Raw genomic sequence first — 270,147 nt, forward strand, 5'->3', positions numbered from 1 at the left:
TGGGTTTGTTAGTTACACAGATGGCATGCGCTTTAAAATGTTTTTCTGCTTTTTTAAGCCTCTAATTTCTTGACCAGTGGTGCTCTGTGTGTTGACGACACTCTGCCATCACAGAAGGACCAGCTTTCATCAGGAGAGAAACACTCCAAAAGACACGACATTGTTTGTTACACTCAAAGGGCAGGTTCCTTATGTTAGATTCATTTTTAATTTTTTTTATATCATCCTGTGGCTTCTCAGTGGTTTTCCTGATGTTTTCAAATCTGAACATTTTGGTCAAAGTATACGTTTTAGCATCGAAATGCTATTTTCCGAAGCCATTCTTAAAAGCTTTTCCCACATGATCTGACTGAGGTTTTGCATGATGATGTTGCTACATTTTCAGTATATACATCCGTTAATTAACCACAGTGACTTAGATGGTGGTTGGCATGCTCCCAATCAGCAGTACCGGCACAGAAGCTAAGCAATGTACGGCTGTATCCAGGTTTTGATCCCAAAGTCACAAAATAACACAACAAACTAACCGATGGAGGCAGCTGCAGACCAGCAACTCCTGTGTTCTGTGAGGCCAAAATGACTGTTTATGTTAATGGAGTCTGTCGGCTTTGAAGAAAGTTCCAGGTTAAAAGGGCATTTCTGATTGAAAGTTAAAGCTTCGCTCCCGTCCGCTTTACCTCGCCGCCATGACAATTCTTTCTGACCGGGAACTGAAGCTGCTATATTGCTTTTTTGAAAGCTACCAGACTCTATTCATAAAAACAGTAATTTTACCTTGTAGAACAGAGGAATCTACACACAAAACCCCAATTCAAATAATAGGAAATAAGCTTTTCAGTTTCACCTTTTCAAACTTAGCATTGACTCAGCTAGTGTTACCTTTCGCATTAAAGATTAGCTGACTTGTATTTGGCGTTTGAAAACCTCCAACGACCCGTCGTTTATAACAACCTATGTTCACGTTTTCCTCGCAAAGCAACGTCTGGTGATGTTGACTATAATTCCTCCAAAGTAAAACAAATATTTCAAGAAATCAGTAGCCACTGAAAGTGTAGGCTAACTAACAACCTTAATTTGCATGTTACGATCAAAAACTTACAACCAAACCAAGAGACAGCACTAAAGGTTTGTGCAATAATAGTAATCCCACCCCTAATACAGCAACCCTGCAACAAATAACACCTTTGTAAAGGTCAGCTTTCGTTGGAACTGTGACATTCAGGTGTTGATTCAACTCTGTGTTTATTTTTAAAGCTACAGGTTGTATAGCCATTATTTAGGACACCTTAACAACATACTTGGCACAGAACAAAACTATGACAAAATTGGCTCTGTCTCATCCCTAGACCATACATCTTCGCAAAGGTAGCATTTGGTGCATGGCTGTTGTAAAGCATGACATTGTACAGGATGCGTTATTGTGTCCGCCCCCTCGCAGTTTCTGGCAGAAGATGTGCATCTTCTTTCGAAATAGCCTTCTCCTCAGGCTCCAAGTGGTGTCAGGACGGAGGGTCAGAGCACACTACCGGCTGCCCCACCGCGCCGCTCTGTAATTTAGCCTCCTCTGCTTCCCCATCCCTGCAGAGCTCCCATCCGTTCGTTTCCTCAGAGATGAAATGACTCTTCCAATTCTCCCAGTCTGCTCTGGGGAGGAGGGGCGGCGGCGGCAATTACTGCCCTCCCTTTCAGCACGCACGCACACACACGCACACGCACGCACACACACACACACACACACACACACACACACACACACACACACACACACACACACACACACTCTGACAAAGCTGCCAGGGAGCTGGAACAAAATTGTCTCTCCCCTCTCTCTCACCTGGCATTAACAGGCAGCCCTGGCCTTTCACACAAGCTATTACTGCGTGTGACAGGAGCCATTCAAGCCTGAGAGTTAGTTGGCCTGCCTGAGATGCATTATTTTCTGTAAGAATATATGGAATGCCACTGGCAGAGTGGAAAGAAAAGGCACTGATCAGTTAACGTGTTCTGCAACCGGTGAATACATTGTGATTATTATGTTGCATTTCGCAGCATGCAAAGAGTCTACTCCCCTAAAGCATACCTGGTCACATTTTTATATAACGGCATTAAAAAAACTGTTTTCCTGTGAAGGGATCTGCAGCAGGCTTTCTCCGGATGTGATGGAAAAGCCACATGAAATAAATAGATGAGGATAGCATCTGCGAGATGGAAATCGGAAGATAGATTGCAGGCTGATATTCGCCATTTCATACGCCTGTTTCATCATATCCACTTCCTGGGAGCAATTATCACACACGCACACAGATCAGACAATGTTTTCCACATTGATTGCGAACAGAAAAGCCCAGAAGCTTTTGTCTCCTGCATTAAATTTGACCCCATCTCATCGGCCCCCCGCTGAGAGGTAAGCTAATATTCTGTTATTACTTTAGCGGCGTTTGGTGCAAAATAGCCCATTAAATTTCAGAACAGAGCTGTTGTGTCCTGCAAAATTGAGAAAGGGAAAGTAATTACACCATGAATATACACAGCCAGCTCATTTGTAGTATTGAAAATGGATCTAATAAAGAAAGATTACACTCACAGCAGAGATGGTCTCATTTTAAATGGCAGACGGCAGTAAATGGTGAGATACTGACGCTAGATATTGAAGTGGTTTGTTGAAAGAATAGAACCTTTACATTGAACCAGCCCCAACTTTAATGTGACACGAGTGGAATTTATGAAAGCATATCTCGTCTTTACTTACATTTCTTTAAGCCACAGACTTCTACTGCTATGTCAAATATTCTCTTTGTTGCTTTGGTCTTGCAGTAATTCTGGTTTAATATTCAAGGTAAAATATTTTTCCTTTTTTATGTGCTCCTGCATTAAGCACTGTGAAGGTTGTGTGTAAGGTCGATAATACTTGAGCTCAATCTTTTGTAAATTGCTCTTAATTAGATCAGCTAGTTTAGTATTTCTCATTTACAGGTATGCACAACTGTGTTAAGCCAAAATGAAAGAAGCAAAAACAGGTTTGGTCCCTGATTTTCTTATTCCAGTCCATAGATAGATAGATGGATGGATGGATGGATGATGGATGGATGGATAGATGGAGGATGGAGGATCTGACACGGTAAACAGAGCTCAAAGAAAAGCTGGAACATCTCAGCCCTAAATGCAGTTGGCATGTCTGAATCTAAACCCCATAAACAAAACTACAAGACTGTTCACCACGCAGCTAGTAGCTTAATGGACAGGATTTGGCTGCTTGAGGAAGACGGATATCCAGCATTTACTGATAGCACATGTGGTGCTGATTGTTCCCAACATCATATATGTGAGATCTGGCTCTCTTTCATCCCTATTTCAATTTCCTCCAACCTAATATTAAATCGGAAATTGTTCAAACCAATAAGCATCTGTGTACATGTAAGCTATGCATGTTGCATTGGGGGTTGGGTGGCTCAGGGTGCCCCAGAAGGCAACCTCAGGTTCTAAAATGTGAAGCCAATGTGAAAGTATCTTAAACCTTCATTCTCTCTAATGTCCATCAGGGGGCGACTCCTCTGGTTGTATAGAAGTCTATGAAAAAATGACTCTACTTCTCTCTTGATTTATTACCTCAGTAAACATTGTAAACATGAGTTTATGGTCTCAATCTCTAGTTTCAAGTCTTCTTCAATACAACATGATGTTCATTTAGTAAATTATGGTCCATTTAGAGTCAAATAGATCATAAAGTAGGGTATGATTTAGGGCGGGGCTACTGTGATTGACAGGTCGCATGTAGAAATGCTGTGCCCGGTCTGGGAGTAAATCTCTCTTACTTACGATCGTTGTGCTTAGCTCCATCCTCTCATGTCACTTTTGGTTCCAAAGAAACAATTTGGAATCGGCCCAAAAAACTAAATGGGGACGGCCAAAATGTAAAGCTTGAAGCTTCAAAACCATAGTCCACAAACCAATGGATGATGAGGATTATTTACAGTCTAACGGGTGCCATGACAGATGAAATCCTTCTCAAATAGAAATTTGTGATGTTTGTATCAAAATAGTTATTACTTGCTTGGTATCCATATACTATTGAAGTAAAAGTGAATAAGTTTCTGTTGTTGGAGCCCATGTTGAGCCGTGCATCCGTTCACATAAAGCTGACTTACGGTAGAGGCTTTCTGTGCCTTCAGCAAACAGGAAAACATGTTTCTCATGGTCTGGCTTAGGAACCATCCACCGACAAATGTAAGCATTCAGTTATGGGTAGACTTGATACAGCTACACTGTTCTGAAGAGAGACAATTTTGATACCTAATTAGCTGGAATCAAACCTGTGAAACCTTGAGCTACGGGCAAATGTTGAAAACCAAGCCTACTGAAGATCCTCTACTGCTCTATGTGGATAAGCCCTAAAGGTCCCCCAAGGAGCTTTCTCTTTTTACACGGAGCTCCATTCCATGCCTCTCGGCGCTCTCCTTCATAACACCCTCCCTCTGTCTGGCGAGTACATGTAAAGAGTCCAGTGAAAAGTGGCACTGCCTTTCCTCCTCGACCCTCTTCGTAAACTGTCAGGGTTAAGCCTCACTACCTCGAGGGGGAAAACGAGAGATGATGGGTGAGAGCCGAGGCCAAACACTGTCAGAGGTCGCGGAGAAGGGCGCAAAACATTCCACAGGGCTTAGTTACCTCTAAGAGAGAGAGGGAGATACCTGGGGCTGGAGGGACAGTGATCAGTGTCAGCGTGAGAGAGGGAGAACTGAGTAAAACTACCTTGACAGTCTTGGTAAACAGTAAGAATAGGGGGATCATTTATCAACCAGGAATGATTTGAGCCTGTATCAGGTGGTTGGACTGAGTGCTGCAGGAATGATGTATTTATGTAGTTCAACCAGGAAGTTAGCACCATACTGGTTCCTTCAACAAAAAGCCAATGGGATTCTTCCATTGGATTTTGGATTATTGCAGAAAATAATCTCTGTGACAAACAAACGTTAATGATACTTACAGATTTGTTTCAGCAAGATAATCTTAACAACTGAACACCACTTTTGTAATTGTTGAAGCATAAATACATAACGCCAGAGGTAAATTTAGGCTATTATAAATAAAAGACATCACGGTCACATGACTTCACGTCACCACCACTAAGCTAAAGGAGGATTAGTTTTCTAGTGATGACGTTTACACATCTCATTTAGACACCAATTTTAATACACGTAAAAGCTTAAAAATGTACCTGAGGGATATTAACTAACCTATTTTATATCGTAGAACCAACATTTAATTCTCTTCAGCTTCAGCCACAGACTTTACTTTATTTTATGCATCTCACCAAAAATATATTTAAAAAAACATTGACTTCAGACGAGTGAAACGACTGCATTTCTGGGTTTTAGGACTCATTCCTGCAGCACTCTATTGATGTGGAACTGTAAGTGATTATAGATTCTGCATTTGTTTGAATCTTCCTTTACTTTTGATATAATTATTATTAGTCACATTACTATCCCTATTTTCATGGCTATAATTCTACTGTAATAATTGCTGCTGTTATTATAAGTAGTCTTATTATATGAATCATTTATGTCATATACATTGAATGTGTTGTATCTCTGTTATGCTGCTCATTCTGTACACATGACATCTATTGCATTCTGTCCATCCTGGGAGAAGGATCCCTCCTCTGTCGTTCTCCCAGAGGTTTCTTCCTTTTTTCTCCCTGTTAAAGGGTTTTTTTTAGGGGAGTTTTTCCTGTGCCGATGTGAGGGAAGGACAGAGGATGTAACATGTGTACAGATTGTAAAGCCCTCTGAGGCAAATTTGTAATTTGTGATTCTGGGCTATACAAAATAAACTGAATTGAATTGAATATAATAACAAATAAGTAATGACTGATAAGGTCAGGGATCATTACATTTTTTGGGATGCTTTTACTCCTGTAAAGACATTTGTTGTTGTGAATGTGGTTGGTATAAAAATGTCAGTACAGTGAGTCACAAAAAGGCCAAAGACACAAAGGTACAACTATTCACACACACACACACTCAAACTGACACACACACACACACACACACACACACACACACACACACACACACACACACACACACACACACACACACACACACACACACAGTCTTATCCCTTTCATCAGGGCCTCACTTCAGCCTTTTCCCTCTCCATCAGCAATTCTCCCCCCCTCCCACCTCCCAAACCATTGTCAGAGATGGCTTTATCCCTGTGAATGCAAGGACATTGCTTGGCTGTAGGCTAGGCAGCGCTGCACCAAAAGAAAGCCCTGCCTAGATGATTTTTGGCTTTCTCCCTCCTGGCAGGGTAGAAATCAAAATCCCTTGTCCTCTAAAATTATTGCTGGATTACCTTTGTCTCCCAGCGGCAGTGCTGTCAGAGCTAAACCTAGCCAATCTGGATTAATGACCTGTGCGAGTGAGGCAGAAAAGCACAAGAGATGTATTTGTGTTTGCTGTTTTCATTATATACGTCCATCTACGAGTATGTATCCTAGCCCCCCACCCCTCTCCCTTCATTCCATGCCTCATCATCATCTCTTCCTGCCTTTGTCTCCCACGCTCCCTAATGATGACAGGAATGGCCGAGGCTCCCAGAGAGCCAGGTTCCCACTTTAATGTCTCCTTGCCTTACTCCATGCTCTCGGCTCAGGTTTCTCCCCACCCCTTCTCTCTGATTTACAACGTCCCCGGTGGCTGAGAAGGGGAGAGAGACAAGGCTGGAAGCAGGGGAGAAAAAGAGGGGGATTCATTGTTCTCCTTCTCTCTCCACTGTCTCTTTTTTATTTATGGCACCTCCAGCCGGACCGGGGACGTGGGGTGACCCCAGGGAGAGCGTGCAGCGTGCAAGTACACTGGTGACGGTGACTCCTGAGGCAAGACCCAGCTCTCTGGCTGATTACAAGACAATAGCCCCCCTGCCCATCACTCTGAGGGAGTCAGCTGGGTTGAAGTTTGGTTGAATGAGAGCTATCACCGGATTGCACGCAAGGTCAGACCATGAGGGGTGAATAATGGATATATCTGGGAGTGAAAGGGGGGAGTGGGAGGTTTGACGCTTTAAAGTGTAACAATGACCGTTGCCGGTGTCATCTGACATCGCCCCTCAGGGAGGTGTCACATGTTTTGTATTGTTGTCTAATGTTGTTGATGGAAAACAGCAACCTGGATGCTTGGACCGGACAAATTGAAGGACAGAGAAGGGATCACTGTGACATTTTCTCTTTACCATCTGTTTGGTATTTATGGAATCTATTAGGCTACTCATGTACAGGCCAGTATGGTCAAATTGGGTTTCACTTGACTCACTTAGACTTAATTCAAAACTATGTTCTGACTGAGCAGTAGTGACGCATGTTGCTGTCCCGTCAATGACAGAAGTGAAACCTTTGAACATTGTTGGAAAAACAACAAAGTTTTTCCAATTCCCCTTCTTTTTACAAATGATTGGAATCTTAAGATGTTACATGGTTCTGGTCAATTTATTGTTGGGTTATGCAAGAATCTGGATTTGACCAGGGCTAGCCGATGCTTAGTTCCAACTATATGACTTTAGCCCTGATTTTCGACTTGAAAATGACTTGGTGACTTGGATCTGTGAGCGAAAAATGGCTCTTGAGCGCTACATGTGAACTGTTTAATCACGCGAACCGTTGCATCACACACACATTCCAGATACCTAGCATGCTAAATATCTGGACATGTCAGCGAATCAGGAAGCTACAGCCAGTGGGAGCTCAAGACTCGGGTTGAGGGCGGTGTGGACCGCTGTACCCGTGCAGGCTATGTTTTACATGTTGCATCACAGACCAAAGTTGTTTTTTAGGGGAATATAGTTTTAAAGTAAAGACAATTGGAAAGAAGCTATTTTGTGAACATGTGTGGCAACCACAACATCAACAAGCAGGACCATGCACATAGTATTACGTCATACGTCCCCCTTTCACCAGTCAGTCATGTAGCGTAAAAACCACAACAACGTCATGACTCCCGATTACAAGACAGCAATTTGTGTAATGTGAACACTACAGAGATCTGATGACTTTACAAGCTGTGCATTCTGACCCTGGCTAAAGGTCCAACTAGCAGCTCTATGAGACTGTACTTTGAGTTAAATGCTGACATCATCATGCTAAATTGCTTACATTGAAAATCCAAACATGCCAATGTTAAGCAGTTATACTGTAGCATACTTACCATGTTTACTATCTTAGTTTAGTTTCTGTGCATTCTAACATTTGCTAATTAGCACCAAACGTAAAGCACAGCGGAGGTTGATGACATTAGTTTTGCAGGTATTTGGTCATAAATCAAAGTATTGGACAAATTAGAATTTTGACCTGATTATGGTTAAATGACAAGTCAGAGGATCATCACAATTGCTCCTAAAGAGGTCATGCATGTGTGAACGAAATTTCATCACAATCCATCCAAAAATTGTCAGGACATTTAGCTCAAACCACAATTATGAACCTTCTGGTGGGACTTTAGGAAAAGTCATTAGGATAGATCATCATGTGGACTGTGCATGTCTGTACAGAATGTCAATCCCTATAGCCATGAATATATCAAAAACACTTGTCTTGAACAACTGCCGTTGGAAGGTATGCCTACACAGCACAGCAGCTCTGACTCAGCAACTCATGTCAAGACACAAGCCCACAAAGAGCTAATGCAGGTAATGACCTACTTGCAGTTGTTAAACAGACTGTGTAATAGGCTGTCAGAGCACGAACACCTGTTTGACTGAGTTTTAGAGCAGGTGGGACAGGCCAAAGAGCAAAGAAAGGCCTGAGTCTGTCAGGAAGCAGTTTGCAGAGGTGAACCGTGTGCCACATAGGAAGTAGCTGAGAATAGCATCCTCAATAAACACAACACCTGATACGAATCAACCCTACAGCTGTTCAGGCAACTGTTGTTGCGCATTACCTACAGTCCATTACCCTTCCTGACTCCTGTGGCTGCGGTCAAAGCAGTGTTTACACATTCAGTCTGTGTTCCAGAGGGCGAACAGGGTTCATCATTGCAGCAGAAAGACATTCTGCTACAATATTCCACATAAATATTTAAAGCGATTTTATGATTCAAAGCATAATTTAGTCGCTGTTTATTGTAAATCGTTCTCTGTGCTCTAAACCACCGGGTGTAAAGGGCTTCCAGTAAGACAGGGCATGCGCCCGTCTATACATTTAGTTCCCTCATCGAGTCTGGTTAACATTTATGAGGCGGAACGCACGCTGAGTTAGAAAACCTGCACGCTGGATCCTGTAAATTGAACTTGCAAGGGAGTGAAAACATACCACGCAGGTCGTTTAGGAAACAAAATGAATGTAGATAAGGATGGACATACATCGAGATAAGAATTTTGATGCGAACCTTCCAATTAAAACTCATCTCATTCTGATGCATGCCCTCAAACTGGTTCAAAATGAGGATGTTTTTTTTTTTTTTTTTTTAAATGAGAGTGATTACAAGATGAGCTCAAGATAGAAAATGGTTTCAGTTCATCTTCAACAATAAATCCACACATAAGCTTCAATCAACATTTCTCATTACTTCTTGAATTGTATCCACTTGAACTGCATTGTGGGCCTGGTCACACATCTCATGTCCATTAGGAGACTTAAAAGCGAATAAAAACAGAATGTAAACAAGGCTGGTATTATTGTCTAACTGTTTGTTAGACAATAATGGAAGGACAAGAAGCCGTCGGTGTGCATCACCTCTGCTGGCAGTGAACACAACAACAGTATAAACAGTACATCTGCAGAGAAAGGAATGCACACAAAGAGAAAAGGAGAAGCGATAAATACTTTAAGTTAGAGGAGGGTTTTGAATGCCAGCGTGCATCAACAGCGATTCCCATCCTTTATTGTTCCCACATAACACCATGGCAGGATGGAATAAAAATGGCAGGGCGAACTGTGAACAAGTCACAAGAGCATTAGTTGCACCGAGGCCAAGTTGCGTGGGCGCAGAGAAGTGCAAATGAACCTCCGACGTCTGTTTGCTTCATTGGACGGTCTCCGCTGAGAGGAGATGCATCTTGAGAGACTTGTTTTCACTCTGGCATTGAAAAGGAGCAGAGCAGTGGGAGTTTAAAAGGCTGACCTGGTGTGGGGTGAAAAACACGGATAGATCAGAAAGTATTCTGTTGCTCTGCGTGTTTTGCTCTTCAAACCTCCAACCATGTCTGCAGTACTTGTATTCCAAACATTTTCTTGCACACTGCTTTAAAACAGGATTTCAGTGAATACTCCAGTGTGCACTAACATTCAGCTGGCTGATCTCTTTGACCCCGTGTCATTCATGCTGAAGCCTTGTGTCCACTACACAGCACCAGCTGCCCAGTGCCCATCACTTCCCCGTTTCATACCTGCATTTACGCTGCCTATTCACACCGTTGGCATTGAAGAACAGCTGTGAAACATTCTGCAGAGGTACCCTTGTATGGCAGTTACCTAGAGAGTGAAAACTCATGTGGTGTCTAAAGATCAAAACAGTCTCTTTTGTTGTTTCGTTGGTAAGGACCACCTAACATTATCTAGGTTAAGGCAACAAAACTGCATTGTTAGGTTAAGGAAAAGTTTTGGTTTGGGTTGAAATACAGCAAATATGTTGGTTATGTAACTCAAGTTAAGTACATAAGTTAAGTATGTTGAGTATGTGACAAAAGTTAACTTACATACATATCTTATAATGAGTCAATGTTGAGATTTGTTTTCACACAGGACACGAACATCGGTCTGCTTGGTGAAAGTCTTACGTTTACATAGAGAATGGAAGGCCGTTGCCGTTTCTTTGCTCGTCCAATAAGGACGTCGATGGGTTAACATTGTAGTTAGTTGAAAGCTTAGTGGGTTTCATAGAGACGCTAAAAATCGTATGGTGGATTGGTTTCAGACACATCAAAGAGTTGATATTTGACCGCCTGGGATTGAGAGCAGGATGGTTTGATTGATTTATGTAAGAGCCACCACTCATTTGAAACTCATTACTGTCAGTCCCTAGATACTTACTGCAACAGATCCTCACTCACAGCTTCAAAGCTGCCAAAGTACTCATAAAACTGTCACCAGAGATCTTTTTTAAAAACAAACATACTTAAAAAAAACATTTTGGGAATTTTTTTCCCCAATGCATTTAGTCAAGAATAGTTAAAAGTGAAACCTTGTCTCACTGCTCATATTATGTATGTATTTAAAAGCTATGAGACTGACAAACAGAATTTCTTGACTAACCCCAGGTGACTCGTGATGAAATCAAAACAGCTCCTGTCGAACACTGTCAAAGCTCCCACTGCTAAAACGTCATTACCCTCTGTCTTTTTCATCGGAAATGACCCACAATATTGTGATGGTCAGCTTGTTAACTCACAGTCTCAAGCCAGAGAAAACATCCCAGCTATGAAATTGGCCAATTATCTGCTAGTGTTTTCTTTCTGGACAGGCAGAGCAGGGCTGGCCTGTGAACAACTACTGGCTGTGTCTCCCGAGCTCGGATCCAACATGTCCAAAGAGAGGCCGAGTGAGAAAAAGACTCAAAGCATAGTAGAACATGGACTCTCAGATTGCAAACAATGGGAACCCATAAAGTAACTGGAATTCAATACTTGTGAATGAGCCAAGAGGTCCCCAACGTTGGTTGGAGTTCATCCAGGGGTCATGAGATAAATCTGAAGGGTCATTAAATGATCGACAAAGAAAAATAAAATCCTTTCAACAACATTCCTTTTTTGTGAAATCCTGGGTAGTTGTATCTCTTCAGGACTCAGGAATAAAACAAAGTGAGTTGGAGAATTGCTTACAGCTCACAGACATGTGCAACCTGTGGGTCTCAAGGAATCCATTCTCACTCCAAACTCGCCAAATACAGTCGTGGTCAGTTCCCCTCGGCGTCTGATACCAATGCACCGAGGCAGCCCTTAGCGTCTGTATGAGACACACTCAACTACCTCCAATGTAAACCCATCCGCCTCAGAGCAACAGACATAGTATAAAGAGCGAGACCGTCCGCTTACCGGACTCAACGGAGCTTTGTTGCAGCTTTCAGCTCAAGCTGGACTGTTTTGGTTCACTCTCATCACTATCAATAAGCCATTTTCAGCGTTTTTCCAGATACCTCCCACACCAAAGGGCAGTCAGTATTAAAGTAAAGTATTTTCTTTAAAGATGAATCTGACAATTTCTGTTTTCATAGATTATTTGTTACGTCTTTAGAACTTGGAAAAAATGGTCTGAAATGTCACCAGGGTTCCTTAAAGTCTAAGGTGACGTCTTCAAAAGACCCTTTGTTTAACCAACAGTTTAAAAAACCCAAATAAATCCATTTTACATTGATATAAATCAATGAAAGCAGCTAATCTTCACACTGGTTAGAATGATTTGAGTTTATGATTAATAAATGGTTATCAAAAATGTTAATTGACTAGATTTTTCACTTCCAATGTCCCCCCCCCCCCCCACACACACAAAAAAAAAAATGGGGAATAAATAATTCACTTGGAAAGATTTCTCATGAGTGTTGAGTTATTTGGGTTGTTTAGATATTGCCGGCATGCTCCTGACTTTAGAAGCTTTATAATAATAATTTCCCCTGTGTTCCAGCCAGGACACAGTGAGAATACAGAATGAGACCAGGGGCTCTAAAATGTCTAAATTAACTGGGATACTGGTATTTATTCATTCATTGGTATTGATTCAAGACACCCATGTATCGAAGGTAAGGCCTTGTGCACGAGCCTTTGTTTAATAGAGACATGAAAAACGACTCATTGTACGGCGTCCAAATGAAAATGAGCTGCAGAGGGGAGAGATCTGGCTCCATGTGTGACAGTCAGCCGGTCCTCGTGAACCGTCGCATCACGCATCTGCATACTGAAGTAAATTCCATTAATTGCAGCATCACCTTCCACACAGCCTGCAGTGCTGACTGAGGGAGCGCTGTGCTTAAGCCAACAGGAGCACGCCGCCGGCGAAGCCTCGCCGCTCTCAGCCCAATTATGTGAAGCTCATAAATAACATAAACAATGGAGTACTCCCTTCAGGCATTGCAGTAATCAGCCTAAAGACGCCAGGGCACCGAGGCAACAGCACAAACACACACACACACACACACACACACACACACACACACACACACACACACACACACACACACACACACACACACACACACACACACACAAAACACAGGTAGAGTACACAAGTGATTCATGTGAGGATAAATATGACCGATTATTGCTGAACACATGCATGTATGTGTGTGATTATCACTGTATACAGTGGTGCAATACACATGCATGATATCGATCATGATATTCTAAATGCAAAATATCTATATTTACAACTAAATAATGATCAGACCCTCCTCACTAATTGAGCTGAATGTTCTATTCCCAGAATAGCTAATGAGTGGTTTGGGACTGAAGTTCTCTGGAGCCTGTGTACGGTGGGGAACGGTTCCTGTAGCTCTCCGTCTCCCCAACGCTGTGCATAGCTAATGCTTACTCACAGCCGAGGCCCGACGCACGTCGCATATCGAAACTGTGCACTCTTGCGAGGCTCCCTAGATACATTTGGTTGAAGCTTGTGCATACGGATTGCAGTTTTTTTAATTGGCTGTTGTTTTCCAACAAGATTATGAGGGACTTCTATGAAAATAGACGCGAGAGGAACACACACGCAAAAACATGCACACATTCTTTGACAGCAGCAAAGACAATTTGCCCGTGGCCTCAGTGCTCTGTGTAATTGTCAAACTCTGAGGCCCCGATGGCCCTCCGCGGCCTTGGGCCCTCAGCTCTCACATCGACGGCACGTAAACACGCATTCTCGTCATTCACTCCCGACTCATTACTGTAGATACAAGCCTCCCTTTTATGATTTTCCTTGGCTGCTTAATTCCCCGCACTGCTCACTTTAAATCTGTATATGACTGCCATTAAATTTTAATACACTGCCTCTGCTGTGACCTTGAGGCAGAGTCTGTCCCTCGTCAGCTTTAAAAAGGGAAATTAGCAAAAGTGTATTGTTAATTATGGATAAAGAGAAAGTGGTAGGCTTTGTTTGGCTGACGTTATAACAAGAATTTACTGGAAGCTTTATGATCATGACTACCTGCCTACCTGCCTACCTAAAGACAAAAATTAAATGTAAAATGTATTCGTAGAATTCAGTTGCCAGTTTCATTTCTCTCCAGAATTTATCGGAGCCAGCATAAAGCACATTGGCAGGTTCACAAGAGCGCTGGCGGGTAAACAAAGGATGGATCATGCAGCCAAATATGAATCATGACACTTAAGCATCACAGCGTCATCATTTTTACTCCCTCCATTGTTCTATGGAGTTCAATGAGCATATAAAAACCTCGGGGTCTGACAAGTGAAGCTGACGCCAAACTGCCTTAATCCTGTATTCTCTCTAATGTCCATCAGGGGGCGACTTCTCTGGTTGTATAGAAGTCTATGAGAAAATGACTCTACTTCTCTCTTGATTTATTACCTCAGTAAACATTGTAAACATGAGTTTATGGTCTCAATCTCTAGTTTCAAGTCTTCTTCAATACAGCATGATGTTCATTTAGTAAATGATGGTCCATTTAGAGTCAAATAGACCATAAAGCAGGGGATGCTTTAGGGCGGGGGTAGGTAATCTTTAGCTTAACCAATGGCACACCGGCAATAAGTGTGTACATAAGTTTTTTGTAAATGTTGAAGTGCCCTCTCATTCCAAATCTTCAAAGCCAACAGCAGTTGTGCTGTCTTTTCTCTACAATAGTTTTTCCCAACCAGCATACCGCAAAGACCCGCCCTTTTCCGACTCTGATTGGCTAATACTTGTCGCCTTCTTGAGAAGAAGTTTAATGCTGAGGATTGGTGGAAGGTTGGAAGGTTAATGATCTCAACTCACTGTGGATGTTTTCATAAGGATGGCAGCCTTCTTGTTTATAATGGAAATGGCCTAATAATGGGAGAATAATGTTTTTCAAATGCTGTGAACGTTGCCTATACCAATGGAATAAGATTCCAGATATTTGGTTGGTTTATATTTTTGATTTAGTGTCATATTAAACTTAATTTTAAGTTTGGTGTTGATAAAGCTGCTGATTAACAAAATAATTTAACAAAAAAATGTCTTATTCAGCTTTAGTTGTACTTAAAACTAAGATGATGATGTCCAAAACGCAGTTATGGAGCTTCAAAACTTTAGTCCACAAACCAATGTATGACGTCACAGTGACTACGTCTACTACTTATATAAAGTCTGGGGTATCAGCTTGCAGCTTGAGTCAATTTGCCATTGGTGGTAACAGTTATGGACGACCAAAAGTATATATATATATTGCATGTCAATGGCTGGTGTAGACATGATTTGAAGTCGCAGTAATCTGATGGGTCATGAATAAAGTTGTGTTTGGAGTTAAAAGCAGGATATTTGCCAAGAACAAAGGTGTGTGTGTGCACGCATACAGTATCTGCCGTTAAACTGGTTGTACACATAACCCTTTGACACCCCACTCTGCAAGCATGTGCACACATGGAGACACACACACATACACACACACGTGTCGTCAAACTGGGCTGCTGCCTCTCATGCTCCCGTGAGGAGGGTCTATTGATCAGGGATGAATCTCGCTAATTAGGCCTGAACTGGAGGAAGGGAGGAAAGAGAGTAAGGCTATGGGGGAGGAAAACACACCGGGTAGGGAGAAAGGAAAAGATTAGAAAAAAACGGAGAAAGGAATCTGAAGAGGCAGTTTGACGTGCTGCTCGCCGATGGATTGGGACATGACAACGCAGACGAGTAAACAACAAAGGGAGGCGCACACACACACACACATTGGAGAAAAGAGTGGTGAACAAACGGATGAACTGAGGAAGACCACAATTGAGAGGGAAAAGTGGAGCGACAGCAATACGTTGGGGGGGATATGAATCTACTACACAAGCTCTTAGATGATCATATCCAAGAATGCTTTGCTCTAGTTTATGGAAGAGGGGAGAAACAAAGGCTGAGGTTGGTTTGGATTCCAATCACCCTTGGAGCATTTCAATGCTCCAGGGATTCAATTAAAAGATGCAATTGTCTATTTCCCCAACACACCCATCCTTCCCTTTGTTCTCCCCCTACAACTGTACCTCCAACGCTGATTTGACTAGCTGGAGGTTTGATGTGCAGTTACCCTGTGTCGTCTCAGCGTGAAGCATGAACATAATATATGCTGAGGGGAGGATGCTTCCATCCAAAGCACAGGACATCAATATATTTCCAATACGGGCACAGTTTAGAATAGTCGCACCTGTGGTTCTCAATAAGGGAACCAAACGGATTTTCAAGTGGCAGAAAAACACAACACTGAAGCATCCTCTCTGTCTAGGGACTGAACATGTTTGCCTATAATCCTTTTCACTCATGGAAGATTTGAGGTTTGAAAGCAATTTATGTGATTTGAATCCATCCAATCTATATCCGTAGTTTTTTTAAGTGGGAAGGTCATTATTTTTATCATATAAGAAATATCACATTGCAGTATTTCAATTCCTGAGCTCGGAAAATCAGCAGACGAAAACAGGATAAATGTGTCATATTAGGAGACCCAAAACACTACAGGGCTTGACAGTGAGGGTTGCCAGGTTGCCATTGGCAACCATTTTGAGAAGTTGGCAACCAATTCTTGGACTTTAAGCAACCAGGTTTTTAACAAAAATAGGGACAGCAAACAGCAAAACATGCACCCCAGTCTATCAGCTGGGATTCAGCTGTCTAAGTAGAATCAAGACAGAGTGGTGGTCATTTTCTAAAGTAGCGATGATGAAAGGGAGAGAGCAAATGAACAAGCAACTAGTGACTTACTGAATGCATCTGTGAGGGATATGTGGAGAACATCTGCACTACTGCTATATAGTAGACCATCAATTGAGGGTGGACAAGTTACCGATAATACTCAAGATTCATTTTTTGTAAAGTATCAGATAAAACACTAACAACAAAGAATTCTGTTTGGTTACTTTTATACAGCTTTTATTCTTCTATGTCACATCTTCATTATTAAGCTGAAATATAACAGCACAGTATTAATTACTCACAATATAAGGTGACCAAAAATGCCAACCATACTTTCAAAAGCTGATGCCTGTTTGACAGCCTGGCAATCCCTATTAAAAGTAACTGTTGAACCCTGATTATTAATATAACAGCGCTGCATTGTAAGAAAATAAAAGACAAGGGATTGAGATGAATTAAGATGCCAAAGAAAGAAAACATCCTGCAACATCAAAGCAGCATGATTTAGATAGGAGGCAGTTAAAGGGAACGTGCCTGGGATGGAGATGTATCAGAGAATATTATAGTAAGTCATGTTAGCAAAGACCTCTCACAAAGACCACGAGGCAGCTGTTTCTTAGCAACTATGTACTGTATAAATTGCCAAAATATGCCAATAACTCAACAAAAAAGGGCCCCATTGTATTTGCATTCTATGTGCTAGATCCCATATATGAGAGTAGCCTCTGCTGATCTGTGCAAACAAACAAAATGTCTATTTATAATTAAACTCTAGGACATTATTTAACACAAAACACGTCACTTAAAGTCGTATAGGGAACTTTGATTTTGTGTTGGGTAAGTAGCAGTGTGGTGTTGGATCCCAGCGGGGAATGGTATAGTGGAGAGAGGAGAAGCTGCTCTCCAGTTCCTGCTGGATCTCCGACTGTGGGTCAAAGGCAGCAGAGCAGCCGGATCTGGGTCTGTCTGCGTTGGGCTGTTTCTACCGGTGGCCCTCGAGTTGAAGGACTTACTGGTGAACATGCATGATGTCGGGTGGCATCCAACCCTGTGGCACTCATGCCATGCATTATGAATAACTATATAGAAATAGCAAATCTTCTCGGTGACTTTAACTTATGGAGGCCATATAGGGGCATTAATATTACACTGAGACTGTTTAAAAGTTATAATTTATGTCTTTATGGTAAGCAATATTGCAATGGTTACAAATCGATCTGAACACCTTTCGCAGTAGGAAATCAGCCTCTTATCAGTAATGTTTTACTGCTGTGCTGATCATAAATCAGGAGACAGACAGTATTGGGGATAAACAGGGCGGTCTAGTGGTTAAAGAGTTATCTTTCTACCTGATAACCTGGACTCAACCCTTGTGACAGCCAACATTTACCCTGCTGAAGTGACCTTGAGCTAACTAGCTGCTGTTCAGTAGGAGGCCCGGTCTTTATGAGAATAAAGAGATGTGAAATGGATGAATAGCTCAGTTTAATAAGCATCATTTCAATTGTGTGGGCCTTAAAATTTGCTTCTCAACCACAACCTTTAAATTCTAGCATTCACACAAGTGAGCCAGCTCTCTTTTGGGGAACGCTTTCCTAAACATCCTTGTTGTCTCAAACTCAAATCCCCAGCCTTGGATTGTACCCAAATGAAAGCACACCCTCTAAAAGGAGTCTTTATGAATGCAACGTCAAAAGCTTTTTCTGTTTTGTCTGTGCACATGGAAGAAATTCAAAAGTCTTGTGATCCCATTAGGCAACACCTCAGTCAGCCCACTGTGGACTCTGCTCATGCTGTCATATTTAACAACAAGGGATTGTGTATTCTAATTTCTGTTTCTGTCACCAACAGAATTCACTCCAATTGTTCAGAACGTTAAAAGGAAAAAAAAGACGAGATAATTAACAAGATCTAATAAAATAAACGTCCGACAAAACAAAAAATGTCAAGTACAGTGTGTGCGTGGGATGATTGTTGAGGCGGGATGGGGATGCTTGTTGGTGGAGGCGGCACCGACATTGAGCTCATCAAGCGGCCCATTTTCACACACTCCTACTAAATCTAATAAAGCTCTGCAAAAATGCTCTGCAGTACATCAGAGAGCCGTCTCTCAAAGCTTTTCTCCCCCTTCACCGCCTCCGCTCGTGGCCGTCTAAAATTGCATGGGCATATCGCCTGAAGTGGTTTTGGAACGTTGCATGCTAAAGCAGTGAAAATGTGTTAATTAGGTGGCAGTGAGTGGAAGTGAGCTTTGGAGTATCGTTCGTCTGGGAATGTGGGAAAACTGAAGAGCTGCAGTGGAGTGTAAGGCCACGGATGTGATTTGTAGGCGACCCATTGATGCTCGGAGATTAGATTTTTTTCTCCTGCTTGTCTTCAAATGACTCACTTTGACAAATGAACTCAATCTGCACTTCAATTAATGCATGCAGAAACATATTATAGCAATTCTGGGACGCACAGCAGTGTGGCACTCAAGACATCGTATTTAGAGACGCCATGAGGGAAGCTATTGATTCTTTTATCAGGTCAAAACATGATGTTTCTTCACGTGCCAAATGCAATGTAACTCAAACTGTGCCGTGCTTTTTTTCAAGACCGAGACCTCTCTTTTGTGTTTTGATCAAAACGGAGGTCGAGGTCAGTATGTGCTCGACTCGCGAGTTATGAAAGCTTACGAGCAAAGGTGCCCTGTCATATTTTATATTCAGAGTTAATTCTGTTTTCCAACCTTTAGTGGAAACCCACTTTGAGACGAGTGTGTGCTCGCTGTGTTTTGACAGGTCCGTCTCCTCGCATCAGCCCCTGCTGTTTACAGCCCATCTCCATGCTGGCGGCTGTTGTTATTGTCTTGTGTTTACGTCTCAGCTCCACTATGCACACAGTTCAGACGTGCATCACTTTAGATTATTCAGTCAAACAAAACGCTTCCAGAGTGTTAAAGAAAAAAGACTCACCAGTGTGAACTTAACTGTTGGCAGTTTCTGTTTGCTGGAGTGTGGAAAGTCTGAAATATATCCCCTGTCCCATCTTCCAGAAGGAAGCAAGAATGCTCACTCCTTAGCTACTTCCCTCATCAGCTCCAGTAAATACGATGTGTTTGATTGAGAATGTTATAAGAATAACTCCTATTAACACTATTAACTGTTAACGCTGCAATTAATGTCAGGCATGGCCATTTCGGCTCAGCCACTTCCATGATCGCTTGTCTGAGGTGAGAGCCATGTGACTCTGAATTGAATTTATAACTCCTTTAAACTTCACTGTTGATGGGGGAAAAGTAATTACAGAATGACTCTAAAGTATTTTGTTCATGCTACACATGAAGAGAGGCTGTCTAACTGCTGTCCAAAGCCTACTGCCACAGCTAAGCCACACCAACACTCTTCTCCACAAATGTTATATAATATAGTATAGAACTAAACTATTGAAGGAAACCTGTTGATGGTTCGATCCCCGGCTTCTCCTATCTGCATGTCCAAGTGTCCTCGAATGAGACACTGAACCCCAGGTTCACTGGTGATAAAACTAATGATGGATTTAACATAAAGGTCTGATTGAATGTATGTACCTGTATATGACGATTGTAATAAAGTCGAAGTTGAAGCCGTCAAATATACAAACATTGAACCAAAAAGGAGGGAAAAATGTCTGTTTTGGTACAACAGACCACAACGCTACCCAGAAGCCCACTAGCAATGTGAAGAGAAGGGATACGCTAGATGGAAACAGTTCACAGCATATCTGCAAATACAAAATGTTGTTTTCTCTCTCAAAACATTTCCTGAATCTGTTCTTCATCTTCAATGACTTTTGGCAGAAATGAAATTCAATCGCGCTGTCCAGAACGGTAGCAGCCATTTGCCTGCTTGTTAGCTAATCCTGTCTTCCTCCGTGGCGCACAGAGACCAGCAGAACACCGGGGCTGCGTTCCCTCCGTCGGGTTATCTCTCTGTATGCACACAGGTATCCAAGATTAAAGGCATCATGGGAGAGGAATGAAAAGGACGTGTTCTGTACTTAGCTATGAAGGCAAACACAAGCGTCCTCACAAAGAGCAAAGAACAGCCGCCCGTTGGCACAGACGCCACTGGCTGAGTTGCTATGAACCCTGGGATACTTTACTGTAAGTGTGTGTGTGTGTGTGTGTGTGTGTGTGTGTGTGTGTGTGTGTGTGTGTGTGTGTGTGTGTGTGTGTGTGTGTGTGCGTTTTGTAGCACAGCAGACAAAAATACCTCAGGAACTGTCCTCCCTCCAGCCTTCATGCAACATTGATTGCTGCTATTGATTGTGTCTGTCCTTCAGCACTAGGGAGAGATGGCTCACATAAAACACACAGACCACCTCCCTCTCACACACACACACACACACACACACACACACACACACACACACACACACACACACACACACACACACACCACACACACACACACACACACACACACATACACATAACACAACACCCTCGTATGTCAGCCATGTCACAGACACACTGGAGCAAATAAATGAAAGTAACGCTCTTGTTTGTCTCCCAAGCAAATCTCTCCCTCCCTGCGTCCGTCCCCTCCCCTCCCCTCCCTCCTCCCTCCATTCCTGCAGGTAACAATGTGCACCGAGGTCACGCGACAAAGAGTCATGGCTTCCTTGGTTTAATTTGTGCAAGGGCAAGGTGGAAATCACCTCAGCTTCAATTGCCTCTGCCCGTCGGGCCGCTTTTCTGCCGATGAAAAGCGAGCAGATGACCTTGTAAGGCCAGCAGCCAAGTGAGAAGGCATTCATGTTTCATTCTTCTACTGTCTCCTGTCTTTCTGTCTGTCTGTCTGTCTGACTGTCTGACTGTCTGTCCTACAGTGGGCTGAATAGTGACTGAGTATAGTGACTCTGTATTAGAGCTGGGCGATAAATGGATTTAATCAAGTCATTTGATTTCTTGCTTTAGGACAATGTTTAAATACGAAAAACGATTTTTCACTTTAACTTTGGTAGCTAAGGTACGGAAACTGCCATCGCATCCCTGAGCTCCAAACTATTTGTTGTAAAGTTTATCTAAAGTCTGCATCAACTTAAAGCAACAGCACAAATTATTTATTCCAGCTGTGACGACCCTCCCACTGTCCTGAAGGCTGTCCAACCTAAGCAGCCACTTGGCTGACAAGAGACGGCCCTCAGCCTGATGAAGCTCACCTGGGCCTTCCAGGCTATGAAAGCCTGTCCACATGCTACAACTGACATCTACTCTGCATCATCTGGTTCTACACCTTCAACACCTCCACAGCAAACATGCCGCACATGCATGCACTGCTTCTATCACTTACTTTGCTGAGCTGCACACTCCATTGTTGTTTTGGTTAACCTTTGTGTAGTAAATGATGTTTGTTTTTTTAAGTATAACCTTGTATGGACTCCCTCCTTCACATTCCCTGATCCATCTTGTGACACACCATCTCAAGAGGAGTTGCAGAAGACAGCTGCAATCCTAAAACATTGGTTAAAAGCAGCTCACTTAAGTGGAATTATTATATAAGAATCCCTTTTGTATACCTAGTTTGTTTGATAGAAAAAAAATATTTATTGAAGTTGTAAATCGGATTTGATGTGAAAAAATCAAAGATTTTGTTTTCAGTCACTCAATATATATTTGTATATGCAGTATCTGTCCTGTGCCTGGAATTAACATTTATCTATTTCCATGTAAATTATAAGACCAAAATGAACATGTGCACAATAAAAAGGAAATATCACAGCACATTTGCAAATACGCACAGCAGCTTAACTTCAACCTGAGCAGCTCTAATAATTCATCTTGATGTATAGAAGCTGATATTTCCTGATGATATATGCAAATTATTTATTTCTTGTCATAGTGCCTGTCGTCATGCATGTCAGCAGATGCAACGAAGGCATAACGCACACAAAGCTGCCATATGTGAGCCTGTACGCTGACAGAACTGCCGTTTTTGTTATTCAATTAACAAAAACAGGTTGTAATTGTATTTAATTGAAATTTAGCCAATAAAAAGACCAAAGCTTTGCCAAATTACTTTCCACAAAGATGTCCTCGGGGGAGGGGACCTGTACGGTAACACTCCACCGGTATGTCAAGAAATGACCTTTTGGAATGAATTAGCGGCAAACCGGTTAGAAATTAGCATATCCAGATGTAGCCGCCTTGATTTGATTTCATTGCCTTAATTGGATTTAATGCGCGGTGTGCAGCAATAGCCATAAAACCAGAAGCCTGGACTTTCACAGCGGCTGCATGTGGATCGCCACCTCAGCTCTGGGATGATATTAAACCAACACGAGCTAGGAATGTTAATGAGGAGAACAGTTGTCACACGAGGCCCGCCGGTATGCCCGCCAATTACGGAGCATCATGGCAAGTGTGTGGAATAGTAATTTCTTTATTTAGACACTCGAGGGCTGGCAACCGATTGTGAGGAAACTTTAAGTGGCGGGTCTGTGTGTGTTTTTTTGTTTTTTTTCCATCTCATTTATAAGACATTCCATCATCTGATTCACAACTTGCTCGTGGACTCATACCTGCGTATCACAGGCTTGTTAAGGCTGTAGCTCTCACACAGCGATCAAAATCAAAATGTCAGAACGCATGTATAGGTCAAATGGTGAATGTTTGCAATTATGTTCTGCCATATGTTGTGCACTGTGGTTGTGTATGGAAATGAGGGTTGAATGGCTGGATGATCTACACGTCTATTCCCGAGATACTGCCTATAACTACCACTGGAGAACAGTGGCCCTCAAAGTGATAACACAATGAGAGAAGGTTTAACACATGAAGTCATTCACTTTTTACACTCTTGGTTTTGTTCTAGATGTTGTTGTTTTTCTAAAGGATCTCTTAAGACACTCAGTCATTAAAATAGCAGCTATTTGCTAGATAACGAAGTGAACAAAGTCACTGTGACGTCACCCTTTGGTTTGTGGACTGCCGTTTTGAAGCAATGAGTTTGGCATTTAGGCCATGGCCATCTCGGTTTTTGGTCGACCAAAATGTTCCAATTAACTTTCATGAAGTGAAAACACACTGTGAAGGGTTAAAGTTCTAAGATGAAAAAACAGACAACCCCCAGAGCGGACAACGCCGTAGTAGCGACCTGTATATCACAAGGTAGCCTCCACCCTCTGCTTCCCCCTCAGGTAAACCCTGTTAGCTCTGTCAGAACTGTTGCTGTTGTTTCCACTGTTAGCTTAGTTAGCACCATAAGCTGCTAGCCGCAGGCTCATCCATCACTGTGTTGCGAGCTGTGTAGAGGCAACAGAAATGCCCTGAATTTCAAATTTAGCACATTTAAATCTAGAGACAGGAGGAATGTTTACGGCTAATAACTGCTTAAATGTACATACGTATGTGAATTTTGTACTGAAATAGACTCGAAAAATGTTTCTATATTGTCAACTTACCAAACAAAGTACCTTTCTTTAAAAGTAACTACATAAAGAGGATATTTTCTCCCTCTCACACACACACATATGCATGCACAGCAGCTATAGATCTCCCAGCGGAACCTCATGTACACCATTCTTCACTTCAAGGCCCAGCAGGTCGCTTTTCATTTGCTTCTCCCCCGACAGCGACTAAAAACCAGTGGTCAGCTGCCTGTGGAGCCCCTCTCCAGCCATTACCATGTTAATATCTGCAAAATACTCTTTTGTAGACAGCGGGACGTGCAGCAGAGGTCTTCTTTAAACCCACAGCAAAAAAGGGGGTAAAATTGGTCTCGGAGAAAGAGCTGTGAGGTTGACCCAGTGAGCGCTGCTGCCTTTAATTCCAGATGATTTCCTCCAGTTTCACCCGACCAGGCCAGAGGCTCGTGATGGAGATACTAACCCCTGCTAGCCTCATTAGCCCTCTCCAGCTGCTTTTGTGACATTTTGCACTTCATCCAAACCCCCATCGTCCCTACCAAACCACCCTCGCTGTAAGCACTTCAAACACACAAACAGTAATTGAGTCCAATCTTAAAACCCTTCTGAAGCATAATGGAGGCCTTCTTCCAGCACAGACATCAATAAAATTGCAGTGCGAGTCTCTGTCACGTACATTTGTTTTCTTTAGTTTTTCACCTCCTACACTTTCCCACCACCATCCCCTCCACCAGGTCCAACATGGCCGCTGTGAACAAAGAGATGGACTTCCATTAGCGTAATTGGGCAATTTAGCTGCTGCTGCAGCATGAGGGCGGCTTTATACAAGTGGCTTTTCATGAATAACAAATTAGCCGTTACCTGGGCACTGCAGGTCCAACAAGTGGGTCCGACTACTGCGGGAAGATAATAGCACTTATCAACGATTTCATTTGAATAGAAATTTGCTGTTTAACTCTGCCAATATGTGCATGGATGAGTACTTATGTAGCATGTGTGCTGTACATTTTGCAAGTTTATGCAAAGCCTTCCTGATGATACACAGTATCCTTTATCTTTATGGGAAGCTTTTGGATATTTGTGAATTTAATGACAAAGTTAAAAATAAGTCAACTGTTAAAAATGAAGGAATTCTATAGCAGGGAACATTTTTGAACACATTCATTTTGCTTCAGTCTGCTGTTGGCGTACTTCATGTTTGTGTGTGACATGTGTGTGTGTATTCCTGCAGGGCCAGCTGATGGGATTCCTCCAAAAAAAAGCTATGACCTTTCCCCACCTCTCTTTTGGCCATCCTGTGCAAAAGGCATTCACCCCTCAGGCTCCTTCAAACAAGCCCCAATCAAAGCCTGTGGGGAGTCCTGTGTCTGTATTTATGGCTGTGGCACTGTGGTTCATTTCAATTCAATGCAGCTCTGATAAGCAACTTTGTGATAGCCAGGCAACAGCCCATTCCAAGCTATTTTTCTCCAAGCTGCAGACTATCAGTCGGGCAGATAACAGGAATAACAGAATGGGACCTCTAACTGTCTTCACTCCAACAAAAGAATTACAATGAATGTGTGGAATGATTGTGCTCTTAAAAGGAAGACATGAACAATGAATTTGTTCAGTGTGATGTATTAAATTCGGCATCTCCCCTTCTTTCCACTATTTCACATTTATTGCAGGTGACAAAATGTTTTCTTTTTTTTTAAAGCTGCGTTAATTCTTTCTTCATTATTTAAAGTTTAAAGGCGCGATGTGTAACCTGTAGCCACCTGTTCCAAAGAAATAGGGGGCAGTCTTTAACTTCTTCTACAGGGTTCATCATCTGCTAACTGACAGCTGGGCAAGAAAACATCAAATTCAACCAAACTGCTGAAACTCCAAGAGACGGTCAAAATAACACTGCTATCTTATAATAACGTGTGGCATTGGCCTAGCTTACATTAGCCATCTGTGTGTTTACTGTGACAATAAATGGGGCTGTGTACATTTCTATTTTTCATTTAATAAATTAAAACAAAGTGTCAGAAACGTGAAAATAACCAGCACCCTTGTCACGTCCTCTCCGTGGCCAGGAGATCTTCCTGCCAGGAGCTCCTAGAGACGGACGCCAAATCAGCATCCACATCAACTATATATTCAGCCAGCACAACCCCCAGGATCAGACCCCAGGTACTGGGGTTTGCACTGTGTAACGGGTGGTGTGTGTGGACCCAAGTGCAGTACGACCAGGAGACAGGGTAATGTTCAGGAGCTTTATTCAAAGCGGAACAAACAATGCGGAGAACGATCTGGCAGTGAGTGTGTGTGAGACTGGGGTATTTATACTGAGGTGAGTAGTGCAGCAGAGTGAGCAGGTGAGAGTGATTGTGCTGACGAGGTGGGTGTGGCAGACAGGTGCACTGCATGAGGCTGATTAGGTGGGTGAGGGAGAGTGTGGTAAGAGAGCGGGGGCTGGGCTGTGAGCTGAGAGAAATAGTGCAGGAAGAGTGAACAGGCGTGACTGTGACACACTGGCTGAATTTGAAGGAAGGGTTACGTGAGGCTGTGAGTCATTTTCTCGTTTCCACCTCTTTTTAATCCAGTAACAAACCATCAAACATACACGGACCGTGGATGTGTCATTGACAATCCCTCGGGCAGCTCTACTTCTTCGTCTTCTCATGTTGGACTGAGGACAGACTGGACACCACAGTGACTCACTATCGCCATCCAACCTGTCAACGACTGTCACCGATAGAGATAGATCCATCTTCTGCCGTTCTTCTGTCTTCTCTCATTCATCTTATTCCACCCTATCGTTAGTATTTTTTGTACACAAACCCCAATGGTACCACTGGTACTGCTCCATGGTCACATGGCACTGTTGAGCCTATAGACAGTCTTATCTGCCAATCAGAAGTAATGTATAACATGAGAATCGATCCGGGCTCAGCTGGCTCAATCCACGATGGCAAAGCGCCAGAGAAAAATAAGTCAATCATGAAATGCTATTATTATTTAATAAAGACAGTGGAATATAAAAGCCCAGACAGGAGGAAATCTCTCATTTTGCTGTCATTAACTAATTTCCATTTCCCTGCTGCTCCCCTCCTCTAAACACATAAATCAGGATTGCTGTTTGTCCTTGACTACACAGCAGCCTTACATTCGTGCTTGGAGAAAACCTGGCACACGGTTGGCTAATAGGCTGCATAGATGAGAAAACAAGTTACACACTTTGCATGCACCAGCCATCCAACATTTAATTTCCATACTACGAGATAGAAAGGGTTAGAGGATGAGGTGGGGGGGACAAAAGGGGAGAATATAAGAGAGACTTTGATTGATTGCCGCAAAGAGAGATCGATCTCAGTGATTAGTTCCTGCATAATGCTGGAATGCAGAAGAATCAAGCTGCTGAAAACAGGTGATCCAAGTCAGCATCGAGCAATTATACTTCCCATTCACTGATTTAAATGTCATTTGGTATGGATATGTAATTGCTGATGTGTGCCCATATTTCTTGCAGGAGGATGTTTGCATATCTGATTTAATATTTCAGCTGAACTCTCAGTAAATGGTGGGATGAAATCATTTTTCAGTTCCTGCCACCAAAGTCAAAACAGGCAAGTTCCAAGTCAAGTCTTAGACATCATAGTCCTTCAGGGGATACAGTAACATTAAAAGGGAACTCTGCGGATTTTTACTCATCAAAGTGTGTCTACAGATTTTGGGGAGGACAACAGTCTGATAAATTGCCTCAAATTATATAACTTGAGGCATTTGTAGCGACTATCTGGAGGTATGACGCGATTTTGAACCTAAAACTGTCCACTGTGAGTCCCACAATGCGTTTGTCAATTTGAGTCTGAAGATCTCAGATTTGAGTCTGACTCAAGCTAAAGTCAAACAGAAGAACTCTACGTCTACACCTCGGGTTCACATCCCATTAAAGGTAAGTTTGCATTAAAACGAGGTTTTGTGCCCTGACAAGAAAACATGTTGATATCCTATATTCTTGGCTCCCAGCGAAGCGTAGCTCTGCTTCTGCGGCAGCGAAGAGAAGATTTTACTGGAATCTGACCCAATGACACTGATACATGCATTGATAATAACTATATAGAAATTGTCAATGATGGTATTGTTTACTTGTGCAGGTCATATATAGGCATCTGTTAAATTCACACTGTTTTATAACCAGTTAAATGTTCCTCAAAGTAAGAGTCCTGAAAGCCACGTACACAAATCTTTAACCTCTTGTGATAATGATAATCGTGTCACTGTCTCAACAATAAGCTTTTCTTGCACGGGCTGTTGACTGTTCAAGCTATTTTTATTTTCATTATATAACTTTGTTATTGCACATCATACTAATAGATTCATATTGATAAAAGCATATTTTAAAGTGTGTTTCTTATTTGACCTGCACACTGCTGATTAAACAATCAAGGAGACACAGTCCTCTCTGTGGCTTTATTAAATTCTTATCTAATCTCACCATATCTGCAGCACCAAAATACAACCCCTCCCTTTGCTCAAATACACTGTTACTGGGATTTTAGCAAGGAACACAAGCCAGTGGGACCACCTAGAACGTTGATCAATAAACAGTGCAATTAAAATTCTTCTCAAATTCTGCGTTGGCGTAAGATTTATATATTGAGGAAACCCCTCATCGAGACTCTTAAATTACATTAAATTACATGAAATCCCTTCTCAATGTCCTCCACCAAAACTTTGTACACTGAATTTATTTACTCTCTTATTCAGTCATAATGTGTAGTTTACAGCTGAGACAAAATGGATTGAGAAAACTACACCTCTGTCCAGACCTTCAAGAAACCAAAACCTGATTTCCGTAACAAATGGTTTTCTTTACGCACAACGGAAATAATCTCACCCCATTGGCCAATTTCTCACCTGATTTGTGGAAAATATAGACTCTGTACAGCATGAATTGACTTGTTAAGATGGATATGTAGACCCAATGGAATTACAATTCATTTCCTTATGTGAATGGAAATGAAAGCAAAGTGGCCCCTGCCGAGCCATAACTGGGACCCAGACAGCATTGAAGAAAAGAGATGAGAGAGAGTGAAAGGGAGTGAGTGGTTTAGAGGGGGGAGGGGGGACATAGGGTGACCCCTGTTTGCACTGGCCCGTATTGTATATAATGCATGTCCTGCCTTGTCAGACGAGGCCTATCATTTGATTTAAAGAAGTCAAAGCATGGCGCTGCTCGGCCAGATGGCCCAACACATGGCCTGAGCATTGTCATTCAGATGCAGCGTGTGCCGCGTCACTCTTAATAAAGCATAAGTGCATAAACTCAAAAGCTTTAAAGGGCCAATATGGAAATTTGGATCATCTGCTACTGCGTGATTTGGGATTTGAACATGTGTTGGTTGAACTTCATACCCTGTTTTCCAAAAGAGTGTCAGGTTATTTTACCTTACTTTTAGACAAATAATGAAGTATATTATAGCTAAAAACATATTCAAGACTGTATCCAGAAAATGTTGTATTGCCAAGTTTTTTGTTTTTTGTTTTTTTCAGTGAAGGAAGAGCTTCTTATTTGACCTAAACTAACGTGATAATGTGGTCGGGGTGGATGGTGCTGTTCATACAAAACGTGCATTTTGAGCATCTGAACTTCTGAAAAGTGAAGCCAATGCTTATGTGCCCACGTTCTTTCTAATGACTATCAGGGGGCGACTGAAAAAGTTTGATTGTAAGTCTATGAGAAAATGACTCTACTCCTCTCTTGATTCTCAGTAAACATTGTAAACATGAGTTTATGGTCTCAATCTCTAGTTTCAAGTCAATACAGCATGATGTTCATTTAGTAAATTATGGTCCATTTAGAGTCAAATAGACCATAAAGCAGAGTATGCTTTATGTGTGATTGACAGGTCCCTACCATGACTTTGGCTGTGTATTATTCAGTTGTAGGTTGTACTTAGCTTCACCCGCTCATGTCACTTCTGGTTGCAAAAAAACAAGATGGCAACAGCCAACAACCAAGATGGCGACAGACAAAATGCCGATGATAAGGCTTCAAAACGGCAGTCCAAAGACCAATCGGTGATGTCAGGGTGACTACGTGATCTTTTTATATACAGTCTCTGGTCTCTACCAACTCCTGAAGGAAATATCTGGCTCTTTAGCTGCTAAATGCTACACTATGTTTACCAGCTCTCGTCTAACTCTGTCAACTGTTTACATCTGAACAGGTAGAGTACAGTAGGTTGTTAGAGGGTTTGCTTTCATGGTACACATTATTTAATACCTAGAGAATAACTTTTGTCTATTACAAAATTGTGGTTTAGGAAAAAAATGAGGGAAAACAACAATTTGCCTGACTTTCACTTTCTCTGAATCGTTATCAAACTGCCCTCTGGCAGTATGCGCACGCACGCACGCACGCACGCACGCACACACACACACACGCACACACACACACACACACACACACACACACACACACACACACAGACACAAGCAACTGGACCTAGTGCTGGTACCTGTATCTCTCTTTGATCTCCTATTCAATGTGCTCCACTGTAGCAAATATAAAAGCTGGAGAGCTGGCCAGTAGAACCACAATGACCATTTCAAATAAGTGGGATTCAAAGTCACAGACACACATTTGATGTGTGTCCATGATGAAGAATAAATTATACATACTGGTTGGTTGATGCTCTATATTGCCAGTTTAATTTTCAATCTTTATCTGACTAGCAGTATTAAGGTCAGCATTTTACTTATAATACAGTGGGGCAAAAAAGTATTTAGTCAGCCACCAATTGTGCAAGTTCTCCCACTTAAAAAGATGAGAGACGCCTGTTCATCATAGGTACACTTCAACTATGAGAGACAGAATGGGGGGAAAGAATCCAGGAAATCACATTGTAGGATTTTTAATGAATTAATTGGTAAATTCCTCGGTAAAATAAGTATTTGGTCACCTACAAACAAGCAAGATTTCTGGCTCTCACAGACCTGTAACTTCTTCTTTAAGAGGCTCCTCTGTCCTCCACTCGTTACCTGTATTAATGGCACCTGTTTGAACTTGTTATCAGTATAAAAGACACCTGTCCACAACCTCAAACAGTCACACTCCAAACTCCACTATGGCCAAGACCAAAGAGCTGTCAAAGGACACCAGAAACAAAATTGTAGACCTGCACCAGGCTGGGAAGACTGAATCTGCAATAGGTAAGCAGCTTGGTGTGAAGAAATCAACTGTGGGAGCAATTATTAGAAAATGGAAGACATACAAGACCACTGATAATCTCCCTCGATCTGGGGCTCCACGCAAGATCTCACCCTGTGGGGCCAAAATGATCACAAGAACGGTGAACAAAAATCCCAGAACCACACGGGGGACCTAGTGAATGACCTGCAGAGAGCTGGGACCAAAGTAACAAAGGCTACCATCAGTAACACACTACGCCGCCAGGGACTCAAATCCTGCAGTGCCAGACGTGTCCCCCTGCTTAAGCCAGTACATGTCCAGGCCCGTCTGAAGTTTGCTAGAGAGCATTTGGATGATCCAGAAGAGGATTGGGAGAATGTCATATGGTCAGATGAAACCAAAATAGAACTTTTTGGTAAAAACTCAACTCGTCGTGTTTGGAGGAGAAAGAATGCCGAGTTGCATCCAAAGAACACCATACCTACTGTGAAGCATGGGGGTGGAAACATCATGCTTTGGGGCTGTTTTTCTGCATGGGGACCAGGACGACTGATCCGTGTAAAGGAAAGAATGAATGGGGCCATGTATCGTGAGATTTTGAGTGAAAACCTCCTTCCATCAGCAAGGGCATTGAAGATGAAACGTGGCTGGGTCTTTCAGCATGACAATGATCCCAAACACACCGCCCGGGCAACGAAGGAGTGGCTTCGTAAGAAGCATTTCAAGGTCCTGGAGTGGCCTAGCCAGTCTCCAGATCTCAACCCCATAGAAAATCTGTGGAGGGAGTTGAAAGTCCGTTTTGCCCAGCGACAGCCCCAAAACATCACTGCTCTAGAGGAGATCTGCATGGAGGAATGGGCCAAAATACCAGCAACAGTGTGTGAAAAGCTTGTGAAGACTTACAGAAAACGTTTGACCTCTGTCATTGCCAACAAAGGGTATATAACAAAGTATTGAGATGAACTTTTGTTATTGACCAAATACTTATTTTCCACCATAATTTGCAAATATATTCTTTAAAAATCAGACAATGTGATTTTCAGGAATTTGTTTTCTCATTTTGTCTCTCATAGTTTAGGTATACCTATGATGAAAATTACAGGCCTCTCTCATCTTTTTAAGTGGGAGAACTTGCACAATTGGTGGCTGACTAAATACTTTTTTGCCCCACTGTATTTAATAACAAGCCCCTTTTTTAATGACATGTCGAATGAGGTGTATGCAGATCGATGACATGATTGTGGCTGATTCTGTATTAATTCAAACGGAAAGCTTTCGGAATCATAGAGACAACCAACAATATGGATATTTTATTCACAGCACATTAACTAAAACAAAATGGTTTATGTTGATCTGTTGCCTCTGACAAATAACTACCTTGCCTGTGAGTTTTAAAGTTGTGTGTATGGACTGGGTAAGCTGCAAATGAATTGCTCTTCTTAGGATCAATAAAGTTGTCTGAATGGGAATCCGACACTTGGAGTGTGCAGCCACGATAACAGCAGCCTCTCATCTCTACCACAGTGTTTCATCCTGTCAGGAGTACGGTTATTGTTACCAGCTGCGACAGGTACGCTGGCTTTTGTTTTCACCTTGTGAGTCTGTGTGAGTCATCAGAGGCAACTGTCGATGTAGAGACACCGAAACTTTGCAGTTGTGTAGTTGATATTAAAATTAAGGTTGAGTTCTAAGATGGGTGTGGTCCCAGTAAGGAAGCTTGAAGTAGAGGGTTAGGAAATGGGGACAGGGCCCTTTGCTCCCCCGCTTGATGCCCCTCGCCGCAACTTTATAAATTATTATTATAGTCATTATTATGGACGGCGGTGAAGTGGCTAGCACTCACAGAAAGTAGGGACAGGTTTGCTCTGGGGCTGGAGGGTTTTAATGTTCTGCCCGTGTCAGCGGGGGGTTTCTCCGGGTTCTCTGGCTTCCTCCCACAGTCCGAAGACATGCAGCAATGTGAGTGTGAAGCAGTTTGTGGTATTTTTGGCCATCACCTCACAGGCAAAATATGAATGTCCTTTTATTCAGATATGTAAATATCAATTGAAAAAACATTTTTTTGGGTTAGTGTGTTTCTGTTTGATCTTATTCCTGGCCTTGGTTGGCCTGCAAAATCCGTGCACTACAAAATAACAGAAACGTTCTCACACAAAAAATTCTGTTTCAAAATCAACCAAAAAGCTTTTATAGTGTGCAGTGATCATGTTTCAGTTTGCCTCAAGCCATTAACATTCACTCTGTTTCTTGAGAATAAAATGTAGAAAAGGAAACTGGTTAATATCCAGAAACAGACAATGCTCTCATACTGGATCGTTGTTCAACAACAGTTAGACCTCGGCTGGTATAGAAGAGCTTCTGCCAAAGACTAAACAGAAATCATAAGTATAATAATCGGTCTCAAAGTATTTTTTTTAGTGTGATCAACTGCTGTACAATACTTTTCCTACACATAATAAAACACCACTAAAATGGAGAGTTATTTTCCCTCTGTCACGGAGTGTGGTGTGGACCCAAAAGCAGAACGACCGGAAGACGGATAAGGTTCTGGAGCTTTATTTAAAGCGGAGAACTCAGCATACAGACAGGCAGGATAAGACTCACAGAGGGAAACAGGCAGGGGATCAGGCAGACGGAAATCAGAGGAAGCGGAGGTTAAACTCGGGGTCGGGGACAGAAGGCTGAGTCGTTGACCGGGGCACAGGCAAGGCAGGTAAGTCCAGACAGGCAGGCAGGGTCGGCAACGGGAAATCAGTCCGGGGAATAACGCTGGAAGGTCTGGCATAATGCGGAGAACGATCTGGCAGTGAGTGTGTGTGAGACTGGTGTTTAAATACTGCAGGGTGTAGGTGCAGCAGAGTGAGCAGGTGAGAGGGATTGTGCTGATGAGGTGATTAGGTGAGTGTGGTGAGAGAGTGGGGGCTGGGGAGAGTGAGAGGGGTGACACACCCACCTCACAGACACACACACAGAGATAAACAAACAAGGGAAAAACACATGAAACACAAGGAATAACCAGAGACATGGCCATGACACCCTCTCCTGCCATTGAATTGTGCAACAACTATGTTCCTCATTAACAGATTTCCTGTAATTAAGCATTGAAAATCATCTTTTCTTTTGGTAAGTGTAAGGGTCTCAAAATATACGAAGTAACTCAGTGAGCACCAACCAAGATTTTCAACATTGATTTTCCAGTTGAAAACTGAGTGATATTCAGTCTGAATGTCTAAGACCTATTCAAATACAGTTACAACTTCAATGTGTCACAAAACACCAATTTGTTTGAAAATGTTGATGATTTGTTCAGTTGTAGGTTGAAAGAATGATGAAATTGGTTACTGTGAATGTATTCTTCCAAAGTCATATTACACTGGTCGCTGAAATTTGGTCTGTGCAAAAAACGATGTTACTATGACTACGTTTGTGTTGATGCATTTTACTGCGAGCAATTTTAAATCTAAAAGGCGTTTAATATAAAGTTATGGTTAAAAGATGTTCAAAAGTGGATTAAAAGTGAACGTTTTGAAGTAATTGATGAAACGTTCATGTTTAGACCATATTTCAACGGGATTTGCGGTATTGGCTTTCAACTGACAAATGTGGATGTGGTTTCTTAGTAAACCCTGGTGAAAAATTGTCTAAATTAACATTCAATCAATGTCATCAAATAGTCCAATTTTGAACAGCTTGTCACTGGTGATCATAGTTGTCTTTTAAACGTCTTTTCAGTTTAAAAATGCTCACTGGGAAATGTTGGTGTATCTCTGACTCTTTGGAACACAGGATTTCCATCGTTAATACACATCTGTACATAAATGTCCTTAGGGGCAACAGGTCATTTGTAGTAAGTTGGGCAAAGTCCCACCGGCAGGAGACAGGACAAAGTGTGGTCTTAGTGGCACTTATCAATTTAGAAAGGATCATAATTGGGGATTAATGCATTCATTCTAAGTAGTTGTTGCCCCACCATTTTTCCCGCCTGTGTGTATCTTTATAATGTATGTTAATACTATATGTCAAAGTAGCTAAATGTTGATGTTCATATTATTACACAGAAAAAGTAATGATGTAGTGATGATGGATGAGGTAAGATACCTGAATCCACCAACACTCGACAATATAAACAGAAGTATAGTAGGGAGGCTTGTAACGACGTGGGGATCTATAAATCCTACCACGTTAAACCGGTGCCCGCGTCCATGTGCAGGCATGCATTCACTGAAGGAGAAAATGGATTTCAGGAGACGATCACAAATCCTGCTGTACTGTAGCGCGAGCATCATATGGGTGTAAATCCAAGGCGATGAGCTTTCCCCCTGACCTCAGCAACAATGGCACCCTACAATCACCCTCCTGTGAATGAGGCCACAGCCGCTCCCATCTTCATCTCCCAGTCGCTCTCCTTCACCATCACATTCCATCTCTCCGTTCAATCTAACTTTACAAGACCGACTCTGGCATTCAGGTGCTCTCAGAAGAGCTGCGTCTGCACTACCTGTGGCTGGGGATTTCCAAAGTCATTATCAGGACTGTTGGAGGGGGGCTGGCTGGGTTGAAGAGACTAGAAGAGGATGGCATGTCTCTGTGTGGAGGAGGGAGCTGAAATGATGCAGCATCAGGTGACATGCGCCGAGACTCTGTGGACCCAGAGACTGTCTTACTGAAATTCATGCTCAAAGCCTTAAAGTATACTTCCAGTGTGATGTAAGTGATTCCTAATACTACATTTCCATTTTTAAGAAGTTACAGTCATTGTCATTATTCAAGTGGCATCAAGGAAGACTTGAAACCAAACAACTTTTACTTGTACTTCTCTGATTTTCCACCGTAATAAAATGCACCAGTTACAGTAGGATTAAGAATCTCTCAGTCACAATCCATTTAAGCCGACAACAAATCAAAGCAAAATTAGCCTTTTGAATAAAATGGAACATAAAAACAGTAGTCGGACAATGACAGCATTGAATTTGAGCCCTTTCACTGTAAGTATCATATTTAGACATTTTTTGTTAATTTCCCAAACAATGCTTTTGGTATATCCAGAATTCCTACAAACACTGGAAAACTCACTGGGTGCCGGAAGAAATGCACAAAGCTCTTCTGAATGATAATAATAATAATAATACTAAAATAGATGTTTCAATACCATGTTTTCCTTCTAGATACCGATTCTGATATCTGAACTTATGTATCATTACTTTAAGAAGAAAAAAGAGAGAGCAAAAAAATTCCTTCTCTAATATATATTTCACATTGCAGTGAAAACATCTCCTTCACATAATTGTATTTATTCTAGTTTCTCACCAAAAACTACATTTCACATTATTACATTTGAACACATCATGATAACGTTATGATTTTACTAAAAAGAGCTTAAATGTTTCATAGTGTAACTCCATACACCCACCGTTAACGTTAGCTGTTAGCTCCGCCAATGTTATCTAGCCAGGCAGGATTGTGCTGCACATCGGCTAATGTTAACTAGCTCTCCTCTTGCTGATTTCAACACAGATTTGTTGTTCACAATGTGGCATTATCAGGAAAAATAAGGGTGCATGAGAGTGTTTAACCAACAGGTGTATAGAACTAGTTTGCACGTGTACAGTACAGATCGGCAGGATGTACAGATCTCGTAGTGAATGACACATGTTGTTGTTGTTGTTCCTGTGTAGCGTAAATGAGCTGACACATCAGATCAGTGCGTAGACTCCAGGCTTCAACCTCCGGTTCTGAAGCAAACGTGGAAGTATTTTAAACTTGCATTCTCTATAATGTCAATCAGGGTCTCCTCTGGTTGTATAGAAGTCTATGAGAAAATGACTCTACTTCTCTCTTGATTTATTGCCTCAGTAAACATTGTAAACATGAGTTTATGGTCTCAATCTCTAGTTTCAAGTCTTCTTCAATACAGCATGATGTTCATTTCGTAAATGATGGTCCATTTAGAGTCAAATAGACCATAAAGCAGAGTATGCTTTAGGGCGGGGCTACTGTGATTGACAGGTCGCTACCAGAGATGTGTCCAGCGTCTCTAAGTCACTCTTTGGACTTAATGCCAAACTTGAGGCTGAACTAATGGGTGACATAACGACGTCCATGTCCACTTCTGATATACAGTTTATGGTAGATTACAGTTGACTCAGTGATACCATATCCAGCATTGTAGGTTGTATTGGAGGCATCTCTGATACTTATATCAGTATGGGAACAACCCTTCTCTTTCCTTTAAAAGGTCCGTAGCCCTGTCACAGAGATTTAGGTCTAAGAATTTATTCTGATTGCCTTTGAAACTTTTTAAAAACCTGTTTTATCTAGTTTGATGCAACTCAGGGACACGCTGAGCTGCAGAGTAAAAAAGAAAGGGGGAGAACAAGAAAGACTGTGAAGGAAAGAAAAGGATAGTCAGAAACAGCAGATGCAAAAAAAAGAAAGTTGTTGGCATTGTGAGAAATTTGGTAGAACTTTTAATTATAAAGGTACATATGGGCAAAAAGTGTGTTAGGAAGTGTGTCTTCTCTTCCATCCAGGGAATGGAGAAAGAATTACTTGAGCAAATGTAGCCCATTTGGAAGTCTGCGTTCTCGCAGCCGCTGATCGATACCAACGGCTTCTCAATTTTGCCACGCAATGAGTTCTCAATAAAAACGGGTGAACGGGCATTACGCCCCCTCCCTCCTGTTACTGAATCCAATTCTGCAGACAACTCCAGCCTTGCCCGTAATGGATTCTCCATTTCATAGGCTTTGGCTTGTGTTCCGATGGCGCTTGGTTAATATTTCAGCCCACTGTCTCTCTGCCCTAGACAGCCCACTTTGTTGTATTGATTTATTTGTGCAACCCCCCCCCACACACACACACACACACATACCACCTCTGTGGTGGGAAGACGATCTGTTATGGAATTTCATACCTCTCAAAGAGCTCATTTTATTCTTTTTATTTGGCTTTTTTCTATAAAATGATGGGGGGATACAGTTCGTTCCAGGCTGAATGGGAGTGGTCATTTATCCAGCGTTATCCTGAAACCAACAAACAGGAAGTGTCTCGTTTGGCTGTTTCTTATCTGTGAAAAGCATCCTTCGAACCATATATAGATAAGAGCTGCTATAGAATGAGTTGAATTAGCGGTAGAACGGACGCAGACAATGGCAGAAAGGGAGGACTTCCGTTTACGTGAGGATGTTGAAGAAGGATGCGAGGTGAGCAGATGTGGAGGAGGAAGCCTGAAGCCGGGATGCACGACTGCTGTCCTTCCTGCATCCTGCATCCTACACCCAACACCTGGTCCGTTCATTAGAATGAACTGTTTCCCTCACGTGGGAATTCTCAAAGCTGTGTAAACACTGCAGACTGAAGATGAGGGGATGGGATTTGAAATGCAGAGTCCAGTTGAAATCAGTGGGAAGACCATCTGCGAATAAACGTCTGGAAAAGCTTTTACACCAGTGTGAGTGCTCTTCAGGTCCTGCTGGTGTCTGTTCTGTATACTAGAGTTAGAGCAACAAGCTAACGAACTGATGGAGAGACACAGACAAACGACTAATAAAAGGAAGAGTCTGGAGAAATGTGTGAAGAAGCACACGGAATGCAGATGTTTCCCTACAGGTGTATTGATTCAGTAACACAGGTCACATTGTGTCACGCGCTGTGTCATGCTGTGTTTTTATATATATATATCTTATTATAAGCTATTGGTAACACTTATATATGACACCCATATATAATGCATTACTAACATACTTATAATGTTTTATGATATGCTTATAGCCCCCTATAATTATAGTTATAAGCATTGATAAATATTCCTAATGCTATTAAGCTTTTTATATTGCCCAATAAGGACAACTGTCATATTACTTCTATGTTTGCTGGTCACTCACTTTTTCTGCACGGTTCTTAGTGCATCATAATTCCCATAGTTATTTGTGCAGTTGTATAACTGAATCATTTTTTTTGAAGCATTATAATTACTGATATAAAGCATTGTAATGTCATTATGAGTTACTCTAAATGGTCAGTGTTTTAGTAAAGTGGAAAAAAATCTATGCAAGAACAACATTCAAAAGGCTGTGAAATTTCACATAAACAAATGTCAGTGAGAAACCAGCAATTATGAAGTATTTTGACACTGGACCTTATGAATCGTTATAAAATGTTTTATTATGTGTTATCATTATTGTTATACATAATTATGAATAATTATTAGTGCTATGATTATACAATGCTAAAGGCAGATTATAATGCATTATAACTATGTTTATAATTCATAATAGATATCCACGTCATAGAAAGTGTTATCTAATATTCATTGATGACGTCTATTTTATTACAAAAACGAGTTTAGAAACAACCTTTGAAAACAATAAGCATGACTAAATGTATTAGTTTCGGTGGGTTTGAAGGAAAAAAAGTAAATTGATTGTGGAGAAACCAAAATTCAACAAAAAATCAGGCTGTGTATCTGGATTGAGTGTCAATGTCACCGTCAGTCAGCTGTCCTCATGTTACGTTTGTGCAGGACTGATGCATGCTGGGAGGAGCTAGATGATGAGCACAACAACAATGTTACTCTGTGAATGCTATCCAACATTCTAGCTGCTCATCTCTAGTTCAGTGGAGACACAGAGCAGTATTTTATCTAGAGAACAGGTGAGAGAATGATCAGGTAGCTCTGCAGTGGAGAGATCAGGTAGCTGCAATAATGCCCAGTGTCAGTGACTACTAGTGTGGAGAGTGAGTCTGATGTACAGTATTACAAGCTAACCTTAGGGCCTTTGAGCAGGGCGAACATTAAAGATGTTGACAGCTCTGAGCCTGAAACTAGACTAAAACTTCTCTGACTAAATTAGATTAGAGTTTCTTTAATCAAATGCCTAAAATGTGACTCAAACTAATGGACATTTTTGCCAAAATATTCAAAGTAAATAAAAAGCAACAGAGTACATAGACTGTATATAAGAAGTGGACGTAGTCACCGTGATGTCATCCATTGGTTTATGGACTGCCTCTTTGATGCCTCATGTTCTACATTTTGGTTCGTCACCATCTTGTTTTTTGCAAACAGAAGTGATACGAGAGGGTGGAAATAAATACAGACATTTTTAAGGCAACCAAAATGTTACAATTAACTTTCATCAATTGAAGACACACTTTGATGTTCTAGGATGAAAAACACTGGCAACTCAGGGTAGCCCCACCCTAAATCATACCCTGCTTTATGGTCTATTTGACTCTAAATGGACCCTAATTTACTAAATGAACAACATGCTGTATTAAAAAACACATGAAACTAGAGATTTGGTCAATTTGCCTCAATATAAACATTCTCTGGGTGATCAGCTTTATGATAAAACATGTCCACCCTGATGGGAGTGGTCTCCTTGAAAATTAGTTTTGGAAAGTGAATAGAAATGGCCTTAACAGTCATCCCATCTCAACCCAACTGAACACCGTTTTGAGATTTTGGAACAAAGACCTCTTTAATCCATATTACAGGGAGCCACTGAAGCTCATGGTGGGACTACACCTTGCAAGACTCTGTTCTCAGCTCTGGGTCCGTCAAAGGATTCCCTCCTTGTTTGACGGATTGCAATAATTTAATTACCCAAAAGGAAAGTCCAATTTGTCTCAATTATTGCTAAAACACAAATCAAATTATAGAGAAAACAGGCTTTCTTGAAAACCCAACTGAAGAGACAATGACAAATAGATTTGCAATTAGGACAACTCAATTGTAGAATTATAGAGCGTGTGATGATTCTCCTCGTCTCGACATTATGCTTGATGATGGTTGTACGTGATAATTGTGTTCTGCAAATTACACTCCTTGTAAATTAGCTTACAATAGATTGTTTAAGGGCGTGCTGTATGGATTTTTGGGCAAACTGTTAGTAATCAGATTGTGCAACACAAATAGGAGGATTTTAAGTTAACTGCACTTCTAATTGCAAATTCAAGCAGGGAACAAATAAGTTATCTCATAAAACATGAATACGGAAAACTTCAGTACTCTGTACACAGATCTTATTTGAAACATACTGTATCATTAAAGACATTTTAAGAGCAATGTCGAGCCAATCATTTCACTCAGTGCTTTTACAGACCTGCTGAGCAGAATGAATAGGTCTGCTTTATTTAACTGGCAGCCATTAGTGAGCCATTAGGGCTTGCAGGTCAGTGTGGGACCGCTTCATGGTACACACTTATCACTGAAAAGGTAATTACACACAGTCATTGACTTTCAATTTAGCTCCGCTGTAAAAGTTTAATGAACAAAAAGGAAGAAAAGCTAGTAAAAACAAAATCACAGAACTTCCATTTCATTTAGTTAGATCTATTGTGCCGTTTTATTAATGTTCATATTTGACCTTAGTTTGTCTTGCTTTTGTTGGTCCTCACTGTTTGTCTGTCTGTTGTTATGTTGCCCTGGCTTTGAGTGCTTTGTCTGTAAAAGCACCTTGTAAACTCTGCTTTAAAGGTGCTATGTATGTTCATATAAGTTATTATAATTACTATGAGACTGACACCAGGCAGCAACACATCAACTCAGACTCCAAAACCTTACAGCAGCCTCATGACTGAGTTGCTGTGTATTGAACAGAGAGGAACATGAGGCCTGATGTTTGCTGCTCTGCTGACTGTGCTGAGACACCGTGAGGAGTATTGGAAAGAGGAAACGTTGTGCATTAATTATGAACCTCCTCCACTGAATCCTGCCTACCTCTACACTAGTATACCTCACAAAAACATCTAATCGCTCCACTGTTGTGAGGACGTTTGGCCATAGTATAAGTGCGTGCAGAACATCCACGGCACAGCGGACATAAATCACGCCCCATTGGCAGCAGCATACATCAGAACTATATTGCCTAGGCATCGATCGCTTCTCGGACAAGATTGTGATGAGGATTGTGGGAAGGGAAAAAAATGTCAATCCTCGATATCCCGACTAGCCAGGCAGTGAGGGGGAGTTCTCCCCGACTCTCCCATGCTGCGTTATTATTTCATTCATGTAGCCTGACCTGCAGAGCGTGTTGTTGAAGTGATTGTGGTACCTGTATGAATTCAACCTGTGCTCCAGAGATATGCATCTCTATCCAGGCTTTCTTCTCTATATGAAGACTAGAGTGGAATAATTTCATATCCTGGTGAACGGGCAAAGACAGAAATGACAAATATCATAATTAAAACAGGAGGACATATGGGGTTTGACTGTGAGATAAGAGGCGTTTGGGCTCCAGCAGCTCCTTTCATGTGTTAAGCAAAGGAGCCAGTGAGTGTGGAGAGGTTTGCATTTAAAACACTCGCTTGGATTCAAAGCGACATCCCGCTAAAATAAGAACCTTCTAAAGACTCTCTCTGGGTTTATATTTAGGAATCCTAGCTCGAGAGCAGAACCAAAGGGACGCGAGGACGGCCCAAAAGCACAAAATCCATTTACTAAACTGAAACGCACACACTAAATCGGAGATATACTCTGATACACAAGCCCACACAATCACACAAACACACACACACACACACACACACACACACACACACACACACACACACACACACACACACACACACACACACACACACACACACATACACACAGGATTTCAGATCAATGCCAGAGGAGAATCAATGCATGGTGGGGGTCGGGAAGGGCTAAAGCGCTCAGGGCAAAGATATATTTAGAGAGGTAAAAGACCTGCAAGTGGGATGGCTGCGGAGGAGAGAGAGAGAGAGAGGGAGAGAAAAAGGAGGAACAGTGGAAACTCAGTGAAGCTAATTGATTAAGTGAGGTTGAAGACCCAGCTCCCCCCCCTTCCGAGCTTCTCATCGTTGCCAGATGTAGCTCACCTATGGCAAATCACCTGCACATCTGATATTAGCGCCCCAACAAAAACAAGTCAACCAGATGCCACTTCCTTCACTTCCTGTCACCAGGACGTCTATTTAAGAGACGCGTATAGAGCATCTGTGCGGAGACAGAGTTTACATGGAGACATGACTGAGACTGCACGCTCATTAAAACACCCAGCTGTTGGTTTTCTCCTCTAATTCCATAGAATGTTTTTTGAGTGTGTTTTTCTGCAGGGGATTCATTTGAGTCTACACCATGTGGTGTATGACCATGTGGTGTGTTTATCTGCTGTCCATCTTCATAGGTTTTTTTTTTTAGCTTTAGGTTGCACCTGGACAAGAAGTTAGTGAATCCAAACCCCTCCACCAGCATACATAGCAGAATAACTTGATTTCATTTTTTAAATGGATACCTGCAAACAGCCTTGAGAAGTTCAGGAAATGTGTAAAATGTTTTTCTCGGCCCTGTGATAACTGGAACTGGAACGTCTAAATTCTAAACTCTCTTTCTGTACTTCTCTTTTAATCACATCCATACTCCCTGAATGAATGCACATCTTTATAAATCAGTGAGAGGGACTCAAAGAAATGCAAAGAAGATGGGATTCTCACATTCAAGGCCGCACTCGAGCTGCTGCCATTATGCCTTGTTCTTCGTTTAACTTAAACTTTGCATAAAACATTAGCGTAGTGTTGAGGGGCGCATATATTTACACTATGGATCCCCAGAAGGAAAGCACAGTGGGCCCCGCCCACACTAACACACATATCCATGAGAGATGGAGGTTGGGCGTGTCAGCGTGCCAGGGAGAATGATGGATGAAGGTATGTCTGAGGACGGGCGGACTGATGGGGGGGTTCAGATGAGCGACGCCCCCCCAACAAAACCCACCAAACCACAGATTAATGAGGAATCAAACCTTAAAATTACTAAAACCTTTGAAAGATGTCGGCCAACATCTGGAGTAGTGAACTCTGAGCCATAAACCTTTTTCCCAGACTCTTCACACTATATTGATAATAACTCCAGTAAAGATCTCTGTCACTCTCTGGTGGTTAAACATGAACACAGCACTCATTTAAACACCACACAATTTGTAATTTGTTAGTAATAATTAATTATCTCCTCTACCATATGGATGCAGGAGATTTTTTTGTATTTAGAAATTACTAGACATATGCATCCAAAATGTAAAAGGAAACTAGGTGATGAATTTTCCTTGATGAAAAGGAAATGTCAATCAACTGTTGATAAATCTGTGTGATTATGACACACTGTGAGATTCAAGTAGGAACAGTTTTTGCACATTCATACTCTAAAATATAGCTAAAATATAAAGCCATGGATGTTTATTACTTGTTCTACTCACTCTTTAGGGAGTGTGTTCTGCAGAGGAGAAAATCTAATTGATCTAATTTTGTACTAATTCTGTAGGGTACATGACTTTTATTCAGATGATGATAATTTTGGAGTGAAACTGCATCATGACTTTATCTGATCCTTCATCTCTAAGAGTCCCAGTAGACCCTGTCAGCAGCAGCATCCCTGCTGGTGATGGAGCGGCACGCTGCGATGTGTTGCTGACATCTGGTGTGTAAAGCAGGCATTACAGTGACAGGATGGTCCGGCTGGGCGTTATCCCCAAGGGAATTCTCAACTGACTTTTTCCCCTCTGCTGACTCTGTATTCATGAATAAGACCAGCTGCTGTCAGAAAGCTCCTCGCCAGTCTCATATCAACAGAGGAATATTCAAACCATTAAATAGTCAAATAGCTAAGAAGCTGAAAAGGGCAGGGATGAAGACTTTTGAGCCTAGCAGCAGCAGTTCATTTACAAAAACAGAAAAAAGACCATTCTTCAAACAAATACGCCATCTCCAGTTTGATTGACCACAACCTGGTGCACCTCCGGCCTGTGTACAAACCTCTTGTGCACAGGCAGCCAGCTGTGACCCGCACAGTCAAACGATGGTCCGATGAAGCCGAGGAGGCTCTTAAGGACTGTTTTGACTCGACTGTGTGGGAAGTGTTCAGTGATGCCCATGGGGAGGACATCGACGGTCTTACAGACACCATAACGGAATACATTAACTTTTGTGTGGAGAACACCGTACCCACCAGGACTGTACAGTGTTTTTCCAACAGCAAACCATGGATAACTCCTGATATAAAGACCCTCCTCAAGAAGAAGAGGGTTTTTAGATTAGGAAACAAGGAGGAGCTGAGGACTGTGCAGAGGGAGCTGAGGAGGAAGATCAGGGAAGGGAAAAATGTCTACAGGACGAAGATGGAGGATCAGCTGCAGCAGAACAACATCAGCGGAGTCTGGAAGAGCCTCAAGGCCATGTCTGGCCACAAGGGGCCCAACCAACAGCCTGTGGGGGACCAAAAGTGGGTGAATGATCTGAACTTATTCTTTAACAGATTTGATCAGCCACCCACCCCACCCAGACCTCCCTGCTGCAGCAACACCCATCGTCTGCACCCCCTGTAGATTGGTCCCCCTCTTCCTCCTCCTCCACCCCCTTTTCCACAAACTCCTCAAACACTGCACTCCACCAGCACCCCACCCCCACTCCAACAACCTACAGCACACAGCCCCCTTCCCCCAACTTGTCCCTCACAAATAACCAGGTGAGAAAAGAACTGAAGAGAATAAAGGTGAGAAAAGCCACGGGTCCGGACGGCATCAGCTCAAGGCTCCTCAGATCCTGCGCAGACCAGCTGTGCAGGATAGTGGAGCACATCTTTAACTTGAGCTTGAAGCTGGGGAGGGTACCACAGCTATGGAAGATGTCCTGCGTGGTACCAGTCCCAAAGACCCTGGGGGCCAAGGACTTCAGCAGCTTCAGGCCGGTGGCTTTAACATCCCACCTGATGAAGACCCTGGAGAGGCTGGTCCTTGTGCACCTCCGCCCCCTGGTGAGCTCATCTTTGGACCCACTTCAGTTCGCCTACCAATCTGGCATCGGGGTGGATGACGCTGTCATCTACCTGCTACAAAGATGCCTTTCTCACCTGGAAAAGGCTGGAAGCACTGTGAGAGTCATGTTCTTCGACTTCTCCAGTGCCTTCAACACCATCCAGCCTTTGCTTCTGAGGGACAAGCTGGAGCAGACCGGGGTGGACCACCACCTCACTGCGTGGATCCTGGACTACCTCACCAACCGTCCACAGTATGTGAGGATACAGGAGTGTGAGTCAGATCTGGTGTCCTGCAGCACGGGGGCCCCACAAGGAACCGTTCTGGCTCCACTCCTCTTCTCCATATACACATCAGACTTCAAATACAACTCTGCAAACTGCCACCTGCAAAAGTTCTCTGATGACTCTGCAATAGTCGGCCTCATCTCCGCCGGTGACGACAGGGAATACAGGGAACTGAACCAGGACTTCATAGGATGGTGCCGGCGGAACCACCTCCAGATCAACTCAGGTAAAACCAAAGAGCTGGTGGTGGACTTCCGCCGGGGTAAACACTGTCCTCCGGAACCAGTGAACATCCTTGGACAGGACATTGAGATTGTGAAATCTTACAAGTACCTGGGTGTTCACTTGAACAATAAACTGGACTGGACTAATCACACTAACGCACTTTACAAAAAGGGTCAGAGCAGACTGTATCTGCTGAGGAGACTGAGGTCCTTTGGAGTGCAGGGAGCACTCCTGAGGACCTTCTTTGAGTCTGTGGTGACATCAGCCATTTTTTATGCAGTGGTCTGCTGGAGCAGCAGCATCTCGACGGCCGACAGGAAGACAATAAATAAGCTCAAGAAAGCCAGCAGTGTGCTGGGGTGTCCACTGGATACGTTGGAGGTGGTGGGAGACAGGAGGATGATCATCAGCTGTCATCCCTGATGGACAACACCTCCCACCCCAATGCGGGACACCCTGGCAGCTCTGTGCAGCTCCTTCAGCCACCAGCTGCTTCACCCCCGGTGGTGAAGGAGAGGTACCGCAAGTCCTTCCTTCCTGCTGCTGTCAGGCTGCACAACCAGCTCTGCTCCCAGCAGACCACATGACACTAATACACTAATACACTAATACACTGTGCAATACAATATTTATAATAGTTTCTGTCTGTATATATAATATTACTGTGGATTCTCTACTGTTCTTTACTGTTTTTACTGTTTTTTATTGCTCATTTGCTTATTTATAATACTTATTTGATCTTGTGTTTTTTTTTATTTACTATGTCTTGCATTATCCTCTTTGCTGCTGTAATCCTGTAAATTTCCCCACTGCGGGACTAATAAAGGATTATCTTATCTTATCTTATCTTATCTTATCTTATCTTATCTTATTGATGTTTCTTTAAGTGTACAAAAAAACATGAATAATGTAAATGAAATAAAAAAAAACGTCAGTTCTTTAGCTTACTTATATCAAGGAAAATCATATGTTTAGCTGCCGCTCTGATGAGGATGAAGATAAGGATGAGGATGAGCCTTTCCTCTGAGGCCACTAGAGGGAACCATATATCTATGAGTCATGTTGTGGATTTACAGACACAGTATGTGACTTTCTGTGAGGCAAAAGATATATGACAATAATGCTTTTAAAGTCTGTATGTCAACTAATAGGTTGTTCTGCTGTCTTGTTTGCCTTGTCTAATGCTGTTAGTCATGAAGGACAAATTGTATTTATCTTCATTAGGGAGGAGCGCTCACTTTGAGGGTGTAATGTCAGATCGAGACCAAATCTCAAAGCTCATTTTGTGCCTCACAGTGCCACTGTTCAACGTGTGAGTCTGTGTGAGAGTCATCATGGCTAAATGTGATCCTGGAGCAGAGGTGGTAAAAAGGTATCAGAACCAAGGAAAAGTACTGTTAGATAAAACAAAAAAACTAAAAGTTTACTTAAGTTAAACTAAAATAGTTAGGCTAAAATGTACTATTTAGGGTTAGGCAGCAGGGTTATATTATACCACTGTTAGCCCTATTCTCCAAATGGATTAGTTGTCTCTCACAATCAGACGAGTCCTCTTCCTCTGATGAAGCTCCGGCAGAGACAACCTCTGCCCCCTGACATTTGCTTTCATGTGCGTTGGCTTTTTTTGACTGCCAGAGTTCTTTCAAATGCAAAGCTCCAGATAGAAAGGAGGGCATGAAAGGGCAGAGAGAGGGATGGGGGGGGGTCACACACCCCGTCCCCTGTCGCCTCCCTAACACTCCCTCCGTCGATGGGCTTGCTCACCAGGTAAGGAAGGCGGCTGCTCATTGGCGGGGTAAATGCTGAGGCACGCATCCTGATGGTGCTCCCCCTGGAGGAGACACACCAGAGAGACGGCAACGTGACTCCATCCTCCTCTCCTCTCTTCACTCCTCATTCATTACCTTCTCTCCTTTCCCTCTCTGTTTTCTCAAATTACCACAACGTACTCCATAATGCAAAGCTCTCTGTCTCTCTCTCAACAAGTTTAATCTAGCACTATACCATATCTTTATTTTATCTTTATCACAAAGGAGAAACAAATGAACCCTGCTCTGTCCCTCTCTCAACAAGATAATCTAGCACTATATCAGATCTTTATTTAATCATTATCACAAAGGAGAAACAAATGAACTTCGTTCAAGTGAAATGACCTTGACAGCTGCATGAGGATCTTTCTTATTAAATAATATGATCACTTGCTTAATAGAAACTTTTGGCCCACTCCCTACATTTGCACACACGATGTGGAGAAAAGCGAACGAACAAATGAATGAATTAAATGTACAATTGATACGAAAAGTGTATTTTCAAAAGAAAACAGGACATAGTATATCGACTCTGCATGCAAAGATCAAAACATTTTGCTTTCTCTCTTTTGTGTTTTGCCTATTTTGCAATTCTGTTTCATGTTTTGAATTGATTTGATTCCAAATCACACACGAGCATCTCTTTGTACGTGCTACAATAAAGCTGGCGCGTAGCCTACTTTGTAGCAGGTAGCTGCTTCTGTTTTTTTTTATCTGTTTGATTAAAATCCTCCCTAAAAATGACACCATAAAATCTACCAGTAAGTGATTTACCTTCATGCTAGAAATCGAGTCAAAGCAGACATCCTTGAATTCTCAAACTCAGATAATCTTTAAATCTGGAACGCAATGCTGTGAACAAAGCAGGAGGCCAGACATCGATTGTGTTTATGTTGATTAGAGGTGACTTCATGCTGCACTGACTCACATCTTGTGCAGCTTTACAAAGCGGCTCGTCCCTTTTGTGTCAAGGTGACCACAGCTGCAGTACAAGGTCGGTTGAAGTGATATCAGACTATGACGTCACTCCTGTCAGGACTTCAGGAGGGTGAGGTCAGCCTCACCCAGCCTCACCCAGCTGTTTGTCTCATTCTGCTACCCTCACCTGTTTTATTCCTCCGCCCAGGAGGTCAGGATTTCTGTTCCCTTTGTTTCCATTTAACTTTATTGAAGGGTGTAACATTAAGTGAGAATCCATTACATTTTGGAGCAGATCTGAATCACGGGGAGAATACACAATATGTTTTTCACTTGGTGAAGGCCTTTTAGTTTGAATAAGATCATAGTTGATAATATTTATAAAGACATATGCTCCAAGCGGTCCCTGTTAAATGTTAACAGATTATGTACAGTCTTGCAAATTTCCCTGCTATGGGACTAATAACGGATTATCTTATCTAATCGTATCTTATCTTATCTTATCTTATCTTATCTTATCTTAAAGCAATTTACAGCCTTTCCTTGCATTTTAAAAGTATAATCTCACACCAACATGTGAGTAACTCACAGCTGTGTGTCTGTTTTAGTCACTGGTATTGATACTATAAGTAGGTCTCATCGTATGCCGGAATGAAGTCCATGTATTTAATGTTTTTAACCCATGCATATTTAATAAAGGGATTCTATTTTTAAATGTATATATATATATATATATATATATATATATATATATATATTGTATATATCCAACTTCTATGAAACCTGCACACCCAATATGAACTCGTCAGCTGTCTCTGGACCAACAGGGACGGACAAACTGGACTGCACATTATGACCCTTTGTGCAACATGGCTGTTTAATTATGATGCAGCTTTTAATCTGGTAGCAAAGAAAGAGCAGACAATTAGCATGCATGTGCACATTCACGACAGAAGCCCTGTATTTGTAGGGATTATGGTGCAACAGTACATCAACGATATATTGGAAAGTAATATCACTCTAATGAGAGCTTCTAATGACCTGCCGCTGAACATATATGAACATATATATATATATATAAATATATATATATATATATATATATATATATGTGTGCTCATGAGTCACATGCCCACCTGACCTTGAACGCTACGAGCTGATTTAATGTACTAAAGTGAAAAAAATGAACCATCTATTTGAAACTCTATTCCTATAGGCTGCTTCATAAATGAATGAACGGCATGTTCACGGCCCTGGAGGGAATGTATCTAGCAGAAATTAGGGGAATAAAGAGCATGCAGCGAGTGCACAGTGTAACATATGGTTAGAAAATATAGACTGCAGTATTTGGAGGCTTCCTGTGGTTTTTCAGCCCTCTCAATCTGCGGCCGTATGTACACTTTTGCTCAGCAACAACCTATTTACACTCCATGCCACTGCATACAGCAACCTGGTGGATTATAATAGCTCCACTGCAAGGAATGGCTGACACACAAACCCCCCCCCACACACACACACACACTTACCATTGTGCTCTCTCTTGCCTCGGCATTATGTGAGCAGTATTTAGAGCAGCGTGGACAAGCCCGCACTCAACGAGGTGTCAGTGCCCCCGCTGTGGGCAGCAGCGAGACCCTGATTAGTGCTAATGAAGACTTGCAGCAAGTGTTCATGCGTTCAAGGGGTGTACATAGATTACAGTTGCGTTTGTGTGCAATCTAAGCTGCCGTAATGAGACTAATTGCATGTGAAATTTCTGCACGTACACGGTTTTGTGAGCTCCACCTGTCGCATCTTATTTAACTTCCATAAACCGCCATGAATCTGCTTTTATTCTGGAGAGTCACGGCAGTGATTTGGCAGTCTGCACAGTGGAACTGATAATCTGACCTCTAACCCCGTGTTCCATTTCCCCCTCCACCTGTAAATGGACGTCCGCTATTCCCAACCACCCCCTGCTTCTCTCCCGCTCTGTTTCCATGGCGACTTGCCCTTAACCCCCCCCCCCCGCCCTTCCACCACTCTCCCCGGTGTCTGTTGCTCTCAGCCTGGGAAATCAGCCTAATAAATAGCTTTATGGTAATCAGGCTGGCGAGCGGCGAGCAGAGCTGCCAATCTCAATATACTTATTAAAGTGCCCAAAAAATGTCAGTCTCTCTTGTTGCCCTGTTGGCCCTTCGCCACACCCTCTCCTCTTTTTTCACTCCCCGTGCTGGTAGTGGCTCTGTTCCACTGTCACGATCCTTATCCTACCTCTGTTCATCTCCCTTTCAGTCCAGGTCGTCTGTGATGATACGTGTACTCTGTCAGGATGTTAGGCCAGAGGTCCTTTAAAGTCTGGGTTATTGGATGCATTCAAAGGTTCCATGATGGGGCTGTGTGCTGGATAGAATCTGGAGATACGATACGTATCATGATACAAGGGGTTAAGATATATCGCGATATATTGCGTTACTGTAAGCAAGGCCATTTTTAAAATCCAATTCTAGGGAAACTGTGATAGTATAAAGAACACACCACCATATGCATTTAAAAAAAAAGGTTTTAAAAAAGCATACTTTTGTATGCAATCAGAAAGGTGGGATGTGCATTTATCACAGTCCATGTATCATCCAGCATCTTGGCACATCTTTTAGAGAGCACATACTCTTACATGGGGCATCTCTTTGCAAATGAATTAAAGTATTGACTGATTTAATCTTTGCATGTAAACTATTAATTGAAAATCATTACAGTGGTTTTGAGAATCGATTCAGTACCACAAAACATAATATGGGGATACTCGTTTTTTTATATATTTCCTATACCCAAGTATAGTATGAGGATTTTTTTGTGCTTTGATTTTATTAATAACTTTTCATAACTTGCATGACCAGGCACCAGGTTAAATTTCAGGTAAGGTTGTCTCTTCTGATCCACAGAACAGCCTGCCTGTTACAACTACACCTGGTCCTGCCAGGAGTGAACGGGCCCTTATGGGCCGGGCCCCTCACCTTCGAATTAGCTTCCTGATCATTTCAGGAAGGTGCCTCTGATGAAATCAAAGGCACCTTTCATAATAAACCCTTTTACTCGGTTGTTTTAAAAAAGAGCAACATGAATAAGGTTGATTGCGATTCATATTCAGAATTTATTGTAACGTGGCATTTTGATGACATTCCACAAACGTCTGCGCTTTGATTAATTTATGGTTTTTTATACTAATGATTTTCTTCATCATCATCCTGAGATTTAAAGGATATGTGATTTTTTATGAATACTGAAAATTAGGTTAAAAAAAATCTAATTTCCTCTACTTGTTATGCCGATAGCATTGTAAATCGAAACAAAGGACAAATAATTGCTGACAAAACTAGCAGAACAGTCAAAGGTTTTCTTTCTTAAAACAGATTTTAAAGCTGAGTATCAAAATAAAATATTTCCATTGACAGCTTCATGCGTCTCTGCCTCTACTGAAACTGCTCTGGCTCCTTAATAAAGCCATAGAACGATTCCTTGAGAACTGTGTGTTTGGTTTTCCTTTTACAGATCCCCGCACCTTCCTCTGAGGAGTAATCTCGCTGTTTGAAATTGGAGTCATCGTGCCTTCCGCTCCTTCAGAGAATTGGCTACGTGGCTCCAATCAACAATCGGACCTGATGCAGCAGCTGGTCCCCCTCTGCTCTTATATGATGCTGTGTTCACTGACCCCCTCTGTAAAATACAACCTGGCGTCATTGTTCAAGAAAATCCCTCTCTGTCGTCATCTGGTTTTATCTTTTCATGTTTAACATACTCTTAAATGTGTGCTCCCACTATCAGCCTCAGCCATCCATCAGTCAAAATAGTCTTTGAAACTTTGAAGCCATTTGTCAAGCTTCCTATCAGCGGTCTATGAGAACTCTTTCCATTGACACCTTATAGTGGGGTCACTGTGGCAGCATTGCCAGCAGCAATTTGGTATAGAATACCAAATTGGTTAAAGGAAGTTTTTGGACATTTTTGAGGGATGAGCTCCAGACCTTCTTTGGTGCTGACACAGTGGAGGTAGGTCTGTCTATGCTGGACTGATGTCTTTCTAATAGATAATTGACTGCTTACACTCGACTAACTTGATCCAGTGTGTAAGCATGACCCTTTGCTAGTAAAAAGTTGCTATGACCGGTAGATATATAAATTATAAAAAATATTATTTAAGGGTCAGCTGAATTACAAAATTACACATTTTCTCAGTTTCTTCCAATATAATCTAAATTTTGAGAATCCAGTCCCTGAGATTTCTGTCAACATCACAATACAATTGACATCCATGGAATTCCATTTGTCGTGCTCATGGCGTTGAAGACAATGACATTTAAAAATATCATAGAAATGTATAAAATAAGATACACCCATATTATACAAGAATATATGAATAAAATATTTTCTTCTGGATACTCCTCAGAATTAAGAATTCCTCAGTCTTTTTTTCATAACCACTATACAGTATTTCTGAGAGATATAGAAGATGTTGATTTGCATGTTCTTATCACTTTACAGGAATACAAATTTGTTTGTCCGATAACCCTTCTGTAAAGTTCCATAGTTTTCATTTTGAGTGACAACACTCTGAAGCTGATAGCAGACGGCTGTGACTGGATGGCTGCTGCTTTGAGTCACCTGATTACTTCGGGGAAGAAGCAGGGTGGGGAGAGGGAATGAGTGGTCATACCAGTGTCATACTGGGATGCTCAGATGTGACTATATGTGTGTGAATCACTGCTCACATTACGAGGGTGGGGCTGACATTCAGAGTTGCGTGCTTAAGTGTGTTGCTTTTTACAAAGGCAGCAACTTCCGAGTTACATTTAAGAAACCTGCATTCAGAAAGAATGCAGGTTTCATCAGAGGGCAACTTCTCTGGTCGCACAAAGAAGTTTAGATGGAAGTCTATGAAAAACCCAACTTCGCCTCTGTGATTGGAAGGCCGCTACTACGCCGTTGTCAGGTCTGAGAGATACCCTCCGGTTCAGTTTGCAGTTCATGAGAGGTAATCGTAACATTTCTGTCAACTAAAATCTTTTATTCAGCGTATGATTGTACTTAGCTCCACCCTCTCGTGCCACTTCTGGTTGCAAAAAAAACAAGGTGGCGACGGCCAAAAAGCAAGATAGCGGCAAACAGAAACCAAGATGGGGACGGCAGAAATGCTGAACACGAGGCTTCAAATCTTTTGTCATAGACAACCAATGGGTGAAGTCATGGTGACTACTTCCACTACTTATATACAGTCTATGGTTGTACAATGATTAATAATATATCTTATTGAAAAGGATTTCTTACCAAAGAAAGCCATAAAGACTACAATGACATCTTCTTATGTGTTTGGATTTGGTTGTAGTCAAATCCAAATCAAATGTAATCAAAGTGGCATTTATTCTACAGTCATTTTAATTTGCCCAAAGTCAGTCCTTCACATTTGATTGACTGAATGTGGCATCGGCCTATGCGGGCAACATTATCATAAATGTCAAAATTAGAATATCCTGCAAACATTACTTGTATAATAATTACATTTTTATACAACGGTAATTAAAAGTGAACTTCAGTCACGATCACTCTGTGTTAGTCATTCAGAGACAGATGGAGGAGACGAAACGGACAGAGAGGAGAATATCTACTCACGTCAATTCACTTACAGGGCTTTTGTTTGCCTTGTGTGTGTGTGTGTGTGTGTGTGTGTGTGTGTGTGTGTGTGTGTGTGTGTGTGTGTGTGTGTGTGTGTGTGTGTGTGTGTGTGTGTGTGTGCTCATGTGCATTAGAATGGATGGAGGGATGTCAGGGAAGGTCACATACTGACTGTATTGATTAATTAGTGTTTATTCAGTAATTGCTTGGTGATTGTTTCAGCTACAGCCCATGGGTAGTATCCTCTTGACACACACACAAACAAACACACACACACACACACACACACACACACACACACACACACACACACACACACACACACACACACACACACACACACACACACACACACACACACACACACACACACACACACACACACGTACAGTCTCAGCAAATGAATCATTATTGGCATGTTGCATGACAGATACACTGAGGCCTAAATTGAGATCAAATAATAATGAACATGGGTTTATTGCTGCGGCATGCTGGGTATAATTTATGTATTCATCTGGTATGGAGTGAGTCCATTTATGGATCTTTTTCAACAATACTATTAGAAGAGCAGTCGTTTTTTCAGCGGGTAATTTAGAATTTATTTATTCAGCATAGTCCCACTGAAATCAATGGTCTCATTTCCAATGGAGATTTAGCCAAGACATCTACAATAGATGCAAAGAGGAAATAACAAGTGGAACAAAGGGAAATGGAAAGCCTGAAAAAAAAGTGCATTAATGAAACAATTTGTTTTCCATGGTGTCATCTGTTCTGACCTTACAAATAGAAACAAAAATCCCTGCAGAGGGCCATGCCTTCATGTCTCGCTCTGTCAGACCCAGACTACACTGAGGTCAGTTCAAATGTAAACCATAAATAGAAGTTAAAAAACGGTCTCTCAAAGAATATGTCTAACAGTAAGAGGATGAAACTAAAGAATTACATTTTTATTTTTATTTTACCAAAAAACAGTTCCTGAAACATTTGTTGAAAGTCTGCACACAAAAACCAAAAACATAAACACAACATTTTTACTTTGTGGTATCTCTTGCAAAAGCAAACACTTCAAAACGATATAAACTCTTCTGAATATGATATTTTTGCATCAAAACTTTAAACACCAAATAAACAGCTCTCTCCACATGCAGATTGCACACTGATGTGCTGAATATAAAACACTGTTAACATTTTCATATATAGCATCCTGTAAATATAGACTATGAACACAAATGCAATGTGTTTTTTCTCAATGCTCATCTACTCATAGCAGTATCAGACACAATCACTTTATTTGAAGATGACATGAACCTATTACAGTATAGTACTGTAAACTAAATACAGTTTATTGTAATTACAGTCCTCTAACTCTCTCTACATTGTTGTTCACACCAAAGAGCAAACCTGAAGCCTTTTCATGGAGTTCAAACTCTGATCTCTAAGTCATCTAATTGGTTACAGGTGTTTTCACAGGTGCACTCTGGGTACAGGTGATTGATAATGAAGGTTGATATTTCAATGTGTTTATCAAACTGTTTTGAATCATGCATCTAATGTAGATAATTGTGGGAATTTATTTGCAGAAAGTGTGTTTTAGAATTTAAAACTTAGTATCAAACAGACAAAGTGCCTGTGGTTCAGCAAAGCTGGTCTATAGATAGGCTACATGAGATAGTGCTTTCTTTGACAATTGCAACAAACTGTGTAACTGTATTATTTTGATCGTGACTGAAATACTTCTGCATAACACTCACGTCAGTGCATGATCAGCCAGCCATACATTAATATGCAGAGAACATTCTATTTCAAGTGAGTGAGAGGGAGAACATATGGTATAGTATAAGGCACAAAGCCTCCATGGTCTGCACTTACCACACTGCTTTTATATCTTAGTATTCATAGGCATGCATGGCCAATCGTGTTGACACTGCAGGGTTGTCATTGCATGTTTCTTTCCCACCAATGGATTCAGAAGATAATTGGCAGCGGGATTTTGATGTGAAATGGATTTTGGAGACAGCTGTATTACTGTGTGTGTGTGTGTGTTACTGTGTGTGTGTGTGTGTGTGTGTGTGTGTGTGTGTGTGTGTGTGTGTGTGTGTGTGTGTGTGTGTGTGTGTGTGTGTGTGTGCTTGTCAGAAAAAGAAAAACAGAGAGGGAGAGATTTGTCATGCTTACACGGATGGCTTTTGTGATTTCACCTGTGTGCGTGTTCTACATTGATATTGGTGGTGGTGTGTGTGTGTGTGTGTGTGTGTGTGTGTGTGTGTGTGTGTGTGTGTGTGTGTGTGTGTGTGTGTGTGTGTGTGTGTGTGTGTGTGTTGTTTTGTTTATTGAGAAGAATATAACCAAGTCAGTTCACTCAAATACAATGTTTACTGCACCAACAGAACAAGCAACAGAACAGCCGGCTTCAGATTCTAAAATCAATTTACATAATGAAAAAGGAAAACACTTCACACCTTCCCTCCACTCCGCTGTAATTTAAAGCATCCGCCAGTCTGTTTTTAATTCCATTTGTTTCAGCAAAACCTGATAACTTGGAGGAGAAAATTCGCTACGCATATGAATTTTGATACGAGTCCTTAATTGTGATGCAACATCTGACCTCAGGCAAGCAATGCTTTAGTAATAACACAAGTATTTTATGTCAAGCACATCGATGCTTTCCTCCAACGTTAGAATCCGACTGAAGCTGACACCTCCTCATAACTAATCACACCGATTGGAATAACAATGGAGCAGGGCAGATGTGATGAACAAAGGACTGTGTCATCACACTCAATGTACTCATTGAACATGTTTCAAGGACTACGGGGGGGTTGTAGCTGGTTCAAGGGTCACGACCTCTTTTGGTGACCCGCGAGTCATCAGCACACTTAACCCCTCGTTTGGACTGACCTGCTCCCTGTGCGTGAGCAGCCGGCCTCGTTAATAGACTGAAGCTGGAGTTGTTGAGAAGAGAAGGTGCGGATGATTTATGGGAGGCGCTGATTGAGGGGAAACGCTTGTGTGTTTGCATTGTGCAAGCATGCGTTGCGTGATCCCATTGATGGGATTGATTTAAACGTTATGCATGTTAAAGTCTTTAACGCAATAGGACATTAATTGGTGTAAACAAAAAAATCCTCTTTGTGAAACAGAAAAAGCTGGATTTATGGGGATTGAAACAACTATTTTTAATCGTTTATAACATACAATATGTAGTGTTTCAATGATCATAGGTAAAGTCTATCCAAAGTCACAGGATTCTCCCCTTTTAGCATTAGATAATGGAGCGGACAAGGCATTCATTTCCCCAGGGATGTGTTATTTCAATAGAATATTCATTTTGCACATTTTAATAAACATTTTATGTTACTATGGCAACACCTTTTGTCTTATACTGTGCATGATAGAGATGCATCCTAAGACACAGGCTAACCTTCACTATAGACCGGAGAGATATATCTATGAATGTACTTCTGGCCTTAGACCTGCTCAGTGCAGTGAAGAAGACTCTGATGGAGGAAGGGTTGAGGACTGAGCCATGTGTCCTGCGATGATGTGACTGTTGTAAGTGGTCATTAAAAGTTGAACTTGACACAAATATTTGTTTTACCAAAATGCATTTTCTTCTGTTTGATTTACAGTTCAGCTGGCAGAGGCACCACAAACGCAATGTAAATAAATGTGCTTTTAACTGTAGCTAACAAGTTAAAGACAGAAAGTGTTACGTCAGCAGCAGTGCTAAAGAACTGTGGCTTTCACGGTTTGAAGTAGCAACTAAACTGACTGATGTGGAAATGTCTAGGTCACTTACTGCTTTGTGGAAATCCCTTTAAAATGAAATGATTTGATTGGCTATTGAATCTATCTGTCTAAGCAGACAAGGAAATACTGTATATACATATTCAGTATATATATTATATATTTATATGCACATACAGAAGACATTTTAAATCTTTTTCACGCTTTAGGAACTTTTTTAAAATCTCAATAGAGATCCTGACAGGTCATTTAGAGAACAGACCTGTCTGCTGTAGCAGGGAATAAAAACATGTTCCAGAATAATGAGAAAAAAAAGTGTTGATTTTCCAACATTTGTGAAATGGCCATTAAGTCCAAAATGAGATGAAGACGAAGACGCCCCGTCAGCTTCCCTGTGTACTATCTCTTATTCTCATTCAGACTAGTAGCTGTGCCCATCTCAGGAACAAAGCTGCATTATCATACTCTCATCTCCGCGGCTTATCACAACTCTTCCTCCCACAAACAGTCGGGAAATTGGACGAGCCGCTCTGACAATTATAATTCCAGGGAGCTGTCCTCCCTGATCCACGCTTCTTTTTTTTTTTGCAAATCCATGACACTAATCCCTGCCCCCATACTGCACCTTATGAGTAAATCTAACCGCCATCTTACATCTTCATCACCATCCAATCTGCCTGTGCTCACCACCCGGAAAAAAAATACCCTTGTCGTGATGGAGGAAGTAGCCCAATCCGCTATTAGCATATGCAGAACTGTCTCCTACTTTCAAAGTAGCATCTCATGTCCGTCTCTCTCCCTCCTCCTTCCCCTCCAGTGCTCGTCTCCACCACAGATGCTGCCTAATTTCCATCTCTGCTCGGTTATGTACATAATTCTTCATATTAGTTGTGGTGGGGTGACAAGCGAGGAACGCGCTGCAAAAAAAAGATCTCAACAGGTCTGAAAGCAAAATAAAAAAAGGTGTTTTTTGTTGCTTGGAACAAAATCTGAATAAAGTTTGGCTCTAATGCTGACTCTTTATTTTCACGATACAGTGCTTTTTGGCAGTGAAATATAGTAGGGAAATATCCAAGTTAATTCAACCTGCATTAACTTTTACAATCTCAACAAACAGAGCTGGAACTTATATTTGGATAGCAAAATCTCAATTGGTCCTTTGAAGTTAGTCAGATGGGAGACAATGGTACAACAGAAGACCCCATGCTGAAGCTACAAATTGGGGCTTCAGAGTGAAATAGTGGATGATAAACTCATGAGGGATGCCCGATGGAAACAGTGATGGGGAGGCTCCAGCTGATAGCAGCTACGTGGAGATGATCCGAGGATAATTGGGACTGGACCGCTGTCCTTGCTGTGCCGCTCGAGGACCGCCTAATGTTATTCATCCTCTACTGGAAGAGACCGAGGAGGCTCCTTAAAAGGGGAGGAGATGGGCGGCACAGATGGAGGGATGAGGTGAAGGAGCACAGAACGGGTGGAGAAGGACAGGAGGGTGAATGTGCAGCGACTCAGATCCTTCATTAATGAGACGTTGACAACACAAATGCACACAAGCAGATTTCTGTTTCCTTTTGGTTTTGCAGTCACACAATGTGGCAATGCTGTTTATGCAACAGCCTTAGAGCTGGTAAATCAAGGGGAGGCTGCAAATATAGAGGGAGATTGAGGGAGGAAAGCAGAATATGAATAAAACAGGTATGGAATTGGTGAAGAGGAGAGGAGAAAGACAGAAAGTGTTCAATTAGAACAGCATGATGTAATCTCTGTTTGAGAATATGAGGAAGAGTTTACTTTACTTATCTTCATTTTTGCTTCAAAGTAGTTTTTCACTGTTGGCTGGGTGACTCATGGGGAGACGCTTCGGGTGAATAGGGTAAAATAAGTATTCATTTAGGAGAAATCTACAAACACAAATAGAAAAAGTACTAAAATAAAACCCCATATGTGTATTTTGGATGATTTCTTTCCACATATCTGACAGAAAACATGTTATGAAAGAAAAAACGACCCAAAATCTCAGAATTTTTCAGTTTCAAGTTAGTTTTTTCTGGTAATTCTGGGTAATTCTCCCCCTTAAGATGAATTCAGCCCTCCTTTGACTTACCACATCACTGTATCTGTCACTTTTATTTATTCGACAAAATGGCTTTTGCTGTGAAGAGCAACAAGTCAGATTGTAGACTTTATTTTGGTAAAGGACATAGAGGCCTACAGGGGCGAGAGGTGAAACGCAACTCAGGAAGCTGTTGTCATCTAGACAGCTTCATTTTCTGTGTACAATGCATTTTACTTCCATTTCATTTGTGTATTTGTTACTCACCGAATTTTGAAAATAACATAATATTTTAACCTTGAATAATGACAATAAATAAATTCTAAGGTTTAAAGTGATTCAAAATGTTATTAAAAAAAAATAGAGTGCATGAGGAAATGTGTGTCTGCTGCATTTGTGTGTGTCTCCTTCAGAATCACTGATAATATGTGATGCTTTAAATTAGGACCCATGGCAGACATGGGATTTATCTGTTCTGTTTCATCTATTTAAACTACATAGGCTGCAAGTGGATGCTTTGGACTGGGGTCCCACAGGACCCCAATACATTAGTGTTTAAAATGATCCACAGGACCCCAATACATTGGGGTTTTGAAATGATTATTAATTAAAACAATGATAAGAAGTCATCAGGAACAAATTGATTGACATTGAAGAATTGGAAAGATAGAATAAAGCACCTGTGAGATACAGAAAGTCTAGGAAGTTGAGCTTTGTCCTGCACAACACATCTGGTGAACAAGTTCTGAGGATGAGCATCGCTGAGCATCTCATTACTGAACTTAAAGTGCACCTCCATGTTTTTAACCGCTTTACTGTAATGGATTATCATTAAGGAAAAAAAAAAAAAATGTCTTACTACAAACGATCCACAATAACAGATGAAGTTCCATGAAGTTTTTATATTCACATTGTCAACACATCTTTGATAAATGTCATAATTGTGAGCTGCTCGGTGATCCACCATTGACTAACATTGAATTAATCGGCAATGAAGAAATTGCAACAATAACAGGAGCGTCACAGACAACAGCAGTGCCAGGCTAGAGTGTGAAAAGTCCTGATCCTCCCCTACCAGAGAGAGAGTAACGGCTTTGTTTTGGCTGGATGCCATCAGAGTGTGTGTGTGTGTGTGTGTGTGTGTGTGTGTGTGTGTGTGTGTGTGTGTGTGTGTGTGTGTGTGTGTGTGTGTGTGTGTGTGTGTGTGTGTGTGTGTGTGGTGGTGCTCTCCACTACAGTTTGTCTGGCCAGCCGCCGCGTAGCCCTCCCCGGTCATTTGACATTCTCTTTCTAGCCGACTACAAAGTCCGGGCCGTGGCGCCAGCATCAGCACCAGAACGCTGAGAAAGGTCACATCTAATGATCCAGACGTCACGCCGTGTCGAGGTCACGCTTTGACATGAAGCCTTAGTGTGCATCTCGCTGCATTTGTGCCTCCACCGCCTGATGCAACGCCAGTCACCGACTAGGCCAGGACCACGGCCGGGATATAGTGACTGACTTTTGGCTATGGAGGAGTCAGGGCTGGGGTGAGGACGAGAGGAAAACAACTGGTGGTTCCCCCAGCTCTTGGCTCGGGCCATGAATAAAGATGTTGGGTTTCCAAAATGCTCACTGAAAATCCACATTAATAATGCATCTCTGCCAGCCGGCAATTCCCAGTGAATAAAGGAGGAGTACAGCAGCAGGGGTGTTGTGGATCTAGTGGGACGCATTCTAAACTGTAGTAACCATTATCGTTCCGTCTCTAGCTCTAGTTACCTACTTCTCTGTCTTTACATTTTTGCTTTCTGTAGGTACTAGCTGGATCCGCACAGCTCCAGATTGACAGTCAGCACCAAACAGCCTCCACGGGGGAGGATAAGGGAAGTTGAACCCTCCTCTCAGAGCTCCTGGTGGGCATCGGGGCACCATGGTGGTTGCCTTCCCTCTGTAGTTCCAAGAGGCTCTTTTAGAATTCAGTGTGCAAACGGAGCAGGCTTGATTACGAGAAAAGGCTGATTTGCACTGATAAAGATTCTGCAGGCAGCTCTGCTTCTCTTCTACCAAATAAAATCCATCAAGGGAGGGGGTATAGGCTACTTTTATGGGATTTGCATATTGAAATATTTAGAAATAATTAGCTGAGAAATATGTACACACACACACACACACACATAGATACACACGCTGACAGCATTAATGACTCCCTGGTAAATGTATGGTGTAGAGAGCAAAGGGGAGCCTACTTGACCTCTATGACGGGACAAATGGCTGCATTAGCACACATAAATTACAATACATACACACATACAATTACACAGCAAGGCCGCACACATCTTCAGCTGCCTCAATGCAATGTGCATGCCTATATGGATGTTCACACACACACACACACACACACACACACACACACACACACACACACACACACACACACACACACACACACACACACACACACACACACATCACAACTTGGGCTTTTATAATCAAAACCTCAAAGTTTATCTGAAAATCACCCCACACACACTTTAAATAGAAGACTATGAAATTAAATGATAAAAGGATCATAAAGACTTGACCTGGAATTATATTGATCACACAGTAGCCACACAGGGCTTTTACATAGCAGAAAGAAAAGAAACGTGCTCAATGCTTCTCTTTGTGGCATGACTCCTGTGTGCTCCAATTAAAATGTTTGATATCTATTGGCGAGCCAAATATCTCTGTTCCAGGCAAGTGCACCTGTTCCCCGAGGGGCCTGTATTGATAGACTGCAGTCTCTTGGGGATTGTCTCCACAGTCAGATGTCCCATCCAGGGCAGGATGTGTGTGTGAGAGGATGATGTGTGCGTAAGGAGCTAAATGAGTTGTCATTTCTGTTAAAAACATTTTAAAATCACACAACAGAAATTTAAGTTTGAAGAAATTCACTTAAAAGGACCACATGGAACTTGTAATTGTTTCAATTTAATACTGAGGCCTCTATATGATCTTCATACATACACAAGACCATCAACGAGAAGATTGACTGTTTCTATATAGTTATTTTTACTGCCTGTCATTGGGTTTGATTCCCTTTGAAATCAGACAAAGCAATTCACAGAATGCAGGAAACTATGACTTCTTCAGCTGGGAGTCCAGCAGAGACCAGTCCAGAGAGGACAGACCCAGATCTGGCTTCACTGCAGCCTTCGACCTGCAGTCGGAGCTCCGGAGGGAGGAGGAGAGCTCAGCTCCTGGCAGCAGCAGTGTCTCCTCCTCTTCCTCCTCCTCCTCCTCCTCCTCTTCCTCCTCCAGGAGCAGAGCTTCTCCTCTCTGCCCCTATAGTCCCCGCTGGGAGCCAACAAGGACACAACGCTGAAGCAGACCGTATTGCTGGGCTAGACTGAAGGGAGGCACGGAAGAACCAGGACTAAGCGGGGCAGACTGTCAGACCCTGCTGCAGTAAAATGAGAGGTTTTGTAAAGGGACTCTGATGCTCAAAAACACTACCACTTTATCAACACAATGTTAAAGTTCCTCACAGTAGCTTTAATAAATGAAAACTTCTTCCGAAAATATTCCCCTCTCATGTTGCTCTGATGTTTTTTGTTTTTTGGGGGAAGTAATGACTCACAGTCAGTGTCTATAACTGGGGAAGTTAAAAGTGTAAAGAAGTTCCGACCATAGACAGCAATTATATAATGTGTGAACCGCAATACATACTTCATAAAGTATCATATTTCTTTTAATTTGAAGCATTTTAAAAACATAAAAAAGGGAATATTGGTAAAACATTCTCTTCCCATAGATTCAGGCCAACGTTATTCAACCTTAATTTGTGACTAACGTGACTGTTATAAACAGGTAATAGTCTGTACCCATCCTTCAGTCACAGCACACTTATCCCTAAATAAAACATAGAAAACAGAGAGGGTGGGATTCAAGAAAAGAGAATGTGTAAAAGAACTAATAGATAAACTTGCCGGCCCCAGCAGTCCACTATAGTGCTGCTTTCGAGTGAATTGTCCATTATTTCACAAATTGGTTATCGGGCCGCATTGATTTCCCCATCCAGCCTCCCTGTGAGCTCCAGGTCGACCCACACAAGCTGTCCGCCCACTGCCTCGCTATTGAGCTTCTCGCCTGGATACCCACGGTTTGACCGGCAGCCCCCCCCCTCCACACACACACACACACACTGGTGAATCAGCACATAATGGTCAGCGAAATACATCTCTATTATGACAAAATAAAAAAATGTGTGGTATCAATTTAAATCAAAGGAGAGAAGACAAAGGATGTGAAATAGCCAAATAGACTTTTTGTCAAGAAACACTGCTATCGATTTCTGCAGCACATGGAAAGTTAGATATCAGTGTGTGCCTTTCATTCTCTCCAACCGTCGATCCATTTCCTTCACACCGGTTTACAACGGATACTTTATCTCATTGATCTCTGATTAGTAGAACTATTACATCCACCCCGTCTTCATTCATACTCCCCGAATGTGTCGATGCCACCTAAAGATTGTAGAGAGGAGAGTTTGAGGGGAGCTCTGGAGAGATCTCCCAGAATATGAAGCCAGATATATTCATTGTTCCCCCTCTCCTCTCGTGTTTACTTTCTCATCAGACCGCTATAGATCCTCACAGTCCTCACTGCACTCAATCTACACTCCATTAGAGCTTGTGGATGAGAGGAGGGATGCAAAGAGAGAACAAAATACAAGTGTGAGGGCAATGAAAGAGAAGCTATAAACTCAGCTTCATTGATGCAGACAGCATCACGTTCTGCTGGAGGCTGCTTATCAGCACAGGGAGGGAAGGAGGGAGCTCATCTACCCTTCACACCCGTGTCCACTCATCAAAAGGCTAACCTCACTCCCCCTCTGTGACCAAATGCGCACCGAAACTCTACATACATACACACACAAACACACACACACACACACACACACACACACACACACACACACACACAATGACCATGCCACTGGCTCCGACCGTCAGTCGATGCACACAAGCTGGGAAGCAGCTGGATGTTTTAGAAACCAGCTCGGAATTGAAAATGGAAAAGAAAGACAGGATAAAACGGAAGGTAGAAAGAAAGGTGGAAGGGAGGTGGGAAACGAGGGAGGATAGGAAGGGGAGGAAGGAAGGGAGGGAGACATATACATAAAAAGAATGCAGGAAGGAAAACAAAGAAAGAAGGAGGGAAGGGAGAATCAAACAAATAAAGAGAGGGAGAGGGAGGGAAGGGGAGAAGGAAGGAAGGAAGAAAGAAAGTAAGCAGAGAGGAGGAAGGGAAGAAAGATAGGAAAGATGGGAGAAAGAAAGCGAGAGAGAGGAAGGAAGAAAGAAAGTAAGCAGAGAGGAGGAAGGGAAGAAAGATAGGAAAGATGGGAGAAAGAAAGCGAGAGAGAGGAAGGAAGAAATGAAAGCGAGGAAGGGAGGAAGGAAGAAAGTAAGAAATAAATAAATGAAGTAACTAGAATGAAAGAATTAAAGAAAGAAAGAGAGAGAGAGAAAGGAAGGAACGAAAGAGAGGAAGGAAGGAAGGATGAAAGAAAGAAAGAAAGAAAGAAAGAAAGAAAGAAAGAAAGAAAGAAAGAAAGAAAGAAAGAAAGGAAGAAAAAGAGACAAAGAGACAAAGAGAAAGAAAGAAATTAGTTAGGAAGAAAGAATGAAAATAAGAAAGAAAGAAAGAAAGAGAGAGAGAAAGAAGAAAGAAAGAATTAGATGCAGTTCAAAGCAAGTAACATATATAGTGAATATGTTGGATACACCTGACAATGGTGTGTGTGTGTGTGTGTGTGTGTGTGTGTGTGTGTGTGTGTGTGTGTGTGTGTGTGTGTGTGTGTGTGTGTGTGTGTGTGTGTGTGTGTGTGTGTGTGTGTGTGTGTGTGCGTGTGGCTGAATGCAGCTTTCATTGCTATGCACTGACATGGAGACAAAGCTTGGGTGCTCATTATAGCAGACATCAAGGTGATGTGTTGACTTAACTCTATCCTCTACTACACGTGCACACACACACACACACACACACACACACACACACACATACAGACACTACATGTACATCCGTATATACATATACAGCCCTGCCATTAGAGCAGAGCACAGCAGGGACAGCTCGTTACAGCGTGTTAATAAGCCTGTGCAGACACACAGTAAAAAAACACCATAAAAAAACACAAGACTTTTATGAATTCCTCGTGGAGCCGAGCGGAGACGAGCTCCATCGCTGACGGAGAGAGCCCGGTGGCAAAAGTTAAGGAGATGTGTCAGCTCTGGTCCGTCGTGCCTGACAGCAGACGGCTTCATTTAGCAGCAGAGTGAGCGGGTAAAACAGAGCGTGTTATTGGCTAACACTGTCTCTGTCACATTTTACTCACAGCCCGCAAAACACTCTGACAAGCGTGTGATCCCAGCGTGCTGCTTTCATCCATTGAACCTCTTTTTTTGGGGGGGGACTATTTTTTGACAGAAAGACATAGACTGAGGCGAGTATTGATTCTGCTTGCTCAAGGACACGAGTCCTGGCTGTAGATGGACATGAGAAGTGTATCCACTCGCTGGATCACCATGTCCAATTTAATGGAGTCTAATTCATTTAACACTTCAAATATCCTCAGTGTGAAATCAGGAAGCATGGTTGGTACCCCTTAAACACTGGAGCTTTATCCCATAATCAGCTTTTAGTAATGAAACTCTATGATTATCAGCTGTAATCATGAGTTCTTACACACTCATTATGCATGTTAGATCTGGTCTGAGAGCAGCAGATCTTAGCATCACCTCATCTGATTTTCAAACTGCCATTCATCTCCAATCGCCCCACATGGCAGCTCTAGCTATTCAACATCACATCACCATCACAAAAGACAGCCCACTTGTCAGTGTTTTCTGTCTTTGATCAAGAAACCCAGCGAGTCCTCTGCGTCGGGTAAGAGAGAGCAGAACCAAAGGGGGGTTAAAGTGGGCTGGGAGGAGAGAGTACGAGAGCAGATTCCCTGCGCTTACCGTTGAAGCCGGTGAAGTTTCCCCAGTCGAGCAGGGAGCCATTGAAGGATGGCAGGGAGCCATTGAAGAACGGGTCGGTGCCGTTGGACGGGTTCCGGACGGTGTCGGTGAACAGGTTCATCTGCAGCAGGGTCTTGATCAGGTAGCGCAGCATCTTGCCACGCAGAGGGACCCGTGCACTCCCCCCCTGGGTCTCACCGTCTCTATCTGTCTGTCCTTTTAAAGGCGGGAGTCTGTCCACCTCTTATAATCTCCTCACTTGGTGCTAGGAAGAGTCAAAGAGATGTCCTCTTGATCCCAAGTTGATTCAAATATTTCAAAAAAATGAAGAAAAAAAGAGTTAATAATCATAAAAAGTAGATAAAAGGAAGTCAAGTTTAGCTGATTGGCTGGCTTCAGATGTCAGATTGGGTTCTGGGGGGCCCCCTCGCTGTGATTCCCTCCTCTTCCCTCCCAGCATCGGATTGTTCCTTCCTTCTTGTTCCTTTTGTTCTTGGATCACATAACTTCACACGCCGCTACGCCACTAAACAACAGCCTCTCGCCGGTGTGAAAGAATCCAGCGATGTGACGGTGACCCCTTCAGATTTGCTGCTCTCCACTCTCCAACCCCTCCCTCTGGCTCCTCCTGTGTCCCTCCCTCCCTCCCTCCCTCTCCTGCTCTCCCTCTCTGTGATGGGGTCCCCGGGGGGTCCAGAGAAGAGGGAGAGAGAGAGAGAGAGAGAGAGAGAGAGAGAGAGAGAGAGAGAGAGAGCAGGTGCTGTTGGCAATAAATGTTTAATTATTACATTAATAATCATCCCAGGAGGCTCTGAATCAGGGCGCTGGAGAGAAAGACTTACTGTCACTGTCTTACCCATAAAGCACACACACACACACACACACAGTCTCATATACATAAAGGCATACAGTACGTGTTAGGTAAACAAACACGGGGCGAGCCAAACCCCCAAGGCTGTGTTTGTTCTCCTACTGTTAAACATTCTGAAAAACTCACTAAATGGATCTTCAAATTCTCCTTTTTCAGCCTCGCAAAGTGGACTTTGCATCAAAAAGGGATCAGAGTCCATTCGTCTTTGGGAAAAGCTGCATGTACTATTCAGTGAGTGCAAGTTTCAGCTGAATAATGCTGAATACTGCAAATAAATAACAACATTTCACTCCATGCTTTCAAAGCAAAAACAACTTTGGGCAGTAGACTAAGCATTGCCAAATAAATGTATTTAGAATAAATTTTAAAGTCCAAGAAAAAGCCTGAAACATCATGGAATGGTGTAAAAGAATGTCAAGAATGGTTGCTCTTTAAAGCCATTATATCAATGTGTAAAATAGCAGAATCACAGTGTAGAGCAGCAGCTCTACATTAACTATCAAACCGCTGGAGCTCACCATAACCAGCTTAACTTAACTGCCATGACCGCTGTGTTGTAACGTGTTTGTGAGTTTTAGGAGGAGAGTGAGTGTGCATACGGATGAAACAAATCCACCCGCATACCTTCAATCATGCTAAAGCATGCTACGGCCCTAATGCATAGTCTACATATCATCATTGACGTGCACGTGCTATCGTAGCAGCATGGTCGCATGTGGTGCCCCGGACGCCCCGCTGACAGCCTCAGTGTGACTCCTATTAACGATGCCCGTCCCCCATCAGGACCCTGTCCTCCCGCTTCATCACTGGGACAATGGGACCCACCCCGCCGACAAAGTTGCCGTGACCACCCCCTTTCGTGCCTTGTTCCTGGAACCCCCCATTCAACGGCTCATTTCAGATGGCCTTCCATTCATGGGGCATCTGTGCCAGCTACATCCACACATGAGGCGCTAATGGCCGTACATGGGCATGGATGGGTATCGATGGGTATAGAAGGAGGGTGAGCTGTGTAAGATCGATAGCTGTGAGGGAGTCATCTCGTCTGATTCAGATGTTTCACATTGATGTGCTTTAAGTGTTTCAGGAATGTCAGAAGACATGAAGGTGGAGCGTGTCCCACATAGATGTTTTGTTCCACCCAGTTAAAGGGAGAAACCCCAGGTGAAACGAGTAGATATCACCATCAGTTTACCACCTACATTAAGACATTTACTTTTTGTATTACAAGTTTTCAGAATAGAAATCTGAACGTTGGATAAAGTCTGTTTCAAAATTGTTGTTTCATTTGTTGCCATAAAAAAAAGTTTTTTACTGAAGGCATTTTGGATATCTCTTTTTATCACTCCATTAATCATAAAAAACTGTAAACAGACATAAAAAAATCTATTTTCACTATGTTTTTAGTAATAACATTTTGTATAAATCAGGCTATAAATGCTATATGAACAAACCCCTCTGTAGAAAACTTCAGAATATAGATAGGAATGAAACCAGAAAGTTTGGTGTGTGTAAGTGCTGCTGAAATGGAGATTTCTGAAAAAAAAAGCAAATAATTAGCAAAATCCATACATTTGAAGGAACTACTGGTGAATAGGGTAAAAATATTTTAATTCTTAAGACAATATTTTTTGTATTACAGGTTTTCCGAAATGTTGTTTAAATATGCAAATGAGGCATTGTCTAATGGTAACTTTTGGTAATTTTCGAGAAATCCAATAGTATTTATATTTATTCTGCATGATTTCTTTCCAATATTCTGAAATAAGTCATGTTATGGTAGCTAGTCCAACATCTTCAAATTGAACTGTGCATTAAAATCAGTGTTTTACCTGGGGGTTCCCTCCTCAAAGTCCAGTTACATTAGGTGGGAAGAGTTTAGTTGATACAGGCTGGACACAAGAAAGTAAATATAAACAACCTTTATTTTCAGTTTTTCAGCAAACAACTGAAACTGCTGAGAGAGGCTAATGAATATTCACAGCACAATATGTTGGGAAAAACACAGGAGACAATGAATCATGACTTGCACCTGATGATTATGTTATTGCAATTATCTCCAACACCAAATTGTCTTTTTTTTCACTCATAAACTAGCTGGAATGAGGCTGCTCTGAAGTGCCACTACAAAGATGTGTGTATGATTGCACGCTCCCCAGTTCCTCTCCTCAGACACTCATAACTCTCAGTGAAGACTCTCCTCGGCCATCACCAGCGTCTTCTCAAAATAGATGAACACATTTTGGTCCAGGCTTTATGGCTTCTGTTTTCTCTGGTCTGTCATGTGTTGTTTTATCCATGTGCACAGGTGTAACATTATACAACAATCATCATTGGTAGGTTGCAATATATTAGTGACACTAATAATGGTACTAACAATATTAGTTCATAAAATTACACTTGTTTTCAATCTTTAATTTTAGGTCATTTCATTTAATAAGCGGTGATTGTGTGACCACGGTTTAGAACCGCAGGAAGCTGCATGGTGACCTTTTTGTGTGGTCTGTGGTGCTTTTGTCAGTGACATGAGGAACTCTGGTTAAAGCATGAAACCAAATTTCATGCCGATCCATCTAACAGAGGGATGAATTGGTGGCTCCCTGAGAGCGTTCGGCCCTTTCATACAAATGTTAATGCAGGGATGGATACAGATGGGTCATTAATGTCAACATCCTGTTGGACGGATGTCTTTGTCTTGCTATGACAATCAATACGATTTTCAAACCTTTTCAACATTCCCACACAGCTCTAATGAAAGAAAATTAAAATACTGACATTTGTCTATTTCAGTGTGATTCCTTGAACCACTACCTATTGTTTGATTCAGTTACAATTGGATGAATTCAAAATAAGACCGTCACTCTTGTGTTGGAGTGACGGTCTTATTTCGTATTCATCCAATTCAAAAGGCAGGCATTATGAATAATCATACTCACTAGTTATTACTTTATTATTCTTATTTTTTATCTTATCATTGTAATCACTTAGCATTGCTTCCCAGGAAGAGCGCCAGGCTTTGAAGCAAATTTGACAGAGTGGACAAACAAAAAAAAAACTTCTTAGTGCATCACCATATAAAAGACGTTTCCCAATATACTTATATTGGGAAAGAATCTGTAATTCAGCGGATCATTGTTTTGAGGTGAATCTCCTCCCCAGTGCAAACACATAAATAGCCCTTATTGATATCGTTAGGTCCTAAAGTTTGTAAAATAACCTAATATCATATTCATGTGAATGAGCCCAAAAAAAGAGGCTGCATCGAGGGACGGGAGGCGAGTTTAATAACACGCTTGTCAGTTTGAACTATACTCCCATGGATGCAAAATATGTGGGTTATATTATACTCAGAGGTCAAACCTTTTTTGATTCAAGCGCCATTGAGTGACTTTTATGAAATTCAACAGGGCATCGCCTCTGGTGCTGTATCCAGTTTGCTTTATACATCCATGGGATCTACATACACCACAATGGTAAAGAAGCATAGACTGCAAATAAGAAGTGGACGTAGTCATCATACCATCATCCATTGGTTTGTGGACTACATTACATTACATTACAGTCATTTAGCAGACGCTTTTATCCAAAGCGAACAATCAGTAGTATATTACATATCATTCACCCATTCACACACTGATGACAGGCTACCATGCAAGGTGCCACCATCAGACTCTAACTAACATTCATACAACATCCAGTCCACACCGATGGCAAGCCTTCAGGAGCAACTTGGGGTTAAGTGTCTTGCCCAAGGACACATCGACTGCCGAAGCCGGGTTCGAACCACCGACCCTCTGATTGGAGAACTACCTTGCTCTCCACTACGCCACAGCCGACTTTTGAAGCCTCGAGTTCAGCATTTTGGCTGTCTCCATTTTGGATTTTTGCAACCAGTGAGCGAAAAGGATCATAATGGACTGTGGACGAGTGACGTAGAGATACAGTATACAGTTCTGGTAGTGGTAGGGACCTGTTAATCACAAGGCAGCCCCACTCTAAAGCATACTCTGCTTTATGGTCTATTTGACTCTAGTGGACCATAATTTACTAAATGAACATCATGCTGTATTGAAGAAGACTTGAAACTAGAGATTGAGACCATAAACTCATTTTTACAATGTTTACTGAGGTAATAAATCAAAGAGAGAAGTAGAGTCATTTTCTCATAGACTTCTATACAATCTGAGTTATTTTTGAAGCCAGAGGATTTAATAGTCTACATGCTCTGGTGAAGCTGTACGTATGCACGGCAGCGCTTTTGGCTGTATGCACAAACTTCAACATGCTAAGATGCTCACAATAACAACACTACCATGCAGATGTTAAGCAGGTATAATGTTTACCATGTTCACCATCTGAGCCTGTACTTATTGGCACTAAACACAAAGTAGTTCCACTAGCTTTGCAGGTCATTAACCAAAGTTCAGGACAAACGAACATTTTGACCTGACGATGATGCTGGAGGAGAAGTCAGGCTGCCTTGATTTGTTCTGACCCACCACCACCCAGACTACAAGTTCAGGCTGTTCTCATACACTGTTCCTAGCTAGACCTACATAAAATAATGCACTATAATTTATATACAACCCAGGTAATTGTGGCCATGACAGGTGAGTTAGGGTAAGGAACTCTACATAAGGGAGGTCAGGGTGGATGGATAAACACTGGACTTTCAACCAGGAGACCATTGATCACGGCCTTTGTGAAACCTGAAGTCAATGCTGATTTAAGTGTGACATTATTTACATACTTTCTTCAGTGGCGCCATATGTGTAGTTATTTAAACTCAAACTACGACCTTTTCCTCAGCATAAATAAAGTAGTTGTGCTGCCTTAACACTGCAGAGGCTTGTTTAGGTGCACTGAATGATATTGATGCAGTAATAGAAGGTACAAACAGTTGATCAGAAACAACAGAAAGGTACTGACCCACCTTTTGGTCAATACATTACAACATCCTGAGCTGGGAAATAGAACACACCATACAAGGTGGACAGGAGGCCAGCTGTTTCTCATAGGTGAGAAACAGTTTTGAGAACATCGTCACATTGAACTCTCATCATCCACTCTTCTTTCCCACAACCAAAATCTATCGACAGAACCTTGCATGATGAAAAGCTGCCGGACAAGAGTATTAAATAGATTATCTTTTGCTGAAGAGTTCAGTGAAGCACCACAGCTTACAGAGATAGATTTGCTCTACAACAACGAGAGAGCTGAGCAGCCTCAGCTATCCTCTTTAAGTCTGCAGCGGTCTCATGCATTTTTCTACAACTTCTTTTCATGCCTACTTTAACTGTAGATTTCTGTTAACAACTGGACATTTGTGCAGTTTCAAGGATAACTACATTGCTCAGAGGACCAAATTGCTAATAAAGGGAGACACATTTGATTATCAACTTTTGGAAAACATATTAAATGTGGTAATCGCATTAATATTGCAGAGATAAAACTGCTTCAGTGTTTGAAACTTTAATGAAAGAGCAGTATCATATTATGCTAAGGCTATGACCGTTTTAGATTCATTAAACTTGGATTAGAACCAATTCCCCAGCTCATCTATGTTTCATGAACCACACTTGTGTTTTTTGTTTTTGCACATTTCATCAAGCAGGTTTTCTTTCTAAAAACTAGTAACATGTTGATGCTTCAGGCCTGAGGAGCTTTACCTCTTGTGGCATTAGCAGGTAATTGTGCTGCTGATTCTGAATGTAACGTCCAAAGAAAAAGACTCTGGCCTCATCACAGCAGCTCACTGTCATGTCAGCCGCTTCTTCTGTCAGAGCGATGACAGGGTGCGGGGTCCTATTCCCCTGGATGAGTGTCAGCAGGGATGAAGTGCAGTTAAAGTCTGACTTGTCCTGAACAGCGAGACGTGATTACTGCCAGCACCTGCAGTCAGACGGGCATCAGAACGGTAGGCGCCACGCTGCATCAGGGTGGAACATCTGTGCCCGGGTCTGGTCGCGTGCAATTCTGGGGTCTGCTGCTGCAGTTTGCCCCCTTGGGAACCTGAGCTGGGGTAAAGACAGCCGGATAAGTCCCCCACCCCTTCTCTCCCAGCTGGATAGTGGAGGGCTAAAAGCAGGCAGGCAGCCAGATCCAGGCTGCAGGTGTAGGAACTCCCCCCTCGGCCTTTGCCTCCTGCACTGATACATCTGATACACTGATACACAACTGCCATCAGCAAAGGAGGTGGCAGTAATTGGAGGGTGTTGTTGTTTTTCTGGCAATAAACATCATGTGTCACCAACCTGGAGTAGTTCCATCCAACAGAGCTGGGGACTCACCACTGCCCATATGCCAAAGTGCCATAATTAGTGCCTCTGTCCTATATAGTCAAGCTTATTTATATAGCACATTTCAGCAAACAAGACTATTTCATGTGCTCTACATCAAACATAAAAAAAAGACAAAGTGTCAAAGAAACACACTATAAAAGGACATTTAAATAGAATTGTAAAACAGTCATAACAATCTAAGAAAATAGAAACTAGTTGAAATAGAATAAGACTAATAAAAAATAAAAGTTACCATGTAAGAAAATATTTAAGAAAAGTCTTCAGCCTTGATTTAAAAGAAGTGAGAGTTGCAGCTGACCTGCAGTTTGTTCCAGATATAAGGAGCATAAAAATTGGACGCTGCTTCTGCATTTTTAGTTTTAACAGAGAGCAGACCTGTCCCAGATGACCTTAGAGGTCCGGGTGGTTTATAATGTAGCAGAAGATCAGAAATTAACCATTCAGTCCTTTCGAAAATCAATTCTTTGACCAACAGGATGCTGGACTAAGACCTCAGAACTGGAGTGATATGATCCACTTTATTGGTCTCAGTGAGGACTCAAGCAGCAGTGTCCACTCTTCAGTGTGACCCGTGAGGACAGCAGTACCGAGTCATCTGAAGATAAATGCATGGACAAGTTTTTCCAAATCCTGCTGAGATATATGTCTTAAAATCATTGATTTATTCTTAAGTTTATAGTAGGCTGACATGTAATTGTCTTAATGTGGATGTTGAGATTCAAGTCTGAGTCTATGAGTACACCTAGATTCCTGGTCTGTGGTTTTTAACCCATTAAAGCGGCTTTCTCAATTTTGTCTTTGTTTAAGTGAAGAGAATTCTGCAGGCCAGAAGGACAGGCCCCCTGAGCAATAGTCCTCTGTCTCTGTCCAATAAGGCCTCTCACAAACTGGCTCTCCGGGAAACCCTGCGGACAGTTTCCTCCAATTACCTCATAACTTCAAAGGCGACTTCAAAGCGTTTCAGACTGCCCACTAACACGGCTGGAACCTAGACAGCCGTGCCTCTTTAAGAGCAATCTCTGTGTCATCTACATCTTTTTCTTCTCATCGACAGTCTCATCGCAGGAAGCGTAACTGGGAGTGACAGAGCCAATATGCTTTAGTCAGGGGATTATCCCTAAGTATCATGGGGGGCCATGAGGGGAGGAAGTCAAACAAAGCAGGAGCCACAGCCCCACAGCTAGACTATCTAAACCCTGAGCAAACTCTGGGTAATTGCACAACAAAAGCACAATTAGCCGCGACCCCGCGGATATTAAGTAGGAAAAGATGGATTTACCATTTATCCCATCAAACATTTACATCTCATGAATTCCCCTCCACACACCTTTACATATCAATTTTTATTCTATTCTTATTTTCATACTATTTTATTTTCAGATGAATGCAGATAAATGCAAAGTAGTCATTTACATATGCATTAGTATTATGACCGGCCCCACCTCCCCAAATCGAAGGCGGTAATTTTAGGGAGCCCCAGACCCTTTCTGCTCCCCGGGGTTGGACACCCCCCACGGTCCCGTCTTCAAGTGCTTCCTGGAGACTGACCCTGTGCACCGCGATGCAGCGAGGCTCTTGCCTGGTTAAGGACCACGCTCTGTTTAACGAGATTGTTTCATAATCACACAATCAGTATGTGTGTGTGTGTTGACCTACGAAACACTGGAGCTCATTCCAATCAGAGTTGGAGGGAGAGAGAAGATGTGGCGTAAAAGTGAAGACGTGTGCTTCATATTGATTGGAGCAGAAAAAAAAGAGGAGTTATTTGTCAGCCTCAGAATTTGAAGGAGGAGAAAACTTTTGAGCTTGATTGCTTTCCCACAGTGCTGTGAGCAGCGGACAGCCAACTTCAAACAGGCCGCGCAGTCCAGGGGAAAATCAATGGCAAGCCCCAGTCACAGCTACATAAGTGCTTTAAGTGCGGGACTCACCTGTGGAGATTTAGTCTCCTTTGATGTCATTCTCTACAACATGTTATCCGACAAATCTGAAATCTCACAGCAATTTCATTCCCTCTGTTAGAAACCATTGGAAATGGTATAATACTCATATAATCTCTTGTGTGCACTTTACTCTACGCTGTTGTAAGTCTGCAAATTTCCCCGCTGCGGGACTAATAAAGGATTATCTTATTTTATCTTATCTTAATCTGAATGAATGCTACTCTGTCAAGCTGTCACTGCACTCCCTGAATAAATGATATCACGTTTTTGCAAATAACAAACAAGTGATTTAAAAGGAAAGCAGACAAAAGGGTTTAAAATGTGTCTCTGAACGATAAATTCAGGATGTGAAACTGAAAATAAGTTAAAAAGATAGAGATAGAAGCTGAAGCTAGAGATCACAGTGTAAAAGTGAACCACCACATCACCTGGAGATCCAGACAGAAGGAACAATTTAAGGAACAACAACACTGGGAAGGTCTTTATTCACTGTAACAATCAGTAGAAAGCTAAAGCAGCATGGGTAGACATTCAGTATACCTTCAGTTGCTAGCTTAGCATAGAAGTGCTAAAGTAGTTAATGATGTGCTAACGAGCTCCGCTAATGTTAGCTCCAAAGGTTTTTATGTAGAACTACAACATTTTTGAAACGTATATCTCCTTCCAACTTCTTCTGGTGACGAGTATCACTAATACACAACGTTTAACCAGGACTAGCTCCAAATCCACTAAACCAGACTGGAAATGAAGAAAATCGGAAACCATTTCATGAGAGTCTATTGAGCAGAGCCGGACAGTTGTCGGACCCTGGTCGGAGGTTGCTGATACTTTGGGTGGTTTGCTAGTCTGCATTTGAGGACGGGGCTACGCGAAGGGTCAATTTTCTCTTACTGACCAATTATTTTGTAAAAAAAAAAAACTGAAGCTTTAGTAGATTTGTGAGTGCTGTGGTGGCAAATAACATTGGATGGATATCGTTTTTTATGGTTTCTTGCATGCAGCATTCCTCAGAGGGGATAAAGTGCATTTAAGCAACTTGAACAAACACGTGTGCAAACTAGAGATTGAAAAGCCATGCACTTTTAAATGCATACCTACTGAGGTGTGTCTTGCCTAAAATGCCCTGAGGGCTGCTAAAACAACTGCACCATGCACCAGTGGCTACCATCCCCGCCTCTTCTCTAAGTGCCAGTGCAGGCCGGCCAGCTGGGCCCCCCCCGTCACCGGCCTGCCTCTCCCTCTCTGTGAGGCTGATGAGCCAGGCGCTGTAACAGGTAGACTCCCCAGGTGCTGGGACGTCCTCCCAGCTCGCTAAGCTATTGCGCCCCGGCTCGACAAAGCTGAGCTTAATTAGCCAAGGGGGTGGGCTACTACTGGCCAATAATGAGCCATGGTGAGGGTAATGTCATAGCATGAAAGGATGTGGAAGTGTTTTTTTTTTGGGTGGGGGGTGGGGGTGGGTCGGTGAATTATGGATTTCAACCATCTGGTCGTGCAGGAGGGGTGGGGAGAGGAAAATGATATGCCTGACGGACGACTTTAACAAAGATGTGGCAAGAGAGAGGGGCGTGTCCGGGATCACAAGCTGAGTTATAGCAAGCGTGACTGGGCTATTGTTCGGTGTGATGGGTTGGTTATTCACAGCTGGGGCAGCCCAAATTGTTCTTTTATATTCTTTTATGCTCCTTTATTGAAGCCAGAGGGGTTCGGGAAAATGATTAACAGACAGCACAACACAGGCAGAGACACTGTCAACCATTCCCCTCTCAATTTAGTCCCCATCCATTTATGTTCACCACTGTGATGCAAATGTGCGGGCTTGCTTGGTTAACCGCACTGTGGCCGGTCGAGCCCCAGAACATCAGTTGGAATAACACAGCGGGTGCAGCGGGTGTGCCAAAATCAAGGTTTGTTTTTGCCTCCGTTTCCATATAAAACTTTGCAATGTCGATTAAAAGAAGAGTTTTCATGGAACTTTACAAACGTTTCTCAGCAGAAAGGTTTTGACAACGGAGACTTCTTCACATCCGCAGTCATAATAACACATTGACATATGCCCGTACAACTCAGAACATCAAGGCTCACGCAGCCAGCCAAGTCCCCCACCATGCTCCATGCTCAACCTCCTGCTCCGCTTCTCTGTTATGTTTGTTCCATCTGGTGTCCGTTTTGCACATTTTCTGGTCCTTGTAGGGGAGAGAGAGAGAAAACAGGGCCAGCTTAACAAAACCCCTCTAAATTCACCAATCCCTCCCGTTCACTCCCTAAATCCCAACTTTTTACTCCAATTAGGGTGGGGGATGAGTGGCTCTCTTCCAGGCACCCACTGGTACCACTCGCTGGTACCAGAGATCTCACATCTTCCACACTGAAGCCATTAGCGCGGCTGGCCCGCCGGCAGGGACTAATTGTTGGCCTCTCAGGAAGTGACGGTGGCTCTAATGGTCATGCCGTCATTTAGAGCCTCCTGAGATCAGAGACAGCTGGTTTACAATGACTGGAGGTGCTGACGCGGTGTTTTTTTTTACTGGACCAAGCTCAGATGCCATCATTGGACATTTGTGCCACTACACTTGCAAAGCACTTTGATCTTTCCTTAAAGTGTTTAAAGGTACAAATTCAGGAGTTTCGTTAAAATTGAACATCTACATTTACAGGTTGTTTCAACAAACTCATTTTATTTAGAGTTTTTGTGGTTTATGAAAGATGGAAGACTTTGTGAGCGTGTGTGACTGCGGACAGTGTCGGTCTGATTGCTCAGTTGGATAAAGGGTGCGTACTCGCTGCACTTCCTTAGTAACACCTGAGTTTGAACGGCATTGTCCTCTCATGAACAGACTTTATTCAAGACATCAAAGACACTAAGTTCTCTGGGTCAATGAAAGATACAAATCTTTACAAATACGAAATACAAAGAAATATAGATACTGTATATTTTCATGCATATTCCAGAATTATGTTAATAGTGGACAAAAAAAATATTTGTACATTTAAGACATTGGACAATATTATTCATATATTCTTCATTCGTACTTTTGATGGATAACCTTATCCATAGCATTGCTTGTTTTGTAAAAGGGGGACATGACAGGTGAAACTAGACAGGACGGAACTTAAAACATTGGGCATCACGACAGGATTAACACAAACAGGAAACAAGTTGGCTTTTATGGTGTGTGTATGACCAAAGGAGCGAGGTATAATGTTGTGTAGGGTTTCTAGGACTGTTTATGTGAGTGTAGGGGAGCCATAAAAAAGAGAGAAGGAAGAATAAATAAAGTTTCCTGGCAGGGTCGGCTAATGATATTGTTGTCCCCCTAACCCCTAACCCCTAACACCTAACACCTAATCCTAACCCCTAACCCCTAACCCCTAACACCTAATCCTAACCCCTAACCCCTAACCCCTAATCCTAACTCCTAATCCTAACGCCTAACCGTGACCTAACATTCAATGTATTATGATATTCTACTAATGTTTCACCCTGTAGCAGTATAGACATGCATAGCCACCCACTAGGTCACATACAGACGTCAGACCTGTGTGTAAAAATGCAGTCTGCACATTCATTTCAATGACGCTCGCCCTGCAGCCCAGAGCGGACACAGAGAGCACTGATAGAAATAAAAGACAGGAAGAAAAGTTGAAATCTGGCTCATCAGATATTATACTCAAACCATACTTGTTGGATCCTCTCACTAACACCCTAAGGAGTGAATAGGGCTCTGGAATAAGGATGGAAATGTCATCATCACAGTGGCCTCTGAGTAGGGTTTATCATTTATTAAAGAAAGTATAGGGCTCTGTAAGAAGCTTTTTTCACTGAAGATGTACGATTAGACAGATGACAAAAGTGCTAAAACAAAATATGTAACCCCCAACCCCACACACACACACACACACATCCTCATCCCCTCTGCACACTGCACACACATTTACACACAGGCCAAGTCTCACTGGCACAATGCACAGCACATCATCTAATTAAGTCACTGAGCATTTCATTGAGATCATTAGGAGAGTCTTGTTAAGATTTGATGCTCCATCAGCCACAAAGCTGCAGCCTGGTGGTGTCAGCCTCCCTGCAAACAGATACAGTATGGTAAATATGTTTCAGTATGTTGGTGGCATTGCACAGCAGGTCTTTACATAAGCATGTGTTTTGGGTAAAAAAATACCGAATGCCGAATTCTGGTGTAAGACTTTTGGTTGACCATGACTCTAGGTCCTTTCTCATTCATTACAACACTGAAATGATCTAGACGACGCCTGGAGGAAGTGTATGTGAGGACAGTTGGACTGGATACTTAAAACAGACTTTTCCCTGGCAGCTCCTCAGTACAAAGTCTGTGTAATGTCAGACTGAGCCCACGTGTGATTAGAGCCTGAGAAGTCACATAGAACAAGTAGGCTTGTTGATGACGTTTCTTTAATGCCGCATGGTGCAAAACCCAAATAACACAAACATCCAAGGAATGAGAGTCGTTTCTACGATGGCGCCAATAAGAATGTCTAAAAGGAGAGACGACAAGATCTAGGAACTTCTGTTGGAAGGGGGACACCAAAATCACCAGACCGATTTGAGGAACACCCAGAGACTCGGATGATTATGACCAGGCGGCAACCACTGGTTCTGCCGAGTGAAGCCGATACGGAAGTGTCTTAAAACCTGCATTCTCTCTACAGACCAGCAGAGGGCGACTCCTCTGGTTGTATAGAAGTCTATGAGAAAATGACTCTACTTCTCTCTTGATTTATTATGTTCCAAGATGATGACTGCAAGAAACCTCAAACTTGAAGCTTCAAAAGGGCCACAAACCAATAGGTGACGTCACGATGACTACGTACACTTCTTATATACAATTTATGTTTACGACCAATATACAAACCACATCATTGTTCTGCCTCCTGCACGCACTACCCAGTCGCATGTCTCGCCTACACCAAAGGGAGTACTTCCTGTACGTGAAAACGTGTCTGACACTGACAGTCTCCTTATGTGTGCTCCATGTGTAAAAGGGAAACTTCAGACAATGTCCAGACCTGATTCTACAGACATTGAGAAATTCTCATTTGAGAAAACGGTTGTAGTCTAAATTTTGTACTAAATTCCAAGGCACACCTGGGCTTTAAGATCAAACATATTATGGTGAATTACTCATTGATGGCAAAGTCAATGCCCCTTTTTTTAATTCCATTGTTCATTCTTTTCAACATCCAAACAGCAGCACAATGACAGCAACAACACAAACATCTCTGGAAGAGCGAAGCCTATTTAATTCATCCAATCACAGCTGGTCTGACCCAGACAGACAAAAACTACATATTAATTCAGGATGACTCATCAGTGAGACTCACACATTAGAATGGAGAGTTAGTTTTCCAGAGGAAATGAACAGATTATTTGCATTGTTACCTGTTGTTATAATGATGTTAGCGGTATGGTCATTGAACATGATCCCAAGGCATTTAAGTGCTGACATGATTGTGAAAAGCAATGTATTTATCATATTGTTTTTTTATTTCATTTAAATAATTTAAATAATAATTTCATTATTTTACAAATCACTATGGTCTTGAAATAAACAAACACTACACAAACGCCTTCATTCACATGAATTATGTTGTTTGGGAACCAATTTTAGAGATGGAACCATTTTCACTTCATCAGTTCTCTGGATGCAGCGTTCACTGAACGAGTAATAGCATCCCATACCTCTCTTTATTTTATTCACACTACTAAATATGACTTCAGATAATAATATTAATTCCTGCAGAAGTAGAACAAGCCATTCTTGGATTAAGTGTCTCAACTTTTCTTTTAAATCTCTGTGTGTGCACACAGCCCTGCAGTCTCATGTCCTTTTATGGGGATTGGCGGGACATTACCTGCTAATGAGGATCAACTGGCACACGCCTTCAATTTACGAGGACAATGGACTTCATTATAAGAACACAGATGCGATTCTGCGGTTCAAGAACACAGCATAAATCTGACAGAGACTTTTCTTAGGACCTTTCTCACAAACAAATTTAAGAAAAAATATAGGTGAATAAAGTAAAGTATATCCTGACATTCAAATCTAGCCTGCTGTCAGGTTTGAGTGTAAAACTTTTATTATATTATTATTATTATTAACTTTTATTATATTATTATATATATATTATATTATATTATATTATATTATATTATTATATTTTACCCAAAACATAACAGACTGTCAAAATCAAAGAATGATAACCAGTTCTAATAAAATAAACTGCATAATAAATATTTCAACTTGAAACATGTCAAAATGACCCGAAAAACTAAAGGATGTTTAACTGTGTTAGATGTCAAAAATCCCACTCCAAGCCACTTCTCTTTATCTGCTTACTCCTCTTTGTGATTACATGTGATAGGTGAAACCAGTAAAGGATAATGGCTTCAACTTGAATTCACATAATCAGGGTACTTCATCAAGGAACTTTTTCATAACAAAAGAAAGTGTTGACCTAATACCAGTGTGTGTGTGTTTGTTATCTCTTTATGCTCTCATCTCCTGTTTATTCGTCCACACAAAGCTCATGTGTTTGTCTACCCTGAGCCGTGAGTGATTACTGTTCATTGGAAGGGGCAGCCCTTTAATTAGTCGGGGGGTCTCCTGGGAGCCATTACCACGGGGGAATCTTGCCCCTCTTTATTAGCCCATTTTAATATTGACTATAAGGAAAGAGATACACAGGGGGGTGGGGGGAAATTTGGTTTCCTCATACGAGACACCAGCTCCTGTGAATATGCATGCTGGGATGTGGGCTGTGGAGTAGTTGGTTGGAGGGGGTGTAGGGACGCGTGACAGGGCTGACGGATGACCCTGGTCGGGCATCATCTGGGGTCCCTCACACCATAACAAAAGGGATGCAAGTTCCGTTGGACTTAATGAAGAGACTGTGGAAATGTAACACCGGAAACCTAAAAAAAATTCTGATGAAAGGTCAATTAGATAAGGAAGATGTGCGCAAAACATCTGGATCTTGAGGCTCAAAGTGAGGTAGAAGAGTTGCACTGGACCTCATAGAGATGCTGTGTCCTCAAGCAGCCCTGTCTAAGAATAACTATAGAATGAAACTGCATTGAGAATTAGGTTTCAAAGAATTGTGGATTACAGGCTTTTGACGTATCACAAATCCTTTTCAAATTGAGGTGGTCTTCCATCCAGGAGACTACCCTTCATGTCCTCTTTGAAACAAGTACATTGTTAACTACACCTAATAAAGTAGTTTTCTTGCATTTTTTGTTTCAATTTCTTAGTAATTTTAAACCCCAAAATGTTTTGTTTTTTTACCAAACCTAGCAAAGTTTTTTGTATTTTTTTCTGTTTTGTTTCAATATACAACAATAAACACATGTTCTTAACAGCATAAAACAGCGACCGTAATTCAGGAGAAAATATGTTTCCTCGAAACGTAATTAGGAGTGCAGTTAGGTTACATGGGAACGTCATTTTGTAGGAGACAGGGTTGGCCCAAGGGCACCTAGGTAGGCTGCGTACCTGAATCAGGGCCCTGTAGTTAAGGGAAGATCTCAGCCCTCAGCTCCACTCACTGACGCAAAATGACCTTAAAAAACAAACTCTGAACTGTAGAATTACAAACCAATGACTGCATCAGAGTAAACTGTTAAAGTCGTAGCCATTTCTTTCAAAAATGAAGTACTTCCTGTCAAAGTCACCCTTTTCTTTTGTACCAAAGCTACAGAAGGGTGAACCCATCACAGTGCAGACACTAATTCCTGCCAAGGACAGACTTGATCTCCTCCAATTCCATCCCTACACCTCATTGGAAGCTACTTTAATTAAAAGTCAGAATGGAAAAATGAACATGTTTCCCTCCACACATCTTCCTTTCTCTTACTTTCTCTCTCTCCATGAGTACATTTTTTCTCACGTCTGCCATTGTTCCTCAGCTGCTCATTTCAAATCAAGTCAAATCAAGAGGGGCATCAGAGGGGCTGACTAATTACCAGCGCTGATGCATGTATTTTAGCCATCTTGTTTGGGAATAGAGAGATTAAGGAATTGAGAGACATATGTTGTCAAGTTCCGACCTTGGAGAGACCTGAGTGTCTTCAGTGGTATATCAAGCCTCTCAGAAACCTCCTGCATGCAATTACAGCAGGGGATTATGTCCCTTACTCCACACTAGGATAAACTCAAATTGGCCACAGTGTGTGTGTTTAAGTGTATGTTTTTTTGTGCATGTGGAAGTGGAAGGGCTTGTTATTGGCAGCTGATCCCCCCCCCTCAAGGCCCTCTGTTTCATGATGTAGGCCTGGCATCCTGTTTGGGCTGGAGCAGCCGGGTAAACACTACAGAGACATTCATATTCTGATTTGTGTGACAGTCAGGGCGTATCTCCGGGCATAACATGTTCCAAACAGTTTTTCTGCTGCTAGTATTCTTTTAAAGAAAACATTTGGAATAGTTAATTGTAAACTAGCAATACAGGTTGATCTTTTCGGCTTAAATATGAAACAATGATTTGGGGTTAAATTATACACATCATTTGGAGACAGTAGAGATTAATCCTGTGTGCTCTATACAAAACAATATGTGACGTTGTAATCTGTCAGATGCAAAACTTTAATTTGCTGCCTTTGGTGTGCTGTCTTTTATGTACATGAGCTTAGATTCAGTGAGTCCTGTCTTATAGAGTCAAAATAGACCATAAAGTAGGGTATGCTTTAGGGCGGGCTTACTGTGATTGACAGGTCTCTACGGCTACCAGAGCTATACGGAGTCTCTACGTCACTCCTCTGAAGATACGTTTCTACTGTTCAGTGCTACTTACACTAAGCGGCAACCTCTGGTGTTGGGACATTAAGCCAACACGGAAGAGCAAAAACTGCAGTCCCTATAGACCTCCATGTTAAAATGCCAACATTTACAGCACTATTAAACATGCTGGTACAATGTTGGTCTTTATCGATAATATCCCCGTTCATGAGACTGTACTCGGGTAAATTTTACATAACTCACAAGTTTAAATTATATTAGAGATACTTAAGGAAGTACTTAAAGTTTGGCATACTTGAGGATGTGGCTGCTTTGAGTGACAGGTGGGGGCCTTATCAGGTCATTTGGCGCTAGCTGTCTCCTCTGCTGCGTCACCTGGTCCGCCTCAGTTCCACCAACGATCAACCTCTTTGTCCATTTTTAGAGTAAGACTGTGTCGTCCCAGCTACTGAGATTGAGCTTCAAAACGTCCCTTCAGAAACCAATAGGTGACGTCACGGAAACGACCTTCATATTTTATATAGTCAGTGGTTGACACTGAATGTTATATGATGGAGACCACTCCAAGTGACCACATGACCGCGCCCTCAACTCCTCTGTCCTGAATTTTACCCATTCTTATCAGATCATCCTACTTGAAGTAGATTATCTGACTTTCTCTTTGAGACAAAAAAGAGCTGTGTAGGTAGAAAGTTCAGTTTTTCACGTGGTCCGTAAAGTGGCCAAAGGCTCGGTGTGTCAATCACAAACAATGAGGCAAATTTACATCTCATTTTTAGGAGAAGAAAAAAAGAACGAAACTGAGTTACGGTCAGTCAGTTGGCTGGGTTTTGATTTAATGAAATGTGGCAGCAGAGGGAAAATATGAACATTTCTCGCCCCAGAGTTACCAATTACAACATCTTTAAACTAACCAGGTCAATTTTTGTCAAATTTCATCTCAACTCCAGAAACATTTAAACGAAACAGGACTTTTCCATCCCTGAGCTGCCACAATAAAGGCGCTCCCCATCGATCTCCTCTCGTCCTCTCAGCCACCGAGGGGGTCACATGTGCGGCAGAGATTGAGGGGCATTAGTGCTCCGCGGTAATCAAAGGCAGGGGATAGAGAGGGAGGGAAGCGGGGATATAAAGGGACTCGGTTGGGCGCCAAAGCAGCCCCTCTGCACCCAGCGCCTTTTAATTAGGCTCACAGCAGGGACGCCACACAAGACACACACACACACACACACACACCGCTCATCACTCACACACAGATGCGTGCACGTAGTCATATAAACTGACAGTCACATACCTTTTCCTGCCTTATTATTCCACAGTCATCTCCATTTTCTAGTAAATTGGGCGGTTGCTGTGACCCTTTTCTTTCAGGTAATCCTGCTGTGTCATGGGCTTTTTGTCCTCACAAAGGGATTAAAGGTCAATTTATAACCTCTAAAGTATTACAAAGTCTCTGTCTCTGCAGATTTATGTCTAAAAGATAATGCTGTTTTGTGTTGTATCTAAATGTATTTATAATTTTATCTTTGTTATATAAATGTTTTATGCTGGTTTAATAATTGATCATCAAACAGATTGCGGATCAAATTGTAACTCACTTCAGCAATAATCTCAACATAACAACTGAAGTTTAAATTCTACATCTGTAATACTGGAGGGAATTAACTGATAAATTCTCCTCCAGCTGCATAGTTTCCAGCATAAAAAGATGTATTGACAAGATCAATATTTTTTCGAAAGCAGAGGCACTGAAACACAGTCGGCCATCTGCCTGTACTCCTCTGTTTGCTGACATTTGGTCAGCGACCTTTAACCTTGCAGGAAAATGTCAGGACACCAAAAGTCTCAGACCCTTAAAAATATATTTAATGGGTAGAACCATTCAAACTCATCTTCACATCCTTCCTCTGAGAAAACATCCTCCCATGACCAAAAATGGGTTTTTTGTCTGACTGTAATGAGTTAGGGGGTGCTGTGATTTTTGCACGCCAGGTGCACACTTCATATGAGTTCATGTCAGTTGAGGAGTGCTGACAGTGAAGTACTGTGCAGGAGGCGGAGGGAGGAGGGTCTCTGAGAGATGAAGGTCAAAATGTATACACTCTTATCCATTTTATTTCAGTCACATTAAAGAGAGGATCAGTATGAACAATCAGGATATCATCACAACTCCCTTTACCCGGCGCTATGTCTGAAATTAATCCTCGGGGGGAATATGAATTTTGAAAGTGGATAACAATATTGGCTCATCTGTGCAATTATTCAGCAAAGGACAATTCAAAGCTGTGTCAGTTACTCAGATTGCAAACGTATAGCCAGTGGGTGGTGCACAGCTACTGTAGTCTCTGAGCTGGTGAAGCCGGCTAATAGTTTGACTTTGACACTTACTTAACCAATCACAGGTTTTCTTGTTCTACCTCTTTACTTTGAAAGCTTTAAACAAAAGCTCAAAGAAAGGATACACAACTACTATTGTTAGACTGTATGCCTAACTGTAGACATGCTTCACATGTTTCACATGTTCAGCTGACCTCCTGTGTGCTGACTTAAGGACTCTTGTTTATGCAAGCAATTAATTGGCGTTACTAAATCTGAAGAGCACCATTTTAACTATATTCCCCTTTAACGGAGTGTTGTAGGAATGAGTCATAGAATCAGGAAATGAGTCAGCATTTCACACTTCCGGCCCCCTGGTCACAAAGTCAATGGGTTTTTGATGGCTTTTTGGTAAGATGCTTGAAAAAAGGTCTGTGGTTAAAAGAAGCTGATAAGATTTTAATGTTTTTGTTCTACGACAGAGAAAATGTCATTAAATATTTGTCTCAACATTTCTGAAGCTTTTATTCGTCTTAAAAAAAGTCTGAGACGACTAAACGTGATCACTAGAACACAGGTCCTCCTTTAGCTTAGTGGTGACATAGAGTCATGAGACAGTGATGTAGTTAACGTTAAAAACAAACAATAAACGTTAACATTTTACTTCTGCTGATTGCTTCAAAAATCATAAAAGCGGTGTTCATTTCATGAAAATGATCTTGCCAAACCAAACTTGTAAGTATCATAATTGTGTATTTACCTGCAATATTCCAAAATTCTATTGACTTTTTGTTGAGTGAACCAGGATGCTAAGTTCCCGTTGGCCTACAAAAAAAATGTATCCCTTCAACATGAAATTATATATTTTCTTTCCAAAAAGCTTCATGAAAATGATTAGTAAATCATTCATTTATAGACTCCTAAAATAAAGTGTTACCCATCAATACAACTGATGCACTGCTCCATCGTTAAACTCTCCATGGGCACCAATTATTGCGTCCTTCAGTGTGGACAGTAGACAGTGAGGTGGCCACACTGGTCAGGTCAGCTGCAAAGGGCTAATGCTGTATTGAGCTGTGGACAGGCCGCGGGTCAAGAGGCCTATAGGGGGTTCAGCTGCTCCACACCTGGGGTTCAGCCGGGAGGAGGTGGGTGGGAGGGTGGATGATCACAGCACTCCTCTCCACCATGAAGAGGTATCCATCATCCCTCATCAAGTCCATCCCTCCAACACCTCATGAATCACTCCCCCCTCCAAACAGCCCTCTCTGAGGGGACAGCGGACCAACAGACAGCGTTGACCATTAGCAGTCCTTCATTCAATTCTGTCAACTGTTTTCCTTTGTCTTTTCACTGATGCCTGACATTTGGGGGATTGCAAACCAAACCCAGACCATCAATACTGACTGCACGAACACCTAATGGAAGATTTGGCAGTGTGCATAACCAAAGCTCTTTCTGAAATCAGGTACATCTGTTTGCCATGTTCTCAACTCTCTCATAAAATATCACAATGTGCAGCCTTGCAATTAAAAAGGTATAATCACTTAAACAAAAGTACCGCATTTAGATTGTGATTTATGAATATCATCTGTGATGACACTGCAAACTATATCATCACCACAGCAATTATTTGCCTCTCGTTTTAACATTCATGAGATGTTAATGAGCTGAGAAATGCCCCTAATTCAGAAAGCTGTCTGAGATATTTAGATTTAATTGGGTAATGGCGCCCAGCTGCTGGCCATTTTGGGTGGCGAACTTTTCAGATGCACCGGTTACAACATAGTTTCCTTTTTTCCCCTCCCACCATGTACATTTGCTTCACAAACAAGGCGGCATCTGCAGAGAAAGCTGATTTTGAAAGAGGTGGTTCACATTTGTTTTGCTACTCTTTGATTAACGCAAATTCAAGATCCTTTAATTGTGCAGTGACTCACAAACCCAGATCTCATAAGACCAACCAAACAAAGTATGGATGGATTAGCTCTGATGCATCCAGAAGACAAAGGGCAGCTCTCCATTCAAGTACTCTGCATTGTCACTCCCCATTCTCTTCATAAGTGCTTGAACTTGGATTCCCTCACTCCGTCTCCCCCCTCCTCTTCCCGCTTCCTTCAGAGGCAGGGAGGCGTGACATGACTTTGGCCCTGACCCCAGGCCCTACCTGGATGTTTTGTTTGGAGCGGGTGGAGATCAGATGTTTTTGGTCATTACACCTCCTCTCATTAGGTCTCCCGTCTCTTCCAGATAAACCTAATGAGACAGTGTTTAATGTCCAGAGTCCCTCCCTGCCCCCTGATGTACTGATGGTGTGTGTGTTGGGGTGCGCCGAGCCAAATTACCCAGACGTCTCGTTCAGTGATGGCACCTGGGCCCCCTTGTCGCTCAGGGGAGGTTAGCTCAGGGTAGGGGAATCCACTGGGGGGGCAAGGACCCAGCTGGAGGAAGTTAAAGAGCTAAATGCTGATTGGGCTGACTTGGATAAGAGAGGTGTTTGAGATTTAGCATCAAGAAAATCAGCAGGAGACTCATGGGGGTTCTTTTGTTTGAGGACATGTTGGAGAATCCGACCAAACTGTCCTGTGGAAAATTCCAGAGTTGAAGTGAACGCATTCATTCAGTGTTTTAGAGATAGATCACCGGACACGTCAAATATGTTAGTGATGTATAAGTACACAAGAATAAAATAAAAACCCACGTTGTAAATGTCTGGTGGACTCGCATTAAGGCTCAAACTGGTCAGCACCTTGGTGTGTGATTGCACTCAAAACTGTAGTAATGTGTAAGTACACACATGTGCTGCTCACATCCTACATGTTGGGTCTGTGCACATATGTTATAGATAACAGTACTGAAAATAGAAACTATAGCATTTGGATAGTCTATTCATACTTTGATTTAAATGCCATGCAATGAAGACCTATTAGTGTTACAGGATGTTACTTTGGTACACCCAGGTCCAGACTTACAGACTACATATCAAGCTATAGAGTTTTGTTGTTTTCTCGAGTACTGCTGGTTTCTTTAAGGCCTCAACAGTGCAGGGCACACTAACAGGATGTGAGGGTATTGCATGGAGGAGCAATTTTTGCCTCATTACCTTGCCTCCAAATATCAAGCTGTAGGTTACATGAAGCTGATGAACTTATGCAATCAATTATTACTTACTGTGATAATTGTGTCTGTGCTTTGTGTGTATTATTACAGTATATAATCTAAACTCTCCCAACTTGTATGTATGTTGTATCATGACAGTTGCAGAAATAGGAAATGACCTGAAGAAAAAAACGTTTTTAAAACAAAATGCAAACAATTATTAACTCAAACAGCCACTAAAACTATCAATCAAACTACAGCAGTGAGTCTCTCCAAACTCCCCGACAGCTGTAATAGTATCAGGATAACAAACACTGAGTCTGCTCTCTGACTCTGGTACATGAGTGAACCCAGCGAGGCCAGAAGCTCTCTGCAGTATTCTTTGGCATACAGGCAGCAGATCACCATGTAAAAGAAGAAGTCTGGAGAGCAGCGAGTCCGTTCAGTGCCGCTGTCAGCAGCAGCCGAGTCATTCAGTAAAGGTTTGTACTGAACGGTGTCAGCAGCGAGCTTTCTGAGGGGAAAACATGATTTTTCATTTTCTGGCAGTGAGGTAATATATTAACGCCCTGTCTTGGGAGAGGGCACACTAATGTGCAGGCATACGGCTATTTCCTAAAGCCAGTACGTACCGGTGCAGACCAGGCATGAATCAAACTGAAAAAAATTGAATGAGAACATAAAAGATTTTTATATTCATTTTTTTTGCCAACGGTTTAGTGCATTAAACCTCAAGGCCACCAGGGTGCACCGATTAAGTGAAACAAAATATGTGCTTATCATAGTCTTTATGAAGTATGTCTGAAGTAACATGTTACAGCAAAAGAGGATAGTTCAAGAACACAAAGTACTCAACTGCTTTCTTTCTTTCTTTTCTTTTGGATAGACTTTTCAGTTCATCCAGAAATATCTGGGTGATTTCCTGGTCTGCTGCTGCTAAAAATGCAGGGGGCAGAGACGTGATTTCCACCAGGACTGCTCTTCTTCAGCCTGGTGTGCTTAAGACGACATGTCTCCTGCAATCAGTATCAAGGAAGCAGCCCGCGTCACGGTCATTTCACACCTATCTGGTAATGATCCAGGAGCAGCACTGTGATGATGGGAATGAGATGGAACTGAAATTGATGGAAGATGTGAAAAGCCTTGTCTGAACCTGACGGCTCATTCTCAAAGACTTAGGGGGAAAGGTCTAAATGACTGAATATGGATTAGCAATTATGTTCCTTTACTGCATTATCATTTATTTTTTACTGCTTTTTGCACCATTTCAATGCTGGATGACTATTTAATGTGATGGTACAAGAGCAAGCTGGGCTGCAAGGCCAAGGGAGCTTAAAGATGATGTTTGGGAAGTGTAGTTAAATGGATCAATCAATTGATCAATTAATCAATAAATCAAAGTGCGCAGCCGATCAACTTTACTAACAATTAAGTAAGTCGTTTCTAAAACACATTGCATTCCAGGAACAGGATCCATCATGGAATCAGTGTGTGTGACACAACAGTTAGAACAAAGTAGACCCAGTCTGAGAACTGTTAATAATGTAGTCATACATGCTCAGTATCTCATGGTTCCTCATTCTCTGAGTGTGTGTGAGAATAGCCTGCTGCATCAAATGTTATTTTAATGTCTGTCTCATGACTTCTACCACTTTGAGCTAAACAAAAAAAAAGACCTGCAGGTGCTTACTTAATCACCTGATCCAAATGTAAGCTGACAGGCCGCGCTTTAACTTCATAATCATCGTGTCACTTCAACCATGTAAAGTAATGAGTTTGGAGCCATAATAAGTAGGACTTCACTCAGATACGCTTAAATGAAAACACTCGGGGCCATTCCTGGCACTGTCATTAATACTGAGGCTCATGGGTAACAGATGTGGCCCGATCAAAGATGAGCATGGAGACAGAAATATATCCATCAACCGACTGACAGGGGAAATTAATCTTGCATCCTTCAGCAACACAAAGGTTGATTTTGAGAGCTCCTCTCACAGAAACCTTCAGATTCATACTTATGAATAAGGACATTTTCGCGATTTGTTTAATCTGCAGGCCAATGGCAAAGTTATTTTATGACCATTGAAGCCAGCTCTCCCAGATCAATGGCGTGGCAATTTCAAAGTGCTGTTGCAGACAATGAAAAACATCCTTCAGATTTCACAACATGGCCCTGTCCACACATATATGGATATTTTTGAAAACAGATATTCTCTCCCTCTGTTTTTACAAAATACCTCTCAGTTCGCACTAAAGCGCAAACACGACTTGATAAAGGTGATAAAGGCTACGTCAACGATAAGTCAAATACCAGAGAAGAAGAATCTGAGCGTGAGATTGTTTTGATCCAAAACAGTTGTTTCTGGCGGAGTAACGGCGGACACAGAGGTGGTCAAAAAGACATTGGACGCAGCAGACCCCTCCGTTAGTCCCTGAAATAGTTCAGCAATACTAAGTTAAGTTTATTCACCAGACTTAGCAATATTCACAAAATGGAAACAAACCGGTAGGCCGTCATTGGTGTTCTTGCTTCTGAAACATACTCAATACAGAGAGCAAAAATAGTTAAAGCGATGCGGTCATTGTTTCCCAAACGCTTTAAAAAGAGTTTTTGAACATCCTCACCTTCAGAAGTTATTTTCAAAAATCTCAGTTTTAGAGACTTTAAGCTTTTCTACCTAAAACGTAGGGAAAAACCTCAACATTATAGGTAGAGGAGCAACACAAAAACTATTAAGTATATAAACTAAAATTTTACATTTTTTGGTATTTGCACCAATATCCTCCCTCCATCTCTGTTTTAGTATTAAATCACAGTTTGGAAAAAGCAGTCCATCCCTCTGATGATAAGCCCAGGATCACAATCACCCTCTAATTACCAAAAAAACTTCAAATTCATGAGGCGCCACTAAAGCTGCTGGTACTAAAAGGTGAAGCTAGTGTCCTGAACATGTGCAAATAAAGTCCCATCTCATTAACTTTAAGTTATGTCCATACATGTCCACAGAATGTACTGGCCGTCTCTTGATGGCACATAGATTAACAGATCCTCACTATTTTGTTCGGCTGTGCTTTCAGGAATATTAAAACACAAATGAGGCCACAGAAGACTCAACCTTACTGATTTGGAATGTGCCAGTGGCAAATCCAGGCAAGGGCCACTTTTCTAACATGCTCAGCGTTTCTCAGTGAGATCTCATTTCATAGGAGCATAAGGTAATGTCAGAGCAATAATCCATATGAAAGTGCACACACAGTTGTATAATGCAATGGACAATTTTGGTATTTAAGCTGCAGTCACTTTCAGTTTCAATGTTAAAAATATTATTTATATTATTTTGTATTAATAATGCAATTTTACTCATATATCTACAAACTATGTGCATGAATTTAGAGAGTAACAAATATATTGTGTTATTGTTGCATGTAATAACATCTGTACATCCGTAGATATAGATATTTCAATCTGAATCAAGGTGATGGGCCGAGGACCATGCAGACAACATTTTCATCAATATAACCATACAGCTAGTGTGTAAATTAAAATGAAACAGCTGAACATTGTAGTTTTTAACCAACATTACTTAGTTAGCTCTAAGTAGCACATTTGTAGGGGACTATGCGCTGGTGAGTATTTGGGGCAGCTGGACAGTGTATGTGGGATTGACTGAGAATAAACTAGTGTGTGTGTTCATGAAGGGACATGTCAAACAGTGCAACAGTGTGGTTTATTGACATTGGAGCTCTTTTGCACAGAGGAAGAAAATATATTTGAATACACACACAATACATACATTCATCATCTGGTTTTGGTCTTTTCATGGGACTTTGACATTTAGAATAAGAAAAATACAGAATGTTCCTAGAATTATTATTTAATTATTATCCTAACATGCGCCACACTTCCAGAAGGCTTATTAACTCCAATAGCAATCAGTCATTAATGGGAAGAGATACTTCAGGCACAAGTAATCTCCTCCTGACAGCAGACATGACAACTCATTGACAGCTGCAGCTTTGACATGTAAAGGTTAGACTGTCCACTGTTTCCTGCCTTTGACCTGTATTGGACAGCTAGTGTGTAGACCTCACCCAAGAAGGATTCTACTGTCCCTTTGGCCAGGTCAGGACCGCACTGACCACACACACACACACACACACACACACACACACACACACACACACACACACACACACACACACACACACACACACACACACACACACACACAAGCCAAACACTGGACAGATGGCAGAGCAGGCTGGAATGACTTGTATTCCCAGAGGGGAGCCGATCACACATTGTCAAGGAAAAGATGAAGTAAACAATGACACAATCCATCAATTGGGCCATCGAATGACCAATTATAGACTCAAAATCCAATAAAAGCTCTCATTCAGTGTGCAGGGATGGCAGGGACTTGTTGGACAACACATCACTGTGGGTGTTACAGATTCTACTCGACAAAGATCCCAAATTGTCCAATGTGGACAGTAAATATATCATGAATATACTGTATGTTTCCTAAAGCTGAATCATTATCATTTAAAGAAGCTGTGAAATTATAATCACAATGTCTATTTAAATATGTTAATATGAACTTCTTTGTTGTCTTCTGTTTTGTTCAACCTGCAAAACTAATGTGATTCCCATCATCCTAATAAATGGTAAATGATTGGACATGAGCATTAGCATGCTAATCATTCATTCATGCTAAACTAAGATGCAAGGTGACCTGCATAATAAATATCACTTTGTCAGCACTGTCATTGTGGGAGTGTTACCGTAGCATGCTGACGTTAGCGTTTACTGCTCACTAAAGGTATATAAGGCCTATACTGCCATGGCTTACTTAATGTTATTAATAACACACAGTGGTGGAAGAAGTACACAAATATTATCAGAAAAAAACACATCCTTTCATTCTATTATGAATAACACATATTATAACATAGGTTTACACTTAGTGTGTAGCAATGAAAGGTACACTACAGTTAAGGCCTGGTCAAACATGTGTGGATGTAGGCATGGAGGCGGCTGTGGCGTAGTGGAGAGCAAGGTAGTTCTCCATTCAGAGGATCGGTGGTTCGATACCCGGCTTCGGCAGTCGATGTGTCCTTTGGCAAGACACTTAACCCCAAGTTGCTCCCGAAGGCTTGCCATCGGTGTGGACTGGATGTTGCATGAATGTTAGTTAGAGTCTGATGGTGGCACCTTGCATGGTAGCCTGTCATCAGTGTGTGAATGGGTGAATGATATGTAATACACTACTGACTGTAAGTCGCTTTGGATAAAATGACTGTAATGTAATGTAATGGAACCATCACCTTCTGAGGCGATATTTGTGCTGAAGTTGAACATCATGCAAATGCAAAGATGCTAGTTTGTTTAGCCACCTCTTAGAATAGAATGTAAGTGAATGTAAATGTTGTGTATGTCTGACGGTGCATTTTTGTTTAATAGTGTTGAGTGGAAAACAAGAGAAAGGCGCTTAAACAGAGTGCGCATCATGTTATATAGACTTTTATGAGTTGAATATGATAGGTCCCTAAAAAAGGAAGGCGGCTCTTGGTTTAGACTTTCTGAGGGCCTTATCAGTTAGTGAAACTGGGTTTCTGTGATCTGGTTTCTCTGCAGCATGAGCTCATCCTTCTTTATGTGTCTCTGTTCCTTTTCCATCGTACGGCCAGGCACTAGAACGCCCTGACCGGAGTATTTGACCTTCAAAGAGAACTCATAACATTTACCGCAATGTGCACAGTGATAGTGTGATGTGAAAGCATGAACAAAATATACTGTGCTCGATATTTGTATGTGTCCATTTATACATATGAATGTAATATTTACATGACAATAGCAAAGCACTGCAGCAAATTTGATGAACTACTATATGTTTTGCATGCACTGAAGTACAGTAGATGACTGTAGCTAAATGTAGGGTACTTAGACATGTTAACCACTACACCTGTGCGTTTTTCTAATACGATAACTCCAAATGTCTGCTGTGAAAGGGGACTGTTGTACGATTAAGACCTATGAGAGGTACACCTTTTTTAAATAATAAAATTCAATAAAAAAAAAGCAATAAAAAGTATATTATGATTAACGGATGATTAACAAAAGAATCATCACCTCTGGGGTACATACGTCGAGATAGGTGACGTCTGTTGTTTGTTTGTTTGTTTGTTTGTTTGTTTGGACTGTCATCGTGCCACCTGCTGAGGCCCTGCTGACACCCACTACCTTATTTTACGCTTAAATAATAAAATTCAATAAAAAAATTAGCAATAAAAAGTTATACGGATGATAAACAAAATAATCATCACCTCTGCAGTGACGTTACTTTCTACTATTTTAGGCGCTCATATCTGTAGCAGGCCTTTATTTCATTATGATTATTTCATATTTTATTTCATTTTTTTTAAAAGGAGGCGGAGGAGATGTAGTTTCAGATAACCACGCCCCCTGTTCCTGTGACATGTTTGATTCTGGGCTTGTTTGTTTGAATTTGTTTGTTTGTTAACCTGCACCTCAAACTTTTCCAGGATCCATCTTTGCCACTCCCCGTAGGATCCAGCCCGTGTTTTCCTCCATGCCTCCCAGCGTACAGCCCCGGACGTCACCCTCTCTCCCCCCTCCCCTTAGCAACAGAGGCAACATGGCGGCGTCCAGTACAGCTGAGCATTCTCCGGAGATATCGACGCCGTTAAAGATACCGAAAACCGAGGTGCCATCCCCTGAGTCTGAGGATTTGAGTGACAGTAATCAATACCACTCCAACCCCTCGACGCCGAACCGCTTCTCGCCTCTGAACGTGGGCTCCGGGACCGCGGGCCGGACGGCGGCCTCGTCCTCCTCCAACAGCTTCACGGCGTGCCGGGGGATGTCGTGGACCCCGTCCGAGACGAACGCCCTCATCGCGGTGTGGGGCAACGAGAGGCTGACGGAGGCGCGGATGCAGCAGCTGGAGGTGGCGGGCACCGTGTTCTCCGGCAAGGCCCCCGGGCCCGCCATGTACGAGCGGGTGTCCAGAGCCCTGTCGGAGCTGGGATACGAGCGGACCCCGTCCCAGTGCAGGGAGAGGATGAAGGTAAATGAGGCTGCGATGTCCATCCTCCATCCTCCATCCTCTGACAGGACCACTAATGACAGTCACAGGTTGTTGACCTGACATCATCTCATCTTTAATACATTCCTTTTTTTTTTTTTTTTTTTTTTTTAGTACATAGACTACTATCTAGAGCCCATCATGTCAATTAATGCGACATGACATCTCTATGTTTATTTAGTTCAATTATTTCCTCATTTAAATTATTTCCATTTCATTTTTTTTATTTTTGTATTATTCAATTCAATTCAATTCAGTTTATTTTGTATAGCCCAGAATCACAAATTACAAATTTGCCTCAGAGGGCTTTACAATCTGTGCACATGACAAAAAAAATCGAGAATACAAGATAGATGTAAAACAAACTAGGGCTGAACAACTGTGGGAAAGAAAATCTAATTGTGATTATTTTGATCATTTAATTGTGATATGATTTGAGATATAAGAGGGAATAATCATTCTTCATCATTATTCTCATGTTCACTGATAAACATATGGTGTGATGGGATCTGTACCAAACAAAGTCCCAACATTAATTTAAAATGGTGTTTAGACCCACATTACACCTTTTTAACAGATATTGCTCCTCCTGCATTTTGAAAATTGCAGCATACCATAATGGGATTTTGATAAAATTTGGATGAAGTGTGCAGCCCTAAAACAAACAAACAAACAAACAAAAAAACAAATTAATAACCAGCAGGCTGTTCCAAAGATATTGTAAAATATATTCAATTCAATTCAGTTTATTTTGTATAGCCCAGAATCACAAATTACAAATTTGCCTCAGAGGGCTTTACAATCTGTACACATGTTACATCCTCTGTCCTTCCCTCACATCGGCACAGGAAAAACTCCCCTAAAAACCCCTTTAACAGGGAGAAAAAAGGAAGAAACCTCTGGGAGAACGACAGAGGAGGGATCCTTCTCCCAGGATGGACAGAATGCAATAGATGTCATGTGTACAGAATGAACAGCATAACAGAGATACAACACATTCAATGTATATGACATAAATGATTCATATAATAAGACTACTTATAATAACAATAATTATTCTGTCAGGGTAGAGTCAACACTTAGCTAAAGCTTTAATTTATTCATTCATTCAAAGTGTCACCTTCCCTGCATGTTACAGACAAATCAGAAACATCTGTTCATCAGATAGGACAGCCATATGTTGTATGTTATATGTGACTTCTCCATGCATTCCCCCAACATTGTCTTATATCTTTTCCTTTTCAGCATCACTGTATTTCTGACAGTGAGTAAAAAAAATTAGCAGTAACAAAACTATCATTACGTCCTTCAGGAGTTCAGGTTTTCCAAATCAAATTCAAGCACAGCGAGCACGAACGGCCAAAGTTCATTTTTAGTAATCCTTCTCTGCCGGCTGAGACAAAGCAGCCAGGAGGACAGAGGACGGAGGAATGACTGATACTGACGGATGTCTGTGTCTTGAAATGTTATTTGTTTTATTAACATTTTACTTTGTTTTACGGTGAGATATTAATGACTTTATAAAGTGACTTTGCTGTTGTAATCATAACTGTTGCTGCTCTAGAAACAAAATCTAAACGACATCTAAATTAAAAATAACTTCTGATTCTGTTCTGAATTTCTTTGTTTTCAAAAATGTTATATATGTTTTTAAAAACTTTAGTGATGTAGAAAAACTGAGCCTTGGTAAGAGTAGCTCCTACTTGTACTAAAATCCTTAAAAGAGATAACCAGCTACTGTAGTTCTCCGACACGCTTGGGAAGAGAGTCGCTGAGCTGAGGGGTATTTAGGCGGTAGCAGCCTGCCACAAAACCACTATATGCCACTAAAACTCACACACTGTCCCCTTTAAATGTCATCATTTGAATTCCAAAGGTTGCAAAAAAATTCAAGGTAACAAAACGATTACTACGTCCTGCAGGACAGATATACATCAGAGCCCACGCTTCCTTCGAAAGTGAGGAGCTGTACAGGATCTGAGTGCAGATCCTGTACCATGCTCTCTATGTTACTTCTATGCGGTTACTGTGAGGCTGCAGCTGTTAAACATTAGTGGACGCACCGTAATGTCCAACCTGTGTAACATGTAGGACTACTGGACTGATAAACTGATTCGAGCTGATACTGATACTGATGTAGGTGATGTAGGTGAGTTGATATGTCCTCTGTATGTCTACAGGACCGCTGAGGGACAAGTCCTTAAAATATGTTCTGCTTCTTGTTCCTTAACTGTGATGTTTGAGCTATGAAACCTATGATCTGTCTTTTTAATCCGCTGTAGAGAGTTTAGTCATTTTATTTCTCACTATAAGTTTGGTATTCTGAAACAAATACAGGAGAGAAAATAGTTCAACACACATCTAAGATTACATGCTGCACCCTGCCATCCTTCTGTCCAATTTCTATGAAGTTCTGCTTCACCCAAAGGCTCTGAACACTGTCAGAGGTGAGTCCCACCCAGCAGCTCTGAGAGGAGGTTTAGAAAACTGTTTAAAATCTGAGCAGTTAAAAAAAACTACATTCCTTGAAGCTATCTTAACTTGAATGATAAACTGAACCCTCGTGGTACATTCTTTTTTTTGTGTATGATTGTCTTTATGGTATTTTGCATATTTCACCATGTTTAGGTTAGTTTACTTCTCAATTGCATTCAAAGTGTTATTGGTTTAACTTGTCTTTTATACTAATAGTATATTATGGTTTTATTAGTAGTATATTACGTTAAATTTGTTCACCGAGGCCAATTCCGAAGCAGTACAGTTTACGCAACTCTAATTATTTCTCCAAGCAGAGTATTTTTATATATAATAACATGTCTGTTAGGCCTTTTTAGAGTTGGTCCATCCTTTCTGAACCTTTACCGTTCTTTGTTAAACATGTCATACAATTTCACGTCCCTTCGTCCTTACGATGTTTTTAAACAACTTCCTGTTTGCAGGAAGTGAAGGAAATATAAAACTATATACAATGCTGCAGGAATGAGTCCTAAAAATCTGGAAATGAGTCAGCATTTTTACACTTTGGGTTCGATCATCTCAAAGTCAATATGTTTTTGGTTAGATCTCAGAAAACAGAAACAAACTTAAGAGTATTTAACCTTTTATCAGTAAATACCCCTCTGGTGAATTCAGAATTTTACGTGTCATTAAAAAAGTGTGTAAATGAGACGACTAAACCTCGTCACTAGAACACATGTCCTCTTTTAGCTTCGTGGGGGATACATGAAGTCATGTGACCGTGGTGGAGTTCCTTTATAGCCAAATGTTAACTTTTTACTCCTGCTGATTGTTTTCACGCTCCAAAAATCATAAAAGTGGTGTTCATTTGTGAAGGTTATATTGATGAAAAAAACATGTAAGTATCATAAACCTTTGTTTTCCAGAGATTATTCTCTACAATATTCCAAAATCTAATTGAAAAAATCCCATTGTGTTTTTGTGGAGGGAACCAGCGTGATGCTAACTTCCTGTTAGTCTAAAAAAATGCATCATCCCTGCAGCACTCTGCTGCAGGGATGATGCATTCAATGATGCAGTCAATCTTAGCTAATGTTGGCTAACCCCATATTGTAAACATTTGTGGTTTCACAATAAAAAGACCCCCCACATTAAAATGTATTTACGCTAACTAAGCCATATCTCTCCTCTTTGTGAGTCACTACTCTGTAGAACTTGTTACTGGGACAAACAGCTGAGCGAGTCCTCTATTTGTCCCACCACATACAGACGCTGCGGCGCTGCTACAGCCGTGTGAAGGAGCACGGCATTGGGAAAAGGAAGAGCAGCTACACCATAGAGCAGCTGGAGAAGGTGTTCGGCCAGGGAGGCTGGGACTCCCAGAGCTGTGCCCCGGTGCTGATCAACAGCAGCGGGCTGTATCAGGAGATGGAGTCGGACGGCAGCACCCTGGAGGACTTCTCCCAGGAGGACTGGTGCAACCAGGTGCTGGACTCGGCCTTCCAGGAGGGGGACATGGAGACTGGTGAGTGTGTTAGCAAGGAGTGGACAGCTAGCAATGAAATGAAAGGGAAATATTGGGTTAAAGATCATTTGTGTGTTTGTTTTCTCTCTAGAAGAAACCCAGGTGCCTAAAAACCGAGCTCTGCAGATTCAAATAGAGCTGTCAGAACAAGCCCAGTAAGTCAACTAGAACAAAGTTAACTGAAAATGTCTGATATAAAGCTGTGACTGTAAGTTTTGAATTAGCCTAATCATGGGAAATCGCTTTTGCAAAGCCAACTCTATAATGTGTCTGACCTTCCTCTGAATGGGATGTGCTCCCCAGTTAGTTCTCTATCTGCCAGTTGAAACAGGTCAGGGTCCGGTATCCCAAATATATCTTATGTTTAAGGTTCTCTTAGTCCATAAAAATACAATAAATTATAATTTCTTATAATGCATTTTTTGGGGCCTTTTTGTCTGAGTAAGACAGAACAGATTGAGAATTTGAAAAAAGGAGAGTGAGGGGACTATGTAGTTATCATTAAATCTATGCAACAACAAAACTCAAAATGTCGCAAAAAGTTGCACTTTACTCAAAGCAAACAATGACCAATTATAATAACTTATAATCACATTATAGTCTATTATAACAGTGATTATATTGCAGTGTAACAAGAGTATAATGTATTACACCTTTGCAAAAAAAAAGTGAGTTACCAAAAATGATTAAAGTGGCCCTATTATGCTCTTCTTTAGTGTGTTATATATATTTTTGGACATGTAAAAGGTCTGTAGAGTGTAAAACCTGAAGTCCACGCCTAAAAGGAGTTACCCTCCCCCTCAGAATCACTGCTCCTGAGCTGCCTGAAACGGCTCCATTGAATTCGCTCCTTCACTTCAGTAACTTTATGAGGTCATAATGTTACAGAAGTGACATAAAAACTTTCCGGCTAGTTTGGCCCTCAAACAACAAAAGAGAGAGACGGAGCTGGAGCTCCGGAGGAAGAGGTTTTTGAAATGTGAAACGTTGAGCAATCACAACAGAGCGGGCTAGCTGACCAATCAGAGCAGACTTTGCTTTCTGGAGGGAGGAGCAAGCACTACAACCTAGCATTTCAGAGAGAGGGTGAGAAGAGATGCTGCAGGACAGCCAGGATGAGAAAAACAAGGAGGATTATGAGCATTAACGCATGTAAACATGTTATAACTGTAACTTGAGATAAAAATATACATCTGGAAAATAGCATAATAGGGCCTGTTTAAGTATTATGATTTTTGACCTTCTAAGCCATTATAAGTTGCTTTATAATATGCATTGACTACTGTTATATTGCATTATTAGTATTTATGAGTGTTTATAACTATTATTTTACAGTGCTATCAGCAGATTATAACACATTATAAGTCGTATGGGCTTCATAGAAATCTTTCCCCCAGAGGTTGCTAAAGGTCTTTAAGGAATCTCCACGTCACTTCTTTGTGTTCTGTGGTTTTGTATTTGTACTTTAAATCACAGCTTGTTTTAGTTCTTTACAAAATGGAAAACATGTTTTATTGCTGCCTCATTATTCTGTTCCCTGGGTTCTCTGCAGAAAGAGGGACACGATGCAGACCGTGATGCGCATCCTGGAGTCGGTGCAGCTGAAATGGGAGCACTTCCAGACATGGACGGAATTCTCGCGGCTGCACCTCTCCAACAAGCTGGCCATCTTCGGCGTGGGCTACAACACCCGCTGGCGGGAGGACGTGCGGTACCACTACGCCGAAATCAGCTCGCAGGTGCCGCTGGGCAAGAGGCTCCGCGAGTACTTCAACCCGGAGAAGCCGGAGGGCCGCGTCATCATGACCCGGGTCCAGAAGATGAACTGGAAGAACGTCTACTACAAGTTCCTGGACATCACCATCAGCGAGGCTCGCTGCCTGGAGCTGCACATGGAGGTGGATTGGACCCCCGTGACCCAGTCCAGGGCGGCGGGCTGCGGCAAGGGCACGTCGCACTACCTCCTTCCCGGGGACATCCCCAAGGCGTACGGACTCTACGCCATCGGCTACGAGGCGGCGTCGCCCTGTCAAGATGCCGCTCACACCTTCCCCCGGGGCGACGATGAGGACCGCGGCTCGCCTCACCGCGAGTCGGAGAACGGTTCTCAGAGTCAGACCGACGATGAAGGCTGGGAGAAGTGGGACAGGACTGGGGGTAATGTCACCTACTGCTACCTGGGCATAGCGGAGGACAGGACCATACAGCAGAGTCTCTTCCAGCACTTCCAGGGCTCTGGCAAACACTACGCCCACGGCGAACCCTCCGCCGTGACGCGTTTCCTGCAGGAGAACTGCCGCGGCACCGTCACCAATCAGAACGGGGGCGAGGAGCAGCCGCAGCGTTTCGCCATTTACATCAAATTCATCGAGGTGGAGCTGGACTTCCTCTCAGCGGGCTCCCTGCTGGAGTGCCTGGAGACGGCCGTCGGCTGTCCCTTGAAATACAACAACAAAGAAATGTCGTAACCGCACTTTGTATCGACTGAAGAAACAGGCGAAGGCAACATGAGAGCTGATTCTGTCTGTTTGAACTCATGGATGTGTGCAGCAGTCTGGCAAATTTTTGCAGCCTGTTGAGCTGACTTTTTATCAGACCCTCGTTAAGTCTTAAAAGAGCGATGACGCATAATAAAGCAGATATACTGCGCAGAGATGTGGGAACGCTAAGTTAAATATTACAGAGCTGCGTCATCCAAGAAGTATGTACTTATTATTTAAGGCCAATGTGCACTACAAAGGTTTCTGCTGCTGGTTTAGTGTAGATAGATATTGCCTCACCAGGGAGCGTGGGGTTGGCTAGGTCTACCTCAGTAGGATGTAGCGAACAAGGCAGCGAGGGGACCGCAGCGTGGAGTTATTCTAAAATCTGCCTTTACTTTGACTGTTGGCGGTCCGGACCTGACCTCAGAGAAGCATCCAAGAGTAGCGTGCTGGTTTATGCCTTATTTTATTTTTTGCACGTGTGACCGGGCTGCAGCTGGAGATGCTTCCATGACCATCAGGGAGAATAGGTGGAGAACTGGTGACGGTTGATGGGGGATACCCAGTCGGGCGTGGTTTCCTCTCCATTTCATTTCAGCACGCTAAACCACACACGCCCCTTCATTCCGACCTGTAACGACGGCTCTGAGCGGCAAGTAGACAAAACGCTACGTGTTGACGGCGTTGTAATAAGTGCAAACTAATGGAAACGTTTCTCACGCTGCTAACCGTAAAAAAAAAGGTCCTGTGGCGTCTTTGCAACACCTAAATAGAGGTGTTCTCATACCTGAACTTGCATATTGACCAATACCGAGTATAGATCCGATACCAGTGCTTTACAAACAAAAAGATACACATATTATATTTTAAGGATGTGATATGATGCAATCATTTTTGTATGGCCTGGCTCAGATTAAACTATTTGTAAAACTTGAACAAATACATACAGAGAATGAATGCCACAGAACTTTCTTTTTATTATCTAGTGTGACAGTTGGTCAAAACTGAAAAAGGGTTTGAACACCGTCTCCACGTGAAGTGAGAGAGAAGAGAGGACCGAGCTGAAATGAAACAGGACTCCTGATGTTCTGTTACTCCGTCTCAGAACCGAGAAGTCTCCGCCCCTCTGTGATGCGTACTGGTGGTCAGATCTTTGGAGCATCTCCAGCTGCAGAGGTGGGGGTTGTGGATTATCAGTAGACCAACACCTCCCACACACAACACACATACCTGTGCTCATGGGTGTAAACCAGGCCTGCGAGCACTGAGCTACGACTGCTAGTCAGGTTAAGACAATAAGCTGCAGGGGTTAACTCATCCTCCACCTGTAACTCTACTTTATGAATATGATTCCTGAGGTTATGTGCAATGTGCCAGGAGAGGACTAGTGTGGAGAAGAATCAAAAAGGGAGAAGTCCATATTGAATCTATGTATATGAAATCTACCTTAAGTATCTATAATATATATATATATATATTTAAAAATATTGATGTTCTTGAGCATTCCGGCTTTTGCTAACTTGCAATTATCATTTGTTTGGGTATACAGTATATGAAGATGAATATGATATTTTATATTTTATTGGTTGACACCATGTCTTGTATGTGATTGTTTTGAAGTCACCGTCTTGTATGTTTACATGTTTTAAAACACAATAAACGGGGCACTCACTGTCATTTGCCACACGGTGAAAACAGGCTGGTTTGTGTTTGTTTGGAAAACTCTATTCACTTAGAAAATAGATACATAATGCTGTCCTCAATTATGCAATATTCTATGTTCAAATGAAAATCTGTAGTGTTTCACTACCAACCTCCAGGTTCACCAAGTTGACAGACTGTGAAGAAGTGTGGAAAAAATAGTATTCTGTTTCACAAAAACACAGCATTAATGCTCCAGTAACGTCTCTAGAATCAGCTCTTGTGTTTTGTGGGTTCCTTTCATTTCTATAATAAGCTGACAAATGTCTGTGGGCGTATAAGGGCTATTGGTTAAAAAAAATACGGAGCCGGGTAATATTATGAGAAAAAACTCTGAATTACCCAAACTAAAAATGTAAATTGGGATGTTCTCCAATATTAAAGTGGCAAATTTAAGCCAGAAATCCTCCAATTTGCAAGATTACATATTCATGAAAAGGTTGAAAGGTTGATGATCTCAACGCAGATGTTTCGTAAAGATGAAAACAAGCAACCTTCTTGTTTTGAATTATAATGTGTTGCATTATGGGAGAACTTTTTTCTTTTAAATGCTGCTGTGCATGTTGCCTATATTGGTAGAATAGAATCACAGATCTGTTGGAGATTTACTCTTTTACGTGTTGTCATTATTAAACACAATGTAAAACCAAATAAAAAATGCCACCTCGTATCAAAAAGTTTGCTGAGCTGCGATTCAGACCATGAATCACTGTGTGATTTAAATTGTCAGTAGATGTAGCTGCAGTAGCTGATGAGAGTTGAGAGCTGGGAGATGTAATTCACCCATGTGACCAGGAGATGGACACAGAGAGCTGATGCTGAAAATCCCCACACGCTCCAGTTTGACTGACTTTAATTCCTAGCCACTGTGGAATAAACTGTTCCCCTTTGAAAGGCATTAAAACCTGATTGAAGAAGAAAAGAAAAAGGGTGACGGATGCATAGAGCTGACTAATAATTCACAGGTTCCTCTGGGGGTGGGGGGTCAAAACTAAAACGACACAACGGGTGGATGTGATGTATGTGCAGAGAGACAACGATGCCTCTGACCTTTTACAAACCTCGCATTTGGAACAATTCTTTTTGTTATGAACAAAGTGTCTGACTCAGTCTGCTATAGTTAATAATTAATGTTACATTTCGCCATTTGCTGTTTTATTTACACTGTAGGTTCAACATACTTCTGACTCAATGGGAAAAATTCAACACATTATGTAAATAAATATTACATTCAAGCTTGATGTTGATTATTGGATAGCTTTAGATAGTGTAATAACCCTAACAGGATTTTCCCCTCAATCTACATTAGTGTTTTCTCCTCAAAGCGTCATGAATTAAACTCTTACTATTTCTGAGCTCCAGAGAGTAATATAGACTGAAGAGGTGAACTCCGCTGAAATATGGAAACATGACCTGAAGCCAAATCCAATAAAAGCTGAACTGATCAAAGTGTCCTCTACTGAGGCCTCTGTGTCTCTGTCCAGAAGAAGAAGGACAGGTCTTTGATCAGTGAGCAGGTCTCTGTTCTTAACACCTTATACTCTTATACTCCCACAGTCTTCTCCTACTGTTTCTTTAATCTACTTTATTCTCATTTTTCACCAAAACTATTTCCAAAATTGTTCTTGTTTGTGTTCAGAGGAGCCAAAAGTCCCCAAAAATCTTACAGTGATGGAGGTGACTGGTAAGCCACCAACTGTATCTGTAGGCTGGTCCATCCGCACGTTAGAAGAGCCTGAGTGGAATTACCAAACATCAAACTGGTATACTGTAATTCCACAGCACATCAGCACTCCGCCTCTCTCCAGCCTGTGGGGAGTGGCAGTCTTCATTCTCATGAACAGCGATAGCTAACACTGTTACCTGCATGTTGGTGGTTTTCTTGTGTTGTTTACTTGAGGCCTTGGTAATATGTTCTCCCTGGATATTAATGATGTAGTGTTCCTCATAGGATTTACTATGGATACAACATGTGAAGATCCAAAAGTGCACCATGATAACTTGACTGTATGGGCTGAGGAGCCTTTTAGAAAATACCTTTAATGTTGAATGTTAAATATTCAGAGCTGCAACGATTAGTTGACTAATCGATTCGTTGATTGACAGAAAAATAATGTCAATCATGCAAAATGGCAGAAAATGCAATTTTTTGCCTCTCACCCATGGAGATATTCTGCTTTCCTGTTTTATATCATATTAAACAAAAAGTATTTGGTTTTGGGACCAAACTAGACATGTAAGACATCACCTTGGACTTTAAGAAACTGATGGATATTTTTCACTTTCAAAATCAGATTCATCTGGTGAAAATAATCGTTAGATGCTTCTCAAGGTTTATAATGAATGTTTATGGTCACTGCCTGTGTTTGTATAAAGATATGTATAAAGATATGTATATATAAAAATGGATCTATTGCAATGTGACTATACGTGAGTGCTGCATATACATATAAAAACAGACCAGCTGTGTATATATACACATATAGTATATACACTTAATTTAACATTATGATCACATGTGAAAGACACATGTTGGTGTCTGTGTTGCACATTGGCATTATAATATGTTCTTAATTTAATTTGAATGTATTTTATATGATGATGACAGTGATGGCAACAGTAATTATTCTTTTTTTTTTTCTTATTTATAATAAGTACTAATTCTGTTCTTTTATTGGGGGTTGGGCATGGGTTTGATAGGAGGATATGGACTTTGGTATAGTTGCAGATATCAAGATGATGGTGAAATACATTTTGTGTATTTGTGCACTTTTTTTCTGTAAAACCTATGCGATAGGAAAGACAAAAGTATCTTTAAAGGTGCTGTATACTTCCTGTAAGTCGCTTGGATAAAAGCGTCTGCTAAATGACTGTAATGTAATGTAATGTAATGTATACCAGATTGAGAGGATTTCTATGCTTCTCAACGGCTCTCGGATCAGAGTCGGCAGCTAGAGGCTAATAGTGCAAACCACGGTAACGGTGCTGACAGAGCTAACAGAGTTTACCTGAGGGGGAACTGAAGGGTAGGTCCTACGTTTCCACGACGACGCCTTCAGTCGGGGCAGCATTATCGGCTATAACTGCCCTATGAGAGCGGTGCTGAGCGGTGGCCTTGAGCATGCCGGCCTGGTTATTTAAACGAAGCTCGGATAACAACACACACAGAGTGACAGTTAGTTCATCTCTGCTCAGGTATTACTCCGCTATATCTTGACATATTACAGCTGTTTGATGCTATATTGATGCCCTGAGTATCATATAAAATAATTTTACCAAGCAATATGTTTAGCCTCCAGGTGTCAGGTTTGCTCATCATAGGACCAGACTCGTCTGTTTGGATTAGCAGTGTGGTCCTGAATCCAGTATTAGCCTCTGTGGCCAGCTTAAATAATTTTTTTGCAGGACAATAAAAAAACAGCCTGTTTTGACAGCTTGCCCCCTGAATGCTGCGGATTCCAGCTGGAGGCCCAGATGCAATTTAAAGCAACACAACAAAAATCTCCTCCCCATGAGACTTGGACCCTGCTTCTTTGGATTTAATCACAGGAATAACCCCTGTTCACCTCTCATAATTGAGCAGTCGTCCTGCGTTAGCCTCACCCTTGTTGCTGAGGCAACAGGGCAACCTTAGAAAATGAAATAAAGGGGTCTGACCACCGCGGGGAGCACAGGTCAGTCCATATTTTTACATCGTAGGGGTGAGCTCACCTTGGGAATTCACGTCAAGCTGAGTCCAGTCTGATTCTCTGCTTTCATACCCACACCTCTTCACACATGATAGAGCAGGAGCTGAAGATCTTCAAGGGGAGGCTGGGGAAAAGGATGGAGCTTTAGTTGTGTGGGTTTGGAAAATAGGCTTATTGTTGAAAAAAAAAACTTGAGCCAGGGTTTTTTGAAATTGGTAAAATAGCACAAGCGTACGGCTGCCTAGAATTTGATGAAAGACCCTTTTAAAGACAAATCCAGGTCTGTGGTGAGACATTTGAGCTATAATGTTGAAATTGAGGAAATTATTTAATAATCAGTAAATGTATTTCTGTATTTTAAGAAACATTAAGCCTGAGACCATGTTTTTCGCAATTAATTGTCTCTCCTGCTGTGCACATAGACATTTTGATAATTCGTTTTAACTCCCACCGCCACTGTTTTATGATATTTGTTTTTATTTTTATTTATATTAATGTTTTGAATGAACACTACCCATTTTCAACATCGTTATCATATTTCTCATTATTACAGATTGGATCAAGTGTTTTGCTACATTTCTGTCAATTCAGAATTATATTCAAAATTGCACTTGAAAAGTAGCCTTTGCACCTGCACATAACGAACTATAAGAGGACAGGTGTTCCCGTCGAGCTGGACAACAAAGGCGGCGAAACAACGGATAACAGTCAGCTCGTCTTTCAAAGTAAGAGCGGACTGTCAGGCAAAGCATTCAATTAAACAGAGTACGTAAATAGCGGGGTTTATTTTGAAGCTCCGAACCGGAAGTTGCCTTTGAATTATGGCAAACTTGATGCCAGGCAAGGTGGTACAGTACGGCTCCTCTCTCTCTTAGTCTCTTAGTCTCTCTGTCTCTCTGAATGACAAAAGACTACAACTTGCGGACTCGCTGCCGTCTCGATACGGAAGGATACCTTGGGTGTCGGAGGCAGTGACACAATTGACACTTTTTTCCGCCACCTCACTGCAAAGTCAGCGAAGAAAGGGGGTTCCTGAGGCGGCCGCGGGACGAGACGGCTCCCCGACATCCCCTCACCCCCGGAGGAGCGACACTGAGCTCACATACCGAGCCGGGCCGAAGGACGTCAAAGCGCCGATAGAGCGGAGACAGTGACCGCGTCTACCATGGAGGTCTGCGCTGCTTCCAGGAAACTTACCCTGCTGTCGCTCACCTTTCTGTGGGGGCTCTCAGGTCAGTTGACACATGGTTCCTCATTTAAATTTGCGTTTTTTTTTTTTTTTTTTTTTTATACACCCACGAAAATGCACTTCACATACTACATGCTCTATCAGATATTTTATCAATAATGATAATAACATATTTGAACAAAAAAAACTGATCATATGACAAGGTGACAAGTCATTCAACACATTTTCTGTGAGATTTTTTTTTAAAACATATTTTCTAGCATTAATCTCCAAGATATTCCCATTCTTAAATATGTGAAATGTACTCCTTATAGCTGACTGGGTTTGACACCACCCTGACACCACTCACCACAGCCCCAATAACTGGTCTAAGGTCTGTTTCTGGGGGGGGTTCGCTCCTGTATGTGTGCTGGGAGGGATTTTAAAGCGGAAACACCTGTTTGGTTTTTCACAGGATTTGAAACAAGTGTGTTACACATGATTATGTCTTCCAGGGAAGATTAATCCCTTTATAGCTGTGCAGCCTTGGCCCAGCCGTCACTCTCTCTAGCAATGTATTAAACTCCTACTTATACTGGTAGCTGTACAGTACAAGCAGCCTACTTTCTCCCTCTTCCTGCCATCTCTTTGATATAAAATTGGGGCACAGTACAACCGCACAAGCATTTTGCAAATGTTTTTAAGGAATGAGAATTAATTATTAATTATTAATCAGGTTAAAACATTTTTTTGACAGCGTTCTCTAGAAGGGAGCATCATTTTCCACTTTGCAGGAACAGATTATTGTGGTTTCGTAGTGATTTTTCAAAAGGTAGTTTTTTTGAGAGAAGTTTTTTGTACAACCCGAGGTCAAGTTAAGGCACATCCTTCTGATTTGGCACCAAAAATCCTCCTCCCAAAATAGCAACAAGGGATTGCTGTAAATTCACAATCGTCTGGTCATGAATTGTCAATCATCATCTCATCGTTCCTCTTGTCTCAGCCCTCAGCATCGACATTTTGTGACAGCCATGACTGCCTCCAACGTTCAGTTTTTACTTGGATGTCTCTTACGAACCAGCCCGCTCTCATATGGAAAAACAGGAGATATCCATTTAAGTTAGGGAGCGCCGTCTGCTTCAGGTGAGTGCGTATTAGCTCGAGCAGAGGACTTCAATTTGGCCTCAGGAGACCCGAAAGCATTTTCAGCTTCAGCTTCCTCATTTTGCCTGAAGTGATCAGAGCTGCCGAAGCACGCTGTGTGCTATTCAGCGTTGTTGCCAAAACAATCCCATGTGCTGACACACAGGATCCCAGGCTTGCTGGTTTAAGGGGGGGGGGGGGTTACCTGGGAAATGCTACCACACACACCTTTAAGGCATTTCAAGGTTGCTAGTAATGTTGCTAGTAATGTCTCACACCACCTGACCTGGAGTTTTTAACAGCAGGCTGTGATTCATCGGGACAATACAAGCTCAGTGGCTGACCTTGACCTCCGCAGGTGTGTCCTGAAAAACACGGAGCGGTCAAGATATGGGCAGGAAATGTTCATGAATAGCAGCCTGTGGCAACAGGAAAGCCGAGTGCTCCTCGGGTCCCCGATGTAGGCCGAACGCGTTAGAGCAGGAAGGGAGCGAACGTCCATCCAACAAACATGGCAAGGCCTTGTTAAGTCATTTTCTGTCAAAAATCTGAGCAGTGGAGAATGTTATCAGACTGTCGACGACAGGGGAGATTGATGAGTGGTTGGCGTAAAACTATTGTGCATGTTTTGGTCAGTTTTTCTGCAAAGCTACCAACATTTCATCATTGGGTTTACGATTGTGAGAATCTGCTGTGTTTCCAGCTAGAAAATGGTGGGACTAAAAAAAGACGTGATGACACCTGCTTGGGCTTTATGGCTTTTTCACTGTCATCTTTAGGTATATAGATTAAACAATTAATTGATTAATCAAAACATATCAACAGATGAATCGACAATGACAAAAAAATCGAGAATACAAGATAGATGTAAAACAAACTAGGGCTGAACAACTGTGGGAAAGAAAATCTAATTGCCATTATTTTGATCATTTAATTGTGATATGATTTGAGATATAAGAGGGAATAATCATTCTTCATCATTATTCTCATGTTCACTGATAAACATATGGTGTGATGGGATCTGTACCAAACAAAGTCCCAACATTAATTTAAAATGGTGTTTAGACCCACATTACACCTTTTTAACAGATATTGCTCCTCCTGCAGCATACCATAATGGGATTTTGATAAAATTTGGATGAAGTGTGCAGCCCTAAAACAAACAAACAAACAAACAAAAAAACAAATTAATAACCAGCAGGCTGTTCCAAAGATATTGTAAAATATATTCAATTCAATTCAGTTTATTTTGTATAGCCCAGAATCACAAATTACAAATTTGCCTCAGAGGGCTTTACAATCTGTACACATGTTACATCCTCTGTCCTTCCCTCACATCGGCACAGGAAAAACTCCCCTAAAAACCCCTTTAACAGGGAGAAAAAAGGAAGAAACCTCTGGGAGAACGACAGAGGAGGGATCCTTCTCCCAGGATGGACAGAATGCAATAGATGTCATGTGTACAGAATGAGCAGCATAACAGAGATACAACACATTCAATGTATATGACATAAATGATTCATATAATAAGACTACTTATAATAACAGCAGCAATTATTATAGTAGAATTATAATTATGAAATAGGGATAGTAATGTGATTAATAATAATAATGGAAGTAGCAGTGGGTGTCAGTCGGCTCACAGCAGGAGGCACGACTACGGTCCAGGTACCACAACGATTCATATGAGACTTACACTGGTACAATGCTCAGGTAGAAACAAGTTACACACACACACACACACACACACACACACACACACACACACACACACACACACACACACACACACACACACACACATTGGTTCAAGACTGAAAATAAACAGTATTGTGAGTTCAATTTCATGTACTGATGTTGGATGCCACTACTTGACTGTCATCCTGTGTTCCATTCATTGTTTCTTTGTTAAACTAATCTGCTCCCTCCCAGCAGTTCTTTCTTTTTGTACCAAGCCTTTTCTGCATAGTATTGAACTGTGCTTCTCAATGGCATCAACCCATTTAGATTGTCTCAGAAAAGTCATGATTGGATCAGCTTATTTGATTACATATGGTTGAAAAGGCCCTGTGCCTAATTATGCACTGTATTCTGGTTGCGTTACAAGTTTTCTCCTCCTGTCATTTGTTCCAAGACAAGTCAACCCAAGAGTCAAACACAGGTAGAATTGCCAGTAAATGTGTGTAATGCTGTTTGTGTTCACACCAAACACAAAGCGAATTTTCCCTTACCCTACTGGTGCGAGTTTAACCGTGACATTATTATTTCAGTTTATTCATGTTAGACGCTCCGGTGGGGCTTGCCTTCATGTAGACACAAATAAGATTTTACCGATCATAGCCAAAATAACCACTGTTACTGCTTCTTACATATTGTGGAAGTTCCAGACATGCCGCAAAACCAAATGTAATCCTGTCAGGGTTCATTACATCATCTGGAGATGCTCTGTTTATTAATCGATAATAAGGATGCCGAAGTAACTACATAATGACGGCAATTTGTGAAAAGTCTGAATTCGTGCTCTGTTAGGTCTGTCATGCTTGTTCTCAGAGTGGAGTTTGGATCGATCACTAACACAAAAGCAACAGTGACGGTATTGTTTTTAACATAGACAGGGGAAGTGCTATGGAGGTCAGGTGACGTAGTATAATGAGGGAGACAGTGTACGTATGGAAGAGGTAGGGGCGGGTCAAACAAACAGACATGACGGGCAAAATGTCCTTGCAGGTGCTGTTCACCCGCTTTCATATGACATCAAGTTGCCGCCACGTCAAAATGTGTGGAAGTCGGTATATTTGCCAGGACAATAGTAGAATGGATCAAGCCATTGCGTCGGCACTTGGTCTCCTCAAGTGGGAATCTGGACGACCCCAATTTGTACTATTTTTAGATGTTCCTACCGCCAATAAAATAGACAGTGTGCAGTGGAATAAGCTTAATTTTTTATTCTTGGCATTAGCACCCTGTGTGTGTGTGTGTGTGTGTGTGTGTGTGTGTGTGTGTGTGTGTGTGTGTGTGTGTGTGTGTGTGTGTGTGTGTGTGTGTGTGTGTGTGTGTGTGTGTGTGTGTGTGTGTGTGTGTGTGTGAGAATGCATTTGTTCATGGCAGCGGTGTGTAAGCCATGCCTTATCTCTTGACCAACAAGTTGTACAATTACTCTTCTATCCCGGACACACCATCTGGCAAGAGAACATCTTCATTTGTTTTCCAGGTGGGTTCCACAATGGATTTAAGTTATTTAACAAGGTCAATCCATACAAGCTTCAAAGGCTCCATTGGGATGGGGGGGGGGTCTGTGCTGCCACTGCTGATTTTCTGTGGCGACTCTTAGTGATTTAGAGTAATGAATGAGAGGGTTGCAAGTGTTATTTTTAGCTACAAGTATTATTTTAAAATGGGGCCATTTAGGGCCCTGACCCATCCCCCATTATAAAGTAACACGCCTTAAAGCTTGGCATAATGACACACTCTACATATGACAATCTGACAACTGGTTTGTTTCCTGTTTCACTTCCTATTGTTACCCTGACGACACTTCATCCAAAAATATAATATATGTCCCCTGAGACCTTCAAAGGGAGGGCCGTGGAATGCAGTTCGTCCCAATTTACGACTATGGCCTTATCACTAATTGCCCATTTCTTAGAATAATACCAAATGGATGTGCGGCAAAGCCCCTTTCCACTCTGAGCCGGGATTACAGCGGTTTGAAGCCTGCAGTCCTCATGTATGTGTCCCCAGCAACTGGTGCAATTTTGATTTGAGGGGGGAGATTGAGGGATTTATCAGTACATACGTAATGACACAGAAATACAACTGTGCACTTCTGCGTCTCGGGCGAGGCAGTTTGCTGTCCAATCGTCAGTTCGTGCAAGAGTGCCAGGGCCTGTTGTAATCCCATGTATTTACACCCACCGACACTCGGTAAGAGGACCAGGAGAACAAGAACCTGAAGGGAGATTAGTGCAGGTTCACCCTCACAGTGATGGGTAAAGGGAGAGCATGAAAAAAACTTACCATGCTTCTCTGTTTCAGTCTTTTTCCTCATATCCTGTAAACCCTCCCCTGTTTGTCAAAATGTTATTGGCCTATAATCATAAACCGTTCCATGGCCACACATCTCCAAGTGGGCTAAACAACAAAAAGACACAAAATAATGGCATGGCTGTGTGGTTTGAGGGGCATTTTGCAACTGATTCTGGGAATTTTGCAGCTCTTTTTAGTCGTTTTCTGTCTCCTGGTGGTCGTTTTGCTTCACTTTGTAGTCATATTGTGTTTCTTTGTAGTAATTTTGTGTCTCTTTGTGGTCATTTTGCGTCTCTTTGTGGTTGTTTGATTGAATCTACAATAAGAAATGTTAACTCACTTCAAACAGAGTCATGTGCATAAATACCCAAATCTTGGTTTGATTCAATGATTAGGCCTGGGGTCATATTCACAGGATTAATGCTGTGATTAAAGAATGTGGAGCACTGCAGTATTAGCTGCGTATTTTAAAGGCTGCTTTGACCTCTAAAGACCATGTGCAGGCTAATCATTAGAGGTTTGGCAAGTCGCAACTCCTGCCCCACATTCACTGAGTTACTACTATTTTTAAGTTCACCCATACATTAATATTCAAATGTGGGAGAGAGGCATGGGAGTAACATAACCAGTAGCTTGTTGCCTTGAGATGTGTTGATGTGTTGTTGAATGAAAATATTATCCACACTTTGTCTGGGTTGTCCCTCTCCTGGGCTTTCCCTGATGTCCCCTCTCCATCCGTGGACGCAGAAGGAAGACGGCCTCCTCTCATGGGGTCATGAGAAAGGCACTGGGCGACTTTCCCAACATTCGTCCCCGGCCTGAGGACTCTTAAAGGCACAGGCGCACATACTTTGTTACGTCATCTTTCTCTTCCTCTTCCCTATGTCTCCCTTTCTGTCCCTCCCCATCCTCCTCTCTTGAAATGGAAAGCTCCTGCACCCTGCACACATGGACATAGTGGCTGTATATGGGTGTTGATGTTTTCCCTGTTAAAGTGATTGATGCTTGGAAAGATGCAGGCAAGTTGATAGAAATCTCTGGTGGACAGTAAAACATGGTTTTGTGTATTGTTATACACAAAGTATTCCCAGCTGATGTTTGCTCGTAGCCATTTGCGTACAATAACAGTTTCTCAACGAGGCTTTCATTATCATTATAAAAACAAATACAAGACGTTTTGTATATTTATGGAGATATTATCACGATTTCTGTAGGGTTTGTCATAATAACGGCATATGCTGCTGAATTGCACATACAATACAGGACTGCTGCGTCAGCCTCACACCCAGCACTTCATTTAGTGTTGCCTGTGATGCTGCCAGGAGTGACAGCACACGGCTAACAACTATTTACAGTCAAGAGAGCCACACAAGGCTGATCAGGTGCTTCTTTCTGGGTATTCTCCCTACACTCTCAGCCTCACATCTGCCTGTAATATATGTGTAACCACTTATTATAAATAATAATAGGTAACTGACTTGGTGGCCTAGCGACTGCTGACTTAACGCACCGTAGGAAGATCCCAAATTACATGATAAAGCAGTATATTATGGTCAAAATTTGTAATAGCAGCGTTTTACTCCTGTCTTTCACCCATCAGTGTCATTATTAAACGTCCGGAGCAGAGAGACAAAGTCCACTAAGGGAGGCAGAGAAGGGGGGTGGATGGGTTTCAAACAAACACAGGACTTGTACTCAGGGGATCGGTGTTCGTGTCCTGTTTCAGGCTGGTCTCATCCAGCATTCGTAGCCATACCCATGAAAAATAATCCCGCTAAATCCTTTTGTTTGTTATGCACGCAAAAATGAACAAGGAAGTATAACGACTGCAACTGAGTTGTTTCCTGTGAAAAGGGAGGTTTATTTTGAAAAGACTGCATGCATTTAACGAGCAAAAACTCTGTCTCTGGCTTTCGTTGGCAAACGCACAAAAAATGAGGAGTAACTTTTGAAAGTTGAGTTCTTTTTACTGGCGATGTTGTGACACTAAACCACTGAGTCACCTACTTATTCAACCCAAACCACAACGTTTTTTTCCAGGAAGAAGCCTCTGACCGAAGCCTCTGGTCAGAAACAACTTCTTCTTTTCATTGTGCCACTCAATCAGAAACTAGCCCTGTGCTCTTTGATGTCAAAAATACAACAGCCACATGACAAAAGCAGCTGGTTCAGAGTCCATGTTGCTTTTGAAAATTCACTGCATGACTGATTTCTGTAACCTCAGGAGAAGAAGAAGAAGAAGAATAAGAATAAGAATAAGAAGAAGAAGAAGAAGAAGAATAAGAATAAGAATAAGAATTGCTTGTTTTATTAAAAGCTTCGAATTTTCAAAATGTCTGCCTCTAAAAAAAATGAACACCCGTTACTGTGATCTAATGGGTTTTGTAAGGGTCTCTGAAGGTCAAGGTTTGTAGGATTTTCTCGACCCACGGGGGACCACAGTAACTAAAACCGAGCCCCGATACAGCTGAAGGATACTCGGCAGTCTCGCCTCCCAGATAGACAAGACGAAACCACCGCTGTGGGCGAACGCAGTCTGCTTCCAGTGCCGCCGACAGATGTTGCAAGCAGAGGTCAACAACGACCGCGGCCACACACCCTTGTAAACCTGTCCTTCAAAAAAAAAAAGTGAATAAAGCTGTGGACAGACGGGAATTGAGGGCATGGGCTTAGATAAGATAGGCTGTTAAATAATTCTTACTAGGAGGTACTTGGGTGGGGGTGGGGGTGGGGGTTAGAGCCTGATGCACTTGCGACTTCAGGGAGACTGATATAATCCTGTTTTATTCCAGCTTCCAAGTGTTTGGGCGGCTCATAATCACACGGCAATCCTATATCCATTTGTGAGCTGCTGTATTGTTTTAATCCCATTCCCCCTCCTTTAAGGGAGCTGTTTTTTTATGAGCTGTTCCAGATGACCATCAGGATGTCATGTACTTCATTTAACCTTAATTAGAGACGGATGACGTGACCTGCTGCCGTCGACATTTGTTGCTTTTTCTCCGGCTAAAATGAGAAGTTAGTTTTATGTTTTTGTACACTGCTTTTTGCAATGAGAAAGAGAGAGGAAGGAAAAAAAAATACCATCGGAGCGTCTCCCCAAATCATTTGAACACTCTGGTTTTCACTTGCACCGTAGAGCCCGGCTGTCCTAAATGGAAGAGGCTTTGCAACGGCAAGCTGGGCCGGACAAAACACAGCAGAGTGCAATAAAGAAAGCATCTGATTTATTTATTAGCTGATACCAATCACTTAAAACATGCTCGATTGATGAGGCTGTTTAATTTGCAGTATTAAAAACTGGGGGTCTGTTGTGACATTCCCAGCGAAAGGTGGCATCTAGGAACACACCTGCATTTACTGCTAATCACCACAGGTGTCCTTTAATGGATCGCAACAGTGTTAGCAATGTGAGGATACTATTATTTCAGATAAAAAGCTTTCTATACTCTAGACGCTGACACCTGTGTGCTGGGAATGTCTTTGACATTAGCAGAAGTATAATTACGGTGGCCCACTGAAAGTCATGAGGCAGGCAGCTATGTGGAAAAGTCATTATAGACACACTATTAAGCAGAACCTTTAGGGCGTCAGAGCTGTTTCCTCAGTGAGGCAGAACGAGGGAAGAGGTCCCATCAGAAAGACGGTAGGAGGCATTAGTAAGGGTCTTACCACTGCTACAGCATAGCATGTTCAGTGTTCTCCACGAGGGATGTTTGAAGCATTGAAATCATTTTTTTTTAGTAACTTGACTTTTCTTAATTCGCCCTGGACTACTTAGTGATTTCCTACATCTCCCAGAATTCCATGGATCAACCCCAAGGAATGTCAGTGGGCTTGTTACATTCAGATATTTAGAGTAAGAGACTTCTACTGTCTGCGCAGTCCTGCTGAATCTGAGAAAAGCAGAACTGTCACACAACAGATACTTCATAGTGAGGAAGTTTTCCCACCGGTGTTACCGTTTACACCGTACATTTGACAAGAGTGATATCCATTATGGACGCTCATTATCTGCTTATTTTACTTTGAAACTGAAAGGTGAATATGAGTCTTCTGCCTGCTGCACTGAGCAGACACTTTAACTCTATAATGTAGCATCCATCATCCGACTAAGTATTGATAACATGCTTAGAAGGCCAACTTTTTTTTTTACAAATTACAGTTTTTATTAATCTTTTAAGCCCTTCTTGTGGCGATTCTGCCCCTCCTACACAAGGACACCCATACACCCTTGGGAGAAAGTCATGTAGTGGAACTGCTCTGTAATGGTAGCACGGCGCCATCGCTAAAGCACGGCACTCATGGAGCACACCGGGCCTAAATGAGAGCAGCTGATTTGCTGTAATCATGGATAAGGGGCTTAACGCACCGAGATGCGTTGCTACAGGCGCTGCTGCTTCAAAAAACGCTTTGGCAAACGTCATTAATGGAAATGGATCACTCACTTTAGCCTACATGAAACTATTCTGTAGCTCTCTCACAGCCCAACAGCTAACTATCAACTAGTTAGCATCTACTGGCATCAAAACAGGAAGGCCATCGGGTCTCTCATTGTGTCCCACAAACATCAGAGGTGTCGTTCACACGGTCCAGCATGGCAGTCACCTTCTGCCCGCCTGATAAAGGATGGCACTATTTATCCAGCTCATTTAAAAGCTCAATACTGAGGCAGGGTGAAACATCTCAATAAGAGACAACTGTCTTTAGTTGACCAACGGATGCTCCACAAACTATAGCGTTTGTCTCAGAGCTCAGCTCCCCAGGTTGGAGACCTGAATGAAGGAGCCTTTCATGAGGGACTAGTGTGAGCCAGGGTTTTCTGAAGTCTCCATCCTCACAGTCTCATGCCCAGCAGTGAGGAAAAGAAACAGCTCCATCAATCACATTATTTCACTAGCTTGTGTCTGCGATGTTCCAGAGGGCAGGACCTCCCGTCATCTCCACCCGCTGCATTAAATGGTCCTCCGCTCCCTTCCTGCAGCTAGAGCCTTTTAATGAATAACATTTGTTGTCACCATTTATGAATGGAGAGAGACAGAAAGATCTGATGAGAATGATTTTTTTTTGTTGTTCTGAACAAAAAGAGGAGGTATACTGTATGAATACAGTATACCTCCTCTGCTGTCCCTCTGTCTCCGTTCCCCGTGTCTTTCATAAAAATCACTGCATCTCCCTTCCTCTTCCTCCTCGCCCTCTTATTTTCCTCTTCATCTCGTGGTCCGACCCTCCTCCTCCTCTTCTCCTTCATCCCATCTCTCCTGAGGGCTTCAGCTCCAGCATCTCATCAGCATCAGTGTGTCGGGTCAGCCAGGAGGGTTAGAGCGAGGGGGGGGTTATGTTACACCAGCGTGTGTGTTGCTGATTTCTACACATTTCTATGTGTTTGTCTATAGTTTTGTTTGAAATGTGTTTTTGTTTTTCTGTGCACATGTGTGTTGGTAATGTGTCTGTGTGTATATGTGTGCTCGGCCCTTCAGCCTCAGACTTTCATGTGTTTATACTTCCTTCCTTCATCTCTCCCTCCATCTCCCTCCTGTTTTTTTTTTTTTTTTTTTTTTTAACTGGTCCTTTCCTCCTTGGGTGGTGTATGTAATTATAAGCTCTTATCTATTTTCCTGTCACACATAACTACACTCCGGAGAGAGCTCAGTTGATGTCATTATCTCCAATAATGACTCAGAGGTGCAGCCCGCCCTTCCACCTCCATCTTCACCACGCTCCAACATATAATTGCTATTTATTGAAAATATCTCCCACTCCGCTGTGCTCTCTTCTGGCTAATGCACCCTCTCCCACGGACCGTCATGAGAGCGGATATGTTTTAATATGCCGCTAATATGCTCCTTTTTTCCCAATATGTGGGGGGATGTCTGCCAACACTCCTAATTGGATTTCTCGTTCTTCATTTTCAGGCCAAGTGACAACAGCCCTCAGTGAAAACATGTGTGCTGTCATCAGATTATGGGCCAAAGTGTTATCTATCCACCTATCGCTGACATTAACATTACTCCTCAGAAAGAACCGACAGAATGTTCATTTGTCCACGTCTTTCAAAAAGACACAGCAAATCTACCTCATCATGTGTCAATGCTATGGTTAAGGTTTGGGAACACAACATTTCCTCAGTCTGCATAATGGATGAAGTAGATCAGTAAAGTAGCAGCAGCTTCAGTGCTCTGTCTGAGTCTACATAGGTTGTGTTCAGGCACAGTATTTAAGTTTAGGTCACCCGCGTTCTGGCATTGCACAAAATCGCTGCAGTTATGTGCATAACAGAATTAATAGACTTGAAGAGTGAAAAGACGCCTTGGGTCACGTTATGGCTCCTACAGTGTCTCTGTACAGCTAGATTGGTTGAAATGGGAAAGTGCCAATCTTTCATACACATGACAGACAAACTACTTCAAAACGCCTTGTGTGTGGACAAGCGTTGGTTAACTAGTTGGATTGGATAGATTTAGGGCGACATCGTGGTTTGTGTCCAAATGACTCCATGAATCCGTTGTTTCCATCCAATGTTTTGGACAAAATGTCACCTGACATCTTCCATCCTTTCAGATACTTTCCGAAACGACTGATTCTGTTCTACCTCTTCGGAGCACAGCCTCCTTTTTTCAAAGGGGTATTGGACAAGTTTACATTTTGCGGAAACAACACACATGCACTACTAACTCGTCAAATACCCACGCTTGGCCAGCTGCCCTAAGCTTCAAACTGTGACACTCTAAGTTCCCCTCTGGCGTCAGTTTCTCGCTAGTTACATGCATGGTGTCTTTGCAAAATAAACCTACTGTAGAGTATTTGAGGAGTTGGGAGCGAGAAGGTATTGTGTCGGGAACCCTCCCCAAACATTTGCAGTAAATCCCTTTGCAAGGCATCCGCCGCCCAGGTCCAGCTGTCCTCACATGCAACAATTGTTAATTGTCAAAGTCACCGAGGACCTGTGTCCCACGGAAAGGCCAGATCAGTTTCCTTGCAGGGAATGTCTGACGCAAGCTCTATTTTCTGATGCTCCAGCCGAGAACAATGGCATACGTAGCGTCATGTATCAACAAGACAGGAAAGTACACAGGAAATACTTAGTACTTAGGCAGAATGCTGTGTTGAATGCACAGCCCAGAAGCCTAAATGTCACTTTTGCTGTCTCTTCCTTCATCTGTCTGCAAACATATCTGTCTCTACTGTACATGGGCTCTGAAGTACAGTACGGCAGAGGAACAGAAAGCCCCCATAATCTCCTCTGCGCATGTGTTTGAAGAGGTGGAAGTCTCTCAACTGAATGCTAAACAGGATCTATGAGGATTAGGTCCAGGTTTGAGGCAGTTTAGCTTATTGCTGACTCTGTTTCGGGACTTAGGAATTTAAAAACGCTTGCCACTTGAACCACAAAGCGACAGATTTCTCTAATGTCGCATTCTGAGCCACTCTGACCAACCTTTTTTTTTTTTTTTTTTTTTTTTATTCTAAAAAAGCCCTAACAGACAGAAAGCCTTTGGGTTGTGCTCATCATTGATGTTTTTGAGTGTTCATTAGTGACTGGTCATTACGCTCACTGATTTCCTGAGGCCAGCCGTCCGTGAGAGCCCATTAACCCCAGACATTAAGAGTAATTAGGCATAAGTGCTCACTTTTTGTGCAGATATAGTTTATGTGAATGTATGCTGGAGGGCAATTGGCAATTTACATTAGGTAGGAAATTTACCTCCTGGGCGCTCTATTTCTGTATTCCCAAGAAACGTGAATTCCTATAGATGTGACTCAGTGAAAGAGACAGATTGAAGGGGAAAGGATGAAGCATAGTTAGTCGTGGCATCGCTGTGAGGGCTCCTGTCTCACTCACATACTCATATATACTGTACATACATGCTCACAAAGGCCTTATTAAATGTCTTCATCACACTGTCGTATGAAATGAAAATCCTCATTTGGATGCAACATGTTTGGCATCCCCCTTGGAGAGGATGCGCCACAGCGGCTTCATTCTCCCTCCCTCGGGTCGCGCACCCCCATGCCGTTTCCGCGACACTCCGGCCGGTCCCCTTGACGGCAACACTTTAATCACGATGGCAGATCCATACATCCCCGCCTCCGCCACACACTTACACACACGCACGCACACACACGCACACACACGCACACACACACACACACACACATACACTCACTCCTTTTAACGCTCATCCTCTGGAAGGACGAGAGGCAAGCCTCGTCTCATCCGTAATCTCTCTCCAGTGTCCTCCTCCGCCATCAGGAAGATAACATTACAGATTCAGTTTGATAACAGCGTTGGCATGCACACAGATTCCACAGAGGAATACTAGTTTCTGCCCCCCCCCCTCCTGACACTACCTGTCAGCGAGCAAGAAATCACACAGCGAGGCGCAGCAGAAACGATCAGAACTCCCCTCAACCGCCGAAACCTGTCGCTCATCCGTCTTTTACCTCCTCCCCGTGTTAAAAATAGACCCAATCTGTCAAATCCCAACTACATTTATTCTTTTTCCTACCCTCCCTCTCCTTTTTCCTCTCTTTCACACTTTCTTCAGCTATTCATAATTTGATTTGCTGACTGCAGCAGATTCCTGGGTCATCACAAGGCACCTGATAGAACCACGCGTGGCTCGTCATTATAAACCGTTCTCCCATTTCTCTCCATGTCGGTCACTGCTAACATGTCCGCTCGTCAAGACAAAACAAGACAGAAATCCTCTTGAAGTAACCAAGGAATCATTACAAAGGCAGCAGCACGGCGTCATCTCTGACCGCTGAAAGCCAGTAAAGTGTCAGCTTTAAACAAGGTCTTTATTTTGTGAGTCATCAAGGCAACACGAGGCAACTGGAGAGGCTTCGTAGGAGTCAGAGCTGTGTCTCATTCTGGAAGTTGTGGAGTGCGATGTCCGTCACAACCGGGTCTCAAACCCATCCACGTCATTTTTATACAAAGCAACTGATGTAGTCCGTGAAGTGCCCAAGTCAAGAACAAAACACTGGGCTTTTACATTTTCCCGTGGCACATACTGGATTTGGGAGGGGGGTGTTGTCGTCGTGACGTCACCCATTGGTTTGTGGGCGGCCGTTTTGAAGCCTCAAGTTCACCATTTTGGCCATCGCTGTCCTCGCTTTTTTGCAACCAAATGGAAGTGAGCATACTTTTGTTGCATATGTAAACCTGAAAACTAAGTAAGGAGTACTTGGAAGTTTACTATGAATGTAAAAAAACAGAAATTGACATGCCGTCTCTGACACGGCCAAAGCTCTAGAGGGGAACCTAGAGCGTCATCTTAGGACCACTTAACAAGCGGCAGTGTTTGGCGCGTTTTGCAGTGAGAATGTAGTGTTTTCCACCTACTTTATTTAAAAAAAACTATTGCACTCTGCAGGAAGTTTTGTTCTTGTATCACAAATTTACCCAATGTTGAAAGTGATACCGATGTTACCAGAGTTACCGTTTTTATGTAAACATGCACATGCGTTTACCTTTTATGGCAAACTGGACATGAATTACTTCAGTAAATTGTGTTTAATTTAGCCATTAAAGGCTAATACAGTATGAATAAAGATTTAATCAGTGGATTGACCTCAACTGTGGCAACATGATCTCTTCCCTTCTCATATTTTGCCGCTTGGGCAGAATCCTTTTTGTTTAGTATCGTGACTAAGAAAGTTAATTCATGGTTAGGTTAAGGAAACACATGGTTCATTCAAATCATGGTTTGGGTTAAAATAAGTATTATTATTGTTATAAAATACAGATGTAACGCCATGTCTCAGGCGGACTATAAAGGTTGCCTTGTGCGTCGGTATAAAGACGCTCTGAGCCTGAGACCAGGCCGACTGTGGTCTACGTTCAGCTCCTCAGAGAGACGGGGCTGAGAATCAAAGTGAGGCTGGAATGTCCGCTGCTTTCATGAGGACAGATGGCGATTAGACCGCTGTCCTTCATCAAACTTTTTGTTCCTCCATCAAAGTTTAGAAGAGGAGTTACGCAACCAATTACTGATACAAGCAACATGCATCACGTGTGATAAGACCGGAGACGCTCTGGTGTATTTGTGAGGACCTTTATACACAGACACACACACACACACACACACACACACACACACACACACACACACACACACACACACACACACACAGAATTTTAATGTTTGATTGTTATCACTAATGGATGGTTCATTTATCTTCCCTTCAGTGTTGATGAATGGGTTATTTAAATAGCTGGTAGTGCAAATGTGTGTCTGCATGTCCAGACAGATGTGATTCATTGCAACATGGCTCCTGAAATTAACCCTTACTGATTCGGGAGTTTTCAGAGTGACATTTTTAAAGGGGCCTTCAGCGTTTTCCAGTCTATTGGAAAAATGAATGCATATTTAGCTTTAAAGGAGAGAGGATAAGGATGTTGCATTAAATTACTTAGCATAAAGTCAGTTTGCGAGGTTCATAACGGATTCTTGCAAAGTTTTGAGTGTGATTGACAAAGTAATAAATTGAACTCCATGCGAATGCCAGTATGCACTTTTGCTCTGCCACTGGTAGCCAATGTTTTTCTGGCCTAATCACAGCTATAGAATGGATGTAAATGAGAGATGAATGTTTATTTGGTGTGATTTGAAATCACCAACTATTTCAGCAATAGTTTCAAATGAATATAGTTTGTTAAAAGGGCTCCAAATAAGAAAATACATTAAGAACAGATCATGGGACATTATAACTGTGGAGAAAATTCTGAGAAATTGCAGCTGACTAAATTAAAGTGGAGTGACGCTGAGTGCACTGAGGTTGATTTGTCCCAGCCGAGTTTAACTTGTACCCAGGGGGTGGATGTCAGCCAAAGGTCATGCACACTGAGTTGGTGACACCCAATGCTTTTCAATAAATCATAGACACACAGAGAAGAGAACGGTTGGCAGTGTAGTCTAAGAAATAAAGTTAGAGTATATTAAGTATTACAAGAGGAGTGATGAGACAAGAGAACAGGTGAAACAAAGGGACCAGCTCACGTTTGGGTCTCTGGATCCAGCACATGGACTTACAGCTGGATGATGAGTCATTTTAATGCTCAGTACTGCACTTCAGAAACCATTTCACCTGCACCCTAGAGCTGCAATAGTTCATGCATACATTTCTGCAAGTTGCACATTGGAAAATTAGATTCTCCACGAGTGAAGTTCAAGGTCAGAGTGTCACTACAAGTCTTGAATTCTTGTTTGGCTAAATAATCCTCAACAGATGTAGTTTCTTCCGTTGTCATGGAGATGATTTAGTTTTCCTTGCGATGTGACCGAAGGTTTGAATTTCATAGGAGATTGTCCGAGATGATCTTTAACCTTGGATGTGAATGTCCTTGATCGTACTGACTCCCGTTCGACAACCTTTGACCTCTTGCTTGACGATGCTGTGAGTGGTTTTGGTCGGCTGTTCAAAGACAGCTGCTATAGTCTGTTTCTATTTCTTTATTTGAGTGGCTGCGTGGCCATCTTGGTATTTGGCCATCATCATCTTGTTTTTTGGCAACCAGAAGTGACACAAGAGGGTGGAGCTGTTTTAAAGTATTTCACCTATCTATTATAGCTGTCATTACACCTGCCCAGGGAGTTGAAAATTAGCCAAGATGGCTTAATTTGCACATTTACAGAAATTTGTAATAATCTCTACTGGCCTTGTAACTTTAAACTATCAATTTAAAACACTATTTAAGAACACACTGTGAAAGGGTTAAAGTTCTAACAGGAAAACTCTCAGATCGGATAATGCCGTGGTAGAGATCCGTCAATCACTGTGTAGCTCCGCCCTAAAGCATACCCTGCTTTATGGTCTATTTGACTCTAAATGGACCATAATTTACTAATTGAACATCATGCTGTATTGAAGAAGACTTGAAACTAGAGATTGAGACCATAAACTCATGTTTACAATGTTTACTGAGGCAATAAATCAAGAGAGAAGTTGAGTCATTTTCTCATAGACTTCTATACAACCAGTCCATTGTAGTCAGTTCCTGTCCTGTTTGGTGGCTGATCCAAATCTCTCGGTGATGGATGTGCAGAGGACAGACTGGATTATTGCGGTCTGGAGCAGATATCAAGGCATATGAGGTACATCCTATGTTGGGCCTTTTCCCCTGATGGGCTCTATGTTTGACTATATTTCTGCAGGACAACATCATTTGTCTGTCTTGAAAGTCACTGTTGAAAAATAAATCTGTTATATGATATTACAAGGCTCTGTTTCATGCTAAAAATGACGTGATTGGTTGGGGTGAGAATAAATACTTTGTTCAGGTTAGGGGGGCCCTTCATCATCATGGCTACAATAATGACCATGTGTAGTGGTTAAGGTTAAAAAACGATCGGGGTCATGGATAAAAAACCGGACCGATCCATCCACCCCAACCTCGTTCTTACTTTATCGCTCTATAAAAACACCACCTGACATACCAGAGTCATAACTCCTGGGGCTGCCGGAGGTTCTGCTCGTCACCTGACTGTGAACACGTTGTTTTAAGGCACTAGCTTGCAATTTTTCTGTGGAGGACAGTCTCATTTCATAAAGCAGATTGGCCGATTTTTTTATGTTCAAAGTCAAGACACTAAAGGTGTGAACAGGGACACACACGTTTGTATTTGTGCACTAGTGGTACAGAGACATCTTCCCAAATACACCAGTATGAACACACCAGTATGAACACACCAGTATGAACACACCAGTATGAACACACCATGCTTTTACCATTACATGATCACTTCTCTTCCAAACTGTGACGGGGGAAACGTTTCTTACTCTCTTTCTAGACCGCATGGCTAACAATATATTTTTTATATATTTTGAGGAGACATGACTCACCAAACTCATTGAGAGTCTAAGCTCCAAAACATATGCAGGAGGATTTTTCTTAAAGAAGATTTTTGAAAAAACACGGAATTGAAAATCTGCGCAACAACTTCCATTTAAGTAGGACTTTATAAAGGAACATTCTGGACCAAAGAGAGATATTACTCAGCGTAGTCAGAGCTGGCGCTCATCAAGAGTTTTGGACCGAGTTTGCCAAACTGAAGCCCCTCTGAAGGTGAACTATTGGCTCAGTTCAGTTCAGGTTTTATCTGATGCAACAGAAGCATCTGGGGGAGGCTGAGACGGAAAGAGAAGACAGCAGAGAATCAGTGACCGAAAGGCTGAAGAAGATAAAGACGATTTTGTTGAGAGAGTCAAGAGGGCATAGAAAGGGAGAGAGAAAGGGAGGGCGGAGGGGAGAAAGTGGAGGAGAGTGTGCACAAATGAGGAGTGCGGCAGATAGAGCCAGATACCGAGCTGGAGATTTGTCTGTTTAATCGAGTCGGCGAGGATTAGAGCCGGATTATGTAGGAATTGCGACATAGCAGCAAATTAGCCCGGTAGCTTTAATCTGAGAGGCGGACAAAGCCAAAGTACTCGACCAGACAGAAGTGTGTGTGTGTGTGTGTGTGTGTGTGTGTGTGTGTGTCTGTTGGAACATACGACTTGTGGGCTAATATTCCTGATGGTGGCGCTAGAGCGAAATTAAAAGTGTTCCCTATAGTCCTATGTTCTAAAGGGATGGGGAATGATTTCATGAAAAAACCTTATAGTTAAAAACATTTAAATTCACACTGCAGCAAAACGTTTCCAGCTAAATCAATGTCCAATGGTCATGACAGTAAATGCAAAAATGTTGATGTAAGCTATTGCAGTCAATGGAAATAACATGTTTAAACATCACTTATGGAACAATTCAGCTGTGTAAAACAATAAATTACAGACATCTTTGTTGTTTAGATGAGGTACAGAAATTCTTTGTCTTAATGACCAAATGTTGATACCAGTCTGAATTCTGCCTTTCCATGCAGAGCTAGTGATGGCCAGGGCTTGTGAAGTCATATTGTGAAGACATCTGTGGCTTTTAGTCGGCAGATAGTCCAACAGCATCCGGACATGCCCTTGATGTTGAAGGTCGTGAATTCGATCTCGGGGTGATGCAGAGTAAACATGCTAATGCCTACTCAAGCGTAGTGTTGTGTGAGTGAGAGACACACGACTTCTTGGTTTAATGATGATCCTGCTCTTCCTCCTCAAAACGCCCGGCCCCGACTCAGTGCTGCGCTGCAGCTATGATCTATATTTTATTTTCCCCTCTCGGAACGAAAGAGATTCACAAATAAAATCTTCCCTTTTTACACTTTTAGGTTCCAGTTTCAATATTGATTTACAGCTACAAGATTAGAGCTGCTCCAATTATTGGATTAATGGAGTTGATTGGAAAAAAATGGAACAGAATTTTGATAATTGATTAATTGTTGTCATTTAAAAATGTCACGTTGTGCTCCAGGACATGGTGATAGACATGAGTCAAAGTTTTCTGACTATTTATGAATCAAAGGATTAAATAATATGCAGATTAATCAATTATGAAAAAATATTTTCGTTTTCAGTCCTCTGGATTATTATGCATATGCCACTCAAAAGGAATTTACACACATAGCACACTAGGACTCTGTTGATTACCTATAAAAATCATGAAAACTAGATACTGACAGCTTTTTTTTACTCAAATTTACTTGATTTAAGAATGCAAGTCACTCCTAAATGACAGGCTCTTCAAACCTTTGGGAGCTCTTAGCTGTAAATACAGGCGGGCAGCAGGAATCAGCAGCCAGTATCGAAGTCCTGTGAGCAGTCCAGCCTCTACGAAACCCGATCGGAGCAGGTAGGTCAGGCACCCATGACGGCGGAAACAGTCCAGTGAGTCCTCCATTCACGGTGTGATCAGTGTTGACAAGCCCCACGCACACATGCGCAATGGCTCGCACCAACTCACACCTGAGTGGGTCGCGAAGGAAACGCACACTTTATATATCGAACACACACAAACACACACCTTTGGGTCCGTTTTATTGGTGGCAAAGGAGGAAAAGGGGCCCAACTCACGTGAACCTGTGGTAATGAGGATAGATGGGGTGTAGAGGAGAGCAAAACATCTGAGTTATGGCTTATTAAAGTCAGCGTAAGTGTGTGTGTTCACGGGGGAACAGGATGAAGTTCCTTACATAAGAGCTCATCTCCAGCCTACAGTAGCACCTTTGCTATAGCCGAGTCCCTGTCAGCCCTTGGAGTGGCGTCCGCCTCGTGTCTGTTTCAATCACAGTCCCTCCACGAGGACCCGTATGTTTTTCCCGCCCTAGCCCTCAGCGAACTTGCCAGCAGGCTGCATACATCCTCTCATATTTGCACGCTCCACGCCACACACACTCCACCAAGGGGTAGTTGTTTACTCAAGACCATGCCAGCGCAACTTATTCACTGCCGGACGAGCGCTCGTGTTTGTTTGCCGCTCTTCTAACCCATTTGTCATCTTCTTCGGTGACATAGGAACTGACAGAAAGAATTGGGAAAGCTGCAAAAACAATCGGAGCAGCTCTTTTTTTAGGCTCCCTCTGGGCTTTGAACATTCACAGTACATTAGGAAACACAGAGTATGTCAGCTAATGATGGGATGGAGGCGCTTCCCTAACCACAAGGTTTATTTCTTCTTAATTATTTCTCTCTCGAAATATTCTGGTTCAATCAATACTCGTCGTTGTTGAGCCTTTTAAAAACATTTTCACTGCGCACCTTTAGCTTAAAAGGGCGGTCTAGCAGCAATCTAACAGGTGTGGTTACATGAAGTAACCACAATTACACAATTTTATATTTTCAATAGACATCCAAAGCTTCATTAGAAAGTCTTCCAGGTGAAAGTTTAAACTACGTCACCTGACCTTCTCATTAGCTCCCAACAAAATTACCATGGGCATCAGGAGTCACTGACTTAAAAAAAACCACTTAAATATGGTTCTTAACAAGCTGCTTACAAACAGGACCTATGCAGCAAATTTTAGCGACGAAGACGCCTCGAAATCCACCGTCACCTATTTAACAGGAAGGGATTAGAGAAGGATTTTGATATAACTACATCCAGTTTGGCAAAAAACACACGGTCCCAGGTTCAGATCTTTTTTTTATAATTCACTGTGTCTAATGAGTATAATCGGCCAACATTAAGCGCATACTTTCTGGCTGACATGGCTAAGCCTCAACCTCCCATCTTTCCTCTCTGCTAATTTGTTTGTTTAACAGACGGACAACATGGCAGGGTAATTCCTGCCACCCTTGGGACCCGCTGGGCAGATCAAATGCATACAACTCACTTCTGAAGCATCGGGCAGGATATTGCCACCGCCCATCGCGTAATTACAAGCCCCTCTCCTGACGATCGTTGTCACTGAGTGGAGACGTTGAACCGGCGAAGCCCCCAATGGTGGATGGCTTTTTAGGAGGGACCGCGGCGTCCTGGAGAGTCCAGAGTGCTCGGTTCAGTGGAAGGAGAGTGTCCTGCATTATGCATGGTGGTTGTTATTTTCATCACATGGTGCTGTCAGGCGTCATTGTCGTTCCTGCCCCGTCAGCACAAATTGCAGTGTGTTCACAGATTGCTGTTTTGTTGTCTACTTTAACCCCCTCTCTTACTCCCTCCATTTTTGTCCTTCCCTCTTTACTCTACTCTGATGCGTTATGGAAAAGGGGTTAGGAGACCCGGCGGGTTCCATTAACTGGTCCCTGTTTCCTGAGTGGGTGTGTGGATCCCAGTCTGAGGAGGGACTCTTATTGTGACTAAGCTGGCCCTCACTCTGAGGCCACTCAGGAGAGTGAGGGGGGGGGGGGGGGAAGTGGCCCCGCTCTGGAGCCCATGCATTATTTCACACAGCAAGTGACAGCCCAGCACACAGGCACAAATGCCAACAGACGCCGGGGTGTCAGCTAGAGGTGTGTGTGTGTGTGTGTGTGTGTGTGTGTGTGTGTGTGTGTGTGTGTGTGTGTGTGTGTGTGTGTGTGTGTGTGTGTGTGTGTGTGTGTGTGTGTGTGTGTGTGTGTGTGTGTTTGTTTAGGCCATTGCTACTGTGTGTCTTTACTTTTAGCATACAGTATCCTCCGCAGCCAAATAACCTAGATTACTGCTGGACGGGATTTAGTGAAGTTGTTGTAAGAAATCTTTTGAGGCTGTGTTTGTAATGGATGAGTGTGTTGCTAAAAGAGCTGTTGCCAGGACTCAGAGCACTCTGTTACAGTTTAGATGCAAGGTAAAGTTAGTTCAAATGACTCAGAATCACCCACCTGAGAGGCACTCGGTCTGTTTATCTGTTGTGTGATGAGTTGATTGTTTTCTGTGAGGAGCATTTAATGATGAAAACCTATTTGTTCAATGCGCTCTATCAATAACCTTGATACTGCATTGTTCTATAAAGGCCCATCTCCTGGAGGAGTAACTCATTCACTTGAAATGAGAATGTGATGCATCATTACGTCGAGGCTGCTCTCAATAAACACCCTACGTGATGACTAAAAAAGTTATTGGACTTTATCAGCGCACACTCATCACTCTCATTTCCTCCGCCAAGGACGTCACGTTTTTGGTCCATTTTATTTGCTTGTCGGCAGGATTTCGGATAAGACTAACGGCCTGAATTCCAGGAAACCTGTAGGAAGGATGTGGCATGAACCGAGAGAGGACCCATTTCATTACGGAGCGGATATGAATCCTAAACGCAAAACAGTTGAAAAGAAGGTCTAGCTCCAAAATTCAGCATTATATAGTTCACAGTTACTCAAATTTCTTCAGCAGTATTGATGATAAAGGCACAATGTGTTTGAAAACAAATATCAAAATTGACCTCCTTTTGGTTTGATACTCTCAAGACTTCAAGCACCATAATGCTGCAATTTCCCTATGTGCCCCCTCCCATTCCATTTATTCTGTCTAAAACCTGCAGATAAAGACTCAGGGTAAAAGGAAGAGAGAGAGGGAAGGGGAAAAAAGGAATTGGGAGATGGATGAAATAAAACTGAACTGAACAGAGACGGGAGAAAGATAGGAGTTGTCTAACTCTCCGGCATTGCCCATTAAGCAGGAAAGGCTGTGTGTGCGCTCGGATTTGTACATGCCTGGCTATACGTGTGTGTGTGTTTTGCGCGTTACATCTGAGCCCACTTCCTCTTTCCCCTCCTGACATTCCACTTCCCGTCACAGCGGCCTGGCGCTCCCAGATAAGGCCCTCCAGTACATTCCTCCTTCCTGTCGTCGCTCCCCTCTCCATCCAGCACCAATTCCAGCCCCGTGGCGATCAATGGCGCCGATAACGGATAGCCACCAAAATAAATAAATACATTCTGTCTTCTCCACATCTCAGCACAAAAGGCTGCTGGTGTATTACAGCCTCTATTGTAGTCGCAGGGCGAAGGAAACAACAACCTATCCATGGGGATTGGTCGCTTGTGGTAGTGACCTCAGCTGCTCAGCAAGCACAGATCAATATTTCGTAACCTTTTGTGGGTGATGGGTTTATTAAGGTGAAGGAACGGCTTCCACGCTAGACTCGAGTTAGTCTTTAACGGAGCAGGGATTGTTGCTCTTAGCCGGTGTGACGGCGGCGCCACGCCCATCCTTCCTGCAACCGGATCCCCCGCTGTGGCAGCAGGACAAAAAGGGCCGAGGGGGTCTGAAATCATGGGGAGAGTGCGGCTTGTCTCCTGTGTCTGCTCATGTGCATGGGTGTACAGGTTGGGTGGTAACTGGAGTAGGACCCCATTGTCCATTGTGCTGAGGGATTCTGGGTAGTGGAGCGGGCTGCGGCGCATACAATGGCTCGATTTAGAGAAGGGAGGCTCTTACCTGGAAAGAAGAGAGTATTGGGGTCTGTGCTCATGCTTCATTGCTGTATCTAACTCCAGCTGAGTGAAGAGAGTGTGTCTGTGTGAGGAAGCCACTTGCAGCTGTTCCTTTTTAAAGAAGAGAAGAGGATCATTATCCAGCAGACTACTGAAACGGATAGATGGGGGTGGGGGGGGGTTTGTTACTCATTACCTTGACGTGGGACAACATTTCAAGTCATGAAAATACTCGCCTGACATTTAACTTAAATTGACATTTTACTCTTTCCTTCATTGTTCATTTCACAAATGGTGCGGAGGAGCTTGTAATGACAAAGACAATGGATGTCATCCAACCAGATTTGAGCGGTAATTAGAGTGCAGAATTAGCACATATTGTTGGAGTTTGTCAAATATATATATATGTATATATATATATATATATGAATATTTACATTTATTGAAAAAAATATTCATATCAAGTATGCACAGTGTTAGTGTTTACAGGTAGTGAGGAATTAACGGTGAGTGCTACCTTTTATTGACAAAATGCAGCGCTAACGACTGAGCTGCCAGACGTATAGACTATAGTTAATATTTTTACCTGGATTCCGAGCTACTGCCTGATGTTAAGGTAGAGACAGTTGTACAGTCCTGTTTCATTCAAAGAGGAACCTTCTCCAGTGTTTTCTCATTCAGCGATGTGGGGGAAGTCACTCACCGTTTACCTCCCACAGCTCTCTAATTCTTGCCTCACCCCATCGTCTGTGTGTTCAGGACACGGCAGCTAGGCTGACAGAAAACATCACGTCACACCAACGCTCGCATTGCTTCATGGGTATTGGTCTCAGAGTTCACTTTGTGATTTTCCAAGCACAGGTTTTGTATCTCTGACCTTTTAACCGTTTTGTGCCAAAGTGAGACCTTGGATACCTATAACATTTTAGTAATAACATTATATCAAAAGGCTTACATCAACAGACATTTAGCCAATGTATTTGTTCCCCCACTGTTTTTTCTGTATCACTGTGACTTTTGTGTTATGTGTAACCTTTTTTGTTCTTTGATTTTTGATCTTTTGATTTGGGGATTTTTCAGTTACAATATCAATCAATCACATCTTTCCAGATGCTTTTATCAATGCTAGCTGCGTGGCTCTATGGATCGCAATGTCACTATGTCAGTCCACCAATGAGATCCAGAACTCAACTGGCGGTTGAATTACCATGAAATTGGTTCATACATTCATGTATGAACCATACATAGCGATTTGCCAACAAATTGTTTTTTGTTTTTGACCTTTTACCTGAAACCGTTTACATCAGCCTGAGCTGTGTTATATGTTTGTTGCTCATTAGCAAGTGTTAACATGCTAACACGCAACTGACTTAGCTCATACCTCAGAGTTATGGTGACTAGACGCAACAGACAAATGTTTGGCAGTTCTATTTGCTCCGAAAACTGACTAAACCAGATTTTTTGTTAGCTTTAGCCGCATAAAATATAAAACACTGATCCTTACGAAACATTATTTTGGTCTTGCCAACAGACGGGCAATGTTATGTCTGTAGCTTCCATATATTGTGGCCGTTGTTCATTTAAGCAGTCTCCATTTCTGCTGGGAACTGCTCAACAACTACACATAGCTTTAACGCAGAGCGCTGGCACATAGCGACAACACGTATCTATGTAGTTGTTGAATAAAAAATTGTACAGAGGGAAATTAAACCATCCTCCCTCAAACTCACAGAGTTGTTGGCAAAGCTTTCTCTTGTTACCATTTAAACCTGCTCTATCTAATGGTAGTGACAACAATCTGCGTCTCTTTGAGGGTGTGGCACTGTAGTACACAACACTCGTTTCATTTCAACCCATTTGATGTTATTAAAGGCACATCTCCAGATGACAGGCCGACAGCTTGATTGATGATTGATAACGGTGCAGCAAGGCTGTTGGTCTCCAGTTGGCAGTAGCAGCTAATATTTCTCACTGTAAGTTTGATTTCCATCAGTGACACGTTTACTGTCAGTCACTTTTTATTTATAGCTGCCAGCGAGGTTTCATTAGTTAGGCCACACGTGTTAGCAGGTGGATGTCAGTGTACGGCTCTGCGTCTCTGCATGTGTGTGTGTGTGCGTTTGTGACTCCCAGTCCGTCTGCTGCCTCCGTCCCTCCACCCCGGCACCAGATGTGCTTGTCTCTTTGGGGGAGCCTTACCTTTAGCGCTGCCTTTGAACGCTGACAGGATTAGGAGTGTTGAGGCTTAGCACAAAGTCCTCGCCGCTCCGCCATCTAACCCAATCAACTCTGAGTGCAGCAGAGATGAGAGGAAGAGCTACCATGCCAACACCTCTGTCCACACGCTTTTATGTTGTACCCACAGACGAACAAAATATTATATGCATTCACAGTTTTTTTTCTCTGTGAAATCACCCATTTTTCTCTTCCTGAAGATTTATTTATGATTAAAATAGGACATGTCCTACTGAGCTAGACTGAAATATATATAAACATGTGTTTCATTCACAGTGCCAATTCCAATACACTGTTATTTGTCTGTGGAGTGGCACACAGCTAATGTGACACAATAATGAGACAATACTGTTTGATGATTTGAATTTGAATAATGTAATTATTTTGGATATGAAAGGCAAATAACATGAGGCAAGAAATTTAACCTTAGCCTGAAACCTTGTGAGTGTTGTCTTACATGTCATGATTTAAATTGTATATGTTGTCAGTCTTCATCACAGGACATTCCTAGTTAAATATTCCCTATCCAGTCTGTGGATTCTGGTGTGGCAACTCTAGCTGTGTTTCATTTAACAAATGTTGATGTAAATCTTCACTTTTCACATTAGAAAAAAATGAAACAGCAAAATTTGATAGAAGTTGCTCAATTGCTCAGAGAAGTTTTTACGGTCACTTGACAAGTTTTGGGGCTTTGTGAAAGAAGATTTGGTGTTTTAAATGGATTGTAGAAACACTCTCTGAATTCGGATGTAGCGACATTTAATTCAAATGACTGATCAGCTGTTTCCACTGTAAGCATCTTCCCAGATATATATTTACATAGTCTTTGTCTTCAGACAGCATTAAACATGGCTATTATTGGCTGACATGACAGAACAATTAAAACCTGTCCAACGGGAAAAAAATCCCAAATTCCTCTCTCCATTTTTCTTAAGTTGATGGTTAGATGGCCAATGCAACTTGTTTCTGGTTCTCAACCTCTACTTCTTCTCGTCAATCTACTGCCGGATAACAACCAGAACTCTTTAAAGCATAATGTATATAACTAATACAATGTATGTGTCATCAGAGTGAGTTTATCAGTTGATCAGTGTGAAATAATTAGCATTTTGACATAGCCAACTATATATATACACATACACAATAGATGACTGACCGGTCATTATTTCCGTCAAAAAGTATAACCGTTATCAATAAGCTGTAGCACCCATTTACAAAGAATGACACAGGATTTAACATATCAATCTTGGTAGCATTAAAAGTGTAGGAGGAGATACAAATAAAAAGTACCTCATAAGTCTGCAAATTTATACAAATTTATGTAAGAGCAGGACACCCACACGTAGCATTAGGCATGAAATATTTGTATGACGTGGGTATATGTGTGCTACACACGTCTTTTTGTCTATGATTAACAGTCTTATTAAAACTGAAACAAAAAAGACTCTGGGTCCAGGCCTCTCGGGACCTATGAATTTATAACACTGAAAAATGACTTGTCGGCTCTATTTTTCTCAGTTTAGTCAATAAGCAGTTTTGTGAGGTTTTACAGCAAATGTTATTAAATGCATGGATGCCATTTTATTGGCTTTTTGAATAGAAATGACTCGCACTTTGAGTTTAGAGAGTATACATAAGATACAAGACAAATGAGCGATGATACAGTCTCTTGGTTGAGACTCTACTGAGATCAGTTTTACTATTGTGCATATTATCATTAGTGTGGTAATGTCTTGCTTTGTGTCAGTGACAGGGGGGGGTAGGATAATTCTATTCTCTCCAGCAACAGCAATAATTACAGCATAAATATAGGTTCTCTCCCCAGGAGTTCATTCTATTACTGTTTTCACAAATGCCTGTTGTGGCCAAGCTGACCCCAACCCCCCTGCAGACCACAACAACTACATCCCTATAATTATGTGGCACAATCGCTATTATTATAATACACATTTCATACATTATGCCTGGAACACTCATTATGACATTCAGTATGAGCCACACCTCGCCCCTGAATTCTTGAGGACAAACGGGGCTTTGGCTCTCGACTTCAAACGCTGTACAGTCCACACAGTTAAGCTTTATGTTTATTGCCAAAACTATTTGTGACAACCACAAAATCCACTAGACTCAGTGATAACACCAGTCAACTGTCGATCAAGAGAGCAGCAGAACTGATATGGTTTATGAGACAGATTTGATCTTTCTAAACCAGACTGGCAAGTTAGTCATGGCGTCATGAAATCTTTCGGATTAAGTGGCATCTAGCTGTGGGGTTGAAGATTGCAACCAACTGAATACCTGCTCTACGAAAGGCCCGCTCCAGAGCCACTGTTTGGTTTGTCAATTCTGGGCTCCTGTATAAACATGGCAGTACAACATGGCGGATTCCTTGAAGAGGACCTGCTCCCTATGCAGATAATAAGGGCTCAGTACAACAAAACATGATTCTTAGTATCAGATGAAACAAACACAGGACTTTCACGGTTACATGTCCCGCATGAAACCAAAAGATGAGTGTTTTTTTACTGACCACGTTCTGTCATGGGACGCTACTCCACTGAGCCACGTGACGTTATGTCTGTAGCCTACGTTACATTACAAGCGTACAAACAATCCAAACCATAATGTTTTGTAGCCTAAACCCAGCTACGACCGTTTCACAACGTTAACCAAGCGCAATCCTTTGACGTCAAGATACTATGTTATATCGTTATAGTGATGCCACTAGTGTATACGATGAAGTAAAGTGAACTTTACACTTGTGCCCTTAAGTTGGAAATGGCACTGTGTCAGGTCAGGTCAGGTTTTCTTTTTGAGCACTTGATGCATCGGCTCATAGATTAAAGGCTCCTCCTTTAGCTCTAAACTGTCACTTCCATATCCTCTGTTACATTAACATGCAGATAAATAACACTTTCATCCCAGTCTTAAGGCTTTTATGATGTCAGGCAAAGAGGGAATACAGAAAACACAGACAGTTCCTCACTAGGAATAAAGCCTTCATATCTAAGTTATGTTTGATCTTCATGGACAACAATACAATGCCTTATTTTACGTTGCCAAGAATCCAGCATAAATGTTGCAATACAAAAGCCTTATTGTTTTGTTAAAGATATTTCTGAGTATAGACAGTCTGACATTTCTATCTTTGGTCTACGTCGTCACTCCTGGCCCTCTGCCAGCAGAGAGCTGACATGGAGCAACTTGGTATTTTTCCGTAAACAATTCCTAGCAGTTCAGAACTTTATCAGAGACGGATGTCCCTCTGAGTAATCTGTCCATGAGAAGCTCTTTCAAAGCTTGTCATGAATACTTGGGGACTGTTTTTCCTGTTTTCTTGCCATCTCTTGAGGCTAATATCCCAGCCACACATTTAATAGCTCCATGTTAAGGTGTGATTTTGTTTGTTTTGTCTCTTCAGCTCAGTTACTGGCTAACCACTGCGTACGCAAGAAAAAAATATTGTGCACTGAGGCTGGAGGGGATATCAGAGACCAAACGGCAAAAATAACTATTTCCTTTGGGGACAGTGAACTTTGCTTGTCACTTCCCGCCCTCCCAGAGCTCTTTTGTTTGTTTCTGATGCCCCCCCACGCCCACATGCTCTCTCTGGGATCGTGAGCTCGCTAATTAGGATATGCAATGTCTTCTGTAGGAACGAAAGACAGGATGTTATCAGAGCATGCTGAGGGCGCCCTAGTGCGGTATGATGGCGTGTTAGATGTTTAGCAACTGATTGGATTTTTATCAGTCAGCTTATCACTCTGTATGTTTGTCACAAGGCTGAAGGAAATCGTATTAGTAGGTAAGCTTTTAGTTTATCCTTGGCCTCAGATATTCCTGATTTCAAAATAATTGCAACAAGCCATTATATTATAATTTTAAGACCATTTTCTGCCAATGATATAAGAAGTGAACTTTTAATTCTTAAGAATATTCATTGGAATTCGAACAAGGAAAGAAATTAAAAAAATAAATGAAATATAAATAAAATATAACCTCACAATTAAAACAATAACTCAAATCACGATCTGGCACTGATAACAAAAATGGGCCATATCCACACAATGACCATGTCTTCAAGTGGTGGGAAAAACCCTGCTGTTTATTCTGCCATCATGTCGTCTAAACTGTTGGTGACACTTTTATGTAAACTAACACGCATGTAAACATAACAGGCAATGTCGAGACCAGCAAAAATGATTGAGGTCATGCCCATACATTGGCGATAAGTCAATGGCATCAACATGATTGGAGCCGTCTAATTCTTGGTATAATAAGTCGATAATGTAAAAATTATCGAAGGTGTTCCATATTGTACGATAGGTCAATTTAGTATTTTTTTGTGTGAGGCCTAGCTACACCTAAAAGCTGCTACTGACCATTGAAGCGAGATGTTTTGTTTTAGATAATCAGACAGAGTGTAGAGAACCTACGTACAAAAAAAAACTTCCACAAGTACAATAAAACCAGCTGGAAGAAAAAGCCAGACAAAAGATCTGCACAATGCACTGATAACTCAACAGCAAATGTACTTTAACAGAGCAACTTTTCCATCTCAGAGATCCTCACTGTGCACTGTCAGAATGATGGAAATGTAGAAAATGTCGCTACAGACGACAATATTAGCCAATCGCTTATTCTGTAAGTAATGCAACTGTTAAGACTATTTAGTAGGTTGATTTTGAAATAGAACATTTTGCTTTGTCATTTATTAAATTAACCCATCATATTCTCATGGGAAAATTGTTCTGGATATTACTTTTCAAATAAGTTAGCTTAGCATCATGTGAAATGTGCAAATTTGCTTTTATGCCAAGATTAACATGAGAAGGTTGATAGCACTCTTATATTTGTCCATTAAATAGGAAACTGAAGCCAGCAGCTGCTTAGCTTATCTTGGCTTAAAGACTGAAAGCTGTTTCTAGTTTATATGCTAAGCTAAGCTAACTATCTCATGGCTCCAGCTATGTCTTTTATCTTACAGACATTAGAGGGGCAACATAAATCAAATTTTTCAAAATCATCGAGCTGCACCACAACCTAAGTAACTGTTGGAAGACTATGAAAGAAGCACACTGTATTTACACTCCAAATGTCACCACTAATCCTCTTTAAAATGACTGATCCTTCTGCAAAGATTACAGTTTATGTGTGTCTGTGTGCCATGTGGCTGTGCCAACATGTTTACGGAGTGTGTCACTGGAGGGTTGTGACACGAGACTGTAACGTAATCCAGACCTCGGTGTCTCACGCTCTGTGTTAGGGTCACTTAACGACCCGTCCAAACACAACGACGCATCTCTTTTTATTCCACCATCACTGTCTCCATCTGCTGTCCATAACTATTGTCATGTGTTTCTTTGATCATTGGTAATAAGCCAACTGCTGTCTTTAGACAGTTACACACATTTCAATCAAGGACACAATTTGCACCACTTTCTTTCATTGCCGGCCTTTCGGGTACATAGCATGTTAAGTTGTCCGACAACTTCAATTAGCATATCCACGCGACCCCTCCCTCCAGGTCCCATACGTTATCAGTATTTGTGTCAAAGCAAGATGAATGCCTCTCCCTCTCTCCCCGCTGAGCCCTTATCTTCGATTCCAAGCATCGTCTTCCTCTCTCCTTCCTTGCCTTTTTTTCAAGGTTGTTCCAGACGAGACTCTGAATACTTGAGTTTTCCACCAAAGAGATAATGTTAAGGCCGTCGCACAGCAAGCCCGTATTTTTCATCTGAAATTGCTGCACGTTTCAAATAAATACGACCCTCCTTAAAGTTTTCGGAACAGGTTTGATTTTCTCTGGGGTTTCAGAGAGTTGTTTGACCACTCAGAGCCACCGTACATGCAAACGTCGTCAACAGAAATGCCATCTAATAAGCCGATTCACTTCGTCTTCCAGCACAAAACACATCACGACCAACAAGGTAAAGATCACAGGGATGCAGAACTTAAAGATTGTTTGTGAAACAAAAGATGTAGGAAAGATTAGAAAGTATTGCTTTAGCTTTAGGCAGCTAAACGATAGCTTCTTGCTAATGTCATCCGTTCATTGGCCCCGTTTGGGACTAGCGCTATCCATTGCACCCACATAAATCTTCAGTTGCTAACTAAATGGTTGCTTGCACGTAGCCAGTCAACCGAATTTCACAATTAATAGAATAATAAAATGTATCAGACTCAGTGTGCAAGGTTTAAAAAAAAACAACGCAAATGAAAAATACTGACACTGTAAAGGCCTCGTAATAACCACGTAATAAAGGACTCAGATTAAACCGAAGCTATAAATGCTAACAAGAGGAAGCTGTCAGAAATGAAACTTGGAGGAAAAAGCCAATCAAGACTGTTAGAATCAGACTGAGAGGAGGAAAGTGTTTCCCTGCTGTACATTCCCACACCTGATTCCTGACTCCCAAATAAGGCAGGTGGATTAGTTATACACACACCGAGCTGAGCATCCAAACATCAACATCTGCTCTTGCTAGTTCTGAGGCAGGGGGAGGCGGACCGAGTGCAGTGCGTGCATTGCACCATGGGAAGACCAAATGTCGTCGTTACGTATCTCGTCGGCTCCTTCAGCACCACACAAACCGCTTTCATCCCCCCTAAAATCCCGGTCCTTCCTCGGCTCCCACGTCTTTAAAGCACAGCCCGCTGCTCCCCAGAGGGTTTGGATGAATTCCTGTTGCCTCTCTTAGAGGTTTGTGATGAAAGTAGTTTGTCAGAGAATCTGTCGAGTTAAAATGAAAGTTACGTGATGATCACTGAATCCGATCAGTTTTACCTCAGCCTGGCTTTGTGTCCGCTCTCAGCTGGCAGCAGCAGGGATGCATTATGGATCGAGTGTGATGTAAGGATAATGGAGCAGCCATACACACATACACAACACATGCTACATCACAGCAGAAATACCCACCATGTCAAAGTACACGCGGCTGTTTACTCATCATCCATTAATGTAGCCGTTAGACACAGCCATCCCTGCTTCAGAATCCCATCTCTCCTGGTTTCACTTAACCGCCTGTCAACCTCCAACCATGTCACCACATCTCTTTAATGACACCACTGACACACACACACACACACACACACACACACACACACACACACACACACAGACGCACCCATAAACAGCCATCGGGGACAGAGCGTCTCCGTCAGTCTTCTCTGACATGACAAAGTCACCATAATGTTTCCCATCTCATTGATTAGAGCGGAAAATTATAACCAGATTCACAGGTTGAAGGCTGGTGGGTTTATAAATGTCAACACACTCATTATCTCCGTGTGTTTGTGTGTGTGTGTCTCATATACTACTCCAGCAGTAGGAGCAGGGGAGCGTTATGGTGTCCCGAGCAGATCATGTCACCTGTCATCCGTCTATATCGGCCAGATTGATCTCCACAGCTGTCAGTGACTCCTAGGACAAATCAAATGTCTTTACTGTATCTCTGTGTGACACGCCATGTGGTATGACATTCATATCAAGCCTCCCCACCCTCACTGTTTACAGTCTTCTTGTGCTTTCCGTGTCTGAATAAATGCAGGAAATGTTGCCGCTCCGGTGTTCTTCAAAAGGACACTGATTGACCCAGGGAGGTCCACTCAAAGTTACATATCTATCACTGATTGGTCCAGATGGAGGCTTTTGTAGCGGATAACATGTTGTCTCTTGCTTTGTTTCGTACTGCATCGTTTACGAATGGAATGGAACATCTGGTGGCATCTAAAATGAAAATAAAATGAAAAAGTTTATGATCCTCATACGTTTAGCTCAGCAAGATCATCTTCACAAATGAACATCACTTTTATGGTTTTTGAGCATTTAGGCTTCAAAAAAGTCAAGCTATAAACAAACTACACCAGTGTCACATGACTTCAAATCACCACCACTAAGCTGCTGACGTTTGTTCGTCTCACTTAGCCGTGTGCCAGAAGCCACCCTTTTTTTAAAGGGCCAATGTGTAGCATATTAGCAGAAATGGAATGTCATATTCATAACTATGTTTTCTTTAGTCAGCGGTTGAAACTGAGAATTGTAGTGTTTTCATTAGCTTAGAATGAGCCCTTATATCTGCAAAGGGATCGGAGTCTGATATGTTGCACCGCCATGTTTCTACAGTAGCCCAGGACGAACTAAACAAACACTGGCTCCAGAGAGAAACTTTCATATTTTTACGTTACCTGAAGCCCACCGTAGTTTACTGCAGGTACGAAGGCACCCTTAAGGATCTGTATGAGACACACCAGGCTCTGAACTCCCTCCAATATCAACCTACTTACGTCAGTATTATCCGCCTCATTATTAGACGGTCAGAGCAACTGATGTAGTATAAAGAGCGTGAACTCTGTTAAGGGGGGAGGAAAGGGAGATGGATGGGTCAAACAAACACAGGACTTCGTGTCCCGTGTGAAACCAAGTCAACGTTGAGGGTTCACTGGGGTTTTTGTTATGTAACTTGTGAATTATATGTTACAAAACTTTGTTATTTTATGTAAGACATGTACTTATTTTAACCCAAATCACAATCTCTTCCTGAGCCAAATAAGGATTTCAGTTGCCTAAACCTGACCAAATAAACCTAAAAACTAAGCAAACCTACGTTGGAAGTTTATTTTGAAAAGACACTGTTTCAATGTTACAAAGAGGTAAACTGCATGTTTCCTTTGAACAAAGAAGTTTATTTTGAAAAGACCTGATGCATGTAATGAGTGGTATCTGGCAACACTGAAGGTGAACCTAGAGCGTCATAGTTTGAAGAGCTGGGCCACTGACCAATTGACGGTGTTTGAAGAGTTGGGAATGAGAACATGTTGCCGGATGACAGATGAACGACCTCCTGTTCTCAGGAGTTTGGACTCCTGAATTCTTCCTCTACTTAAGAGTGAGGCCTGTTGTTATTCCAGACTTATTTTCCACCCTCATTCTGTATGTATGTCGTTTCTATTACTGGAGTAGTAGTGTAACAAAGGAACACATAGGTAATGCATTTAAATTTCTTAGGTATGAGCTAAGAATAATCATTAATTGTTTTTTTTGGGAACAATGAGCATACCTAAATCTTTATTCTTAACGGTACTGGCCTTTTATCCATTACATATTGTTTGCTGAAAACATTACTCTGCGTGAGTGAAGGTCAATGAGTCAGTATTCAAATGTGGAAGCAGTCAGCCTGCAGGGAGTGTGTTAAAGGCTGTAGGAGTCTCAGAGTGAGCAACTTCCTGTCTGACCCCGACTACTGGACACTTTAACACCACCTACCAAGACAAACAGGCCGATTCCGGAATAACGCTCCACCACAGCGCTATCAGGACGCCCAGCTTTTTCCTCCCTGCCAACATCAACACAAAGCAAAGGATGTGTGTGTGTGTGTGTGTGTGTGTGTGTGTGTGTGTGTGTGTGTGTGTGCGTGTGCGTGTGTGTGTGTGTAGCGGGATGTAAGGCTGCCTTTGATAAATTGTAGAAGATGTGTACTTTTGCTTCTCCTTTATTTTTGTATAAAGATTGTCCAGTCCCACTTCCAATCAACGAAAGTTTTTTTGCTGTTACATTAGAGCCGTGGTTACGGGGACGACTTCTTTTTTTGTCTAAAGCTGGATTTGAATCAAGGTGCCATTGTGTCTGTCGCCACATGAGACTGATCTTGTTGGATTGACGGGGTTGGGTTTTTATCAGCTGTTCAATGAGAGCCTCAAACTCCCGTCAATTGACACATTTTCAGTAATTCCCTCTCTGCAGCAGTTCTCATGCCGTCTCGATCAGATGGAAGGCAGCTCCAATTAACCAAAGCGCTCTGAACGTCACACTGGCACATTAGTACTGCTGCATAAGAATATGAGAACAGAGATATGAGAATTAGAATGGAGTTATTTATGAACCACAAAAAAATATGCAAGAATGTGTCGGGTTTTTTTCTCAGCACTGAGTTTGTGCGTTAAAGCAACATCTTAGTAACGTAATTATGACAATATTGCAAGACAGGGTTCACTTAAACAATGTAATGTGATTATGTTTATGTGATTATGATGTGTTGAAGTGCTCCTCTGTTTGTTGGTACAAAAGTTCAGATTACATTTGTATATTGGCTTTGAGCTGACTATTAATGTGATTTTCTTTGCGGAGTTATTGCCTTTAAGACTGAGGAGGTCGGTATTTTTTCAGAGCATACTATTAACATAAAACCGTTAATCCTGAGTTTGGTGATCGCAGACAAATAATCCAGATTTTTTTTATTATAACTACATTTTTTGCTGGAAGGTATGATTTGCAGGTTACTAATAAAATGGTTTTGCGTGATTAGCTGTGTTTCCATTCAAATATTTTACACACATTTTGAAGTATCGCATGAGAACACCTATATTTAAATAGTACAATTTCTTCAAACATACTCAGTTGCGTTAATAAAAATGTTAGCTCGGTTGAGGTTGGTTTTGTCTCCTGTAGAGAAAGATTTGATGCTCTAAATGGGATGTAAAAACTTGAAATAACATAACTGATCAACTTGAAACATATTCCAGAAGACCTCTCTCCATTTATCTGTCCTAGATGGTTAGACGGCCAGGACACCTTCTTTTATATCCGGTTTGTGACCTCTACTTCTTCTTCTACTTTATTTATTTGGCAGATTGCAGCCATGTGTTGCCTATACTGCAAACTTCTGGCATAACTACAATAAGTTTATTCATTTTAAACCATTAGATGAAAACGTGTCTAATTTGCATTTCTTTTTTCGAGACATTTCAAAAGTCTTAAAATTCACTTGACAATTGAATGGAAACTCAATTAATCTTTTTTTTGTACACCTTTAGCCCATTAATCGGTAGAGTATAATAGCCTTGACAGGCCAACAGATGCAAACATATTTTTTAGAAGAAAGAATGGACAGTACTAATAACGAGTGTTTTCTTCAAGTTGAACCAAAAGATTTTGCCTCATGAACTATAAAGTGTTAATTCAACCAACGTGCATTTAAAAAAGCATAAGTGAGTAATGTTAGAAACATTAATGTCAGGAAGCTAGGGCGCTCACAATGACAATGCTAACAGGCTGATGTTTAGCACACCGTGCTCACCACCTTCTTTTAGCATGTTAGCAGAGGTTTTCAAACTGTAAGGGGAGAGGGATGATAGGCGAAGACAGCTGTATGCTGGTGTTCTGAACGCACGGGATGTAGGTTATTATAGCCTGGTCTCTTCTATTATGGTCCCATAATGTAACCTGCTTACCAACAATGAAAGCGGCAGCAATGGCTGTGACACGCAGCTAATGGAAGCAATCAAGGCTCAGTGTCAGACTTTGAAAGCCCCTGTGCTAGAGTCAGGGGGATCATCAAAGTCATGAGGATTCATCATGCCGGAGCCGTGTCTACACAATCTATCCTGTAGATGTTGAGGTTTTACATTTTGATCGTGAAAGTCTGTTCAAAATGTCACGGCAAACCATCCAACAGCTGTTGAGATAGTTCAGATTGGACCAAAGTTGGAGACGGACCTGCTGATGGACATCACCATCTCCGTGTTGCACAAACCAAGACGGAGCTGGGAATTGCGGCATTTTTCATTTCCCCGGCGTAATTATTGTTACCGAAACCAAATCATATCGTCAGGGAAACGTGGAAGAACAGACACATCTGAATGTGATGCAAACTTCATCCTTTGCCAGTTTTTCATCAGTGAAAAACATGCTGATTATCTACTGAGGCCAACACAACAGCCAAGTTTTCCCTTTAAACAGGGTTAAACATGTATTCAATTTATTTATTAATACCATTTAATTCAGTTTAATGTAAGAAAAAAATTGAAGTGAAAATGATTAGATTATAACTGTATGCCACATGTAAGCAGTAATGAAGGCCACGCATTGCATTGTCATATTATCATGTGTGTGTAAACAGCGTGATCAAGATAAATATTGCATGGACATCAGGACGGTAGAGTCTACATCTCAGGATGAATTCAGGCAGTAAAGCTCTGTATGAAATGTGTGTGTGTGTGTGTGTGTGTGTGTGTGTGTGTGTGTGTGTGTGTGTGTGTGTGTGTGTGTGTGTGTGTGTGTGTGTGTGTGTGTGTGTGTGATGGAAAGCCATATACATAAAAATAAACTTGCCCATGAACACACACGCAGACTTCTACAGCTACAAACACACACACACACACACTGATGACCCTCCTGGCCTCACACTATCTCTGTTCCCCCAATTAAACAGACGCTTTCCTTCTCTCTCTCTCTCTCTCTCCTCTCTCTCTCTCTCTCTCTCGTATCCAGCTGACGAGTGGTTGTTAGTTTAGCAGCTCGCGGACAGAAACGACACATTCTTCTCTCCAATAGTCCCACCGCTGTGTCTCTCCTTTAATTATACTGGGAAGAACGGCAATCGCACAGTTATCAGATGATGAGCTCTGTCTCTGGCCCTGAGCCCTCTCTGTGAACGAGAAGCTGTGTGTGTGTGTGTGTGTGTGTGTGTGTGTGTGTGTGTGTGTGTGTGTGTGTGTGTGTGTGTGTGTGTGTGTGTGTGTGTGTGTGTGTGTGTTTGTGTTTGTGTGTGTTGTGTGTTGTTTGTGAGGACCGAATGTCTTCATAACAATACTGCGATTCAGAAAAACATCAAAAGTGAGCATTCTTTTGCTTCTCACTGTAAAGGGATTACTTTTGCATTATTTCTCTGTTTGTGAGAAGTGAGTAGAGGATAACTATTGTTTGGGAGGAAAGGAGGGTCACCAATGAGGAACACAGCTCAGTTTGCTCCAGGGCCCTCTAGTGGGTTAGTCCAACCACGGTCTGTGTCAAAAAGACCTTTACTTAATAGGATACCTGGACATTTTGATCTGTTTACATTCTTCTCCCAAGTGTCTGTGTTTGCTTTACAGTTCCCTGTTTTTTAATCTATATTCATGTTTTCATTATCTCTAAGTGTGTCAGTACCAGACAGAGATAGATTTAAATTCTGTGAGAGTGCTTTTTAAGCAGATGTTTATGAAGGAATAATTATTCTTAGGGCTTGTTACCAAATAAAAGTTGTCCCTCTGTCTGTCCCATTCTCGTGAACGCAGCATTTCACGATTGCCTCGAGGGAAGCTCTTCAATTTCTCGGCACAAACGTCCGGCTTGACTTTAGAATAAGCTGATTAGAGTTTTGGTGGTCAAAGGTCACTGTGTCACAAAACACGTTTATTGACCATAACTCAAGAATTCCTAAGATGATGAAGTGATGACTAGTTGCCGGAGCCATACATCTGCGAGGCGGTGATTCTAGTTTAAATTGTATCTCTAGGCAGGGCTTGGAGGATAGTTTGTTCTTAATGTTTGCTATTAAATATTCACACGCACAGTCCTGCACGATAGTGGTAAAGGGTGAAAGTCAAAGCTTCTTCTGCATGTTGTATAGCTGTGAATGTAGGTGTGACTAAATAATTCAGTTCTACATATAAAACAGAGTCCTCTGTTATTATGAATGCACAGCACATAAAATAGATATTTTCCATTAACTGAGGTTGGAAAGGTGTGCAGTAAAACAAGAGTGAGAGAAGTGTATCTGTGAGCTGGACAAAATTCAAATCTTCATTTGAATGGGTAGGTGGTGGTTCAATACCAAGGACTAGGGATGTGAATGAATTTATGGAATTGTTCTGAACAGATAAAGTACTCATAACAGATACAAACTACATCCAACTTTTTGTAGCAATCAGACATTCAGCAGGTTCATCCTCTCTATTATTTCATCCATTTTCACTAGATTAGTTGTGCAGTGAAGGATAAAGCTTCACTGATGGTGCAAAATGTTATTTTCACCTACTGATCTGATATTGATCCTTGAATCCCCCCTAGTTGTATCCAAGAAAAGCTGAGCTCCCCCACCCACTAAACAAACGTACACATCCGTTAACAAAATACTCAATTTGATTAAAATAATTCAGGGTATTAAATTAATCTGTTTAAATCAACTTTATTTAATTAATATAATCAAATATTTCTTTTTGAATAGCTTCTTATACAGACTTTTGTATAAATTATCCAGTAAGTGTGTTATTGTGATTTAAGCTAACCTCAGAGCAGACAAATCCCAGTGTATCTCCTAAAGGGGTCCAGGTCAGGAACCACTGTCTTAAGTGAATGAAGAACTGAATTCAGGTCAAGATTTTTGTCAACAGCTTCTTCATTATTATTATAATGATAATAATATATATTTTTTTAATCATAGACCAACTTTACATTCACATTCATTTTCCCACTTAAAAATCCTGTTCTATTTCCGCTATTCAAGTTCACGCCGACCACTCCACAGCTATTATTTACACCAAGTTTACATTATTATTGAAACTGGGATAAGCTGTCCCACAAGTAGTTCATCTCAGTGAGAGCAAGGCGCGACGTCTCCACCCAGCCTCCAGAGGGAGGACTCGATTGTCCTCCATGGGGACATCTTTGCAACAACGCTGCTAATCGTCCAGATTATATCGTCTCTTCCGTTTGTTCTTCAATCAGGCTATTCTACAGTTTTTTCTCAATTTCTTTTTCAAGATTATGAACAGATGTATTTGAAATTAGGGTGTAGAGAGAACCGTCACTACAACTTGCATATGACATTCTCATTTTCCATCTACTTCTCCCCCTCACTGACTTACAGCAGTTTACTCAAAGTGGCTGATAACGCTCTGATAATGCTCTCGGAGGAAGCGACAGACCCGCTCCACCCATCTTCTCAGCATTAAAGACGCTGGTTGAAGTCAAAACCCATCAAAGGCTGCTGGGCTACTGCTTCATCTACAGCGAGGCCCGGAGAAGTAAACAGGTTAATTCTGAAGTGTTTCCTGCAATTAAGAGATTTGGACATACAGAAACACACACAACAAACTTTTCATCAAGGGAAAAGACCCGGCTCTGTTCTGCCTCCATGATGCTCGCAGAACGCCAACCAACTCATGTGTACAATACACGCTTGGCTCTGAGGTTTGTACTCTCATCAACACTGATGCTTAGCCTGGAGTCCTTTCCATACATTTCACTGCATTGGGAGTCCTTAACTACCACTACTATTTTTTGTTCGAGAACACTTGCTCATGCATGAATAATATGGGGCTGTGTTTTCAAAAGAAACAGCTTGATTTGTCGCTGTTGTTACGCCCCCTTGGTGGCTCGGAGTAGAAGGACGTAACATAATGCACCAGGTTGAGCAAGTGAGGGTGTAGTCACACAAAACCAGGACCCAATATGAATTAAAGAAAGTATTTATTTACAGAAAAGCAACACAGGGATCAAAGAGGACTGTCAGTGGCACCAAAGAAAAGAACATGAATAAACCCACCCCCATTGACAGGTGCTAAGCACCCAAAAGTACAGCGGGTGGTGCTCACTCTAATCTGGGGTTTTAACAAAAGGTAAACCTACGTGCATGTAATATGTATACCCAGGGTATCTTACCTATCCTCGTTTGTCCCTGTGCGCACAACAAAGAATTAACACAAGACAAAACAAAAGTAGGCTGCTAAAGTAAATGGTTTTAACAAAGGTGTTTTAACTAAAGATTCATCAATGAACCAGCAAAACCAAGCAAAATCAACCAGAGCTCAACCCAAAAAGCAACCACCTTCTCTAACTCAAATGGGGGCTATATAAAGGGGAATGGCTGATAGGAGATCCGGAACAGGTGTGGTGATGATCAATGATTGGAACCAGGTGCGCACATCTGAGAAGGAGGAGAATGAAAACAGTGGGAGGAGACAGAACAACAACACAAACCAACAACACAAAACAGAACACAATACATGTAGGCCTACAACACGTATACATACACCACACTGTACGTAACACTGTCAATAGCAACAAAAACAGCCTGATTGTAGCTCTCAGCATTACCAGCCAATCTCATTGTTTTCCTACCAGGAAATATGATGTAAACGTGTGTGTGTGTGTCATATCCTGGCCTGTTAAACAGAGTTGTTTTGGATACATTATTCCCAATAGCTTTCATTAAATGTTCTAGTACATACCCGCAGTCTATACAGCAGTGAAACTGGACGTCACATTTTATATTTTATTTTATTGATTTACAATTTTAAATCTTACCTCTTTTTAAACATCCATTTTTTCCTTAAGCAAGTGGTTGCCTTGAGGAAGCCCAGTCGCCAGGAAAGGATGTTGGTCAGAGCAAGTGATGTTGTATATCGAGTAACCATTATTGAAAATGTAGTGGTATGATAACGAGTATAACAAGTGGGAGACTCCATTAAGTGCGATTAGGAGGGATGGTGGTTTGGTCACAGACACAGGACTTTCACTCATGAGACTGCTGTTCGTGTCTTGTGGGAAACAAAAAGTAAACGTCGACTTGACGCTTGTCACGTAACCTTGTTTAGCTTGTAACGTAACGTCATTATGCTTGTTACATACCGTAACGTAATAAAAGTTCATTTACTTTAATATTTATTTACGCTAGTTAAGTTGTTACGTTGTTAACGTTATTATTTGAAATCAAACCATGATGTTTTTTCTAACCTTAAATGAAGTAGTTTTGTTGCCTTAACCTAACTGGACCAAGGGTGCTGCAAGAATTGTCCATTTACTATTGTTTATTTTTGGATAATTATCATTAACGTGCAGTCACATAGGAAAAAAATCTCCGCGTTGACATTAACTACATTTCATGTTACATATTCGAACAAATGCATTAGGTGTGATAATCTCTGTATTAACAACTCTGTTGAATATGCAGCTGTGCCGCAGCTAATGACATGATAACTCAACCCGCAGTTGTCACGGTAACACAACACGCTTTACGGCGTAGAGAAACGGTAAAGAGAGTATCTCAGCCCTCAACACAAAGTGAACAGAGCGTATGGGTACATATATGCATATCATAACGGGGGTTGGGTGGCTCAGGATGGCATGACAAAATATATAGTTTGATTGGGTACTGTAGTTTTAACAACAATTGCCCTAAGCATACGATGATGTTTCGGAATACCCCCTTCCCTATCGTGCATAAGGTCCTATTACAAGCACACACTCACCTATTAAAGCCACCATGATACACCTTGTTAAACCAGACTTGGCGAAACTCCCCCATCACCTCCACTTAGACCCATCCAGACCTCACTACTCCCTCCATTCTCTCCATACTGAGCGAACTGGCTCCCATCTGCCCTGCCATCCGTCACCATGGAATATTTAAAGCCAGTCGTCATGAAGCCTCCAGAGTGGATTTCAGACCTGCCACACCGGGAAGGATTGAGCCTCACTGACCAAATTAAGAGTGAAGAGTTTGATTCACATGGCCTTGTTCATTTCGCTATTTATGCCTCCATTTCCCATCTCTCCACGCATTCATTCATCTTTCCCTCTGGTGGGGCGAACTCTCATGGGAGAGGAGGGATTTCTGTCAGGAAAAGCTTCTTAAAGCAGCACTTGGCAAGATTTTTATGGGGGGGAAAAAGTACAGCCGTCTGATCAGGCTAAATCATGAAGAGCAGCCCATCTACACTAATGAGGAGCTGAACATTTGGCCCATTTTCCCGCAGTGAAATGTTGGTGTCTGAGTGATCCCTGCTGGGAAGTCTTGTTTGCACACTACAGGTCACAAATTGCAGTTTTAGAACAAGTGCTAAATGTTCTTTTCCACAATAGTGAGTAAGCACCATATCCTCACAAAGCTCAAAAACACCTGAAGTCTGAAGTGGGTCTTTTATATCATTGCTTTCTTATTAATAGTTAGATGAGCATGTTGATACCACTGTATCTGTCAAATGAAGCTACAGCCAGCAGACCGTTAGCTTAGCACAAAGACAAGGAGCAGTTCAAGATATAGTACGACACAAATACCACAACTTTTCTTTTGTACATTTTGTTTTTTGTACTTATTAAATGAACAATATATAACATGTCAGTGAGCTTTAGATGTGGTTGTTGATGGTTGCATTAGGTCAGAGCAAGTGACGTAGTATATTGAGCGGTTATGAAAAGTTTGGTGGTATTTTAACAAGTATAACAGGCAAAGAAGTCTGGGAAGGGTGGTGAATGAGTCAAACAAACACAAGACTTTGACAGAGGAGGCCGCTGTTCATGACCCGTGTGAAACCAGAGGTGAACTTTGACTTTTTGCTTGTAATGTAACGTTGTTAGGCTTGTTACGTGAGAAAGTCCGTTTAGGGTGGTGGTTGTTTATTAACGGTAGTTAAGTTCTTCAAATTGTTATGTTATGTTAGATTATTTTTAACACAAACCATGTTATTTTTTTCTAACCCTAAGCAGATAGTTGTGATGCCTTAACCTAACCAATTGTTTGACAGTGTTAACAACATGGTATTGTGTCATTGTGTCATTGTGTGTTTCTGCAAGCGTGAAACAAGGCTGATGTAAAACCTTTTAATGAATCCTTTTTTTTGGGAGGGTTCAGAAACGTTGACTATCAACGCATCCTGTGATTCGCAGAAACATACTATGGCAACATTCTTTCTGGTGAATGGGTTGAGAAATGAACAGGTGTTTTTCCCAAGATGCATTGCATTCCTTTCTAAATACACCAGTCCAGACATTTAAACCCCACTTGCCGTTTCTTTAAGCACACCAGTCATTGCGTTGTGTTGTCTTTCACATCATCGTCCTTGTCCCGGAGACTTTTATTTCACGTTGGTACGCCCAGTATTCCGTCCTTCTCTCGGAGACTTACAGCAGCCTCTCAGTGGAGTCTGTTACCGGCTTACTGCAATCATCAGAGAGCTGCTCTGCTATGACTCATTGCGTTTATGTTTAAGCCTCTTTCTGTCATCTCTACATGTCCACTGATGCAGCCATCCACCCATCAGCCAGCACCTCTCCAGACAGGAGGTCTGCTTCTCACTGCCACAGCAAATCTGCTTAAGGTCTAAAGAGACATTGACACAATGTATCTTGTGCCCGTCTCTTCTCCTCCCTTTCTCCTCCTTTTCAGCACCTTTCTTTCTTCCTTCCACTGTTCATCTTTTTTTGCATCCATCTCCTTCCTCAACTCTGTCTATATCCTAATGACTTCATTGGAGTGACTCTTTATTAGAAACAATGTTCCAGAAGGGGAATAGCCCACACATTTTCTGTCTCTCTCATCACTGTCACTTATCAGCTCCATCTATCTCCACAGTGACAGAGAAACTGATACCTACACCTACTCTCTGTAGAGATCTCTTTACATGGTGCATTGTTGCTGGTCTAATTTCAGCTGTGCCGAGGAAACACAAGAGGTGTTCATTATTAATTATATTCATTTAAAATTACAGATGGATTTTTCTTAAGACTAGGGGGAAAAAACAGATATACCCTTCTTAAGACTAGGGGGAAAAAACAGATATACCCTTGATTATAATGCAAATAATCTTTAGACATTTTTTTTAAGGATGTATATGCATATTTATTATTAAGGCGGGTATCATTTATATAAAAATGTTTTATATTTTGTTAAACCCTCTGGTAGTGATGAATCTAGAAAGACCAAGAAGTGCATTCGCAAAACACCGACCTCAGCCAAGGCCAATCCACTCCAAATTGTAATAGATTCTTCCTTGGCCCATGATAAACCCTTCCAAGAAGTTTCATGAGAAAACAGGCCGGTAGTTTTTACGTTATCAGTGCTGACAGACAAACAACCAAACCGAAAAACATAACCTTCTTGGCAGAGGTAATTTTCACCTGAATCTGTAGCTCCCTCTCGGCTTTAACTGCTCTTATAGTGTAGCAGCAGGCAGTTGTTTTCAAGGTAAAAGCTCTATACAGCCACTGTCCACTATCTGCTCAGCAGCACACAGCAGGCAGTAACAGTTTGTAACTAGCTGGTGAACATAGTGGAGCATTTAGCAGCTAGAGATACAGATACTTCCCTCAATAGTTGGTGGAGACCAAAAACAGAGCTAAAAGAGAGTGAATATTGGACTTACATTCATCAGGTGAACATACAACACCACTCCAAATGAATGGCAATGTTTGTCCATAGTTGCTGGATGTAAAAAATAATCAAGTTCATCCTATCATGTTGTGTTAACAACTTGTTTTCACTTTCACAGTTGTACATAAATACAGTATTGGAGGTTTTAAGATGAAACAAAATAATGTATTGTTCTGTTACAGGAACGGTACATAAAAAAATCAAATCGCACCTAACAACATCAGGCTGCTTGTAAGGCAACAACTGGGTCATATTCCAATAAAGCTCCTTCAAATGAATGTCTCTCCCCAGCTGATATCTACAGCGAGGTTCATCATTGGTTCATCATTCATTTCCTGTGTTACCACCTTCATATGCTAGACTGAGCAATCAGGACACTTCTAAACTACTGTTTCATTGTGACTTTAAAGCAGCGCTGGGGAGCTTCTGCAAGTTGGAGATCCCAAATGGCTGCAGGCCTGAGGCAAATGTTTGAATACTGAGGACTTCAATACCCAGAAGTCATGCACCATGACATTGGCAGACCAAGTGTCTTCTTTGTAGTATCTAGCTGGTGCAGATGTAGGGGAGAGGTTCAGCTATCAGTCTGGACAGAACACTACTTCACACCTTACATTTCATTGCATCACTTCCTGTGAATGGAGAAATATTCATGTGAGTTACAATTGTGGCCCCGACAGGAATGAGCGATGACACAAAATGCACAGTGCACGGGTGTGAGTAGAAAATCTCAAGTGGATGTCATTAGCTAGATTCCCCTCTTTTTGCATCGCATTCACACAAAGGTCACTGTCACACTGGTTAGCACACAGAAATCCCATCCATTCTTTAAAACGTGTCACATGTCTACATAGCATGCTTTGTGATGAACCCTGTGTGACGGATCAGACTCAGGACTGTACACCTTCCCTCAGTGTTGGAACCGTTTATAGGAATCTCATCTAAGGGGGAAAGTTCTGGAAGGCAAAAAGAAATCCTGCCTAGAGGAGAGGTGGAAGGGTCAGCGCTGTGAGAGATAAAGAGAAGATCAGGGGGGAGGCTATGTGAGGGGAGGGTGATGGAGAAGTGTATGTGTGTGTTTGTCACCCTCTTTCATACTATCTGTGTCTGATTATCTGTTATAATAGGGATGGACAGAGGAGTTAGGTCAGATAAACGCTTTCTGTTTAATTAAACATGATCCAAATTAAAATCATTTTTCACCAAAAAAGGAAATTACATTCAGTTGAGACAATGTCAAAGAACATGAATAAACTGAAGTCAAAATTAAGTGATTGGTTGAATAAATAAATAAAGCACAGTGAGCATTAACACAAAACTGTTTTCATGTATGAATGACGGCCATTTGAGTGGTGACACAATAAAAGATCCAAAACTGGTTATTGCTTATAAAAATATTTTTAATATTAAGGAAAATATAATATGTAAATATCAAGCTGAAGGAAAATGCATTTTCACATTTGTTTCTGAGTGGTGCATGTGTTTTGGCTCTCTGCTGCCCCTCTCTGGCCAAGCATGCACACTACACTTTACTCTGACAGTCGGACACCAAGTAGTTCATTTCAGGCCGCTCCAGGTAAACTACTCTGGCTTTTTTCTTCTCCACAGGTGGATTCTTGTTCTTTGTATTTAATTTAACTCTTAATTTGAACTTGGGATACTGAATACTGTTATCAACTAGCAATTCAAGCTATTAGAGATTCATTGCAATAATGAGATCAATCCAATTAAAACAAATTACGGCATTAACAGCATAATTGAGGTCATTTCTACTGGGCCTGTATTTAATTAAATGAATACAGAGGTGAATATTTTGTCATTGTTAAAAAAGAAGGTTTTTCTTTCTTTCTTTTTTTTTTTTCCTCTCATATTGACGTCACATATCAACGTCACATAAAGTCCCACATAATTCCCTTAGATCAAGTCTTTTAGAGATGAAACATGGAAATCTCAGTGGACATGAGGCTTGACAGACAGACGGTTGGAAACTGAGCTTGTGTCCTGTTCTGGACTGTGTTTTCTGCTTGACTGAAGATGTGTGTTGTAGAATTTTGAGGACTTCACCTCCACACATGCTCACCTGCATGGATATTCTCTCAGCTTTGGTTGGTAGGAACATTTGTAATGATTTGAATGATGACGTATAGACTTGTTTTCATATGTTCCTCCTTGAGACACGATGAAGCCTTTCCTCAGCATATTTTACTCTATTTCTGATATTCTTACTGCATAGACTTTCCTTATGACTTATGACATTCATGCCAGACTTTCAGTGTTTAGTAGACATGATGCTGCTAGTAAGTTTTTATGTGTATATGTTTTTGCTTTTTTCAGACACGGGTTTAGAAATGTTGAGATTCAACCTATCATTGGTTTGCAGAACCGTACAATGCAAACATTATTTTGGGTCTTGTCTGTTCTTCATCTTTTATGATCTTTCTTTTTTTGTGTCATTTTTGAATGATATTTCATTTTTCATTTTGTCATTTTTTTTTCTCCCTCCTTGTGTATGTGAATTTGGTTTTAACTTGTGTTTGGTGTTTTTTTTTTTGCTGAACTGTTAACCACTTGTGTGCCCGTTACATTTTTACGTGACATATGAAACATCTAGTTTAATTGAAAGCCGCAGCTGGACAACTAATGACATAATGATATTACTGACTCATGAAGTAGATACATATTGATTCAGCTCTACAATGTGCATGAAGACATGGACCTAGTGGAGATGGGTCACACTGACAGTTCTCCTCTCTCTTCCCTTCCTCCATCCAGGCATATGGGCCCAGATCCAGATGCCCCAACCCAGCCTGGATGTGACCAAGGGTCGGATGGTGGTGCTGAGGGCCACGTACAGCACAGGGGCGAGCAGCGACCTAAACACCAACACCATCCTCTGGAACTTTGTCTCCAACAGCACCCAGCTGGTGAGGAAGCCCATGGGAGACACTACATTCAGTCAAATGGGACTCAATGATGTTATACTTCATATCTAATATACTACAGTATCTACAGCCCAGCAGGGAAATATTTTACTTTGCCTTCTGTGGCTATAATATCTGGGATTACAGTTATGTTCTTATGCTGTTAATCTGGCAAAGCTCTTCCTTTGTAAACCCTTGGAAATAAATCCAAGACAAAACCGGCTTAAGCTTTAATTATTATATATTATTTCTTTCCTGCTTTAATATACTTCACTGTTGGAAGTGAAGGTAGGAAATTAAGATGAACGTGTTTTTCCAAATCAAAGTATTTATGTGGTAAACCATGATATGAAGCCGGAGGGGTTTTGCAACAAACCCAGCTGAACACCCCCACCCCCCCCCCTCGTCCTCAGCCCTGTATTGTTTTTTCCCATCATCTAGAGACCTGGCCGCGGCTCAGATTACGTATCGGCCCAGGTCGGATCATTGGGCTGTACAGATGGACGACCCAAAAGAGGATCATAATCAAAAGGAAACAGGGGAAAAGAGAACTCAGAGAGCTGGAATAGACACAGTTGATTTAAAGTGAGGTTTATTTTTATTTTTTCATGCGCCGGGACAGCCATCAGTGGGACTCAGCAGTGGGACTCTGCTCTGCTGTCATTAGTAGCCAAACTGATGAATACAAAGAACAAAGTTACTCCCTCAAAGCTAAACCTGGATGCCTTATGTTACAGGGATTCACAGCCATCCCCATGTGGTCATTAAATCTGACAAACAGTCTAGGTAGTTGAAAATTGAAAAAACAGTTCAGTGTTGTTTTCCCCAAACTAAATTATTTTCTGATGTGTATTCTACCGGATCTTGTCACGGAGAAAATCCTTCATGAGTTTTTCCTACATGTCATGTGGGTGTTTTGTGTCTCACATCTCTCCTAATTGGCCTCACTGCACTGACACCTTACTAAAAGGGTATTGACTCATCAGCGTTGACGTTTGAGAGTCACTAAATTTGTTGTTAAATCTAGCTTCAATACAATTTGAATAGTTTTCAAACTCAGTACCATTCTTTGTTTCTGTGCTGACTCAGTTACTTTACGTTTTCACATATATCATGCAGACAATACTCTACGTACAACATTTAAGGTCCCATATTATAGAAAGTGAGTCTGTGTTTTATTTTAAAGTAGGTCCAGGTGCTATATCAATACTGTTAAAGTATCAAAAAGCTCAATCAGCAGAGCATTGCACACAGCCCGTAGTCAGACGAGCTGCCTTTAAAGGAGCCGTGCGGCTTCCTATAGGTTGTGATGTCACAACGATAAAGTCAGCGGTAGAAGTGTCACTAAACAAAAAGCAGATGGGAATTTTATATTGGATTTGTATTTTTGCAGAATATAAGCTCTACAGCAAACAAACTCTTATGATACTTACAGGTTTTGTCATGCAAGATAATCTTCACAAAACCACCACTTTTAAGATTGTTGCATCGGGTAAAAAGCTAACATTAGCCCACTGGTTGCTACTGAAGACTTAAATCTATAAAAACAGGTCACAATGTACATTCATCCATCGTACAATATAGATTCATTGGCTAAATAATTCCCATGGACAGCTGGGCTTTGTAGTTTTTAGCATTCCTCAAACCAGAGCAAATAGTGCTGTTACTTTTAGCAGAGGTTTGGTACTCTAGTGAGTATGTGTGGCAGGAAAAGGGCCTCCAACGTGCAGCACGTGATTCTATGAGAAGATTTGATCAGCGAAGTACAAATTGTGTTTCATGTAACCCAGATGACTCTGTAATGCATTCAACCAAATTTTGGAGAAATGCCAAACAATCACAGTGTTCTGGGCAGGATTAAAAATCCTTTTGATTCTTCTGACCCGGGATAACCGCCACACGCAATGGTACTTTCGTGGATGTTGATGACACTGGCTTCTCTTTTATTTCCTCTTCAGTTAGGTCTGACTTTTCTCTCTCTGTTGTCCCGTCTAGGTCATTGCCTACACCAAGGACTCCACCAGCATGGGCAGCCCCCAGTTCAAGGGCCGCGTCGGTTTCTCCTCCAGCATGCCCTCACGCGATGTGTCGCTGTACATCAACAACACCCAGGAGTCCGACTCGGGACGCTACGTCTGCCAGGTCATCATCCCCAATAATCCTGCCCTCACCGCTGAGCTCAGTCTGGACGTGAAGGGTGAGACCCAGATCCTTCTGGGGAAGACGTGAAAAATGCACTTCACCTCGCCCGCAGTGTACTTTATACTTTTAACATAGAATTTGTTATTCGTTGTATTATTTATCAAAAATAAACATTTTTGTAATCCTCTCGTCTCAGTCCCTCCTGGGGTTCCCAAGTGCTCTCTATCAGGGAAGCCAGTGGTGAAGGGGAACGTGACTCTGAGCTGCAAAACCAGCTCCGGGAAGCCCGTCCCTCTGTACAAGTGGCAGAAAACCAGTCCCAGCTCGGAGGTCTTCTTCTCACCCATGCTCAGTGAGTGCACTCGGCACATTCATGTTGCTGGGAGTTGCTGAGCAACAGTTAAATGCCTTAATATTTTTTGAATGATTTTAATTCTTTAAATCTGTGTGATGGGAACAGTAATGATAGGTAGTTTTTATGTGATTGTAGCATTTAACAAATTATTCAGATGGTATAAGAACAGAATGTTTTTTATACTACCACTTTGAGTCAACGTACTCAGAAATATTCACATTTGTGGAATCTTAGTGCATACCATTTATTTATGTAAGATGAAGTGATGATGGTGGTGCCGTTAGAGTAGCAGATATCCAAAGGGGTTTGTTCATTTTAAAGGAATTGTACTTGTTCGCTTTCTTGCAGAAGAGTTAGATGAGTGTATTATTCTTTTTTTTTTAACCTTTGGACAGACGCAGGCTCACTGTTTCCACCTGCTTGCAGGCTTAAGGCTAAGCCAAGCGCCTGGGCGATGTAGCTTCATATTTAACGGACAGACATGAGTGGTGTCAATCTTCTCAACAAACTAATTTTTCTCTAATCTACTATTAGATTATTAATACATATAGTAACAATATATTATTGTATATTTTATGTTTCCATATATATATACACACACATATAGGAAGTAGTTGTTTGCTGGTGTACTTATGCTTGAAAATCATAAAGAGAACTTTTAAATAAACTACTTATTAAATTGAGACCTAAAGACATCATAGTGGACACACAAAAGCTGAACTATTCCTTTAAGGAAAGAAAGGAATACTTGTTGTCTTGATATGTGGTTCTTGTTATTTTAGATGACATCATTAGTCATGAATTAAGGATGAATCATTATTTGAAGAGTATGTTTGTGAAAATATATACTGCCTAAAGTATAATGTGTCAAAGCAATGGGTGCTTCTGCATCAGATTTTGTGCTGTCATGTGTTTTCATGCGATGGCCCAAATACAAACAGAATAATGTGTATGCATGCATGCTTGATCGTAGTCTTCTGTGTCCAACGGTGTTTTTAGACGAGAAGATGGGCACTCTGAAGCTGAGCAACCTGAGCAGTAACATGTCGGGGAAGTACGTGTGCACAGCCAGGAACTTGGCCGGATCAGAGACCTGCTTCATCAACCTGGAGATCGTCACCTGTACGTAGCACACAACAACACTTGATAAAAAGTTGTTTTGTCCTTAAGCTAGTGTTTCCAATACAACGCCTATATTACACACAGAGAAACATTCCTGAAAACAGTATCTATGCTTCATAGACATTTTCATGTAGTTCTTGTGTGTCCCATGATTCTTCCTGTAGCCACTAATGTGGGGATGATCGCTGGCGCCACAGTGGGCGCAGTGATTGGCTTCATCTTCCTCCTCCTCATCTGCCTGTTTTTCCTGGTGAAGAGGCGGAGAGACAACGAGGACGACATGGCCAACGAAATCAAGTGAGTTCATGTGGATTACCTCCAAGCGGCCTGAATCACATGTACTAAAGGGGACATACCATGAAAACCTGTGCTCATACATGTGGGTATCTGGAGTGTCTGGCAACACACGCACTGTGAAATAAGACAACACACTCAGTTCTTTGTGGGCTGCCTAGATCAGAAAACATGTGATTCAACAAGCCAATCAGATTTGTCTCATGCAGGCTCATTAGAATATACCACCCACGACCTGAGAATCACCTTTGCAAAGACTGAGCTTTTTCTGGAGGGGTCTTAAAGAGACATGCGCTAAAACAGGGGTTTTCAGACAGGCTAACTACAGGTATATTCAGACCAACAGGATGAGGAAAAAAATGTGATATTTGACAACTAAAGCATCTTAACATGTTGTAGTAGAAAATGAAAATACAAGTATACAACTGAAAATAAGCATGATAAGTCCCCTTTAATACATTTACAGAATATTCTGTGATTAAAATACATTGCCTACAATGGAACATTCCTAAAGCATATACATAAAGGCTCTCTAAGAATCTGATGTGGTTTATATTTATAAATTAGTAGGATACATTTCCTTGAAAGCTAAGTTCAACTGTTAACATTTAGATGCAGTTATTTGGAAATTAAATTGGAATTTGATTATTATTGTTTTTTGGCTAGATTGATGTATTTTAATTCAATGATGGTGCTATAATATGTGAAACACACACAAGTGGCAAGCTAATGCAGGTGATCCATATGATGACTTGATTACCAATGATTTGATTATCCTATAGGATGCTTTGTTATGATTGGAAATGTATAGAAAGTGGTTTTCAACCAGCCATTCTGAGGAAGACACATGTTGAAATGTTGGGCTTTAGGTTCAGCACCATGTTTTTGACAAAAATAGAGACTATGTGCTGTCCTCCTTCTTCAACCAGACTCTGAATATCGTCCACCTAAAGTTGCAAAGCATTATGTTGACGATTATTTTCTCAGCTAAGGGATTCATTGTTTTGTTTGTAAAATGTCAGAAAATAGTGAAAACAGTTAGCATATTTCTAATAAACCGCACCGTTCGTACTTTGCACATTCTAGTTCAAACACTTGATGCTGACTGAATTTAGAGTCTTAACCTCTTGGCTCAGAAGCCAATATTTTAACATTTCTATTACATCTTAATATATGACTGACATATTTACATCTGACATCACATTTGCATCTTAACCTTTTAAGTGGCCCTCAGGCCATGAACAGAAACCAAAATTTGGTTTCTGGACTTATTTACAGATTCACACATAACATTATAATATGCTCAATGGGTATTTAGGTAGTGCACTGTATTAGAGTTTAAAAGTATAAACAAATACACTTTAAGAGCAGCAGATACAGAAATGCCTTTAAAAAATGTTTACAATAAATAACTAGTCAAAAGTTAAACAGTTTTGTAATGTTGCATGTTTGTTTGATAGGAAATTCATTTTTAATGGCACATGGATTTGTTTTGTCTAGCAACGCTTATTTCCATTGTAACTTGAAAACTACACCGTCACTATTGTTTGGCTCCTTATATTGTTCTATAAATGGCCCACAGTCAAATGTGCCCCCCTGTTTTATTTCTCTATCAATGTTAAGTGAAGCTCTTGTTTGTGTCTCTCCCCCCCCCCTCCAGGGAGGACGCGCAGGCTCCTAAGCGTGTGTCCTGGGCGAAGAGCGGCATGGGTTCAGATATCATCTCCAAGAATGGCACCTTGTCCTCCATCGCCTCCAGCCCGCACCACAAAGAGCCCTCCCACAACCACAACAACCACCACCACCTGCAGCATTACCCCCAGCGCCCGCCTTCCGACACCGCCTCCATCATCACCGCCACTGGCAGCATGGCCGGCTACCGGCCGTCCCGCCACCACGGAGCCTCCACCCCCACCCACTATGGCTACAACAACAACACCACGCTGCCGCGCGGACAGACCGTCTCCTCCGAGGGGAGCATCAATGGGAGCTCCCTGCCCAGACCGGAGCGCTACACCCAGCTGCCCCAGGCTCAGGTGCTGCCCCAGACCTACAGCCAGCCTCAGCTGCAGCTCCAGGCGGCTCCGTCCCCGCCGCCGCTGCTGCCCACCTCCACTGTCACAGCCTCCAACATCGCCCGCATGGGAGGGGTGCCCATCATGGTGCCTGCACAGAACCAGGCCGGGTCTCTGGTCTAACGCTGGCCCAACAGTGCTGTTGACAAAAAACAGTGGAATGCTGTCCCTTTACACTCTCGATAAGGGTCAGCTGCTTCAACTACGATTTTAGCAGAATCGCAGTAGATGAAAAGGTCAAATTCACGAATTGACGCTTGCTTTGGCGCCAACAAGCTTTTATGTCAAGACTCTCCGACACAGACTGTTTACTTGCTTTAAGTATACTCAAGTCTTTTTATATTGTGTATGCACTGCATACATTGCAAACGATGTATAGATATAATTTTCATACATACATTTGTCCAGTATCCTCTTTTCTACCTTATTATTGCATTTCTATTTTATTGGTTGTATTCTTTTTTCTTCAAATGTTGCTTTAAAATAGCGTATTATATTTACTTATTCCACAAAGTCAACAGCAAATTGATCATCACCATGTGTGTGCAAGTCTCATGGATGAACATTCAGATTAAATAAGAACAGAGTTATGCAGATCTTAAAAAACAACCTAAAGCAAGAATTATGAAGACCAAAATGGGTTTTAAGCACAATATGTCAGAACTGTTCAGAGGAGAAAATGTTGCTCAAAGTGAAGTTAGTGAGGAATTGGGTGAGATGTATGAAGGTTTATGTTTTAATGAGAAGATTTCTGCAGCAGAAAGATAGACAAAACAACATGATACATATTATAAAGTTTGGCATTGCAAAGTATCCTGATCCTTTTTTTTTTTGGCTTTACTTCTGTCGGTGGTTCCGCTTATAAAATGTCATTAAACACAGATTAGCAAAAGCTTCTTATAACATTGAGCACTATTCAGAACTGCAGTATTATGACTTTGCTAAAACACAAGTACACACTTGTAATAATTTTAAAGTTGCCAGCAGAATTGAAATTGTAAATATGATATTTATTTTCTGATAAATGTGTATTGAACGTTTATTTCAAGTCATATGTTTGCTTGCATCACCGGATACTGAACCAAAGATATACAGTACAACATGCTCCGTTTAGAGGCTGTAGTTTATTTGATGGAGCAGGTCAGTGGGGAAGAACCTGTTGACATCAACAAGACGTGGAAACAGGCTTCAGACAGCTTATAGACAAACCTTCTTTCCCATTCCATCAGCATGGCAAAGTAATAGTAACTTGTTTTTTGGTACAAGACGTTTCAGAAGAGAAATCTAAACGTTGGATTAAACCAGGTTCCAAATTCTTGTTGCATTTTGTTGACATATTAGCGTCTAAAGTTTTGACTGAGGGACATTTGGATATCTCTTTGTATTACTCTATAAATCAGAAAATACTGTTGACAGCCATAAAAATACTCCGTTTCTCCATGTTTATAATAATAAAATGTTGTATAACTTATTTAGAGAAAATGGCCTTTAAAGATATGTTTTGTAAAATGAAAGACATTTTGAGGTTTTCTGATGTTATGTTTTTTTAAATATGCAAATGAGGCATTATCTAATGGCAACATTTCGTGAATTTAGTAGAAATCTACAGACGCAAATAGACAAAGTAGTAAAATACACACCTTCATGTGTATTTTGGATGTTTTCTTTCCTGTAGTCTAAAAGAAGTCATGTTATGGACGCTAAATATTTTTCCTGGGGGTCTCCCATTAAAGTTGGGGGGGCTTAGTTTGTAAAATATAAATATATGTTGGCTTAATATGATTGAACCAAACAAAAACTGGATTTTGGCTCCAAAGCTGTAGTTTCCATTAAAAAAAAAAGAATAGCAGTGCATATTTTTTAAACAAAATCATTCCTGTATTGTGCTGCAGGGATCTGTGTTCGGTCAGTATTTCTGAATCAGAACAGCTGTGAGCTCATGATGCACAGGATGACAGGACTGTCACTCACTGAGTGATCATTGAGATTCTTATCAACAATTTCAGTTTTTAAATCTTTGTTTCAGAGTCTGAATGACTCGATGATCTTAGCACATTCACACTGAACCGTGGTGTCAAATACATTTTCACACAAAACGTGAGCGTTGAAATCCAAGAATCATTTTTAACTGTTTTATTATTGTTCATTTTAACTTTTTTTCTTTTCTTATTCTAACCATTTTCAAGTCACATAACTGCCTATTGAAATATATCATGTGGATTTGCAACAGATATATGTATACTGATAGAGATCATGCCATCTATTCTGCTGTATTGTCATTACACTGGAGCATATGTTTGTGCAAACCAGAATAATTCTCAAATGAATCATTTGAAACTTGATGATGTAAGAGCATCCTTTACAGCCCGTCTCCGTTTGACACCAGCTTGACAGGACAGTGGTGGTTGTATCTTGTTTGTATTGTTTTTAAAGCATTAAAACAACGGAAAGAGTTCATGGAAGCTGGTATTGAGGAATCAGTTTGACAGGACTTATGCAGAGTCCTCACAGTCCTCACAGCTGAAGGGTTTTAACATGTGAAAGGGTCATTTTAAAACAAATGTCTACATTATTAACATGACAATGTATTCGAGACACGCCTTTATTTTTATACAGCGATGAAGTATCTGAGCACAGGAGCTAAAGAAGTGCTCCCCGTCAGACCATGATGCATTGTACTGCGGACAACAGCAGGCCTGAACTGTGGACGTTGATGTGCAGTGTGCACTTGTATCCTCTATATTTATGTTCATGGAAAAACGCTTTGTATGACATTTTCAATTAAAAGAGAAATTATGAGTTGTGTGTTGTTGGTGTTTTTTTGAGTTTACAGCTAAATTCCAAAGCGATTCTTATTTTTCTAGTAAAGAATGTTTTTTATTCAAGGTGAAAGAAGTTGTTGATTCCAAAGTGAAACTTCAATGTAGCTGATGAGGATGGTTTGAACCAGAAATACATTAAATTACTTCCAGGAGTTTATATCTAAACACTGTCTATTAATAATCAGAAATCAAACTGCAGTGCAGTCATGCCATCGTCTGCCTTCACTGGCCCTGATCAGCCAGTACAGGAGAGTGAATGAAAACTGACCTACTCTTATTCCCTGTAATATTATTTCACACGGCCACAAGATGTATTTTCTAATTGGCACTATAATGCACAACATCATCGATGGTGGAATAGAATTGAATCTTTAAACTCCCCATTGATACATATTTTAAAGTAACTATCCTAATTCATTTAAAATTCTAATAGCAGTATACGTATGTTTAGTTAGTATTTGATGCTCATTCTCAGAGGTATCCCTGAGATTTAAAGTGAACCACCAGAGGGCAGCAAATTGACAATTTGGGAAATACATTAGAAATGGTGGGGTGGGGGGGTCCTATGGTTAAAGGACACGCGGTCATTTAATGTTAAACCTAACACTGTTCTGTAGTTTGCCCTTCACACCGTCCTAGTTATAGATATGTTTTTGTTATTGTAATATGTGAACTTATGTTTCTAATTAATCAAATGAGGAGTGAAGTTTGTATCATTCTGCGTTTGAAGAAGAAGAGTTCCAGCAAAGGTTAAAACAAATCTGACGATTTAACACCTTTAAATAATTTGAAGATTACTTCGAAAATAGATGAAATGCATGTGCAAGAATCTTTCAAGAAGCATCACTGATGGTTTAAAGATATATTTCATTTCTATATATATTCCTAAACAATGATTTTACATATGTTACATGTGTGTTTGTTAGGAGATGTGTTATGATGTAAAATGATGGCCCTGCTCAGAGTCTTCATGATGTACTGTGACAATAATGGACAGAGGCACATCTGGTCTCAACCTGATCCTGGTGGAGTGCTCCTCGTCCTCTCCTGCTGAGGACATGAGCTTCAGGCAGTGACAGCCTGGAGAATGGATCCACCAATCAGATATGAGAGGTGTTCTGTAGGTTTCATCAACACACAGAAATCACAATAACTATACTTATAAGCACTCCTAAATATTCAAAATGATTTATAACAATTATCACATTATAAAGCATTTTTTATTGACTCAAGAGGTCAAGTGATACTTCATAATTGCTGGTAACTAATAATCTTTTATGATTTCTCTTATTGGTCATTATTCATTTTGAGTCGAGTGGAAATTCATTTTACATTTAAGTTTTACATAGCTTAAAGCAAACAATTACCACTTAGAGTAACTTAAAATCACATTATAATGCATATAGAAAGCATTACTACAATGGGAATTTTAATACACTATGATCCTTGCAAAACAAATGTCAGTGAATGACCATACATGATGAGTATATTTTAAATGCTTTATAATGTAATAAATAGTTAAAAATAATTATGAATATTTAGAAGTGCCTATAACTAAAATTAACAGTGATATTAGAAGATTTTGATGCATTATAAAAATGTTTATATTGCATAATAGACATAGGCGTTCTAGCAATACATTCTTAAGAATATTTCCCTATGAGTTTTAAATCTGAAATTCTATTTGATAAAGTACTGAATTATTAACAAGGGATAAATGTATGATTTAAACAACTTTTCTATTGCGCAGGTTGCTTGTTTCTTTACTCATTTTACACATTGTTGTCCTGACCTAAAACATCCTGTAAAATATTTTTTCCCCCAGAAGACACTGTTTCATGCATAGTTAACCCCGTCCACATCTTCTTCCATCAGCCCATGATAATAGCTGCCAAACACTAAAGGTGAAGAAAGAAAAAAGCAGATGCAGTCACGACTAGGGTAGAATGTTTATTAGAATTTGCGATTAGCGATGCAACATTCACCTACATGGCGCAAACGGAAGTCATAATTATGCTAATATGCAAATATGCACGCCTTAATTGACATGAGCTCATCTCATCAGGGGATGATATATCCAAGGACAAGTCAGTGAGACACCTCCACGTGGCTGAACAGGGCGGAAACCGAAGTAGAAAATCATCAACAGAGTTTATATCAAATATTAAGATACAAATTAAAAGACATTTCAAAGAAAGTCAGAAGAGCACTGGATATTCAGAAAATGAAGCTAAAAAAAAGAGAAAAAAAGCTTTATAATGCACTGCACTGCACCCGTAATAGTCGTGTGTTTCTACAGTACTAAGTTGGCAGAAAAAGGTGCATGGCTTTTGTATTCAAATGAGTTGTCATCTGAAACAATACAGGGAGATGATCACTTGTGGATGCATTTATTTTACAGTTATACACTTATGAATCAATGCATATAACAATCAACAGAACCCAGTGGTTAAGAGGTCAGTTTATGAGTAAATGTCAAAAAACTTGGCAGCGTTGAGATTCTGTTAGAAACAAAGAAAAGAAAGTGTAAAGTATAGAAAAGAAAGCAACGATAACGTTGTATCCCTGTACCAAAGTGGTGCTGTGATATTAAGTAGCATGTCATGCTCCATTAGTGAAGTCCGTTTTTTTAAAAGTGGGAGAGGCGGTCCCACTTGTTTGACTATTCAGATGGCGGCCATTTTGGGTCTGGCTGGAGCTTGATGTGAGAGAGGGGGGAGGGTGAGCTCAGCGAAAGGCAGTAGTCATAGTTGAGGTGAGTACGATGATGTCGATGGTGAGGACCCATGGTTGATAATGGTAAGAGATGGGAGGTCATGCAGCTCGGTGCAGGAGGGCTGGAGAAGAGATCTCCGTCACACTGCGGCCCCTGGCCCCTAGCGGTACTTTAGGTAGGACACAAGACTGCAGGGGAACAACAGTGGATAATAATACCGTTAAGTCTCTGCTTGGAAATATATAATAGAGTTACATTATTGTAGATTCTTGTAGCAGTATGAGGAAGTTCAATTTTGCTATAACTGGATTTACAAGAGACCAATCCGAGATGATCGTACTGTCATTTTCACTAATGTGCTTACTTCTTTTGTCTTCCTGAACTGTGTGGCTTACATTTAAACTTACCTTTCAATATGTAGTCGGTTAGCAGTGTAGGCACCTTCTCACTGTCCTCCTTCATGGCATAAAGAACTATAGAAGAATAAAACGTGTCAACTCCTTTCAGCTAGTCATTTTGATTTTCCTTCGATAAAGACAATGGGCTGCATCGTACTTACTTTTTGTGAGCATCTGCAGGTCGTCGACAGATGGAGGGGAGCCTTTCTTCTCAAATGGAATAACTGTGTTTAGATACTGAAAACAGAGAGGTTCAATGTTCAGAAATGATGGACACAGTACAACCCGAGTACCTAAAGAAACATTTTGTGGTTTTAAAGAGTGAGAGGAAACGATTGGTAGCAGTCTCATATCTGTCTGTTAAATATGAAGCTGGAGCCAGGAGATGGTTAGGCTAGCTTAGCTTAGCTTTAAGACTGGAAACAAAGAACAAACTAGCCTGCGCTCTGTTTGTAGGTAAGAAATCTCATCTTTGAACCGTGCTTATGAGTTAAACTTAACTTGCAGAGTGCCTCTTGAGGGTTCAGTACCAGTCCTTATTCCAGTGTTTATGCTAAGCTAGGCTAAATAACTGCTGGTTGTAGAAAGGTTATGGTTGTAGTTAGCTCTTGGCAATGAAGTCTAAGTGAATTTCCCAATCAATTGTTAGTCTGTACCCTGCAAACAAGCACGCCTTTAAAACTGACTAAGACGTTAAAGGCACATCGTGATCTAAATGTACTCAAAGAACCCCGACTCAAAACACAATATTCAAACCTGCTTTTACTCCCAAATGTATTGATTTATCTTTTAAAACTAAAGTGGGTCATGTATTTTAGAAACCTTTTTTTGTTGTATATGTTGAAATGACATCCTGACAGCAATAAATCAATCAAATGCTCTGACAAAAAAAGGAAAAAAAAAGATTTGACTGTGGCTGCTGCAGGACTGTAATATGTCCATCCAATCATCTCCTTTGTCTATCTACATGCCTGTTTACTTGATTGTATTCTGCCCGTGCACACATTGCATGTCACCAGGGTTTTACAAAAGTAGCCATGTTGGTTGTTATGTTCATAATGATAATTTGGGGGAGTGGCTTCAGAGGGAGGGGTTGTCAGTGTTGCTGACTTCGAGACATTCTTGTTAGACTCATGACTTTTGGAGTTAGTGCTCCTAACTACTTTTATTTGGAAAAGAGTTGGCAACACTGGGGCTGCACTTTTAAGTTGAGTCATTTGTTACATTACATTACATTACAGTCATTTAGCAGACGCTTTTATCCAAAGCGACTTACAGTCAGTAGTATATTACATATCATTCACCCATTCACACACTGATGACAGGCTACCATCAAGGTGCCACCATCAGACTCTAACTAACATTCATCATCCAGTCCACACCGATGGCAAGCCTTCAGGAGCAACTTGGGGTTAAGTGTCTTGCCCAAGGACACATCGACTGCCGAAGCCGGGTATCGAACCACCGACCCTCTGATTGGAGAACTACCTTGCTCTCCACTACGCCACAGCCACCCCATTTGTTAAATCTAGCCTACATCTTTTAATTTTCTCTCTCCAGCTACTAAATCTAAGTTATAACCGTTATCTGATGCTGTAAAAGGTTTGTTTACATCCAGTGATGGTGCAAAGACTGGAGCAAAAACAGAGTTGCTGTATATTTTCAACTACAATCACATGACAAACACAAATGCTGAATTCATTTACAAGTCAAACCTTTCCAAAAAGCAAAAACAGGGACACTGTAACTAACAGTGTATCGTAGCATATTGCTAACACAATTGGCAGAGATCAAATTACATACATTAGGCCAACCATCTCTGCATGACCTCATCTGTGCATTGGACTGGGGCAGTGGAGTACATATAGTACTGTACTGAGGCCCGTGACCTTAAAGGGCCAGTGCACAGGCTGCTACAGCACAGTACAGACACAAGCCCCTTCCTGCTGTAAATGAGTTACACTGCAGCTGTAATGTACACCATGAGCCTTACTAAATTCAAGCAGTACTACTATACAGTAGCAGTTTATACTAATTTCATCTGTTATGCAGGTACATGTCACTATAAAACTGCAACTACATTTTCATATACATGTAGCTAGATAGCATTAACAAATGACCTGTGTAAGTTATTCAGTTTAATAATTTGTGGACATGTATTTTGATTTACTTCATCATGTGAAGTGATTGCTGGGAAACACTGATGTCCAATGTATAGTGTCTGTTTCATCGTGGAACCATACAATACATGATGAACTAGCATTTGACCTTGACTAACCTGTTTCTCGTTCCCTGTGCTTCCAAATGTCTGTCTGATGCCCGTCTGCAGGATGTTAGAGAGTCCCTCCATGCTGAAACGCTGCAGGTCACAACCAGGACACAAAGGCAGACCATTAATACAAGATACTGATCATCACTTCCTTGAATTATTTTTTTTAATTCAAGTACAAACCAGCATCTCACACAAACATGGCATAATGGTGATATAATATAAGCTATATTGTTTCTATTTCATCTGTATCATTAAGCCATGTGTACATTCACATTACTTTATGTCATGCTGCCTCAGGTACCTAGCAGTCACAACATAAAAACATGCATGCATGGCGGGAAAACCCATTAGATGGACTGGACTGGGCTGTTACTGTATGCAGACGACTGGTCACTTTAGGATCTTTCCTGGAAGACACTTAAGAGGCTAATGGACCTGAGATCCATTATGCTCACAGTCAGAGGGAGAGGGAAGAGGGAGAGTTGTCAAGCACTGTGGTTTCACCTTTTTCTAATTTAACTCAATGGAAACTACAGAACACATTTTGACAACAGGATTTTCTTAGTAAAACCGCCCCGTTGAGGCAGAGTTAACACTGACGAGAGCACCAGTTTGGAAAACTCTTGGGTGAGAGGGTTTAAAGTCGTGGCACACACACACTGACATAATGTAAATAATTCAAAGGGGTCTAAAGCATACAAGGCCACCCCTCCCATCCCTCACCTTGACGGGCATGCTCCCTGTCTTCTCCGTGTGGCCCGTGGAGGCGGTGTTCCCTCCGGTCACAGGTGCCGTCCCGCCTCCCTGCAGGCTCAGGGCCTTGTCCCGGCGTCGGCGTTTGCTGCTGTCCCGTTGCTCCCTCTGCCTGTTCTGCACCTCCATCAGGGCCGTGATGAACGTGTTCTTAACCTCTTTGTCAAACTCCAGCTCCTCGCGCCGGGCCAGCTGGCTGACCAGCTCCTCTGAGTACTCGAGGATGGCGGCCTCCACCCTTTGAAGCAGTTCGACGAGCGCTGAGCTGGGCATCAGGCTCAGGCCTGCAGAGAATATGAGGGGGGGGGGATTGGGTTTTATTTTGTGCCAAAGTATTTTTTATTACACATCGGTTCAGGCATAATGTTAAGATATGTTCTAAATCATTGTTTTATTTTTCAATATTTAGTGACCAAAGTATTTTTAATATTACATTTTATTTAACATCGGTTCAGGCATAATGTTAAGATATGTTCTAAATCATTGGAGCTAAAATTTACTGTATGGAGTTCAATATTTAGGCAGACTTGAGCATCAACAAAAACTGTATTTAATGTCACACTCTTTGGTCTCTCGGACACTGTGCCCTTATCATTCATTTAAAAAATACACCAACAACTCTTTATTGCTTGTGACCATTAAAAAAAAGCTGTATCATGTGTACATGTCATATGTTCATCATTATGGGCAATTTATTTACAGGGTGTTTCTACCTTTGCAGATTGTTTGATTTGAATATATTTTAAAGGCCCCAGCTACAGTGTTTGATAAGGAAAAGGAAAGATTAGCGATTTATCTCATGACCCCTTGGAGGATCCCAGTCCCCAGGTTGAAAACCACTGACATTATCAGGTAATAACAGTTTCTGTCCATATGACTTAACTCGTGCTGCTAATTAAAATTTGAACTTGTATCATTATTAAAATTATTACTTTACTTTGAAATACATTTACAGTTCATATACAGTAGCCTACAGTACAGAGTACCAGTGGCGGGCCTTCAGGGCCAGCAAGGCCTTCTCTGCTGGCCTAAACATCATCAGAATATAAATTATATATTATTTGTATAAATGTATAAAATTATTCCCCATAGTCTATTCTCTTCATTTCATAGCTTTTCTCTTGGTTGCGCTGCTTCCAGCCTCAGGTCGAGATCGGAGGGCTGGCCTTTATGTTAGAGCTTTTATCCAATCATATTTCAGCCATCATGTGTTGCTAGGGTCCAAGAAATCTGCCCTTAGGCCTTCAGAATCAACAGTGCGGGCGCCTGTAGCTTAAAGTGAACGGAATCGAAACTGTGGTGTTAACCAATCAGATTTCGAGTTGGCGACACCAGGGCCAGCATGCAGGCGTACAATGACGTCAGCACGGGCACGTATTTTGATTGGATGCGCACTAGTGAGAGGCAGAGCTAGCAGAGTGAACCTGATGACCCTGTGGCGACATGAACGAGCTAATTCGTGTAGATCTAGGTTTTTTTTTCAACCCACGATGGCTGATGGAGGAGAAGATCGATTTGGTCGCAGATATACTTACAACGCCATTTTCAAGACGGACTGTTCAAGAAAAGCTAGACATCGTGAGAAGAGGTCGGCCAACCCCGATGCTAGCGAGGATGCTAGGATGGATTTTGTGTTCAAATAAGCAGGTGTTTTGGGGAATAATCAGTCGTTTTGGTGAGTTCAAAGCATTTTTTTTATTTTTTTTATTAAATAAATATTAACGAAATAAAATATATAGACAAATATATAAAAAATAAATGCTTGATGCTTCTGCAAGAGATGATGTGTGTGGCGCACTGGCTCAGCTGTGCCTGTAGTGAAAGGACTCAAGGAGACTTGTTGAATTGTTTTGGTTTAACCTAAAGTTTAACCACTGTCGCAAACATATTCTCAAGAACAACTGCAAATTATTTGTTTGTTTTCTTTTATTTTCAGTGAATAGTTTGTGTCTTTATCATCACGTTTCTTAAATGAAACAATGCGCTGTTTAGTGAACACACTTGTTAAAGCTCACATACTGTTGGTGTTAATAAAACTTCTTAGACTAATCCCTTAAAAGCGCCTTTTATTTTAACGTGTTGACAGTATCCAAGCAATCTTAAAGCTGGTAGTTTAACACTCTTAATTGTAAATGCGGATTTATTGATTTTAAATGCTTCGGAAATATTAATATAACTCTGTTCTACTCGACTATGTTAAGGTGATGCAACGCCCAGTTATGATTCATTCAGGTAGGACTGTGTAGGACATCACTGAAGGCCTACGTGTGAAATGCACGGCCCGCTACTGCAGAGTACATATTAGGGGTAATGCACAATTTGATCTGCACTAAAATGTTGATCAAGATTTATCTATCCAGGTATCAAACTCAAAATATATTTTTTTCAAATCAAGCCAGTTGTCTCTTAGAATTAAAACGATATATTTGTGATCGTTTTTGATTGTTTCATTTTGAAGGAACAAGCAAGAAGGTTTTTTCTATTGCAACATTCAAAACCAGAGGTACAAGTTGCTTTACATGTGCACATTAAGTACAACATGAATATATATAAGTATAAGTTTTGACACAAATGTAGCATGTTCACATCCCAGACCAGCTGAGTAAATGAACAGATGCTGCACAAGTGAAGTTGAATTAATTGCCAAAGAACAGCAACATGGATTATTTTAAATGTTACCTTCGTAGGAGCAGTTGTTGTTGGAGGCCTGGGACAGCTGCCTGATCTCCTCCAGCAGGGAGGGGTTGTCCCTGGAGGAGCAGTGGCTGCTCTCCTCTTCATCCTCCTCCTCAGTTTCACCGGGATCCGGAGAGTTCTCCATCATCTCGACTATCTCCTCAATGACCTTGTAGAGAGAGAGAGAGAGAGAGAGAGAGAGAGAGGGAGATGGAAGGATACAGGGAGACAGGAAAATGGACGGGAAAGAGATTAGGAGACACACACATCCATAACCATCCATTTGTCAGTAGAGTGTGGCCACTAAACTGCCAGAAGCCTCCTGTATAACTGTACATATCACATTGAAATCCATTATTGACATCTACTCAGAGGCAGTCTTGGGTTTAGGCAGGCGTCTGTCTATGTCCTGTACCAGCATGATAAAAAAGTACTTGAACACACCACAATGTCTTACAGGACACGAGTTGGCCATAAGGAGCACCTCATAAAAAAGTAGGCACGCGATAAAGACCAAATCAAAATGGGAATGCCATATAGCAATGCAAAGATTGTGTCTGGGGTTCCTCTGGGGTCAATTCTTGGTCCTTAACTTTCTCCCTTTGTTATGCCAACGTTATATTTGTCCAGGAGCACTGCCACGATGAGAACCTGTCTCTCACTGTGTGATGGACAAACTCTTACTCATGCCTTGGTCTCCAGCCATCTAGATTACCAGAACTCCTTATTGCCAGATTGTCCCGGACATCTATGAACTTGCCAGCTTGAGCAAAATGCTTGGAGTCTTAGATCTGCTAACCAACAATAACAATAAATAATCTCAATGGTAAGGAACAAATGCCTAGAGGAAGATTATCATAATTCCAACAAACAAAATAAATGCAAATAAAAATGTGCGGTGTGTGAAAAGTGGCAGGTAAAATGATCCCTGCACCATTCTGAGACGAGTCTCATGTTACACCCTGCTTTTCTTTTTCCTCATTATCAAAACAGGACACCGACCAACTTCTGTTTGATCTTAAACAAACACACACACACACACACACACACACACACACACACACACACACACACACACACACACACACACACACACACACACACACCTGATCAGCTGTGATAAGAGGCTCTTCCTTCAGGCAGTTGGCATTGTCATTCTTCTCATTCATTTCCTCCTCCTCTTTTTCGTGGATCTGCAGAATGTGAGATGAAACACGAGCGGCAAACAGATTGGCTCCTCTCTTAAAAGAAAATGAGGCTAACAAGAGTCAGAAACGGCCTCTCTGTGTTGGAATAATAAACTAAATCCACAATAAATTTCCAAAATCACTGTGCTGGGAAGGAGAGCTCAGTCATTTGAAAGTCTTGTGCTTAAATATTTGAAAGGTTTTACATTAATTAGTACAACTTTAAAAAATAATTTACGATTCCATTTGTAAAGTGTTTTAATAGTTTATACCTTATTAATTAATTATTTGCAAAATATGACTTTCATACAGTTTGATAGTGCAGTTATCTGTATTGTGAAGAAATCTGTGACATTGGCTCTATAGGGATGGAGATGTGGATCTGCCGGTCCAGGCTGAACATTCATGGTTCCCAGACAGTGTCTCCTAATGACCTTGATACATGCCTGACCTCAGACTGTATAAGTAGTGAGCGTGATGTCACCCTTTGGTTTGTGGACTACGATTTCAAAGCCTTGAATTTGGCTTATTTTGCTGTCGTCACATTAGTATTTTACAACAAGAGGTGACACGAGGTTTGGAGCTAAGTAGCACGGAACACTGAATCACTGAATTTTACAATTAACTGTCATGAAGTGAAAACACACTGGGAAAGCATTACAGTTCTAAGATGAATCGTCGACAACTCCCAGACTGGTAATGTATTTAATGTATCTATTATAACTGTCTATGAATAAAAAACTGTTGGGTTATATTTGCATTATTTATTAGAATTTTCTTTTTCTTACATAGGTATTAGATAGACATATATATTTACACAGCTAACAGCCATAATTAGCATTATGAAAATGTGTTAAGACATTGCATTGGTGTACGTTATTTGCCAAATCTTAGTTAATTTTCTACTGATTTGTCCGTCTGAAAAAATGCAGTGACAAAATGTTCAAAAGATATGTGGCCTGGGAAAAAGGGGGTCCAATATATACTTAGCTAACTATGGAGCAAAATAATCTGTGATAATCTGTGTTGTGGGGTGTCTCCCTTGTGATCTGTCTCTGGTCTTGATGAGCACATGTTAGCATGCTAGCTAATCCTTTTTAATTTAGAGATAATCCCAACAACCCCGCTGATGGCAGGATATGAGCAAAATGATGCATTCTCAGATCAACCCTCTGGAGCTGAAACGTCTGCTCCGGCCTTGACCAGCCCAAACATGGCCTGGACTGCTAAATGCCTGGTGTCCAGTTTGTATGTGACTGACAGCCAATTAAGGGAGGGGAGAGGCCTCTGCTGAATGGCAGACCAGACAAGGTTGGGCAAGCATATCTTTAAGAGTCAGCATGAGATAAAGCCTCAGAAAGAATAAACCAGTCAGCTTCTCTGTTTGGCATCTCAAATGAAAAATAATGCTACTTTAATTTACGGATATAAAACCATGAACACAGAATCATACTTCTAAAAGTTTTCTAAAAGTTACCGTTTGTCAAGAAATGTGGGTTTCAGGGTACAAAAATCCAAATAGCAGATCTAGACCAAGTAGAAAGATGTGGTGTGACATGTACCTCCTGCTCAGAAAGATTGCCGTTGAGTCCCTCTGAGTCGCTGCCGTCCCAAGTGGAGATGTAGTTGTCAGTTAGAGCATCCCACACACTGCAAAAAAAACACACAGACACATACATGCACACATGTAAGCAAGGGCAAGTACCACAGAAATATTAAAAACAAGCATCAAGACACTATTTTGGCCTCAACTCTAAAGGACCAAAGCTGGTGCATCCACACACGCTGCAGTCAGATGGTTATATAAGAGCATTAGGCTAGAGTTCGCTGTGTTTTTTCATCTCTCTGGTTAAACAGAGGTCTACTCAGCCCTGTCTTCAGCAACCTGCAACTCAGTCAATATTTCAATGTGGCAAGACAATGATGGTGGTAAATACGCAGAGCTGGAGTCTGCAGAGGAACAATGCACAACAGAAAAAAAACATCTTACTACTATAAAGGTATCCTTAGCAGAGATTTAGATAAAGCTTCTCACATCATTGTGCCAGCGGACTCTGACTGCAACCCGGAGCAAGGCGTGTGTCCGAGGACGAATGACTTAAACTGGGGGAGAAGTCTCCTTTGTGTTTTTTTTCCCTCCTTCCCTAAGAGGTTGGCTCAGGCCTGCTGCCCTGCTCCCAGTGGCACTGCCCACACCAGGACACACACTGGACACCATTCAGCCAACCGCTGACCTCACCAGCCATGCCTGCATGTCATTACTGTGTGCACCAGCACATAAACAGGGTCAAAGTTTCAACACACTCAACTCTGAGATGAAAGTGGAGCAATAACAATTGATGTCCAGAATGGAAATACAATGGACTCTCTAAAAAAAAGTTATCTTAAGGAACATTTCCCTGTCAGAGAATTCATTTTGTGCTTTGAATTTTTTAATCTTTTCTATTGTTTTGATTCCTTTCTTAAATTTGTATTTCAATGTGTAATTACCCTTTACAGCAGTTTGTATGGAACACTGCTATAAATTAAACCCAGTGTACACAAAGATGAAGTAGAAAAATCAGACACAGACCCAATTATTTCTGTGTAATAACAGTAATCACAGTTACTGCAGATTGCACATAAAATTTATCATCTAAAAAAAAAATACCACCACTGATAAAACAGTGAAACTAGAAATTCAAACTTGAAAAAATAACAACTAACAGTAGAAAAGTCATCACAAGTGGGTAAAACTTTATCAAAACAGTTTTGTGCATTTCGAGAAAAAGTCACTTTCTTGCAGAGAGTTAGATGAGAAGTTTTTGTTAGCTTAACATTTGGCTACAGACAGTTAGCTCAGCTTAGCATAAAGACAAGAAAGGTGGGAAACTGCTAGCTTGGCTCAGTCCATAGGTAAACACATCTACCCACATCTAGGTTGTTTTTTTTTTAATCTTTGTGCACAGGCAGGTTAGCTGCTCCCCCTGTTTCTAGTTTATATGCTTTGCTAAGCTAAGCTAACAGGCCGCTGGCTGTAGTTTTGTATACTGTGCAAGGAACAATAAGGGAATTGGTCTTTTCAACTAACTGTGTGTATTTTAAACTTATAATTTGTGAAACTGAATATGTTTAATAAAATGTCACTAGCCTCATGAAACCTTTTTTTTTTAATCAAATGAGTAATCACCACTGAATAACCACAACAACACACAAACAGCTCATACTGTATGCATAACACTGGGACATGTTTGGTCATGTGACCAGCAGGAACTGGAACTCCATGTTACAAAGCTGTCCTGCTGTATTTCTTGGCCCGCAGCCACCAAAGAGAAATCAGCAACTGCAGGGATTAGACCAAAATGTGCCACAGACTGTTTTCAGCCAAACGACAGATTGACATTTTTTGCTGATTATTTATGTGGGTCTGTAAGAGTCTTTAAACGAGTACCTTTAATCAGACTTCACCCTCCAGCGCAGAGACATTTTCCCTTTATGCCATAATACACAATGTCCTCTGTGTTATCACATACTGCCATTGTTTCTATTAATAGCTGTTTGAGGTGAATAAATATCTAGTGAATGAGAATCACTTGATTTGAAATCACAGCACGTTATGTCTGGGACAAATCAGTGTAAGGCGTTAGGTCCACGTCTCGGTCATAACATGCAGATTAGTGTAGTGCAGGCCTCACATCCACCCACAGCCCCGTGTTCTGTGCTCAGTAATCAGTCAAAGCTTGAGTCGTCAATACAAACTCCTTTTATCATCAATTTAATAGTGTTTGAAGAATCATGTGATTCCCATCCGTAAAGCTCTCCTCTTACACCTACGGTCGGGCTATTTTTAGCACGATTCATAACCACACAGTGTGAAGACGTGTTTGTTTCCGCCTCAGAGCCTGCTGGTGAGAGGAGGAGGAGGATCTGGCAGTCAGCTGTGGAGAGGCAGAGACAGAGACACGCCGACAGAGCTGAAGCTAACTGAGGCGTACGACGGTGCACATTGAATAATTCAGCATGACCGTGGAGCCGGGGGGGTCATGTTGATGATTGATTGTCTGTATGGGGAAATATTTTGGCCTTTGTCGTGTGGGATGTGCTGGCCACTGTTTTGGGCCTTGAGGGTGTGTTGTTCCTATGTTAGGGTGAAGTCTCAGCTGTGGTATTTTATAATGTCTCCATATTTGTGGTAATCTTTATCACTTTATTATGTTCCAGGCTGCATCAAAAAGCCCAAATCCAACCTAATGTAGGCATTTTGTTGAAAATTTCAAATATTGAAATAGAAATACAGTAGACAAAAGTTATACATTCAATTATCTGTGGTCTGTGAGGCAAAAATCTAAAATATGATTTTAGATAATTACATATATACATTTTTGAAACATACTGTTGGATACTGTTGGTTTTGTCAAGTTATCTATTTTAAAGCCAAGAATACTGATGGAAAATGCTTTCTGAAAATTTCTAAATGCCAATTTAGGTCATACTGAACGGTATGAGATCAATTATACCTCAGTTATGCATATTACAGGCTTGAAAACACATATTAACATACTGACAAATGCCACGAAATGCTATTAATATTTTTGCGGACCACATTAACTTTGGTCACTCACTCTTCATCCTGCAGCCTCTCCTCATCCTCCTGGTTGTGCGACTGGTTGCGTATGGGAGCCAGGACCTCCGTCTTGGTGTTGTAGTTGTGGAAGCACACGTTGAGCTTCTCGTCAAACTCGTTCACCAGGTCCTCCATCGACTTGAAGCTCATCATCTCAGAGAAGTTCTCCAGCTCGGAGAAGTCCTCGCGGGTGATGGAGGCCAGTGGGATGGTGGTTGTTGTGGTGGAGTAAGAGGTGTGTTTGAGCGCCGGGTGGTCCAGCTCATCCATGCGGCAGGGCCGGAGGTCCTCAAACTCCTCGTCCAAACACACGAGAGGGGCTTCCATGGTGTCCCCGCCTGTTAATCTCTAAACCCTGAACAGAGAGAGAGAGTGGACATAAAGTGTTTAATCCACTTTTGTTTGCTAAATCAGGACGGCTTATAGAACTAATGTTTTTTTTTATGTCCAATGGATTATTAAATTATCAATCATTTCTTATTTACTTTTGTATTCTTTGTCATAAACAGATTTACAATGATGATTGCTGGGTAATAAGTTATTGTTGTCAATGTCAAGTCTCCATTTTAACATGTGATAAGACCATATAATATACTCTAGCTAGTTCAGGTGCAAGATCTGGCAAGACTGGCAAGCTGAGAAGATCTGCAGCCATGCCTTAAACATAGAAGAAGAAGTGAGTAACCAGGGCCGTCATTCTAGCTTGCACTTGTAAAGACCAAACAACACTGACTTCAGCAAATGTGTTTTAAAGGGACAAGACCTGAACAGAAAGATGACAGAAGTCTTTATCTGCCCTCATCTGTTAGATATACTAATATCCCACAAGGATTTATTTGGCTTCTCTTAAATCATGACCGCCTCACCTCATGTGGAATGGCACCACGTTGTCTAGACAAAGAGGAGATGGAGGTAGATGTGCCAGAAGGGGACCAGGTCCCAAAGGGGACCGGACCAGTTGGCTTTACTGGTAAACCACAGTTAATTAAGTACATCTCCTGGGATTTAACTGATGAGATTTCATCCCAGATTCATGGACTAGAAAGTATGAAAACTGAAAATATAACAAAAAGACTAGTCTTAACTGCTGCCTAAGGGTTCCTTTCAGGGGTTTGAAAAATATATAAATGTCTGATTATAAAAATCTGTTCTTCAATAAATTGTATAATAAGAGACTGATTCTGATTCAGAGAGAATGACTCCTCTTCAATCTCATTTCAAGCATCAGTGGAACTGATAGTGTACTTCCCAGGATACATTTTATAGCACAGGGATTCGCCTGACAGCACTTTTGGGGTTCTGGGACACACTTCAGAAAATTACTTTAGAATATAATTAGAAAGATATGAAATCTAAATATAGCACCTTACAAAGAGACACGGAATCAAGACGTCCACGTTTCTTTAGTTCTGATTTCAATACATTCTTTGTGTATTATTTTTCATTTATTAGTTTTTTGTAAGGGACAAGTGCAAAGAAACAGGGACACTCTCCGGAGGGGCATCCAATGTACTGTTCATGTGTTTATAACAGGAGCTAATGTCCAGCACCAGTCCCTTAATAAATCAGTGCACTTAATAGTCAAAAACAGCCATCTATGATGACACACCAACAAAATGTCAGATGAAACAAACAAAAAAGAAGACAAAACATTTACAGCACTGACTTGAGTTCATAAATAATGACTAGTTGGTGTCATTATTAACAGTTTTTCCCAGACTTAATTGTACTAGAAAACGTTTTGAAATCCTGAATTCCCCAGAGTTGTGCCATTAATTGAGAATGCAGTTTGCTTAAAGTCATACAGTGACTAATTCTACATTTTCTTCTAATAAACCTTTGGTGTTAGTGGCGGTATGGTGACGTCTCGTTATGAAAGTGTTGAAAATGGGTGGAGCTAGATGGTAGAGATATTTAAATGTAAAGCCTGAGGCTGGAGTAATTAATGTTAAAAAAAATAAAGATTATGTTTCTTTAGGATATTTCAATGATGACATCTTAGTTGTTTCATTCTCAGTTGGTTCTGTTTAATAATTATAGTTAATTAAGTGGTGGGAAGCCTTTTTCTTTTCCACAGTGTACTCACAACGGAGTTCATACACTCTCAGGTAAAGAGAAGAACTCAGGACTCCACGATCTAAAAAACATAACGCTGATTTGCCCGGTTCTTCTTTTTTTTAAATCTGTTAACACTGTGTATATGTTGTCTCATGGCAGATAGTACCAGCAAAACAAATACATATCATTTCTTGTTGAGCTCGTACAAACATTTTACAGTTTTGGGGTTAAAATGTGCTCACTACCTTTTATTACTTCAATGAACTGGAGCAGAGTTGGAAAAAAGTAACTCTCTCCCAGAATCTCTGGTCATCATTATAAATATGTTCCACTCCTCGGATTTTATAGCAAATCAAGGCCCTGTCTCCACAGTGGGAGCTTTGCTCCGATGGATCTGCTGGGACATTTTTTAACTTGGGGGAGTTCAGTCTCTATGTTTTGGACAGGAATACACATACATATAAACTTCCCAATTCTTTAATGATGATTCTTTGCTTAAGATTTTGATACTTAGTGCAGTTTCCTTGTAGATTAATCCAACGGTCAATCCAATTGTCTGACGCAGTGTAATTACACTAGTGAAGCCTAAACGTCCTTCTTTTGTGCTTTGCTGGCCCCTGGCCTGGCCTAAGTGCGTGAGTACAGAGGAGCCCATTTAAAAACAAGCTTGTGCAAGCCTCTTCCTCCCCATCACACCACTCAGCAAAGTGCTGCTCCGTCAACAGCCGGATAGAGTCTGGTCCACTCTCTCCCTACTGCTGTGTTTCCTTTTTGAATTGCGTCTGCTTCATCTTTGGCTCAGAGTTTATCGCCAATGACTCTGCTGAGAAAGGGACTGCAGGTTGAATAAATCCTTGCAGCGGAGACATGAATCATGTCCGTTAATAGATCCAATTGAAGTTATTTGGTCTACTCAAATAAGGAGCCTTAGTGGCTGATTCTAACCTTGCCACAGGAACTATTTGCAGGAGGCATTGATGCACTGTTGCTTGAAAATTTGTCAGGGTACAAAAACACAAATTGAATTCCCTAAGAGCACTTTCCACTCATGCAGCATCCTGTCTGTTTACTGCTAGCTTTGCTGACTGGAATATTTTCTTCTAGCATAAAGAGAGGGTGTGAAATCATAGCTTCCACATTAAAGCAGACAGAAGCATGTGCAGGAATTGAATGTCTGCAATAGTGTGTGTTTGGGATGTGTGTCAGCCTTTTATTTTGTCTGACCTTCACAGCGGGAGCTGGTGGTGGTCTCAGGTGCTTCCCCGTGTTTTTACAAGCATGCAGGTATGAAAACAGCCAATCAGAGCACTCGTCAGAGGTCATTTAATGCAATGGAGGCAAAACACAGGCCCTATTATGCTGTGGGAGGGCTGACCACAACTACATGACCAAACAACACATCCTACACCTATTCCACTGCAGATTTGGAAGGCATTGATGACACCATCATGCTTGTCATATGCAGAAAGTCCATTTCTTTAACATGTTGGTTAATTTAATTCCCAATGAAGAATGTTATTTTGTACAAGAACATTGCCCACACAGGTCTAGTGCTATTTAGATCAATCTGCTGTGCATCATGAATTTGAAATGAAATCATTGCTCACATCTATTATTACCCTTGGCTTAACCCAAATCATAATTGTATTGAAAATGCCTTTGAAATCATTCTGTCCCACATAAATATAACTGAAACGGATTTGGCAGCTGTGGCAGAAATGGAAATCAAGCAAGTGCATGTCATCAGCTCATCAGAGTGAGAAAAAAAGGAAGAGGAGAGTGGGGGAGGGAGAGAAGAGCAGCGAAGAGCGAGGAAGGAGAGATGTAGGAAACCATGGTTACAAGGCAGGGATGGAGGGAAGATGATGCACAGCAGGGAGGACCTCAGGGAGGTCAGGGCTGGAAGAAGAAGGAACGGCAGGATGATTGGTAGAGCAGGAAGACAGATTACCTGCAGTAGATGTGCCGCTGTTGTTCTGGTTAGGTTTGAAGGCAGGATGTTCTCAGACGAGGAGATGATGTGCCTAAGCCTCCCTCCACTGCAAAACCCACCGACGAGCAGCAGCAGTCACAGTCATTCCAGGGGGAAAGCCAGAGAAACAGAATCAGGAGGTGAAGATGGCAGCGTGGTGTGAGCTTCCGTCTGTATCCCTTCCCTCACCCGTTAGCCCACAGCCTCCCTTATCTGTCCTCCCACAGCCCGTTGTTTTCCAATCAATAGGCAGCCAGCCCCAGCCTGCACTGAGCCTGCGCACTGCCAGGCCTCTGACGATATCAGCCCCCCCCCTCTCTCTTTCTTCCCTCCCTCTCCTCTCGTTCTCCCTTTGTCCCTGCCTCCTGCCTCCTCCCACCCTCCTTCCCCCCCTCCACGCACTAATTCCCCAATATTCATGAGGACAGAAGGAGGGGGTGGAGGTAGGAGGTTTGGGGGAAGGAGATGTGTGTGTAACAAGGTGGCACATTGTTTAACGGTCTACCTTCTATTGAATCCTGATGATATCCACCAGCTTTCTGCCACAGATCAGAGTGGAATGACATTTCCAGAAGAAAATGTATTATTGTGAACCTGTATGTAAAACTGCAAGGTGACAAAAAATGACTGAACATCACACTATGAAGCGTTCAAGACTACCTTTGAAAATTTTGTGAAACAGAAAACGAAATTCCGAGCTTGCGTTGATTCCAAAGCTTGTGTCGTTATTTAACTGTCTTCCTTATTTTGAAACAACAAAGCAGAACGTGTCAGAAAACATCATAAACATATAATCAAATATAATTAAAAAACGTAAAGCTAATATTATATATTTATATTAATACTGATATTATTGTCAAGTAATTTAAAGGTCACAAATTGTTATAATGCTATTAGCCGTCCAATCTTCAAGTGTAATCTAAGTTAGGATTTAAAATATCAAATTATCACAAATTTGATGCTGACCCCTCCCTCCCTCCCAGCCTGTGCCTTCAAAATCTGCATAATCCCTGCTTTAAATCAGCAGCCGGTGTTGACACCTTCTGTCTAAAAGCCTCGGCCCTACTAGTATAAACACATGCTCATATTTTTAGCTTGTCATAAACGTTATTAACACGCACTGAGAGCACTCAGACTGTGAAATATTATAATATGGCTATGTTTGCGGTCTGGGACATCTCAGCTCTCAGATATGAGCAGATTTGACGGATTAATCTTTCTACAGTTTGAGAGGATAAAATAATTGAGAAAAATAAACTGTTTGTGTCAGTGAGGATTTTTTCATGATGCAGACGTTTCCTTAACAGATTTTAAACAGTAATTTAGACCGAAAAATGTGACTTTACTGATAGAAATGCTAGGCTTTGTGTAACTATTGAGTGAAGTTTGTTCAAATGTGAAATAACAGTGCCCTGATATCTGCCCTATATACCTAAAGCAATAGGATTATCAAAATATGTATTTATTGTAAAACTAAATCCTTGAGGTTTTTAAATACAGTGATAAGTGTCAATTTCCCATCTTTTTTTAAAGTTGCTTTTCCTTAAGTTACAGTGTGTAGCATATCAGGAGATCTATTAGCAAAAATGGAATATCATATTCCTAACTATGTCTTCATTAGTTTATAACAACCTGAGAATCATGTGTGTTTTCATTAGATTTGAATGAGTTTTTAGTTTTTAAGTTATTTTCATTTACATTCATTTTCAATATAATTTGCCACAATTCCTAAGTTTAGAAGTATAAAGTAAAACAAATAAAAAACTGAAATGGAAATTGAATCTCAGATTTTTTATTAAAACCACATATAACACAATAGTTAACAAGATTTGGGGATTTTGAAAGTTGTTCTTATAGGCCTGTGTGATCAGGGGGGAAAAAAATTACATTTTAGTTAACACAAACTATTGACATTATAGAAGCTAAGTTTAATATTATAAAAAAAAGTTTTTAAACTATATAAATCCATGGATTGCCCTTGGCACACATCTTATGCTGTGTTCACACCAAAGGTGAAGCGGGAGTTTACTGGCAGGATCATTTGTGTTTACCCGCGTCATTCACTCCATTAGTACTAACAGCTCCTTTTAACATGGACAAATAGAAAAATGATCACGGAAGACATTCATTGTTGGATTTATTAGTTTAATAAAGTCACTTGTAAACATACTGTTCTGTTGTTGTGCTGGATTCCAAAGCTTCTGAAAGGCGATGACAGAGAATGAGTTTCTAGACCGCAGCGTTATACTTTGATGTCATATACGACATTGCCTCTACTACCTCTTTACACCAATCCCTCATCTTTCATCTGTCTAACTTTACATGCAGACACTTCTACCTGCTTATCACGCAAACTAATACACGGTGCCTTTCTCATCCCCAATACACCTCGTCTCCTCGATCCTCTGGCTTGAGATACTGAAATTGATCCCATGGCTACATATTGAAGGACATTCCTATTCCTCAAATGCATCTTGAGGAGCAAGGAGGCCTGCCTGAGGAGCTAGGAGCTAGGAAACAGTGGGTATCATTTGATGAAGTCTTTTCGGCACTCTTTACAAATAAAACAGGTGCAACACACAACGGGAATACCACATACCTAATTGACTTTCACATTGATATTACTTATGTTTTGGCATTGAATGTAGGCTATATCTTATTTAACTGTATAATATAGGCTATATCTGTATAGTGCGTCAGATGAAAATGCATGACATCAGACCCCTTCTTGTCTCATTATGCCACGCTGGGAATTGAAATAAAAGTAAATATATAATGTATCACAGGGACTATCTACAAAGTGCAATTCCAAAAAGACCCACTACAAACATATTTGGGTGAATTCCTGTTTGTAACAATATTCAATAACTTCACTGTGCAGTGTGACTTGTACACATGACATCTATTGCATTCTGTCCATCCTGGGAGAAGGATCCCTCCTCTGTCGTTCTCCCAGAGGTTTCTTCCTTTTTTGTTGTTAAAGAGGTTTTTTAGGGGAGTTTTTCCTGTGCCGATGTGAGGGAAGGACAGAGGATGTAACATGTGCACAGATTGTAAAGCCCTCTGAGGCAAATTTGTAATTTATGATTTTGGGATATATAAAATAAATTGAATTGAATTGAATTGACCAAAATCCCTGTCTTAGACATGTAATTAATATTTTCTGAAAAAGTCATAGTACAGTATGTCATGATATGTCTGAAAAAAGTCATAGTATAATATGTCAAAAAAAGGTCATAGTACAATGTGTAGAATAAAGTAAAAAAAAATCCTAGTATAATACATTGAAAAAGAAAAAAGTCATAGGGTAGTATGTCCAAAAACGTCATAGTATAGTATGTAGAACAAATAAATTGTATATGGTGTCGAAAAAAGTAAAAAAAAAGTAATAGTATAGTATGTTGAAAAATGTATAATAAATCATAATACAGTGTGTTGAAAAAAGTAATTGCATAGTATGTTTAAAAAAAGTAATTGTATAGTATGTTGAAAATGGTTAAAATGTCATAGTACAGTATTTCAAAAAAGAAAAAAAAGTCTTAGTATAGTTTGTATAGTATAGTAAGAAAAATGTCATAAAAAGTTGTAGTATAAAATGTCGGAAAAAAGTTGTATAGCATGCCGTAAAAAGTAAAAACAAAAATCATTGTATAATATGTCGAAAAAAGTTAAGAAAAGAGTTGTATTATGTTATGTTGAAAAATATCATAATATGATATGTTGACCAAAGTCATAGTAAGGTACGTCGAAGAAAGTAAAAGAAAAGTCATAGTATAGTATGGCGAATGTAAAAAAAGAGGTCAAAGTATAGTATGTAGAAAAATGTCATAGTAAGGAATTCTGAAAGAAGTCATAGTATGGTATATCGATAAAAGAAAAGAAAAGTAATAGTATTGTATGTTGAAAAATGAAAAAGGTCATAGCAAAAAAATGTCATCGTATGGTATGTCCAAAAATGTCTTTGTATGGTATGTCGAAGACAGTCATAGCATAGTATTTAAAAAAACGTTCTAAAAAAAAGTATATATACATATATATATACGTATATATGTAACTACCTGCCTCTGTCTTCTGCATTTCACTCTTGCTGCCATACAAGACAGATAATGAATCAGTGCACAAGACAACTCTATCAGTGAACACACGTGTGACGTCAGTACACAGGAGCTGCTGGACCTACCTGCTTGGTTAAGGAAGCGATTGACAAATACAAGATGAAATCTCACTGAACATTTCCTTACACCAACATTAAAACGAGAACATACGAGCGTGCACAAAATGCTTGAGCACACACCATGCAGTACATGCCTTGTTAGGGTAGGCTACACAAATGTTATAATCATTAGTGTGAAGCTTTATGACCAACCAGCCAACAAACACCACCTTCATAGTCTCTGCAAGCAGCTGCTTCTTATCCACACAAGAAGGGAATGAAAGGGTCAGAAAAGGAGAAAAAGGAGATCTGGCCAGTCGGAGGCCTCCCATTACTACGGCAACATAGCTCACACAGCCCAGCATTGCACCGACGCTGGTTGCCATGGTTATACTGTAATTGCACTGGCAAAGGCAAAGGCATCAGTGGGGAATAAGTAGCCCTTTTCAGCTAGCTGTGAAAAAACACCACAGTTAGCTTTAACTGTGCTGGTTTTAATTGAGGAGATGGGACATAGCATGTGGCTTATTTATATATATTTTTCACAATTTTAGCTTAATAAGGGCAAAATATAGGCTACAAGTGTGAATTGATACAGCATGGTTGGTATGGAATGAAATAGCTGAACTGCAGAAAGAGAGTAGCTGCATATTTGCAGTTAAATTTGATACAAAATCCTAGCATCTTTAACAAATGATATGGTAGTCATTAAACAATGACAGCTGTTAAAATGAGTTGAAACAGATTCAGTGTGTGTTCACTAGAACACTTTCACAGCTAATTTCCCTCATTAGCACAACTTCTACGAGCTAATGAGCTCCAAGGAAAACTAAACAATGGATCAGTTGGGTACACCAGGAGCACTCTTGGCACTAAATTCAGTCTTTAGAGGGGGATCCTTCGCTGCATATAGCTTTACATCTACCGCTTGGAGGGATTGGACTGACCAACAAATGTTATTACAGAGACTAGAGCATTTGATTTGCTTAAAGGATTTGCACTTAGCTGGTTTAAGTCGTATTAACAGATCGATCACAGTTTGTATATGTAAACAACGAAACCTCATTGAAAACCAAATTAAGTCACGGAGTTCCACAAGGGTCTGAGCTTGGACCAATTTTATTTACCTTATATATGCTTACTTTAGGGAATATTATCAGAAAACACTTTGTAAACATTCATTGTTATGCAGATGATACCCAATTATATCTATCTATAAGCAAGACGAAACCAAGTTCTCTAAACTTCAAGCATGTCTTAAGGACATAAAAACCTGGATGACCTGCAACTTCTTGATGTTAAACTTAGACAAAACTTAAGTTGTACTACTAGGCCCAGAACACCATCGAAATCAATTACCTAACGATATAGTTTCTATAGAGGGCATTGCCATGGCATCCAGCACTGCCGTAAAGAACCTTGGAGTTCTCTTTGATCAGGATCTGTCTTTTAACTCTGAGATAAAACAAATTTCAACAGCTTTTTTTTACCTCAACAACATACAGTAACATTTTGAAAATCAGGCAAATCCTGTCTCAAAGCAAAAAACTAGTTCATGCAATTGTTACCTCTAGACTAAATTACTGCAATTCCTTATTATCAGGCTGCTCTAATAAGTCTCTTAAATCTCTACAGTTGATCCAGAATGCTGCAGCACGTGTTCTAACAAACACTAAGAAAAGAGATCATATTAGCTTCTCTTCACTAAATCAAGAATAGAATTTAAATTCCTCTTCCTCACCTACAAAGCTTTAATTTGGCCAGGCACCATCTTATTTTAAGGAACTTAGTTCCATATTACCCAACTAGAGAGCTGCACTCCCTGAATGCAGGGTTACTTGTGGTTCTGGAGTATCAAAAAGTAGGATGTAGTAGGCTCTCATAGGTTTCTTTCTTTCTTTCACTCCCTGGGTTTTTTAATTTGTGATTTTGGGCTATACAAAATAAATTGAATTGAATTTAATACCCAGTCCTCAAAGTAAAAACAAAAGAGCAAAATGCCTTTTTTTCTGGAATGGAGGCAACAACACTACAGGAATGAGAGCAGCTTCAGTTTTTGTGTGTTTGTCTGTGAGACAATGACAGGACTAATACTATGAGGATTAAAGAACACACCCTTATAGACCCTCTGATGAGACGTTGATAATAATTAGATTCTGCAGCTCATGCAAGTCCTTTCATTTTAGTTGTCCCATGCAGAAAATATATACACATGTAATACAAATTATACATATATATTATTGCTGTACATAATATTTTTAGATAACAGCAATGTAAATGTAGAAAGACATCTTTTCATCCATGTATTTCAAAAGTATGCCAGGCGATGGAATGTAGTTTGTCCTGTCTGGTCAGTATGTACTTTGCTGACATCTAGTGCTGATTGCAGGAACATCATGTGAATAACCTGCTCAAGACAAATAGAGGGCGATTTCAAATATGCCACATAATATCTTATTTTATATAATATTATACTACAATCAGAAGCGACACAGACATAAAGCATGACCCCTGGACCCCTGGAGGCTCTTACTGTATTTCTCACTGTAGGGCTGTGACTTGCTCCTGTATTGATGGTGGCTCAACAGCAAAGGGAACCAAGTCAGTTTCATATACATTTTATTATTATTTCTGGAACTATTCCGTCACTGAAGTGTCATGGGACATTGTTTTCTGATCGGCTTACAAATAAAACTTCCATAAAGCATCATAACAATGAAAGTTCTTCTCTAAGTCAGATAACTGCTGGTTTACCCCTAATCCCCTAATCTATGTATCAAAGTTTAATTTGACTATTCAGACTTGATGGATCTCTTCACCATAACAGACATTTTGATCAATTCTGGTGCAGACATCGGCCGACCTGATTTGTCTGTTCTGCTGTTTTTCCTTTTTTCAGATGTGCCAAAGCCACAAAACCTTCCCAATATACATACTCCCTTTTTTGAATCTCTTGAGTAGATAAACTGCAGTCAAAAGTTTCTGAACGGTTTATATTTTGGGATTGTTAAAATGCAATCAGGCAACGCACTTTTGGTCAAAAAGGAAAGTTCAGTTTATTCACACAGCACCTCTCTGATGCAGTCAACTTAAAGTGCTTTACAAGTTGATTAAAACAAAGAAAAGGACAAACTCGAAGTACTTAAGACAGTTAAAAAACACATAGGTAAAAGGTCTGTCCAACCAAATGTCTAAAGGAGGAATGTTTGACCAACGGAGCAAGTCTCAGTCAGACGACCCTCTAGTCCAAACTTTATGATCTGGTGTCAAACATTAATGAATAGAACTTTCAGCCTTTGGACTGCTGTTCTCAGAGAAGGACAATTCAATATCCAATAGACTACAATCCATCAGTGGTAGAGTCAAGAATGAAACAGCAGCACAGAACCTTGTTTCACTCTTTCTTTAAATAAATACAGTATATAGTTGACTGAGTCAATAAACGTGTTATGAGACGGTCTATACAGCAGTGTCTCCCCTAATGACTCCTTTCTCTCTGCATACTGAAAGTCAAGTGGAATTTGTTGGGAAGGAATCTGTTCATATTTGTTATGATTATATTCCATGTAGCTGGATATGTATTTTACAGCACAATGTGCTGAATGATGTTCTTCTATGGTACTGTTTAAAAAAGTCCCTTCCAAATAAGGCTGTCATAAAAACTGTTTTCACTTCATGATTATCATGGTCAAAAGAATGTAAAATATTGTTAATTTTGTGATATCTTCAGAAATTCGATCAGTCAAATGCATCTGCATCTTTGTTTTTTTTTTGCGTTTTGTCTGGTTTTTTTTGCAAATGAAGGTAGGGAGACACTATAACTGTACAAATGTGTGACTTAAGGGGCGGTGCATTATTTAGACAATATCACCATATGTGTAGAATTAAAATGGTGTCATATTTCATTTTATGAACTATCACGGTTATTGTCAATATCAGTATATCACAACACCCCTATTTCCAAACCTTCCAAGGCCCAGTTCAGACTTCGGGGTAGAGGGAGCTAGGGACTTCATTTGTTGCTCAATATTCATATTTTAATCAAAAATATCTCCTAGAACATGATTAAGTATAAACTGACTACCGGCTATTTTCTCTCCGATGCCCAATATCCATCTACATTGTCAAAGTCTCTTTTTCTGAAGGTCATGATTAATGGTTAACAACCCTATCATGTGCTGATAATGTCAGGTAATGTTGTAATGAATGTTTTTTCATATTCACTTAGGTAAAAGATGTCATATGGTATATAAAATATTCCCTTATATAAGGGCCATTATCTTCTCCCAGGGTTGTCGATCCTGAAGCCTCCTCCAGTGAAGTGAGGCTTGCTGCTCAGTTGGGGCAGGGGTTCCAGCTGCTCCACCGTGGTCTTGGTCCTCTGCTCGCTGATGAGACACACAGAGATCCAGGACATCAGAGACCCGAGTAAAACTAGCACTAAATGGTACATGTTGCTCCCTGCATAAAATGAATTGTGCATGTTGAACAAATCAATAATACTCTCTGTTAAAATGACAAAGACCTCACCTGTGAAGCTTTTTCTGGCTGAGGTACTTCTTCTTAATGTTTGCTAGCTCATTAGCTAATCTTTGATTCTCACTTTTGTACTCGTTCATCTTTGAGTCGAGCATTCTCAGCTCTGCTATCAACGCCTGTGGAATCAGAAAAGATTAACATCATTTCATGTTAGAACATAGAGAAGCAAACAGGTACGAGGTTTTACCTGCAATCTTGTGCTGCAGCTGTTCTCATATGTGTCATTTCTTAAGATACACATGGACAGTTAAATAGTGAGTTGTATTAGTGGAGATCATTTAATACGTTGTTTAAAATATTAAGAAAAATTGTTTTCTCTCCTGTGTTTATGACTTAAGAACAGGTAAAAAAAAAAGTTTTGGCAGGTGATTTGTTTTTATTGTCTATTGATGCTTTAATACTCATTATAGGCTGAAGTGCGCAACTACTACATGTTTTAAATAGGGCTAAAAACATTCATACTTTCTTCGTCGTTAGTTTTCATTTCCATAACTTTCTTACACTGAGTATATGTAGATTGTGTTTAGGGTGCATGGAGAAATTAAGAAAACATGAATGCTTTTGGTCTTATTTAGAACATGGGGTAAACATGGGAAAGATCATCCTGGCAAAATCTTTTTTTCACCTTTTCTTAAGTCATAAACCCAGGAGAGAAAACTGAACATGAAGGGGTGGGATACAAAAAGAAAGAAATGATGAAACCAAAAAAAAAAAAAAAAATGAAGAGCTGTATTCTTCGACTAGTAAAAAACGGGATGTATGTGATGACCTTGAGCTTTTTAGTTCTCTCTCTGATGGTCCACTGGCACTGCTGGAGCTGCTCAGCTGCCTCTGGACCCGGCTGTCGGACCAGAATGTGTTTCAGCTCCACATACAGCTTCTCCTTTTCCTTGATGGGGAGATAGCAGGAAGGAAAACTCACCAGAAATGGACAGGTAGAATGAGTGAATGAGTGAGTGAGCCTACATGCTATTCATAGTCCATACCGGGTGGGACATGTGGAGGGGCGTGTGCTGCTCTATGTCACTGTTTCTTCCTTGATACTACCACCAAATCGTGTCAGACATAATCAAATTCTACACATTACTGCACCACTGAAAAGTATTAGTTTTCGAAGTATTTTTGCCACAACCAACATAATAATATAATACAAAATACATACACCACAAAATGGGTGATACATTTCCTAATTGTCAACAATTAATGTATTTAGTGTTGGTTGAGTATCAAAGCCCGTAATATAGTCTTCCTCTCTTCCATAGAGCTCCATTAAAACACATCAGTGAGCCTCACTGAAGCACTGGGAGACCTGTTCCGTCATCACCATGAACACACAATGTAGTTTACTCAGACTCAATCCCACACACACCGTCCTACCACAAATACTCACTAGAACATCAAATGTGGATTAATCCGCCTAGGAAAATAGTCCCCAAGAAATGCACTATTTAGTCCTATTTGGGTAAAGTTGGCTGACAACCAGTGGTTTAAGAAATGATTGTGCCCTTTTTCAAAATGAAAGAACATATTTGTGACCCACATATTCTTCCAAGTTTGGGTCAATTCATGGGACTTGTTGAAGTAATAAAAATAAAGAATATCATCGGCGTTACCCTTGGGGCCAGTGTGTTGCATTTTGGGGGATCTATTAGCAGACGATTGTGAAACTGCAGTAACAAGAGCCGCTAAGTACAAAAATGTGGTAAAGCCAGCCGCCATCTAACTTTCATTGCTTCTAAAGTTGCGTTATTATGACAAGGATTGCTTCTCATTACCACGGTTTTGCACTCAACGACTTCCCTTACCGGCCTTGGAAAAGGAGGAGTGAGCGAAGGGGTATTCAGTTGGTTGCACACTGCAATCCCACCACTAAATCCAACACACTCTCCCTTTAAGACCTAATGACAAAATGGATCATATACGGAAGTGATCAGACATTTTAAATAGGTAATAATAACTTAAATTAACTTATTTTTTGTGGCCATATAGTTATGAAGATGTTGCAAAAAACACTGGACGGATGCAACTAACTATTAAATAAATAATTTTGATTGCATCCATCTTCTCTAAAAGAGAGATCATTTCAGCTAAACAAACTGATGATTATTTTTATCATTATAATTTTATTGTTCTACAAGATTAATTTGAGGGTCTGCTTTTAGCTTCCATGTCCCTCAGTCTTAGCATCTAAGCAATTGGCTGCTGCAGTGCAATGGTTACTTTTCCAATACATTGACATAGACCAGTCACAGAAGTATTGGTTTACAAACCAGCACCTTTTCCCAGTCACATCGCTCCCTCACAAGGATAAGATTAATACAAGGAGCATGTACAGTAAGTGTGTGTGATGTGTACGCAGTTCAGTAAGGAGGGTGTCAAGTGTTTACCTGTAATAGGAGTTCGTGTTCCTCAAGCTCTTGGGTCTTAGCTATCAGTCGTTTTTGTAAGGACTGAATCTTCTGGATGAGTTCGTATTTGCCGGGATCACTGCCCTGCAGGAGGAGTAAATGTTAACAGCCTGATCGTTTCCTCTTTGAATGATGAGATTTACTGTGCTTGAAGTGGGTGAATGGTCTCTTGGGAAAAAACAAAATGCTCATGTCACTGTGAGTGTTAGTAACCGTGCTGTTTGAGTTTTTGTTTTTCCAGCAACATGTGCTTTTTGTTTACATTTTGATCATGTGGTGTTGTCATGTGTTTTGAAAAGCCATGGGGCCCTGACTCCACCCTGTCTTTGTTTGTTTTCCCGCCATTTTGTGTGCACACCTGATTTCTGTTTGTGGTGATTGGTTTGTGGGTATTTAAGCCCGGTGTGCCTTGGAGTCTCTGCCAGATCGTGCCAGTTAATACCTGAGCCTTTCCAGCGTTCCGTAAATCTTGTTATATTCTGTCTGCCTGTGATTTTTGACCTTTGCCTGATTTTGACCTGCCCTGTTTGGATTTTGGATTTTGGATACCTTTGCCTTGGACTCTGTTCTGACTTTTTGGATTTTTGACCTCTGCCTGCCTATTGACTACGAGACTGTTTTTTTCCCGTTAGGATTGTTGCTTGAGAACTAAATTAAATATACTCTGAACCAAGAGCTGTGTGTCTGCTAGTGGGTCCTTCTACTGAATCCCTAACAGTGAGAAAGAGAAAAACAGAAGCTTGGGTTGTGATGGCTTCGCTAATCCACACAGACAATATTAAAACGACTGCTTCACCTCCAGTCGCCTCCATCTGTGAATATTTATGGGCTTCAGCTGTTCCTCGAGGACGCTGTTCCTCGTCCTCTCTCTAAGCAGCTCCCTCTGCAGGTGGAACAGCTCTCGCCTGCGACACAACAACTCGTATTTCACAACGTTCCTGCATACATTATCCAAACAAGTATACACTGAAGCTTAGTTATACTCGCAGTAGTAAAGCCGGCACAAACATTTGAGCAAATATATAATATTTAACCTTGTTTTTTTTTATATTGCATTTAAAACTTGACTATTTTCTTTAAAGGGCTCATATAAAGTTTTTTTAGGTCACAGTGAGCACCAAATTCTAATCAGTTCATCCTTGAGTCCAGGTGAATGAATTTGAAGAAAATTCCCTCCAGGAGTTCCTGAGCTATTGCATTCAGGAGAACAGACTCTTTAGACGTATGGTCAACAGAAAACACAGTGTTTCTGGCTGCGGCTGGCACAGAGGTATGAAAGCAGAGATATAAGAAAATGTAAGCAAATAACAAAAGGCTTACTAAGGTTTAGGAAGCTAGAAGTTCTATGGAAGTCATTCCTACCTCTGACTCTGGATCTCTCTCCAACTTGCTTAATCTTTCTTTCAATCGTTCGCTTCTACTCTCGCTCTTCTACTCTTCAACACTGCACTTCTTGGGTTCGCTCATTCTTTCTCCATCCTGTCCTCCTTCTCTACTCCAAATTCTTCTCTTAGAGCAATTCACCGCTGACTGTCTCTGTTCAAACTCCTCCACTTCCTGCCGAGGCCCTCCTCTATATTTTACCTCAGGTCCTCTGTGTTGGGAATGGTCTTGTCCAGGATGCTCTTCTTGCGCAGGAGTCTCCTGATCTCCAGCTTGAGCAGCTGTATGTCATCCATCCTCTGGTTGTAGTGGAAGTCCCCCTTGCTCAGAATCGATTGCTGGATTCTGATCTTCTCATAGAGCAGCGCCCGCTCATCGTTACGGTGTAACAGCTGTTTGCCCAGGTTGTCTCGCTCCCTGATCACCTTGAGAGAAGTTTGCAAACATAAAATCAGATACAAGTCTCTGCTTGTCATCATTTGTCCCTACTTCTTCATGTCTACCTACTTCTCTTTCCTTACCTGGTCCAGTTGTTTCTTCTGTTGGACCTGCTCAGCATCGGCGTCGGCTATAATCTTGTGCAGTTTTTGCTGCTCTGCTTTCTGACTGTCAACATGCTGTTTTGTTTCTTCAAGCTGAAGCTTCATCAACTGCAGCTCCCCCTGTAGCAGGACACAGAGATGGGTACACACATGCATTCAATTTAGGCACTGAAGAAGGCCCTAGAAAAAGGGGAAACTGTGATTATATGAATAATTTATGTCATATACATAGAGTGTGTATGTGTGTTGTTGTAATGTGTTGTATCTCTGTTATGCTGCTCATTCTGTACACATGACATCTATTGCATTCTGTCCATCCTGGGAGAAGGATCCCTCCTCTGTCGTTCTCCCAGAGGTTTCTTCCTTTTTTCTCCCTGTTAAAGGGTTTTTTAGGGGAGTTTTTCCTGTGCCGATGTGAGGGAAGGAAGAGGATGTCAACGTAACATGTGTACAGATTGTAAAGCCCTCTGAGGCAAATTTGTAATTTGTGATTCTGGGCTATACAAAATAAACTGAATTGAATTGAAATGATGATGAGGAACTCAACCACACCCCACTTTAAACCAATGAGGCAGGCTGCAATACCTTGATGGCCTCATTATCCTTCTCCAAACGCTTGTGTTCCTGCTGATCCTTGGTAAGGGCAAGCTCCTTCCCAGTGATCTCATCTCTCAGTCGGGTGACCTGGTTGTTCATGGTTTTCATCTTCCTCTTCATCTCTGCAATCTCTTCCTGAGGAGGAGAGACAGAATGTGAAATAAGGCAAAGAAAGGAAGTAGAAAGACAATTTTATATACTATTAGACATTTGTGTAAAAGTGTCATAGCTAGAATATCAAGGTCACGGTGACCTTTGACCAGCAAATCTAATCAGTTCATCCCTGAGTCCAAGTGAATGTTTTTGCCAAATTTGAAGAAATTCCTCACGAGAATAGGACGGACAAACTAAGAGATGGCAACCTGAAAACATAATGCCTCTGGCACAACTGCGGCTGTCGTGGAGGCATATTAATATCAATCATACATTTTCCATTTCCTGGTCACTATTAGTGTAATGCATATTTCAACATATGGACAGAAGGAGCCAGGGATCAAACCAACAACCTTGTGATAAATGTTCGACCTGCTCTGCCTCCTGTGATCAGTTGTGTATTGGTACCTGAGCCTCGATGAGGTTTTTGCTGTAGAGGTTCCTTTCAGACACGATGGACTCCAGCAGGTTCTCTTGCTGTTTGAGTTTGCACTCCGCCTCGGTGACTTTCTTCCTCCAATCAAATATCTCCATCTCTCTTACTTCAACGTCACTCATTTTTTGTTGCACCTGTGGAATGGAAGAGAGTTCCCCTGAGACACACAAACGCTGATGGCAGGTTCCCCAACCTTGTGATAGTGAACAGCTCAAAATCATTGTGTGATATTGTGATATAAGTGTTGAAATGCAATGAATAAGCTCCTCTGCAAAACTTGCCTTCTGCATTAGGTTGCTGGTCTCGTTGATGTAGCGGTCACGCTCTTTCTCCAGCTGTTGGATGATCTTGCGCTGCTTCTGGGCCTCCTGGCGGTAGCCACTGATCTCGTGTTCCAAGGTCTTCTTGTCCTGCTCCAGGAGCTTCACAAGGTTCTGCTGTTTCTCAGTTGACTGCGCGGCCTTGATCATGTTCTATTGAATGGGATCATACACACAAATGCAGGTGTAAATCAATAAGTGATGAGGAAAACGGTAAATAACAGGCTAGATAGAGTACATCACAGAAGAACCTCTGTTTGCAAGAACCCATGGTAATCTGCAACGCATACCTTATTTAAGATGTCTCTCTCCCTGATAAGCTCGTCTATGGCCTTCTTGTCAGTTTCAACTTGCTTTTGGGAGGATTCAAGATCTGTGGAGAGAGAACATAAAGAACATAGAGTGGATTTCGGTTCATGTGTGTGTCTCTGATTTAGCTTGGCAAGCTCCCGTACCTTTCTCCAGACCAGCAATCTGAGCTTTTAGTGTCTCCCTCTGCACGTCTACGTCAGCTTTCTGATCCTCCATCTGGTGGAACTTCTTCTGGATGGCTTCTCTCATCTTTGTTTGTTTTGCAATCTCCTGACGCATCTGATTCACCTCCTCTTCTCTCATCTGACAGACGGGAGGGGAAGGGTTGTATGAGGCATTACAAAGAAGTTGTAAGGAGGATAAAGGGTTAAGAAAAAGCAGAGTGGAAAACAGATGCTACTGTGAGTTGAGTTCTGTAAGTCAAATGTGGTCTGTCCCTCTGACCATAGCCTTCACACACTGTTTCAAAGTAGTTAAGATGAAATATGTAATAACCCTTTCTCTTTTTGGCAGGACACAGTTCAAAACACAGTGGACCAGTTTCTGACTTGCTTATTCCATGATGTACTGTCGGAGTAGTGCCCTATTGTGGTTCAACAGGATAGAATCATATCATATCTATAAGGAGGTGGTATCCTACACTACAGTAGAACTAAGTACTGAATACTGAGAGCAATTTTAGCCACGTGACCTCCATTCAGAGTTAACAAAAAAGAGAAAAACACGGAGGTGAACAGAGTTATGCCTTCACAGCTTTACGTCCTGTCTGACTCTGTCAATGTATGCTGCAAGTTAAGTTATATCAGGACTGGCAAACTATCTACTGTATGTGTCCTATAAAAGGACAATGAGGAGCTAGTAAGTCTAAGCATGGAAGATACCTGTGTATATGAGTTACAGTAACTTGAGAGGTAGAGGTGTGTCTCTGTTGCTCAGGTTTGTTTCTGTGTGTGTGTCAGTGGAGCAACGTGTAACCTTGAGCTCATTTGTGTTCTGCTGATTTTCCAGGGAGAGATGTTCTTTGACTGAAGAGAGCTGCTCACACTCCTGCAGCAGCTTGTTGTTCTTCACTTGCATCTGCTCCAGCTCCCTGGTGGATCGCTCGTTTAAGATCTGTCACAGTCATGGAAGGGATTATGGAGTGGGAAGAAATTATGTTTATTATCTTTGCGTGGATGTATGGATAATTTAATAATATTAACTAAGGAATTACATGTACATTGGTTTTATAATGTTATAGTTAACCATCCTGACTAGTACATTTTATAGAAAAGATTCCCAATGTGCCCTTAGTACATTTAAGTTTGTAGCTTCATATAATGGCTTACTGATCTACACATTGAATCTATCAAACATATATATATATATTCACATGAACACTTGTTAACAAATTAAAACATAAACTCCAGACAGGGCACGATAGGTTATTAAATGGTTTGATTTGTATGAAAGTGATGTGAATCATTTGATGAATTATGCATTCACCAGATCTCAGATTAAATATTGATATAATAGCAGTTGGTTCCCTAAACAATACATTGTAAATATAATGCGTCCCACTTCTTTGCTTACCTTTAACTCTTTCAGCTGCTGCTCCAGTCTCTGTTGCTCCTCTTTGGCCCTTTGGCCCTGTAGACTCAGGGCTTTGATGTCCCCCATCTTGACCTCCATGTCGACGTGCAGCTGCTTCACCTCCTTATCCAGCTTCTCCTTCAACCTCATCTCCCGTGAAATCTCATTCTGTTGTACCTGGAGCTCCTGCTGGAGCTGGATGGAGAAGCACAGAGCACCAACAGATTTAATTTCAGATTATTTGTCAGCATCCACATTGGCTTCAGCAAAGCAATTTGTATTACTACCACATACAGTACATTATGGGTATGCAGACTCACTGATGTGGGAAAAATATTGCAAAACACAAGTAACAGAAGTTAAAGTTACAAATCCAATTTCCGCTCTCTTCTTCCCCACACTGCTTTGCTGCAGAATCTTGTATGGTTAAGGGCAATCTTCTCGTGAATAAAAATCCCATGAAATATTTTTTCTTGCAGCCAAGTGCAGAGTCCTGAGTCAGAAACTGTCTCTACCACTGTTTTGAAAATGTCACATAATCAGAAGTACATTAGAGGTCAACTGATACTGTCTATAAGAATGTGACACTTATTTACCTGAGAGATATTCTCTGAGGCACTATCTCGTTGGGCCTCTATCTCCTGCTGGGTTGCGGTGGCCTTGTTTAGTTTTTCTCTCAGACCCTCCACCGTTGACAGCAGTTCGTTTCTCTCCTTAGTCAACTCCTCATTCATTTTTAGTAGATTGCTGAAAAAACAGATAACAGAGAGTTCCATCCATCCACACAATAACTAAATGATTAAAAGCAAATGGGACAAATGGCTCACCTCTGCTCTTGGTCCATAGAGAAGCCAGTTTGTTGTTCAGCCATTTTCATCAGGTTGGCAACTTCTTCTTTTAAATCCCTGATGGTCTCTTTGTCCCTCCTCTCTGTATCATGAGCAGCGTCAACCATTTTCCAGCCTTTATCCAGCTCCTACAGTACAAACAAAGGAACACTTTAGAGTGAACGGAGTCCAGAAGAGAACAAATATAAACCTTTATGATCTAATTAAAAATAACTTTATATACCAAATGAATGAATTTATTTTACACAGTACATGTAACGTAACCTCCATATATGAAATGATGTCAATTTGGGGACATAAACAAACAAATAATTAACACCATACAGCCTCTCATGTTCTGGCAATATACCCTCTTTAGTGAAGTAATTGTTGTCTCGTCTTCCTGGGACAGTTTCAGGGCTGCTGCTACTTTGGTTGAGGTGGACACAACTTCTGCATTCAGCTCCCTGCATTTGGACATCAGCCTCTTCTCATTGTCTCTGGACTTTTTCAGTGCATGGATGAGCTTCTCGTACTCCACCCGAACCTTGTCCATACTCTTGTCCCCGACCAGCTCATTGAGGATCATGTGAAACTCCTCCAAGGACTCAAACATGTCCTCTCCTGGTGGTCTTTTCTCCTGGACAAAGAGCAGAGCCACAGACTGCAAGTTCAAATGAATGTAGGGCTGGGAGAAAGTGAGCTTATGTAAAAGTTATTACACCTGAGGGTACTTAACTTAACTTTACTGAAATATGGACCTAATGGCCTTTTTCAAGTTTTGGCATTGTATATAACTGTAACTTAAAGAAATAGTAGCTAGCAAGTGATGACACTTTGCCAAAAGTTTATTTGGAGAACCGGATTGTATCACCCATCGTACAGGCTAACAACAGGTGTCATGTCAAAGTCTGCTCCTCCGTCCAATAGTGTTTATCTTTTGTTCAGCGGTTAAAGGTTAGGGACTATACTCCCTTTGGTTGGTTCAGGTTAATGTAGGAGGAAACACATATCGACGGGAGACAGTATTCGACACAACACTTCCCAAAACAACTGTTGACTTAAAAGATGGGAGAAGGGGGCGTGTCTTCTTAGAATGTCCCTCTCTCTGTCCCCTTCCCTTCTCTGGACCTGGCCTATCCAGCTGAACTAAGCTGCTCCCCATAGGTCTCTCCCATGTCAGTCATACATTCATATTAGCTTTACTTCCACCCTGAAGCCCTTTTTGCTTTCTCACTTTGCAGGTTTCCATGAATCGTTGTGGTACCTGGACCGTAGTCGTGCCTCCTGCTGTGAGCCGACTGACACCCACTGCTACTTCCATTATTATTATTAGTCACATTACTATCCCTATTTTCATGGCTATAATTCTACTGTAATAATTGCTGTTGTTATTATAAGTAGTCTTATTATATGAATCATTTATGTCATATACATTGAATGTGTTGTATCTAAGAACTGTTATGCTGCTCATTCTGTACACATGACAGGTGCAACACACAACGGGAATACCACATACCTAATTGACTTTCACATTGATATTACTTATGTTTTGGCATTGAATGTAGGCTATATCTTATTTAACTGTATAATATAGGCTATATCTGTATAGTGCGTCAGATGAAAATGCATGACATCAGACCCCTTCTTGTCTCATTATGCCACGCTGGGAATTGAAATAAAAGTAAATATATAATGTATCACAGGGACTATCTACAAAGTGCAATTCCAAAAAGACCCACTACAAACATATTTGGGTGAATTCCTGTTTGTAACAATATTCAATAACTTCACTGTGCAGTGTGACTTGTACACATGACATCTATTGCATTCTGTCCATCCTGGGAGAAGGATCCCTCCTCTGTCGTTCTCCCAGAGGTTTCTTCCTTTTTTCTCCCTGTTAAAGGGGTTTTTTAGGGGAGTTTTTCCTGTGCCGATGTGAGGGAAGGACAGAGGATGTAACATGTGTACAGATTGTAAAGCCCTCTGAGGCAAATTTGTAATTTGTGATTCTGGGCTATACAAAATAAACTGAATTGAATTGAATATATTTTACAATATCTTTGGAACAGCCTGCTGGTTATTAATTTGTTTTTTTGTTTGTTTGTTTGTTTGTTTTAGGGCTGCACACTTCATCCAAATTTTATCAAAATCCCATTATGGTATGCTGCAATTTTCAAAATGCAGGAGGAGCAATATCTTAAAAAGGTGTAATGTGGGTCTAAACACCATTTTAAATTAATGTTGGGACTTTGTTTGGTACAGATCCCATCACACAGAGGATGTAACATGTGTACAGATTGTAAAGCCCTCTGAGGCAAATTTGTAATTTGTGATTCTGGGTTATACAAAATAAACTGAATTGAAACTGAATACAGAGTCCCTACAGTAAGTAAGTTAATACAGATAGCAGGTTAGTTTCCACGACGTCTGATAAACGCCAGGTTAACCTTTATAACACTTTAACCAGCGTTATGTTAAATGTATAATGTCACGTAAAAACTTTTGGAGACAAAAGCCAAAGGAAAGGTTGCTTACCTCCATTATAAAAAATTGAAAAGTCAATATATAACGCGAGCTAATTGCCGAATCCTTACAACAACCAGCGTTGCAATGTTGTCAGTGTTATGAATGGAGATGTTGTCTTCCGTTGCTAAGCATCTCAGATCTCGCGTTAAAACCACTGATGGGGTTTGAGACTGTCACTGGCATTGTCACATGATAAAGTAAATGTGCAGGTCGCCATTATACTGAATGGAACCCAGTCTCACAAAGTCCCAACTAGGATATAATACAACCAAAGGATATTAACCAGAGACTTATAATTCCATACAGTCCTTTGGAATAATGAATTAAGTCAAAGTGCATGTATGCAAGCAGGGGCGCCGAAAAGGGGGGGTAAAGGAGACGGATTCTAGGGGCCCATGATGGAGGGGGGCCCAGAGAGGCCCCTAATGATGATGAAATTATAATACAGAAAAAATAATGACACTAAGTTATTAACTAACATATAATCACATATATGGCCATTTTGTATTCTGATGGCGTTTTTGTTTTTGCTGAGATTTTTTTTCTCTCCACTGATTATAATTGCTATTTTTTCATGGAAGAGTTTATTTCCAATTTAAGAATCAGTGGTGCAGCAAATAAATGACTCAAAATGAATTCCATTGTATTCAGAGTGCTCAGTTCTTCCCCTACTGTACATGTCAACTGTCATGCTGTTCTTCTTTCACAAATATGGTAATGATAGTCAAAAATACCATTAAAATGCATAATTGTATGTAAAATAGCATCAAAAAATTTTGCCGCTGTGTTGGGGGCCCTGTAAAGATTCTTTTCATGGGGCCCAAAATCCCTAGCGGCGCCCCTGTATGCAAGCACAGGGCTCCACACATGTTTTGAGGCTTGTGCCCAAATGGAAAAAAATTATTGGCACAAGACATACATATTTAATGGTGGCTAAAAGAATAAAAACATTTGACATCTGAACATACATTTATCAACATAATACCATAATCAAGGAACTGGGTGTCAAAACATCAGACTAAATACAAATATATTTAAAAAATTACCCAATTCCAACCCCTGAAATGACTTTTCCTTTTCCACACTACTGATGGTACTTTTCCCTAAATAGATTTGTTGTAAGAGAGAAGAAATGCAGCATCAGAATTATAAAGATTGCAAGGACTCATTGCAAAGACATGGGATACATTTGTGATCATAAGGGACTAAAGGCGGTTATATACGATTCATTCCACCCCATGTAGTCATGCACTTTTTCTATGTTTTCTACATGCAATGCAATCACTCGCATAGATTTTAGTAGATGCTATCCCAAAAGGCCTCCCTTGATCTAAGTGGATATTCCAGTAGGATTATTTAAGTAAAAGATCGGTGGCCTGGTATATAAGGGCCCCAATTTCTGTGAAAGCCGACTGTATTATACCAAAGAAATTAATAAATTGAACTCCATTGCCCTCCACTCAGCCCTCACACATCTTAAAAACAGCATCACTTATAGCAGAATGTTTCTTTATTTTCCAGTTGTGATTATTTATTGACACACATCAACACATGCATCATTCTTCCAGGTATGTGTGGTACCGAAATGATATAAAATACAAGGTCAATACATGCTGTATATAACTTGGTAACATAAGCATCAATACCAAATGACATGAACAGCATTAAAATACATTTGTATCAGTAACCTGTATAACTAGCAAAGACACCAGGCATACATTGAAATCTGATTAAAATACACTCATACTGCCATCTACTGGTAGAAAGGGTAAACATACATTCTAGCCTCTGCATTCACTCAAGCTACAGCAGCAACAACACCGCATACACACGAATTTCTGGGATTATACTAAATTAAGAAAAATCGATTGAATCAAACAATCTCTTGCTGTGTACATGGATAGATGCACAATATTGTACATTAATGTAGTTTTCTAAATTATGTCAGATTATTGCTTTCCCTTATTTGTTATTGTTTGTTTTTTCTCCTTATGTTGAGGGGAAGTCTGTTGTATAAACATTTAGCTTCTTGACCTCTCCTATCACATTTTGTATTTATTTTATTACCTGGAAAATCTAAATTTAAAAACAAAACAAAATATTAAACCGCCTGTGTTTATTTTTAATTAGATTGTCTTCTAAGGTTATCATTGCCTGTGTCCATTCTATCTTTTGGGCTTTTATTTTTTTTAAATGAATATACTTTTACATCCAGGTCACCTGTCTAACTTTCTTTATTCTTCAATTCAGAGCAGAAAAATAAAAAAAATAAGTCATTTGTAAAAACCAAAAAAAAGAACAGTTTATTTTTCTGTCGGATACTTTCCATAATGCTGTCACTAATAGTAGCAATCTGAGCCTGTCAGTGGAAAAAAACAACTACTTTTAGTGGACGTGACATTACGCTGATGCTGCTCACTTGCCCTTGCAGCACGTTCAGTGGCTGCTGGTTACAAAGTTCTCACTCAACACTGGTTCAGTTTACACTAAATTATGTCCCCATTAGTCACTTAGACAAAAAAATTTGGGAAAATGTGGTCCAGGGTGAAAAATACAGAAATTGCCCTTTAATCATGAGTATGTGCATTGATTTTCCTTCTGCACCAACTCTTCTGAGTAATGTTGAGTCATGGTCCTCTACTCACCTGGGTTCAAACCAGATTACCTTTATTCTAATTTATCTTAATTCACTAACGCATGCATGATGAATAAGCATTTAAACTCAGTCTTGATTTATTTTTTCCACTTTTAAAGATTTATTGAATCATGTTTAATTGATGTATGTCTAAGAAAACGCATCGGCTACATAATAGCAGTGGTTGCCCACAGGATTATCATACTATTTCATACTGTATATGATTTATCAAATGATCTATTTCCATGCAGATTTATACAGATAAGCCCCTTTAAGCTACAGAGGATGAGTAAGTGGAGTAAACCATAGCTATTATTGTGTTCTCACCGGTGTGACTGTGTGTGTTTGGGTCCTTCTTTCTTTAGTTGCAATCCATCCATTCATAGTTTAACAGAGTGAGAATCGCTCTTCTTCGTTGGTAGTGGTACTCTGTCTGTCTGGATCCATATGAAAAGTAAAGGGAACCTGAAAAGGGTTGATGCATGATTATTATCTCCCCGATACAGGAAGTGATAACGCTGCTGTGCTGCTGTCGCCTACCTCTGTTCTCAAAGGCAGCATCCACTCTGGAGCCGATCCCAGGGAGGCCTCTGCGAATGGATTTCGGGTACCCACCATCCATTCTGCCCCTCCTTTCATTGTAGCTGCATGAGTAAATGGGGAGGTGTTCTTAAATGTGGCATCTGCATCAAGATTCAGCCCAGGTGTTTATGGTTATGCGCATTACTCACCTCCAGTATCTGTCCTGCGCAAAGAGCAGGGTTCTGCCTGTGACTGACACATAGACAGCAGCATCTACCTTGGTGACAGATGGAGGGAGGCCAAAGTTGCTGAGAGGTTTGGGATAGCCAGGTAAGACAGTGTTTCCTCTGATCCCCCAGTAATGATCCCCTGTGACATTAAGCAGGTAGAGGTATGTTTTTTATTGGTCCCAGCGTTTGTTTGAAACTTTTTTCTGAAAAATATGGATTTTGTGGATTATTTCTAAGTTAATCAAACTTAATGTTGTACCTTCAAAGAAAATTACAGTATTGTGTTTCTTATACTCATAAGCAGCATCAACTCTGCTTATTCCAGGCCAGACAGACTGTATCTTCTTTGTACTGATGCCGTCCCAGGAGCTGCTCCTCTTCCAGAAATGTCTGACAAAGCAACAGAAAGTCCCATTTACAGCTGACAGTGGTCACATACTGAGAAAAAAAACCCCCAACTACAAGCATTTAAAATAACACAAATAATACTTGAAATACATATTATTGCGAAACTCAAATGACGAAAGCTAAAAAAGTAGTGCATAAATGTCTCACTTGTCTTTGAAGAAGTAAAGACTCCTTTGAATGGAGGTTGCAGCATCAAAGATCAGGTTCCTGTTGCACCTGTCTGGAAGAGGTTCTGATGTGGGTTCAGGATCTGGTTCAGGTCTAGGTTGTTTGGTGGGCTGTGGGTTTGGGGGAGGTCTAATTGTTGGCTGAGATGATGCTCTGACTCCTTTTAGAGGTAAAATATAAAGAAATGTCTTAAGTAAAGATGTTTCTGAAATACGAAAAATGTATCCATGAATTATTGGGGCTCTCACCGTAGATAGCTTGTACTCCCTGTCTGTCGTCATCTGGTAGCATGTATCCCTCTGTGTTCACATATTGGTAGGTGGGAAACATCAGTGCCGTCTGGACCTGAGAGTGGGCTAACCCCAGTGCATGGCCGAACTCATGCGCTGCCACCAAGAACAGGTTGGCTCCTGCCAATACACACCAAAATTGATGTTGGTACATAATCAGCCAAAGTTGAACACTTAAAAGAAGAACTGTGGGCTTATTTCTAAAAGAAATATGCGATAGGTTATTCCCCAAACACCTGATTAGTCTTTCCAAATTTCCTTAATGTACTTAAGGTGGGAGTAACTGACGTTAACTACAGCTAATTTTTGGCTTTAGAGTGCTGCAGAAATAAGTCTTAAAACCCAGACATGAGTCAGCGTTTCTGCACTTCCTGTTCCCTTGTCTCAAAGTCAATGAGTTTTTCGAATGGGCATTTAGTTAGATGCCTGAAATATGGTCTCTAGTTAATACCAGCTAAGGAGATTTACCGTTAACTTGATTAGTTCTGGTGATTGTATTCATGCTTCAAAAATCATTAAAGTGCTGTTCATTTGCAAAGATTATCTTGCTGAACAAAACATGTAGGTATCATAAACATTTGTTTGGCACGTAGTTTATTTTTTTGCAATAATCCAAAATCCAATGGAAACATCCTATTGTTTTTAGGTCCAGGGAACCAGTGTGTTGCTAACTTCCTGGATGGCCTACAGAAAAACCCTGCAGCAATCTTTTAGGGTGATGCAACACGCTTATGCTCGGGGCAGGCCTGAAAAAAAGGGGCTAGGATATAGGTAAAAAAGTAATGTTGGTGTGGGCTACTTTGGTAATATTTTGAAAGTATTAAAACTGTTTATTTCAAAAATAGTAAAACTTTTTCATTTTGTGTTTGTTTCTCCCCTTAATTTTGGGCGCCCCTATGGATGAATGGTGTCCCTAGCATTCACCTGTACTACCTATGCTAACGGACGGCGCTGCAATCAGCTTTAGCATTACATCCCCTCAATGACAATGCTTTCTTAATGTGAACACCTGCTGAGGTAAGAGTCCAGCTCTCATCTTCATCAAAATGGGTGTCCCCTCCATTGCCCTCTCCAGGGGAGAACGCGTGGGCCAAGACCCCACCCTCCCCGTCGAATGGAGCGAAATCTCCATGGTCTGGTTTCAAGAGAAGAAGAAGAAGAATTAACACTAGATCAGGCATTTTATCAAACGCACTAAAGGCCCTGCATTACCTTGAGCCTTGAACATGATCATAATATCAGCGGTGCCGCTTTGGATGTGCTTGAAATCCAGAGGAATGATGTCACTGTAGAGTTTCAGAGCCTTGGCTATAGTGGCATCCACATCACTTTGATTCAAGTCTGGTGTGTATTGAGTTATCCTGCGGTGGTGTGAAAGTGAAAAGGGTTTACAAATCTCTCAACAGCAGCTTTATTGTGCTTAATGTTAGAATGAAGAGCTCGCAGAGACTTGCTGCTCTCTGTCCTGACATGGAGACCTGGTGTCGTACCTGTATGTGACCACAGTCTTGTCCCACTTCGGTCGACCGTCAAAGTGGCCGTATCTGGTCACGTCTGTGAAACCACAGCGGGGGCGAGCCATCACCTCCATGGTGTTGGAGTCCAACTGCCCCGACACCTCCAGGCCAAAATACTCCTGCATTTTTCTGAGAGTGTCTTGAAAAGAATCCAGAGAGCTGCGGTGGACACTGCTGGGGGCGCTGACACCCACATCAGAGAAAAACTGAGACAGATAGTCCTGGACAAACACAATGGGAATAAACACTTCTCATGTTCAAATACAAATCCATATAAGATTAATCTGACTGATAAATAATATAGTAATACAATTTTTTTTAAGGTTTTAATACTAAATATTTTCATGTTATCAAATTCAATGTTTTATACTCTTTTGGGTCAGTATATAAGAGCAAAATAGTCAGTCACTTCCGGCGAGGTCTGCCATTTCTGCTCTGAATTGAATGCTGCGTGAATGTAATCCAACATTAATGTTTGTAATCTAATTTTATTGATATCAACCACACTATTTACTGTAACTGTTCACTCTCCTGCATTCATATCAGAGCTGTATTACACACGGAGTGGCCTTGTATTTTCGCCTGTCATAATTTACTTTATATGTGCATGAGCACTAAAATGGAATTTATGTTGAACCGTTGACACTTATTTTCTTAGTCCATCCATCCATCCATCTTCCGTAACCGCTTATCCAGTTAAGGGTCGCGGGGGGGCTGGAGCCGATCCCAGCTGTCAATGGGCGAAGGCAGGGTACACCCTGGACAGGTCGCCAGCCTATCACAGGGCAGGTTTTTTTCTTAGTCTACCTTTTTAAATGCTAGCCAATTGTCTGCAGAAATCTAAAAATAGATGATAGAATTTTAAGTTCAAGGATTAAATGATCATTAGTTGTCATTCTTTAACAACGGATTGCACAACAAAATAGCAAATCAATCTGAGTGGTTTGAATGTATAGATAAAAGCCCATTGTTTGCTTTTGGGTAAAGTTGTACAGCGTTAGCCTATTGCATAATAAAGTACATAATGTAGACCTACTAATGGCCCTGACGTGGTATTTGTTTTGTTAAATTTTGTTTTTGTGTGTGTGTTTTAGTGCAGCTGCACAAGTTCCAGGATAGACTGTACAAAGCTATAACTACCTAACTGCTGCTGTTTAAACAACATGAGTAGTTTGCTTGCTTACTCTACTGGGATAAGTTTTTTAACAACGATTCTTATTTTCTGTAATTATACAATTAAGTAAAATATACTATTTTTATATTATATTCCATCCCTGCCAATAGATCCCTCTAAATGCTACTCCCTGTTCCTCTGAAGATTCTCTGCATCTCAAAACTGAGCCTGTGTCCGGTACAAAGTGCATCTATAATACTGGAAACCTGACTTTTAATAGATAAAAACTTTTCCAAAAATGGGAAGCGCATTTTTTCTTTTCATGTTACACCATTTCCAAAAGGCTGTAACTTTATTTTTTGATAGCGTTGAAACAAAGAGAATTGATCTTACAGAATCACAGAGAAAAACTGATTACCTCACTAGGATTGGCTGGGAAATACCAGCAACAAACACTGCATGATTACCTGGGCTTTAGAGTGCTCATCTTGGTTGAGTGAAGTGGTGGGCACAGCTCCACAGAGTGCCATATTAACAACTATCATAGTTTTCACAGCCAGTGCGAGTTCCATGATTCCTTTTTTGTCTACTGCAGAGAAGAAGGAACAACTCTGAGTACCTTACTTATTCTTCCTCTCAGGCACTGCTCACATGCAGAGTTGGACAGTCAACACCAGTGTTTTTTTTTGCAGGGTGAGGAGCAGAGAAAGATGCATGATGGGGCAATAAAACATTCCTGCAAATGTCTGAACAGGCCCATTTAGAACAACAGAGGGAGAGATGATAGGTGTAGTATTGGAGTATCATAGCAGCCTGGGCCTGCATGAACATGATGTAGACTAGAAATGAACCAAATAAACACATTGTTTTGATTCAGACAAGAGGATACAGGTCTTCTCTCTGTTTTTTATTTATTTGAGAAAATTGAGTTTTATACCTTTCAGGTGTTTTAAACTTTAAACTTGTGTACAATTATCTGATGAAGATACTTGACGGTGTAAGATATGGAATTCGGGATTGTGATGGCCTCTCATCAGCTCTCAACATGGTAGGTCACAGCTATCATTGCTAACAGTGCAAAGAACTGCAAAAGGGCAGATCAAAGTGTTGTCCGGAGGAGCAACCGTCGTGAGAAATACCCGCTGGCAACCAGGGGGTCCCGTCCATGCCCACATATTTTGCATACTGGCTACAACGCTGTCGGTCGGGATGGTGTTATCAGCTGTAACCGCTGTATGAGCACAGTGCAGAGTGCATGTGAGCTAACCAGTGAGGCGTGCTCACATGCACTAAAAGGCAATGCATCAGTGGATGTAGTACGCAAAGGAAACAAGACATGGAGCCATACAGAGCACAGTGTTAGGCTCATACTGGTTGCACACCAGGGTTGACTGGCTGACAGAGGGCTGTTGTTCGAGTGGCGGGTCAGTCACAAACTGAACAACGTTTGATATTTGTATTAATGTATTGATTTTATTAATTTGCAAGACCTTTATAAGACCTATGTTGTTTTTCTAATGACATATCTATACAATTAATATATTAATGCATTGATGACATATCCAAAGCTTTCCAGATCATCTATAACATCATTAGATAACAGATTTTAATCACAGATTAATCATCTTCGAAATGTTTCATCATTAATAAGTGACTGATACTGTCAGGACCTTCCCGACAGTAGAAGCCCCTCAGATTAGACTATTAACTAACTATCTGATTAACGGGATGCTGAAAGTCTTATACAAAAATAATATCACATTTTATCTTTATACTGCAGCCCTAAATACATTTTATACAATTCAATATTGAAAATATAATATTTTGCATAATAGATATATTTAAAATGTACTATATTATCACAGTTAGTGTACATTCATTCTCATTCAGAGCGGCTACATAAACAACGTCGCTAGTAAACTGGTCTAGGATTTGGTGCAGCGCAGGAAGTAGCTGTTCCTCAGCACACGGTACAATCTCCCAGTCCTCAGGCTGTACTCAAACATGTAGGGTCCACTGTAGATGTAAGTAAAACCTGCAAAACCCAGATTCACTCAATGTTAGTTTATTTGCTAGTTATAGGAACGTTTAATATTTCGGAAAAACGCTTAATCCCTTTCTTGCCAAGAATTAGATGACAAGATTGATAACACTGTCATGTTTGTCAATTAAATATGAGGCTGGAACCAGGTGGTGGTTAGCTTAGCTTAGCATAAAGGCAGGTCAGAAGGAAAACAGCTGCATGTTTAACAGACAGATGTGATTTGAAAGCTGTATGGATCCTTCATGTAACTCTCAGAAAGAAAGCTAATTGACCCCAAATGTCACTTTTATTTTAGAGGCTAAAAAGATTGAAGGATGATTCATTCATTCTTCAAAAAAGCAAAGAACATCTCATTTCAGTTTTGACTTGGAAAACTCAGGTCAGCTTTGAATGCTACTCACCTCTGTACTGGAAAGCTGCAGCCACCTTGCTGGTCAGGCCGGAGAAGGTCTGTTGCACTTGCTTAGGGAGTCCCCGGCCCATGGTCTTTCTGGCCTCATCATAACTGAGAACACACAAGCAGGAATTATATATATTCAATAGGGGTAAAGAGTTAAGAATACTGAAAACAGAATTCTCTAAACACACCTGTAGTAATTGCTGCCCACAAAGAACAGAGTCTTGCCAGATTCCACGTCATAGAGCGCTGCATCGATTTTCTTAACTTTTCTTGGTAGACCAAAACTGGTAATTCTTTTAGGATAGCCACGAACAAGGTCATAGCCAGTGAAGGCCCAAACTCTACGACCTGAGGAAGGAAAATATATAATAAACGCAAATTTGACAGAGATAACCTTTGAAATGGTGTATTATTGAAGCCTCAGGTAGGTATTGAGAACACATAGTCTGCTAAAATGACATACCTTTAAAGAGAAAGATTATATCTGAGTGTCGGCTTTCATACGCAGCGTCGATGTTGGTGGGGGCATTGGGCCAGAAGTTTGTGATAAGACTTTGCTGAGGTGTCCTGCTCTGGGGGTAGCTCCGCCAGAACAAACTAAGAACACAAAAGGACATTTTGAACATAAGCCAGGCCACTTATGATGAGAAACCATCTTGATAGGCTTTGGACCTAGGGGTTTTGGTATGTCTGATACCTGTCCTTGAAGAAGAGCATCTCTCCTCGCAGGGTGGTGACAGCATCCAAGACCATGCTGGAATCACAGGCATCAGGGGTGGTGGGGGGCTGAGGTTCATCGACAGAGGGATCCTTGTCAGTGTTTGGACCTGGAGCATAGACAAAATTAGTCCTCAAGTATTTAGAAAGCCCTGGATTGCAGTGCACCAAAACCCAAACGGTTGAGTAGCATCAACAAAGGTTGATTGTCAAAGAATTTGGCTACAAGCTATGTGTGCAAAACAGGCATATCGATGATCCAGCCAGTTGTTACGAACCATAGAGAGACTGGATGCCGTTGACATCATCCCGGGGCAGAACAAAGGTGTCAGGGTTTCTGTATGAGTAAATGGGGTACATGAGAGCACCAGCATCATCAGAGTGGGACAAACCCAGAGAGTGGCCGAACTCATGAGCAGCAACCATGAAGAGGACGTAGCCTGCAGCAGAAAACACACAGCTACAGGTTAGTTGTAATCATAGACTGTATATAAGCAGTGGACAAAGTCATCGTGACGTCACCCATTGGTTTTTGGATTACAGTTTGGAAGCTTAGAGTTAGGCATTTTGGCTGTCTCCATCTTGGCTGTCTCCATCTTGGCTTTTGGCCGTCGCAATCTGTTTTTTTGCTACCAGAAGCAACATGAGTGGGGGGAGCAAAGTATAATAAATGGACTGTACTTGTATAGCGCTTTTCTAGTCTTCCGACCACTCAAACGCTTTTACATTACATATCATTCACCCATTCATACACTGATGACAGGGGCTACCATGCAAGGTGCCACCTGCACATCAGGAGTCTAAGTCTAACTAACATTCATACAACATCCACACACCTAAGGCACAGCCTTCGGGAGCAACTCAGGGTTAAGTGTTTTGCCCAAGGACACATCGACATGGACTGCCGGAGAGCCGGGGATCGAACCGCCGATCCTCTGATTGGAGGACGACCCTGATCTCCACTGAGCCACAGTCGCCCAATATGTGTTTAGTTGACCAAATATTTTAATTAACTTAACTCGTGTAGTGAAAACACATTGTGAATGGGTTCAAATTGAAAAATAAGACACTGACAACTCCCAGACCAGCAACAACGTTGTTCAGAAGGTAGCTCCGCTCTAAAGCATACCCTGCTTGATGGTCTATTTGACTCTAAATGGACCATAATTTACTAAATCAACATCATGCTGTATTGGAGAAGACTTGGAACTAGAGATTGAGACCATAAACTCATGTTTACAATGTTTACTGAGTAAATAAATAAACAGAGAAGTAGAGTAATTTTCTTATAGACTTCTATACAACCAGAGAAGTCTCCCCCTGCTGGCCATTAGCATGATTAGACCGTGTCAAAACACACACTGACAGTAGTTAGTGGGTGAAAGAGACAATACACTGTGTATGAATAAAAAACTCACCTCTGCTTGAACGGAAAGTGAAGGTCTCATCATCATCAAAATGAGCATCTCCTCCAATGCCTGGTGCTGGGGCGAAGGCATGGGCAAGAGTGCCACCAGGGCCATCAAAGGGGTAATAATCACCATGTGCTGTTAAAAAGAACATACTCATGTCAGATTGAGCAAACAAGAACTTGTGCTATAAAATTTACTTTCTCCTGAACTTAAAGATTGTATCTTTAAGAAATGAAGCAAATCCCAACTGGGTATTTCATTGTTATTGTACCCCATGGCACAAGCTTCTCTGTGGGATACCAGCACAAACCTGAGCTAAGATAAAAATCAGTCTCTTATCCCTTAAAGATGGCTCAAAGATGGATGCAAGCTCTGGCATGCCACCTGAGGAATGACTATTGTCTCTTTGTTGTCTTGAGTAATATATACATTATGTAACTGCACTGGAACCATTGTCAGTAATGAAGGGACATGCCCCTCAAATATGCAGCTATAGCAGAGAAGTCAACAACCTCTCCAGGACATGCTGGAAGATAGATACCTCACACACCTAAGTCAGAATAACAAATGTGGTACATTATAGTTGTGCAACCTTCACACGTGTTGAAATTAACTCAGTGAGATATGCTTGGATCAAGAGTCAAATAACTGTGCAAGTACATTACCAGGTACTGTGCCAAAGTACATTTTTTAAGGTTCCTGCACTTTACTTTACCATTTCATGCTTCTTTATAGTTCTAGTTCAATTTTTTTATTTTTTTATTTTTCATAATATAATATCATATCATATAACATATTGTAACATAGGATAAAATAACATAACATAACATAATTTAATATAATAATCACAAAATAAAACATTTTCTGCCTCTCTGCATACATTTGATACTTTGGGTATATTTTGCTGATTATACTTCTGTACTCACTTAAGTAGCACTGCCTTGTGATGGAGTATTTTAGACTATGGTAGTCCTAATTTTACTTCATTAAAGGATCTGAGTACTGCTTCCACCACTAAAATTGGTCTGTACTCACATTTCCGGCCAAAGGAGATCATGATGTCAGCAGTGCCACTGTTGATCCTTGTGAATCTCAGAGGAGTGACTTTGGCCCAGACCTGCAGCGCTTTCTCTATGGAGTCATCTACCTCTGGTACAGACATGTCAGGTGTGTATTTCTCTATCCTGATGTGCAGAACAACAATCTAGAATATTATTAGTTAGACCTACTACAATCCCTCTGTCACACACTTTCTCTCTTCGGATCCCTCACCTGTAGGTCAGGCTGTTTTTTCCCCACTTCGGGCTTCTTGCGAACGTGGAGAAATGGCCAATGTTGCCGTCCGGAACGCCACAGCGGGGCTTCTTCATCATCGCCATGGTGTCAGCATCCAGGGTCCCGGTGATCTGGAGACCAAAGAATCTCTGCATCTCGCTCAGCTTTCTGGTCACTGGGCTGATCCCCCGTCTGATAGTGGGACCTGTCTCCTCTGTTAGGTTGTAGAATTTCTTCAGGTAGCTCTGTAAAAGAAGCCGAGAATTGATACTGTTTATTCAGTAATGAGTTTCAGAATTTGTGGAACAGAAAAAGTCCCTGAAATGCACATCTTGAACGCGTCTTAAATGCAAAGTAATGAATGCATACAAACCTCTGCATAACCTTCATCTTCCACAGTGACTTGTGAATCAGGCCCACAGTGGACTGCGACTGCCAGGCTCAGAATGATGCACAGACTGCAGGACCTCATGCTTCCTCGTTGAAGTGCGTCTCATGTTTCTGTTCTGGAGTCTGCTGTTATATAGGCTGACGAGTGGACGCCCTGAGGGGTAGGCATATTGAGTAATCCCTTCCTGAGTCAGTGACTCAAGAAGTGTTCCATTTATAGATAAGAGGGAGAAGATTGGCTTTGATTGCTCAGCCCCCAAAAAGATGACACATGACATGACCACACAAACCAAATGATTTTAAAATAACATATTTTAGGAACAAACTGGATGAATGAAGTAATGATAAGGAAGTGAGACTCATGTTGTCTTTTGACCAGTTCAGGTGGAGCCGACCAAGGGATTATGTTTGCTGATGCCTTCATCGGTTACTTAAATTCATATTCTGAGCGATATCCTCCGATTTTTTAATTGAGTCGGTCATGGATACACAGCTCTTTAATGGCAGCCTGTCTCCTCTTACCCTCAGGCTACTGTTGACACTGACAGGAAGATGTACTCTGTGAGGAAACACAGACATGCTGTGTCACGTCACAGGTCCTTCTGACAGGTAATGAAGTATTTGTAGATGTCACACGCTGTAAATAGTACAAATCCACAGCAGCTTCACAACAGCTTAACAACTGTAACAATCTGGTTTATAGTTATCAGTGCTGTAATGCATCCAAGATTATGTTCTTTATCACACAATGAAAATTTAAATGCATTTAAGTATCAATTTATGTAACATTTGTACTTTACTGTTAGTGGAAAACTACATTGTGGTTGCTGTTTCCTAACACTGGACACTGGGAGGAGCAGTACATGTTTTTGTTGTGCAACTTTTGCTTCAGGTATATCCACATAGTAAACGTAGACAGTGGGGATGAAGGTGTTGCAATAGGAAAGTAGCATCTATCTATCTTCCTATCTATCTTTCTATCTATGTATCTTTCTCTCTCTCTATCTATCCATAAAAATAAATATTATATATCAAATATTTATATATATAATATATATTTAATTAAAACAACATTTCTGTTTCCAGGAAAACTTGGTATCATCATTAGGGTTCATATAACAACACTGTATTACGACAGCAAATGCTGATGTTGCCACTGTTAATCACCTCCCTTCATTATTCATCAGTGAGCAGCTTAGTATTATTAGACATAATGTAGAGCAATGTGTTATTGATGTCACACGCTCAAACCAGAATCTCAGGCCACTTGGCTGCATTAACCTTATCTGAGTGAAATGACCATATTTAGTTCTGTTCAACACTCTATTTCAAAGTTTACTAAATCATATTTTATTGTTATTATTTCTGTATACTGTATATTGACCAAATGTTACTGTTTTGCATCACAAATTGCATAAGTATTAAACAAAGTCGTGAATGTAAACTCAGTTAAGGTTTAGTCACCATTGATAAAAAATGTGATGTACCAGTTAAAGTTGCAGCTAAAAACATGTTCAGGATAGGGCCAGCCTGCGACGGGAAGTCCTGACGGCCGAACCTGAGCTCTCAGCTTCAGGAGAGTAATGAAACTCTGGGCACACAACCCCAGGCCAGACAGAGAAGCACATAGGCCAGAGAAGAACCACAGGATTCAAGATTCACCTGAGGCAGTCTTCCCTTCCTGACACATTCGGCCAAGTCCTGTTTCAAAGACTTGACGATGCTCATCTGATTGGACAAGCCACTCCAGTCAACCCAAAGACCAATGCGAGGAACTTAGCAGCCTCTAGCGGTGCAGTCTGTGATCCCATCCACATGGACAGCTAACGAGTGCCCCAGTCATCTCGCTCACTAGACCCAAGTTCCTTATTTTCCAATAGTCTGTCTGGACGGGATTCCCACCCGAAGGGGGGTGTGGTTATTCCCAGGCCGTGAGTAGCATAAGTGGGTTTTAAAGCCCCATCCACTGGTGAGCAATACACCCCCCATTGCTCACACTTGTGCCTTGACTGGACCCAATCCCCATCACAAGGAAAGTCGTCCTCACCACTATGGTGACCAAAGCGACGATGGGGTTTCGCATGACTCGGACAGCCCTGGCCCTCTCTGAGCACAAGACCTATGCAGCCTTCAGATTGAGTCCAAAGCAAGGGACATAAAACGCTTTGACAATGTCACCATGCACTGCAGAACGAGTAACCTCAAAATGCAGGAGATTAGGATGTATGTCCAAATCCTGGGTATCAAGGCTTGGTAAAGTCCTCCTCACTGCTATGGGGACCTGCCTTACACGAAGGTAAATCCTAAACCACCCCAAGGCAGTGACTACCTCACCTTCCCAACAGAGCCAGGGGGAGATAGATAGATTACCAGAATCCAGAGTTAGGTAGGTTGTGATACAGCCACTAAATGTACCCTCCTTAACCCCTTTTTCCCTTGTTTTGCCCTATTTGTTACCCCCACATGCATGTACTTTTCAGCCCTTGGTTTGTCCTAAAGACTGCGGCCAGCACCCCACTCTTCAGACCAAAGGGGGGATGTTAGGACTTTAACATGTGTACCAAGAGAGGCCTATATGTAAAATGAAATCCTAAACTGTGAAAACCCCGCCAAGACCCGATCAGGCATTAAAACTCTCACCTGAGTGTGAGATTTGGTTTAAACCACAACACTAGAACCTCTTGGAAGAGCCCCACGGAACCCCAGGGACGAGCAACAGACTGTTTTTGTCTTCATGTACACACTTGGATCCTGAAGGAGAAAGGGATAACTTGCGTCTTGCTCCCCCACTTTAACCTGCAGAAGAAAGATTACAGAATTTTCGGATTCTTTAAGTCGACATCGCTGTTTTCCCCGCTGCTATACGCAGAGCAGTGCACCGTTTAACCCACAGCAGACAACTCCGCCAAACAAGTCAGAATAACCACACCCCGATTACTACGAAGCCATCTCAAGTCAGAGGCTACTGTCTGGGCAGAGATAGGTCATAGTGTGTTAGTTGGTTTGAGTTTAACTGTACTGTTACTGTGTTATAGTGTATTTTATGGAGCTCCGAGTCCAGTTCAGTGCTGTGTAATATAACTGTTGTGCTAGTTGCTGCTGTAATAGTGCTGTTCCACACTGCTGTGCTTTGTTGTGTTTAATTCAGCTACCGTGAGTTAAGTCGGTAAACTGTATCTTATCAGTTGAAAGACCAGTACTGTGGCTGCTGAATCTGAGTTCACCAGTTGGGTTCCTGTGTGATAAAGTTACAGTAACTGTACTTTACTGCGGCAGCGAGGAACCTCCTTGCTTTTCTTTGAATGTTTTCCTTTCTTTATTAGCTAACCCACAAACACACACACACACACACACACACACACATACGCCGTTGCGCTCATTTATAGAGAAGAGAAGAGAAGAGAAGAGAAGAGAAGAGAAAGAAGACAGGAGCACAGCTGTGAATCATGCTGAGTCAGGGGTTTTCCAGCTCCTATTAGAAAAGATAGAGACATGATTTGCCAGGAAGAGAGACACATGAAGAGGTCACCATTCCCAAATCAGAAAAGGTAGAGAGATATAATGTGAGGACTGTTGGCAATAAAAGAGACAGAGAAATGTTATTCAAGGAAATGGGGTTGTGATAAGGGAAAGCTTGGAACACCTGCAGATCAAAGGAAACGGAGGAAGAGTTTACAGATCAGAAGGTAGTGACACTATATAAGACAATGTAGAACAGAACAAATCAGTTCACTCTCTGGAGAGTCAACTCTGGTGGAATTCTTTGCTTGAAGAATTAACTCTATAGCCTCGAACTCTGTCTGTTTTCAGTGCTTTCTTCAAACATCATCAGGACTCCAATAGATATTTAGTATAGAACAAGTAAAGAGTTGGAGCAGTAATTCAGGCTACATCAACTGGCCCAGTGTGAACTTCTGTTATCTGACAATTCCCCCTTTAAATAATTGCGGCCACACCATCATTGTGGACTCTTGTGTGACGTGACCACTTTACGTGACTACGTCCACCATCTAGCTCTCCCTCTCTCTTTCCTCTCCCCTCCGCCATTTCAGAGTCTTGGGCGATGTAATCACTCACATGACTACGTTCGCCATCTTGCTCTCTCTCCCTCTCTCTACTTTTTCTCTCTCCTCACCCTCCTACACACACACACACACACACACACACACACACACACACACACACACACACACACACACACACACACACACACACACACACACACACACACACACACACACACATACTCACACATTCACACTCCTCTCACCATATGATTTCTTGTTGCTTATAGGTGATATGATTCTGTATAGCATTACAAGATGTTTCTGTTTCTTCCTTTTAATGTTGTTTTCAAAATGCATGTATAATGTATATATGAATCATTTTTTTCAGATTTCTATTGATGGAAAAATACTCTACACTACTGCACTACACAGCATTTGAATTGGCCAATATATTTCACCAACCAGAAGCAACTCTTTCCTTAATACACTTACAAATGCCTACAATGTCACAGAAAACAGGACATCTTCTTTGATCTGCATAATCATAATAAAATGAAAACTGTCATGACCATGGCCATGTCTCTGTTTATTCCTTGTGTTTCATGTGTTTTCCCTTGTTTGGTTATCTCTGTGTGTGTGTGTGTGTGTCTGTGAGGTGGGTGTGTCACCCCTCCCACTCTCTCACCACACTCTTCCCTCACTCACCTAATCACCTCATCAGCACAAGCATACTCACCTGCTCCAAGCCACACACCTGCCTTCTATCTACTCATCAACTCTGCAGTATTTAAACACCAGTCTCACACACACTCACTGCCAGATCGTTCTCCGCATTATGCCAGACCTTCCAGCGTTATCCCCCGGACTGATTTCCCGTTGCCGACCCTGCCTGTCTGGACTTACCTGCCTTGCCTGTGCCCCGGTCAACGACTCAGCCTTCTGTCCCCGACCCCGAGTTTAACCTCCGCTTCCTCTGATTTCTGTCTGCCTGATCCCCTGCCTGTTTCCCTCTGTGAGTCTTATCCTGCCTGTCTGTATGCTGAGTTCTCTGCTTTAAATAAAGCGCCAGAACTGTATCCGTCTCCTGGTCGTTCTGCTTTTTGGGTCCACACCACATTCCGTAACAGAAAACAGACTTAGAAATGTATTTAAACAACTTTTATTTGCCAATCATGGTGGAAATTTCACATTAGTTTTGTTTATTTATATTTGCATACATACTTTTATATGTCTTTCACGGTGGTGTACAAATCTGTTTAGACATGTGCAATTGTAACAATTTTAAATACATTTCAGTAACAAGTTCCAAAGTTAAACTACATAAAATTAAAACAGCAACAAGAATAACAATGGCAATAATTAAATTATGAATAAGACATAAATAATCTAAGATAGAGAAGAGTTAACTTAACTTTATAGAGTAGAATGATATAATAAAAAAGAAAAAAATCACATAAGGTGCAGCTGTTCTCAGGAATTATATACCCGTAAGTGTGTTACAATATAAAACATAAGATATTTTATCACATTGCCTTCATTCTCATTTAGAGCAGCTACATAAACAACGTAGCTAGTAAACTGGTCTAGAAGTTGGTGCAGCGCAGGAAGTAGCTGTTCCTCAGAACGCGGAACAACCTCCCAGTCCTCAGGCTGTACTCAAACATGTAGGGTCCACTGTAGATGTAAGTAAAACCTGCAGAACCCAGATTCACTCAATGTTAGTTTTTGTGCAAACTTTTTCTCATCTCAGTAACCTTGATTTGGAAAACCTTATATGCTACTCACCTCTGTACTGGAAAGCTGCAGTCACCTTGCTGGTCAGGCCGGAGAAGGTCTGATCTACCTGCTTTGGGAACCCCTGGTCCATCGTCTTTGTGGCCTCATCATAACTGAGGAATCACAGAAAAGAATTAGACTGATCTACCATATGTGAACCATCTTGTGAACCATCATGGGTCTCCTGAATTCATTTCACGACACGTAATTTGAACACACCTGTAGTAATTGTTGTCCACAAAGAACAGAGTCTTGCGGGATGCCACGTCAAAGAAGGCCGCATTAATTTTCTTCACACTTTTGGGCAGACCAAAACTGGAAATTGCTTTTGGATAGCCACCCACTAGATCATAGCCACTGAAAGCCCACACTTTCTGACCTGTACAGGAATGAACAAAAAACATTTATTAGTATCTGCATCTAAAGGTTAATCTTGAAAATGGTGTCTATTACAGCCTCAGGTAGGTATTGAGATCACATACCTTTAAAGAGAAACACTCTGTCTGAGATTTGGCTTTCATACGCAGCGTCGATGTTGGTGGGGGCATTGGGCCAGAAGTTTGTGATGAGACTTTGCTGAGGTGTGTTGCTCTGAGGGTAGCTCCGCCAGAACAAACTAAGAACACACAAGGACATTTAATGCATGAGTTACCGTGTGTGAAGACAAAACACCCTTAATGGACTTCAGCGTTCAGACATTTGAGCATTCTACTGTATGTCTACAATACCTGTCCTTGAAGAAGAGCATCTCTCCTCGCAGGGTGGCGACAGCATCCAAGACCATGTTGGAATCACAGGCATCAGGGGTGGTGGGAGGCTCAGGTTCATCTATAGAGGGATCCTTGTTTGGACCTGGAGGTTAAATCAAATCATAATCACATTACAAAGATGGCACTAACATATTTTTGTTCATATGCTATATGTGCAAAAAAGGCATATCGATGATTGTGCCAGTTGTTACGGACCATAGAGAGACTGGATGCCCTTGACATCATCCCGGGGCAGAACAAAGGTTTCAGGGTTTCTGTATGAGTAATTGGGGTACATGAGAGCACCAGCATCATCAGAGTGGGACAAACCCAGAGAGTGACCGAACTCATGGGCAGCAACCATGAAGAGGACGTAGCCTGCAGCGGAAAACACACAGCTACAGGTTAGTAACAGCTCCACTCTATGATTCAACAATGTCAAATACACCGACAGAAGTTAGTGGGTAGATGAGGAAAAAACTGACCGGTGTTTGAGCGGAAAGTGAAGGTCTCATCATCATCAAAATGAGCATCTCCTCCAATGCCTGGTGCTGGGGCGAAGGCATGGGCAAGAGTGCCATCAGGGCCATCAAAGGGGTAATAATCACCATGTGCTGTTAACAAGAACATACTCATGTCAGATTGAGCAAACACAATCCATTCACTGAATAAGTGTAAACCCAGCAAATCAGAGCTGGGTTTTAAAAACTATTGATCAGCTCTTCAGTGTGATTCAGGACACAGTTAATAAATAAAGTTAAACCAAAGACACTTAATGGGACGAAAAGTTTGTCTGTACTCACATAGGCGGCCAAAGGAGATCATGATGTCAGCAGTGCCACTGAAGATCCTTGTGAATCTCAGAGGAGTGACTTTGGCCCAGACCTGCAGCGCTTTCTCTATGGAGTCATCTACCTCTGGCACAGACATGTCAGGTGTGTAGTTCTCTATCCTGATGTGCAGAACAACAATCAAGAATATTATTAGTTAGACCTACTACAATCCCTCTGTCACACACTTTCTCTCTTCGGATCCCTCACCTGTAGGTCAGGCTGTTTTTTCCCCACTTCAGGCTTCCTGCGAACGTGGAGAAATGGCCAATGTTGCCGTCCGGAACGCCACAGCGGGGCTTCTTCATCATCGCCATGGTGTCAGCATCCAGGGTCCCGGTGATCTGGAGACCAAAGAATCTCTGCATCTCGCTCAGCTTTTTGGTCACTGGGCTGATCCCCCGTCTCACAGTGGGACCTGTCTCCTCTGTTAGGTTGTAGAATTTCTTCAGGTAGCTCTGCAAGAAAGAACAGGAGTTATACTTAAAAATGCATCAGCTGGATAATGTACATCATATACTCTATCTGGTGTCTGTTAATATGCAGAAAGCTATTTACAGGACATTTAAGAACGTTTAAGTATCCAAATACACTACAATGCAAAATAGTGAGAATGCATGCAGAAAAAACAAAGAAAGAATACATACCTCAGCAAAATCCTCATCTTGCACAGTAACCTGCGAAATTGGCACGCAGTAAACTGTGACTGCTAGGCTTAGTAGAATGCATAGATTGAAAATCTTCATGTTTCCTCGATAACAACTTGTGTTTCTGTGCAACAGCAGGTAGTCGTTTTATAGGCAGAGAACAGGGCGTGTTGAGCAACTACGTCCTTGAGTCAGTGACTCAATACTCCTTTTATGGATAAGAGAGGAAGTTGTGCTCTGATTGTATACCAAACCAAAAAAATTCCCATACATTGCACTGTAATTATGACGAAACAAAACATTTGTCATATGTACCAGACTGTATCTGCAAATTTTTTATTAAATAATTAATATATAAATAAGCATGTCATGAATTTTTTTTTTTTTTTTATGTGTATTATTTTGCATCAGTTCTCAGTTATCCAATAGTTGTAAAAATTGACTCTCTATATATTTAAAAAATATATATTAAAAAACTGTAGATATAAACATTTAGAATTTGTTTGTGAATCCAGATCGGATTCATAAACAGTGCTTGCCATAGTGTATGTTTGACAATTCATTTTTGCAAACAAAGAGGTTTATGTTTTTTTTCACTCTTGGCCTCCATGCAAGTGTTTTTTATTTTATTTACCTGCCTTGATACTCTTTTCAGCCACAACGTACATGGTAAACCAAAGTGTCTGCTTTGCCTAATGAAACCTGAAGTCGATGATGAGAAAATAACAAAGCCAGTGACAGCAAGCCATTACTCATACAGGAAATGTGAAATTTGTCATTACATCAAAACCTAAGTAAGTGGTATAATGTGCATCAGTTCTCAGTTATCCAATAGTTGTAAAAATTGACTCTATATATATTTAAAAAATATATATTAAAAAACTGTAGATATAAACATTTAGAATTTGTTTGTGAATCCAGATCGGATTCATAAACAGTGCTTGCCATAGTGTATGTTTGACAATTCATTTTTGTATTTTCTGATGGTGTTTCTGAGTGCCCTGAGATGCTCTGAGCTTTGGCTGACAAACTCTTTCCAGTTCTTGTTGCTTCTTTAAGACAGTGTGAACAAACACAGACAAGTTGAGTCATGTCATGATGCTGAGTTGCCCTACATTATAAAATTTTAAGTTTTGACAGGTCACGGTGTACAATTAGTCATTAATTAATCTGTGTTTAATCAGATTAAACATTAAGTTAGTTTATTCTTTTACATGTTAATGGCTTTTGTACTACATAGAAGAATGGTTAAAGGGAGGAGCCTTGTGAGTCAACTAAAGGTGGTTATTTTCCATCCAGATGTGTCTGTAATGATCTACGACGACGTTGGTCATCAGTGTAAGTGGAAAGCTCCATTTTGGACACTGTTACCTAATATTGCACACAGAGGAGACAGTAGTGTCTCATGCAGTTTACTTCTCAGGTAGATTGATGAACACCAGTACATGTAGAAACTCAGAGTGGGAATGTATTTCAATAAATGAGCCCAAATTCACATTTTATAGATATGTATAATGGGTCAACAGAAATACATTTTTATTTTTTTGAGTAACTTTAGAAGAAATGCAGATGTCATACTAAATCTTAAAACACACAGTTCCAGCAGCAACATTACAATGAAACAAATGCATTTGTAACATCAACCGTAATATCAAACACAGCTAAAAAAAAAAAACGTACTTTGATACAAGGTAGTAATGCCAGTATTACAACATTGTAATACACATTAATAGTGTAACTCTTTTAACCACTTCCCTGTATCATTCATCACTTCCCAATTTGGTATTAGAAACATTGTGGTTATGGCTGAATATATGAGCAACGTAACACTTTGTGTTTACACACACAGGAAATACACAGTACCATTGCGTCAAGCTTCATGGAACGCCTTTCCTTCATTATCTCCTCTCTGTCTGTATTTCATTGTTGTCGTTCTTCTTGCATTCCAGCAGGTCATTAGTGGGGCTGGTGGACACAACATGTTTGGAGTTGGGATCAAATTTGTAGTGGATGTTTCCCCTGAAGAAATGCACCAGTCCTGTCAGGAATGAAGATTCATTATTGTGATACATGAAATGCACATATTTGAGCTCAGTGCTCAAAATACACAGGGTCATTGGTGATGCATCAATCTGATTTGGACTATTACCAGCATGGATTATGACTTTTTTAATTTGATCATATTAGCCTGACCAGCCGCATCAAACTGTTTACTGAAATGATGTTATGAAATTGTAACAATAACATTTCATTAACTGTCGAGTTAACTGTTGAGAACAATCTCATTAAAAGCCTAAAAAGATGGTGTATAAATGTCTCCTTTTAATTTAAGCTGTTTCATTTATTGAAATTGTCTGTACACCTCGAATCAATCAATAAATCAAATGCTCTGACATAAGAAAAAATGTCAGAGCATTAAAATGTATCTGTGGCTGTCTAGGAATGTAATAAACCTGTCCAATCACTTTATTCAGCCAGAATGAAATGATTAGATGGCTACCTGCCTGTCTACCTTGTCCAATCATTGAACATCCCAGTATTCCACAAGCCGCTAGCTAGACAGCTGTGAAAACTAACAAGAGCTATGTTTGTTTATTACATTCATAATGATAAATTGGGGTTTAGTGGCTTTGAAGGGAGGCCTGAAGGGAGGCCTGAAGGGAGGCCTGAAGGGAGGCCTGAAGGGACGGGCTGTCATTGTTCGCGACTTGGCTACTTTCTCACTAGATTTAGCAACAACACTGGGCTGGGTTTTTAGGTTGCGTCATCTTTTAAATCTAGCTTACTCTCCTTTGTGACCTACCCAAGCTTTAAGAGATGATGTTTTCATCTGATATCTAATAAACTGGCACCCTTAAAATCTAGTGCAAGAGATTTAGTTCTGTAGTTATCTTTGATCATATTCTGACCTTTGATTATCAGGTTAATAAGCTAATTCAGTACTGTTTTTATTCATGTAATTTGTTTAAAAAATCAGGTCATTTTTTAAATCATTATCTGACTTGGAGAAAGTTATCCATGCTTTTGTGTTCTCCAGAGTTGATCATTATAACTCGATAACAACTACACAGGGAGGTTCTTTCACAACCTCCCTGTGTAGCAAAGCCTACAAGTTACAAAATACATCAGCCAGTCTGTTAACTAGAGCAATAAAAGAGAAGTTACGAACAACCATAATTTAGCCTCTTTATATTAGCTTCCAGTTTATATATTTTCCATTTTTGCAAACAAAGAGGTTTATGTTTTTTTTCACTCTTGGCCTCCATGCAAGTGTTTTTTATTTTATTTACCTGCCTTGATACTCTTTTCAGCCACAACGTAATTAGGCAGATGAAAAAATCCACCCATTGTCTCTCTGAAATTAACTACAGTTTTTTTGATCATCACATTAATTTGATGAAAGCATTTTGTTAAATGTGCAGGGCCTTTCATGAAATTGAAGACGGAAAAGAAAGGTGATGTAACTACCCTCATAGAAGACAGCTGCATCTATGGGAGTTGGAATCCCCGGCCATTGCTGCTCTATAAGTGTTGCTGATCCTTCCATCGTCATTTGCTCCTCATTGAACCTATATATTGTACACAGAGAAAACATGGTAAAGCTTTGTCTCTATGTTTTCCTGTTACGACCGTACATGGTAAACCAAAGTGTCTGCTTTGCCTAATGAAACCTGAAGTCGATGATGAGAAAATAACAAAGCCAGTGACAGCAAGCCATTACTCATACAGGAAATGTGACATTTGTCATTACATCAAAACCTAAGTAAGTGGTATAATGTGCTCATCAACAGACAGTTGTCAAGAGTCACTGTATCTCCATCAAACTGGTTACTATGTCGAGCAGGGCCACTGACCAGCATCTCAGTTTGATCTGAGTATAAGAGCAGAAGATTACGTGATGTCAGGTCTCGTTTACTGTATGCACAAAACTGGCATTATTGTTAAAGTTAATGCCTCATTAATTACATGGAATTCATTTTAATAGTGCACCTGACGATGTTTTAAAAAAATTGTTTATGTCCAATCGTAATAGAGTGCTGCTGGACTGAGTCCCAAAACTTTCAAATGAGTCAGAATTTTCCCACTTCCCGTTCCTTCGTCTCAAAGTCAATGGGGTTTTTTAATGGGTTTTTGGTTACATGGCTGAAATAAGATTTTAACATTTGGTTCTATGATGGAATTATGATGCTTTTACGTTTCTTAAATTAGGTAGTTTCTAACAATTGGCTAATGAGACCTAAACGTCATCACGCCGAACATTAGCCCGCCTTTGGCTTAATGGAATTGATGTGAAGTCATGTGGTGTAGTTCGCTCATAACCTAACATTACCTTTTTTCTTTAGACCATGAATGACCAAATAAGCTCTTCACACCCAGATCTTTTTTACCCAAATTACTGATAGCAGGGCACCATTCAAGGCTCACAGAACACATTCACGGGTACAAGCAGCAGGCGGTTAGCTTAGGAAGTTGTTTTGGGAAACTGTATAGGATCTTAAATACCTCCAACACTTATGTCCAGTGAAGAACATAGTGTATCTGTCCTTTCTGAAGTGAAGAACAGCATCTACAGATTTTATTCTGGAGGGGAAACCAAAGTCCGATATGTTTCTTGGAAAACCTTCCTCAAGTCTTAACTGCCTCATCACCCAGTATTGATGACCTGAAACAAAATCACTGCTGTCACAGATTTACAGATACAGTGTATTTAATATCAATCATTCGGGTATACCCGCTTTTTTAATTTGAAAAGTAAATTAAAGTGCACAGCTGGAGGTGCTCTTTTAGGATATTACTTTATTTTACCTTTGAAAAACAAATTTACATTCCTCTCCACATTCTGATAGACAGCATCCAAGTACGGAGGTACACTGTCTGGCCACAGACTGCTAATCAGGGTGATTCTTGTTTCATCAAATTGAGGATGTTTACGCCACATAAATCTGAAAAGGCATAAAGTTATCTCAAACCTTTTAATTATTATTTTATCCAGTATGCAAGGAGACACCAGATGAGAAGCAAGTCTGTTTGTCACCACTCAAGATGTAGATATATTTGGGCAGTTTACGTACCTGTCTTTGAAAAACAGGACCTCCTGTTGTAATTCTGTTACAGCGTCAAAGGACAAATCTGGATCACATTTGTCAGGAGTTCTTGGAGGTGGTTTTTTTGAAGATATTGAAGCAAAATTGGAACTGATACCTGCAGGCAACAGAAGTTAATAGTTCAAGTGACGGCATTGACAGAAACAAACAAACCTGCCCCTGCAAATGTAACAAATCACGTCCAAGACAAAATCACAGAAATCGGCAGGGATTATAATATGTATGCATGTGTTATAAAGCTAAAATGGTAATTTACATTAGCAGAATGTATGTTATCTTATATACCATATCTTATTATTTAAAGACTAATTGTTTGTTTACAAATGGTAACCATGTGCATGTAACTAAACTGACATGTAAATATTTCCCACACAAAATCTATCCAATATACATGTTTGATTTAATTGAATACACTTTCAGGTTAGAGCCCTGCCATAGTCTGGCGAGCTGTCCAGGGTGAACCCTGCCTTCAACCAATGTCAGCAATGGGATCGGCTCCAGCCCCCCGTGACCCTGAACAGGATAAGCGGTTGAAGATAACAGATGGATGGATGGACTTTCAGGTTGGCATCAGAGCTAAAGTTTTGAATCTAGCATGTTATACAGTATCTCACAATGCAGTCAGAGTGTTTGACATGTTTTACATTTTCTATTTGTCTACTTTGGAGAAGAATAAGCAAACTTTCCGAATGCATCAGTGAAATGATGCGTCATCTGAACTTACCATAAAGCCGTTGGACATCTTTCACATCCCGGAACGAGAGCTGAAGTTCGTAATTGGGGGCAAAGTTGTATGATGGGTACATGACAGCGCCAGGATCAGATGAATGGGGCAGGCCAAGTGCATGGCCAAATTCATGGGCTGCTACAGCAAATAGGTTGAAACCTGGAGCAGGAACACAAGCATTGTGAGGGTTTTGTGGCTAAGAAATGTTGTAAAGCTGCAAAAAAACTGTCAGTGTGAGAGCAAAAGGACTTCTTCAAAGAGAAAGCAGGTAATCAGTATACCTGTGGTGCTACGAATCAACCTGATTCAGACTTGTCATACCCTCACCATCTGAGGCAATATCTTCCAAAGATGTTTGTATAATACTAATTGGGGCAAATGGTGTGGTCACTTTCCATTTCACATTCAATTTAGCAGTGAAATATTGCCGTTGTTTGCACTGTTAGTGCTGTTAGCATCGTAGCTTCTAGCTGCCGGCGCAGCCCTCGCCATGTTGAGGCAATTCCTCAATCATAGATATGTTCGACTCTTCTTTTTTTTACTTTAGCTTGTAAATGTGGATTGAACAATGTAATGGCTGTAGAATAATGACACCATCTGCGTTTAGATTGTGTCCTATCAACCTCACTGACAATATGTAATTCTATCTGCCACCGGGTATGATCACCTGGGAAAATGAAGGCTCCATTTACAGTACAAGGAAGTGCTTCACCCATGTGCAACGAAAACAGGAAGAGGATAGCGCTTTTAATTTCGTTATTTTTTTTATGTGTGAGATTTCTTAATCTGGTACCATACCAGTAGAATTGAAGCTCCAGTCCTCATCGGCATCAAAGTGCACGTCTCCACCAATACCCAACCCAGGCAAAAAGGCGTGAGCCAGGATTCCACCTGTGCCATCAAAAGGTGAGCCGTCTTCATGGTCTGCAAGAGAGTGTGCAGTTTACCATTATATTCACCAAATCTTTTATGCCATGTGTCCCTTTAAAGCTCACCACCAGTGTGGAAGGAGATTACGATGTCAGCCTCTTTTCTGCTCCGTTTGCGAAATTTCATTGGTGTAACGTTGGACCAGAGCTTCCACGCCGCCCTGAAGATTTTGTGAACCTTTGAGATTGGGATGGGGAGGTTGTAACCAGCAATCCTGAGAATAGAAGAAAGATTTTCCCACTACTTCATTTAATTTAATTCATCTTTACTAATCTGACACGTTTGGTGCTTTTGTTCTTACAAATACACACTTTTTTATTGGCTGTTACATGAAGGAGGGCAGAATAAACTTTTGGCATGCTAGTGGCATGGGTCTATGGATGGCAATGTCCGTTGGTCAGTCAGTCGGTCCACCACTTTGGTGCAGACAGAAATATCTCAACAACTATTGCACGGATTGCCATAAAACTTGTTGAAACTTTGGCATTGTGCGTTCCCGCAAACCACGGGATACGTTGAATGTCAATGTTTCTGAAAGTTTCATAGATACAGTTCATATCAGCTTGCTTGCAGAAACACCACATGGTTAATGTTGTGAAACAATTGGTTAGGTTAGGCAACACAACTACAAAGTTACAGTTAGAAAAATGACCGTAACAACATAATAAGCATAAATACACCAACTGCCCCTAGCGGACTATCATATGTAATGAAACGTAACAAGCATAAAGTCAGCGTTTGGTTTTGGTTTTAAACGGGAACCGAACAGAAGTCTCATGGGAAAAACTCCCATGTTAACCAACCAACCCTCCTACCAGCCCTTAGTGGACTTTCTTACTTTTTATAGTGATTACTATATAAGGAAGCTTTTATAGAACATTACTTTGAATAAAGGCCGCTACATATACTGTGTGAACAAGTTCTGCCTGTTCCTCATAATACATCACTTACTCTGATCAGTGCAAAAAGAAAATTCATAGTATTAATGCTTTGTGGAAACGTACAATGGCAAAAAAAAATCCTGGCAACTGGGCGTCCTCAAAGGATGATAACTTCATTGATTCTCTAACTTTTCCTCCACCATCAGATTCATCAGATACACATTTTTGATTTTGAGTGAAATGTCAACAACCATTGGATGGATGCCAAATCAATATTGAATTTGGTACATAAATTCATGATGAATTGTTTTAAGCGCCATCATCAAGTGAAAATTTCAATTTATCCAATATTTTTTGGGGTAAGAAATAGCTGCAAAGTGAATTACATTCTCTCCAGCCTCAGCTGTGCTTTAAGTGCTAACGAGTAAATGTTAACAACTAATTATCTAAGAGCACCGCTCTGCCCAAGTAAAGCCTCACATGATGGGATGCCCTTTATTGTTGCAGTCATTTATGGGACATGATTGCTATTCAGTAGAATATCTAACCTGTAGCTGAGGGAGCTCTTCTTCCAGCGGATTGTCTCTCGGAATGGCTCCACGTCTGAAAGACCACAGCGCGGCCTTTTCATAACTGACAGAGTCTCATTGGTCAGCTCCCCAGTCGGATGCAGACCAAAGAAGCGCTGCATCCTCTGCACCTCGTCACAGAGTCCTGTAGTCCAATCAGCATTTACATCTGTGTCTGCAGTCCTCTTCTGTCTGTCTGACCTGGGCTTGTAGCCATAGAAGTGCCGTAGATATTCCTGAAAAAGATTATTCAGTCGGTATGCGAAAGAGTTCATTGCTGCAGTCGACTAAAAGGTAATGCATGTACGCTGAGAAGATATACACTATTCAAATGATAGACACTGTCTTATTTAATGTTTTCTTCTTTTTGTGCCCATAGGGTTTTGACAACCTATGAAGCAGAGAAAAACAACAATATACTGAAAACAATTGACGACTTTCTTTTTTTCTCCTCTCTAAATGTCACGCCAGCTAATGAGCAAAACAAATATTCAACTACTCCTGAAATGACTGACGTTTAAGTTCATAAACCAGGCCAGAGATCATGAAAGTGTTGTCATGGACCTACATTTAAACATCAAGTATAAAAGGACTTATGTCCCTGTCTGTATATACATATTGTACTGTTTATATCTTGCACTGCACTGTAGAATGTATTCTACGGATTGATTAGTCTGTATTAAAACTTATTATTTATCTTTTATGTGTTTTACATATAATTTCAAATCATATTTTCCCTTTTTATATTTATATTGTGTTTCTTTTATATATTTTCCTTATTTTTTTTGTGTTCTTTAAAGCACTTTGTTGTTGAAAGGTGCTATAAAAAACTTGCCTTAACTTGTCTTAAAGTTTTTACAGTAAACATTCCAAACATTTTCTCTAACCTTTAATGATAGAACAAATGTTGCTGTACCGTAATTTTACACATACAAACTATTGTAAGTATGTAATTGTAGGTTTCTGTGTTCGCATACAGACACTAGTCTCTCCATGGTCAGATAAATACTGCATCACATATAATGTGATGAATTTGTACATTAACTCACGGTTTAAAAAAGCAAAAAAACAACGCACAGCAGCAAGGGCGCAAAATGTTTACAAATAGTAATGTTTTATTAAGTATTATTATTAGAAGTCCACATACTGATGAATCCTTCTGTTTAAAGCTGATACATTTAGGTTCAGACAAAATATACTATATATAATTTGACTAATTTTGTTTATACAATGAATCAGTATAAAAGGGAAGATTTGCCACCTTTTATGTGGATTTCCAATCAGTGATGATGGTAAATGTAGTCAATTGAAACAAGAGACTCCTCAGTGCTTTATTGACTGAGAAAGCTGAGCTCTCCTGCTGCAAAATCTGTTCTTCAAGGTGCCGTTAAAAACAGAACTTCCTTGTTCTCTTCGCTTGTATTTCAAAATATGGCGTAAGAGGATGTTCTGGGTGAGGATACATGTTACTTTGGCTGACTCGGATATTAAGCCATATCTGCTGGAGCCGGAATATAAAGCCAAAGAGAGGACTCTCTCGGCACAGAAGCTTGCACGCAATGCATCCTGGTACATGTAGGCACTGCCAACACCACTCCCCAAGCAGGAAAACTCAGCTTTCTGGGTCAGTATTGCTGGACGAAGGAATTTGTTGCTTCAATTGTCTTCATTTACAATCAACACTTATTTGGACATCCACATGAAAGGTGGTGAATTTACTCTGTAAAGAACTAGCATTGGGAATCGTCAAATGATATCTTACTATAGGAATATACAAACAAATTTGGACAAAATGTATAAAATATAATAAAAGTGTTGAGTTGTATTCCTGGAAGTGTGGAGAGCGCATAGAAACAGCATCTACAAATTAAATTGACAAAAAATATTGAATGGAAACAATATGACCCAAATGTTTGATCTCAGTTAATAAAGCCATTATAGGGATTTACAAGAAAATTTGTAAATAAAACTAAGAAAAAATAAAAAAAATAAAGATTAAGGTCATTCCAACATCAAGCTGACATTAAACACAGGATTGGCAACCATGACATATATCTGACTTAGTGGGTGGCTGTGGCTGCTCACACATTATTACTGATTTTATCTCCTGACTTCAATACCTGTCATCACAAGATAACAGCTGACTTTGTTATACTGCCTCCTTGAGAAGTGAGTCGAGTCAGACTGACAGTGGAGCCAAGCGGCAGACACGTTATCAATGCATCACACGGAACTTCAGTTAAATGATCTAATTAAGTGCCATCATCAAAATCTTTCCTGTTATCGCTTCATGATAAAGAGCCTCAAGAAACAACTAATGGATATGTTAGAGGGTTAAACAGCACACAGCTGGAGACACATCCAATACAGAAATACATTTTCATCAAGACATTTAGATTCAGAAGTAATATGCTTGATTTGAATCTGATTTGCTCCACAATTAAACAAAAACAAATGAAAAACAGATGTGCAGTTATGAACAGCTCTCACTAGATATTGTGAGTACTTAGGAAATTAATTAATTAATTAATTAATTAACATGAGCTATTGTGTGTCTGTATGAGTTTTTCCTACTTTAGATGGTTGCTGTCATCTGATTGATACAACATAAGTTTTGGTTTACAAAAATGGCGGAATAATATGTCCTTATGTTACAAGCCACAAATTAAATGGCTTATATGGAATTCTTTCTTTAAACTTTTCTGTTAAATGTTAACACATACCGCCACATAAACATATGTTGCCATACATTTGTGGACCTGGGGAAAAGGATATTCTGCCTTATATAGTATTAACACAGGTCCTACCAACAAAGACGACATGTAAGAAGCTTTAAGGCAAATCCAGCACTTAGCTGAACTAACAAATCACACCCACACCTGATCAAAGCTCCACTCAGGTCAAGGTAGTGAAGCTATAGCACTCCCATAAATAAAACAACACAATTCCAGCACACACAGCTGTAAACCATGTTTAAACTGCTGAATACCTCTGCAAACTGCTGGTCAGCCTCAGATGGTCCTGCTCGGCGTCCTGCGGGCAGGCCTGGGCTTCGGAGAGGCAAGGCCGTGACTAGAGTCCAGATGGGCGTCATGAATGTCAGAAGAGTCAGCCAGAGCATCTTCATGTTTGACAGGAAGGAGTCCCAGCGAGTCAGACCGTCTCTGAGATGTGCTGCTACTGATACAGCTGCACTTGGGACCACCTGTAAATTATGTGCAAGTGCTCCTGTTTCAACAAGACCAGCAAGGTGGCTCCATGCAAAACAGGGTCTTCTTTAATGTCTCTTCAAAGACAAACCAGGCCCCTTTAATAAAGCCTCTCAGAGCAGGAAAACAGTCCTAACTGGGCCAAAACTACCTTTTAAACATAACATTGCTAACCTATGTCCCTGCCCCTATAACCTGCAGGTTGGGAAATGGAAAATGAAGGCAAACAGAATATGCACAAAGGAAGTGTGGTAAAATAACAACAAGGATGAGACAAAGATTAAATTCAAAATGCTTGGGTAATCTACATAACCGTCTACACTGCAGCAAACAACTGCTTTCATCTCTCACTCGTATGAAAACATACATTGAATCATCAAACGTGCTGATATGAGATGGAACTACTGTGGGTCGTTTTATTGCATCTCAAAGCTCCACAATAACATGCCCGACAATTTCTCCTGCACAATAAGAAATTATAGGAGTCATCAACAGGATGTTTTGACCAAAAAGCCCAAAAGATGTACCTGGACCAAAGGGAGACCAATAATAGGGCCAAAGAAAGTTTAACTAAAATATACCGATGGTGCAAAAGATTTGATTATGTTTGAAATGTAATGGAATTTCACAGTTTAATTTTATGATGGTGAATACTTGAGGTGTTAAAACTTAGATAGGCATCCTGGGTTAAAGCCCAAAGACAGACATTAATTATAGTCTTTACCTTTACTGAAAAGTCTGCAAGATGAACAAAACATGGCAGACTTTTTGTGCTGCATCCCTTCCTTTGTCTTTCTTTCTTTCTTTCTTTCTTTCTTTCTTTCTTTCTTTCTTTCTTTCTTTCTTTCTTTCTTTCTTTCTTTCTTTCTCAGGTGATCATCTTGCTAAATGAATAACGAAATAATGATGTTGGTGATAAAGACAGTAACTCAATTAATGTCAAAGACTGATGTGGTTTGTAGCATATAGGTATTTAAATTATGATTGGTGACTTTAAATCAGAAGGAAGGTATAACTTGGCTCTGAAGGGACAATAGAAGCAAAAGCTAGTTATTGTGATACTGTGAGTTTGTCATTATGATGATGATGATGATGATGATGATGATGATGATGATGATGATGATGATGATGATGAAAGCACTCTAAGGTGAAGGTGCTGTGCCAAAGATGAGACTGCACGTCCTCATGTAATGTTCTGAAGGCAAAGCAGAATAGGGAAGTTAGACTAAGATAGGGAATATAAACATTATAACTGCTAAATATCACCATCATGTTAGCATTCTTTTAGCTCAAAGCACATACTGTGATTAATGCTGCGTTCCTACTAAAAATCAGTACAATGGAACGCCACTCAAAGTCGGAGTTCCTGCTTGTGAATATGTGGTTTATCTATCCAGGCAGTTCTCTGACATAACTAAAGAATGGAGCACTTGTGTATCGGGATACAGAGTAACGATCTGTATACTGTTATACTGTTGTTGTTTTTTTCAATCGCTGTGAAAACATCTCTGTCAAACAACTGTATTCATTTAAGTTTCTTGCAGGAAACGTACAACAATTTGAACACACATAATAGAGTTATAATTTAGCTTTGCCCAATACTCATTTTAATTCCACTGACATTAAATGCATTATAATGTATCTCTATGGAACCTGCATCACCCGGCTACTAACAGCTAACAAGTAACTGCTTACAGCTAAAGTTAATTAGCTCTCCTCCTTTCAATTTCAACAGATTTGTTGTCACATTGTAGCTTTAACAGGGTGTACGAGAGTGTTTACCCACAGGCGTGTAGTACTAGCTTGCACATGTGCAGTACAGATCGAGCAGGATGTACGGCTCTGATAGCGGATCAGTGCAAAGACTTGTGTATTCACTGATACCCGATCCAGCATTTTAGGCTGTATCGGAGCATTTCTGATACTGGTATTGGTAGGGATCAACTCTAACTGGAACGCTTGTAAGGTCAGAAGTTGATCATTTGACTGGGAAAATTGCGACCTGCGAGTTGTCTGGAATGCAGCTTAAGTACAGCCGCACAGAGCTGCTATAACTGTAGACTCTAGTCTTGTTTTGGAGTTTCCACAAGTTCACCAAGACATGTACATTCTATGTGCAGTTCTTTATACAAGCTTTCCTAATAGGCTGGTAGTTGACAATCACGACAGGATGACAAACACTGAAATCCCAATTCCCTTAAGAATCTGCATCAGTAAAAGAGAAGAGAAAAGACATAAAAATACATTGAGTAACTACATCTTCCTTAAAATGTACAGTTTATCTAAAAAAACAAAGAAGTGTGCCAACTGACAAGTTTCTCAGCAGTGATGTCTTTCCGTAGGTGCTGCCAATCAACTGCTTCCCAACATGACTCAACTCAGTGTTGACAAGACGGCACCCAACGCTCTCTGCATGATCAGAATCTAATCCAAAATTTCTGTAGAAAAAGGAAGTGCTGGGAAAAAACCTGCTAATGATGTTCATTAGAACTCTGTTACACACAGCTGAGTCATCTTCCCTCTGTCCCTGCAGGCTCAGACTGTTTGATCAAATCTGAAGCTTCTGGTTAATGAGATCTTTCTCCCAGATATGTTTTATAAGGATGCACATGGTGCAAAGTACACTGCACCCTGCTCTACCTGATTTTCAAATAAATATCCTTTGAAAAAAGATTAAACAAATGTTTAATTCCCTCCTTTTGTCAACACATTTTTTTTATGGCATCAAATTCGTCCATCAACGTTTTAAATGTTCAGAAAGAACAGTAAAGAGCTATTAACATGCTAGGTGGTTGCAGGAAGACGGGGATTTTTACAGATTTGTCAGCACATTGAAGAGGTGTTTTCCAACTTTTCTCAATAGACCAACATAGTTGTGTCAAATACGTCCATTAAAAGCTGTGCCAGGTGTGGAAAGTGTGTTATATTTTATGATTTTATGATTTATGATCCACCAGAGGTGGAAGAAGTATGCAGATCTTATACTTAAGTAAAAGTATCAATACAATAGTGTGAAAACATATTGTTACAAGTAAAAGTCCTGCATTCGAATTTAAGTAAAAGTATTAAAGTATTCCAAATAAAATGAAAGTACCAAAAGTGAAATCCCCCATTATGCAGATCAGACCCTTTCAGAATAACGTATATTAGCCTAAAGATTTGGATTATAATCATAAATAAATGAATGCATGTATCACTTTAATGTTGCAGCTGCTTAAGGTTGAGCTTATTTGTATTACTGTACATGCTAATATGTAGTTTAACCTACAATAATACATCATCATTTATTGGTTGATTTACATTTTGTATCTGCACATGTAAAGTAACTCATTATAGAAATTCTACATGCTCATTAAAAGTATATTCACCCATGTTTCTATTTCATTAAACAAAAGTTTTTAAACCTGGTTTTAGAAACTGTAATATCTCAAGTCATCTGGTAAGTTCTTTTTTTCTTAGCCCCCACACATTGAAAGGATTTAGATTTATTTATTATAATTGAATTTGGACTTTGTATGACTATATAATACTAATGTTGGTCTCTTATCATCTGTTGATAGTCGGGTGCCTGGCTGTTTGATGTTTATACAAAGTCCCAGCTGCTAAATACTGAACCATATTAACAATGTTAACAGGGTTAAGCCTACTTAAACGGGCTCTTTCATGTTATTCAAAGAGATGCCATCTTAAACAGATGTTATATCTATACCTAATATAAAGCTACACCACATCTAAAAAATCACAAAACTGTCATCAACAGAAATGCTTGTCTACCTAAAGGGTCACACTTTTAAATTGTCCCGTAGTATTCACATTACTGTCTTTATGCTCAGTCCTTGTGACATATCTGTGAGCCGTCTTTGCACCAACATGCTCTACTCCACATAGCCTACTGCAACACAAACACTGTATACACACACAGCGCCATCACCTCTGACACCTCAGGGTACTTCCTTGTGACGAACCCATGGGTCTGACTAAGGATTCAGTGACTAAAGTTGACTAAAGACAAATAAGTAACTGAAACCTTGAATAAAAAGTCTGGGTGACACACATTTATAGACACACAGACAAGCCCATGTACGTGCTGTGTTTTTATGGTTAGCGGTGATACGAAAAAATACAGTTACTCAACTTCTGCATGGTGGTGTTGTCACAGTGTGACGTTGCGTCACACTGTGACACATGAACTGTGACACTGTGATTTTGAGCAGTTAAAGTTAAAGCATTCCTCTGAGAGAAAACATCTGATGCCAGCTAGCTCAAATGCAGAACAGCACATGCCGGCACCTTTAGTGTGCAGTGTGTTTGTGCCACGGCCACTAAATGACTGCCACACCTTGGAGTTGCATGACTCAATCCAAACCCCCTAACAATATAACAATAGCTGTGTTAAGATTCCCAAAACTGTAGATTAAGAATTCATGACTCATATGCTAGTGTTCCAGTGGTTATAAGTTACATGTATTTAGCTGCTCTTTATAAAGTGAAAAACAGTGAATGGCTTCAAATAGAGGACTAAGACAAAGTGACGTTCTTCCATAGAGAAACTTTCTTTTATTTGACAATACAGGATATCATTAAAGACTGGCACATGACCAGAGTCCAACAGTTTGCTCTTCTGGCCTCAACACATATTTTTATTTTAAAGCAGTACATCATGTTCATAAAACAGTTAACATCATTAGCACGACCTCTAACTTAAGATGTTGGACACTTGAAATGAATGGGACAATTGAATGATGATGTTTATCACTAACGTCAAGGCAACTTGGATTACTTGGACTGCGAGGATAACAGTAAGGCACCCTCTCTGACAGCCGCTCACCTCTGCTGATGAGCAGCGATGTCAAGATAATAACATACATTAGAGGTTCCACACAGACATTGGAACAATGTTAATACTTTTTTTTCTCCACACGTTGTGCTTATGAATATTTGTAACTCTGGGTTTACGCAACTGTTACACCCAAGCATATAGTGACATAATGTGTATATGCATAACAAAATATGTATGTATTGTGTGCCGTCTTGAGAGATGATCCAGCACGCAGCAGTTCAAGATGTCCCACAAATATAAACAACTCCACAGAACATATATGATGTGCATCTCCGGACAGTTACTCACAGCAGCAAAACAAACATTGAAATTTAAAAATCCCCTGGTTCCACGCCACAGATCCATCACAGGAAAACCAAGTCAGAGATCATAAGAGTTCTACAGTAGGTAGATAGTTCATCAATGCACAATGGCGTGTTTGGCAATGTCTGGAGTAAGCTGGAAATTGATGCCACCTAGAGGTTGTATCATAAACTGTTTCCCTGACAAGATGTGCCATTGGACTCTTCAGCTTCATGCGACTGTGTAAATAAATGAAACAAAAAAGGACTAATAAATAAGTGTGACATTGTGTCATAAATAAAATTTAGTGGTAATGTCTAGTCTTTACTTAAATAAAGCACTTTTCTAATCACTACCAGGTTTAAAGGAGTATAACAAAGCAGCAGGCAAAAATAACTGGCTGTCTAGTACCTCATCCTCAATCGTGTTCCATTCATTAAACTGAATTGAATTGACGTGGTCCTTTGTCGGAATATTAAAAATCAAAAATAGGAAAATCTTAAACATGTTTTCTTTGTTAGCCTGCGTTGTTATCTATGTTTCAACTATCAGCATTTGAACTCTAAGCTAGCTGCACACATCAGCCACAAGTTGAGCTGATGAAGTTCCACTGATGTTTCTGCAGGTTTGCATTATTTGTGCCTGACCAGACCCTCCAGATGCTGCTGCGTTTCTTAACATAACCACCCTGAGGGGGGCTCATTGGGATTCTGATACAACCCAACAGTCAACACATCGTAGTCCCTCACAGAGCACACATTTGTGTGCAGTATCACTTTAAAGGCTTTGAAAGCGTTTCAATGTCCACAGAAACTCGAGCTGTCGAAAAAGTGGTTCCACTTGCTTTGTGTCCCTGGAACAATCTTAACCCTGTCCTAAAAAACACTAAAATGATCTGTGATAATGTTGAGTAACAAAACTGTGAGCATTGCATCTCTTTCTCAAATACAAATAGGTAAAAACATAAAAAGGTCTTGCAAGTTACATAACTGTTTTACATCTCTGGGCAAATTTGGCAAAGAAAGAAAAGAGGTCCTGATAATTCCAGTGTTGACATGTTTGAGAGGAAAACTTAAGTAAATAGATAAATGAAGGAGGGTCTTCTAGTCCAGACAGTCGAGCTAAAATAACAGTCTCTCCTTCACTTTTTAGTTGGCACTTTCTATCCAATCTGTAGTGAGCACATCTAAGAAGCAACACAATACTCCTTGAAACGGGATATGACAACACTGTGTTATAGGTAGAGCTCCCTCAGCTACATGTAAAACTACACATATGCAAAAGTCTTAGTTATACTTTAGTTAAGGGATCTATTTAAATATAGGCTTAGGATATTCAAGTATCCACAGAATCAAACATCCAACAATAACTATGGCCATCACTTCATAATGACAATGTTTTCCCTGTTCCCATGCCGTAATTAAGACACCCATAACCCCTTCAATTTTTACCACTGCAGTGGCTTACACTTGATATTTGCATTTAAATTAAATAAGCAAATACAATTATTACACTTCAGTAAGATTACAGAAAAGCTGATCTGATAAATTATGACTGATGAAAAAAAATCTTAATTTCTTTAAACTGGACTCTTTACTGTTCTTAGTAAATCCCCACAGTGCAGAACTAAGTGGTCCCTGGGATGGTGCCTTGGGGTCCACCTGCCCCCTAGCTGTGGGCTGATTTCCCAGTAGGGCATTGGCAGTTCCCTGTGCCGATGGTGTCTGGATGTGGCAGTCACCGTCCTTCAGTCGGTCCACATCCCTTCATTTCAACTCGTCTTCTGTGGATCAATGTGCAACGTGGGCCAAACTCCACAAAGAAACTGGACAAAGTTAGGATAAGACAGGGTAAAACAATTAAATGAATGAAGGAATACACAAATTAATGAATGCATCTTAATAAAAGCTAAGGGCTAGACGTACCTTTACATTTGGTCTGTGCTTGAGGTAGGTTGACCTTATCTGCAGGCTTAAAAAAAAAAGGAGATAGATTTTAAAACAAATTAGCATGTCTCACTACAGCTACAATTACAGCCTCACAGTTGTATCCCTGCTGTCTGTCATAAATGTCATATTTTTATCCTTTTAGACATCTGTTTGAAATTGTTATAAATAGAATATGGATTATTTAGCTATGGTCAAAACATTTGTTTTATGAGGTGACAGTGACCTTTGACCCTTGACCAACTTATTCTAATCATTTCATCCTTGAGTCCAAGTGGAAGTTTGTGGCAAATTTGAAGAGACTTCCTCAAGGCTTGCTGTGATATCTAGTTAACGAGCATGGACCGGACGGACAGACGACCTGAAAACATGATGCCACAGCTTCCGCCAGGGCGGAGGAGTAATACTAACTAAGGCTGTCTCCTGTTGCTAACCCTTACCTGAGAAGTATGTGCAGGTAAGACCCAAGGCCTGTGAAGATGTGCCACCAGGCATGGAACTGTGTTATTACTCCAACACCAGGGGGAAGCCTTTGTCTACTGGTTCTGTGAAACCAAAAAGAGCCGGAGACCCAACAACTTCAATTAATAACAAAAGAAAAAAACTCCAATAGTATGGGATTGACCAGAAGAGGATGCAGATTAACTGTCTTCATAACTGTTTTTTCTTATTAATGTTTGTACTTAAGTTAAGATAAGTTTCTTATTCCACAGTAAATGAGCTGATATTACTTGGAGTTGCCTGACTGAAAATGATTTTCATTATTGTTATGATGTCACATAAAGGTTAAGGTGACCGTAGTCGTGCCTCCTGCTGTGAGCCGACTGACACCCACTGCTACTTCCATTATTATTATTAGTCACATTACTATCCCTATTTTCATGGCTATAATTCTACTGTAATAATTGCTGCTGTTATTATAAGTAGTCTTATTATATGAATCATTTATGTCATATACATTGAATGTGTTGTATCTCTGTTATGCTGCTCATTCTGTACACATGACATCTATTGCATTCTGTCCATCCTGGGAGAAGGATCCCTCCTCTGTCGTTCTCCCAGAGGTTTCTTCCTTTTTTCTCCCTGTTAAAGGGGTTTTTTAGGGGAGTTTTTCCTGTGCCGATGTGAGGGAAGGACAGAGGATGTAACATGTGCACAGATTGTAAAGCCCTCTGAGGCAAATTTGTAATTTGTGATTCTGGGCTATACAAAATAAACTGAATTGAATTGAATTGTTTGTGGGAACATTTTCCACACCACACTGCTGGTAAATGGATGATAACTAACTCAGAGTCCCAAAATTAAAGCATGTTAATACATAATGACAAGACCAATGGTGTTTTCCACAGCAAATACTCACCTTAATGTGTCACAGAAGATGTTGTCAATGTTCCACAGTAGGAATCCCAACAAAAAGACTCCCAAGGAGGTGTAACACAGCGGTCGGAGCCATGGATACACCCTAATGTAGAAACAGAAGAAACAAAGAAAGAACCCTTTAGCAAGTTGTTGCTTCATTGAATATTTATGAACAAGCATTCCTTTGATATGGTAATGTTTTTCATTTTGGAGGTCCTCTTGGCAAACTTACCATGTAACAATGAAGATAGATCGCATCACCAGGCAAGCTACTAGAGCACCATACATGACCTAGAAGAAGACACAAATATTAGTCAAGACACTTTTAACTCTGGTGACTACCAACTGCTGAATTCCAGAAGATGAACATTGAGTTCAATGGTAACATTTATGCTAAACAGCCCTCTAGCACAGCGTTTCAAATGAATAATAAAAGTTGTCTCTCAAATGTTTCACCATCCAACAATTTTGTTTCTTTGAGTGCAATGACCATTAAGTCAAAACTTTTCATTAAAGCTGTCCAGTTTTATTCATTTTACAGGATAAATGATTTTAACTATTCATCTTATACTATTTAGTTTTTACGTCTTCAGGTGTAATAATCCTTGAAATGAATCAGTGAAGAAGAAAAAAAACACTCTTTGGTTGAGCTGAACTCAACTCAACACTTCACAAGGTCATAAGCTGAAATGAGGGGTCCCAAGTAGAGCTGGCTTGATTACAGTAAACACACAAGTATATGTGTTGCTTGCTACATTATACAAGTCCACATACATCAGGAAAGCCAACATAAATGCTACAATCTCTATTTAAAAGAAGAAAAATACCGATTTGAACCACACACTAACAAAGTGTTCACTGTGCTCCAACAGGGACATAGTCAGTCTCCTTATGAGCCACCATAGAGCAGTGTGATCAGTAAACAGTCAGTTCCAAAGAGTAAACAGAGGCAGCTTTGTCACATTGTCCCTACTGTTGTAACGCAACAAATACACAATGAGAGACTCTAAGCAGGTACAGACAAGATCTGGGTATAACACAAGTGGCTATTTAAAGGTTTTTACGGTCAGCATTATAAGATTCTTCTTCTTGGAAACAACTGGCCTCATACTGCTAACGAACAGATCGGTTGTTAAGTGTGGAAATTTTCTCTTAAATTACACAATTTACAAGTCTTCCAGACCTGTCGTAGGAGTCATGTGACATTACAGTGTGACATCTGTTTTTATCCAAGTCTACTATTTTTCACTATTGGATAGTATATTTCCATACTTTTCAAGCAATTTTGAGCTAGAAAACCCTATAAAATACACTTATAATTCTGTTGACATAATTCTGTTTTACTCTGCAATTTGAATTAAAGGCTGATATAATTCATATTCATATAGCCTAATAATATAACCATACATTTATATTGGCTATTGATGCTTTTGTATAACACTGCAATATTAATATGAACATCAAAAAAATCTGAGCCCCTCCCGTTGTCACGTTTATCATATGGAACCATTTCTTCTTTATTTCAAAGAGTATGGCCCTCTGGTGACATACCATTTACAGCACTAGTTTTTTTCCCCAAATTATTGTCTTTAGCAGGTCCCTTTAATCTGCTGATGACGCTGGTATAATGATAGACTTTCCTTTGTGGATCTCTGAAAGCAGGCCTTCAATATAGGACATATGGGGCAGAAAGCGTAGTCTTGAAATCCCTCATTTACACAGAGGTGTGCGTTGGTAATTTACACAGATATCTGAAGTTAGAAGTGTTTGCTGAATTGCAGACTCTCCCCACCGTATGAAATAAAGTCAGAGAAAGCTAAGATAAGAATATGAAAATGTTCTTGCATGAGGTCAAGTGTACACGGTTTTGATCCCACAGGATTCTTGATTGACTTTAGGACATATTATATGTTGTTTTTAAATGCTACATATTAATGAGCATCAGAAAACAGTAAAAAAGCGAAATGTTGCATCAATTTGCATATTTGCTTTGGATGAAATGCTACTTTATATTATACAACCAGCGTGCTGCATGCACCAAACTGAGTGCTGTTTTCTGTGATGGCAAGCCCAATATGTTTACACAAGATAAAGATAACTAAAGGCACGCTGAGCCCTAATAGCAAACATTGAGCCAGTAGAGCATGACGCAGAGCACTCCCTTACCTGGTGAAAGACCGGCTCCTTCCACTGCAAGTATACCTGCAAGCATAAACACGGATACTACTCAAGAGGATATAATGGATGATGTGCTTTCTTTACATTATGGTTCAAACGTAGTGATCATCATTAGAATGAAAATGGATACTCACCACAGTGACTGAGACACTGAAGATTAATAGTAACGCGATAGGAAATAAACTGATGCTGTTTTCTTGTTTGAAACACTCATATCTGGGGGAAAAAAAAGAAACAATTGTGTATATTTTACATGTTCAGCTTGAATAAACACTAAGAATAGAGAGTGAGGTAATATGTGTAACCGTGGGGCGGTGCTGAACAAAACGAAGAGGAACGGCTTGTCACTAAAATAAGAATAGCTGGTCCACGTTAAAGGTCAGCTCACTTCAATAAGCAGGGGGCAAGCGTGACACGGGAACATTGGCAACCGTACACTGACGGTCGCCAATGTTAAGCGCACAACCTTTCAAACTGATTTAAGTTTCAAAAACTTCTTAATAAACATAATTCCTAGCATGTCAAGGAACTCTGAGGACTATGGGGGCTAGAACCTGCTCCTCCTCCTGTTAAAGTGCAGGTCTAGGTGTTTTAAGGGCTGCAGGAGCTGGGCCACATTGTTCCAGCCTTGCTTCACAGAGCGGACACCCACCAGCAAGCAGTTATTTTACAGTCATTTTGGATTAGGACCTTCCTAAGACAAGGGTCCTAGGACTGCATCCATGTACCTTGTTAATGTGCGGGATCTAGGGCTGGGAGATATGGATTAAAAAAAAAAAAACTCTAGGTCGATGGTGGCAAACCAGACACCCTGAAGAACAGCCTGTCGAACCCAGCGTCAACACCTCGCAATACAAAATTTGAATTAAAGGCTGATATAATTCATATTCATATAGCCTAATAATATAACCATACATTTATATATTTTTAGAGGTCTCAGAAACTTGCCCTCTAAAAATCCAAAATAAGTCTTCCATCCTACTTGAAGAACCCAGCCTGCTGATATGTCTGCCTCACTTCCCCGGTGACCTTCTTTGTCCAGAGAGTGGAGCTCTCTGCTGCAAAAAACTCCCTGTGCTGAGGGGTCGCACCCCTCTGAAAATTAGCTGACCTTGTCAGTGGGGTAGTTAAATGGTAAATCGAACATCTCGGAACACTGAGTCATGGTAGAAACAAAGGAAAACTGCCTGACAGGTGGTGCTGCTTTAGCCCTCGTGTTAAGCAGATGTCCTTGGGTTGACACAGCTCCACGTATTCTGGCGAGCATGGCATCCATCATTTTAGTGATCCAAGGCCCACAAGGTCTGATTCATAAATATAGAGTTTAGAATCAATAGTTCCTTTACATACGTACACTCTACAGCCACAACAAGACGATACACTACTTTCTTGGGATGGATCAAGTGAACAGTAAGGGATTCAGTGGTTCATTTTACAGCCACACACTCTTAATCTGTTCTCATTGACAGTCAGTCACTGCTTCAACAGCAACAATTCCAAAAGGTTGAGCCACTTACAGACAGTAGACAAAGACGCATGTACTGTAAATCATCGGCAACTCGTCCAGTAACTGCAAAATGAGAATACAAAGAAAACAAATGTTAATATCACAAGGATTACGTTGTTTCCGCTTAATTTAACAGGGCAGCAAATGTTTGACCTCATGAATCCATTATGAATATTTCCCAAGGCAACAACGAGTGTGATTCATCAAGAATTTAATTAAAAAAGACAAGATTCTGTTGATTTTTATCAAACACTGTAGCTCACCTGCATCTCATATAGCAGCGTCATGTGGAAGCACCAGGAACCAACACCAACAGCTGGGCGATGCACAGACAACCACACAGAACATTACATTTCTGTCCGTCAGAACATTCTCAAGTGTACGCAATACGATTGATGGCACCAGCTGAAAATACTGCAAAACTGCATATTCTACTGTCAATAACTACGACACGTAAACCAAGAGCTAATGAAATGTGTGCTTTCAACGGACTAACCTGCCAGTCCGAGGAAAGAGCAGACGTAGCGGAATTCAAGGCCGTCTCTGAACGTCTGGATGGCCCCATAAATGGGAGGAAGAATCATAATCAGGTTGCTGACAGTGTTCCCTGTTTAAAAAGACAACGGAGACAAATTAGAGCCAGGCGAGATTTGAACGCCTCTGTATTACCATCTCTGAGATTGGGTGTCATGACAGCAGTAAGAGTTCAGTGAGACATGCTGTGTAACATGTTGTGATTATTATATACGCAAGCATAAATTACTATATTGTACTGTAATATATATATATATATATACAGTATATTGTAATTACAGTCTTCTAACTTTCTCTTTATTGTTGTTCACACCAAAGAGCAAACCTGAATCTTATTCATAGAGTTGGGTGAATTATGGGTACAGGTGATTTGATAACTGTGTGTGTTGTTTCAGTGGCAGTCTTTAGCACACACACATACTTTTAGTTTTAAATGACGAGTCTAATGTAGATAACTGTGTGTAGTTATTTGCAAAAAGTTTGTGTCCAAATTTCAACTTAGTGTACAGCAAAAAAATTGCTTACGGTTGAGCAAAGCTGGTAAAAAGTTAGACTACTTGAGTTAGTGCTTTCCATGATGTGCCACAAGTACCAGTTTTTGTGTTTTGGCAATTGCAAAAAGTATTTTGGAAACTAATACTGCCACTCTGCCAGTGCTTGCTCGTACTGATACAGACTCTTTATCTGCAGGTGTCTGATAAAAGCCAACAAGTCGTTGCCAGAGTCCATTTTAAAATGTGTGGACTTTGGTTACTGATAATATATGCACACACCCTAAGAATACTAAAATGTATGCGAGTGTTTTTGTTGTCACATTTCAATGACAACTGCAAACATCTGAATGCTATGAGACGCCTGTCCCCCTGTGTGAGAGACTCTTCATGAACCCCTTTTCTGTGTGTCTGCTTTCTCCCGTCACCATGTGCTGATGTAGAGATAACGCACAAAAGCACAATTCAAAATGAGGATTAAAATCACGCCGGTGTTTCTGGTCTTTTCCACGTGAACAATGCCACATTCCGGCAATTGTAACCTGAATCGACGTTGAAATGCCAAACAATTATTCCGCGGCAGAAAACAACTCTTTAGCCGGGGCCGTGTGTGTCATTTGTGCAAACAAAAAGCTTCAACTGTCAGTTGCCTTGATATGCGGCTTTCAAACCAATGCTTGTGTTCAAAAACAATGAAATAAATGAACACAGTGTGCTGGATAGAGTAGGCCCACAACATGTGCTCCACAACGTTTTGGCCTTGAGTACAACCTATTAGGACAATAAAATGAAGTGTACCACTACAAATGGGTGGCATGGAGCAAATACACAGAAGATAAAAGAGCAATAATATAACTAAACTCTGACCCACTTGGCTACAGTTTACCTTGGACTAGCCGTTGCATCACTTAGCAACAGCAAATGAAAGTTGCCCAACATAAGTTAAAATTGTACTAAAAAAGAGTTAAATTCTACAATGAATCTGTGAGGTAGCCTACATGAATTCTGCCCAAAATAATAGTATTTCTATCTTGATGCCATTTTTTTTTTGGTTGAAAAAGGCTTTGTTTTTTAGTAGTTATTAATTCATACAAAAACATTGTAAAGAGGATCAATCTTATGAATCGGTGTTGTGAATGTGTGTCCATTGTACAGTAGTTTGGCTCAATGCATGTGTCACTGACTGCATATTATAAGATGAAGCCTCTTAAGCCATTTCTGCAAAAATAAAAACCTGCTGACATAGTAGTTCTTAGAACAGCTGACTAGATAATGATTGAGGAACCAGTTTTGTTTAATCAAGACAAAGCATTGAGTTGTATGTGGTATGAAGGACATGTTTTTAACAAGTTTCAAGTATGTATGACGACTTGAAATACGAATAAGTGCCAATGTGGAATAATGCAATGTTAAGCTTTAACGTGATAACGTTTGCTAACACGGAATAACAGACAGTAAAGCAGTATGCAAAACAGCCACTGAACAGGCTGACTGGACAGCTTTTATTCTTCCTCGTTAGCTCCTTAGGCAAAATGGCTAACACTATACCAACCCACCGTCCTACCACAGAGTCTAAACCAGCCACTCATTCACCGTTTCCCAGTGGAAGAATCTGAAATGCCGTTTTAACTTACAAAATTCTGCGATGTAAAAAGTGGCGACATAATTCTCTTCGCACCAGTCCAGCGTTGAGGTCGGCCGGCCCCAGTATCCCTGCCTGTCTGCCGAGGGAGCCATGATGAGGAGGAAGAGGAGGAGGCTGTGGGTGCTAACGGGTTTGTAGTCCCATCACCACAGCTCCAGCCTCCTCCTCCTCCTCCTCCATAGTCCATCATTCTGAATGCAGATTATGGGTTATAGGCTACTACTTTTTAAACAAATGTAAATGCTTCATTTGATATTATCAATCAACCTTGTGTAGCGTGCTACTGGAGTTCAAAATTAACATTTGAACAACCCTGAATTGATGAACCCTACATTTCACTTCATAGATATATATTTGCACAATTTTAAAAACTTTTAACTTATCCTTAACATTTCTTTTTAACTTATTCTCTATTCACACTTAAACTGCTGCTAGCCCTTCTACTGTACTCTAATTGTTGAATGTTAATGTTATATGTTATATTGTTATAATGTCATAGTGCTACAGAGATATATGTTTTTTTTTTTGTTTGTTTGTTTTTAAATTGTTGTATGTTAATGTTACTTTTTATATGTTTTATTGTCATAGTGTTATAGAGTTTTATGTTATTTTTGTTATATGTATGACGTCTACTGCGTAGATGAATGATGCTTGCCAAGTCGTAAGAATTTTGCTGTGCTGAAGCAATTTGGTACATGCAATAATAAACACACTTTGACTTTGACTTTGATCAATCAACCTTGTGTAGCGTGCTACTGGAGTTCAAAATGAACATTTGAACAACCCTCAATTCAATTCAGTTTATTTTGTATAACCCAGAATCACAAATTACAAATTTGCCTCAGAGGGCTTTACAATCTGTACACATGTTACATCCTCTGTCCTTCCCTCACATTCACAGGAAAAACTCCCCTTATTCTACACATTGTACTATGACCTTTTTTTGACATATTATTCTATGACTTTTTTCAGACATATCATGACATACTGTACTATGACTTTTTCAGAAAATATTAATTACATGTCTAAGACAGGGATTTTGGTCAATTCAATTCAATTCAATTTATTTTATATATCCCAAAATCATAAATTCCAAATTTGCCTCAGAGGGCTTTACAATCTGTGCACATGTTACATCCTCTGTCCTTCCCTCACATCGGCACAGGAAAAACTCCCCTAAAAAACCCCTTTAACAGGGAGAAAAAAGGAAGAAACCTCTGGGAGAGCGACAGAGGAGGGATCCTTCTCCCAGGATGGACAGAATGCAATAGATGTCATGTGTACAGAATGAGCAGAATGAAATACGCTTTATGTTTCTTGTGTGATGTTTATAGCACGTTTCCTGGTGATGTTCATTACCATCATGATTAGTATAAGTGCATTACACAAAACATCCCTAAAGTAGCCTATTTAATTACAAACTGAAAAGGCTTAAACAGGCCCTATTATGCTATTTTTCGGATGTATATTTTTATCTCAAGTTACAGTTACAACATGTTTACATGCGTTAATGCTCATAATCCGCCTTGTTTTTCTCATCCTGGCTGTCCTGCAGCACCTCTTCTCACCATCTCTCTAAAATGCTCCAGCGCTTGCTCCTCCCTCCAGAAAGCAAAGTCTGCTCTGATTGGTCAGCTAGCCTGCTTTGTTGTGATTGGTCAACGCTTCACATTTCCAAAAACTCTTCCTCTGGAGCTCCCTCTCCCTCTTTTGTTGTTTGAGGGCGGGCCAAACTAGCCAGAAGGAGTCGTTTCCGTAACATTATGACCTCATAGAGTTACAGAAATGAAGGAGAGAGTTCAATGGAGCTGTTTCAGGTAGCTCAGGAGCAGTGATTCTAAGGAGGAGGGTAACTCCTTTTAGGCGTGGGCTTCAGGTTTTACACTCTACGGACCTTTTACATGTACAAAAATATAAATAACACACTAAAGAAGAGGGAAAAAGTGGAAAAGCATTATAGTGCCACTTCAATGTTCGTTTTTTGTCCTGTGTACATTACCGTTTATGGCAAGCCAGGAGGTTAGGTTTAAGACTGTAGCTTATAAAGTACATCACACTACACAGCCAGCTCCTCTATTTCTCCACAGCTCCACAGAGTCGCCATTAAAGAGCATTTAACATCAACAGCTCCTATCTTATCTTATCTTAAGTATTTCTCCAAGTAATGCAGCTCGAGTAAAAGCATTGTAATCACCAGGTTTAGGACATTCATTATGTAATATTAACGGTATAATTTCTAGGGAAAGAAATGTCTACTTTATTACATACACTCAACCTCTTCCCACGGTACAACTGAGGTTAATTTACTTTTTGTTTTAGGCACTCACTGGAATGGTGGAAATTTCTTACATCACAAAACTTATCTCAAAATCATAAAAGTAAAGACATTTCTAATAAAGCATCAAGCATAATAAAAAAAATATATTGCTGAAAATTTTGCCTCTGAATATTATTTTTGAAGCAAGATAAAGGCCGAGATCTGTTAACTTCAAGTCTTCCACAGTTCCCCCTTTTTTACATTTTATAGTTAATATAACTATTATATATGTCCGCTAGGTGGTGTGATATACAAAAAAAGGCCCAATGATGCAACAATACAGAATATTCTCTTGTTCACTAATGAACTTGTAATCTTCTCTTTAGTCAAGTTAATGATATTATTCTATTGTGTTATTAAACCCTTTTCCATTAAATATCGAATCATTTTGTCTTTATCGACTGTTTTCCTATTGGTTTTCATAGTGAACCTAATCCAAACACAGGTGGGAGGTTGATAAAGTGCCTTGCTCAGTTGAGCAGCTGCAGAACCCATCTGGACATACCCAGATATTTTTGTTTCGTCTAAACATGTATGCTGTTTACTGATAAAGAGCCAATGTTTACCATGCAGCATGTGACATTGCAACTCTACCACATTCCTCACTGACTTAGTGCTGCCCAGCAGGACACACAGTCACCCTGGCTGGAATCTTTCTCATGTTATTCAGCTGGAACGTCCCTGCTGTCTGCTCTTGAAAACAGACATCCAAGCAGACAAACCAAGAGGCAAACTGGTTTAATAAGTCTTCTGTTACACAACGGATCAATGTCAGCACAAAATATCTCAAATTAAGATGACACTTGGTTGGGTTTTTTCCAGCTATTTTATCACAAAAACTGGAAATTTGTAACAGTCTCAAACTATTCATATTTCAATATAGATATTGAAATCTGCCATACTTTGGTTTGTTTTCTAGTGTAGGTCAGTGCATTCAGTGAGGATCATTAATAAGAAATACAGCAACATAGGATCTTGGTAGGATAGGATCAAACTAAATGCTTGTGGTGGAAAGAAGTGCAAAGGATGGGCAAAACAATATGAATATCCTCTGAGTTAACAAATTAAAAGCAGCCACGCTTGACGAACTGAAACACACTGTTAAATTAAACAACAAGCACCATAAAACCGCTACACAAGTAAGATTGTTGTACAACTTTTACAAACATTGTTAAGACTTGTCAACAGAATTTTGAGGCATTAAACGGGGAAATCACACTTAATGTAAGTCTTCAGTCCATATTGTGATCACCTAATTGCAAACGGAACAAAAAGAAAAAGATATCAAATATTCTCCAAGATAAAAAAGGAAGGGTGTGCACAATGCTTTGCTCACTAAAACACAGGGTAGAATGTTGAAACACATCTCTTCAGCCATGTATTGTGGAATGCTGTTGGCATGTGACGTAAAGGAATGCGCTTTCATTTCCCATTTCTCTCGGCATGGCGCAGTAGAAAATATATACACCACACACGCACAGCCAGGTTTTTAAGTGAGTGTGGTTACAGCTCATCTCTCATCTTCTCCCCCTTTGGCCGGACCATCCTGCCAATGAACAGGATGGTGTTCGTCTTCTGGTCCTTTACGAGGAAGATGAAAGGGTGGTCTGCGTAGAAAAGTTTAGGGTTCTTCAGCTTATCTGTGCCAAAGATGCTCATGTCAATTTCGTTGCCGTCGGTGTCCCACTCCATGGCGGAGGCGTGGAACACACTGGCCAGGTAGAGATCCTTCTTCCCGGAGATGTTGGACAAGTCGGCTTTGGATTTGTCCACGGCCTCCGTCAGGCCCAGCTCCCCAAGGTGTTTCTAAACGGGAGCAGATATTCAGATTGTGTAAAACAAGCTTAGACGTTAAGACTGAGGTGCTGTTCTTAGGCCTCCTGAATCTCCTACCTGCAGGTTGTGACTGACTTCCATGCTGACTTTGGGCAGGGACACGGCCACCGCTGTCTGCTGCAGCTTGCCCATCCACGTGTCCAGCTGCTTCTTGGTCAGCATCTTCTCCAGTCTCTGCAGCGGTTCCACTTGGTGGGGCATGATGAACACCACAGTGGACTTCTTGTGAGCCAGAGGCATGCTCAGGAGAGTCAACTTATTGGTTTTGTCATCGTAGAAGCCATAGAGGCCTGAGGCAACAAAATACATGTATTACAAGTATTATCAATGTCTGTTGTGTGTTGGACTATAATAAACCATCCCAAATTCACTCATTCACCACTCTCTGTAAAATAGTTACTCATTTGTCTACTCTATTGTGAACATTAAGATGAGATTTCATACACTTATGAATCATTGTCATTCTGCGTCATGACTGACAGGTGTGAGGTCACCCAACTGTAATTGTAGCATATAAAATGCATAGGATTGCATTGTATCAGAAACCAGTGTTTCTGTTCCACTGTGTGAATTTAGGTACTATGTTGTCTTGCTCTGACATTTGACATGCGATGGTCTAGGGCTTATGGGAAAGGATGTTTGTTTAAAGCCACTAAAAACAGAAATATTGAATAAACAACATTATTAGATTCGATTACCATTGAGTGAGGTTAAATACCAAGGTTGTATTTTTAGTTATTTGCAATAATATAAATGCCAACGTGATTTTTAATAAATAATGCTGATAAAGAGGGCTAAATATACTGTAAATGGGTGCAGCAGGGATGAAGATTTTTGCAGTCCAACCCTGGAGTAAGCATCACACTGGTTCCCTCAACAAAAAGCCAATGGGATTTTACCATCGGATTTTGGATTATTGCAGAAAATAAACTCAGCAAGGTAATCTTCCCAAATGAACACCACTTTTATGATTAAAGCGTAATTACAATCACCGGAAGAACAAAGCAAACGTTAGCCTATAAAGGAACTACACCACAGTCACATTAATTCATGTCACCACCACTAAACTAAAGGAGGACAAGTGTTCTAGTGAGGACGTTTAGTCGTCTCATTTAGACACTTTTTAAAGACACCTAAACACTTTAAAATTCACCAGAGGGCTATTTACTGACATATTTTGTATTATAGAACAAAATGTTAAAATCACACCTTTGTGTTTTTTGAAAACCCCTTTTCAAAAAAACCATTGACTTTAGACAAGGGAACCTGGTTTTAGGACTCAATCCAGCAGCACTCTATAACTGTATCTTTAACTCACCATAAAAAGGCAAATTGTTGTTTTTACACAGCATATATCCCAAAATGTGTTGTTTCACATGTTGTTTCTGAACTGTCTCCACATACCTGTGCGGTGCATCATCTGCACCGATACAGTGTAGCTATGGGGCAACATAAATCCACGGTTGTCCACCATCTTATGATGGAACTGTTCATCCCAGTGAGCTGTGAGAAATAAAATAAATATATTTTAATAGCATTTAAAGGAGTTACACTGCACAAACACAAGTTGTATGCGGAGTGGACTCACGTTTGAAAAACATAGCATTGACGATCATCGCCCCGTCAGTCTGCTTTACATCCTTGGTGATCTCTGGCAGTTTGCCATCGGTGGACTTGGCCGCCCACTCGTTGATGGAGCTCACAGCGCTCTTCTTATCTCTGAAGTTGATCTTAGAGTGGTCACAGTTGTAGTGCTTTTTGCTGCTTTTGACAAAGTCCTCAGTGAAGGTGACGGAGCTGGGTCCGTAGAGGCGGTTGCTGATCTTCCAGGTGACATTGCGGGTCTTCGGGTCGCTCACCTCGGTCAGGAGCTCGGCCAGACCGGAGTGCAGCTGCTCGTCTTTGACCTTAGCTGCATTCAGAAGGGTTTTGACCTGAGAGGCGGTGGAGGCTTTGCCCCCAAGAGCCACCAGACCCAGAGAGGAGGCCACGACGACGGGGGATATGAGGATGTTTTCCATGTTTTTCTCCTTGGCCATCTTTTGGTAGAGACTGAAAGCCAGCTTTGCGCTGTTGTCAGCCAGGATGGTGGCGTGGTTACTCAGGACTTTGTCTGGCGAGGCCGCGGTGGCTGCCTTAGCTGAAGTGGCCATGAGGACCAGGGCTACCAGGTTTGTCACCCACATGTTGTAACGCTGTGGAGAAAACCTACGAGAAGACATGAAGACAATCATCAGTCATTCATGTGCTGACCTAAGAAGTAGGGCTGGGCGATAATTAAAAATGATAATTTATTGTCTTCCAATGTATCGTGATGAAATAATAAATCGATATATGGTGATATACCATTACATCGTCTAAATTGATAATAATCACAAACCAGCTCAAATTTCGCCGAAAATCTGATAATTTTGCTCAAAAGTTCTTAATTAAATTATAAAATACTCGACAAGTATTTAAGTCAGACAAGAGTTTACAAAGCCATGTGGTTATTTCATGAAACCTATTGATTGAATTACCAGGAAAAAAATATATCGTGATGTATATCTTGATCAATATTATTAATAAAGTGAAAGACGATTTTTAGCAATACCAACCTAGCTTACGAGGAGGATAGAAAACTCTTGTTTGGGGTGATGTTTGTCCTGTTTCAGTTTAAAATAGCTTGATCACCTCACTTTTCACAAACTCAAGGAGCCAATTCTGTGGAATATTTAGGGTTAACTCTGCCGTTTTTAAGGATAAAAGCAGGGAAGATGGGTTAGCCGATACCATTCCAGTGAAATCTCTCCCAGTAGACCTCAAGCCAAGACTTACGTAACCGCCACGTCGGCAGCTGCAGGATGCAACTTAGCCAAAAATATTGGCCAGCCAGGTCCCAGTTCTTAATGTCTTGAGAACACAACAGATGTTTAGGGGATGAAAAGTATCTATAGAGGAATATGTGTGGTTGATGCTGACTGGTTCCTTGATGTGTGGAAGAAGTGACCACGTGTTGACGCACACTCAACCAATGTCAAGTCTTTATTCCAGTCCACGTATATAGAGAGCATGTGTGCTTTAAGAACGGGAGGTTTTGCGCATATGGCCAATTATGGTTACAGTTAGGGTTTTATCGAACAATACTAATCAGTCTGTGTACTGACAAATTAATTAGCCAAGTATTAGCCTCTTAATAAAATCCATTACAGAAACCACAGTCCACATAAAAGTGAAGGATGACATACATGAGGAGTCTCCTTTCAGCAGCTTCCTAGACATGTTTCTACAGGCTCACAGAGAAAGATGGGAGAGATATCCGACTGATCTTTGCAAGAGATCACTTTTAAAAGGCTGAGAGTTTTTGTCCACATTATTCCTAAAATACTGTGTTTAGCTGTGTGTTTAAAGTAGTACTTGAAGATTAATCTTTTCTCTGTTGCAAGTTAGAACAGAATAAAAACAGATGAATAGACCTATCAAATGCCAATGATGTGATCTAAGTAGCATTTGTAAAGTAACACTGCATGTGACCTTTTGAAATCATACTCTCTTTAAATGACCCGGTGACAGACATTTGGTACATTTGGTTTAAATGTGGTTTCTTTCACGTTCTTCAGAATCTTTTTTGGTAGATCTATACCAGTTTGAGACTTAGAGGACTGAATGATGAGAGACTATCTTGTGAACTTTTAATTCACGAGAGACACTGTGTATGTTAATGTCATCAGTTAAAAAAAAAATGTCTTTTGGACCACAGCAGTGTAAAATGTAGATAAAGGAAAAAGAAATGTAACAGATGAAATCAGTTTAAAAAGTTTCAGCCATCTCCCTAAATGTCTGAACTTTGAGAAACAATACTTTGAGAAACGATACTTTCAAAAGATACTATCCCACAACTTGGATTAACCACACTGCTTGAATTTGCATGGAATTTTAAACCGCATATCACAGATCTGACTCTTTGGCCTTTACACATGCCTGGGCATTTCCCACCAGTTGAACACTGCTCTGCATAGTCTCCCTTCCCCCTTCCCTTACTCCTAGACCTTTTTTATCTTACCTTATTAGGCTCTCTCAGCAGTTTGTCCTCAAGCTTGCTTACAAATAGATTCCCCGGCGCTGATCTGCTCTATGTTAAGTTAATGCATGTAATGGTTGGAATCAGAGTTGTGTGAGACAGTTGCAATAATTTCCATGCCCAGTTGTTAGAGCATTAAAATCTCTGCACTGGGATCTTCCTCTCAGGCCGCCCCGCCTAGTATTCAGGGCAAAAGAATCCTTCCCCTCCAGGTCCTAAAGCCTGAACGTGGAGCCCAGCTGGAGCCCTCAAACAGCTACCAGTCAGCAACCCATAATAAAGTTTCCTCTCATTACTTAAACCTCCTGTTATGTTCATTTGTCAGGAACAGCAATGATGTTCCCGGGTCACAATGACCCAGTGCATGTTTACTCATCCAAAAGTTGTCAGAAACCAAAAAATCCTAATAAACATAGTTTGTCCCTCATTACCAACACCATTACTAACAATTCAATCAGTATTTAGTGGAATGGTGTTATTCGCCCCTCACAGATCATAGTTCCATGAGGATAATTCAATTGTTTTCATGAAAAACACATGTTCAAACAATTTTTTAGGTACATTGGAAAAACCTATATATTAATTGCATTAGTCTTACATAACATATATATTTTGTGATGTAGGTAAATAGAGCTGAGACACCTCTTCTGTTCAGGGTCATATTGACCTGCTCACTTAAACTCAAGCCAAATGAGTCACAAGGATTTGTATTGAAAGTAAACTTTATTTATGTTTATTTATAGTGTCTTATTGACCCCAGCAAGGATAAGGAGCCCCACATATGCATGTAAATGCGATTCATCCAGCTCCTTCCACTTCTCCCCCAAAACACGTGTCCCTTCTAGATTAGTCATTTCTAGAATGAGTTTCTATATTGAGTTTGACTTGATGTCTGTGACACGAGTCCCTGCCATCCTAGTAGGGCCTGGCACTGTCTTTATAATGTTTTCGGCAGACAGTCTTGACTGACGAATATTGGGTGAGGATGACAACTGTATTTCACATTTTTTGACATGAATGTCTTGTTTGGAGGAATTTCCTCATCTGATGGTTGATAATCAGTATCATCATAATCTGAATTGACCTCAAGATGGTCTTCATCTTCAGACACATCCTCCTCTATTTCACTGTTGTGATCAAGGATATGTTCCAGAGCCTCCAGAGCGGTCATCCTTTAGTTTCTGTTGCTCATTTTGTCTTACAGTAAACTGCTGTATTGTATGTAGCTGCAGTGTGTCATGTTGGTAGAACTCCCAAGCAACCCTTTTGTATGTTTCGCCCCTGACCTGCTAAATGTGGGTAGAGTTTTCCCGACGGGAAAATAAAAGGTTCCCATCAAAGTCATAATAATATCTGTGTTTCTCGCACAGGTGGGGTAGTGAGAAAGAGTGTGTGTGTGTGTGTGTGTGTGCGTGTTAGACGGGGATGAAATATGGTGTGTGTGTGTGTGTGTGTTTGTGTCTGTGCATAAGGATGTGTGTGTAATATCTGTGTGTCTCTGTGTGGGGTGTGTGTGTGTGTGTGTGTGTGTGTGTGTGTGTGTGTGTGTGTGTGTGTGTGTGTGTGTGTGTGTGTGTGGTGGGAGTGTGTGAAACACCTTGTCTCGCCTTTGCAAAGAAAGAAATGGTCTAAACTTGACACTTCTGAACCCTTATAGGCTCCACTTTCACTGCCGGGTCAAATTGACCCAAACAGAATCTTTTAATATAAACATACAGGGGTGGGGGGGGGTATGATATGAACCATTTTTATTTTTACCATTGATTACACAAATTAAGGCAAGTAGAATAAGTTTCATAATGAAAAAGTACTTTTTAGTACTACTTAGTAAAATATTTTTTCTAGATTTTCAAGCTTTGAAAACAAGACAAGAGGGCAACATAACAAGAGGGTTAACTATTATGGTTGTACCGAAATACATGACAGTTTCACTCAGCTGCTTCAATGAAATTAACAAGAGTTATATTATACACAACGTAAAGTTGCTTTAACTGTTGTTTTTTAGGAATATTTGTATTTATATAAAATGAAGCTATGCCATTAGAAACTAGTTTACATGCTTTAACATTCCTACTTTTATTGTGCCTTCACTTTTCCGATTATGTAAAATTCATAATTCTCATTTGTACTTCTTTTTTGTATATTGTGCATTCAGCATGAATGATCTTTATTTGTATTGTGCCAGTGCTTTGCATGCCTTTTGTCTTCCATCCCCCACCCTGTAATTGCCCCTCTCGGACTCTGCCACGTGACTACTAAACGGGCCTACTGGGCACAGGCACAGGGGCCCAAGTGTCAGGGGCCCCCTTGGCCTAAATGTATCTCAAAGAGGCACATTCCAACCAGGAAGAAACTCAAAATGTCCACGAAGAAACATTAAAAGACTACACAGTCATACAAACCGACTACAGAGAGAGGCAAAACAGCTGCAAAGAGACTTAAAGAGACTCAAACAGCTATAAGAAATGGCAAAACAACCACAAAGAGACACAAAATGACAACAAACAAACATTTAATGACTACAAAGACACACAAAACAAATTAAAAAAATGCAAAACAGCTAAGAAGATACACAAAGAGAATCACAACAGCTATGAAAAGGGCCAAAACAAGCACAAGGAGACACAAAATGACTAGAAAGAGACACAACACAACCACAAAGAGATACAAAACATCTGCAGGAGATGAGGTGGGGCCTTTTGCATGTCTGAGGCCAGGGGCCGACGTTTCATAACTCGCCCGTTGGTTGGACAGATTCCCTCATTAAACTTCAACTATTTCATATTTGTTTGGTATCTTGGCATTGCTGTGGCTTCCCTTCCCATTGATTGTCATAGTGTCTGGTAATGTCTTGACATTTCTTTGACTTACTGTTGATGAGATGTGAGGTGAACTTTTTTCCCCAGGAAAGACCTACAGTACAAGACTGTTTGGAAAAGGACATAAGATAAGATAAGATAAGATAATCCTTTATTAGTCCCGCAGCGGGGAAATTTGCAGGCTTACAACAGCGTAGAGTAAAGTGCACACAAGAGACATAGTAGAAGAAGACAAGCTAAGAAATGAAAAATAAAATAAAACAAGTATTATAAATAAGCAATAAAAAAATAAAAAAAAACAATAACTGAAATATTATATTTACAGACAGAGAAAAAAACCCAACAACAACTATTTTAACTATTTTTAACTTTTTTAACTATTATTGCACAGTGTAATGTGTAATGTATAATGTATTGCACAGGTGAAATTTTCTGTCATGTTATTATTGTGGAGTCCACCACCAGCTCTTTCTGTAATGTATTGAGTACATACATACATCTGTTAATGTATCTATTCATATATCTTTTAAACAGCAGCTGAAGAGCAATACATTAATTTGAGCATGCTGTACAGGACATTCTTTGAAACTATATAGAGTCCGTCTGACAATAACATGAATGAATGAGAAGCAACCTCAAGCCACATCAGATACCTCAGTGTTACATAACCAATAGTGCTGATGGTGTCAGAGAAGTGGTCTGGCCAGATTAAAAGCCCTACAGACACAGAGGTGGAGAATTTAGTAGCAACATGGTATCTGATGCATGAAAAACACAAACACAGGCTATGTTCACCTGACACCAAAGAGCATTGATACTTCATTTGCCGACATGCCAGATAGGGTGCCCGGTGGCCCTCCAACCATTTCTGCAATGCACAATGAAAATCAATAGTGTCCCGATGGGATATTTTTAATGTTAATAAGGCGCCATTGGGCCCACATTTTTTTTTTTATCTATAGACTAAAGAGTTTAATTATTGAAAAAACTAATAATAAAATCAGTTAATTGTAAAATAAAGCGTTTTAAAAAAGAACTTCTGATATTTCCTTTTTATGATAATATTATTTATGTTTAGTAACTGGCCCCTAGCCTCCTCCCAATTTGCATAAGTGACAAGGCAGACAGGATGTGGTGTGGGTTTCTGCCTGGTTCTAACTGTATCAGTACCCCTACTGTCTTCTTATGCCTATTGTCCACAAAGACAAACTAGTTCAGTAACTTATACAGATATATTCAGTATGATTTTTCATAGTCAGTTCAGTAGGCTATCTAAAGACCTGATGAGTGAAGGGAGTATGCTTCCTTCTCTTCTTCCTGATGTCACCCCCCCCTCCCATTTAGGAGTGGTGTGTGATGTGGATCAGGCAGCAGGAAGTTACAGTAGGAGCGGATGCATGTCCGCTGTAACACTGCCCTGCTCTATAACGCTTGTTGCAGCTGTTGTTGTGTACTTTAGGAGACCGTTCATTTCAGACACGTCTAATCCAGATATGATATGACGTAAGAGTTCAGAGGGAAAAAATGTTAATTGCAGATTTTATTGTGTTTCTTACTCCTCTAAACCTTTGGTCCGTTTCTAAGTCAGTTTCACAAAACACCTCGTACTATATAGCATTGCAAATCAGTTAACCTGATATCAAGTCCCTATGTTTTACTGTGTTCTACATGTATCATGTGTCAGCTCTTCCCCTGCTGACTCGGCTGAGGTTTTGGTTTGTTTGTTTGTTTAGACATTCTCACACTCCCACACGTGTTAACATTACTGACTTTCCACGTTTAATTTGGTTAGATATTGGTATTCTGGCACCAGCTTTTATCTGAGCATTGCTTGTCATGGAAGAACTACAATATTAGCAGATTAACAGATTCATTTCATGTCTATGATCATATGTTTAGCTTTAGAAGCCAGAGAGACAAGTGACCACCAGTTCAGTGGGTACAGATGTCCTCTGCTGGCTGAAATAGATAAATACGGCCTGTTAGCTGAGCAGCAGAAGTACTACCTAAGGCCACTAGAGGTCAGAGAAGAGCTAACAATAAAGACAGATTGCAAAACAGCATTCTTTTTTTGCTACCACTGATACTAGTACTACTGCTAGGATACTGTTCCTATCACTGCCACCACCATTTGTATTGTCCATAGATCAACAATTCTGTTGAAAAAATGTATTACAATATGAGGCCAGAAAAGATGCAAAGCTCCTTTTTATCTGAATAAGACTAAAGGCACGTGATTTACATTCATGCAACTTCATCCCTACTTAAAACTGGATTCTGCCTTACGCTGCCTTACGTTTTGTAAAAACATGCAGGCTCACACACTCATTGTTCCTCCGATGCACATGTTGCTATTTATTGCCAAGACATTGTTAGAATTAAAATTATACCTCCTTTTATCTCCAGCCTTTATCCTTTAATATAGCAATACTGGATCTACAAATTGGATTATTTTTTAAATGTCCCCAAGGTGAGCTTAGAACTTGAAATGACCTGCACAATATCAATTCCTCACTCCCTTCATTCAATACCATTTTAAAGATCTTCTGCAAAGCACGCTGAAGGAAACATGTTGTCTTTTTACATAATCTTTAATATCGCTGATATTGCCTGTGTGCCTCTCTTCTTTTAATATGTTTCCTTGTGTTGCCTTTATGTCCTCCGGTCTTGTATCTAAAATGGGACCTTCCTGGCTAAATAAAGGATAAAATGAAAATTTATAAAAATGATCATGGTCATACTTTATTTACACAAATTATTGTTTTATTTGTAATAATTGTATTATTATTATTTGGAATTACTTATTTTCAGTTCAAAATGCCTCTCCTGACATGTGTCTTTTCCACTAAGACGCCATCAAAGGACCAGCATGCATCTCTTCTGTGAGAGAACTGCTAGTTGAGGGGCCGTCACTGCCACCGCTTAATTGTTTGGGATTAAAGGGATCTGACGTAATTATCCCAGGGCCAAGGGTTAATCTCTGACTGCTGGGCCTGGAATAGATCTCTGAGGCTACAAGACGCTACTCTACCTCTTTGCCAGGTGTGGTATTGGCTCTTTTACAGTCAGGTAGAACCGCTCAGTTCAATAGTGTAGTGACACTAAACTGAAGAGAAGAGTACAGCACTGTCATGCTCAAACCCCATTAGGGTTTAAAGATGTATATGACTCAATAAGTTGATAGGGCGTTGTCTGAATATAGTCTCATGAAAACATTCATGTCAGCCCCTATGGAAACTCCTCGTCACGGTAAACCCCATCCAAACCTCCGCCCTCGTAGCTCTGTCTGGTACATTCCAGAAAACACTAACATTTCCTAGAGATGGGGACAATGCCAACCCTCCATGGTGGTTTCATCCCCCCCTCCTGCAGAGAAGTTTAATTAAATTATTTCTCTCTAATCCCTCTTTGAGCTCTCCTTCCTGACATCTCCCCACTTCAAACTTGCCACATACTTAATTTAACCTTGGAAACACCTCTCAACTCCAGCACATGACACATATACTGTCCAAATGGAACAAACGAGGCTGGAGATGATCAACAGGAAGAGGTACAAACCTCAGCCTCCCCCGTATAACTTCTCATGTCTCCTCCTCCTCCTCCTCCTCAGTCCATCTATCTCCTCTGTTTAAGCTGTCTTATACATCTGCATTTTTAATATATGCATTAATGGCAAATTTATGGCGTCTGCAGAAAGACAGAAATTGTATGTCTGGTGCTCCATATGTTTGCAATGAAGATTCAACAGACTGCAAAAATGACCCATATATTTTATCAGGTAGTGAGTCTTAAAATATTTTGAAAATACTAAACTAAATATGTTCAGGGGATTCAATAAATTCACATGTCCATACTGTTTGATATAAGGAGTCACTTTGTTACTAGACAGTACGTCTTTCTTGTTTCCACAGAGTTCCTGAAGCAAATGAAGCAGTGTTTAAAAAGGATATTTGCAACTTTACTAAACAATTTATTCTTCTTTCAGTGTATCACTGATTGAAAGTAAGCCATCAATCATGTGAACATTTACTTGAATTGTTTAGATTTTTTTTGCAGCAGCAGCAGCAGCAAAATCATTTTAAACGTATTTATATTGAATTCAAAGACTACAACAGCAAAAAGAAATTCTAAAAAATATTGTACCCTTTGTTTGTATGCATTGGAACTTGGTGTCAATTATTAATAAATAATCTGCTCATGCTTTATAAATCACCTGTAAGTAATTAATAAGAACACAGTTTGGGTAGACAGATTGTGAAAACGTGGTTGGTGTCTGTCCTTTCAGTTTTTTAGCAAATGCTAAAAGTTTGTGAAACTAGGGCCTTCTTCGACACAAAGACATACACACAAAATATCTTATATATA

The 270,147-nt window shown here is 40.9% G+C and overlaps 9 protein-coding genes across 10 annotated transcripts; 2 read left to right on the forward strand and 7 right to left on the reverse strand.

Moving 5' to 3' along the window:
* Window positions 1-97,739: 97,739 nt before the first annotated feature.
* On the forward strand, window positions 97,740-105,760 carry LOC129113602 (myb/SANT-like DNA-binding domain-containing protein 2). Its single transcript, XM_054625996.1, has 4 exons — window positions 97,740-98,201; window positions 101,946-102,201; window positions 102,293-102,356; window positions 103,754-105,760. Exons 1-4 carry the CDS (start codon window positions 97,770-97,772, stop codon window positions 104,667-104,669), a joined length of 1,668 nt encoding a protein of 555 aa, XP_054481971.1. The 5' UTR covers window positions 97,740-97,769; the 3' UTR covers window positions 104,670-105,760.
* A 5,206-nt stretch (window positions 105,761-110,966) lies between these two features.
* Window positions 110,967-167,734, forward strand: esama (endothelial cell adhesion molecule a). Its single transcript, XM_054626540.1, has 7 exons — window positions 110,967-111,306; window positions 160,052-160,203; window positions 162,196-162,397; window positions 162,539-162,694; window positions 163,697-163,819; window positions 163,984-164,116; window positions 165,774-167,734. Exons 1-7 carry the CDS (start codon window positions 111,240-111,242, stop codon window positions 166,309-166,311), a joined length of 1,371 nt encoding a protein of 456 aa, XP_054482515.1. The 5' UTR covers window positions 110,967-111,239; the 3' UTR covers window positions 166,312-167,734.
* A 3,862-nt stretch (window positions 167,735-171,596) lies between these two features.
* On the reverse strand, window positions 171,597-183,942 carry fez1 (fasciculation and elongation protein zeta 1 (zygin I)). Its single transcript, XM_054626506.1, has 9 exons — window positions 183,614-183,942; window positions 180,575-180,662; window positions 178,932-179,018; window positions 177,829-177,994; window positions 175,120-175,433; window positions 174,403-174,483; window positions 172,286-172,361; window positions 172,134-172,199; window positions 171,597-171,914 (listed from the first exon to the last, which is right to left on the reverse strand). The coding sequence occupies exons 1-9, from the start codon at window positions 183,940-183,942 to the stop codon at window positions 171,898-171,900; spliced, it is 1,224 nt and encodes a 407-aa protein (XP_054482481.1). The 3' UTR covers window positions 171,597-171,897.
* A 12,132-nt stretch (window positions 183,943-196,074) lies between these two features.
* On the reverse strand, window positions 196,075-207,431 carry cfap58 (cilia and flagella associated protein 58). The gene is made up of 18 exons (XM_054626436.1): window positions 207,426-207,431; window positions 205,258-205,551; window positions 204,888-205,036; window positions 204,657-204,807; window positions 204,061-204,255; window positions 203,464-203,601; window positions 202,632-202,791; window positions 202,467-202,549; window positions 202,138-202,329; window positions 201,829-201,990; window positions 201,256-201,402; window positions 200,650-200,790; window positions 200,330-200,553; window positions 199,542-199,650; window positions 198,725-198,829; window positions 197,107-197,226; window positions 196,329-196,453; window positions 196,075-196,186 (listed from the first exon to the last, which is right to left on the reverse strand). The coding sequence occupies exons 1-18, from the start codon at window positions 207,429-207,431 to the stop codon at window positions 196,075-196,077; spliced, it is 2,613 nt and encodes an 870-aa protein (XP_054482411.1).
* Window positions 207,432-210,412: 2,981 nt separating this feature from the next.
* Window positions 210,413-214,872, reverse strand: mmp30 (matrix metallopeptidase 30). Its single transcript, XM_054626553.1, has 10 exons — window positions 214,768-214,872; window positions 213,160-213,407; window positions 212,882-213,030; window positions 212,679-212,804; window positions 211,628-211,789; window positions 211,359-211,539; window positions 211,063-211,193; window positions 210,783-210,942; window positions 210,592-210,695; window positions 210,413-210,516 (listed from the first exon to the last, which is right to left on the reverse strand). Exons 1-10 carry the CDS (start codon window positions 214,870-214,872, stop codon window positions 210,413-210,415), a joined length of 1,470 nt encoding a protein of 489 aa, XP_054482528.1.
* Window positions 214,873-216,103: 1,231 nt separating this feature from the next.
* mmp13a (matrix metallopeptidase 13a) lies at window positions 216,104-228,665 on the reverse strand. 2 transcript variants are annotated; one of them, XM_054626551.1, is made up of 10 exons: window positions 228,548-228,657; window positions 220,146-220,393; window positions 219,909-220,057; window positions 218,880-219,008; window positions 217,740-217,901; window positions 217,442-217,571; window positions 217,208-217,341; window positions 216,933-217,092; window positions 216,746-216,849; window positions 216,104-216,335 (listed from the first exon to the last, which is right to left on the reverse strand). In XM_054626551.1, the coding sequence occupies exons 1-10, from the start codon at window positions 228,644-228,646 to the stop codon at window positions 216,226-216,228; spliced, it is 1,425 nt and encodes a 474-aa protein (XP_054482526.1). In that variant the 5' UTR covers window positions 228,647-228,657; the 3' UTR covers window positions 216,104-216,225. The 2 variants fall into 2 exon arrangements, with proteins under 2 accessions (XP_054482526.1, XP_054482527.1); XM_054626552.1 differs by lacking the exons at window positions 216,104-216,335; window positions 216,746-216,849; window positions 216,933-217,092; ... (4 more) ...; window positions 219,909-220,057; window positions 220,146-220,393 and adding exons at window positions 225,695-226,238; window positions 226,331-226,434; window positions 226,541-226,700; ... (4 more) ...; window positions 227,874-228,022; window positions 228,111-228,358 and having other exon boundaries at window positions 228,548-228,665.
* A 1,729-nt stretch (window positions 228,666-230,394) lies between these two features.
* Window positions 230,395-236,881, reverse strand: LOC129114048 (collagenase 3). The gene is made up of 9 exons (XM_054626554.1): window positions 236,739-236,881; window positions 235,375-235,523; window positions 235,178-235,303; window positions 234,377-234,538; window positions 233,620-233,749; window positions 233,354-233,490; window positions 233,051-233,210; window positions 232,016-232,116; window positions 230,395-230,585 (listed from the first exon to the last, which is right to left on the reverse strand). Exons 1-9 carry the CDS (start codon window positions 236,879-236,881, stop codon window positions 230,446-230,448), a joined length of 1,248 nt encoding a protein of 415 aa, XP_054482529.1. The 3' UTR covers window positions 230,395-230,445.
* A 7,616-nt stretch (window positions 236,882-244,497) lies between these two features.
* On the reverse strand, window positions 244,498-254,842 carry acer3 (alkaline ceramidase 3). Its single transcript, XM_054625643.1, has 11 exons — window positions 254,740-254,842; window positions 252,577-252,687; window positions 252,344-252,396; window positions 252,091-252,143; window positions 250,708-250,789; window positions 250,562-250,597; window positions 248,628-248,686; window positions 248,397-248,498; window positions 247,477-247,581; window positions 247,016-247,061; window positions 244,498-246,915 (listed from the first exon to the last, which is right to left on the reverse strand). The coding sequence occupies exons 1-11, from the start codon at window positions 254,840-254,842 to the stop codon at window positions 246,862-246,864; spliced, it is 804 nt and encodes a 267-aa protein (XP_054481618.1). The 3' UTR covers window positions 244,498-246,861.
* Window positions 254,843-257,789: 2,947 nt separating this feature from the next.
* On the reverse strand, window positions 257,790-263,125 carry serpinh1a (serpin peptidase inhibitor, clade H (heat shock protein 47), member 1a). Its single transcript, XM_054625683.1, has 5 exons — window positions 262,946-263,125; window positions 260,492-261,111; window positions 260,308-260,406; window positions 258,961-259,193; window positions 257,790-258,873 (listed from the first exon to the last, which is right to left on the reverse strand). Exons 2-5 carry the CDS (start codon window positions 261,087-261,089, stop codon window positions 258,571-258,573), a joined length of 1,233 nt encoding a protein of 410 aa, XP_054481658.1. The 5' UTR covers window positions 261,090-261,111; window positions 262,946-263,125; the 3' UTR covers window positions 257,790-258,570.
* Window positions 263,126-270,147: the final 7,022 nt, after the last annotated feature.

Source organism: Anoplopoma fimbria, chromosome 24, assembly GCF_027596085.1.
Source record: "Anoplopoma fimbria isolate UVic2021 breed Golden Eagle Sablefish chromosome 24, Afim_UVic_2022, whole genome shotgun sequence".
NCBI lineage: Eukaryota > Metazoa > Chordata > Actinopteri > Perciformes > Anoplopomatidae > Anoplopoma > Anoplopoma fimbria.

Bases quoted from the DNA above. Each gene is read 5' to 3' on its own strand.
- LOC129113602 (XM_054625996.1), top strand. From the start codon at position 97,770: ATGGCGGCGTCCAGTACAGCTGAGCATTCTCCGGAGATATCGACGCCG. The intron at 98,202-101,945 runs GTAAATGAGGCT...CACCACATACAG, and splicing joins AGTGCAGGGAGAGGATGAAG to ACGCTGCGGCGCTGCTACAG. The intron at 102,202-102,292 runs GTGAGTGTGTTA...TTTTCTCTCTAG, and splicing joins GGAGGGGGACATGGAGACTG to AAGAAACCCAGGTGCCTAAA.
- esama (XM_054626540.1), top strand. From the start codon at position 111,240: ATGGAGGTCTGCGCTGCTTCCAGGAAACTTACCCTGCTGTCGCTCACC. The intron at 111,307-160,051 runs GTCAGTTGACAC...TCCTCCATCCAG, and splicing joins CTTTCTGTGGGGGCTCTCAG to GCATATGGGCCCAGATCCAG. The intron at 162,695-163,696 runs GTGAGTGCACTC...CGGTGTTTTTAG, and splicing joins CTTCTTCTCACCCATGCTCA to ACGAGAAGATGGGCACTCTG.
- fez1 (XM_054626506.1), bottom strand. From the start codon at position 183,942: ATGGAAGCCCCTCTCGTGTGTTTGGACGAGGAGTTTGAGGACCTCCGG. The intron at 172,362-174,402 runs GTTAGTCAAGGT...CTCTGTTTTCAG, and splicing joins GCACAGGGAACGAGAAACAG to TATCTAAACACAGTTATTCC. The intron at 172,200-172,285 runs GTAAGTACGATG...ATTCTTCTATAG, and splicing joins CCTGCAGATGCTCACAAAAA to TTCTTTATGCCATGAAGGAG.
- cfap58 (XM_054626436.1), bottom strand. The intron at 202,792-203,463 runs GTTACACGTTGC...CCCGTCTGTCAG, and splicing joins AGAACACAAATGAGCTCAAG to ATGAGAGAAGAGGAGGTGAA. The intron at 202,550-202,631 runs GTACGGGAGCTT...CTCTCTCCACAG, and splicing joins GATTGCTGGTCTGGAGAAAG to ATCTTGAATCCTCCCAAAAG.
- mmp30 (XM_054626553.1), bottom strand. From the start codon at position 214,872: ATGGAACTCGCACTGGCTGTGAAAACTATGATAGTTGTTAATATGGCA. The intron at 212,805-212,881 runs GTAATGCAGGGC...TCTTGAAACCAG, and splicing joins GATCATGTTCAAGGCTCAAG to ACCATGGAGATTTCGCTCCA. The intron at 210,943-211,062 runs GTACAACATTAA...TTAATGTCACAG, and splicing joins TACTGTAATTTTCTTTGAAG to GGGATCATTACTGGGGGATC.
- mmp13a (XM_054626551.1), bottom strand. From the start codon at position 228,646: ATGAAGATTTTCAATCTATGCATTCTACTAAGCCTAGCAGTCACAGTT. The intron at 216,850-216,932 runs GTGTGTTTAGAG...GTGTGTTCTCAG, and splicing joins GTGGGCAGCAATTACTACAG to TTATGATGAGGCCAGAAAGA. The intron at 216,336-216,745 runs GTGAGTAGCATT...TGGGTTTTGCAG, and splicing joins TGCAGCTTTCCAGTACAGAG to GTTTTACTTACATCTACAGT.
- LOC129114048 (XM_054626554.1), bottom strand. From the start codon at position 236,881: ATGCAGCGCTTCTTTGGTCTGCATCCGACTGGGGAGCTGACCAATGAG. The intron at 234,539-235,177 runs GTATGGTACCAG...TTCCTGCTCCAG, and splicing joins CTGGAGCTTCAATTCTACTG to GTTTCAACCTATTTGCTGTA. The intron at 233,211-233,353 runs GTAAAATAAAGT...ATTTTGTTTCAG, and splicing joins TGTAAATTTGTTTTTCAAAG to GTCATCAATACTGGGTGATG.
- acer3 (XM_054625643.1), bottom strand. From the start codon at position 254,842: ATGGCTCCCTCGGCAGACAGGCAGGGATACTGGGGCCGGCCGACCTCA. The intron at 248,687-250,561 runs GTAAGGGAGTGC...GTCTTCTTCTAG, and splicing joins AGGAGCCGGTCTTTCACCAG to GTCATGTATGGTGCTCTAGT. The intron at 248,499-248,627 runs GTAAGTTTGCCA...TTTCTACATTAG, and splicing joins TCTATCTTCATTGTTACATG to GGTGTATCCATGGCTCCGAC.
- serpinh1a (XM_054625683.1), bottom strand. From the start codon at position 261,089: ATGTGGGTGACAAACCTGGTAGCCCTGGTCCTCATGGCCACTTCAGCT. The intron at 259,194-260,307 runs GTATGTGGAGAC...TTGTTGCCTCAG, and splicing joins GCAGATGATGCACCGCACAG to GCCTCTATGGCTTCTACGAT. The intron at 258,874-258,960 runs GTAGGAGATTCA...GCTCCCGTTTAG, and splicing joins AAGTCAGTCACAACCTGCAG to AAACACCTTGGGGAGCTGGG.